The sequence below is a fragment of the Gambusia affinis genome, linkage group LG14 (assembly GCF_019740435.1).
Source record: "Gambusia affinis linkage group LG14, SWU_Gaff_1.0, whole genome shotgun sequence".
In the NCBI taxonomy this organism is placed as follows: Eukaryota; Metazoa; Chordata; class Actinopteri; order Cyprinodontiformes; family Poeciliidae; genus Gambusia; species Gambusia affinis.
The window spans coordinates 22,422,356-22,710,713 of record NC_057881.1 but is presented as its reverse complement, the minus strand read 5'-3'; the positions used below and the strand labels follow the sequence as shown (position 1 = coordinate 22,710,713).

Here is a 288,358-nt window from a genome sequence, read left to right as displayed (position 1 = left end):
TCTACAGCTCTTGTCACATTCTTCTTAAAGTTGGGGGCAATAATTACCGGTTTTTAGTCTTGTTTCCTATTTGTCATCGTAGCAGCATCTATGGCTCTCTCTTCTCTTGTGGTTTCATGTTCTACTCCTTCTTCTCAGCTGTATTTCCCTTTGTAGTAACAACTTTGTTGAAACAAAATTTCTTCAGTAAGTCAAACTGGAGCTTGACCACCATATTTTAAAATACATTAACCCTCCAACTTCAGTTTGTGTTGCTCTTAGATCAGTGCTAGCAAAGCTAGTAGCAAGACCAGCCATTACCTGCACAGATTTAGCCACATCAGTGGATCAAAACTGTGTAGTTTCTGGAGTCAGTTTCTGGCTTTTGGCAGCAGTTTTGTGTTTCTCACACTGCGTAAACATTTTTAACTCCTGTAACGCCAGGCTTTTATGAACAGAAGTGACATATGGGATAGAAAGGTGCCTGTGGCTGTAAATTTATAGCCAATTTACAGCCAACTAGCTATAAATTGCCCTTACCCATGCTAGCTAGCAAGGGTTGTTTGCTAGCTAGCAAGACCTTGTAATTAACTTCGTATTTCAATAGCAGCTAGTTAGCAGTAACTAACTGGCTCGAGTCACAGACTGCCATAAAGATGTCTGAGCACAACTCAAACTTTAGCCTGACTGAAAAGTCCTGGAGAAAGAGAAATAATCTGATGGCTGGTTACTTCCTGAAGGCAGAGTTTCAGAAAAAGCTGCAGTTTTTAAAGCGGATGAGGCCCAATTTCAAGGTGATAAATTATGAAATAAAATTTCTTTTAAGTCATAATTATACATAAGTATAACATTTTGTTTAACCACTGAAGTTAACAGTTACTTGATTTTGCTATCAAATAACAGTTAGCACAGTATTGTGTTTTTCTACACCGTGTGGAAAACATAATACCGCCCCATCATTTTTAAATAAATGTAAGAAATTTTAAATTCTTAATTTTAGATCCATTAATTTAAAGACTTTTTAAGAATGTCCTGACACCCTGTGTAAAATGACAAAATGTGGAAATTGAGCAACACTTTAGCAGTTGAAGCCTGAGCCAGAGTTGTAAAACACAGGACAGCTTTTAGTGCATTTAGAGTTTGTTTTCTTTTAAATAAATGTGATGTTGTACCACAAACATCACTTAGAGCAACAATTATATATCCACAAGGCTATTGAAGATCCCGCTGTAAAACAGAGGGTCGGTCACAATCAGTCCCTCCTATTCATCAGAGGCTTTTAAGCAAAGACATTGACCACAGACGGACTCCAACACAACAAACAAAGAAGACCGAGGCAAAAAGAAGGAGGAGGAACGACCGCGTGCGTGGCGACAGGAGATACGCTCAAGTGCTGCAGCAAGATCGCCACGCACATGCTGTTGCTTATCACGACGGCAAAATGATAATAAAAACAACAATTAAACGGAGCGGAATGCAAACAAAGCAAGTACGCTTGATGGTTGTGGCGTTAATGCATTTCTAGAAGGTTCAGGTCACTTATTTGGAGGCATTCTAATTGAACCTTATAATGACACATTTGGTTCTGGGTTTGAGGCCTCCGCATTCAGACAGCGGGATCAGATGAAGAAAGCTCTCCGCACAAGAGGTCCTCGTCTCTGAAAGCAGCGCTAATGGCCGCTTTTAACGCGACCTCAGTGACCCTTGAAAGTGTGGGAGATGTTAAAGTGGAATAAATGGCTCCGTAAAAGCCATCCAGGATGTTTTTGTTGTCCGTCTGAGGAGAGAAAGAAAAAAAAATACAAAAGAATTCAGTGTAACATGTATTTTTCCCTCCACTTTTGTCGGACAGATGAGACCAAGACCCCTGTACTTTATTTCGAGGCTTTCAAGCAGCTGTCCGGCATACGCGACATGTAGATATTAATTTGAGAACCGGCCCGACTGAATCTAATTTCCATTTTGCTTCGAATTGACAACCGTCCGGGGAAGCCTTGGAAAATTGCCTGGCGTGGAATAAGTGATGAAGAGACGAGTCTGGTGTCAGCTGTAATAATGCGGCTGCTTTAAATGCATTGGCACCACTGCGGTGCATAATTACAGTGACACGGGGAGTTGGGGAGGGGGGAGATGCCATGTCTCTGATCTGTATCATGTAATGTGAGCGAGCTCATATTCTTTTCATAAATCATGCACCTCATTCTGGGTGGTCTCTTATCCTGTTAGTGGAAAACAGATGTGCTGTCGTTAGCGCTTCTGAGAAACAACAAGAGCAACACGAGACACGGCTAGCATGTTCATAACAAAGAATTGCTTAGTTTGGGGTTAGGGGATTTATTTTGAATTCAATTTAGATGGGTAAACTCCAAAAATAAAAACTTTGCTCTGCACTGTCAGGATTGCCACTTGATCTGAACTCTTCCCAACGCAAACAAAACTTCTACTACACTTCATAGAAACTGTAAAATCTCCTGTTTATTTTTTTTTAATGGGACAAAAATGCTGTCTATAGCAAACATGTCTTAAAAGACATTTAACTTCGTATTTTAATTTCTTGAAATTGGGCGTCTGTCTCTTAAAAAAACTCCTGCTTTCTCTTTAACTCTGCCTTAAGGATGTCATCACAACATTTCTCCTCTATTATCCCTTTAACAATGTTTTTACCAGCGTTGCTCGGAGAAGGAGCTCAGCAGATGCTCAGTTCCACCAGGTGTTTGCTAATTGCTGCTGGCTAGTCTGAAGGAGCTACATGTATGAAAGAATCAATAACTCCAGGTATATTTTCCTTGAGGGAATAACATTATAACGTGATGTAAACTAAAAAAAAAGGAGCTTTTACATAACCCTGCCTTTAAGATGTTTTTAAGCAGATCTGCCTAATTTCTATACGCTATATGCTTAAAATGCAGGTATGAATAAAGTCTTACATGCTTCTGTAAAAATGCAAGCCTTTGAAAAAGCTTTTATTCTTTTAGTCCGATGTAATATTTTAATCTTAAAAATTTTGTTCCAGATGATCACCAGAAATAAAGGCTTGAAAACATCAGTGTGAGTCTAACTAATCTACATAATGTGTTTCACTTAATGAACTGAACTACGGACATAAATTAACTTTGCAATAATATTCTAATTCAATGAGTGGGTCTGTACTGGGTTTGAAACATTTTAGCGTAATGACAAGCCTCACTGCATGAAGGATAAATTTGGAAATTCCATTTCTTGGAATCCAGGTGTCACACGATGAAGTGGATATCCATGATTTCTTACATGTCGGCTCAACAAATTGAAGTGACTGCTGCAGGTTCTTTGGCTGACAAGCTGTTTATAAAGTGAGTTTAACTGATTTCACTGTGAGGTCTGGCTGGTTTTCATCTTAGCTAATTCAAAGATTTTTGTTCTTGCATTGTTTTAACGGGGCAGAATTATTGACATTTTTGACCTTTACTTCATGTTATAATGTTACTCCTTCTTTAAAATAATAAATGATGTAATGTTGCCTTGATTGTTTCATGCATGTTTGAGAAATCCTTGTCTCCCATGGCAACCATTCAGCTGTGCAAAACGCCTTGGTGGACCTAGCCCCGCCTTCGAGGATGAAGCTCCTCCTCAGAGTTGCAGTTTTCAAGCTCACAATCTTCTACCTCACAGAGCAGCCCTCCCCACTGCTCCCCCATTCGGCTCCTTCAGACTAGCCAGCAGTAATTAGCAAACACCTGATAGAAGTGCACATCTGCAAAGCTCATTTTAGGAGCCACTTCTCAGGGCAACGCTGGTAAAAACATTGTGAAAGGGTTTAAACAGAAGCCATGTTGTAATGACTTCCTGAAAGCAAAGTTCCAGAAAGAGTAGGAGTTCTTAAAGAGACAGAGGCCCAATTTTAAGGCTTTAAATTACAAAGTAGTCCGTATTTGATATGAACAGCATTTTTTTTAACATCTGAGGTCAACATGGTTACTTGATTGTGCTATAAACTGGCGCTATGTGCCTTCAAAACACATAATACTGCCCCTTTAAAGACTTCCACGTGCTAACACAGACGTGCTTTCATGCAGCTCAAACCAAGGGGGAGGGAGGACGGAGCGTTTGCAAGGTGCTTGAATAATGGCTGGCGGAGCGCTGATAACCTTTGGGCTTATTATCCCAATTAGAGCACACAGCTGGAGGAGGAAATTAATTCAACACCGGACCACTTTGTTTGCTTATTTACTGATGAGCACGAATTGGAAGGGGGTAAACAGAGCCTGATGATCAGAGCTCTAGCTTGGCGTTGTGGGGATGGTCGTCAATTTAGCAAAGCGTGCGATGAAACTGATCTGATTCGAGAAAGTGATTGTGGTCCAGCTCCTTCCAGCACCGTTCTTGTCAATCAAGGCGAGCTCAAGCTCATCTAAAAATGGAGATTTTATCGTGAGAAACGGATGAGTTTGAAAGTAATAAGTAGGAACAGCTGGAACTCTTAAGTAAACAGAAAGGACAAGGAATGTAGATTCAAGCAGGAGGGGGTATGTTTTCTTACTAGATCACCCGGTTGGCACATTTTAAACTAAAAAGATGTATGAGAGCAGAGAAAATGGCACTTTACCCCCCTTTTTTTTTTCTCCTCATGCCATAATGTGGGTTTCCTCTGAACTGGTGTAATTCCCCTCCCAGGGGGACAAGGTTGTTCCACATGAGCTGGTTCTCTAATAACCAACCCAAGCCTCCCAGTGAAAAATCCATTAAGGTCAAGTCATGCATACTTGATTGAACATCTCGTCTGGTGGTCTGCTAAGGAGAGCCATGAGTCTAAGAATACCACATTAATCAGAGGGAAAATGTTTTTATGGTTCCGGAGCCGCAGATGCTCTTTAGGGGGACTCTTTTGGCACATTTGTATCATTAGGCGGATTTAGCAGCATATTTCCAGCAACGGCTTGATGAATGAGCAGCGAAGTCGCATGTAAACAAAAGAGGCAAGGGGGTGAGGGTGCTTTTAAAAACTTCCGCTCAAACACTCCCCCAAGGGGAGCCTCTCCGGGTTCCGACACCTATCCCCCCACGCCCCCCCGGTGAATTTTACTCCATCGTCCAAAAGAAGCGGGACGACAGAGAACCGTGGTTGGAGCGCACACGGCCCAAGCGGTGCTTCAAGAGCACCCTGATCTCTCCTCCACCTCCTCCCATTCAGAGGCAGCGCGTGTTCTCCCTGCTCCATTAGTTCAGACACCGCATCCATCGCCGGCGAGCCTCGCGTGGGGATGGAGGGGAGAGGAGGGGGCTGGCGGCCCGGCGGACGGACGGGAGGGGGAACAACCAAGGACGTCACCGTCTGATGCGGACCGTGTTCTCCTGTGGGTGCCGGGTTTTTTTTTTTGTTTTTTTTATTGTATTGTGGCAGTCGAGGGTAGCACCTAGCCAAGCATGAAATCACCTCTCCTCAGCTTTAAAGGGCTTACATGGATTTTTAATGATGAGCCCATATCTTTTATACGCCAAATATACTCAATGACTCCATTCTTTCTTAATGCATATTTATCAGTATGAACGAGAACAGGGCTAAAATAAGATTAATGGGATACGCACAGACGCAGGTGTCTCTCTTTCTCTCCGTCGCTACTTTGCATTGAAGTTGTCATGTTGCTAATTTGTATACCATATTTAGTGAAAATATAAAGCACAAAATGGTAAACATGAGGATGCTGTAAAGGCAATCAAATCAAGTTCTAAGTAGATGTAATGTCTCTCTATTTAACATTTAAAGGCACAAATCAAACATTTATTTGAGGATGTCCTACATTTATAATCAATAAAACATCACTATAAAGCCTTTCTGTGTCTTTACTAAATAAAACAAAATAATGTGCTAAAATTATTGTTCACCTAATGTGCTTCATTGTGAATTAGTTATGCAATCTGCTCCAGCGGGAATAAAAACAGTGAATGTAACATGTTGTTCTTGGTAAACGACAAACTTTTACCAGGAAATGAGAGGCATGGATACCACGGATGTAACTCTTAAGATCTTAGAATATCAAGATGGCATAATATTTCTCATCAAAGAAATGTCTCCACATGAACAATTCCTACGTTCGGAGTGCACACGTCCAGTTTGCAACTATTAGATGCGTTTCTGTTTGAATAGCTGGATAAAATGGCTGAATTCCCTCATTGTCACGTCAACATTTCCTGGTAAAGACCCATTCATTTGATTCAGATCTTATATTTCACTTAGTGAATTGAGTTTTTGACACAGATTAACTATTTCAATAATCTTCAAATTAATTGAATATGACATATTCAACATTAGCGGAATATCAACAAAGTGGAAACCAAACAAATCATCCAAGCCCCTCATGAGAAGAAGATAAACCAATCAGAAAAAAAACCCTATAAATTAAAATGTTACTGGATTTAAGAAGCCAATAAAAACAGTGCTTTAATGTCTAACAGACTGAGGTAGTGTATCTAAGTCTAGCAGGTAAAACGTACAACTGAAGGTAGCTTGATCCAGTTGGTGTTCACATCATGTTTCATGTTGGTATTTACCAATCCTGGTTTCCAATTCCTATCTCCATTCTGTACCAACATTCTGCCTTTTTGTCTCTCCAAACAGTTTGGGTTACAGTTTGTTTTTTGTTTGTTTTGGTCTCAAGATGAAGTATTTTAATGATGTGTATAGATAAAAATGCTCAGATTCAATATGCAGTTTACTTTCTTTATAAAAACATTGTATTGCAGCCTATTTTCACTTACTTTAGTTTCTGATATTTATATGGATTTATGAAATATGACAGATAGTCCTACTGACATAACTAAGCAACTTCTTGGAAGGTACTCAGTTTTGTTTGACCACAAATTTGAGTAAAAAAACAACAAAAACAAAGGTAGTTTATTTACTGTGTATCTGTTTGCGTTGCTATCACTACATCGTTAAGGTTCTCTCATAACCCTCATCTTGTATTCATCCTGCTGTTCCTAAACACACAGCAGGGATTAAAATGATGTAAAGTAATTAAAAGATTTGGTCATTAGGAAAATGACAACATTTAGAGCTGATGCTCGAAAGAAAGGAACAAGAAAAAAAAAAGTGTATGGTGTTTTTGGCTTCTGCTTGGAGGTGAGATTGTACTTGCATAATATTTCATCAGTAGTTCAACGACAGCTCCCATCTGTTCGGCACAATGAGAACGCTCGCGCCAAGTCTGTGGCTGTACTGCCAGAGGGGAAAGCCAATCAAATTAATCACTTACTCTTTAACCCTACAGGGAATCTCCGAGTGCCTGGATAGAGAAGAGAATATTCATAATGGGACATGAGCCTCCCAATAAGTACAATGGCTGGAATGTATGATTAGCTTAATTGGAACTGGTCCGATGTTAGCAGCAGCCAAGTCTGTTTCTGTCATCAGTGGGAATACTCACCTCTCCCATCCTCACATTAAGAGTCAACTGAAGGAAACCGTATGCTAATGTGACCTTCTCTTAAGTCGGCCATTTTGCTGCAGTTTGTTTAGTTTTTTTCTATCCAACTCAGTAACTGCTTCGCTTTTTAGACATTAAACAACTTAAGCTGTACATATGTGGGAGAATTAGAAACAAAGCAAAAAGCTGTTAGTGTCAGGATCTTGTCGTCTTGTAGTTTTTTCTACAAGACGACAAGATATTCTTAACCAATATCTTGGTTAAGAAATCCAGATATTGTTTGAATTAGATCAGCCTTGGTTCTGTTACACTTTTAGTCCTGTCCAGGTTTAGTTAAATTATGTCTATTTATTGTCTTTAGTTTTGATATACCAGAGGGCTGGTTCACAAAAGTAGAATTCAGAAATCCAGAAAAAGAGATAAAGCCAGACTTGACGTAGCGCCATCACTTCATTCTGGCTTTATCAGATTCATGAAGGCCAAACCAGGCTCCGTGTCCACCGCCTTCTTATAGAGACCATGAGATTGATTACAGATTCACTGATGCTACGGTAGATAAATTGCGTACGGCAAAACCTCACACCAAACAAATATCTGTTGATGGAGGATTAAGAGGAATTTAAGCATTTTATGCTAAAGAAAGAAAACTGCCACTACAATAGAAAACAGCCGATTGGTTGAGTGTGTAATGAGCCCAAAATATACATTTTCTAACCATTCGCATTTTTAACTAAAACAAGGTCATAATCATCTGTCATTTGTTCAAATAAACAATTATATTATAAATAAGTAAGTCGACCCGTTTAAGTTATGTTTTATTTCTGCAGCATCTCCATAACTCAACATAATTACTTGATAGTTCACTGTGTGAGTGGATAACATATAGTACTGCTCCTCTAAGCTTTTCATCCTTTCATCCTTAGGAATACCAGGCAGAGGAACAGAGCTATAAAATATTTAAGATTGTTTTTTTCCAACCAGCTGCTGTCACAGTATATGATTGCGCAATTTGACATTTTGAATAAATACCTTCACTCAATGGAACAATTAAAAAAAAAAACTCAAGTTGTTCAGTAAAAAGTTAGGACAAGGTGGGTTTTTTTTTTATTTATTTCGCAAAACTGCAACAAAAACACTGGTTGTCGCATCCCATGAGTTGCATGAGTGACAAACCACGAAGAAGAAAACGTCAGGGAGTAGTTGAAGGATGATGGAGCGGCATGTTTTTTCAATGACTTGTGACGTGAATAAACTTATTCACGTGTGATTATAATTGCGTTTCTCAATTAGAGGAAACGCTGCTGCAAACATGCACTCTGTGAATGATTTGTTTTTTTAAACTGGCGCAATATCAACAAAGTTTTGCACAAATTTGTACTGGAAACACAGCTGGTATTTGGCCAATATGTTGTTGTTTTGAAAACCATGTAATATAAATTTGAAGTCATTTTTTTTGTCTTTGATGAGACTTTAATGCTCCTCTGTTCACCATGCTGAGTGTGAATGAAGCCTTTTTCATGAATGACTCCACACAGCGACTTGCATCGACTCCAGCTTCTGTTGTGCTTGTAAGGTACTCTTGTCTGTCTGCTCACTTCTCTAACTGTTGCTTCGGCCGATGAAGGTTCCGCCTGATGCACTCTCTGAATGTCCACAAAACGGCATCACTTAGCAGTAGCCTGAACACTTTCTGCTGCCTTTTTTACTGCCTTTGACCCCTGTAGTGTCATTTAGGTGAGCACTCTAAGTGACTGTTAGAAAGAACTCCTGTGTTTTCTTGTAGCAGGAAGATAATGTCAGCAGAGAAATTGTCCCAGAAAGCAAAGTACGGCGTCGTGTGGGATGCAATATTCACATCTTGGCAGTTGTCTTTTCAAAGTGCTTCTGAGTGACAACTGCTGCTGAGTCTAAATCCACGCTAGGGAAAATAGAAAAAAAAAAACCTCGGAAAAATCATCCAGGCAGGTAAACCCTGACCTTAAACGCTAGCTTCCCTCTGGGAGCTGAAACTTAGTCATGCGGCGAATATTTAGCGTGTCGGGTTTTTACCTCTCAGTTCAACTCGGATGTTAGAATCTGTAGCTGTAGGTGTTTTCGCAGTAAAATCTTCAACTGGTTGGTTGCCAGACTTGGTACAAATGGATCAATCCAATAAACACGGACATGCAAACATGCTTAGTCAAGAACATCAATGCATTGTACCACGCTATTCTAAGGTGTTTACACCAAATTTTAGAATGTCCTGGAAGTAGTGACAGAAAGTTCACCCTTTGGTCTGCCACGTTTTAGTTAGTTCAGACGGTCTGTATCTGTCTTAACCCTTCTCTTTTGCCGTTTTGTTGATTCATGTGTGAGTACTACTTTTTTCCAGCTACATAGCATCACAACCAAGTAAATTTTAAGTAGTTATAAAACTGCTGTATGCATCAATGATTGCCACCTAAAAAATGTAAGTATGTTTTAGCTAAAAAGAGACGAAATCTCTATGGTGGGAACATATTTTTCTCACAGTGCTGCATGTTTCAGACTCTTATTTTGAAGTCATATGGAAGCAGTAGTAGAGATGGAAATGGTGAGAGAAAAACCAGAAACTTGTGAGAACAAATTGCTTTTGTTTACTGTGGGAGTACTGCAATGATAAAGTTAGCATCTGCTTCAAAACCTAAACTAAAGAGCTATTTTATGGTTTTGAACAAACTGGACCACATTTCTAGTTCAAACTCTAACCCAATCAAAACTGAACTGTTTCAGAAAAACAGTTCTCTACGTTTTTTTTAAACTCTTATTAAGAACAGAACTGTTAGTTCTCCTCCAGAAACACTGCTAAATATGTTTCTCTTTCTAGTAAACCAAACATCATGTATAATTTCTCGTTAGCTGGGTGGGTCGTTAAATCCTTAAAGAATTGTTTGCCATAGTAAATTCTGAGCATAATCTTTACACACTTTCCTTAAATAGCTCAGCATACTTTGTAGATAATGTGGTAATTTCCTGATGCTCCCATGTGAATATCATTTCATTTTCCCCTGCAAGAGCTCTGAGAAAATGTTAGCTGTCCTGAATCTCCGACAACATGACAGTTTGAAGCCTGACTTCACTACTTTGGTTCAACATGTTCCCCAACACCTTAAAAACGTCTTTCTTACAGAGTGAACCATGTTTTAAAGAGTCTGTGCACACCTGCTTTGCTGACAGTCATACATAATAAGCTGCTTCTGTTTTATTCCCCCTCCTGAGTCGGGAGGATTTAATGGACACTTAAAATGAACAAAACCAAAACAAGTTTATTCTTTAAAACTCTGCCAAACCCTTACATCCTCAATCAAATGTGAATCATCTGGTTTGTGTTCCTTTGCTCTTCCAAACAGTGATTCGCATAAATCACCGTGTCAAAACACTGTAGGGTGTTTGAGAGGAGCAATATTCCTTTAATATTTCAACCTAAACTGGCATGACAGTGTCTGAAAACTACTTTTGACGGTTATCTTTGTCAGACTTTAAAACTCCCACAATATTCAATGTCAAAAGATTACTTTTTTTATACCTGCGGTTACGAAGACCTAATAATATTTAATGCATGTGATTAATCTGAAAATGTTACCGCGTTAATATTACATCACAGAGATTAATCTCCCGCGGAGGGTCGCCTGGTTCACAGCAGAGCGTCGAACAACAGTGAAAGGTGAGTTTTCCGCGACGGCAACAAAACATAAACCATGTTCAACTCTCTTATGTTGCGCTGCTGGCCCGGGTGTGCATGTCTACGTGTGCGAGCTCAAAGTTTCACAGGAGGCAATTGGAGAGGGATGTTTCTAAATTAGAAAGTAAAAAAAAACCTGAAGTAAAAAAACCTGGAAAACTGAGAATCTTCAGACATGTTTAGTTTGAGACAGTAAAACATTTTTTTCAAAAGGTGCATATGATGATATGGGCTATATGGGCAGTTGACCAGGGTGGCATCAGTAAGGGTGGGGGGGCGCATCCGATTACAAGAAAGTAAAATCTTATGGGGTGTGCTGTGGTGGCGCAGGGGGCTAAAACACCCCAAGTTTGGAGGCCTTAGTCCTCGACGCGGATGTCGCGGGTTTGACTCCCGGTCCCGGTGACCTTTACTGCATGTCTTCCCCCCTTCTCCTCACCCGCTTTCCTGTCTGCCTACTGTCACAAAAATACGAGCCACTAGCACCACAAAAAAAGTAAAAAAAATCTTATGTCAGTTTTTTTACCTTTTACCCAGAAACCAGTTAACCTTTTTTATACTTTTAGTTAATGTTTAGAGTAGCTGACATTTTTTTCTAGGTATCAAGGTCCTTGTTAAAGGTATAATGTCAATTTTTTTTTATTCTGTGGGTTCTTGGTCAACCCACATCTCCCGATTAGTTTATATTAGTTTAAATATCAGTAATATTTCTGTATCAAAATGTGAAGATCCAGCTTTAAAATGAACACATTTAGACATCAAACACTGCTGGATTTAGTCTCTTCTTAACGAAAGCTGTAAACACTTAATGGACTTGGCATTTTCCATTCCACTGCTGCTTTTTAAGTCATTGCCATCGTACTGTGACAATGCAAAAGGGAAAGGTAGCTTTTAAAATCACTTTGCTGCAAAAGAAGGGTGACTATTCCCATAATGCATGACGTAATTTTCTTTGATTCTGCTTGAGATTAAACTGGCTGTGTGAAGTGGAAAGTGGAGAATGGTAGTGGATGGTTAATGCTTGCAATTTAAAACAGTTGAATGAGTAAATCAGACTTACGTGAGACGCAATTACCGTAAAGGTAACTAATGAAGCCAGTAATGACTAGCTGTATGGGCCAAATGTACACCATGTTTTCATTCATTAACCTCGCCAATTATTTTTACTGCTTGTGAGCTTTAACAGTCTCTCCTTTATCCAACTGCGGTTGAAGAGGCTTGGAATAAAGTCTGGACAGGTCGCCAATCTGTCCCAGGACAAGACAAAGACGCACGGGACAAACGCATGCACGCATACTCATTTCTAAGTGCAATTCAGAGAGTGACATTCACGAACGATTCAATTCTTTAAACAGCTCTGAACGGTAGGACTTGAGTCTCAGTTAACGAGAGCTGTTCTTTGTTTTTCACATCTTTGCTTGCTTACATTTCTCTCTTATTATTCCACTTAATTTAAAATATGTATTAATTTAACCAGCAAATAAAAAATGTAGAAGGAAGAGCTGGAAGTATGAGCACACAGAGGCTCTCCAACTAAAGTCCATCACCATCTCTCTGGCCATCGGCACATTGATGATCAGGTTGTTTTCTTTATACCAAGCAACAAGCTATTCTATCCACCTTCTGTACAAACCTACATCACTATTGGAGATGAATTCGACAGCATTAGCATCTACTAACCTCATAATTAGAATTTTCAGATACTTCAGAGAACAGTAATATGGAAGTAGAGTACACAGTACGAGGTTAAGTATATGACCTTGTGGAAAGCCAGAGATGAGATTAGCCGTTGCCTTTCTACACAATTCTAGTCAATCTTCTCACTTCAACATTCCCACCTGGGATTTCTCCCATTGAGCTGGATTCCTGCAGTAGAATTTATTCCGGGCCAATCAGCAAACATAAAGAGACGTTGTTAACAATGATGTTGTTTTTCTGCGCTGTTTTAGAAGATTTAGAACTGGATCCACCATTGCACATACTAACATTCTCTTATGTCTGTTGGAGTATTTATTTCCTCTTTCACAACGTCTTAACACCACTGACCAAATTGAGGTTATAAGGTTTCAAGGTACATTAAATAATTAAATTATGGATTCAGCTCTTAATCCCACTAAGGCTTTTTTTTGCTGCTAATATTTTAGAAGGACCGAGTGCCTCTACTCTGCCATTAGGATGTAATTATGAAATCAGACAGATTAATGGGTGTGTAACAAGATCGTGTTAAAATGCCCTGAAACTCATCAGAGTGAAATCTGTCAACAAAGGCACCAATCAGTTGTTGACAGCATGACAACAATACTTGAGCTAAAAGACTCATTCTTGATCATCGGTGCATCCAAGGGATCAAGATTCAAGTTTGTTGGGTTGACAACTGTTGATATGGCGATGTGTTAGGGCCATATTAGGAACAAAAAATTTATTACATAAAATTACAAGAATAAACTCATACGAGAATAAAGTCAAAATAAAATAAAGACATACTATTAAGAGGATGAAGTTGAAATAATGAAAAGAGTCGTGATATGAGAATAATTCACTATTAGAATAAAGTTGTATGAGAATAAATTCAAAATAATGATTATAAATTAGTAATAATACAATAATAAAGTCAAAATAATCAGAATAAAGTCGCAATATTTTGACTTTATTCTCATAACATTGACTTTATTGTCTTACCTTTATGACTTTATTTCTGTAATTATATTTTTTATTATTTTCTTAATGTGGCCCTAATACTCCATCGTACGCTTAAGCTAACCTGCCAGTTTTCTTAAAACTAGCCAAGTGTCTCTGGTGGAAAGCTGTAGTCAGATTTAAGGGGCTTTCCTGAGGAAATTAAAAGAAATAAATAAAAATTTATGAACCATTAATACCAATACCAACCAATAATGCCTTCATTTTAAGGTGTATAAACACTGATTTGGAGAGTTTCAACAATTGCTACATTTTTACAAAGAGATAAAACCAAATGATAAATTAGAGAACCGTGAAGCCAAAGTACCATTTGTTGAATTTAAATTGAATCGTGTTACACTTGCATATCAAAAATGAAAGTACCAACCTGCTCCTGTTAGTCTAATTTGTCATTCTGTAGCAGAAACACCAGCAGCTTTTAGATCCACAGAGGGCAAGAGAGAATATTTAGAAGGTGAATAATGCGCAGAAAAATTGATATCGCTCATGCAAAACTCAATAGCTTTTTGTTGCTGTCCAATTCTCGGCTGTCCTGCTGTGAGCCAGACACTCGCAGAACAATATTGAACTGCTTGTTTGCTTCGGATGCGCTCCGATTTCATGCTTCACCCTCCAGCGTTGTTTGCTTTTGGCTTTTGTGTGTTCTAATGAACAGACTATCCATGTTTCCAAAACATGTAGGATGGCATGTTAGTGACAAAACAAAAGGAGAGGCCATCGCGACTCTGATTCACAGTCGTTTTATTTGGGTCAATTATATTGTTTCTGATGAAAAAGAGGCATAAAAAAAATACCGAACCAGTTGATTCCTGCTTATTTGTGGTTAAGTATAGTGAGATCTAAATTTGAGTGGAATGTAACGCCAAATATGATATGTTTGGTGTTTGAGAAATTAAAATAGTCAGTTGTAGTCATTTTAAAAAGGCCTCTGTGAAAACTAGAGAATCTACAGTTATGTTTTCAACATATAAAGATAAAAAAAAAGCTGATTTTTTTTGGAGTTTGCCATGGATTTAATTGCAAATTTTGACAACAAAATAACCTAAAAGTACTAGTTTTATATATTTAGATGTCTTTGTAGCAGTTTAGACAATGTGTGCTTCTTTTTCACACTTTCCACAACAAAATGCAATAAAAAAACTAAAACCCAAATAAATGACTGAAGAACCTGCAGCTGTCAACCATAAAGTTCTTTCTCTAATTATCTTTTTCGACATTCTGTTTTTCAGCTCTGTGGCTCTTCTCTGTTTTATAAAATGAACTGAATCTACAGGGAAATCCACACTGAGATTGTTTAACTCCAAAACTCCAAAGAGACATTTCTTTGAAGTTTTGATAAACAAACAAAAAAGCGTCCAAGTTCTCAACCCTATTTCTTGCCTTCCAGAATAAAAGTTGAAGCTGACTAATAGATTTAGTAAGACACACACACAGTTGACAGGGAGATGTCAGATAGAATATATTAGGCATAAATAATGATTAATTTATTGGGTATTATTAATATATTTTTTACACAAATATAGTAAAAATGTAATGCAAACATATACATATTTCCTAATAACAGAAATGTGTAAAATGCTACAGTAAGTATTAGAGTGAGGCATTTTCACACAATAATCAGAGAGAACTTTTCCTTTAATGGTTCTTAAAGGGGCAGTATTTTGTTGCACAATCGAGTAACTATAGCTGCGTTTTCAAAAACTTTGTTGATCATTCGCCAAGTCAAAAAAAAAAAACATCACAATTTTGCAATTGTGATGTTTCCATTAAATAAGAAATGCAATTAAAATCACACGTGAATACGTTTGTTCACACGATATATCATTATAAAAATACCGCTCATATGAGTCACATGACTCATTTGATCCGAAAGAATCGCTTTTACCAAAATGATGCTTCTGCTGTGGATGCAGAAGTCGGGCAAAATAAACTGTTACCCATTTCTTACGGGTGAAAAAGAAACAAAACTAAGGTTTGTCCTTCTTCACAGTCCACCATTTTGAGCTGAACAATGACCTGATCAGTGTTTCTTTTACTTTCTTGATTGTAAGTAAAAGAGTGAGAGGAAAATTTATGCTTTAATCTATGTAATTTGTTATTTTAGATGTAAAATATAAAAGGCATAAAACTTTTTATTTTTAAATTTTTTATAAAGTTTCTCTGTTTTTCTCCAGAGCAACTTGAAAACATGATCTGGTGTGGTGCTGTCACGATGGAAGGAGGCCTGGAGGGAAAACATGTGAGAGTTTTCTAATTAAGCCATTTAGAAGCCATATTATTCGGGGTGCAGGGAAGTCAAAAGGCCTGTCAGTTCAGCAGCTCCCTTCAGTTTTACCAAACTGCCTCTTGACCCACACCACACAGCTGAAAGCTAAGCTACATGTGAGCAGAATATCTGCTGAGTACGCGCCTGCCTACTTAGTGTCAGGGGGAAAATTAATAGACACAGATGCACCGCAAAACTTGGGATAATCATGTATCCCCTTAGGGCAGCGAGGAACGAGAATCACAGTCTAAATATCTCATTAATTCTAATTCGGGGAGGTCATGGCGAGGTTCTGCCTTTGCGCCGGCTGACGGTTTAATCCGAAAGGCCGCGGAAGTCTCGTTAATGGAATAATGGAGACGGTGACGGCAGGCATTATGCATTAATGACTTTTTACATTTAATAAAGATTTTCATTTCGATTGTTCTCGGAGGCAACCCAACATTAATGTCTCTCTGACAGAAGTAAATTAAGAAGACATTTTGAAACTATTGACTCACATATAAAGTTGTAAGAAGTCAAACTGGAAAAAATAAGCCCAAATGTTTCATTTTGATCTGAATACCTGTTACCTCTGACTGGTAAAAGTGAAACGTTGACAGACGTTGATGCAACGCATTACAACACTCTTGTGCAAAGTCTTTGCTGAGTTCCACTTTGTAATAACTTCAATTCGTTACTCATCCAACTGGTTCAAAGGAAATGACTAAGGCTAGCATGACAACATCTGCAATCCAATGTGATCTGGAATTTGGTTGGACCAGAACTTTGATATTGTTGACGATATTGTTTGCTTGTAAAGCAAATCAAGTCTAGGGAACCCCAAAGCATTTCACACGATATTCACACACATTCAAATGGAGATGGTTATAAGCTACCCTGTAGCCACAGCTGACAGGAGTGAGACCGGTGCCACCGGGCCCTTGGACCACCACCAGCAGGCAAGAAGGGTGAAGTGTTTTGCCCAAGGAAACAACGGAGACGGGCGCCGATTCCTAGGCAAACTCCTTGGAGACAGGTGCTTGTATTTCTGTATCTATCAGTGTCCTGCTCTGTTACATCAGCACAAGATACTCGAATATTTGATTTGAGGCAGAAGCTGACCTCTGACCTGCAGGAAACTGGGATCTGAATAATCTGATTTTACCTGCTATACATACAAATAAATGTAACACCTAACCACCCATTTCTAGCAGCCCCTTTAGTGGGCTTCCTAAAATGTAATCTGATGTGCGAGGTCAGCAATAAACAGATCCAATTATCTTTTAGGCTTTAATCAACTCTAGCTCGTTTGCCTATAAAGTCCATTCTGGTGTGGACTAAAAAAAGTGGACTCTGGTCTGCCTACAAACCTAGGTCTCAGTTGGGTTGAACTGAAGTCTGGTACAGTTCAAATGCTATGTTGATGTCAAGCAGACCAGAGACCGCGCCAAAAGCAGGAAATGGATGATATCACAGATGCCACCAGAATATCTCAGCATTAAGCAACATTCTGGGCAAATACAACAAAAGCAAACGTGTGAATGTAACGGTAGCAGGAGAAATGGTTCATGGACTTTTACCAAAGACAAATAGGAAATCCTACAAATGCTAAAATCTGACACCAGACCATTTTTGTTGACATTCTGTGAAAAAGGAAGTTGGTTTTTTCTTTAGAGGTTTTTGTGTCATTTCCTTCAGTGGCTCTTGGGGCAGAGGCAGCGCCATCACAGGCAAGCAGGGGAACATGTTTTTAATAGATTTGGAACTAAAAGAACAATGTCAAGACATCATGAGCCAGATGTTATGGAACAATACTACCAATACTATCTGAATGAAGCCTTGGTTTCATTCAGATACCAAAACTGCAACAAATGCTGCAGTTTTGGTCCCCATTCTAACCAAGTCTACCAGACTATCAGGTGTGAAAACACCCTAAAACATAAAAGAGACTTATTTCCAACTGACTGCCTCATGTTGTTGTAAAGTTCTAGGGTCAGCACTAAAAGTTATGGGTTTGAGGTTCCAAAGCTAAGATAAAACCTTAAGGTTCCCAAACTGGACACTACTCTCTTCAGGACTGCAACCTTAAGTCCTAGCCAAGAACACCACAAAACTGTTCAACAACAAGGGACAGCCCTGGCTGTTGCCAGGTCAACAAGTCCCTGGCAACATGGACAAGCCTGACTTTGTGTCAAGAATGTAAAGACAGTTCTTACTTCTGTTATACAAGGATTGTGTAACCCTAACAAACACCCATGGCTCCCCATATGCCCAATAACATCCCATTTCCATGAAATGTCTTTGGGAACACGATGCAATGCTTCCCCAGATTAAAAAAAACAAAAAACATGTTAACTGGAAACTAACATCTTCAGCAAGTCTTTAGGGTAAAGATCAGATACAAACATTGTTTCTCTTAAATCTAAGGTAAGACCAGTGTTGGCATAGTTACTTTGAAAAAGTAACTTTAATTGGACTACTGATTACCCCTTGAAAAAGTAACTTAGTTAAATTACTGACTACTTGATTTGGAAAGTAACTAAGTTACATTAAAAGTAACTTTTTAGTTACTTTCAGCAGCTGCTAACAACAATGCTCCGCCTCCTGTGAAAATCACATTGATCTTTGTCAATACTTAATTGTCAGCTATTTTATAATGGTAATATCAACAATGTGTCTCCACTGATTAGGTTGAACTGAAGAGGAGATTGTACAAAAAATAAAAAAACGTGAGTAATTTGTGTGGTCCAAGTGTTGTCTGGAAAACTCTAAGAAGGATTTTAAAGCCCCTCCTAAATCCCCCCAGCCTCCAGGTTCTGCGTTACGGCCCTGCGTTTGGTCTCAAAGCTCAGCGCCCAGATCTCCTCCTGCAGCTCCACAGCTAAGATGGCTGCACAGATTTGTGACACTTATCGTAATATTAATAATTATAATGGCGTTAAGTTTCCATTATAATTATTGCCAACTACGGACACGTTTATTCGTGGCTGTTTTCACGTTTATTGCGCTGTTCAAATTGGTCTCGATGTTTGCAGTTTTCTGGAGCGCAACGCGAAACTCGACGTCATCAGAGGTAATATATTAACTTGACATTAACAAAGACACAGCGGGACGGATCATCGGGGAAATGATGGACAGGGAGAGACTGAGTAAAACTACCTTAATGACGGACAAATTCTGGGATTTATAATGAGTCTCTGCTTATTTCCAAACCCAAACGAGCAACTTCACGTTCAAAAACGAGCCCAAAAAGGCGCAACCCGCCGCTCATTAAATTTGCAAGCGACTTAAAAAAAATGAAGCCCAAAGCCGCTTGTAATAATCGGACAAACTCAAAATAGTTCCAGTTTTCCACCAACAAAATCTTCCTCCATTGTTTACATTTCTGTCGCATAGAGGCGTCGGTCACTCGACAAGACGAGTAGAGGAAATACGATTACGGTAAATAACAAAAGAAGATAGTAATGATAAGTAACTGTAGTCTGACTACTCGATTTGAAATAGCAACGCGTTAGATTACTCGTTACTGAAAAAAGTGGTCCGACGTCAGTAACGCGTTACAAATTAACGCGTTACTGACATCACTGGGTAAGACAATTGGTCAGAGTCTTCTTTCCAACGCCCTTAGATGGCAAAAATGTTGATGTCTTAACTGGAACACACCCTAGAGCAGGGGTGTCAAAGTCAAATGGACGGAGGGCCAAATAAAAAATTTAGCTACAAGCCGAGGGCCGGACTGATCGAATGTTCATTGAGATTTTTTTAAATGACGCATTTGGTCTAGTGCAGCGGATCGCCCAAGCCTCAGAATTTCCTGCGGACCGGGAATGCAGCGGCTGTAGGATCGAACGGGGATTCAGCGTTGTGAGGATCGAAGGGCGGGTGCATCTCGCATTTTTCAGACGGGTGCCGGCTTGCTGCGGTCGGTTCTAATAATAAATCAAGATCATCCCAGGGCCGTGAAAATCTTCTCACTCTGACATATGTGCCCTAGAGTCTTCTTACTTTTAATCAGAATTAACTTTTTCAGTATAACTTATATATATTTTTTAAATTAAATCCATGCACATCTTCAGCTTAACTCGGTTACCAATAAAATCTCTTCCAAAGGTTAGTCAAAGTTCTCCACCATGAAGAACGTACAATGTCTGGCACCTTCACCCCATATATGCATTTTGTAAAGCTGATGCACTCCTACATGTGTGTTTTCAATCACAACGTTAAACATGCTGCTGTTGACTCTGTGGATTTCCTCTGATGTGTGTGAAGGAGAAAATGTGTCTTTCATACATCCAAATGGAGTTGGAAAAAGATAAGGAGATTAGAATAAATTTCATTCCTGTTATCAAGGATGGGTTAATCCCAGCAGGAACCCCAGGGGCAGATGTGTTCCTTTAGAGTGCTGCTGCTCCGAGCCCAATCAACATTCCCCCTACCTGAACCAACCCAGAATACTTATCTCATCCAGCTGACTGCCGCTTTTCTACATGTCCTCTGAAATCTTATCACGGCCAGTTTGCTTTGTTTCTAAAGGAAATCACAGTTTTTGTGTCATTTGAATGGTTTTGGTGTTCTTGTCCTTCCATATCTGCCGTGTCTCTGCGATATCGTCAGAAAGGTAAAGGTCTGCATTTTGGGTCTCTCCGGTCACTACCCTGACCTTGAACATATCATTGTTTCTTCACAATAATTAATTTTTTCTTGACAAAGGAATGTCATATTTGGCATGAAGTGTAAATATACATGTTTTCAGTACGAGCGGATTATGATCAGGAAATATTACTAGACATGTGAAATTAAGGCTGGATAATATGCCTGAAGGAAAGGGGGAATGAGAGGAGGGAAGACATGTGGCAAATGTCGGCGAATCAAATTCTAATCTATAATTGGCCACTCATGGTGGAGAAGCTCTGTCACTTTAGTTCTGATTTGTCCTTTTGTTGATTTTCATTCATATTTTTCTGATTGAGGAATTGCATGTTTGGACAATTATTCCTTCCTTTTGGTTTGGGATGCTGTACAGCTGGAAAGATTTTTGCTCTTCATCTTTTACTTTGCTGTTATGATGTTTAACCATGGCAACAAGGCATTGTTGTCACTCTGTCATTGCACACCGTTAGCATGGCATGATAGTCAATGAGGCTGTCACACAGCAGCAGCAGTCTTCAGTCAGAGGACTCTTCAGTTTTGTTGCAAGACTGTTTGATGTTAGCACTTCTATAAGAATTGTAAGGATGGAATATCAAGGCAAAGAAAACTCAGTAGCTGCTGGTAAGGGCCATTCAGGGACCTCCAGAAATTCAGGGGCCCCTAGAAATGGTTTAATTATAACACAGACCATAGATCTAAACCTGTAGCATCATTTATAGAGAAAGACAATGTTAATAATTGTTTTTAATGCATTCAGCTGAGGAAAATAAATAGTACGTTTAGGATTTAATTAGGAAGTTTAATTTGTAAAAGTTTAAAGAATCATATTTAGTCAGATAAGCTCAATGAAAGCGTTGAGTGATACTATAAACAGAAAAAGAAAAGAAAATATGCATCAGCTCTAAATGCACAGAATAAACTTTTAATATCAAAAAACATAAATAACAATTAACCTTAGCTGTTGTTAAGAAACAGTCATGATCATTGCTATGCAAAAAAATAATTGGGACATGGCTAATTACTGGAATAAGCACATTTGAAAAATGATCTCTAAATAAATTCTAATAAAACATAACACCAAGAGAACACAGATTAAATTTACAGCCGTTGCTTTCGGAGGTCTTGGAAAAGATTGACAACACAGGAAGCGAAGTTCGTGTGGTGCACCTAAAAATCCCACCACAATCTTTAGTTTTTTTAAATTAATTTTTAAATAAGTTTCAGATAGAATTTATTCTGTGTTCTAAAAGAAATATAATAAAATAACAAATTGCATTTTTGTTTACAGTTTTAATGCTTTCCTGGGGTGGGGACGGGAGTGGTAGCGGTGAAGCGGAACCTTCGTTTGGGGTCGGGGCGTTGCTTCCAGGTTGGTTGTGGGATGGACTTCCGCTCTGCCCCAAAAGCAATCTGGAAGCTAAAGACAGCGCTACGCTTCACTGCTGACTCCTCTCTGTTTTTCCCTCTAGGTCAGTATATAGTGAAGAAGGCCCACCGGGACGACTTTGTGGGATGTTTGTGTGTTGCCTGACGTGTTGTGTTTCTGATCCGCGGTTTCTGTGCGCTGTTGTGTTGGTGTTGCTGTTGTGCCCTCTCGCTCTGGGGACCGTTATGTTTCGGCTTCTTCATTTGGGACCGTTGAAATATAACGTCTCTTTTTAGGACCGTTATATTTTAACGTCTCTATATTTTAGAAGTTTTATTTAGTTTTTAAAAAAAATGAAAATAAGGAATACAGTAGAATTACACTCCGGTTTTGCAGCGGTTGATTTCTTCTCTTTGATGTATATGCTCCGGTTCTCGTCGACATTCAGGTTGATTTTTTTGTATTTCATCAAGCTGGACCAGTGGTAATGTGGAGTGATTTGCTTTTGTGTAATATAAAGGTTTTGTGTGTTCACAAATAAAATAAAAAAAGCAATCTGGAAGCTAAAGACAGTGCTACGCTTCACTGCTGACTCCTTTCTGTTTTTCCCTCTAGATTGCATAATTACTATTACAGTAGTTCTGATACTTGGGACCTGTAACATTCGTACATTAATATGCAGGCTTTCTTTCTGCAGACACTTGTTCCAACTGCCACTGCTACCCACAATGCACTGCTACCTCAAAATTCCCCTTCAAAATAAAATACAGATAAACCAGTACTGTAGAAGTTTTAAACTGAATTATTAAGGCATATTTCTAACTTCTAACCATCATTTTTAAAGCAATATGTGGCAGATTATTAGGTTTTCAGTACCATGTCTTCATTATCTACATGCTGATTATACATTTGACCACATGGATGGACCTTTCCTGCCCTCTCTATGATTTGTAAATAAAGATTTGCTACAAATTACAAAAACACAACATTAACGAAAACGGAAAGGGTATGTTCCAGTAGGAGACCTGAGAAATCACTGATTGGACAATAGGCATGAAATCACTTTAATCAAGTCTCTGAAAACACAGCAGCAGGAAAAACCTGCTCGGAAAGTCAAACGGTTTTACTGTACAAAGTGGACCCACTGCCTTTACGTTACGTTTTTTAAATTCAGATCTTCAAATAGCAAATGCACATTGAATTATGGAATTGTGTTAATATGTTCATGAATACATCACTGTAAAGCAGGGGTCTCAAACTCCAGGCCTCGAGGGCCGCAGTCCCACAACTTTTAGATGTGCCTCTGCTGCACCACACCTGAATAGAATAATTAAGGCTCTGGAGAACTGATCTAAACAAGGTGGAGGTAATTAAGCCATTTTATTCCAGTGTTTTGTACCTGTGGCACATCTAAAAACTGCAGGACTGCGGCCCTCGAGGCCTGGAGTTTGAGACCCCTGCTGTAAAGGTATGTGTGTGTTCATCAATAAAAACGATTTATCAGAATCAGCTGTATCCAATGTAATTATTGTGTCCCAAAACAATAAAATAATCACATCAAAAAGTTCAAAACGTCCTTTTTTTTCATTCCTATATCATAATAAATCATAACCTCAAAACATTGTCCTAAGCCGTATGCAACGAAATTTCGTTATGTATACACCCCTGTGCTTACAAAATGACAATAAAGTCTGTCTAAGTCTAATGTGTGAGAGATTGTGTCAGTGGCATTCATTAACTTGAAATACTTTTCAGAACGAAAGTTGTTACGAAGTTCGGTCCATTTACTTGTATTAGCTTGCTGGTAGATAAGCCACTTTCAATATGGCGGACGCTATAACGTATCACAACAACGGGCCGACCCGTTCAAGCGATAACTTCCGGTTCTAAAGCACTGTCGTCCAATCAGTGATCTCTCTGGTCTCCAACTGGGACACTAACACTATCCAGCCATCCATCCATCCATTTTCTCTTCACACTTGTCCCTAATGGGGTCGGGAGGGTTGCTGGTTCCAATCTCCAGCTACGTTCTGGGCGAGAGGCGGGTTCACCCTGGACAGATCGCCAGTCTGTTGCAGGGACACAAACACTAAGGAGAGACAAATAATCCAAACTGGGTGGACTAACAAAAAAGAAAATCAAACTCCAAAAGGACAGCAGGAAGCAGTGATAAAACTGTAAAAACAAAAATACAAAAATTACTAAAGCTTATTATTAAATCACTTTAATCAAGTCAATCTAAAACACATTAAAATCACTGCATCACATAAACTAGCACTCTAAAGTCAAACTTGATCTAGTAGATCTGGTGCAGTCCTGCCAAATAAAAGCAACATAAAAAAACAAAAACATATAATTCAATCTGATTAAAAGAGACAAATGTATAAGCCAACCTGTGGCGTCAAACAACCACACGCCCAGGTAACTCTGCCACCAGAACATTAATAATAATGCGGCCCTGTATGAAAACACCACATCAGGACAAACTTATTAAGAGGATCAATTTAAAACAGTTTTCCTCCAAACAGCGTGGGCCCAACACACACCTGGTCACACACAGGAAATTGACACTTGGCCACCACCCTCCCAGCTTCCCTTTTATGGAGGCTCAGGCTGTGGAGGGAGCGCCACCTAATGGTGCCACCTGTTACACACAATAAGCCTCCCAGGAATATGGTGGAAAGTGAGCTGGCTTCGCTGTTGCCTGGCAACACAGCATACATGACATTATTCCACTAATGTCATCTGATGATGTCAAAGTGTTGTGATGTCATAAGTGACGAGGCCTCTGTCCATGATGATCTCATAAGAGACAGATGCCTTGAATATCCAGCATCTGAATCAAAGGGTCAGAAGTCAAGTAGCAGCTTGGACACATTGGATTGAACATTGAATTTTTTCGTAGCTTTTCTGATAGTGGACAGTCAAAATGTCGGATGTTACACCTCTTTCGTTAACCGAAGAAGAAATTAGACAATTGTCTAAAGAGGAATTGGCCTTCGTGGTTCGGGATTGGTTAAAACGGATGAGAGACATTGGTGCAATGTTGAGAAGGGAGGATGAATTAGAAAAACAGTTGACAGAAGCTCTGGATGAAATTGAGCGGCTAAAACTGGTTGTTGTTTCTCTGACTGATGAGCGAGACTCGGCTAAGTTTCAGAACAAAATTTTGCAAACACAGACAATTCCAAAGTTAAACAGAGAAATTGAGAACCAGAGAAACAATAGAAATCAGTTGAGGTCTGACAATCAAAACTACCAAAAGAAAGTATTGGAGCTTCAAAACACTTTCACTTTGCTGGAGAGGAAATCCAAACAGGTGGTTGATAAAATTTTGCTAGAAAAAGACGCAGTGGAGTCTCGGAGCACAGCGGACCAAAAGATAATAGACAAGTGGGAAGATGAAGTGAAGAGACTCGAGTTTGAGCTGTCCCGAAAAGTAGACGATATCGGCATTTTTAAAAAAGAGGCGACACACCACAAAGAAAGGTGCCGACGTCTTGAGGGCAAAATTGACGATCTGGAGAGAAAGTTAGAAAAGGGAGAAGAGGAGAGGAAAAATCTACTGAAGAACCTTCCAAAATCTCCAAAGGAGAAATTCTTTCCTAAAACTAACAAAGAGTTTGAAGTACAGCTGCAGTTATGTGAACCCATTATAATGGAAGAAAGACTGAAACGCAAGATATTAGTAAACCAGCTGAGGAAAAAAGAAAGCCTGATAAACGAATTCTTGAAGAAACAGGCCGAGAGCGACTCCGAGCTCTCAGACTTACGACGACAAGTAGCAGCCATAAATGTGAAACAATGTTCTAACTGGCCAGAGTCAAATAGGAGAAAACTGCAGGAAGAAATTAAATCCTTAAAAGGTCAAATAGAGGCACTAACTCAAAAGAGGGATTTGGAACAAGAACCCGTTAAAAAACTCCATGAGCAAATTGATAAGTGGAAATTAAAATACTACACGGAGAAAATGAAAGATGAGGATTGGAAGAAGGGACATGAAGATTTGCTGAAGGAATGTGAGGATTTGAAGAAGAAATACAAGGATTTGAAGAAGGAATACGAGAATGTGAAGAAGGAATACGAGAACGTGAAGAAGGAATACAAGGATTTGAAGAAGGAATGCGAGAATGTGAAGACGGAATGCGAGGAGAGCAAAGAGGCCAAGGTGATAAATAATATTGCTGTGGAATCACCAAAAACTGAAAGCAAAGTTGAGACACAAATTGATAAAGAAGTCAAATTTTTTCCACCCATTACCAAAAAGTCAGCTCGTTATCAAACGTTGCCTCTTGGTGAAGGAAAGTTGATGCCAAATTTTAAAGAGGATAAGCTCAAAACACCAGACAAAGTGAATCAGCTGAAGCCAAGGCCTCCTGGCACAAGGAAGCCTGAAATGTCAACATCGGCAGGCAGGAAGCGTTCTGTCTGGGAAAATGAGCAGAAAAAAGATGGCTGCCAACCAGGCAGAGCACCCCGATGAGAACAACAAAGTTTCCTGATTAAGAGTTTAAAGGCAGCTGATCTGGGAACTCCTGGACCAAGAGGCTGGGGAGAAGGAATCAGTGCCTCCTGACTTATAGGCTGCGACCACTGAGATCTGAAGCAGATGGATGGATGGATGGATGGATGGATGGATGGACGGACGGATGGACAGTTCCAATCATTAACTAATGATATCCACTTATCATTAGTTAATGATAAGTTAACTATCATTAGTTTGCAAAACAAAATGCAAGATGATTGCATTGATTACATTTTCTGATTTAATCTAATCACCTTTAGATTAACTCATTTATAACTAACTTGTACTAACCTGTACAAAACTCAATTCATAGGTTTTCTCCGGGTGCTCCGGTTTGTCCTACCTTCGGGAAAAAATGTGATTCGGTCAATTGGTCTTTTTTAATTTTACCTTTGTCTCTCGTTCACTAACTGTTGGAGACGTTCTTTAAAAGGACACACTCTTTAAAATAAATCTTTAAACTAAATGCGTAGGTTTTCTCCGGGTGCTCCGGTTTGTCCTACCTTCAGGCAAAAAAAGTGATTTGGTTAATTGGTATCTTTTAATTTGACCTCTGTCTCTCACTCACTGACTGTTAGAGATGCAAAGAATATGAACTTATCTGGTTCAGATTCTTAATGCATTTCTTTTTAGCACACACTCCTTACATGGCTTCCAGCCCTGAAGTTTCTGTATTTTCTGTCTTAGTCGTCTTAATTTTTAACAGGTCATAGAATATGACCAGTCTCTCTAAGCTGGAGAGTCTTCCTGTGTAAAGGGAGTTGTTCCTCTCTACTTTACTGCTCAGGATGAGGGACGGTAACAATTATCAATTGGATGAATGGATGGATGATTGGATTGGATTCAGAGTTTTTCTCCTGGTTTCCCGATTTTTTTGACTATTCAGGAAAAGAAGTTTCTAGGTTAAGGGAGTAACTTTGTGTTAAAGTTGGTGGGGATGAAGAGGGGGGTTTAGGGTGCTGATGGACCAACAGTCACTGGACGGCCTTTTGTTTTCTAGTGCTAAGAATAAAGCCAAAACTTACATGAGAATGCCAGACAGTCATATTCAATGAATTAAGATATGATGCGTCTTTAATATAGCAAATAATAAATACGTAAAACGTTTATTGAGTCTGGTTGGGGCAGTTAACTCTTTATTTAGTTATTATTGGATTCTATAAAATGTGGCTTAAAGCTGAGATTCTGATGTTTGGATATGTAAAATATAAACAGTACAGACCAAATGTTTGGACACACTTTCTAATTGAATACAATTAGAAAGTGTGTTTGGAGACACAGTTTGGACACACACATTGTCCAAAGTGTGTTTGGAGACATACTTTGGACACACACATTGTCCAAAGTGTGTTTGGAGACATACTTTGGACACACACATTGTCCAAAGTGTGTTTGGAGACATACTTTGGACACACACATTGTCCAAAGTGTGTTTGGAGACACAGTTTGGACACACACATTGTCCAAAGTTTGTTTGGAGACACAGTTTGGACACACACATTGTCCAAAATGTGTTTGGAGACATACTTTGGACACACACATTGTCCAAAGTGTGTTTGGAGACACAGTTTGGACACACACATTGTCCAAAGTGTGTTTGGAGACACAGTTTGGACACACACATTGTCCAAAGTTTGTTTGGAGACACAGTTTGGACACACACATTGTCCAAAGTTTGTTTGGAGACACAGTTTGGACACACACATTGTCCAAAGTTTGTTTGGAGACACAGTTTGGACACACACATTGTCCAAAATGTGTTTGGAGACATACTTTGGACACACACATTGTCCAAAGTTTGTTTGGAGACACAGTTTGGACACACACATTGTCCAAAGTTTGTTTGGAGACACAGTTTGGACACACACATTGTCCAAAATGTGTTTGGAGACATACTTTGGACACACACATTGTCCAAAGTTTGTTTGGAGACACAGTTTGGACACACACATTGTCCAAAATGTGTTTGGAGACATACTTTGGACACACACATTGTCCAAAGTTTGTTTGGAGACACAGTTTGGACACACACATTGTCCAAAGTGTGTTTGGAGACATACTTTGGACACACACATTGTCCAAAGTTTGTTTGGAGACACAGTTTGGACACACACATTGTCCAAAGTTTGTTTGGAGACACAGTTTGGACACACACATTGTCCAAAATGTGTTTGGAGACATACTTTGGACACACACATTGTCCAAAGTGTGTTTGGAGACATACTTTGGACACACACATTGTCCAAAGTGTGTTTGGACACACACACCTTCTATTTGAATTCAATTAGAAAGTGTGTCCAAACGTTTGGTCTGTACTGTATTCTCTCTGCTAATAAATCTATAGTTTGGTTGCTGTCAGTTCTACAAACAAGAGAGAACAAACCCAATTTCTCCTTATAATGGCCTTTAATTTAATTTGACTTAATAGGACCCATGGTTTAAATTTAAACAAACTTTGGCTCTTTATGCTTTATGAAATATGTCATCCTATTTAATGATTGCTCTGAATATTGCCACATTCTACGAACAAATTATGCAATCTGTCCTGGGGAAAAAATGTAGAAAAAAAGGTCGTTATATTATTATTTTTTTTCATGTCAATCTGTCAGTTTCACACACAGAGACTCGTTGCCATGGCAACCAATAAACAGCCCCGGAAGCACAGAGCAAAGATTACGTTCAAATGCATCAAGAATTAGCACTAAAAAAACCCACAAAAAGATTTACCATACAAAAAAGGACGTAAAAACGCCAAACAGAAATTTCTGTTTCAGAATGTTTCTGTTTCCATTTTGCGATCATTAGGAAGTGATCACCTGAATACTAACGGTGGTTGATTAGCTGCTTAAACACCTGCATTTCTGATTATCTGTCAGAAAATGTATGTGAGCCGCCTTATTTTTGTGTTAATTGAACTGAAATACTATGAACTGTGCAGCCAGAGTACATGCTAAATTAAGCTAGCATAACAAACCTACTCTCCACTTTCTTTATATACTTTTTTCAATTAAAGCTTTTTACTGACCTGTGAAATGTGATCTCTTCAGACTTTATCTTTTTTTTCAGTTTTCGAAAAAAAAACCCACTGAAATAAATATATAAATGATTATATAATAATATATAATTATATAATAATAATAATAATAATAATAATATATATATATACATAAATGTATATACATATACATATATATAAATGTATATACATATACATATATATATATATATATAAATCTATAAAAATATATTTATTTATGTCAAATAGAACTATGTGTCCACTTCTCAGATTCTTTGCTTGATTATGTCATTTCCCCGACCACCGATATTCCTGACTCAATGCAAAGCAGCAGGTCATGTGGCGCACTGCCACTGCGCACACAGTGATGTCCAATCCACCAGATCACTGAGCGGTATAAACGTAACTTCCTGAAGGACTTTGTGTGGACATGTCCCCACCAACTTTGGCCTGACGGTGACCGTCTCTACCAATATTTCCTCCTCCTTTCTTTTTCTTTATGTGCCTGCATCCATGTGCGGACAGTAACTCGGCAGCAGCTCCATGCTGTATTCAAAGTATTAACAGTTGGTTAATGATTTTTAAAATTCCTTTGTAAAACCTAAATGGCAAGTCGCTTAGTGATCTAGTGGATTGGACATCACGGGGCCAGCCAGGGATCTGGTTCCCTGAAAGGCAGGGCCGTGCGGAGAACTACGTAGGGGCAGGGGCTCATATTTAAAAAGGGACACATTGAACAACACCGTACAACAACAGAGCAACAACTCATATTAATCAAGAATCTAATTGGATTCTACTATATCATTCCCATAATGTGGGGAAATGCAGAGCAAATATAATCTATATTTTCCCCAACAGGTATAAAGTTTCTGTTTCTGCTGCTGACAGTTCTGGAGGTCTGAGTAGATCTTAGACTGTAGCTGTTAAACAGACCAGAGGAGAGAAAGTATCTGGTTATGAAGTTATTAAATAAGCAAAATTGTTGCCATTTTAGTTTTTAAGCCCTAATAATATCTATTTAACCTCTACAACAACTTGGCTGCAGACTGATTTATAGATCCAAATAGCTCAAAGGGGTTAACTCTTTATAAAAGTGTGATGTTAACATCTCTAAAACCTAGAATTATAAGACTGGAATATCAAGGCAAAGAAAACTCAGTAGCTGCTGGTAGGGGCCATTTAGGGACCTCCAAACATTCAGGGGGCCTAGAAATGGTTTAATTGTAACAGACCATAGATCTAAACCTGTAGCATCATTTATAGAGAAAGACAATGTTATTCAATTTTATTTAATGCATTCAGCTGAGAAAACAATAGTACATTTAGGACTTAATTAGGAAGTTTACTTTGTAAATCATCTTGATAGTTTTATTTTGTGTTACCATGGCTACAATGTGGTGTAATCTTTGTGCTTGAATTGGGTTTGTTCACAAATGCATCACAGCAAATAACCAATAATCAGTGATTGATTTTAAACTCGGCCAATAAACCTGGTCTCCCTCTCACAGATGCACCTCAACTGTATTTAAACATTTTAGCAATGCTGAGGTTCTTAGTAGGACGGGTTTCAGAGGGCTGGGGGGGTTCTGTCTAAGGCCCCATATTACCTTGGGCCGGCCCTGCATGAACAGCCACTGCAATGTGCATCTCTGGAATCCACCTGGATTCTACCTGGAATCTACCTGGAACCCCCCAGTGGCCCCTGTCAGTCCGCCGATGCTTTGGGGACATTTTGATTCTTTTACTTGTGGCATGTTTGGCTTTTTGCTGCGGTTCTAATTATTGCTACAGTATTTAAGCTGATGTTTATTTTGTGAACTCTAAATACCTGTGATTTGTTAGTTAGAGGACACGGATCCGCCCCGCTCCTCCTCACCATGGACCCGGTGTCTGAACAACATGGAGGAAGAGAAACTGAGTCATTATTAGACTGAGGGCAGTCAGACTAGTTTAGTCTGGCCGACAATTCTTAAATTGTGTTGTGTGAACCAGACTTAAAACTCCCAAGCTGTACTCCTTTTGTCTCGAACAATGTCCTAATGGACCTTACCACAGGGGCCGCTTTTCATTGGCTGATGCACAAACACAGGCTTCCCGTTAGCTAAGTATAATAGCAGTACTGATACAACTTCTACACCTTGAAGCCTGTCTGCTACACAGTCTTACGTTGGCTAAACAGATCAATACACAATGTGTACTGTATCTGACATACACTAAAGATTTTATTTGAGGAGAAAAGGCTTTGGGCTAAACTGTTACTCATGTTAGCCACTCTAGCACCAAATACAGTGGATCAGGCCTAGACACACTTAAACATTTGCCAACAAACCACAGGAATCACCCATTGATTTCAAAAGTAACCAACAAAACGATGAATTCTCGATTTACCCAGCCGTGCAAGAACAATATAGGCATCAGTGATCTTGTCCACAGCTATATTGATGTAGAGGGTGTGTGGATCTGCTGTTTTGCTCATCGGGCGAAAGCATTTTGCTGTGACGTACACAATGTTGGAGGCATCGCCAAACAGCTTGATCTCATCCAAAAAAGATGACATGAACTTGTTAGTTCCTCTGTCCGTTGTAGTAGCTGATATATTGTAAAAATCCGGTAAAAATGATGCACTAATCGAGTCAGAAATACACTGCAGAAACTTTTCACAGACATTCTTATTTATCTGTCACAACCAAAACAAATTCATAAGTCAAAAACTGCATGTTGTATTTAAAACAAAAAAATGTTGATGAAATACAAATTTACCGAATTGACCAACTCTGTGCCTTGGTCTGTCAAAATGTTTTGGGGGGCTTCAAATTGAAGTATTTGTTTAGTGACCTCTTCTGCAGTTTTCAAGGTAACGGGGTACGCCTGTGTCCATTTTGTGTAATAGTCCGTCATCACGCAGATGTACTGATTTCCACTTTCTGTGGTTTTCAGTTTTCCTAACGGTTGTGAAACCTATATGGAAAGAGGAAAATAACAATAACAATCCAATAACAGACTGGATCTTGAGATTTAATTCAGTCTTATGTTATGGTTGTCAGCATACTATAGTCCTTTAATTGTTTCATTATCAATACCTTTATGGGGGTATGCTCACTGGTGTCCTTTATTTTATATTTTATGTCCTGCAGACTGACAAACGGCATACTCTGATACCTGCAGAAATGATAGCATTTGAAAAGTTACATATATACACACACGTATGATTTATGCGTGTATTCAACTAGTGTATACAGGTTTTTACCCATTTATCTATGTCTCCAGTCATTCCAGGATCAGTAGAAACATCGAAAAATGGCATCTGGTGTTTTCTTTTGGCCGGTGTGACCTCCTGAGACACTTGCATGGAAATCCAAGAAAATCTCATTGGCTTTCTTGGCACCACAGACGAGTTTGAATTTTGTATCTCTTCCCTGTCCTTTCACGTAGAACAGTTCTTGTCCTACCACCAACAAATTAGTAACAGGAAACACTTATTTTGGAACAATGTTATATAAAAAGTCTGTTCAAAAGTATTCCATTTTAGACCCAGATTATATTTATATGCCATATCAAAGTAACAGCTTGGTATTCAAAACAAAATATAGACTTAGACAGACATGTCCATTTCACTTTAATGCTGCAATAAGTGCCAATTCAAAAATTTCATTTTGTTTGTACAATTACAACTAACAAGCCATATAATTCAGTTAAATTACAAATGATTTGAGTAGATTTAAAAACAAAGAAAACACTGTAGACTGTACTGTTGACATTCTGTTCACATAACAAAAACAACAGGAATGTATTTAAAGTAATACATTCAGCCAAAGACCAGATAAAATTACAGAAGACTTCAAAATAATACTCACCTTCAACTTTGTAGTTGTTCGCTTTTCGACGAATTTCACTTTAGTGAGCCTTTGACAAACCACTCTCGTAAGAACCATGAACTTTATATTGAACGATTGTTTCAAAAAGCTGAAGCTGAAAGAAGCACAACAAGCCCACAGATTAACAGAAAGAGCAGCTCTGGTGTCAGAGTTCTAGTTCAGCTGACTGTTCAGGTTCAAAGTTGTTGCTTTTAGGAAAATATGGCCGTGTTCCTTAAAGTCTGTGTGTTATTTAGTTTTATTAGTTTTGCATGCTTCTTGAGAAGCAGGACAGTGTTCACAGCAGTGTGTACAGGCAGATCAGATTTTAGAGCGATGCCAGGGCATGCACTTATTGGCAGTCATGCGTTTCTCGGCATAACACCTTTTAAGGCTTGGCAATTTTACTGCTGCCTGGGTGGGGTCTCTTGACACAATTTAAAATTTTTGCCCCAATTTTCCCCTTGTGACAGGGCCGTGCAGAGACCTTTGGAGGGGCGGGGGCTCAAAGTTAAAAAAGGGCAGATGAAACGAGCTCTTAAAACTCTGTACAACAACCCATATTGATCAAGAATTTAATTGTATCCTACTATATCACTGCCATCATGTGGGGACAATACAGAGGAAATGCAGTATATTTTCCCCAACAGGTATAAAGTTTCTGTTTCTGCTGCTGACAGTCGTGGAGGTCTGAGTAGATCTGAGACTGTAGCTGTTAAACAGACCAGAGGAGAGAAAGTCTCTGATTATGAAGTTATAGAATAAGAAAAATTGCTGCTATTTTACTAAATAAGTCCTAATATCTATTTAACCTCTACAACAACTTGGCTGCAGACTGATTTATAGATCATAAAAGCTCAACAACTCTTGATATGAGTTAGAACATTTAACGTCCCTTTGGAATAAATAAAGAGTTTTGTTTGAAGGTTTTCTTTCTTATGATGGAATTGAATAAACTAATTGATTTCTAAGCTTATTTTTCTCAAGTCTGGACCAATATAACATGATTTATTTGTGTTGGAGCAAAACAAATTAGCAGTTCTTTAAAAAAAGAATCCAGTTAGCAAGATAGAGTTCAAGCTCTATGTTTTTGTGAATGCTATATCAATTTTTTTGTTCCACTAAATCCACTGCACAGACCCAAGCAGCACTCCAGCCAATTTATTGGCCAGCTGGAGCTCAGGATATTGTGTGTCGTGTTCATGAAGCGGCCAGAAATAAAACTCCTTTACTGTTTACAGCTTGTTATGCATTCGCCCTAAGGCAGAAGAATCCATTAAAGCAGGAAGTGTTGCTCAGGCAAATTTAACTATTGTTTTCTTTAGCACCACTTCTTTGCAAATGAATTAAACATCAACAGTGTCTTGTAATACGATTCATGTCCCTTGATCTTTTCCAGTTTGCTATGTCGCAAGCACAAACTGAAATGCATTTAATGTAGGTTTTATGTGACAAGTTATTGCATATTTGTAAAGGGGTGGAAAAATAGTTTTTGGTTTTCTAAACGTTTTTACCAATAAAATCTTTATACCTCTTGCCAACCTACACAGATGCTCTGAAGAAGTTTTGCTTTTTCTTGTACACAACGTAATGTATCTAGTCTATCCCTATCTATCTTTGGTAGCCATCTTCATCGCTAGCTAACCAGCAATTTAGTCTATCGCTAGCTAACTATCTATGCCATCGCTACCTAGCCATCTCGTTTTTCGATAGTTTTCTATCCAGTCTTTTGCTAGCTCTCGCTCTACACACAATACATGAATCTACTTCACAAGTGTCAAACTAAAGTCCTCAAGGGTCGCTGTCCTGTAGTTTTTAGATGTGCCACAAGTACAAAACACTGGAATGAAATGGCTTAATTATCTACTCCTTGTGTAGATCAGTTCTCCAGAGCCTTACTGACCTAATTACTCTATTCAGGTGGTGCAGAAGAGGCACATTTAAAGGTTGCAGGACTGCGGCCCTTGAGGACTGGAGTTTGAGACCCCTGATCTACTTTGACATCAAAAAACTGGAAATTGTGTCATTTGGTGAAGATATTCAATAAAACCAATAAGTTTCTGTGGGACTGTTATATTCTAATGAAGCTAGAAAAAAATACTAAAAGTAAAACATCTGCGTTCATGTGTACTTCTACTCACAGGTTGTAATAAACGTTGTATTACTGTAATACACATCCAGAAAAACGTCAACTTTACTTCTTTATTCATTCTGGTACAGATACCTTCTGACAGAGAATTAAATATTCAAATAAAAACTTAACCTGAAGGCTTTAGCAGAAGTGAAGCCAGAGTCTAATTTATCTGGCCCATGTAAACACAGCTCAGGATTCCCCCACTGAGGTAAATGGCATCTCCGATGACTTTCCTCCACAAAGCAATCAGACGGTTCTCATTTTAACTTGCGCTGCCCGAGGCTGTATTTTTATAGTTCGTTTTTGTTTGGTTTTTTTTTTACATCTTCATAGAAGATTACAAATCTGGCACAAGGCAGAAAGATTAGAGGAGAATAATTAATTGGAGGCTCAGCTGAGAACATTTATGTATAAATACATAAAGTCATTATCTGAGGTTACTGATCACAAATGTCAAAATCCAGTGGAGACAGAAATTCACTCGCACATTCAATCAAAAGGGTCTGATGCTAAATTTGCAAAGAGACCAGAAATAGAGATGAGAGATAATGTGACTGCTTCTATTCATAGGGAAAGGCTCTACTGGAGCTTGGCATATTGAAAAATAGGAAAAATTATAGCTACCCAACAGAGAAGCCTATATATTTCACAGTGAAGAGTTGTAAATTATGGATGTAATGAAATGAAATGGAATTTCTCAGGACAGGGTAAGGTTGCAAAGTTCATGACACGACACACAGCCAACTTATACGTGCAACCAACTGATTTTATTTCTCTCCAAAACAGTTGCCTGGGACACAAACACGAATTTAAGAGGTCGGCTATGTTTCTGTTAAAGTTGTCATGGTTTCTTATTGTAGAATCTATAGCAATAATGTCCTGGACAAAAAAAAAAAAAAAATGATGCAATTTTCCATTCATGTAAAATATGAATTAAGTGTATATCGTATATTGTTGACGTCCATTCACTGATTGTCTTCCACCTATTTGAGATCAGAGGAAACAGGTCGGCTCAGTCAGACTGATAAACAGTTTCGTTTTTTATCTCAGCTGGGGGGTTTTCACCATGACACGCCATGGTGGTGCCACCATTACTGCAGATGAGGCCCCAATCAGTCCATCAATCTCCTCCTTCAATCCACTTTGTTTTAGGAAACCAAAAAAATGACCCCTGATTTTCATTTTAATATTAATCTTTAGCTTTTAATTCAGTTTGACTCTTTCGTGCCTTCTTTGTTCATCTCTGTGTTTAGTCATTTTCACTCAGGTACTGTCTTCAGGTTTTCTCCCAACAGCACTGCATTCGAGCAATTAGTCCGGCTGGATCCGCGTGTCACTCATCCACCTTCCCCAGAAGTTTAAAGTCAGTCAGATTCATTTCCTTCTCAGCAGTTCTTCAATTGTCCATCTCCGCTAAGCCAGTTCTTCCTGTGGTCCTTTAAATCACCAACACCTTCCAGTTTCCCGAATGCCTGTTCCTTGCTCTTGGAAGTCTCTTATTATCATCGGAATCATAAGCCTAAAATACCTTAAATTACGTGCCTTTGTTTTACAATAATGACTGTAGAAACTGAAGAAATTCATTAAAGTGACTTCTAACGATTCTTTGGATGAACTGACCAAAAAACAAACCAGTCAAAGGAGAAAGACAACAGATTATTAACCATAAGCTGTCCAGGAAACTGATGTAATTCTGATAGAAAGATTTCTTCACACACTGCAATAGAATAAGATCTTACTGTATATTTTCTAGTGGAAATATATTATCACAATTCAAATGAGACAAACTAACTTACAAGTAACTTTCAGCAAAATATAAGAGCTTGTTTCAAGTCAATTGTTGAATACAGATGAAAAAGTTTTAGTTCCACTGGCAGATTATTTCACTTATAACATGAAGTGTTATAAGTGGACGTTGTCTTATAAGTGAAATAATGTGCCAGTGGAACTAATACTTTTCCTTATTGATATTAAAGAAATTATTCTATTATTCTAAGTTCTATTGTTTTTCTTCAATCTGATTTTACCAAACTTTTCAGAAAAAAAATGACAAACTTTTTCACAACCTTCCTTGTTTCTAGGTTACCATTACCATTATTAGTAAATTATTATTGTTATTTTACTGTCATTTCAGCCATTAGTTGTTTTTTTTTTTAGATATATTTGCTGTATAACTCAGATTATGCAATTATATTATAAAATATCTGTTGGCAAGGAGTTGAGAAGTATTCTGACGCTGTACATCCGATTATTATTTACAATTATTATTATTACTATTATTATTATTATGAGTCAGTAGGTTTTCTTGCCTTGTTATAAGAGTCGAATTGAATTCATTTTTGTTTTTGCGTAATGTAACTTATTTGTTGGTTCTGTAGCATAGTAGGTTGAACAGGCACAAGAATACTACATGATTTTTAATTACAATAATCTGATAACAGGTTTCTTATGTCCAAAAACGTTTTTGAAATAAATAAATGCATAATGTACCTGCATACTTTAAACCAGGAATGGGGAGTTGGCCACCACGATTTGAGATAAAGCACCGTAAAAATATTTCTGTCCATCTGTGCCATGCATGACATGAGCAAATATAAAGCTGGTTCACTTTGAAGCTGTTTGCATATTTGCTCCACAGGTCAAAAACTACCATAACAAAACCCTTAACATATCATTCCTCCCCTGTTCTTTTGGGAGGTAACGGTAAGTTGCCGGGCTTTAGTAAACACAGACCTCGGAAATGGAAACCCGGTGTCTTGGAATTGAAGGAAATTGCATGCCACTAAGCAGGGGACATATTTTGATATTGATTGCAGCCTATCATGTCTTTTCAAGTAGATTAGCTAAATTACTCTCCCCATAATTGGGACTTGCACTTAAGCAGAACTCCACTGTGAGGGAAGATTTAAAATTCCATTAGTGTCAGTGACAGCCAGGCAGAGGGTTTAAGACGGGTCTCGTCTGATCGGCGTCCAAAATGTTCCAAGGTAATTGATGATGGAAAAATTAGCCTGCCACTGCAGGGTGATTGATACCAGTGACTCTCTAATTACAGAGTGGTGCCTGGGACTCACGCATTGTTGGAAAAATCCACCTCTTTCTCTCTCCGCTTAAAGACCAGATGACGGGATCTTAATTTTCATTCATAGAGTATGTATGTGGTCTAATGATATAATGGCTCCTGAGTCATTATTAAGACTTTCAGGTCTCTTTGTTTCCCATCCCCTCTCTTTATTAATAACGGCACCTAATTTGAGCTCATTGTGTCAGAGAAACTGGATTTTTGTTATCTTTCAGGGAGATTTCAGATTTGTACACATATCTGAAAGGTCTCCATTTTTCAGTGAATCTAAAGATCTATTGAATTGAAAGCTGTGGACAAGGGCTCATCTGCACTGTTGTGGAAAAGTGTTTGTCCCTTTACATATTTCTACTGCTACTCTTACTTTTGGTCACACTTTATTGTTTAAAATATTTTTTTTTCTATATCAAAGCTATCAGAACATGTATTTGTCAGACGTATTAAAATAGCAATGGACGTATTGCAAAACTGCAATGGAAACACTTTTTTGTTGCATCACGATTCTCGCGATCAACAGCCGGATGTTATTACTGGCGAAAACCACAAAGAAGACGACAGAAAGTGGCAGAAAAATGATGCTTTGTTTTTGTTTTTGTGGACCAGAGCTATCACAGCATTTGAACGCGTTGCATCCATAGCTCTTCTGTAAAATCTCGTCGGTTCATCAGTCACTGCCATGATTTTTAATGACTTATCGCGTGAACACGTTTACGTGTAATTTTAAATTTCAATTCTTATTTAATGGAAACGCTTCAGTTGTGAAATGGTTTTGTCGACATCAGCAGGAAAGATTTGCGCACATTTGTAATGGAAATGCAGCTTTGGTCACTGTAGTGCTTGATCTACCACTGTGCTAGAAACCTTTAAAACTAGCAAAAAACATTTTGAAACACAAAGGTAAACCATCAGGACGTACAGCAACAGAAAACTTTAAAACCTACTGAAGTGTTAGGATAACTGTGTAGTATTACAGTAAAGAGAATCTGGATCAGACAGATCCACTCTGTACAACTTTCAAACAGGAAGTGGCACGACACCTCCTACCCCCGGCTGCTACTGTTTCCAGGCAGGACATCCAAAGAAAATGAATGGTCAACGTTTCATGCTTTTTATCAGGTTATGTTACAGCAACCTTTCCATCTAAATCAATATTTGGACACTTTTTTTTTACTGTCCTTAGCATTCAGGCTAACCCTGGGAGATTAGCCTGAATGCTAAAGTGAACTTTAAAACATAAAATTTTCAACATGTATTTCAAATAAAGCCAACAAATGACATATTAACATTAAATCCAATATAAATCAAATTCAGAGACTACAAGAAGACCACAGCAGAAGCCTGTGACAAGCTAGGTTACGGTACTAGAACAAACACAGCTAGCCTAAGAATTGCTATCTTGCTACTATAGATCATTTCCAAGACAACGGTCTCTAAAATATGTTTACCTTGTACTCTCTACACAGGAAATCAAAGCACTTAACTTCTAGGCTCACTAAATCATTTATTTACACGTTATGGAACACACACATAAACAATGGAGTACATTTTTGCTTCTATTAACATGTCAGAGTAGACAGTTTACCTGTAGCAGCAGACATAATTATGGAGCTCATTAACAGTGAATCATGCTGACACTTATCTGCACTGCGACGACAGTCATGATTCATTTCCATCAGGTTATAAAAAGTATATATATATATTTACTACTAGCATCCTGTTAAAATTCAATGTCCTGTTAAATGTAACCTTTCCAAATACTGTTTATGTGACAAAGCCCCTTTTCTGTACCTTTACTGAGATTTGAGTTGCCGTCTAAATTGTTTGCTGTGGAGGAATTTCTCATATTTGCTCTGTTTGTGCTACTGGTGCCTCGGCTACGACAGCAACAAGATTCCTGCCCTAGTTTTATCGCCGTCTCCACCAGCGCAAGTGAACAAGGTCCCCATCTGCTGCTTTATTTCACACTTCACTTACCGTATTCTTTATTGAGCAGGACCTCGGACTATTCAGAACCCCACTCTGCTCTCGGGAACGTTATGCAAATGATCCCGTGGTGTGGCGAACGTGGGGACGAAGGGGAACACACACACACACACACACACCCCTACACTCCTGCACTAGTTTTTCTTTGAAAGGCCAAACTATTTCCCAGGTGAGATTGCTCTGAAACATGTTTAGCAAAAACTGGGTACAAATTTTTCTGGGAGGGGGGAAAAAAAAAGAGAAAAAAAAAGCTACCAGCAGGGCACAAAGGTGAGTTGAAAAACAAAGAAGTTGAATTAAACAGAGCTGTGGGATTTCAGAGGGTGTATTAAAGCATGACTTTATATAGCAGCAAAGTAAAGACAATAAATTAGATATTACTTTGGAAAAAACACCATTTGTTCCTTTGGGTAAACTCAGTTTAACCTCAGGTTTCCCGATTTAACATCAATTCTGACAAACCATTAACCACTTGGGTGTCGGCTTAAATTAATAATAACTTAAACCGACCTGTACGGTAAGCAAACCGTACAGGTTAAATATTTACAGTGTGTCGGTAACGTGAAGGAGACGTCAGAAACTACCACAGCGCTCTGTAAAACTGTCTGAAATGTGTTTCCACGGCATAATGCTACTGCACAAACATAAATGCCGCAGCCTGTCGTGTATTCTCATGTCTCGTCGTATAAAACCTGACAGCTTCGGCGAGTCCCTTTGTTCCCAGCTGACGCAGCGTCAGTTAGCGATGTTTCTTTTATGCCGGGGAAACACGTTCCATCAGGTTGATGAGATTCTTTTTATTGGCCCTGGCATGCAGACAGCGGGAAATGAGAGTAAATTGAATCGGTGTTGTGAGTGGCAGAAGCATTATGGCCTGAGGATTGGCCGTCAGGAGCCCCGACTGTCAAACAGAAAGAAAGGAAGGGGGGGGGAAAAAAAGAGAAGCAAATCCGAGGTTTTGTCGCTCAGAGCCATTAAGCGCTTGCCAGAGATGTAAACAAATGTGAATACATTATGCTTCTTTTTGTCTCTGTGTCAACCAATTTGAAACAGACATTGGACTCAGAATTTGACACTCAAAAAGCAGCTGGGCTGTTTATGGATCAGATGTTTTGACAGAACACTGGGTCAGAAAATTCGACCCAGGTTGTTGTTAGAAAAAGGACTAAGTGGAGCTTTAGCATTGATTAAAGGCTACAATTTTGAACTACTCTGTGACCTAACTGGACTTCAATTAAACTCTTGCATAGTATGAGACGGTAAAACGATTCTGTATAGTATTATTGTCAGTGGGTTGTGTTAAAAGACACACTATGTGACAAGTTTAACATAATTTAATGTAGTCTTTTCAAGTTAAATCAAGTTAGTGCTCGTTGGATCTGCTTGCTAACCTAAATCGTCAATACAGGTCCTTTCAGAGATTATCAGGTTGTTTCATGTTTTTTCTAATAATTTTTAGTGCCTATTTAAACTTAAAATGATTTTGTATGATAATGTTATGAGTGGGATAAGTCAATGACTTTAGGTTGGAAATGAGGTTGTTAATTTTAGCTAACAGCAGCTTTCTATCTACCAAGTTTTCAAGATCTAGTGCTAGCGGTAAAATTGGACATAAAGTTAACATTAAACATTGTTTATTAATGAAAGTCTTCAGACTTTGTGAGGTTGTAGTCCTTAATTATTTAAATCGGAGTTACTTTAATGCCAAATTTAACTTTAAATAAAATTAGCTTTAGCCCAATTATTACATATTTAGTAACCCAATTAAGTTTTTTCCCCCTTTGAATCCTGTTTTTAGTAGCCTCAGTGTGACATTGATCACTTTTGGAGGTCTTTCTTGCCGACAGCCATCACCAGCTACAATAACTCTAATTAAATGAGTTACAACAACATTTAATTTCCCATTGGGATCAAGAAAGTATTTTTTTATTTGAATTGAATGGGTGGCTCAGGAGTTCATCCTGTCCCCAGGGAGGCCGTACATGTTTTAGATAACTCAGTCATTAAGTACCATCTTGTCATTTTTAGCTAGATGTATTTTTACATCCCTAGTTGAACTTAGAAACCAATCCTGTTGGATCCTGTTTTGCTGGTCCTTATTTAACTGATTCCAGAGCTGGATTAGCAAAATAAACCAAATAATATTTTTGAACTGCACAACTGTAAAGAGTTCTCAGTTCTCCGTTTTGTTCATGGCTACATTTATGTTCTTATAAAGACAGATGCACTTAATAAATGTAGTTATTAAGCTAGGACACACAAAGACAGTATAGGGAATAAATGTTGATGTCCCTTAAAAGACAAACCTGATAAAGGACTTATAAAAAATGTTCTCATTAAGCTAGTAACATGAAAGAGACTATTGACAAGCAGTTATAAAAACTTGTAAGAAACCTCAATTATTGGTAAGGCAGTGGTCACTTAACTTCTTTCTAATCACACACTTTAAATCCCTATTAATGGTTTCTAATAATTTACCTAACTGATTTTAATTGTCATGTCCACTTTATAAAATCTATATTCCTGTCCTAAAAATCAGGTATGTGGTGATGTAAATCAAGAGCAAAGGAACTTGTCCAGTTATCAGTCGGCTTTTACGCCCAGCTGTGGCTGTTTGAGGTGAGAAAGGTTATGTCTAGAATGTGAAGGGTCTGTATCGATTTTTTTTTTTCCCTTCTTAGTGTTTCTTGGTTCTTGAAGAATCCAAGTATACTGAAGTGTGGCCATTGGAGCACTAATGATCAGGTAGTAGAGCAGGCTGTCAAATAATTGCAAGTTTGGATGTTTGATTCCCACCCCCTCTGTAAGTGTGGTGGCTGCGGTTCAGAAGATTGCATGTTCGATTGCACGTTTTCTTTTTTTTTTTGGCTCTCTACATGTTGAAAGGCTTTTTTGGAGCACTGACACTTGAGCATGTTATTGATCGACCCATCATGCATGGGCGTACGTGGAATTGATATTACTGCAGGTGTGTGAAAATGGAAAACAGCTTGTAGCTCATGTTTTGACATGACTGGAAAAATATAAATGAAAAGCTGTAAACTATAAATGCTAGGGACGACCTGACCAAAGTTTGTTGTCATAGAAACAAAACAAAGTCATTTGTGATTAGCCGTTTATCGACAGAGTCGCAGTCTAACACCACACCAAATGAGAGTAATGCATCTACTAGGAAATATCCCACAACATATCAGTATCACATTAGTCACATTAGCATTATGATTGTATAACACTTAGCTTGCTTACTTTAGATTTTCTGTGTTATGTTTCTAAGTGTATATGTGAAGCTATAAAAATAGCTACAGCGTTCAATAAACTCCCATTTTGCTCCAGGGCACCATGGTTTTACTCAGAACAGTCTACTAATAATGCTGGCATGTTGTCTCTGTTTTGATACGACTTGTTGATTTATTCAGCTTGTAACGTGTTTCATCGTGGTTTTAGTTTCTCGTGCTGGGACAAAACTTTTTAAAAAGTCATTTTGTTGGCTTATTAAAGTGGCACTTTTACTTCAGTTGAACTGCTCCACTGGTGCTACACCCTATACGCTATTAGAACTCGCTAATAAAGTCATTACATATTGCTGAATAGCCATAGCATAAGACAGCATGCCATGCAATACTATTTCATACCACTCTCTTTTTCTAAAGCACTAATGACTAACACCTGACCAAAGTACTGTACAAATAGCATAAGAGATAAATAATAATAGTATATAGTTCACTTAATTGCATACTTAACCACATGTATGCAACTAATGTTAACTAAAACAAAAAAAAAAACAAAACAAAAAAAACAATCCATCTGACTGATGCTTTTATTAACTTTTAATTGATTTTCAAAGAGCTCTTAGAATTTGGTTTCTAACCTCATAGTCCACACGTAACATCAAGATTTTAAGTTCTAACTTTTTTTTTTTTTTAAATACGATCCACATTACCAATCTAAATGGACAAAAACAAAAACAGAGTCATGGAGGGTCTTAGTGCTGTCAATCAATTAGCTGTACACTATTCTATGTGCTAATGGCAGAGAAAAAGCTAACAGTTTATCCACTGTCATGGGAGGCTATGCTCACTAGCATTAGCATTTTATGGCAGGCTATGTTGTGGTGAACCAGCTGTAGCTCAGCGAAAAGCAAGCATGTTGGGGTGAGAGCTAAGAGCCTCCTCCTGGTGTATTTCTGAAGTTAGCACTGGGAGCACTGGGAGAAGGCAGAGGAGCTCCATGTTTTTTACAGGTTGTCATATTATACTGTAACAACAACGATAATTTGAACAAATATGTAAAAAAGTTGTTGTTGTTTTTTTTTTACTAAAAACTACATACTGCAGCTTTTACTGTGAATATCATTGTAAAGGTAAAAACTTTAATGTGCACACAAGTTGGTTATAGAAATTACTGTAGATAAGTATGGACTTTAGTTTAGTCAGTGACTCCTTGTAATTTTATAATACACTGATCCAACCCCAGTCTGAGCGCTGGGTTTAGGACAGTTATTATCATTGTTACCCCTATACTGTGCAGAAGTGCCATCGGGCAAGACCGAAGCTGAGATTTCACCAAGCAGTGGCTCAGAACCATGTGTAGCAGATCCACAGCAAATGACTTATATGAATGAGTGAATGAGAAACATGTTGTGAAGGGTTTTATAGAATTTAGCTGAGGTTGAAAGTTGCAATTTCCCACTCCTTACCATTTGCCCATGTGAAACAAACCATGATTGATGCCCACAGCATGGATTCATCGCAGACTATAGTCAGCCCATAGGAGCAGCAGCAGACTCTACTCTCATGAAACAAGAAGCAGAAACAAGCATGCGCTGCATTTTTGACGTCGACTCCCCCGTCCGACAAGCAGTCGGACATGAGCAGCATTGAGCGGTGTCTCAGTAGGTCAAATGCCACTTTTGAAGAATTCAGACGTCTTTTTCTTTAACAGATGTTGAATGTTGACAAGAAGAACAGTGTGCGCTGAGAATATGCTCACTGCATGCACTATTCACATCAATAAGCATGTTTTTTGGTTGGGAGGGGGGGTTTCAGAGGAATGTTTTTCTGGTATGAAATGTTAATGGTCGGAGAGAGAAGCCACAAAATGTGATGTGAAAAATAAAAATGGTAGCAGCATGGTAAATTTTTCTGATTACATATGGCCCATCCATCTTTAAATCTAATCTGGTGTTGGCTATATGCGTGCATCATCAATGGTTTCTATGGCAATGCTGCTCTTGCACTAAGTTTTTAAAACGTTCCATATAGATGGATATTTTTGAGACAGAACGAGGTGACATTGGCTCAAGCACAGCTGACCTCCGGTTTGTAAGGGAAACATGCTCACACCGTACAACTGGTTCCTTATAAATCATCTCTATAAAACACCAAGACCTGGTATAAAACCTGAGTTCATGCATTATAGATAAAAGCAGGCCGCCTTGTCGCGTCCCAGAGCCCCCAGCTCATGTCCTTGTGTAAGAAAGATTTCTTTTTTGCCAACACATTTGTAATCCCACCATTTCCTGCACCTCTGCAGGGTTCTTTACAGTGAACTCACAGTCTAGATCATCTCTGTTGATTTTTTTTTTTTGTTCTTTCCACACAGCGTTGTGAAAAAGTAATTGCCTCGCTTATAGATTTCTTTTCCATCGTCGAATTAGGAGACTTTTGAGCAGAAAGCTGCAACGGCGTATTAGGGTCATTGCAGATAGAAAAAAAAAATGTAGTAAATTTCCACCAATAAACTTTAAACTTTCCAAGTTTGAAAAGTCAAATTTAAAAAATAAATACAAAAATAACATTTTGAGATTAATCTCAGAAATTCTTTAGCAAAAACTTGGAAATTTCTGAGCTTGAGAAGTAAAAAAAAAATTTTGGCTTTTGGAAATTTGCAGATTTTTATAAGTTGGATATTTTTGGACTTTCAAAACTCTTGAAAATCAAAATGTTTTTGTAGAAAATTACAGAGGTTAATCTCAACATTTCTCAGTTTTTTGTCAGACATTTACTCTGCAAAATCTACAATGGCCCTACTAAGTAGTCATGGAGAGCTGTTCCTAAATGATGGTTCCATTTTAATAAATCCAATCCAGTTACTCCAAATAGAACTAGTCTGACAGCCTGACATAGGCTAAAAGACCACTAAAAGGAATACCTGTTGGTACGAGGTACAGAAATTCAACAACGGACAAGAAACAAAGCCATCAACATCTCCACATCTGGAATGAGTCACAATGCTTCGGCATTCACCTTTATCCACAAACAAAGAAAATACGGAACAATGGCAAACTTTCCTACCACCCGCTGTCTACATAATTTACTAATTTACTCCAAGAACTAATCCAGGAGGCCAGGCACTGCAAGCTACACCTACTGCGTTAAGGTTCTTGAATCACCAATTTGGTTTTGGAAAAAAACAAATCCGTGATTGGTAATAAAATTAGTCTCAGCTGAAATATTAATCCGTTAGAAAATATAGACTGTTGCAGAGGCAACTGGTTTGGCAGAGATATCCCTCCTGCTTCCTCTCCAGCTCATCTAGGGGGAATACAAGGTGCATCCAGACCAGGTGGGAGACGTAATCTTCGCAGGGAAAATCAGAGTCTGCCCTGAGGCTTCCTCCCAGTGGAACATAAAACATCCTCCATAGTAATGGAAATAGTCCAGAGCGCATTCTTACCAGATACCCATTCCACCATCAACGACTCCTACTCTGAACTTCTTAGGGTTTTTTTTATTTATTCCAACCACATGCTATGTTACCATATTGACAAGCACATTTCAAGCAAGCTTTCGAAATGTCGCACAAAAGAAGGGAAATGAAAATGGAAACTAGGCGTGTTTCCATCTACTGCTTTACAGGGAATCATCCAGGCTGTGCAAAGCGTAATTCTGTTACATATTGAGGTTACAGATGACTGGAATAAACCAGATGTAGAGGTTGCAAACTAGCAGGGACCAGTCCATGCAGGACATTCGAACTTTGAAATATTTTGGAGTGGATGGGAGCATTCCACCAATCCCTTCCCAGCAGAGGGTGCCTCTGGCCGGCCACTCTATGGGCTACAGTCCTCTCCTCTGTGCTGAAATTTTCAGAGAATTGTGCCTCTAGTAAAACCCACACCCACCAATGGATCAGAACGTTTGCCACCCATTTTCAGAATTTATTCAGCAAATACATTAAGATTTCCCTTCAGAAAAGACAAAAACCATCTCAAGCAAATGTAAAAACTTATTTGTGAAACTGAGAAAGTTATTTTGATTTTTGCCATTTTCATCAACCTTTTCTAATGCAATATTGTAATATGCAGGTAAAAAAACGTTGATGGAAGCATGGCTGTGGAGAAAGCTAGTTTTGGCTGCTTGTTCTTTCTGCCAATAGGCTCATACTCACTAGCAAAGGTTTGGTCACAAATTAACTAGCAAGCTCTTATCTTTGGTCAGTTCTCTCTTCACAAACAAATAAACCCAAACTCCAATTAAATTAAACTAAATTAAATTAAACCAAACTCCCTACAGCTAGCTAGGCAGGACAGAACTGTCTCGTCATGGAAACCCTCTTTAACTTGGATGATGACATAAAAAAGCAAACATTTTCTGAGTACAGCGCAAAGAGGGGAAAAAAACTAGAGGATATAACAGAGGATGGAATCTAAAGGTCAGCTATTAATTCACTTCACCCTGGGGAGAAAACTGCCAAGGTCACGTAGCACCGTGGCCCTGAGATTTTCTCACCTCTGAAGCAAATGAGGACTGTGTCATCTTACATCGGAGTGTGATGGCTTTTAGTTTCACGCCCCAAAAAATAAATACATAAAAGCTATGCCGTACGACTGCACACGTTAAGCAGAGCTGCACATCTGCGGGATCTGGTGTTAGAACGTAGAGAGAAGTAAAATGCCCCCAAAGACTTCAGTAGATTTATCTTTTTAGCTCTCAAAGAAAATTGTTGAGTGTTGTCTTTCGGAGGTGTTTTTTTGTGTGTAAAAGCAGAAACTCTTTCACATTGGTTTGGAAAATAAAAAAAAAAAGTTTGCAATTGATATGATATTTCCCCTTGGAACATTCTACGACGATAAATTTCACCTGTAGGAAAGCAAGATGTCGTTGAACAACCATCTAGCTTATTATTTCCATACATAAAGGAGATGCCGGATAACCCTGTAATTTCATGGAGAAAATAAAACACTGCTCCTTTTAGACTACCTGAAAGCTAAATTGCTTCCCATTCCTCATTCGTCCATGATTGTTGTTCAACTGGAGCCAAATCTCTGGGTAGCAGACAAACAGATACATTTGTAGCACGTGTTCAATTCTTAGAGGAGCATTTACTGCTGTTTTAGAGAAAGAAAATGTTGGATAGGATCTATTGTTAAAGCTGCTTTCAGTTTGCTCGACGAGTATAAATGAGGAAATTCACTACTAACCATACTTTGAAATTATTCGAAAAAATATATTTTTTGAGACCACAGGTTCAACCTCTAAACATACAATGAGAGTTAGAATGAAATGGTAAAGGTAAAGGTTATTTATGTGATAGTCTGGACCTAAATACGACAGAAGAATCTATGGGAGGACTTGAAAATTGCTGTTCACAGATGGTCTCTGGCTAATCTGACTGAGGTTTATCTGATTTGTAATACAGTTTCAAAAAGGCCACCCATGTTGTATTTGGCTTGTTCATTTTTACAAATACATTAACCACTCAATAGGAATGATACCGTCTATAGAAAACATATTCAAAGGTCTCTTTGATCAAGCAAAGGGCAAAAAGTTTAGAAAAATCGACTAATTAGGAAAGCCTGCAGGTCAAGAAATCAAAGGTTCAGAAAGGTAAGGCATTTCTATGTATTTAGATACGAGATTAGTCTTAATACAACCTAACTTTGGTCTGTGGTGATATACGCAGTCTAGTTACAACAAGACATGCATGCTCTTGATCATCTACCTGCAGCTAAACTCCTCTGCCAGTCACTAAGCCTGCTAAGTAATCTCGTTAGAGGTGAGGAATGCTAGAATGAAAGTACTTATATCAAAGTCTTGACTCCAGAACACAGTCGGCTGAAACTTTTTATGGCAGAATGCCTTGATACGAGTCTCAGCTACAGAGGGGAAAAAAACTGAAATGCACCAAAAAAAAAAAAAAAAGATCAGTATTTATTCCAAGCACGTTTTCTCCTCAAAGTGGATTTAAGCTGTCTTTAAAAATTCTGCTTTTCCATCAGACTGAGTACCTTAAACATTTCCCCTTCAGTAAAAATGACCTTTTTTGGATAATGTGTAACAGGCTAGAGATGCAGGTTAAGTTTACTAAACACAATCTCAGTTAAGCTGCGATAAAAGCTGAATGTTTTTGTTGTCTTAATTAGTGACGCAGTTGGTAGAACTGTTGCCTTGCACCAAGAAGGTCTTGGGTTTTACTCCTGGCCTGAGAGCTTTCTGTATAGACTTTGCACGCTCTCCCTGTGCACGCATGGGTTCTCTTTGGATATTCCAGCTTCCTTCTACAGTCTACAAAAAGGACTCTTGAGTCAATTGGTCTCTCCACATTGTCCTTAAGTATGAGTGTGTTGACGTTTGCCCCGTGTGTCCCTACGTGGCCGTGTGATGGACTAGTCACCAGTCCACGGCGCACTTTGCCTCTTGACCAAAGACTGATTACCCAGTTTTGCAAGGACAAGTGACTATTGACAATGCTTTAGACCAGGTGTCTTCAACTCCAATCAACTCTAGTCCTTGAGGACTGGAGTCTCTACTTCAGCACAACTGAATCAAATAATGAGGTCAGGCACATCAAAAAGTTGCAGGACACCGGCCTTTGTGGACTTGGGACTGCTCACCCCAGTATAGACAATGGAAGTAGTTCGTCCTTTAATCAGAGGGTTGCCTGCTCCGTCCATCTCCTTTGTTGTGTCCTTGGGAAAGACACTTCACCTGCCATGCCCACTAGTGTCAGACTGTTGTGGCTACTATCCAGTATATTGCCACCATCAGTGTGTCAGTAGCTGCATTTCCATTACAAATGTGCACAAATCTTTGTCTATTTTTGCTAATGACAAAAAAAGAAAATAACTATTTTACAGTTGTGGTGTTTCCATAAAATAAAAAATTAAGAGAAAATCACACCTGAATACGCTTGTTCACACAATAACTAACTAAAAAAACATGATAGTAATGGATGTAAGCAATTATGCGAGATAGATTCATAAATCACCCATAGTGTTAGAGCTCAGCTACCAGCCATCAGAGGAGACGTCAGCGACTTATCGACAAGCCCACACACTTGGGAGTGGCTATTTATGCGTCGTTTTGCAGAAATTGCAGTCAGTGATTTTACAGAAGAGTTATGAATTCAACACGTTTTATGAACTGTATGATGCTGCAAGAGTTCTGGTGGAGCCAGCTGCACATTGTCCGAAAAAAAACCAAACATCATCCTCCTACCACTTCCTGCCTTAGTCGTTTTTGCCAGTAGTAACATCTGAAAGGCTGATCACGTGACTTGTAATACAAAAATGTGTTCCCATTGCAGTTTCAATGAATGTGGTGTGAAGTGCTTCACAGGGACTTGACAAAAGATGAACAAATACAGGCCATTTACCAACAACTGTTCTTTTCTCAAAAGTGAGATTGCTTACTGTCTGCTGCCAATAAAATCTTGACTACTCAGATTCTCATCACGGGGACAACTGAGATTCACCTACAGAACAAGGCCTCAGCTACATCACATAAGATTCTGTAGACATTTTAAGATATGGGTTTCTTTACATCTACACATTTTGAGTTGAGGTGTTAAAGAAGCATCTGCCTTATGTTTCTCAAGTTACTACAAGGATCAAAATTATTGATCCAGGTGATTCAGGAGTCCACCAGATCTAGTTTCCTAATATAAATGTTGTAATAGTGCCTTTTGTTGTGCCATAAATTGCAACAACGTCCAAATAAATCTAATAAATAAATATTTGCAGCTCATGTTTTATTTTTTCAGTGTGCGTGTGAATTTGATAAAGGACACAACATAAAGGCAAAACCAGGGGACTTTTATTGTGTTTCAACATGCGCTTTCAGTTTATTAGCACCACCTACTGAAAAATAGCAGAAATGCACCAAAAATCCTTCCCAAGAGCATTTTACACTATTTGTTGTATGATACTTTATGGGTTTACTATCTATTTGTGTGCCCTTAAGCTCTCATAGGCTTTTTTGCCAATACATTGCAATGTGTCAAGTCTAAAAGCGTTTCAACCTGGGAGGAAACGTATAAGAATAATAGAGGACCAAGGGGGACGTTAAGTCTCCCATCTAATAATTGCACTGACGCCTGTTTGCAGCCTGAGATTATAAAACAGAGGGGTGTTGTGCATCATGACAGCAAACAACATAAACAGAACACATTAGCTATAGCAAGTGCATCATACAGTACTTAGTGGAAAATGTGGAAAGCTGTAAACTTTGAGATTCTTACAGCTGTATTGACCGGACGATTGGAGAAATCAAAGATTAATATCTGCCTTTGATAGCAGCAAACCAGACTACAGTGGTTACAACGGAGCCTCTCTGTCAGGGTGGTGCACTTATAAGATATTTATGCCGAAGCGTATCTATTATTCACTGTTTACATAATTGATCGGATTATCTGCGGGTTAGCTTTATGGAGAGTGGCAGTTCTTAAGATGGGAGGCAATAGAGAGGGTCTAGGAAGCCAAGCAGCTGAGTTGCCACTGATTTAATATCCTTCAGCTCTCCAGCCCATCCTGTAGCCTCAGTGATGGATGGTGAGGAGACACTTGGAGGCTTTAAACAAGCAAATCAAGTTAGGTAAATCACCACCTGTGGCCCACCTAACAAGATGATTTCAGACTCAGACTGAGTGGCGTCATTCGTCCCCGCCGAGCAACAATGAGCTGCATCTATCATGTCTAAGATACAGTCTACGTTCCAGACAGGGACTTGCTCTGGAAACGTTCACACCGCCGGTAAAAATGGTGATGATACACAAAGGGAATGACAACATTTAAGTAAACCTATCATTGATTGAAAGGCTTGGACTGTTATTCTGAGTTAGCTGTCCTCTGTGTTTTGGAGAGAGCTAATTATGTGATTTTAAAGCTGCATTGTGTAAACATTTTTTCACATGATCAACAACCACAAACTGCCACTGGCGGAAACCACAAAGAAGACGACGATGACAGGAAGTAGATGGAGGATCATGACATGGCATGTTTTTTATGACTTATCGCATGAACAGACATGTTCGCGTGTGATTTTAATTGCATTTTTGATTTAATCGAAACACCACAATTGCGACGTTGCGTTTCTCTTTATTGTTTTTTTTAAACTGTGTTACACATGTAGGTGGTGTACTCAGGCGATCTCACAGTCAGCTTATTTGTTTAGGAAATGAGCTAACCAGCACATTTCTTCACCATCCAGCTGCCTTATGCGCACATTTAATTTTAAACTTACATACATACTTACAAAAAAACCTGTCCGAAAAATTCTAAATTTGATCTCATTTGCCTTTAACCGCAGTATGTATGTAACCAGCAACAAGAACGTACTCTGACAGCTGCGATGTTACTGAACCGGTGTTAGCTGCTGCTGGAGAAGAAGGAGATCTTTGATAGCTAATTAGTGCAGGCAGCTGTCAGAACACTAATGACAGAGATGGGGAAGTTTTGATATCACAGTCATGTTTATGCCTTTGCAACTCGCCGTTCTCTCAGGGATCATTCAAGGCTGTGGAGAGACGTGGGGGAGAGACATCAGATTTCCTCTCCCAGCGCTGGATATGACCACATTAATTATAGATCCTGGGAAGCAGCAGTTACGTTCATTCAGCATATTTTTAGAATATGAGACACTGAGTTATGTCTTTAATCAAGACGACAGGTGTCACCTCGGTTCAGAAAAAGGATACTGAAAGCTGCTTAACGTTGTCAGACGGTGACATTTTGAGCAGGCTGAGGTGTGAAACATCTATTTGAGAATTCTCGCCTGAAGCTTAAGGTGGAGATGAAGGCCATACATGCTGTAGGTTTGATAGTTTATATTGTACATAAATACACTTGCAATATAGAGTACCTGATTTTTTTCCTCATAAAATACACAACCTCAATATGCTAAAGTTGAAAAAGATCAAATGTATACATGACTCCATGTTTGCGTATACGTCTTAGAAATTTTGCAAATGAATTCAGGGCTAAAATTTACGCGTTTATCTTGATTAACACATAATTTTGCTCCAAAGTCGTTTTGTGAAACAAAAGCAAACCCCCAGTGGTTCAAGAGAAGCGGCTTTGTTGTCCATCACTGTTTGTGGATGTCGCTTGTGCGTCACCTTTACAGACTTACTTTAAACATGTGAATACAAATGTTCTGAACTGGTATATGAAAATGTTTCAAGTCTTGATCCTAGTATTTTCCAGGCACATAGTGCCACTTTATACCACAATCAAGTGACTATGTTACCGTCAGTGAACATGAAGATGTTTTTATCAACATCTTAAAAGAAAGTTGACTTTGCATTCGTAGCTGAATCTGATGCCTTGAAATTGGGCTAAAGGAGGAAATGAAGAAGCCGTGGAAAGTCAAGGTATCAGATGTCACTGGATCATTGGGCCTGTGAACTGTGAAAAGACACCAGGAACAATACCGGAGATTTCTGTCCGGAAAAATTAAAGGAACGGCTAAAGTACAGGTACAACAAGAACTCTGAGGTTCCTACCTGTTTGGTAGAATAAACCTATGATCGGGTTTAAAGTAAACCATGGATGGAGAGAGGTTTTTCTTTGGTTTCTGGCAGAACAAGATTCAAGAACAAGACTCATCTGAAAAGAGAAGCCAATTAGAATATGAACACATGATGATTGTTGACTTGTTTACAACATAAAGAAAATTAAAAAAAACTTTGAACACAAAAAGAACATTTCAGATGTACCTATCTACAAAGACTGCTTGGGGTGGACAGCTTTGATAAATAGTTACTTTACATCACTAGTACATCTTTAATAGAAAGTAGCAGAACCCTAGGTTTACTGGAAATGCATTGATTTTATGTTTCATTCATACTGTACAATTTCATATTTTTGCACTATCCAAGTCAATCTGGTGTATTATTCATCAAAGCAAAAGTAAGCTTCAAGTTGAAATGTTTCTGTGGGAAATACTGTTTATGATCTTGTTTTACTTGGGTGATCCATTGCGCTAACCAACATCAATTCTGTCAAGACAGACTCTCCAACACATTTGCGTTCAGACAGCACAAGACATCCGACTAGTGAAAGAAGTCCAATTTCCACAATTGGCAGTGACAGCTCGCGGCTTAATAGAACGAAGTTTGTGCGGTTTGACATTGCCCAGGCAAACTGCGGGAGTGTTGTTTTGTTTTGTTTGTTTTTTAACTTTCCGTTTGTGGAGTAGCCATTAAATTGAGATGTGACTAATGGATCAGAAAGCACCATACCGGTTTTTGTGAACGCCAGGGGACCCTCGCGTTCTCGCATGGCACCTCAGAAACGATGAGGCCATTAGGACTTGGCACGGAACACGATACATCTTAGCTCTAATTTGTTTTGTCCGGGGATTAAATTAACTCATCTAAGAGCTCATTTGCAAAAAGGACCGGATTTGTTCCCCCTCCTTTTCCTCTGTTTCTCTCTCTCTCCTGGGTGTTTTCCAGTGTCACCTTGGGTGGAATTTTTTCTAAATGTGGTGTGAAATGATCAATACTGGAAGCAGAGTGGAATGGCAGGTGACATGCTCTGAAGGGGTAATAATGGATCTGATTCCATGTGCAAGTTAGAGACCTCTTCCTCCAATCTCAGTCCTGCAGTCTGTGCGGGGTGTATCGTATCAGTTGATTGTTTTCAATGTGACTTTGATTGATTTTAGAGCCTTGGCGTTGCCTGGTTCACCAGCCAAAAGCTGGCATGTGAGTGGGTATCGGCCACTGCGCTGCCTTTGCTTCAACATCACTTTGATGCATGTGATGGCACCACAATACATATCGGATCCATCAACCCATCTAGAATGTGTCAGACGGTGCAGATCTGAAGGCAGTGAAGTTTGACTCGTTTTTGACAGATCAATACACCCCTTAGGAATATGTCCTACTATATGACAGCTCCGGCTATTTGTATCTCTATCATTCTTTTTTTTTTTATCATTATTTTTATTTTCCCCTTCTGCCTTTTTGAGCACAGATTTGCGGTTTGATTTGCTTCGGGGACTTGATGGCGAAGGCTGTTAGGGAAAGTGATTTAAAAAGGGGAGGACATATGTTTAATAGATACAAAAAAACTTGTGAAATCAGCATTCACGGTGGAATGGTGCATGACTGCAATAAAACATACAGGATGTGATGATGTAGGAGCTTTTTGACTGCAGTTGTGCTTGCAGCAGTATATAACTTTTATTAATAAAAAAAAAAGTTTTTGTTAAAGCTTCCACAATGTCCTGACAGTGTAATATGAGACAGATAATCTGTGAAAAGATTAATCTCATTCATGTAATCCCTCAGCTATTATTGCTGTCTGAAGAAACGCATCACTCCTGACCAAAAACAACCAATCAGAGCCAGGAGGAGGGTCTTAATGCTGTCAGTTAATCTCATGTACGCGCCGTTAAATGTGCTAATGGTGAAAAAAAAAACAGAACAGTTACAAAAAAGCAGTTTATCTGCCATCATCGGCACCTATACTAACTAGCCTTATATATCACAGGGTGATTGACAGCTCTAAGACCCTCCTCCTGGCTCGTACCACACTGTCACAACATGGTGAGAGTGTCAACAAATACATAGCACAAATATTTCTTGTAAAAAAGTTACATACTGCAGGTTCAAAGGGGCGGTGTTACATAAATTTGTTTGCGTTTTACAACATGTTATAATGTTATTCCCTCATCAAAACTGTACTTTGAGTGTATGTTTTTGATGCTTCTTTTATACATATTTGAGAAATCCTTTAATCTCCATGGCAACCATTCAGCTGTGAAAAACACCTGGATGAACCTAGCGCCGCTACGAGGAGGAAGCTCCTCTTCCGAGCTACCGTTTCCAACATCACAGAGTAGCCCTTCCCCACAATTCCTCCACTCCTTCAGACTAGCCAGCAGCAATTAGCAAAAATGTGGTGGAACTGCTGATCTGATGAGCTCATTACAGGAGCTACATCTCGGCTGGTAAAAGTTTTTTAAAAGGTTAATAGAGGAGCCATGTTGTGATGAATTCCTAAAGGCAGAGTTTCAGAAAGAGCAGGAGTATTTAAAGAGCGTTATATTACGAAGTAAGATTTCTTTTGTCAAGTTTGCTATATATAGCAATTCGTTCACGACTGAAGTTAAGATAGTTACCCGTCTGTGCTATAAAATGGCACTATATGTCTGGGAAACATAGCACTTCCTTTAAAGGGATAGCTGCTACTCAGTATGTCCAGGGTTCCCCAATGAGTTCTGGTGATTGGCACCACTCCATGATCAATGACACCTGGAATATCTATCTATGAGTTTCTTTACACAGGTGTTGTAGATAAGATCCAATATAAACTTTACACTGCACCAACAGATTGACAGAAAGGCTATGTATATTCAGAGCAACGCCCACTGTCAGTTCAGAACCCCAGATTAACAAATCATGCGTCTCTTTGCAATGCGGTTCAGGTGGAAGAAACAAGGAGACTCCAGGAGAAAGTAGTAAAATTTGCACAGGAAGAAGAACATGAAAACTCTGAGGTTTAAGGTGACGGTGCTAAACACTTAATTGCTCTCAATGAATTCAAATTAGGCAGAGACGCACAGAATTGTGACGTGATGAATCCCCAGAGCTGACATAAATGTCAAAGGGGTCTGAATGCTTAACTAAATCGAATATTACAGTCTTTTTTTTTTTCCCTGATAAATTCCAAAGCATTCAGTGTTGTGTGTAAATTGAGGGAAAGCACATAATGACAAAAATATTACATCGCCCCGCGTAAGCTGCTGTTTTCTGGTGCATTCTTTTCTTGCAACGTGAAGGAAGTTTCCCGCTTCGCAGCAGCCTTTGTGTACGTCGCGCTGCAGCTATTCAAAGGCAATCACAAAAAGAGCATGCTGACCAAGCCTATACATTATTACCAGTCCTATTTCTCGTTCTTTTCATAAAAAAAAAAAATCGGAATTATTTTCAGACAGAAACATAAAGATAGGAATAAAACGGGTTAAAAGGGGCTGAAATAAATAAGCATCTACGGTCAAAAAAACATGCAGCGATTTCTATCAGTGGAACATTCAAGCAATTTGAATGGTAGCTGCGTGCTTTTCTTTCTTTCTTTTTTTTTTTTTTCGCCTGCTCCATTTGCTCAATTTCCACACCCGCCCCTGTGGATCCACAACCCCCTCGCTCCACTGTCCTGCAGGAAATAAGCTTTCAATGCTTTCTAGATGACTTCCTAAAAGAAATGAAACTCTGAAGGAAAATGAGAACAATGAATAATGAAACAGTGGATGGGATGTGCCTGACCACTGCTATTCATACAGCTTGTGTCATCGCACGGCGCCCCGTATGAAATTGAAGGTTGTGATCACCGGCTGGAAAGAGCAACGGCTATGACCATTAGAGGGAGGGAGGGGACGGTGCAGGGGGAGGGAAACAAATAGGTTTTCTTGGGTGCACATATAATCATTTCATTTAGGATGAAGAATGCTTTCAGTCAGGATAAATGTGGCGTTTTTTACTTCTGTGAAATTGATTCCCTGCCCCGCTCCCACTTTTCGTGCTGTAACAATTTCTTTTTTTTTCTTAATTCAGAAATATTTTGGTCAATGCTAATAGTTTCAGGATGCGTGTTTTTGAAAAGTTTAAAACCAGAGAAAACCTGAAACAGAACTTAAGCCTTGAAACACTTGAAATAAGACAAAACTGAGTTACAAATAACCTTTTAGCAAGTTACCTGCAATGGGAAAAACGTCTTTATCTGTGAAATAATCCACCAGTGGAATTAGTACTTTTTCATCAATATTAAGTTATTAACTAAAACAAGCTCCAATACCTTGCTGTCAAATACTCCCGTATAGGTTTGAGTAGCTTTCAGTAAGTATTTTCACAATTTAAAAATTCTATTATTTTTTGCTTGTGTTAAAGTTTGTTTAATAATCGGAAGCATTTAAGCGTGAGAGCGGCAAGAAAAAATTCAAAGTTCTGTCCACTAGAAAAGGAACTTTGGAGGGCATCAAGTATAAGCCATTAAAATTCTTTATTAATTTGAAGGAGCTAATATTTCATAACAAAGGAAAGAAAACTAAGATAATTATTGGATTTTTGATCGTCTTTCAAAACATCCAAGTAATTTTAACAATGACCTTTTTCACAACTCTCTTAACAGATTCCATATGGAGGATAAACTCACATTATCTGCAGTGTTAAATGTGAGATATGCTGAGACTTAATAAAAAAAATACATTTTATATTCACGCAAAAAACGTGAATATTGTGAAAAAGTGCAATATCTCAATATTTCCATCAAAAGTAAAACACATGCAAATTGTTATTGCTTACATCCCAGCGTTGCGTCTGATCTGCGCACCTTTACAAAACACTCCTCAGCTGAAACTGACCCCGGGTTCCTCAGGGAGGAATATTACAGTCAGAATGAAACAGACTCTTTCTCAAAGCGCAACCACTTTACAGCAGGAGAGGCGCCTTAACGCCATCATAAACCCGCAGAGAAAATGATCCTCCAATGAGAGCAAATGCAGCTCTACACTTCCAGAAGAATGATACGGCCGGGAGGGTTTCGAAACCATGTTTCTGTACTGCACATTAGCCTCAGCAGGATGGCTAAGAAAAGCTTAATAAAAAGCAAATGAAAAGGGGAAAAAAGAAAAATCTTTCACCATTTGGAAATGGAGAGAGAGAGAGAAAAAAAAAACTTTCTGCAGCCCTCAAGCTGCTGCTACAGTCCTGACGTGAAGGAGTCAGCTTGAGCACTTACAAATCTTTCTAATCCCTTTCAACGTGGAGCGGCGTTTGCCAGACCCCTGCTCCTTCAGGGTTTCCGAGACAGAAAGAAAGGAGCAGTGTGTTTGTGTGAATGCACAGGTCTGTCAGTTACAGTGAGTTGGGCTCTGTAACTCACTGTTACAGTGCAAAGCACGGCAGCAGCTCAGTATGAAGCTTCAGACGGGGACGTAGAGCTCTGGATTCACCACCCCATGCGCTACCAAAGGCCATGACGGCGAGATCAAGTAATTACCGAATGCTGTCAAGGCTCCTGAGCGGGCGTTCTTTTCATTCAAGTAAATGGCTTTGCTGATCATCTGGTTGTGCATAATCATGTCGAATGCGGCAGCGGCAAGCGGGTGCCTATCTAGCAGCCCAGCGACAACCGCCGCGTTCCGGGTCAACGAGCTCCGTTTACGAATCATTGATTTCTGTTGTACAACAGCGAAAGACACGAGTCGATGCCTCGCCTCATCGCCGGCGCTCCTGGAGAGGCTCCGATAAACAGAGCACGGGGTCCACGGCGAGGTGTCACATCAACCCAATTATGTGCTGGTAACTAGGCGATGTTTTACCCCCCTATAAACTCCCCTCTTCTCCTTGGGGAGGGAGGGGAGCGGTGGAAACCTTCGTCTTTGGGTAATCCCGCCTACGTCGCCAATTTTTTTATTTTTTTAAATTAATTTCCGCTTGTCATTTTCATCTTTGAAAACGCTGGAATAGGTAATCAGATGATTGATTGAAGAGCGCGGCTGTTCTGACAGAACACTGACATGGACACAGCTGGCTGCCTGTCAGGGAGGAGAGCTGAATGATGTATGAGCATCTGAGCTCAAAACAAAGCAAAAAAACAACAAAACACCCACATAGGCAAGGAGAGAGAGCTGCTTCCTTTGTATCTGTGTTCACTCATTACCTGAGCGCATCAAGCATATCCAGGAACCAGTTTTTTATTTTTTCTCTCCTGACTGTTGATTATACTCCCATGCAGCTGGAACCACATATTTACATTTGGTGCATAAAAATACACAACCTTTTTTTTCCCCCCTCTACAAATTTATATTTGATCAATGCTGGAATAGTGAGAGATACTTATTTATTTCGAACTGATGATAAAAAAAAAAAAGTAAAGCAGAATTGACGACTGACATGGAAATTTTACACAAATTGCTCAAAAAGGAGCATTTAGAAAAATTAAAAGATCTTATGATCTCCTGCCCATTTCATACACATCTACAAATAATTATTAAGCTTCCCATTCTCATCCTTTATTATACAATTATTTATTATTAAATACAATTACAATTACATTATTAAGATCAAAAGTAGCCATTTTGCCCTTTGAGGCCGTTATCCTGCACAACATATTTTGCAATCAGCTCATTTTTGTACAGTTTTTTAAACTGGTTTATATTTGTACGTTGGTAAGTTCACCATTTAATCCATTTCTCACACTGACAAAAAGAAAAACTGTCTATTTTTTTTTTTAATATATGGTTTTTAATTTTTACAAAGTTGCAGAATTTTAGTATTTTTTTTTTAGATGATGGATTTATTGCTTTCTTGAAATTCTGAGGTTGTTTTAATAGCAAACTGGAATATTTTTGGTAATCATAGAAGACCTACAGCAAGAAAAGTTTAGTCTGTCTACTTTTTACTTGACAGTTTATGTAATACTAGACTTAAACTGTATTTCTGCCAATCAGCCTGTTTTGGAGCAGCTGAGGTGAAAGTGAACAGCCCTTTGCTGTTCAGCATGATCCCAACACTTCCATATTAATACGATTTCATGCATATCAATGTCCAGCTACTTACAAGTTTCCCTCGGATCTTCATTTGAGCCACTTCTAGATAAAATCACCATGCGTTTCATCCTCTAATGTAATGCATGCAGAGAGCGCAGTTCAAAGGAAGAATATTAAAATGTTAGAGTACATAAACCCACATGCAGCCTTACAGCTTCTGTCGGGTTCAGTCAGAAAAGAAAAGGGAAATAAAGTTGCACTCCATTAAACTGCTATCGCATTAACAAGTGTATCAGAATCAAGGCTCAAAACAGAAGAACAAGCCATAACTAAGCATTACAAATCGGGATTAAATGATTCTTTCCTACATGAAAAACCAAAGTAGAAGACTAAAACTGAGTCGAATAAAAGGATCTGCTCCACCTTGCAGAGGGACGGAGGTGTTAAACTTTTCCACATCTTGTCACATTACAACTTGAAGGTATTCTAACGAATCTTCCTCAAGAAAACTGAACCTGTCATGATTATGTGGGCCACTTGCCTTTGTGAAGTCAGATCTTTTTGATGTTTTTATGGGTTTATGTCAAAAACTGGCAAAGTGTGTGAAAAACAGTTTCTATAATTGTGTTGTTAACGAATAATGTTCAAATAATTATTTTAAGAAATTAGGTTTCTAAATTACTTAAAATAAATCCCTTAAAAATGCTAATTGAAATTATTTTTGCTGTGATTAAATTTCTTTTCTTTTTGGAAAACAATGTTTATTATGAGAGTAAAAAAGTTATTGGGGCTCATTTTAACTCAATAATTCCTTAATATTACTGAAAAAAATAGTAGTTCAATTGGCAGATTATTTCACTTGTAACAAAACACTTTTCCTTTGTTACAATCGCAATAATCTGCCAGTGGAACAAATACTTTTTCATCAATATTAAGGAATTATTGACTTAAAAAAAACATCCTATTACTTGCTGAAAAGCTACTTATGAGTTAGTTTTGTTTTATTTCACGTGAACTAAGATATTTGCACTAGAAACTGGACCAAAATGACTTGCTAAGATGCCATATTTTGGCATACAGTGTACTTTAGATTCATCAGATGTTTCTCCAGTGACATGACTGATACGAAGTAGCATAGATTGATTAGAGCACCTTTATCCTGTTTATTGATCGTTTTTGTTTGCAGAGGATTAGTGCTGCACGTCCACTCTAACCGTCAGAGAGGAGCCAAAAGTTTGCTTCAGATGATGAAAATTGTTCATCTACTGAATTGAGAAAATAAATAAATAATAAATGCTTTCGTAAATATTGTCCCACAAAGCTAAGCTGACGGGTCCTCTGAAGAAGAATCATTATTTATAGGAGGGGACAGGCAGTCGAAGGTGACACCGCTCATGCCGTTCAGCATTTTTCACGTAACAAGAAACTCCTCCACGGTCGGCCGTCTCCACATAAAAGCTTGGCTGTGGAGGAAAAAGTGCATGTGGCAATATGCGAACGAAGAGCAGGATCAATAACCAATCTACGGAGCTGAGAGGGTCAGGAGGAGCATGTCGGGTTACCATATATGGTTCCTCGCCGCGTATAATTGAGAACTCATCTGTGAGTCTGACAGCTTTGAAGATGCAGTGTTGCTTTACGGAGACGTACAGGGGTTGTACATACAGTGTAGTCTGTAACAGGAAGGGTTTTGCTTCAATAAGAGGTTTTAAAATGCCATATTATGTATTTACTTGGTTATTTTAGCTGATCAAATCTGAGTCAGAAAACATTTTCCCCCTAAAACAATTCCTTCGTAAAAAATAAAACAAATTAGCAAAATCTATTCATTATCAGGGGTGCATGATTGTAGTTGTCCAGCTGATCTTTAAAAAGCCTGACCTGCCAATTCGGTCATTAGGCGATACCAATTCTTTTGTCTGAAATCTTGCTAAAAATAGCAAAAAAGTTGCTGACTTGGCAACAGAGGGGTGACTGTTGTTAACTTTGAACGTGCAGTCATGACCTGGTGGGCAGGGCCAACGGTCAAAGAGTTCATGGCAGAGCAGAAAAGGACAGTGGTGGATTTGTAGACATTTGCTGAGACAGATAAGATCTGCGAATCAGATCGGCTTCACATGCCAATCATCAATCTCCCAATATTAAGAAAATTGAGCTCAATTTATCGGTGCACCCCTGTTAATTCTATGTTTAGTACTCATTTCTCTCATCGTAGCATATTGAGAGAAAACTCTTAGTTCTCTATAATTTGCACATTTCAGAACATTTCAGCATTTTATTTGAGTTTCACTAAACTATTGTTAAAAATTGATTTATACACAGGTCTTTTTCCATTAGAGTCTCTAAGAAGCGATTCTACTGCAGTTGGTACTTATCTCTTTATTGCAACTGTTTTATTTTTTTTAATGAAACAATCAGAACTGCCACATCCAAACAAACTCCTAGTGTTTACCATCCATTCTCTTTTACTAATCTAAAATAGTCTCACGAGGGAATCGGGTTGATGTGAGATCCCTCTCACATGCAACACTCTCTAGCTTATTCTGACGGACCCCCAAGGCGCCGTCCACCCTAAAGGGGTCATGTAGTCCCTCCAGCATAACCTGAGCTGTAGAATCTTCTCCTTGTTGTCCATGCTCTACAAAACCTCCATTGGGTCGAATCCCATCTAGTAAACCACAATCCCCCAGATGTACAGACCTGTCATCCCGTCCATCATGGAGGGAAACGCGAGATCTCTTCCCAACAGATTGGATGAGCTGGCAGCTCAGGGAGACGACAGGGAGAGTGCTCATGAGTGCCCCTGATCTGCCTGACTGAGACATGGCTCCCGGCCGACAGAATCAGGGAGAGAGGAAAGGAGAGGCGAGGAGAACCGGGCATTTAACTATCAGAAGCTGTTTTTGTGCTGGAATGAGGAGGTTTTCAGTCGTGTCAAAACACTATTTTTACATCACAGGAATCATGTGATCAACCGCCGGATGTTACTACCAACAAAAAGGGCAAAGAAGAAGGCAGGAAGTAGTAGGAGGATGACGTATCACAGTTTATAAAAAGTTGTGTCATTCCAACATGTTGAATCCATAATTCTTCTGCAAAACTGCAGTGTGCAACAGCCCCAAAGCGCCGAATACGTAGTCGCTTCCAAGTATCAGAAGTCTGTCGCTCCAATACCTGTGTAAGATGCCAGCATCTCCTCTGATGGCTCCATGATTTTTAATGCCTTGAACTAGCTTATTCACATGTATTTTAAATACAATTTTTTATCTAATGGAAACATGGCAATGACAAACTTGTGTGAACTAACAATCTCCAGTGAGGACATTGACCTGCTAGCTGTTAGCATGAGGCCGTAATATTTACCTCCGAAGTTCTCATGTAATCGCGATAACTGTGCAAGTTCCCTCCTAGGTTATTGTTGCTACCGCCTGCGATATCACCAGCAGACTGCAAACACCGAACCCATAACCAGATCTTTCTGATCTGACTTTAATCACATATCCTGGTCCTCAACTCTCGCCACACCAAAGACTTGTGATTAGACGTTTGCGGGTTTAATTCCAGCTTGTCGGTCAGTGTGAACCTAAGTTGTATATTGCGTATTAGGGCATGGGTGAAAGGGCTTTGAGTGATCAGTAATTAGAAAAGCACTGTGTCAATTCAGTCTGCTTACCATCTATAAAAAAATGTTAGAAAAATATACTAAAATATGCAGCAGAAATCGACCCTGTGACACATTAATGACCGAAACCAAATCCGTCCACAAAAGAAACATTTCAGAAACCTGTCAAAATCAAACTTCTCTCAACCTGCAGCCAGATACAAAACCTCATATTGAAACCGACAAGAGTAAGACTGGTTATTAAAATATCTTATTAACTTGAAAACAAGGATAATTGTTTGCGTTTCCAAACAGGTGAATTAATTTCTTTCAAAGAATTCACATGTGAGCACTTCTTTAGGCAAGTATGACAAAGTTTAAGGACTGTGAATAATACAATGATATCTCTTACAAATGACAATGACAGCTTTGTTGCGTTTTCTTTTTGCAGCGACGCCTGCATATGTTCTGCAAGCGGGGTTTCACTTTATGGTCTTTTATTTCTCCCAGTCCTTGTAAACAGGAGAAAAGTCAGTGACTATGAACAGTTCAGTCATGTATTTCTCTCCCCCACCCTCCAGCTTGGCAGTAACCCACCCTCAGAGTCCAGCTGTTTTCATGCTTTTGGTTCAACACAGAGTGTTGGCTTCTAAAACAGAGGCGAGTCTCAGCAGGAGAGGCACGAAGAGCATGACTACAAATGCAGTTCGGGCTTCGTGTTCAGCAGTATCATGCTGCTCTCTTCAACAGAAGCACCACAACTGGTCTTTATTGTGTGATTGCTGGTTATTCGGTGCCGTCAGATGAGCAGTAATAGAGCAAAGTCCTGATTCAACTGTGTCAGAGGTGATGGGTGGAGAGACAGGCACTACAATGAGGTACTTCAAAAAGTTAACTTGTACTGATTTTTTTACTCGCTTAAAGCAAACTAAAGAAAAATTGCACCACATTAAAATGACTGTAACTGTGTTAGGGCTCATGTTTAGGTTTAAAACATGAGCCCTGAGCCATGTTGCGCTGTACATCATTTTATAATTTTAATAAAAAACATACCTGGAGGGTTGTCTTGATTCTTTCATCAATGTTTGAGATCAACACAGAGTCCTGAAACTGTGTAAATAATAGAGACAGACACAAAAGTAAACTTATACAAGTTGTATTTAATATTTAGATTGGTACATTATATCATTATCTAATAAAATATAACATAGAGATATTTAATAATGTGTTTTCTCTTCTGTTTTTCTTTCTTTATTTGACTTCACAAATAATAATAATCAATTATTATATATGTTTGAATATACTACTAATATCCCTCAAAGATAGACACACATAGACAATGTCAGTTTGGTACTAGTAATTTCAATAAAGGTCAGAGTTCAATGGGGAAACTGTTCCAAAATGTCCGACCAAGTGGGAAAACTGTTCAAAGTATTCAGAGCAAACACAATGAAGTTGATTTCCTACCACAATGTTGGCTGTATGTAGATTAGCTTTAGCTTCAATGGTTTGTAACCATTAAAAAAATATATATATATATATATAATAAATGCTAAATTTTATAAACATTTGACTTATGTCAACTAAGGTGAATTTTCAAAAATGTTTTCTCAAAGTCAGATAGCTTTAAGGCTAACAAAGGAATAAAACATTCAATTTAAATAATATTTGCGCAACAGGTTCAAAAAATGTCGCTAAATTTTTTATTCATTAAATCAGTAAAAAAAAAAAAAAACAAAAAAAAAACGCATGGCTGCTGAAGCAGTTTGTCACAAAGTAAAAAAGAAATACCTTAAAGTAGTTCAAATATATGAAACCAAAAATGTCCTATTTATAATATGTATGACCTTTAATTCGGCTTACTTATTAAGTACATTTATTAAGATACCAAGTAAATACACGATTGACAAGGTCGTATTGACAAGGGTAAAACGCTAGCCAAAATAGCCGCTAGGTCTATGAAGTCTTGCATTTATGCATTTTAAGTGCTGTAATTGCTGCCATGGCGTTAGCGCAGCAACTGACAATATTTTAAAACAAATGGGCAACTCACCGTCGAGTAGAAGATTGAATAGTTTTGAATTTTATTATTTCATCTTGCTGAAGTTGTTTAGCAAACAGTAACGTAGTCTGCGCACAGCCAGGGTGAGCGGTAGACTGATGCAGGAGGAAGTGACACGGCGTGCCCCTGAAATAATGTTTTTTAAAGTAAGACGCAACAAAAACAGGGTCACGTGGGTTACATGAGTTTCATAAATTTACCGTTCACTTTTTAACTCTACAAGAGGATCTTTTCTTTTTTTTCTTTCTTGTTAGCTTTTGGTTTTGTCATGTCACTCCACTAAGAAGCTTTACCTAATGGTTGTTTGCCCACCAGAAGAAGAAGAACAACAACAACTCTGTCAGCTCAACTTGGAATTAGTTTGTCTTTCAAGTAACTTTGCAGAAAACCGTTTTGATGTTTTTGTACAGCATCCACCTGGTTCAGATTCAGATTCCTGATTCACTAAATGGTTTCATTTAAAGTTGTTCAGATCTTAGACATTTTATCCTAAGAATGAACTTAACCGGTTAATGTAAAGGCTTATCACCAACTGGTTTTTAAATTTGATAATATATTTTTTCATTTAAAAAGCATTTTATGTCATAAACACACATAGGGGGTTGAGGTGCATCAGGTGTTGCACTACAGAGATAATCAGCTTTAAGCAAAGTAAAACAGCAGCCTAAATAACTCACTCAGTTAATTAAAAGTGGTAAAAGATCAATAATGCTCCCGGTGCCTGTCTCCTAATTCTCCTGTATTAATTAAAAACACTGGCTTTGAAGAGAGCTTTTGGTCTTTTTTTCTGTCTAATTAATTAGACACTTTGACGGAGTAAATGGCTTCCAACTACACACGAACAAAACAATGGTGGTTGAAATTAAGCTGGCTGATCTAAACCAGAATATCAACAGTGGAACTTTGTTTTGTTTTTTTTGTTTTTTTGTCGGAATCTGTCACTTTTGCTCCCAGCTGGCATGGCGTTTTACTTTCTGACCCATCTGGGGGGGGATTTTCAGTCCGATTCTAAATGGCATGTCAGGCGTTTGGGACAGAGCAGAGCTGCCCTGAAATTACCCGGCGGTGGCCCAGAGCACGGGGCCAGTGGTTTTCACCGCATCGTAACCTTGACCGCAGTGGGGCCACTCTGCTCTGACTGTTGGCCAGTGATGAGCTGGAGGGCCACTTTGCCAATCTTAGAGCTCCATGTCGGGCCCCGTCATGGCAATGCAGAGGGGCCCACTGGCAAAACATAATAAAATGAAAATGTCAAATCAAAGAGAGGACAGAACGTATGAGGGGCGGGAGGGTTTTTACCAGTAGCCTGAGAGTTTGAGTGAAATGGGGAAAAAAGTGGATTTAATGCTGCAGCTCTGTACTGAGAGGATGTGCTGCAAATGGAGTCAATCAAACATGGAAGGAGCTCAAACGGCACCCAGGAAAAAACCCGGGGAGCTCGTCTTGTAGAACGAATCTTCACTTGTTAAATTCGAAGAACATGTTTTTAAAATGTTTTTCAGACTCAATTGTCGGAGTCGATGTATAATTTAGGTTCATGTCTGCAGAACTAAATCTGCAGACATGATTTAGTTCATGCAGACATGAACCTATAATGCAGACATTCAGGGCCGGCCCAAGCCTCCATGGGGCCCTGAGCAAAATGTGGTTTTGGGGCCCTTTAGTTCCGCTAACAATGTGGACTGGCTGCAATCAGCAGTCATTCACACACCTAATATAAACGTATTGCATCTCTGACAGTGCTGTTTATATTATATACATGTATAATATGATACATTTATTGGCCAACTGATTTATTGACCACTTGATTTCTGGGCGCCAATTTTCTTAATTTTGGGGAATCGTGATCGGCTGACACTTACATATGAAGCCCATCTTATCCCCTAATCTTATCTTCATCAGCAAAGGTTTTTTTTATATATATATATATATATATATATATATATATATATATATATATATATATATATATATATATATATATATATATATATATATATATATATGTGTGTGTGTGTGTGAGCATATGAGCAGATTTTATATTTTTGTAAAACGAAACAAACAAACATAATTTTCATGATTGTTTTACTCATCTAAAAAAAACCTGTTGCATTAATGCGATTTAAAGAGAACCATGATATATTAATATCATAACTAACCAGAACCAGACGGAGCTCTAACTATGTCAGTGCTGCATTCATTCCCTTTATCTTTCAAATCTTGTAAAACAAGCCAAACGTTTGGAAACAGTAAGATAAGACCTGAGCCACTATTTATATTGTGACATTTTCAAACAGAATCATGATGAGATTTTACAACTTTCCACGTGTTACTTTGGGATTATTTCACTTTGTCATGAGGACATACTGTATCTCCCAGACGGTAATTTATAGTTTAGAGTTTAGAGTTCCCAAAGAAGTTGTATATTTTTTCCTTGCATACTTCTACGTAATTAAATCCACCTGGGGAATTAAGAATTGAACACATCATTTGTCACAGTAAATACATTTCTAATGAAAGTCACACCAGATGTCAGTAAACCACCAAAGCAGTTCACAAATTCTCAAAACAGATTAGTTGATAAGTTGAGTTATTTGCACTGAAGGGGAATTGCACAGCTGGGGATTACTGAAGATGGCTCAGGAGGCCAAAAGATGAGCGGAAATCTGTCAATATTTAGAAAACAATACAGCACCATATTAATATTAATGTCCTATAAGTGGAGTTTTTATTACCAAACTAGAGAACAGGAAGTTCCCAGACATTATTGCTGGTGTTGTCAGACAGGAGCAGCAGTGGCACGGTGTGAGAAAAGTCGTGTCATCTTGAATGTAAACAAAACAAAGCAGGTCAATCTAGGTTTCAGAAGAAAAATGTCCAATATTACTTTCACCAACGGGAGAAGAAGTGAAAGTAGAGATATATAATCAAGAAGTTGGACTTGAGATTCGGAGGTGAACCTGAACACATCCAGGGACTGAGCAGGCTGTAATTCTCAGAGGTTTGAGTTGTCCATTCAGTTTGTCATCAGACCCAGAGGTTTCATCCAAGTTGACATTTTGAAAATAAATTGGTGTTTCAGAAACACGGCAATTCTGATGAGAAGTTTTGCCACGAAGACGAGGTGGGTGTTATTTTGGCCGGATCACAATTGGTTTATTTTTGTAAAACTGCAAAGGAAACACTTTTTTTCTCATCACACACATATTTTTGTTGCACGCTCAACAACCAGATGTTACTACTGGCAGAAACCACGAAGAAGAAGAAAACAACAAGAAGTGGTAGGATGATGATGGCGCAGTGTGTTTTTTCTGTGTGAACAAACTTATTCACCTGTGATTTTAACTGCGAGTTTTATTTAACAGAACCATCGCAATTGCAAAATTGGACAGAGTTTTAAGCACATTTGTAATGGAAATGCAGCAACTAGAATTCAGCAGAAACAGGAGAGTCTTCAGTCAGAGGCTTCTTCAGAGACACTGTAACACAGACTGCTTACAGCAGTCACCATCTACAGCAACTCTTTAAAGAAAATTTGCTAGTTTGAGTTACAACATTTAATTTTGCTCTGGGACAAATTAGGTTATTTTTAACTGAACTGAATTGCAAAACGTGTTCAAGGTTCCATTTGCTGATACTTTTTTTTTCAAGCTTCTAAAGGTTCCAGTGAGCACGTTTGGGGCTTTGTACCACAGGCTGAAATTTGAAAGTTGAATTTTAATGTAAATCACCATGACCACGAGCTCCGCACGAGCTTTCTGAGTCAAAAGAATAATAAGAACAGTTGTCCAAGATCAAGGACCCCCCGCAGAGACCTTCCAAAGCCCCGGACCTGGAGAGAGCACTGTGCCAGAAAAAGCATGTTGAAGCTTTTTAAAAGTTTAATGTGAATCACTTGGAACAGCCTGTAAAATACTCCAAGAATCCACGGCCAAATCTGAAGTTATAGACTGATAGCAGGAGAAATGATGAATTGAGAAATGAGCAAAGACATTTAGATTAAAGTCTGAAGATGAAACGAGGATGGAGAGATCAGCTAGAGAAGGAGAAAATAAAGTTCTTCAATCAGAAGATTTGAATCCAGCTGAAAATCGAAAGGAATAAGATGAAATCAGAGCGTATAGCAGAGCCAACCTGGATAAATTGACAACAGTTTATGTGGAAACTGACGTTAAAAAATTTGGTCTCCATCCATCCATCCATTTTCTAACACCTTGTCCGCAATGGAGATGTGAGAGGTGCTGGTGTCTATCTCCAGCTACGTTCACAGCGAGAGGCGGGTTCACCCTGGACAGGTCGCCAGTCTGTCGCAGGTAAACACAGAGACACACAGGACACACAACCATTCACACACACACACCAAGGGAGAATTTAGAGACCAATTAACCTGACAGTCATGTTTTTGGACTGTGGGAGGAAGCCGGAGAACCCGGAGAGAACCCACCATGCACAGGGAGAACATGCAAACTCCATGCAGAAAGACCTCGGGCTGGGAATCGAACCCAGGACCTTCTTGCTGCAAGGCAACAGCTCTACCAACTGTGCCACTGTGCAGCCATATACACAGGTTTCTTCATGTGGAATAAAACTAGAATCTCTGCTATTGATTACATTTCAGGAAGCATGACCAATGCACTTAAAAGAAATTTGACTTCGTAATGTAACACCTTGAAATTGAGCTTCTGTCTCTTTAAGAGACTCCTGCTTTTTCTGAAACTCCGCCTTCAGGAAGTCATCACAACATGGCTCCTCTTTTAACCATTTAACAATGTTTTTACCAAAGTTTCACTGAGCGGTAGCTCATATAATGAGCTAATTGCTAATTGCCGCTGGCTAGTCTGAAGGAGCTGAGTGGGGGATTCACAGGGGGAGGGCTGCTCTGTGAAACGAAAGCTTGGAAACTGCAGCTCTGAGGAGGATCTTCATCCTTAAAGGTGGGGCTTGGCCCACCCAGGTGTTTTCACAGCTGAATGGTTGCCATGGAGATTAAAGGATTTCATGAAACAACCAAAGCAACACTCCAGGTATGTCTTTGATGACCAAATAGCAAAAAAAGGTTCATTTTTACATGATGCTACCCCTTTATCTCCAACAGCTTAATTAGAATTATGCTACCAGAAACAATCACGTGTTTACTACTTATTTATTTTTTTATTGTATTTATTTATTTTCCTCATCTTACTTTGCAACAAAATGCATAAAGCTGTTGGATATCCTGTCATTTAAACGGTACAGAGAATTGGTACGATTTTTTTCTTTTGTAAATAATAAAGAGGGCAGAATGTCTCTGGCTGAGCTGCTCTGGGGTTGTGAGGCTCCCCGGTGGTTTGGAGGCCCGACTCTCTGCAGGCTGTAATTTAACAGGACTTCAGCTTGCAGACAGTTTCTGTTAAACACTATACTGTACAGAGGCAAAACGGAAGACTTCGGGCACTTTAAGATAACTGATGGAAAAGAACATTTTGTACCCCAGGAAGGGAGAAAGTGAATTGGTGGATTAATGTCTGTACATGTTAAGGGAAAAAAAAAAACAGTAGATGATTTTGTAAAATAAGAAAAATTCTTATAAGAAAAATGTGTCCTTGTACTTCTTTCCATCAATCTATGATCATTCATTCACTCCGCCTCACCCCCGGATGGTTCTCTGGACCTCTGATCTCTACCTGTCATTCTGCCAACATCATAATGTGAACAGACAGTAGAAATATTTTCTTCATTTTTGTATTTCCTACTTTCTTAATCTGTTTTTCTTCTCACAGATTTGTCCCCTGACCTTAAAACTTTGTGATGAAATGTGTTTGCTGTCGGCTCAGGGTAACCTTCGGCCAATCAGCACAGCCTTTACATCATCTCCTGCAGCCAAACCTGTCCGCTCCCATCGCAGAGCCATTATCCTTCACTCTGCACGGCGTACCGGAAATATTAAGACAAACAGGTAAAAGATAGGAGGAGGTTCAGTTCCTGTCCAATTAGGACTCACACCACGTTAAAGATCTGGCTTAGTATTCTTGAAATAACACAAAATTCTCTCACAAGCAGCTTTTTGGCAAGATATGGGAGCTTGTTTTAAGTCAATATTTCCTTAATAATGATTCTTTTGAAGAAAGTACTAGCTCCACTGGAAAAATATTTGGCTTACAAGACATTTTTCCCCTGTTATTGATCTTCTTCCTTTAAAATTTACTTTATATAGACATCTCTGCCTTCAGGTTCTCTGGATATTTCAGTCCTTTTCAATGGAACCTACACAATAAACCAGTGATAGATAAGGGATCAATATCAGCAGATAATAGGTTAATAGATAATACGTCCAATAGATAGAATATTCAATCATTTCACTGAACTTCCGTCCAGAGCCACACAGCATTCTGGGAGATGTAAACAGTGGCTGTAACCACTCCCCTAGCTAGGCTAGATGGGAGACATCAACTAACTCACTCACTGTTTGCTTACCTAGCAACAACCTGCTGAGTGCGCAGCAGCAGTTTTAGGTTTTGCCACCATGCCTCATAATTGCTTAAAAATAAACAATAAAAAAATGGCGCAGATAAAACAGGGAAGGTCTCACCACTAGCTTGGCAGTATGTCAGATACAGATAAGTAAAAAACTAATCAGTAATTATCAATATCAACTGATACGAAACACTCATATCATGATACGTTTTTCAGCCGTATCATCCAGACCATGTGGAACTCCATAAAACGTGGAGACATTTTTTCTAAACAATAATTTTCCAACACTAGTGTTGTGTTATTGGAAAATGTCCATTTTCAGGCCATTTCTGCTAAAAATAAATAATAAAAATACAGCTTACAGCATGTTTTAAAGTCCTCTACAAGTCCTCTACTAATGGTACAGATAATCTGTGACAATAAATTAATGATTTGGTTTAGATTTAGTCTTAATCACTTCTTATACTTTTTGTAATAATTGTGCTCAAGTTTCCTTGTTTTGTATTTATTGACAAAATATGTGTGGCTAAGTCACTTTAACGTTGTTTGTTCAGACAAACTGAACATTATCCAAGGACAACAGGTGAACAATAGCATTTTGGCTTGTCCTTGTGCGTTTACAGAAATGTTAAATAATGTGCATTATCCCAACCAAATGAATGAAATTAATATAAATAAAATACAGTAAAGCACTTGTAACCCAGGTTAACACAGCCCTCACTAAATATAAGCCTTTTCATAAAAATAGCTATAAAATGAATAAATAGGAAACTATTTTGGATTGAATTTTGTGTCATTGTACGTCAACTGTTTGTAATATTATTGTTTCTTTTCTTTTCAACAAATAATAAGCCTGCAGTTTAAACTTATTTTCTGGTCTGTGGTCATTAATACACTTACACATTTCTCTACTCCCGTAGCCGAACCTAGCACTGGTCTTATTGTCTGTTCTGTTAACTGTAAACACATCGTGAGTGTTACACACTGCTGGGACAGCGTTTCGCTGTGAGTCCGGCCTGCTCTCCGTGAACACATGGAGTGTAATCCACCTCGGTGCATCTGGCAGCCTCTGCTAGTGCAGCGTTATTACCAACAGTCCATGCATCAAGCCGCTCTGTCATCCTCCTGAGAGCCTGCATGCTGCAGGGAGGAACTTTGTTGACCTTCCAGGCAACCTGGGACCAGTTGTGCTGCAGGTCTGCAGTGATCATCCTCAGGCCCCTTTTTTTTTTTTTTTTTTCGATGAGGTGTGCATAATGGGGAGGTTTCTCCCACTGAAGGATGAATCAATGTGGCATGAAGAAGAGAATTTCCACCCCATTTCCCCCCCTGATTACCTCACCACATACAGCTCCTTAATAGCCTGTTGTGTGTCATAAATCTCTCGCTACCGTCATAGCACCACGAACGTATTGTAGCGCATGCCTTCCATATTGAAGCGGGAGGTGAGTTTGAGATTAGAGGGTGTGTTGAGGCGGCGATGGAAGGTATTCAGGCTGCGTGTTTCTTCTTCAGGGCTGTCAGCTCTGCCTGGGTGTGCAAGCAGCCGGCTTCTCTCCAACGGCTCTCTGGGTCGTAATAAAGCTGTCTGTGTGGGAGGAGCCTCACAGGTGGTGCCGGGCGGATATGCAGGCCCAGAGGCGAAACACGAGAGATCAGTTGTGGCTGTGCAGGGTTTGTTCAGGGGTCAGTCTGTCTATTGTTACAATGAACTATTCCCTGAACAGCTAAATGTTCATATTCTGTGTTTTATGTGTTTAAAGGGGCAGTATTATTGTATTTTCCAGGCACATAGCGCCAATTTATAGCACAATCAAGTGAATGTGTTACTTTCAAGTCTATCTCTTTCAAATATGACTTAAAAGAAATTCGACTTCATAACTTAAAGCCTTGAAATTGTGTCTCTGTCTCTTTCTGAAACTCCACAATCAGGCGGTCATCACAAAATGGCTCCTTTATTAACCCTGTGACATTTTTACCAGCAATACAGTGATTGGAAGTTTTGAAAATGCAACTCCGAGGAGGAGCTTTGTCATCGAAGGCGGAGCTATGTCCAAACAAGTGTTTTGCTCTGCCGAATGGTTACCATGGAGATTAAAGTATTTCTGTTAAGCATGGAATAATCAAGGCAACACTCTAGGTATGCTTTGATGAGGGAGTAAATTATTACAATATGTAATGCTCAAAAAGGTCATTTTTTATGTGATTCTGCCCCTTTAAATCTTTAGTTAAGGTACTTAAGATGACTTGATAAATGTGAGTAATTGATCCCAGACAGAAAACAGACAGTATCCAGGCACATAATTAATATAATATAATATAATGTTAGTTGATTGAATCAGATTAATCACAGTCTAGTGCTGTGATTAATTATGATTAATCACTATGCTTAACGATGTAAGTTTGAAAATATAAAAATGTTTAAGAAAATGTGACACTAGAGAACCGGCTCTTTTTCCTCTGGACTAAAGAGAGTCCTTCTTAAATCCTTTTTTTCTTCTACAGAGTACTGTGTGTGGTACAAGGTAGCATTTCTGGCTTTAAAAGCTTATATTATCGTCGCTCCACATCCATGTAATTTTGCCCAGCCGGACTCGTCTGCTTCTCCCTTCAGCAACACACAAACACACACAAAGCAACAGAAGTTTTGAGAAAACTCAGAACAATTTGTGAGCTAGCTGTCACACATAGCCAACAACATTCTGGGGGGTTTTCATCATCATAGTTATTTTAATCTAGTTTAAATGCAGCTTCAGGCCAGTGGAGACACATACTCACTTAGGATTGTTTTTGTTTCGTTAGATTTTACTGTCAGATCGGCTGTAATCTGATGTGAAATCTAAATTTAAATGCCGTCGCAGTTCGTACATTACTCAGTCTGAACAGTTCAGGGTTACATTGTGTATTTATGAGTCTTCTACCAAAATCTGTTCCGAGTTTCCTTTACACCCTATAACTGGAGTAAAAACATGGTTTCATACAATCAATATTTTTTGGTATTTTTTGGCTTCACAAAATTTTTTTTGAATTGTGCTCAAGTGTCCTTGTTTTGTATTCATTAACAAAATATGTGCGGCTAAGTTATTTTTGTCAAAAAAAAAACAAAAAACATCTACATACAGGTAATATTAATGGCTAAGCAATAATAATAATAATAATAATAATAATAATAATAATAATAATAATAATAATAATAATAATGATAAAACATCTCCATGTTTCTGAGTCAGTGTGATTGTGGAGGATAAATGGGAATCACAGCAGGCTTCCAGACTGTTAGATCTCTGCCCACATGTCTGATTTGGTCAGTAATCGATATGCTGTGGGTTTGCTGACCTATTATCGCCAGTGGTCAAGCAGGCGCCAGTCAGAACAAAGCAAAGCAGGACTCAAAGGGAAAAAGTCACATCTTTAGCTGCGCATTGCTGAGTTGTCTAGCAGAGAGATGACTAAATGTAACCAATTGTTGTAATCTATCAATTCAAAATGAAAGAAAAACTGAAATTGATCAGTTGAATTGACTTTTGTAATAAGCCTGACTTATCCTGTGGTTCACTGTGATGTGGTTTATTGCAAATTTTTTCCCTTAATCGAACCAAGTCCATCAAACTACCAGGTAGGAAAACATCCCAAATCAATAGTTCAGCCTCTTCCTCCTGTGCACATGCAATTAGCGTTCACCTTTTGGTACATTTGTTCATATTTGCCTTGTTTTTACACATATCTCCACTTTATGTCATCAGTAATCCTGTTCACCTCCTTTGGAGTTCCTTCATCTCCCACATAGCTACCAAACTAACTCGTCCCTTCTGAAAAGGTTTCCACAGTACTCAGGGAAAAAAAAGTGCTAAAGAAAGCTGCAGCAGGGAGGGATGGGAAGGAATTTTAATAGAATTTAATAAAAGTGAAACATGCTGTGGAAAAAAAAAATACAGGAAACGATGAAGCAAAACACACATCAGTGAGAACCTTTTTCAGACATGAAATGAGGCCCACCAGGGCAGCCCGGATCCCATCTGCCACAAATTCTCCATCAAATATTTGGGCAGCGGTAAAAGGGAGGTGCATTTGAGGTCAAACTATAATTTCACTGGAACTAGGCTGCTGAGCACCTCTTCAGAAACCCTTCTCGGGCTCATAGCTTAGCCGTCGCCCAGAGGGGATTTGTTGATAGACTACTACCTAGAGTTCGGCACGGTCGGAGAGTAGGTTAGGCGGTTGGACTGGAATTGAGCCACACACAGAGTCGGATGAGGAAGCTGGACTAGGCGGAAAGGCGGACATTTGAACACAACAAACAAAGAAGGCGGTAGGAGCTGATTTGGTGGATCACATAAGCTGTACATTGACTGTAGTAGCATGGCTTCTACATCAGGAGGAAATAGTGGAAATGAAATGGAGTGGATGATAGCGAGGTCAGCAAAAATGAAAAGAACAATCAGAAAGAGACATGAAAGAGCAAGAAGTTGGTCGGATGAAAGTGAGCCAGGAGCGGAAGGCAGTAAAAGGACAAAAATAAACCAAAGAGTGAGTTCGCGAGAACAAGATAATAGTAATACAGAAGTGGAATACAAAGTTATGGTGGAATTTCAGCAAGAAAGGGGTTATATTCATCCGATAAAGATAACCAAAGCAATAGAGGTAGAGATAGGAAAAATCAAAACGGCTAGAATCATGAACAACAGAAAATTGATAATTCAAGCTATCAGTGAGGCGCAACAACAGAAGATAATCAAAATGAAAACTCTGATGGGAGAAAGAATTAAATCATATATACCAGGTTATATGGCAAGGTTGAGAGGAGTAATATCAGGAGTTCCACTTGAAATGACAATGGAGGAGGTGAAAAATGAAATCAAAGGAGGGAGAATAACAAATGCCACCAGGATTAAAAGTAGAAGAGAAGGGGAACTCAAAGATACTATGGCTGTGATATTACAGTTTGAAAACAACATGCCAGAAAATATTCAGCTAGGATTCATGAATTATAAAGTTAGAGAGTACATCCCGAAACCGCTCAGATGTTTTACCTGTCAAAGAATGGGACACATTGCAAAAGAATGTAAGGGAAAAATTAGATGTGCAAGATGTGGAGGTCCACATGAATTTGGAAAATGTGACAAAGATTAAAATCAAATGCTGTAACTGTGGAGGTGATCACAGTGCAGCCTATGGTGGATGTATAGTTCAAAGGGAAGCTAGAGAAGCCCAGAAAATTAAGATAACAGAAAGAGTTTCGTATGCAGAAGCATTAAAAAGAGTAAAGAAAGATAGTACAAGAGGAATAAGACTGGGAGAAACGGATCAAAGTTACACTTCTCGGAACACAAATCAAGGACAGAATGATCAGAGACAAATACTAATGCCAACAACAAATACGAATAATATATGTTCACATAAATGTAAAATAGAGGAAAACACAATGATGGTGAAAAAAGAAAACTTTGTAGCATTTATATGTCATATTATTAATGTTACAGTTCAAATGAAGAAGAAAAGTGATAAAATAAAAGCAATAGTAACAGCAGCAGGGAGGTTCCTAGATATGAAAGAAATTCAAGCAGATCAGATTCATACCATTTTGAGTGCCACTGAAATAACAGAAAATGGTCAGGATTAGGATACAAGCTTTTCTAATGGTTCTTCATATTCTTCAATGGAATGCCAGAAGTTTAATAGCTAATGGACAAGAATTTAAAAAGTATATTTATGATTTAGAAATAATACCAGATATAATATGTATACAAGAAACATGGTTAAACTCAAACTTAGATTTTAAAATTCCTGGATATAACATAGAAAGACAGGATAGAAGTAATGGTAGTGGTGGAGGATGTGCCACCTTAATTAAGGAAGGAATAGCTTATAAGAAAAACTCATTAAATAAACAATTAGAATGTATTAATATAGAAATATTTAATTTAAAGAAACACGGAAATATTAAAATCATAAATTATTATAATCCATGTAAAAATCTTGATAGTGAAATATTTAAGGAAATAGGGAAAATTCATAGAAGAGAAGTTTGGTGTGGAGATTTTAATGCTCACAACAGTCTATGGGGTAGCAAGAAGACAGATCATAATGGTAAAATAGTAGAAGAATTAATGGATGAAAGGTCATTAGTTTGTCTTAATAATGGAAAAGGTACAAGAGTAAATATACATAAAAATACAGTTTCATGTTTAGATATTACATTAATATCTAACTGCCTAGTTAGTGCATGTGAATGGGATGTTAAATGGGAGTCTACACTAGGGAGTGATCACTTTCCAGTGAGTACAATAATTAATGATAATATAAATAGACAAGAAGAGTTAACATTAATAAGATGGTGCTTTAATAAAGCTGATTGGTTTAAATTTAAAACAAAATGTGAAGAAACAAGTCATATAGTAACATTAAAAGGTAATATTGAAGAATGTACAAATCAAATAGTAGAACATATTTTAAATGCTGCAAATTATAGCATTCCAAAAATAAAAGTGAAAGGTCAGAAGAAAGTAGTTCCTTGGTGGAATAATGAATGTAGTAAAACAATTAAGGAACGTAATAAAGCTTTTAAAATATTACAGAAAAATTTAACAGTAGAAAACCTTATTGATTATAAAAGGAAAAGAGCAAAGGCTCGGAAAACCATAAAGGATGCAAAAAAGAAAACATGGAGAGACTATTGTTCATCAATAGGTTCAGAAATAAATTTACAGAATGTTTGGTCAATGTTAAGAAAAATGATGGGGAAAAAGAACAATGTTAATATTCCATCCTTAGTTAGAGGACAGGAGGTATTAGTTCTAAATAAAGATAAGGCAGAGTTATTAGGAGAGACATTTGCGCAGTTCATAGTGGTGATCACTTGACAGATACTCATAGAAGGCAGATGATTCAAAAACTAGGAAATCATAAAATTCACTAGAAAAATGTCAAAAATCTATGTCAACATTAGATATGAATATAACCATGAAAGAAATAAAAACAGTATTGAAAGGGACAGGATATTCAGCTCCAGGGGAGGACCAATTATGCTACGCTATGTTTCGACAGATACCGGAAGTAACACTGAAATTAATATTAAAATTATTTAATAAAATATGGAAAGAAGGATCGATACCAAATAGTTGGAAAAGGGCAATAATTTTACCATTTAATAAACCAGGTAAAGATCCTACCTGTCCAAATAACTACAGACCAATAGCTCTTACTTCTCATTTAAGTAAATGGATGGAAAAAATAATGGTTAATAGATTAGGATACTTCCTTGAGAAGAATAATCTAATTAATGGATACCAATGTGGTTTCAGAACAGGAAAATCAACAATGGATGCTCTAACTAGAGTCAGTAATGACATAGAGAAAGCTTTAAAAATGAAGGAAATAATGATTATAGTATTTTTTGACATAGAAAAAGCATATGACTCACTATGGAAAGAAGGATTACTTAAAAAATGAAACAGATGGGAATAGGTGGGAGAATGTATAATTGGATAGCAAATTTTCTGCTAGATAGAAAAATAAGAGTAAAATTGGGAATGACTATTCAAATGAATTTAATGTTGAAAATGGAATACCTCAAGGTAGTGTAATTAGTCCAATTTTATTTAATATTATGATCAATGATATTTTTATGATACTGATAATGTATAAAATCTGCACTATATGCAGATGATGGGGCCATATGGATGAAAGGGAAAAATATTAAACATGTGGTAGAAAATATTAAAAAAGCAATTAGTAAAGTAGAAAAATGGTCTTATGAATGGGGTTTTAAATTATCAGCAAGCAAGTCTTGTTATATGGTTATCACAAAGAAGAGAAATATTAATATAGAAACAATAACATTATATGGACAGACTTTAGAAAGAGTAACAGAATATAAATATCTAGGTTTATGGTTGGACAGTTCTTACTCATGGAAAATACATATAGATAAATTAGAAACCAAGTGTAAAAAGGTTATTAATCTATTAAAGGCTGTGGCTGGAAATAATTGGGGGGCAGATAGACAGTCATTATTAAGCATATACAGGGCTCTCATGAGAGCAATAATAGATTATGGCAGTATTATATATGGAGCAGCAGCTAAAACATCATTACAAAGAATAGAAAGATTACAGTGTAGAGCTTTACGTATATGTATAGGAGCAATAAAAACAACACCTATTAATGCTCTTTTAATTGAAACTGGGGAAACTCCTCTGGAAATGAGGAGAATTAAACTAGCTTTAGCATATTGGATGAAAATTAAAAGTAATATAGATGATCATGTGAATTCAACTATTCTACAAAATTGTTGGGAATATGTGAAGTTCCAAAGTAATGGATTTGGATGGATGATTAGGAAATGGATTAAAATGTATGGATTGGAGGACAAGGAAATAGCTCAATTTAATCCAACTAGCATTATTCCTCCATGGTTAATACCAGAGGTTAATGTAGATTTGAAAATTAGCATAATGAAAATGATTGGAATTTAAATGAAATAGGGATAAAAACTGATATTTATTTAAGAAATACATATAATAATTATCTTAAAATTTATACAGATGGTTCTAAGAATTTAAAAGGATATGTGGGAGTAGGAATATATATTCCAGAGTTTAAAAAATGTATTTCTAAAAGAATATCAGATCAATTGTCGGTTTTTACAGCAGAAATGGTGGCAGTTATATTAAGCTTACAGTGGGTGGAGGAGATTCGACCAGACAGGGTGGTGGTGTGCACAGATTCTAAAGCAGTAGTAGAAAGTATCAAGGGAGAAGGAAATAATAGAAAAGATCTGGTATTAGAAATTCATCATATTTTATTTAGATTATATAGGGGTGGCATTGATGTTTGGTTTTGTTGGGTGCCAGCACATGAGGGAGTAAAAGGCAATGAAAAGGCAGATAAATTAGCTAAAAGGGCTTTAGAGGGAGAAATAGCAATGTTAATTCCTTTTGGGAAAGGGGAAGGGAAATCACTTATTAAAAGTAAAGAAATGGAGGAATGGCAAAAAATATGGAATGAAGATAAGAAAGGAAGAAGATTATATGAAGTACAAAAGTCAGTTCAAATTCGAAGCATTATTGAAAGAAACAGAAGAGAAGAAATAATAATTAGTAGATTAAGAATAGGTCATACCTACTTAAATGACATGCTTTATTTAATAGGGAGGAAAAATAATGATAAATGTGAGAGATGTGGAGAGAAAGAAAATGTAGAACACATTCTGATGAACTGTAAGTCATATGAACACAAAAGGAAAGAATTAAAGAGAATAGTTAGAAGTATAGGGCATGAATGGAATCTAAAAGGTATATTAGGAAATGAAGGAAACATAACAGATATTCACAAATTAAGGAAAGCATTGTTTATTTATCTTAAGAATACAAAATTAAAAAATAGAATTTAATAGATGTGAAGTAATGCAGCTACACACTCATGTACAGTAGGTGGCGGTATGCACCTTAAAGTTGCTTGTGATCCGCCATAATAGAAAAGAAGAAGAAGAAGAGGGGATTTGTTTATTTGGAAGAGAGGATGTGAAACAGGCCGTTCTTCAGCCTTCAGTTAAATCCGAGCGGGAGGTTTGATACAACCTCCGTTAGGTTTCAGAGCAGCATTAGAGGTGCAAGCTGATACATTCTCCCCTTCCGCATTCACTCGCATGTCAGCATAACTTACTGCAAGTCGTGTCACAGTCAGCCAATTACTGACTCTATCCGGCCATCTTGTTAGCTTCATGTCTGGTTTCAGACGGAGGCCGCGGCGCGCGCGCGCGCGGTTCCGGCTACGTTAATAGGCGGTTGGGTTTTTCTTTGCTGTCAGAGCCGCGTATGCTAATGTGACAGCGATGTAGCAACTGGTCATGAGGAGCAGTGGGAGAGCGCGGCGCATTAGTCATCCCCGCAGAATGAAGCGCGCCGACAGAACCGCTAATTAACGGTTTAAAAAAAAAGATTCCGGAGTGATTTCCATCCGGCTCTCCTCCACCTAATCAGGTTCTAATGGTTCTTTCGTCCTCCTGGATGATAATGTCTCCTCTCAGATACCTGCTTGCTCGGTCATTAAGCCCTTTGCCGCACATGAAGGAAGGTGGTTTCAATATTTATTCATTTAATTCATTTTTTGTGGGAATTACACTTTCACTTGGAAAAATGACAAACAGCATAAAACAGAGGAAATAAATCTGCAAGAAAATTTTTATGTTGTTTTCTGTGAAAGTTAGACTCACATTAAAGGATTCGCTGCTGGCTGTAAATATCTTACCTGCCAATGTTTGGAACCAGGAAGTAACTCTCGGTCAGCTTTCAGATCCATCCCCCATTAACAGACACTTTTTTACATAAAGCCTGTAGTATGTAGCTTTTGTTAAATTTTTTTTTTCTTTTTTTTAATGTATTTATTAAAACTGTCACTATGTTGTGACAGTATAAAATGAGACAGACAATCTGTGAAAAGATCAATATCCTATGCCTTTTTTTGCCTAAACTGCTACTGACATTTGAAGAAATGAACTGCGGCTGATAAAAAAACAACCAATCAGAGCCAAGAGGTGGGGCTTAGCGCCGTCAATCTGTCTCTTGTAAGCGCTGCTAAATGAGTTAACTGGAGAAGCAAAACCGCTTATCTGCCGTCATAGGAGGCAGTTCTAACTAGCATTAGCATTCATGACATTGTTTGCTATCAAGAAGAATCTGCAGAGGAGCTCGATTTTTGTCGCAGACTATCGGTTTCTTACCATAATGTCACAACATGGTGACAGTTTAAATAAATATCTAAAAAACATTTTTATTTTTAGAAAAGTTACACAGTGCTGTTTTCAAAACAGACAACGTTGAGACAAGTATTCCGATTTCACAAGAGACCCGACCTTAAGTAGAACAAGTCTGACACATGCCTGCGCTGTATGAAACGGGAGCAGCCTTTAAACCTGATCCCTATTTGTATAATTCTTGATGAAATCATAACCACCAGTGGTTTGAGATAACTGAATGAGTCTTGTGCGTTGCTAAGGAGAAAATCTGGCCGGCTCTGTTTTGCAGAACTCTTAACTCGGCCACATTGGAGTGTACAGGTCAGCATTATAGCTGATGAAATGTGTGTATATGTGACCCAAGTGCTAAGCCTTGTGGCTCTCCACAACTAACGACATCGTGAGATTTGTCATGACCAAAGTTGACCTGGAACCTACCAGACAAAGATGATCTAAACTAGCCCAGTGCTAATGCTGCATCCTAGATAAGTACAATATATTTCCCAGTTGTAACATAACAACTTCCCAAAGATTTATTTATTTCTTTTGGCTTTATGGGTGAATTCACACCAGCCCTGTTTAAGCAAACTCTAGTTTGCTTACCTATAACGTCAGACTCATTTGGAGAGCAAACTCTGGTTCGCCTACAAACCTAAGCATCGGTTCAAATTCATACGTGTATGCCAAAAGAGTCAGAGACCACTCCAACAGCAGGAAACAGAGTATAATGCTGGGGATTCTGGGTAAATATAACCAAAACCAACAGGCATCTCTAGCGCTAGGGAGAAAAATATTGTTTTTATCAAAGACAAAAGAAGAAGTCCTACAACCACTAAAATCTGACATGAAGAAAGAAGTGGCACTCACTCTCTTCTTCAGAGATTTTTGTGGTGTTTTCTTCAGTGGTTCCTGGAGCAGCGCCCCCACAGGCGAGGAGTGGAACAGGTTTTTCAAATATTTTGATTTGTTTGACACGGTGAAGTGTGAAAGTGAACCACACCAGCTGAAAATGGAACAAATGTTGAAACTTATTGGCCAATTATGACAATAAATTGGCCAATAAATAAAAACATGAAACACAAAAAAGTCAGATAAGAGTGTTTTGCCTACCTGGAATCTAATATCCCTGCTACGATCGCTGTGGCATAAATGTCACATTAAGTGATGAGTCTGTAGCTAAAGTGCACATTCAAGTATATGAATACAGAAATAACAACTAAAGAGCATTTATTTGATAATTCCAGCATTTGTTGTTGGGGTGAAGCTGAGTTCATCCATGGAACAGTGGAATGCATTTGGTGTTCGCTTCACCAGCCTCATCTGAAGAAAACAGAAAAGAAAGGTGTCTGAGGAATAACTTGTTTAATATAACAGCAGTTCAATAGACTGTTTGTCATAGACCGCTGCAGTGACAATGTTTATTTGAATAAACAAAAATAAATCACAGCCCCTCTCCTGCACCCAGTCAATGGAGTAATCACTGCCTGTAAGTGGAAGGCTCAGCTCGGTTTCCAGCCCCGGGATAAATGAGCAGCTGAAGCGTCTTCTTCAGGTTTATCTTCTTATTGATACTTTGTTTAGGTGAATCTATGTTGTTTACAAAGACGGATGCTTCCCAGCGGCTCCCCGTTCGCGTAGCACGCCGGCAGATTTGTGCGTCTGAGAGGCTCGGAGGATTATGACGGATGTGATCGCCGGCCCGCATTGATCTGGCTCACGGACTCTGTAAACCCAGCGATCAATGCGGCAAGAACCGTTAAATTGTCACCAAACGACTCTGACCCTCGCTTTTAGTTAACTTTTCCATCGAGTCGAGCAGAGACGTAAACCTGTGGCGTTTTCTGATAAACAGAGCCATTATGTTGAACAACTTCACAGATTTTCACATAAAGCGGAGAATCCACAGGATGCTCCGGAGGTTTCGTGAGATGTGAGAAACTAAGAAAAGATTAAAACATCCACCATCTATATCCAATAGTGAAGCGTGACTTTCACAAGTAGGCCTTTTCTACCTGAACAGATTCCTCCATGCTGCTGCCTAGCAACCATTCTAACCATAATGCCAGAGGGGAAAAATGGCCAAAATCTTTCCTGTTGTAGACAAAAAAAAAAAAAAAAAAAAAAATTCTCATGTGGCTCTTAACTGAACCTCACCCTCAGTCAGATCTCACCTCACCTCTCATCTACATAACTATGTCTTCCTCTTCTCCATCCTCAACAAAAGGAAAATATTCCAATGTATTACTGGAAATGTATTGTAATTTTTTCTAATATATTACTTTCCCAACATATGTTCTAATCTATTATATGTTGTAAATATATTGAATTGTACATGTATTAGACTGTATGTTATGTATTTGTGAAATAAATTGAAATATGTTGCAAAATATGCAAATGATTGCTGCTTTCCATACATTGCAACACATCAAACATAAATATATAACGTATGTGTTTATAAACCAACACGCATAAAAGGATGAAGGCAACACTCCAGGTGTGTGTTTGATGAGAGAATAACGTTAAAACCTGATGTAAAGCTAACAAAAAAATGTATTTTACATAACACTGCCCCTTTAAAATCATTTTTCTAATAATTACAAATCTGCTAAACCCCAACCTAAGAAAATATTTTAAATGATTAATCAGTCCCAGAGCTTTTTCTGTCTTTGAATATTATTTATCGTTGTTAAAAAGTGGAGGCCTAAACTCTCTGGTCTTATTAAACAAACATTTCAATAAATAAAACCTTGGTCCTGTAAACTCCTGAAGTGCAAACTTACTGTGTCTGGGAAATGTTTAAAGCTCACAGAAGAAAACCAGGACTGTGACTTTTATTTGTTGGGATCTCAGAGCTCCTGGACGGAGCGGTGAGGCCAGATGAGGTCAGGCGACTCTCTGGCTCTGAACCCAGACATGAAACCTGCAGCCGGTTTACCCAGGAGGACGTCACGGATCGACTCTGAGCAGAAACGGCTCGCAGATCTCTGGACCTGACCTTATCAGAGGGAAACAGAGAGGCAACACACAGCGGCTCTGTGGTCAGGAGAGTCTGTAAACGGGAACAAGTTAAGACATAAAAGTTTCTCAGTTGATTTTTCTAATGCTTATTCTTGCTGTTGTTGAGGAAATTTCTGTAATTTACCAATTTCTCTGAATTCAGCCAGGAGGAGAGAACCTTAACAACTGACGTCACAAGAAGTACCAGAAACGGATGAAAATCAGATCCCAGACCCATCAGGTTATTTAGATTACAAAAAACAGGCAGTGGGATGGAAACAAGGAACACAACATCTACAAAACTTAAAAAAAGAAAGAGAAAGTAAAAGTAAAAGTGCACCTTCCTTTCATTTTCTGTGTTGCCACAATGTGGCCACAGTGTCGTTCTAAATATTCTGGAGAAGCAGGATGTCTTTGTCAAAGTAACACAGTTTCCATTTAGAGCAATAGAACATCGCAGTCTACATATCTATGTCTATATATCTATACAAAAAACATTTATTACAACAGTTTGTAATCATGTAAAGGGGCATTGTTATGTAAAATTGACTTTTCTTTGTCTTACATTATATTATATTGTTATTCCGTCATCACAAATGTACCTGGAGTTTTGCCTTGATTCTTTCATTCATGTTTGACAAATCCTTTAATCTCCATGACAACCATTCAGTTGTGCAAAATGCTTGGTGGTTTCCAAGCTTTCGCACCCCAGAGCAGCCCTCCATTCAGATCCCCCCATTCAGCTCCTTCAGACTAGCCAGCAGCAATTAGCAAACATCTGACGGAACTGTAACCCAGCTGAACTGATATACAACATATTTTAACAGCCGAAGTTAACATAGTTACTTGATTGTGTTATAAAATGGTCGTATGTGGCAGAAAAGTACAGAAAACTGCTTCTGTAATGTTTCATGCTATTAAAAATTGGAGTTTTTTTCTCTGTGAAATAGATAAAAACCAAACATAAACTAACATAAATTGGTCTTGACGGCACCCCATCGACGGCCATGATATCTATATATCGGAATTGTAGAAAAAAAAATCTAAGAAAGAAAAACAGAAATTAAGAAGACAAACTAATTTCTGTTGACTTGATGTTTCAGGAGATTCAGATATAAAAACACATTTTGCTGCATTACACTGAAGCAGAGGATCCAAGAGAGTAATAAAAACAGAACCACCAACATTCACACACTGACACAGCAGCAGCAGCAGCAGCAGCAGCAGCAGCAGCAGCAGCTCTTCCCAGAACAATTTCCTCCACCTTATCATATCGGCATGACATGAATTAATGTCAATTGTTGAATCAGAAAGACTAATTCGCCGGAAGTGTTTTTACCACGGTGCTCAGTATTTGCTGTTGGTCGCTGACGTGTGTGAATGCAGACGGGAGCCGGCGCTGCAGAGGACTGCAGACTTGTTGTGTTTGCCCTGCAGGCCTGGAGCCCCGACATGTTTTAAAGTAAAAATACAGTTTTCAGATTAATGCCATTTTAAGTGCTGGGTTGGAAGTAAACTTGTTGCCTCTGGCCACAACGCTGCAGCTTCCAGCAGAACATCTAGACCAGCTTTAAACTCATCCACATTCAAGAACAGCAAATGGAAACGGAAACAAAATGGGAGCTCAAGCAAAGAGAGATCAGTCTTCAGTTTTAGTTGGTCTTACTCAGGTCCAACATCATCAGGTATCCATATTGATACCAGCCAATGGGCTCCAGAGTCTCAGTACAACATGCTGTCATTAATAAACTCTGAACTACAGAACTGTTTGTTTTTAAATCTAATATTAGTCTATCAAAGTTATTAATGTTTTTTAGTCAGATTTATGTTATTCACAAATACATTACAAATAAATTATATTCATGCTCGTTTTATTCTTCAAGTCTTGAGTAATTTGTTTTCTTCCCATTTTGCTTAGAAGTGCAATAAATGTGTTTCATCTGGACCAGCAGTCTGCAGCATTTTGTTTTCATCAGCCAAATAAAAGTCATTTAAGGTCTTTAATGTCACCATTATTTGATAAGAATGAAACTTATGAATTTAGATAAATATTTACTGTAGGAAGTTTATCATTTAATTACTCAAATAATGCAAAAAACACACAAAACCTCCCCCAAAATAACAAGTTCATATTCATTTAGAAACTTAAAATGGCTCTCATACGTACAGAAGTTTAAAATGTTACATTCATTTTGAGTTTTTTATCGAAGCATTTAAACTGCTCTTTTTACAGAATGGAGAAACTATGAAGTATACAATTTCAATGGTTACTAAAACCTACAAATGGAACTGCATATTTGAATGTATGGTGGATTTTCTCCACACAAACGGAGTTCAGAAATCATTTCTTGGTGGAATAACCAGGAGGTTTTCAATGGGGTTCAGTGCAGCCGTCTCTCTCTTTTATATTCCGATAAGCTAGTGACCAAACTAAGGTTGATGTAAATGATCCCAAATATAAAAAAAGGCTCAGCCTCCAAACCCGCTGAGTTTCTTTAGTTTAATTGATCAGAATAATTACTTTAAATCCCATCTGAACAAAAACTGAGAGGACTTCTGGCCTCTTGTACTCGAGTTGATCTGCTTCCATCAAGGATGTGTATCGTGGTTCCGCTGTTCCAGCGGGGAGCCCGGTTCTTACCAGCTACCGTTCTGCTGAAATGTTCTGCACCAGAAGCTGCCTGAGCAGCTGAGGGCGTCAGTCAGCCTTCATGCGGTCTGAAGGACGGCGCTGCCATCCCGGTCCGATCGTCCTCTGGCGGGGCAGCCACCCGCAGACCCCCTGACCTCTGGCTAGTCACAGAGGTTGTGACGGCACTGCCAGCCAGCAGCGGCACAGCTGCAGCAGCAGAGGGAGCCGTCCTCGGGCCCCAATTAGGCTCTGGAGTCGCAGCCGGCCCCCGCCGCCGCAGCCTTCCTCCAGGGAGCCGGCGGCCTGACACTGATGTGGCTGAACAGCAGCTGAAGGGGAGGGCAGCAGGAGGTGCTACCTTTGAGGCATTGCCAATAAGAGCTTTAAAAATGTATGCCATCCTTGTCAAACTTTCATCTGATGCTGCCATAGCAACGGACTTGGGCTTGTGGCGTGGCTGGTGGTGAGAAAAAGGAGGTCGCATTTTGACTCCGTCTTACTTGTTAATTATTTCTCCACTGCTGTGACAAGTTTGTTTTTTGTTTTGTTGGGTTTTTTTGTCACAACTATAAGTTTCAAATATTTCAAAGTGAAAAAGTTAAAGATTACAAATACAAAACAAAAAGCATTTATCAAATAATAATTTTCACATATTAATCTATCAAAACCAACCTGGCCGTGTGTCAAACCGGATTCCTCCCCAAAGCTATTGACCAGCTGTGTCACCCTTGGCAACAATAATTGTCATGAGTCTGTGAGCAGAGTTTTCACCCATAATCCTCTTTGCATAATTCTTTAATTGCACACTGGAGGATTTCCAAAGAAAAGCTCTACATGCTGGTAGATTCCACCGACTTTGTTTCTCAAAACCTCCTTAAATTTCCTCAAGAAAAAGCCTTAGAAAACCTTGTTCCCCTCCTCACCTGTGGTGGCGCTGCGCCAAGAACCACAGAAGGAAACAACACAAAAACCTCTGAAGAAGAAACAGAACACAACTTCCTTCTTCATGAGATGTAAACAAGAATGGAGTGGTGTGTCAGATTTCAGTGGTTGGAGGATTTCTCTTGTTGGTGGTAAAAAGGTCGAAAGTGATTTCTCCCGCTAGCACTAGACACAAGCATTTGTTTTGGTTGTATTTACCCAGAATACCCTGCGCTTTAGTTCACTTCCTGCTTTTGGAGCGGTCTCCAGTCAGTTTGGTGTTCACATATGCATGTTCATGTCCACCGAACCCAGACAGAGGTTTCTAGGTGGACCGGAGTTCAATTTTGTTTTAATTTGATTACATATTCACACACAAACGAACCGGACTTTTAAGAGTTTGGTCAAAGCAAACTAAAAGGAGCTGCTGTGAATGCTTCATATGTGAGTTTTGTGCATACAGTGCAAAGTAAAGTCAAAGATTCCTAAAAATGGGGTTAACTAAAATGAATTTATGATTCAACAAGGGTTTGTCCCTCAACAAACCCTTAAGGTCACGTAGGTTAGTTTTACTCATCATTAATGTGCTTTGTGTATTTAGATGGTTCTCTTTGCCTTGTTACAACCTTTAGCTGTAATCAGAAATAGTCTGTAAGCAGGCAAGTATTTTCTCATTAGTAAAAGTCGAGTCTTAGGTTTGCTGCTTTAACAAACATGTCCAACCTTGTTAGCACAAGGTTATAGACATGGAGTGGATTAGGATATTTCGGGAATTTGTTTACAAAAGTGAGAAAAAGTGAAAGACCAAGCATTTATCTAGATATTTTTTTTCTAACTGTATCAGCTGCCTTACAGTAACTACATTAAAAACTGTTTGGTCTCCTGATTTGGTCACGGCAGCAGAAAGGAGGCTAAAGATATCTGAAGACATGGAAAGGTCGATGGAAATTATTTCAAACCTTTCAAGTGATGTAACAACCAGACATCCTGGAACTTAATTTCAGTCGCCTGTTGCTGTTTTAGGTGATTCAGATCTTTTAAAATATATATATATATTTTTTTACATGCATTAAATGATGTACTACTTTACAAGATGATTGTTTTTACAGTTATTCACACCTCAAAATGTAGAAAGACAAGAAGTGACAAGAGAATTTCAAAATGAAACAGTTGTATATGGAAGAAAGAGCATGTTTTGTTTTGTGTGTTTTAAAAGGATCAATTATATCACAGTGAGTGATATACACAGATCTATAGTTGTTGTTTTTAATGGAACCACTGAACATGTGTAACTACATGAGATTATAACCAAGTGACAAACTTCCACCTGTAGCCCCATTGGGAGGTTGATGTTAAAGCACAATAATAAACAGAATTTCACTCTTATTTATAAATGAAAACAAATAAATTAGTTTCACATACAGTACAATCTGAAACTGTGACAACTGTTCACATGCAATTGTCTTCTGAATTTTGAGCAAACTTTTAAAATGTCGCAAGAAGAAAAAAAAAACAGTTAAACATTCAAGCGTGTGTCTGTCTTCTGCTTTGGAGCGAATCCACCAGAAAACACATCTCAGGAAAATGAAGACCTCTAAACCTCTTAACTGGAGGGTTGGGTTTTAAAAATGGTTCTGAGTTTGGCGCCTGTTCTCAGACTCTGGTTCTGTTCATCCTCTCCAGTCCCAGCCTGCGGTGCCTCTCGTCTGGCCCCTCTAGGCTACAGTCCTCCCCTCTGTGCTGGAGGGGAACGTTTGCTACGCCAGAACTCAATTTGCAAACCTGTTTTCATCTCCACTTTGGCGGATTATTTCTTTTTCAGAAACTCCATAAAACCTCCTCAAGCGAGCAAAAATCAGGCAGGTATTTTGAATTTCTGCCATCTCCGTTCAACCTTTTCTAACGCAATAATTCAAAATGCCATTCACCATTTTTCTAATAGGATGCTTCAAAAATAGCACAGCAAAACCTGTTGATAGAAACCTGGATATTGTAACTTTGTGTCATAAAGCTGATCTTTTAAGCTACGAATAATTACAGGATTCACTCAGTGGCCTAATTAAAGGCTTCGTCTGCTTCTGGCTGTTTAACTCGTCATTCGACAGCTCATTTATGGTGCACCCACTGAAAATACAGTTTATGCTGCTCACAGTATATATACCACCATGTCCATGATGGCAGGGCACTTGGCTGACAGCACTTTCCCAACCTATGTTAATGAGCGTGTCCCAAGTTGAATTATGGCCAGCAGTCTGGCAGTGCGAAGGAGTGAGAATCTGTGCTGTCAATTATCCGGTGTGAAAGCATCCTGGTAGGGACAGCTTGTGGCCTCGTCGCTCCGCCACCAAATATAGGCAGCCTGATAGCAGCCTGATAGCAGCCTGCCTCCCCGGCAGCCCCTTCAGGACTCATGCTAATGCTTCCTAAAGTCAGCTACCAGGTCAGGTTAGGAACAGTGGGAGTCAAAAAGGCGGAACGTGGTTGGAGTTTTGAGGCCAGACGAGACGGTCCTAATGTGTCCGAGAGGTTTTCCGATCAATACAGAACCGCTCTGTAATTGCTTGGCCTGGAGCTCTGGTTGTGTGGCTGCCTTCCGAGCCCAAGCCGCCCCCGCCGCTCACACACAACCTGCACACACACCTGCCACGTCCACCCCCTCCTCCCCCCACCGACCCCATGCCACCCTCAACCCGACTGGCATTTTCAAGCACTCACTCAGTGACGCAGCAAAGCACTAAAGGCAGCCAAATGGCATCGCAAAACATTTCAGCGACGAAGGTTAAAAGCGGCGCTGACATGCTGAGAAAGCTTCATTGTTATTCCTGGGTTTGTCCTGGCAGAGAGCTTTCCGCCCTGCTGGAGTCCTGTAGTGATTAACCAGCAGGCCAGTCTGCAGTGGGGAGGGGAGGGGGGGCTTCGCCAAACACCTGGCGTTGGCGTCAGAGTTCCCGCCAACGGCGCCGATTCAGTGGACGCTTCGGGGTCGTAGTGTTGACGATTAACCACTTGGTTCCTCTGTCAGATTCTTTGTGTTATTTTCCTGACCATAAATACTCCTGACTCAATGCAAAGCAATATGTGACGTGATGTCCAACCCTATCTATCCATGGTGAGCCCCCACCAGCAGAACCCCGCCGCCACTAACAAACCTTGAATCGGATCACTTTGACTTCTTTTAATTGGTGTTTTCAAACCCTCAGCCATCCTCTTTGCTCATTTTCCTTTTGTTTGACAGAAGATGAGGGAATTGAACTTGATCTACTCTAAAGCCCACTTCCCATACATGGAGAAGAAGACAAAGCTCTCATTACCGACGGACGGTAGCGGTCCAATCAAACTCCGCCGACCGGCTCTTATTCAGCCCGGACTCAAACCTCTTTGGATAGACTCTCTGTGGGTCCGATCCCCCGTCAATCTTCCCCCGCGCTTTGTTCGTCGGCAATTTTGCTCTTTTTGTGATATATAATTAGATCTGAGGGAAGTCAATTGTTTCTTTGGCATTAATAGTAATTGCATTTTTGTGGAATCCAATTTGGTAGGGATCACGCGAGGCACAGGAGAAACGATTACTGGAAAAAAGGTGCATCTTGTAGAAAAATTCCTTAGTTTGAGAAGGATAGAGGCAACATCCTGACAGAGGAAGCAGTTTACAGGTGATGAGGCTGGGAGAGAAGACATGTTGTTAAAGTGGTAACCTCTTTGATTGACCAAAACATTAGGAGAGAAAATGAAGAGGAAAAAAAGCCTCCATGTCTCCTGATGAACGGCTACGGAGGAGAATGAGAGGAAGACTTGTTCAGAGTTCCTCCCCCTGATGAATTTACATGTTTTCTCATTTGATTTTCCTCTCCGTTCCGTGATAGATGTGTTGGAATTAAGTCGGAACCCCGCGGAGCAGAACTCAGCCCGCTTCACTCCGAGATCACATATTGCCAGAGCCCCCGTCTCCTCCAGGGTTACGCTTTACACAACCGCCTCTCCCAGAAAGCGCCTTCAGTCAGACACGCCGTCTTCAACACTCGTCTGCTGGCTCCCAACCAGTTTCAGGCTACAGCCGCTGATATCAAAGAACAAAGGAACATAGTTCAGTTTTTTTTTTCTGTCTCTCCTCTGCTTTTGTAAAGTTAGTGCTCGGCTTTTCTCCACTGAAAGCAGTGAACTCTTCAGAAGATGATTTCAGAGCTTAGGACTTTACTGCTGGAGGTCAAGTGGAGAATATTACCGATCAGATCTCTCACACTACATTCTCCATCACACCGTTTTGTCTCCTGTTAGAGAACACCTTTAATTGATAGAATGTTCCAGAAACAGATCTTGTAATGTTTGATACTGTAGTACATATTTTACAGACATGCCAGAAGCTTTGGATGCAATTCCAAGATGTCATTCTGTGCATACTGTAAATTAGATTTTAAATGATTGGTTTTTATTTTTATATTTTGAATTAACTTTTATTAAAAACTAATGTCCCTTTGAAAAAACATGTTCACCTCCTCGCCTGTGGGGGAGCTGCACCAAGAATCAGTGAAGGAAACGACATGAAAACTTCTGAAAAAGGCGCTGAGTGAAAATTCCTTCTCCTTGGAATGAAAACAAACATAAAGTAGTGTCAGATTTTAACGATTGTAGGATTTCTCTTTTGTCTTTGGTAAAGGACCACAAGCCTTTTCTCCCACTTGCTCTATAGTCATGTCTTTGTTTTGGTCACATTGACCCAGAATGCCCTGCGCTATAGTCCACTTTCTGCTTTTGGAGTCGTCTGTGGTCTGCATTCGAATCGCACCAGAGTCGACTTCAACTGAACCCAGACCTACATTTTTTAGACAGATAAGAGTTTGCTTTTTTGATCTGGATCGGAGTTTGATTGCGAATTCAAACTTCCCCAATCAAAACCTTCGAGGCAAACAGACCAGAGCTCGATTAAAGCGGATTAAACAGGCTTGGTGTGAATGCATCCTTACCGTTGTGAACTCCCACCTTTTCACAGATTGTTTTGTAAAACCTAACTCCAAATTATTTGTGCAATATTCACCTACACACAGATGTTTTTATAGAGCATATCTAAAATAATTAGAAGTAAATGCAGCTTGGGAAGATGAATCACCTCGGTGCAATGCTACCAGACACGCTATTGGCTGGAGTTTGCATTGCAAAGCAGCCAATCCAGGAGCGCCACTCATTTTCCTGGATGCAGATTGGCTGAACCTCAAAGAGCCGAAATGAAGGAAACTGTAGATATTAGCTTCATCAGTAGTGCTAATATGGATTCCATTGTGTGTATTATCGTAAATAAAGGTATTTAATGTTTAAACAATTAAAATCAGCAGCTGTGGTACCTAATGTCTGTGAATACTAATGGTCCGACTGTGTACGTTTTGCGATGAGCATGTCCTTTCTATCCCAAAACATTTAGATAAACATTATAAATGTCACAAAAATCAATGGTTGTCTCATATTTCCTGTTTTATCATTTGACATATTTATTCCGGGAAGGCGAGAACGTCCATCTTGTTTCCTGTTTAACCTTTATGTGACAGCGCTGAGCTCTGTCCACTGCCATGTCGAACATGTTACACAGATTGCCACCATGACACGGAGCTGGCCCCGACACGAACATCGCCTTTATGAAACAATCGAATGTTTTCCTTTTTTTCCCCTTTTCATTGATTTGACTGGACCGAGACAGGCAGGCGGACAGAAGGTTCTAGAACTACCTCAGAGAGAGTGAGAGTTGCTTTTTGCTCGGAGAAATCGCCGTTCCAATTTAAAAAGTAAGGCAGACCCACTTTGTTGACACTTTGCATCATTTGCAAGCCGTATTTTCTTTTTTCGTAGCGGTGTGGTTAAATTGTACCTCTTGTTGTTCGGACTTGTTTGAAGTGAATAGGCCCATGGTGTTGGGGAAAATTGTGGCTTAATTCCCCGAGCTGTCAAAGCATCCGAGAAACAAAACAAACCGAGTAAAATTACGAGGGAGTTGTACCTGGAGAGACTAAGTGTGGAGTCTGAGCCCCGGTGTATTGTTAAGGGACGTCACTGTGGAAAAAAAAAACTATTTTTGTTCTCCGTGAATAATGTTTGGGTAAAACCAAAAGAAAAAGAAGCTAATTTCACAGGCTCGTGTTTGAGCCTGACCCTCCCTGGAAGTCTGGAGGAAGATTTCTTGTCTCAGGTTACCCTGGAGATGTGATAGTTTAGTGGGTTTTTTTTCCCTGAGTGATTTATTAAACGGTGGCGGCTGCAGAGCGCAGCGCGGCGGGGGAGGCCTGGTACCGTTTCCCCCCAGGGACGCGTGTGTACAAAGCTTTGTGACAAATTAACATCAGAGCGTTGTTTCCAGGTGGAAGCTGATTAATGTCACTTCCTCCCTCCAACGAACGGAGGCCGCTGAAACTAAAACTGAATGAGCGCTTTGGTTTTGGCCTAAATCTGACCTGTACGAATCTCATTACCGATAAGGAGTTTATTTTGACTGCAACCTTTTAATCAACTGCAAGATCATTTTAAAGGAGGAACTATGAAACATAAAATCTCAGGTTTATCATCTGATTCTTTAATCAGCGTTTTTTTTACGTTAGCTGCCCCGACACCAAGTTCTCACTAGCTGCTCTCGTTCGCATGTGTTGATGTTTCTGCTCTCAGGTGAGTGTGAAATTGTGAATGAAAAGTGACCTGCTGACGTTTCCAGCTAATATCAGCGTTTTCATGGCTGCTGATGCCAGAATCTAACAGAATCCTGGAAGTGAAAAACATCTGCAGTGAAATCTGGCTAGCGTGTCTCACCAGGTAACCCAGATCACGTCGTACTGTGTTCTTAAAGAGACAGTGTGAGGTATTGGAAAGGGGTTGTATTATCAGAATATAATAAGTTTATATTTAGTTAAGTTTATATGGTCCACTCTTCATTTGTGGCTCTCTGTCTAACAGAGAACAAAATGAACTTCTACATTTTAAAACAACTCCAGTCTAAAAGTGGCACAGTGGTAAACCTTTGCTCATGAACATTTAAAGAATAAATTATGATAATTTTCTGCTTAGAGCTAACATTAAATATTACACCAGACCAGTACATAATGATTCAGAAATACGGGTTTAATGAAAAGTACTTATTACCCTCTTAAAAGTTGTTACATTCATGGCATTTATAATCTGACAAACTAGCCTAATTGCAACACATTCTAATTTATTCAACATGTTAATGCTTCAATAAGTGACAACATTCATAGTTTCTGATATAGGTTTTATAATAAAATTTTTTTGACGGATTCTTACCTTCTGTGGGTCTGGCTCGTAAAATCTCAATGAAATACGCAGGTCTGTTGTAACGTGACAACACGTTCCCATAGTAACAATGGTGATTGAAGTTGCTTTAGATTTGTTGGAGCGGCACGCTCCAAGGCTTATAAAGAAACCTCATCCAAGGTTTAACTCGTTTCGCCAGTAGGAAGCTGGAGTACCCAGAACGAAGCCACACATGCAGAAACCTCCAGGTTGGGAATTGAACCCCTACAAAGCAGCACTGCTAACAGTTTTAGCACCGGGCGGCAGTCAAGGTCCTACATGTAGGTCAGGTGTGTTGTTGGGGGAACAAAACTGTGTCTGAGCGGACAGAATTTTTTTAGGTCAAAGTATGCACCAGCTGCATTATTTTATGTTTTAATTTATCATCAGTCTGAGCAGAAATAACAAGGAAAACATAAAAAAAAGAATAAGAAAGGGGCCTCAGAGGTTCGGGGGACAGCAGGGACGTTAAACCTTTCGCCATCACTAAAAAAAAATAAAAAAGAAGGTGACCTCCAGAGGTCAGGAGGTCCAGCTAGGAGAGCAGCACTGATGGTTAAATCAGTATAAGATGAGATGATGAAACGCCAACACTGAGGCGTGTTCAGCTGGGCGCCAGGGGGATCAACCCGAATCCTGAGACAGAATCAGAACCCGCCGCTCCGATCGGCAGAAACGGCTGACCGCACAGAGAAAAGAAACAGGTCGGCACTTCTCCTCATCCCACTGGATCCTCAGAGCTTTAACTCACAGAGCGCTCTGTTGGGAAAAGATCTGCATAGCCTACAAAAATATATAGTTTTAAAACTAGCATCGTTTGAAAAACATAAAAGGTTTGTACCCATAGAAAGATCACAGTCTTGTTTTCTCACTACTACAATGGCAGATAATAACAAAATAAAATACAATTGTATGCTAAATTATGAAGCCTATGTTTTCATTCACAAACAGACCTACTTTGAAAAAGTAATGTCAAATCTTGACTATAATTTGATTTTGTTGGAAGGCCCAATTCTGTCCCATTTGACCCTCGTTATCATATTGACCAACACAAAGTAATAACTGTGCAGTTGTAGGAACATAGGGGAAAATAATAGTTTTCTAGGCTAAGTTTGGAGTGCTGATGATTTCTTCCCACTGGAGTTGACAGAAGGAGGTAAATACAGAACAATCCCGGAAGTAAACCAATCAAAACCTGAGTGAGGTTGAGGTTCACCTTTCAGAAGGACAAGGTCCAACCATGCAATCAGAGTTTCAATGGAACGGTTCATGGAAATCAAAGCATATTCATGTGTCAGAATGACCCAGTAGGGTGGCAAGACTTAAAAATGTACTGTTCATATGTACTCTCCTGCTAATCTGACTGACGTTGAGCTAAGAATGGCAAAAATATCAGTCTCCAGATGTGTGACGCTGGTATGTACATACAGTTCCCACAATGAATTGCTGATGTAATTGCTGTGAAAAGGTGATTTTACTGGTCTTTGTTGCCTCACAGCCAGACTTCCATTGGTTCTCTCGGCTGGGGTCTTTCTCAGAAAAGTTGCATGTTCTTACCATCTACTGTACATGTTGCTTTTTTTTTTTTTACACATTCTGCAGCTAAATCTCTGAATTAGACATTATGTAAATTAGGGTAATGCAGTCTAAATAGGTGTGTGGATTCATGGCTTATGATTTATGCTAGCTTGTAATTGGGTGGTGAGCTATCCAGGAGCAATGACTGCTAGCACAGCTTCCCTCAAACTAGAACAGGGGTGGGCAAGTCCAGGCCTCGAGGGCCGGTGTCCTGAAACTTTTAGATGTGTCTCTACTTCAACAAATAATGAGGTCATTAGCAGGACTCTGGAGAACCTGACTGCTCTTAGGAGGTGATTCAGCTGTTGGATTCAAGTGTGTTGGACCAGGGAGACTCTAAGAGTTGCAGGACACTGACCCTCCAGGACCAGGATTGGCCACCCCTGAACCGGAGTATCCCAAAAGTCCTCAACCATAAAATGTTTCCTCTGTGCTGCAGGAAGGAGGGATTTGTTAATGCAGACCTCATCCATGGCCTTTGGCTGACCTTTTAAATTTAGTAATTTACGACAAAAGTCCCAGTTTCCTCAGCGCTCCTCGTTAACTGTAACAGCTGTAGTTTAGAAGAGCTCGCAGGCTAAAACGGAAACGTCCAGCTTTCTGATGGGAGTCTTCAGTGCTGGTCGGACGATGCGCTCCTCATCCGATATGAGCTGCTCCTTATTGGGAGTGGAGATCTGTCAACCCTCTTCAGCACCTTGGCTGGCTTTAAACCTACTGTTCCGACTATTTATCACCTTTTAACATTGAACTGTAGCTGTGCGTCTACTACTGGGCGAAACAACAAGTCATTAAGGCCGGTGCATTCAAACTGTGTCATTTTGTTGATATTGTAAGTGGCAGTAATAGGTCGGCTCTGGGTTGTTAGTTGGAGTGTTTCATGTAATTCACTGCTGCTGGTGCCACTGTTAGAACAGCATCCCGCTTTTATTCTGTCTTCTCTTTAGCCTGCTCAGGTTCTCAGCAGGGTGCGCCCTCATGCCCTGCTTAAAAGCCGACATGAGGTGTTTTTCTCAGATATCTTTAGTTTGTTTCCAACCAAATCTACCTGGAGTGTTTGTTGCCCAAAAAGCTCTCAGCCCTCACTGTAGCGGTAGGACGACAGCAGTCTTCATACTTTTGTGTTCCTGATTTAAGGATGGTAGTCTGCTGAAAGTAGAGTGCCAACAGATTTGTTTGTATGTTCATATATCGCTAATCTTCTAATACCAATAAAAGAATCTCAATCAGAATTAGAGTTTTTATACTTCCGCAAAAAATGGGCAGTTCTTTATTTTGATTTTTCTTTTGAATTTACACCTTGTGTCCACATGCAGTCAGAATATCTAGTGAAATGAACTTAGATCTTTTAAGAAAATCTGTTAATGTGTTTACATGCCAGCTGGATGTCAGGAGAAATAAAAAATAAAATAAAAAAAGATTTGACAGATTATAGGCCCATTTAGGACAAGCCAACACCAACTGTAGGACATTTTTTATTCTATATTTCACACTTGCCTCATTTACTCCTGATTCTGTTTCCAATAAACATCATTGTGAGATGAAGAAGTTAACCAAGGGTAACGAGAATCAAGCTACAATCGTTAGCCTGGAACTACTTTGGCCATGCTGTGTATCTTCTTTCTTTGAATTTAAATCCAGCCGGACTTTGAAGTTCTCACCATGCCGTCTCTACGTAGAGCCTTTCTGTGCCACAATAGGTATCCCGATTTACAAAAACTGAGAAAAATATTGTTTCTAAAAACATCTGGACGTGGTGCTTAAATTTAAAGATAAATAATGGCTGAAAGACGACCAGAAGAAATTTCCTCATACCAGTTCAAAATCACGGTTAGCAGTTCTGGTGAGTTTTTGAATGTGCACAACCTCAGTGGTAGGACGTAAAGCTAACTGGCTCCGTTTCACAGAAAGCTCTACAACTCTGCTTTTATGACTGGAATAAAGAGCAAAGTGTACCCAGCTTTTCTTCTTAACACATCAGAACATCAACTGGGCTCGTAAGGGCTTCTTGAGCCTCAGAGTAGCTTTAGCACAAGTTATTCGCTCACTTGAGATCTACAATCTGAAGGTAAGCCTTTACGAGACCAGAGGACTGTTTACTGTTTAGGAGCTGGAGAACAAAAGCCTGCAACCGACTGACGCCGTGCCGTTTTCCGAGCCGTTAAAGAAACAAAACTGGTGAAATGAAGTTATCCAGCGGCTTCAAAATGTAAATAAATTCTTAATTTCTAAGTCAGTAGTAACTGCTTTCTCTAGCGAAAACAAAACAACACTTCTTGTGTCTGTTTTTGTTTATATCTGCGTACGTATCTGCGGCGGGGGCACCGACAGACGGACTTTAATCTCCAATTTCACACGGCCGAGGGAAAAAAAACAACAAAACATCAAAGCGGAACGGCCTGGAGGATGGAAGCCTCCAGAGAGAGAAGAAGAAAAGCCCAAAGACCTTAAAGAAACGGCAGCATTTACATGAGGAGAGGAACGCATGCAAGGCGGCGGCGGCGGCGGGCGGAGGGAGAACATGCAATATTTAAAAGGTTGGAGTCGGAGGCAGCTTCAGCTACACAAACTCATTTGATCTGCAACTATTATTCCAAGGGCGTATCAAGGTAAATAATATCGATGCAGCAGAAGGAGTTTGAAGTGAGGGAAAACACATCAACTGCTGTTAGATTTAGTGCAGTGAAGTCAGAGCCCAAAAATTCAACAAACAGGAAAAGTCTTTATCATTATTATTATTTGACACCATTATCAGAACAACGTTACTTTCTAATCAGCAGCCATGAAAACTTTATTACTTTTAAAACACATCAACAAGCCAAATCTATTTTCAAAGCTCAGACAGCACATTATATGAACGATTCAGAGATATCTAATCACAGACTTGGCATTCAGTTTTATTGTAATAACGTCTCTATTCTGATACATATGTATTCATTTTCTGCACTCTTTTGATTTGAGCTGTGGAGAAAAAAAAAAAAAAATCTATTTCCCAGAAAAATCAGGAATTGTATCAAATATGAGCTGGACAGATATCGGTGTTCTGTGCTGCTGCCATTGATCGGGCCTGTTGACTAGAAGTCCCGTAGTGATCGATCCCTCTCAATCTCAGCAGCCACTTTGGAGGCGGCACATGCTGACCTGAACTCACGTTAGCGCCGGCTTTCAACATGGATTCACCATCGATTACCCGTGTTTGAATCTCAGCCTGATGAACAGATTTCTGGTTAATTACAGCCCAGAAAGCAGAAGGTGTCTGCTTCAGAGCCTGATTCAAAGGAAAAGTCAAAGAATTAAAATACAGCAGGGGTTTTCTTTCCATCTTCTCCTGGAACAAAATCCACTCTGTGATTTGCAGTCTCCCCCTGTAAAATATTAAGAATGATCTGAAAACAAAAAAGAAAAATCACTAAAATGATTAATGTAATAATCATACATTAATGTGCATAATCCTGTTTGTTGCCATGGGTTTCAGAGTGTGTGTGTGATTTGCGAGTTGTTAACCTGGATGAGCCTCAACTTTCTATCTTTAGGACATAATGATGTATTTTTACAACAACAGAAATCTGAATAATTTCCACTTTTATGGAAGTGTTATTTCCCCATGGAAGTAGGAACTTTAAAATGTTCATGTCAGAAAAAGTTGAACATGTGATCATAAATCCAATATGGCCTCCAGGCGTATAATGCACTCAGTAGCTGAAAGTGCCAAAATGAAATCTTTCTTTGTATTTCTGACGGTTTGGGTCTATCGGTTACACCTACAGTTTAGCATTACACTTATCTACCAACATTAGAGGTGTAACGATACCAAAACTCACGAGATGAGACACGATATTGCGTTCAAGAGGACAAGACAGGACGAGATGTCTGTCTTTTTAGGATTTTGTTTTTATCTCTTCAGAACTTGAACTGCCTGGCCCGGAGTACATTTACCAGTTACTACTGACAGCTTTCTCTGTGATGCTACACGTCCCACCATTGGCTGTTACGGTGTTGCTTTCTGCTTCCTTCAGTGTCTGAACAACTGAACAAGCAGTGCTAATATATTGTTTGTGTCTTCTCTGTCCATCTGTTCCCATTAATCGTTCCGACTGGAAACCTAAAATGCTGCCAAGCAAATGATTTCAGAGCAGTTTGGGCAACTTCTACTAAAACATCATCTGGCAAACGGTTATTGCTAACAAGATAGCATTTACCTCGAAGAGAAATACTGTCATGTTTTAATATCATGAGTCTGGTTACACCCCTAATGAGCATTTTCCATATGTGTTTAAAACATGAATAAAAACGTAATTTCCTATGGTTTATAAAAGTGAGCCTGGCAATAGCTGGAACATGTTTGGGGTACGATGTCGTATGGGTTACAGCTTCAGAGGCTAATAAAGCACAATATTATTATACATGATCATTTTTCGTGTGTACACAAACTTAAATATAGCATGATAAAATAATGTATTCCATTATAACCGTTTTTGATGAAAAGTAAAAGTATTAAAACTCAGATAAAAATAGTAGTCAGTCAGTACTACACTGTTGATTTGATAATTGGGTGTTTATATCTCTGGAATCAGGGTTGACATTTCCTGTTGTACAAGTCTAAGGTCAGGGGAAAGGAAGCTTAAATATCTGCAGACCCCACACATCCTGGACACAAACGGTTTAAACTTTAACCTTCAGCTTGGCACTATTTGCAAAAAACTAACAACCACAGGGACAGTTTCTTCCCCCAGACTGGCTCTATGATGAATGCAGTGAAGACCTTTCAGCCTGACCAGCTTTTCAGGAGTCACTCACTTCCTGTTGGGGTGGAGCTTCAGAAAGAGCAAGAGTTTCTCAAAGACACAGAGGCCCAACTTCAAGGCATTGAAATACAACGTCAAATTTCTTTTAAGTCATATTTGATGCATACATCATATTTATGAAGACTGAAGTTAGCATTGTTATTTGATTGTGCTGTAAAATGGCATTTTATGCCTGGAAAATAGATAATATTACCACTTTAATGACTGAACAGTTTGATTTTAGGTGTTTTATCAATACATTTCTCAACAATTTGAAACCGTGTGTGATCTAGATATGGTCCAAAATGAAACCCTGCTGTAGAGGAACCTAATGGCACCTAGCAATCGGAGGATTATGTATCTGTTAAATCGAGTCAGATTAATTGTTAGCTGTCTAGCAGTGATTCCGGCTGAAGATGGCCCTTATGAACATGACTAAACAGCATGGCAATGAGTTCAGATATCGCTCACAATCGTAAAGAAAACAAGCAAACACCATCACAACAGGGCAATGTAACATCTTCAACAAAAGTTGTCCCTTATTCACAAGTTCATCACAGTCTAACTTCAGTGCTGAGCTAAGCAGTCTTATGGTCTGTTAGAGACACATTGATTTCTACTCTGGAGCTGAAATTGACTCGTCTCCTAGCCACAGATCACTACATCCTCCTTTGTATGCATTCTTAATCAAATAAGCTGTTCTTTCTCTATTAACTTGGACAAGCTTACTTCTGATAAGCCTGTGTCTTTAAGCCACTTCAGAGTGGGACTCAGCCCCTGGAGGTGATGAGAGTCGACTCCGGCAGGCCGACATGTGAGCTTTGGGTCGCCGTGTTATTGTGTGAGGCTGCGCCCGGGGCTCCGCCGACAATCGCTTCCTCTAATGGAAAACTATTGTCTGCCTTTAAGAACTTACAAGTGTGTGGAATAGGGATGAGTCCGTCTGGACCTACGGAGCTCGCACTGTATCGGTGGAAAAGCTATTTCAGAATTGGAATATCCACCGAAGTGGAGCGTGATTAAGCGATGCATCTGGAACGGGGCGCCGTCTTCTGTGAGGACGGGAAGGAGTCTCTAACATCGTGGTGACACACAGTCGAAAAGAAAACAGCTAGCTAGTCTGGCAGATGAACTTTAGCTCAAAAATGTCTAAAACTGACACAGAAAGGCACTTTTTGAGTTGTTAATTCACTCGGGCACACCGGATTGAAATTATTGACAACAATGGGAGGAAAACAGAAACCCCTTTAGGATGACGACGTTCCTCCCTCGGCATGCTGCATTATTCACAAACTCATCCATCCATCCAGGCAGGCAACAGTTAACATCTACCAAAAAAGTTTGACACATCTCCTCTACCGCAAACGGGAGAGACGGGTTCAGGCCCGCAGTCGATCCAGAACAGTTCTGAGTGTGTGAAGAAGTTATGGAGAGTCAATGATGCTCTGAAAGAATTTTTCTTCTCCGAGTCCCGGAGGACGCTGAAGTCCATTCACGGCTTTTTCTTTTGCTCTTTTCTCCGGAGAACGCCGAGGTGTGATGCATGTGATGGAGCTTCCAGCCCTGTTTTCTGCGTCTCCAAACAAATCACTATCCATCTTTTTTTGAAGCCATGAAGTAAGGACCACAGTCCACATTGTAAATGTTAAAAAAAAACAAAAAAACAACCCCAAATGATCAAACAAAGATCTTCTGTGAATTTGGACGCCGATTCGATGGGACAATGCTTCTAGAAAGTCGCGTCCATTGTTCTTTAATCCTGTGAAGACAAAACAGAGAGAGAGAACGTTGTGAGACTTTTCTTCATGTTTTTAGCTAATGCAATCAGTCAGGCATTGCATTTCTTCGCTTAATGCAAGTGGAGGGAGTCATCTTCACAACGTTGGAGACCCTGTTGTGGTTCAGATAACACAGAATATTCTCACACAGTAATTGCATTTGCACAAAGAGGCAGAGAGTCCAGAATCCCCCTGAGGACATTGTGGAAAGCTACTGTGGAGGATGGGAAGGTCGAGCTTCGGAAGGATCTCAAAAGTTGTGGGAAAATATTTCTAAGCTTTAAACATCCATTTGGTAAAAGCCAGGTCGCCTCAAAGTCACATTAATATTTGATTTGTCGTATTTAGCATTCTTAAGGTTGCTAAATGGAATATATCACTGCATTAGATCCTTATCTGCAATCTTTTACAAACATACTTTAAACTGTTTGTGGCCCAAAAAAAAAAAAAAAAAGACAATCCTCCCTTTTTTCCTTGATTAAACTATATGGTTTATTTTAAATCTCTGGGTGACGGTTGAAGTTATAGCTCATTTCATCTCCGAAACTTTTAAAGGAGTCTTACTTTGAAGATCAAAACATTCTATTTTTACCTTCATTTCACACCAATTTAACTTCCAGTACATCATCAAAAGAAGTTAACATGAAGTGCACAGGAACAAAATGTCTGTGGACGACGTGCATCCTGTTTAAATTCCAAAGAACTGCCTCGATTTCCTCCATGGTATGTCTTTAAAGGGATGGTTTGGATATTTTGAAATGAGGTCCATCAAAGTTAGTATCAATAAAAGCCTACATGTAGAAGAACAGATGTCATTTCTAGGTTCAAATTTGCAGAATTGAAAGCAATTCAGACTGAATGTGTTCTGATACATCAGTGTATTTCTGAATATTAACTTTCACATGAGACGCTCAGGTTGATGCTGCTTTTTCAGCCAAACCACGTTGACATCACTGCCCTGTGATGCGTGAGGCTGTCGACTGCAGCTATGGACGACGGGGAGCTCAGAAACCATCGACAAAAATCCAACATTATGTGAAAGTGTAAAGATTTTTATTATCTGCTGATATGACACTGCATCCCATGGAGGTGATCTTCTGATTAGCTCAGGTTTTTTTCTTTAGAGATGAACAGATCTGGTATTAATATCTGTATCGGTCTAGACATAAATAAAAAAAAAAATTCTTGATCACGTATTTGGGGCAATGTGTGTTTGGTCTTATTCTATGCTTATGTAATGCTTTATTATTTATTTGACATTATATTTACGATTCCTAGTAGCACTTTCTGAATCATTTGTAAACGGGTTCGTTGCAGTTTATCTTTTACACCTTTAACCAAAATGGTCAACCTGTTGTCTTTAGTTTCAATTTTATTTATTTTACGAAGGCTGTTCTACTACTAATTGCCCTGACTGAACAAATGAAAGTTGTTTTTGCATGTTTGACTGAGCTCATGAAGCTACTGGTGTGTTTACACATGCTGTAGTGGTGCAGAGCTACTGAATACATTTAGAATCCAGCACATTTATGACTGTGTTCAAAAATAAAACATTTTAAATCAGTTCAACCGTTTTCTGTATCCGATCTATGTCGGCTGATTCTGAAACTTCAGATATCGGTATCGAAAGTGAAAAAAGTGGATTGGTGCATCCATAGATTTTTAAAAAATAATTTTCTGCTGTCTGGTTAGAAATACAGAACAGCTCTGTAACCAAATAAGGAACTACTGAGGACAGTAAGCTCACAGAACCTTCTTTTACCAATGGGTAATTAATTTGATGTATTTAATTTTTTTCTTTTCATACTGTAACACAGAAACACTGTGCTAGATTAGGTGTTAAATCACCAAAGTTTATACCAGCCCAAAACCCACAAATGATGCACAGTGCAGCTAACGACGCACCTTCAGCAGTAGGAACGTGTTTGGACGGACAGCGGTGTTCAGCTGTGACCTCAGCCTGGAAGGAAAAACATGAACACCATGAGCAATATCGTTTTCAGCCAACATCAGAAAACACAAGCCATGTTTTTAGTCCAGTTAACAAAACAATGCGTGTTTTATTAATAGCTTAGAACAAAATGATTTCACAGTTTGTTGAGATATTAAAACTATTTAACATTTTTTTAGCTTTGTTTTTTTTTTTCCTTCAGAAATCTAATTAATTCTAGCTCCGTGGCTGGATTAGGAACTTCAAAGTTACAGGAAAACATTTCATTGAAGTTTAGAATTGGTTTATGAGTAGCTATGTTGAGGGGGGTGAGGTTAAACTGGGTTAGGGTGTTTACCTTGTGGGGCGGCGGTCTTTTTAAACAGCTACTGCCGTCCTCTCTCAGCGGAGGTCAGCTGGGGTTCAGTTTAACGTGTGGGGTAAAGGCAGGATCTTTAAAGCGACTGGGAGAGGGTCACATGAGCAGGAAGAGCAAAAACAGGAAGACAAGAAAGAGAGAGAGCACTCTACCCCAGCAATCCTCTTTTTTTTTTTTTTTTGCGCTGAAGCCAACGTGGCAGGTCGTGCAGGCTTTAGATGAGCCGTGTCTGTCGGGGAGTAAACACTCAGACGTTATTGTGCGTTTACTGATGATGCGTGACGCAATCAGGCGCAGCAAATCGTATCAGCAAATACGAGTTTCAAGAGCTGTTATCGCTTAAATCCTCTGCGTCTCGGTGGAAGACGGTGCTATGAAAATGCTTGAATCCAAATCGGTGCAAAACGTTATCAGATGACCAAGACCGTCTGCAAGGTCGCCAGCGGCCATTTTGTGTTTGTTTGGACCTCTGGTCATGCCATCTTGATATTTGTGTTAAATTCAAAATCTGGAACATGTGACGGTTTAAGCTTTTGCAATGTTATCAAGGCATAAAAGATCCATTTAGTTCATTTTGAGCTTTTCTGTGGTGCAAAAGTTTCAAACATCAGGGGTTTTCGTTGGGTTTAGTTTAAATTATAAAGCGCATTTAGCAGTGCGGAATTATTCTCCTCAACACCAGGGGTTTTCTTTCAAAATGTTTATTAGCATCAACAAAGAAAGAATTATTAAAGGGCTTACATAAGCTCACAATCCATAGAGTTGAACATATCTCCAGAAGGATAGGTGGAAAGGTGGGTGATGAGATTGAAACTCAAAAACAAGTGTGGCGAACGGTAACGGTAAGGTTCTGGTAAAAGTTTACACACACCGATTATGTACACGAACGTCGTAACTGTGATTGTTTTTGCCTGATCTTTTTGTCTGGTTGTAATGAGGATAATTGCAACTTCACTGAGTTTTGGGAAGAATTGGGAGCACAAATTTAGATTTCCCTCATCCACGTGTGATTAAAGTTACCCATAAAAGCTTAATTATATCCACACACTCCCATTAGATTTGGTTAAATGTGTCATGGGAAGTGGAAGAGAAACTACACAGTTTGGTTGCCAAGCTTCTGGCATAATTCTGCCTAAATTGGTTGAATTCGTTCTGATCACCCTCACTGCCCTGCCCTGGCCTTTCAGCACATTTCATAAATCACCTTCAATGCAGTAAAGGTTGGGGCCAATAAAAAGCTTGATAGTGGTTTGGGTTATTGTCCTGTTCCAACAACCAACTATGACCCGGTTTCAAGCACGTAGCAGCTGAGGTGAACCTGAAGAACGTCAGTAGTGTTTAGTCGTCATTATTCCACATAATCTGTACGATGCAACAGAAACAGTTTGTGAAGTTTCTTTGATTTGAATGAATTACATTGAGTCCTTCAAACATACTTCTTATTAACCATCAAACATTTCTCCAGACAGCCTTATTCTTGTCCATATGGCCAACTGTGAAGTGCTTCTTTTGTTACAAGTCCATGATAGAACTGCCTTCAATGTAGACATTAATGTTCCATCAGATTATAATGCATTATTGGCTTCAGAATGTTCTTGAACATCCAAATTAACATCCTTCCATCAGACAGGAGCTGCTTGATCAGATGGTTAAAACTAAGCGCTCTGTTGGTTCAGTATTATTTATTAAAACATACGGTGCATTCAAACCACCTCTGATTAATCTGCATTAATCAAATTCTAGTTTGTTTGCCCAGAAAGTTGGGTTCATTTGTGGAGGTGGGAATGTGTAATCGAACTCTGATGCGGACCAAAAAAGCAAACAAACTCAGGTCTACCTGCAAACATAGGTCTCTGTTTGGTGTGAATGCCAAGTGGGCCAGAGACTGCTCCAAAACCAGGGAGCGGACCGTAACACAGGGCATTCTGGGTAAATACAACCAAAACAAATGTGTGAGTCTAACGCTTGAGGGAGAAACAATTTGTGTTCTTTTGCCAAAGACAAAAGAGAAATCCTACGACCATTAAGATCTTCCACTCCATTTTTATTTACATTTCTTGGAGAAAGCAGTTGTGCTCAGTGTCTCCTTCAGAGCTTTCCATGTTGTTTGGCTCAGTGGTTCTCGGTGCAGCGCCACCACAGGCGAGGAGGGGAACAGGTTTTTCAAATGGTTTGGATTGTTTGACAGTGTAAAAGAGAACATCATTAGCTGAAAATGGAACAAATGTTCCAACTTTGGTCCCCAATCAAGACAAATCTACCGGTCTATTGAAATCACACAGATAACACTTTTTATGCTGAACCAATCAGAGTCAATCAGCACAGCAGAACAAATCTCCAAACGTTAGGAAATGACACAAACCTTTTTGCAGTTTGCTAATCAGATCTTGGCAATGTGAACATCAGATAATGTCTGAATTGTTCTTGTTTGCTATATAGAAAATATCTACTGTCAGGAGTAGATATTTGTACTTAGGTGTTAGACATTAGCTGAGATAAGGAGAATGTTCTTGTGCCTTGTGAAGAAAACAAATCTTAGAATCTAGCAGCTGCTCTAAAACCCATACATGTGGTTTTTTTCTTGTTCCAGCAGGTCAATGAACCCAAGCACACATCAAAACATATTTTGGAACTGATAAAGTAGGCTAACATGTCCCTGACCTTTTCCTATTCAAGATTTGGGGACGGTGCTTGAAAGCCAGGTCAGTCAAAGAAACCTATCAAGTTTGTTTGTTTGTTTTTTTTTTTTTTTTGTGGCACTAGTGACCTTTACTTGTAGTAATCAAATAGGAAATGGGCAGAGAAAGGGAAGAAGACATGCAGTAAAGGTCACAAGGTCAGCCTGTGTATATGGGCACCCAGTGTAACACTAGCTCATGTGCCAGAAACCTACCAGGATATATTTAAGTTCTTCATCACCTGTAAACCTAAATGTAACCAAATTACAGGAAGTATCTGTAATCATCTGAGCCTGAATGTATAACTCTTGATCTAGTTTGGAGTAAATACATTAACAAACTCAAACTTTTGCATCCTCAGAATCATGTTTGTACCCTCATTACACCCCAGAAAAAGACTGATTCAAATTCATCATAGTTTAGAAGACATTCATGCCTAAGATGAGGGAATGTAAACTTCTAACCAGCACGGTATCACGTTTTATATTCTCAAAAAAAATACATAAAAACCAAGAGCATCACAAATGCTCAGCAGGAGCATCTAAAAAGAAAGGCAGACATTTGAAAGCTCCCGAAGCGTTTGGCAGCTACGGTGGATCAGCGTACAGAAAGCAGGCGCAGCTATTTCTGAATGGACTTCAGGAGATGTTTGGGGTCAAAACCAATGATCACAACTACACAGGCTTCTTTAAACAGCTGCTAACGTCCACAGTTGCACACCATGCTTTTATAAGCCCTTTAACACTAACTGGACTGTTATTTTACATTAAAAAAGAGGAAGAAACAGCAATACAATGTGTATACAGAATGACTTATCTCTTCTTTTTTTCAGTTTGCAAATGTTTCATTTACAGGGGACACAAAGTTCACCAATTATCCTTCAGGAGAAAGTATCTACAGTACTGCACTTTCCTAGAAACTAATCTACTGACATTTCAGAGGTCTAAAGAATAGAGGGTGATAAATTAAGTTGTACTGGCAGCTGTGAGGAAGCATTGTATCCAACAGCTTACAGTGGCTCACTAATCATTACCAAGTAAAGTAGCCTGATACAATGTCATTCTTCACAATCACATAGTTGAGAGAGAAACTTAATGTACTATGGAGTCTTTTTTTTTCTTTTTAGCCTTAACTTTCTGTCGATTCTACTGCAGAGAGGGCGGATAGCTTACCTAAACTGCTTTATGTTTTTTTCTTTTCCAAATCAAGAGCATTATTTTCATGTTATAATACTTTCAGTTCGGCGTTTTGTGTTTGTGTTACGTCGCGGAATCGGTTTTCAATTCTAAAAAGATGGGAGCGTCCATAAAAAAATCCATTACTTGGGTTGAAACCGCCATGGGGCATCGGGGGTGAGGGGGAGTGCGGCTCGTAAAAACAGTTCAGTATCTGGAGTATGGCTGATCCCTGTACGCTCCCTTGGTCGTCCGCGCCGACAGAGCCTTGCTGCGACTGTTTGCCCACTCTTCCTGACCTGATCGGGGGGAGAACACAGGATAAACAGACGGAGAGCCATTAATTGAAATGACACATGCAGACGCAGCAAATACTTCCTAAATATTTTTCCATGTAAAAATCCTGTACAATGCAAAAAACCCCCAAAAAACAAAACACAGTCTAACCAAGTATCTATTTTCTAGTGATACACTTGAAATAGGACAAAAGTCACATTCTTCCTCCTTACTAAATAGTTAAATCAGATGAAAAACTTTTCCAAACTTTCCCTGACCGTATCGGAGGTGTTCAGTGAACGATCTCCCTCTGTCGACGTTGAAGCAGGAATTTGGATCTGCCTGTAAAAACAAAAAGCTCCTGCTGGACGAATCCATCCAGTTTAATTGAATGCGAGGATCAAATGGCTACTTGAAAAGGGCCCGTTTAGTGGCTCCCAGAGAAAAAGGTCACAATTACCATTAGCTCAAATCAGGTCTTGCTGGCCCCCTGCTAGCGTCAATGTGAAAGTGCTGCTATTGACGGCACCTGTTGTCTGATCTCCAGCCAGCGCCTAGACTTCCCCGGAGCTGGAGCTAACAAAGGCTGCTTCTCTCTCTTTTTCTTTTTTTTCCCCCGGTGTGGAGGCTCTCTGTTGCCAGCACATAGCCAATACCCCTTAATTAAACCTGTCACCCTTCCACTGACACTCACTTTGAAGAAACACACCAAGGTAACCTTGTGTTTTGAGAACAAGAAAGCCCGTCAGTGTTGTTTATCTGCTTTCTCTGAGCTGTTGCCTTCCTGTCTGTGTGACCCGCGCAGCAAGATGATGATTATTATTATCATTATTAGCGTTTCATGTTCGCAGGTCGGCATCAGTCTAATAAGTAGAGGGTGCTTAGTTCTTTCACTGGCACAGTCAGAAAAGTTGGGAATGTTTTAATGGCTTTGACTTGCCACTGAAAGCACGTTTGTGGAATAAACGCGTGAAAAGCAAAAACGAATACGCATCATGGATCACTGCCGGTTTTACCCGGCCAGCGCTGAGCTGAGGTGGAGGTCGGCTTTTGGTGTCATCACTCTGTTTGTCAGCAGGCTTACAGCCAAACATACAAAGGGCGAATTTCAACCCAATTAAAGGAGATTCCGTAAAGTTGAAGTGAATTCCACTGTCCTCTCCGGATTCACTGCCAGCTTCTCATCCAAACAAATTCACAGACAAATATATACGCTCTGTTGCTACATACAACACATGTCTAATGTATTCATGTCCTGTTACAGTCAACACAAAGAAGATTGTAACTGCTAGGTGGACAGAAAATTATAAATTCGTATTTAATAAATTAGAGTCCCTAAGAGTCTCATTTGTCAGATTAAAAATACATTTTGAAATTCACTTTAAAGCAAGTATTAAACATACTTTTATCAAGCCCACATTTCCATTTTTTGAAATAGTTTTTTTTATTGGTCTCATGTAATAATCTTTAACTGTGTTTTCATTAGATGTAAGTAGAAAAATCATCATAATAAGGAGAAATAAAGGTGCCAAACCATCTGGCTCGTCTAATTCGTCTATAGATTGTGTTTCACTTAGTGATGGAGTTGCAGAAATAATTAAATTTTCAATAATTTAATAAATGTTCCTGTATTATTTTAAGAGGATTTTTAAAGATAAAATTCTATTTAAAAAAGTTGTACTTGTACTTATATTTAGTCTCTCTTTTCATGGATTCCAACATGTGCCTTTTATCTAGTAAATACAGTCCATCTGTGTGTGTACGTCATTCTCAGTATGAAAATCACATAACCTGGCATAATATCTGGTTCTGGACAATTTTCAGAAAAAAACAAACAAACCTGAAGACACTCCAAACTTTAGGGACACGGTTATTTTGAATAAGGAGACCAAAGTCAAACATTATAACCAACTATGATCTCTACATTCGATAATGAGTCGACAAGATATTTGAAAAAAAGCAAACCTTTCCTACTGTGAAACCCGGAGAGTTTTTTATGGACGTATGAGCTACAAACGTACAGGAACGTTAGTTATAAACTGACGGCTAAATGAAGGCAGCATGGAGGAAACTGAGCTCTCATTAGCCAGGAAGCTCTTTGTTCTACATGCCAGACAGAAGCATGACAGCTTCCTGCTGTGGAATTAGTTTTTCTTCAACAACCCTAAACACACCGTCACAACTACAACAAAACACTCTAGATCAAACTGTATTTTTGCTGGCATGCCTTTTTCATATTTGCAATATTTAATTGAAAAACATTTTTATTATTTACTTCACAAACATGAGCTGCATCCTAAGCGTACAAAGGAGCGTCATAATAAGTCCTTCCTCCTAGCAAATGGGAGGAAAGACTATTGAACATCCCTGTTTACACAGTTTTTTTTCCCACTTCTTGCTCTGCTGTTTTTTTGCTTTTTTTAGCACATACATATGCACACACACTTTTGCAACAAATCAATTAATCACATGACAAATCAAATGGAGTTCCATAATTTCCATGTGCATGATATTTTCATTTTCTCTTTTCTCTCTTCCAACCAAAAACTCAAAGTGTTCAGTGTGATGCTTTGGTCTCAACCTTTATTGAAGGAGTTTTGTTTACGGAGACTTCAGAATTCACTATATTAATTATTTTTGATGCTCTATTTTTATTTTTTAATATTCAAAATATCTTCCATTTCCAGTGTAATATGAAAATGCAAGCGTAAACTTTAGAATTTAAAGTTTATTTATCTTTGAGTATGTGTTCTTGCATTATCATGCCTTTACCATTACCTACTTGAAAATGGTCTCAAAACAACAATGTTATCGTTAATCTCAATAACTTCTCAATTTGTTATAACAGATCTGTGCACACTTTGTAGACTTTGTGCTGTAAATTAGGTTTATTTTTTTGTGCTTTAATTTTAGTGTAGAACTACATGCGTCAGATTACCAGTCTGACAAGTTTCCCCAGTGAGGGACAATTTTATTCTAAGAGTGGCTTTGTGTTGGTCTGTCCCATAAAGTTTCAATAACAAATACTGAAAATTTCTTCTAACTGGAGGGGTATGAATACTTTTGGAAGGAACTATGAATCAAAAACTTCACTATAATTGAATGCAGCATTATTTTCCACCATCCTACCGTTTTTTAAATTTTTTTATTAAACTTGGCCACGTAGGTTTTGTCTAATCCTGCTGACACCAAAAGCATCCCTCCGCCTTGGCATCTGTTTAATTGAAACATTTGTCTTCTTTTTTGCATCCCTTATCATGAATAATACATTTCGATAATCTAATTTAAGAGCTGGATCAGGACGGAACGTCAACACGGCGTTGCGATAATGCAGTATTAGAGAATCAGGCTGCGCTCGCTACAAGCAGCTTCCAAAACAAGTCAAGTTCACACTAAGGCCAGATGTATAGCACAACATAAAAGATGCATCGACCTGCTGCTCCACAGCTGCGCGGTTACAGCGCTGTAATTCCGCTGTCATGTGGATGCACTCGGCAGCAGATCTGACCTTGGCCCGCATCTTACCGATCATGTCAGAAAGCTGACATAGGTTTGCTGCACACTGCCTCGGGGAGGTTGAGCTCTGCCAGAAGTTTGCAGAAAGTGCAGCTGGTCCAAACTCGCTTCTGATTGGATCGTTCCAAGTCAGAAGCGAGAAGAAGCTCATTACAGTATTCATTTTGTCCAGCAAATTAGGTTGAAACCGGCGTCAAGTGATAAGTGATATTTAGGGTTTTGGCTGGGAACATTGGGGAATGTAAGCGGCAGTGAAGCAGAAGCAGCTTTGCATAAAATAAAGGAGAAAAGCCGTCCACATAAAACAAATACTGGCCTTTGGCCCCCCACAGACCAAATCTGGCACTTTAGTTGTGTTCGACCAGCCAACGACAAAAATGTCTACCTAACAGGCAAAAAGTGTTAGTACTGTCCTGAAACTGCGTTAAATTAGTTTAATATTCAGAATCCAAATATAGTAATTAAAGCTACATTATGCAGCTTTTATAAAAAATGATTATTTTTTTTTACATATTTGTTAAAATTATCATCTCATTGGGACAAGACAAGTCAGATAATCTGTGAAAACAATTAAACTCCTCATTGCTAACTACATAAATAACATCGCTCAGTCAGAAGCAACCAATCAGAGCCAGGAGGCGGGTCTTAGCTCTGCCAACCACGCTTGTGTTCACCGAATCCCTTTTGTTCTCTGTTACACTGAACAGGCTATGTTTACCACAACATAGCCTGCCACAAATGCTGCAGTAATGACATCAAAATTAAAATATCTAACAGAAGATATTTTCTTTCCCATCTTTAAAATGACTGATTTAATTCAACAGAGGTCCAGTCAGTTGGTGCTACTTGTCTCATTATGAGTATAGATCACCTGAGTGCAGTAACTGTGTTGGTAGAAATTAGCTTAACTTTGACAATTTTTTTCTTTTGTCAAAAAAAAAAAAAGAAGACAAAAATAATAAAAAGGGTAAAACATCCGACGAGGTGAATATTTTCTATAGGAACTGTATAACAGAACAATGGAGACCAGAATATATCCATGTATTTAAATGGTTCAATCAAAGGCCGGACCTAAATCAGCAGACAGGCTTGAATTTAATAACACTCTCTATCCAATATAACTGAGATGGATTTCTTTACACAGAAAATTAGGTGAAATCTTCATTTACTTAAGAATTGCCAGACAGATACAGACCGATACAAAAACAGAAATAAACACTGGAAGTTGAATTTGCAAAAACATTGACTCAGGAATAAAACTTCTACACCTCACAATTTTCTGTTTTTTTTACTCATAGAAGTAAATGCTCCAACATGACAAAATATAAAAAAGCCCAATGTGTAAAAATCCTTTTGCTCAGAAATATAAACACCTACTACAAAGCAGTAAACTCTGCTCCTTTATTTCCTTGTGCAGCTGCAGAAGGATTAGGGATGATGTAAAGGTTATCCTCTATTTTTGTTTTGTTTTGACGTTTTCCTCTACACAGCTGAGGAAAAAAATGAAAATAAAAATAAAAAATCAGCACTTAACCCCCGGAAATCTTCTGCGGGTAAGAGAAGTGATTTGTCCTTATCTCACATGTTTCCCCCCCAAGACAATTCTCAAAAGAGACGCTGGAGTGATGCAGGAAATGTCAGTCAATATTTACAATGCCGCGGTTATAAATATACACTTCTCCACCTTAAGCCTCCACTCTTGGTAATTGTTTTTAATTTCGAGCAACACTGCTTCCACCTAATTATCTAATTGAGCTGAAGAGGTTCTGATTAGTGACAAATGACTTTTAAACACGCTCAGTCTGAATGTGTCTGAAACAGCACTCCATTAGCCAGGTGCTATGGCAACTGAGATAAAGCCAGCAGACTAGAGTGAGGAAATGAAAAGAGATATTGTTCTGACAATTGACACTATACAAATATATATATATATATTTGTTATGCGTATGTGGAAAAGGAGACCTGCGACTCACCGTACGACTCATATGACTCCCCGCTGTGTCCATATTCATAGTAGTCATCTGAGCTGGAAGCAGACAGAAAATGAAGGTGAATATCAGGAAATAGGGCGCAGAACAAATGTAATATATTGGATTTTTCTACAAATAATTTTCAGCTTCTCTTACTATGAGGATAATTAATTGTGTAGCTGCATAAAAAACCCCCAACAACTTTACATCACTTAAAACTTTGTAAACGTACGAGACAGTTTCCTCCCCCATAAGCTTCTACTTCCATATTGCTACTTATGGAGATGTATGAGGTGTGGCAACATTAATATAAAAGTAAAAAAAAAAGATGGGGCACGAGCTGCATAGCGGTTTATTCCTCTGCTTGTTTATTTTATTTTATTTTTTTTTTCATTTTTGCGGCCGTCGGTGAGGCGGTGACAGAACAATCCTGCGTCGACATCACTCGGTAACAGCGCTATCATGCAGGAGAGGCAATTCATCATAAGGCTGCCACTGAGCCGACAGCAGCCATCACAGCTGGGTCCTCTCCGCCTGCCTGTCAGTCACACTGTCAGCGATAGCAGCACCTCTCTGCTCCCCAGATTAGAGAGCTGAAAGAGTCATTCAAACCCCCCCAAACGGCAAGTCGACACCGGCTGACTGCTGAGGGCAAAGAGGTGACAGCAGTGACACCGCAGAACTAACAAATTATTATTTTTTTCTCCTCCCTCCACGGATAAGTAGCTGTTTTTAGGACTTGCAATAAGAAGCTGAAGAGAAGCTGCTTTTCTCCTGCAGTTTTTTTTTTGTTTTTAATTGGAAATACAGGTGTGAGAATTGAACGTCCTCTGTACATCATAAGTGAAATAAATGTATTTGATTGGGGGCATGGGTTTGTCGGCTAGCCAATTTGTCTGCCCAGATTTCCTTCAGTTTGGGAGATCGGTGATAAACTGATGCTTACAGGTGAAGCCGATCTTTTCCACTGATCTTATCTGCATCAGTAAATGTCAAAAAAATCAACCACTTTCCTCTGTTGCTCTGCTGAAGGTTAACAATACTCAGTGGGCTGAGTTCGCAACATTTCAGACAAAAGAAATTAGAGTCGGCCAAAATCAGAATCGGCAGGTCAGGTGTTTTACAGATCGATAATTGGCAATGAGAAAGAACATTTCAATTGGTGCACCCCTAGTATTTGACAATACATAAGATCAGTTATTGTAAAACAAATTAAAATTTTCTAATCACTGAACAACAAAGTGAAGGCCTTTTTCACGACAGCCGTGTTTCACATGTCGGTATTTGTGGAAATATGTCATTGAGTTATTTTTTTGGAACCGCCGTTTAACTCATCTAAAGTTTATGTATTGAAAATGACATTTTACAGTTGAACAAAGTGCTGGACATTTTGTACTTTTGCAATTTAAGTATTTTTTTTGTCCAGCTCTGTGGGGTTATACTGAGGCCGTCAGCCACAGGATATTTCTTGCTCGCCAAATGTTAATTGTTACCTGAATGTGGGACGTTTTGTTCATCCTTTTACTGCCAGACTTTTGTTTCTGTTGACTAATAGACTGTTGAACTGAAATGCAGTCATGTGACTCGAATAACTGAAATCTAACAACAGGATTTACTTCTGTGCAATCAGGGGTCATTTTTTCAAACTAGTCCAAACAGGCATCAGAATCACAATCAACTAAATGTAATATAAAATAATGATATGAAAAAAATGTTCAGAGGTTCCAGAGCAGAAAACCAGAACAAAACCAGCCTTCATTAGCAGATTGTGAAGCTTTTTCAGTCATTTGCTCTGATGCTGCAACCTCATTAAATCACATATGAGATTTGAGCATTTCATTTTAATCTTCCATCATTATTCATGAAATCGAGACAAAGGTACACCCAATGCTTCAGTACATGAGTTCACAGGTTCAAAAGGAATTAAGATGGAACAAAATGGCGGCAGAGGGAACCAAACGAGGGCAAAATCACCGCACTGGTTCCAACGTTTGTTTAGCTAAACAAAAACAATCTCAGCACCAAATAACACCATAAAACAGCAGGATTTTTGTCATCTTTCAATAACTTAAAATGCAAGACCCTACATAAATATGAAGTCACTAAACTCAAGAACTAACGATGTGAATCAAGTGAAAACAGAGTGCTGTTCTCCTGCAAAGGAATCAGCGTAAAAAACAAGACCAGCTCCAGAGGCTCCTTTAAGAGACAGGAGAGGTAGAGATGGAGAAACATGTAAATGTGTGTTTCAGCTCTTCACACTGCTCACCCAGAGACGAGACCTGACAGGACGCTCAACAATTAGATCTCACATTCAGCTAAAATGGAGTAAATTCCAGAGTAGTCATTAAAATGAGCATCATCTTCATGAGCGACAGCAAATCAATTTGTTGCAATTCACAGGTGCTTGCACACACGTATTGGATATTCTCAGCTTTCCTCTATACTACAGCTCTGTCACATTCTATAAAGCCATAATATAGAGATCCAGATTTTGCAATCCAAACCACGATGCTGCACCACACTGCCATTTGTACATCATTTATTTTGCCGTGTTTAGAAACAGAGCCTAACTTCCTGTGAGGAAATAGTTTTTTTCGACCTGCGTGTTGAAATGTCAGCAATGGCTGTGCTGGGAGCTTCAGGCGTGGACGTATTCTAACCACCAAGAAAGTGAACAGCAGAAGCTGTTGGGGCCCCCTCTAATTTCTGAAGTGACATTTTGTCAATATTGTGACATAACTTCTCGCCGTAGCCACTTTCTCCTTTCAATTACAAGTTGTGAGGTGAATCCTGAAGGTCAAGGACTCCTGGAAATTCCTGCTTTGGGAAGCTAAAAGCTTACAGTCTAATTTGAGAACCTGCTGTACACTTCGCTGCTCAAACCGTATCAGCTGTTGTTTCTGCTTAGAAAAGTATGTTTTGTCGTTCACTTTGTGTACGATGCTATTCTAATTTTAAAATGGTTGCTAAAAATGTAAATACGTCTTACTTTGAGATAGGGCACAGAGAAATACAGCAAAACAGCAAGTTAATATAGCGAGGTAAGCTAACTCCACTTCATTATTTGTCTGAGAAGCCAAGAAAAACCTGGGCTATCCTCTCCACTTTAAAAACTCTTTATCTACATGTCTGAGTTCAGCTACCCTATGTCGAAAACTCAATTAACCCTCCTGTATCTATGATCTTGTTCTTTCGGTCATAAGCCAATGACTTTTGATGTCTTATATGTGAGGCCTAAAACAGACAGATTGGGAAATCAAGAACTTCACCAATTGATCCTGTTTTCTCTTCATCTTGCTAAACCCGTTGACAGAAGACAGTCCTTCATTTCCCTGCTCAGTCCTTCTATCACTTGTGAACTTGTGATACCGAGTTCCTCCTTTGCAAACTCAAAGTCATCTGCCTGCATCTTTAGTTGCTCTTTATCTATTGAAAGAAACTACTGCCAGGACAGCTGGCCACCTCTCGCAAAAAAATACTCTGGCACAAATAACCTCGACAAGCCAAACAAACTAGCAAATATGTGGGCATACCCACAAATAATGTGGAAAACCTAAAGAAATAAATGGTCTTGATTAGCTAAATGTGTCGCTCTCACACAGTACACAATGCAGTATAGACGAATCAACATGTAAGTTAACCTCTAGAACCCGACTGACCCACCGGTGGGTCCAGCTGCCATGTGACCTCGGCTTGCTTAGGGTGTAAGAGGTTAAGGGAGTTCAGCCGGCAGCATGGACTTGTGTAAGGAGAGACGCCTGCGGTGGATCTCAGGAGAGATATCATCCTGTCATAGGTGTGAAAGAGCTTTGCCTTTCTAAATAGGTCAGCTTTTGATTTGACATTCATTACCAGAAGGAGTCCGCTGCTTTGTGTCTCCCCAGGACAAGAAAAAGGAAAAAGGATTGGTCAAAACCAGCACAACGAATAAAAAGCCAACACCTATTAGAAATGTGCGTCTCCTTTATCAGACGTGTTAAGTCCAGGCCAACTTTTCCTCAGGTAACGCATCTGTCATCCGCGTAAATGCTTCATCTGAAGCCCTGATGTTGCTGTTGGAGGGCGCCATGAAACAGATGGCGGTGTTAAATCTGAATGATGTAGAGCACATCCCTCACGGACTTTGCTTTCTAACATCCTCATTACTCTTCCAGTCCTCTGTGAGAAATCTGAAGAAATCTAGCAGGACTTTTACGGGAGGCTTCAGGTGTAATGTAGGATTGGTCTAATACGGCGAGAGCAGCTTCTATTCTGTTAACCCATTTTCTGCATTTTTACACACTCTTCATCCCCATGAATCCTGAAGCCAAAAATATCTCCTTGACTCTTCCTGTGTGATCATATATATATATTTTTTTCCTCTATCCATTCTCGGCAGAAATGTTGGAGAAGTAAAACGCTGATGAAAACTGCCCCACACTGAATGCTCTGATTATACCAGCTCAGTGATTTCTGCCACAGATAACATTACAATGGGAAATAGAAAGATGCAAAAAAAAAAAGAAAGAAAGAAAGAATGCTGCAGTTTATTCCCCTCACAATTTTGCCTGAAATGAAGCACATGTAATTTCCAAAGAAAACCTTCGTTATGGATACACTGGTGATTGCTCGGTGTGCTGGCTGATTGCTGGGCTGTCTCCAGCACTGACGCCCTACTGGAGAGACACAAAGAGGGACAAAATGGCCTACTGCAAATGAATTGACTTTCCAAAATAAGTCTCCCTTCCAGCTTTGTCCAGAAGAATTGTGTAATTTCAAGTTTTTTTGAAACTTAATGAAATCCATTCTGAAAGGGGAAAAAAGAGAAAAAGACTCCCTCTGCCAATGAAACTGGGAGATCAGGAGAACAGAGTTATGTACATCTGACTCCGTCACCTCAGATTGGCTAATTACCCCCACACCACACCCGTCATTCATCCTTATGAGCTGTCCACCTTGAAAACACAATGTGTGTGAAGGCACCACGAGGGCGTCAGAAGCAGGACTGAAAAGGTTCATCTTAAAGTGACAAGATTGAAAGAAAGAAAGAAAAAAAAAAGCAAAACGATTAAACTGTTATTGATGCCGCAGTAAAACACTACAAAGACTTCAGCTGTTTTATCACTGACATTTCTGTTCTGCACCTGAGTGACAGGAAAAGCCTCAAACCGGAGACATTAGTGAGAAGTCCTTTGATGCAACATTAAAACAAAAGGTGAGAATAAACTTTCAAATACATTTAACAGGGAGTATCAGTTTATTAATAGGTCAAACAAACAGATAATTAACTTTTATAATCTGGGTCAGTCAAATCAGTTATTGCTACCATTCAATATCCAGCATTTTTCTGCCAAAATGTTTGTATCATAGCAAAGAAATTTTGCTTAAGTTGAAATCATTTCCATTCTTCAGAGTTTTATTTCTACTTTAATTCTTTTGATTTTTTTTGAATTCTAATGGTTTATAATTTGTTTTATTACTTTTTTTATGTTTGGCACTTTATTGACTGTTTGTTCCTTTGTGTTTTCCTTCTTCTTCTTTTTTTAATTAATCTAATGAAATTAAACTTTAACATTGGGCCACCAAGGAAAACAAAACAAAAATAGACTAACAAACTAAAATGATTAGTTGTGGTCCAGCTTTATTTTCAACCTTTATGAAGCTGTGAGCTTTTATTTTGAACACTATTTTCAGAGTTCATTCTCGGAAGACCAGGCAGACTGTAAGTACAAAAACAATAATAAAAAAGACCAATGCGTTTTAATGAAATGTTGTCCTTGTGGATAATTGGTTGCTATAAAACATCCTACTTTTTGGGTTCTTTCTGTACCAAGAAAAGTGAAGTACAAAATGGCCGAAACAGCAAAAGGGCGAAGGAACAAAATGACTAACAGTTTAGAAAATATTGAAAAGTGCAGAAATCCCACAAACCTGCAAACTCACCAACACAACTGCATTTCCTGCTGAACATCATAAAACAAAGAAAGCAATACGCATACAAGACGGATCATGCTCTTCACCTCAAATCCTCTGCTTTCGGGAAAACGTATTATCACCCGCACTGTTCAGAACAGCAGGACGGAAAAAACGACATTACAGGAGCTTTGTTTTGGCAGCGCTGCTTGTTTTGGAGGTGATTCCAAAGTGCTACATGATCAAAGTTAGGAAACCATGCCACTCCCCTCTGAGCACGTCTCCTGCACCAGGGTTTACTAATGTTTCTGCATGTTTCATCTTTCTTTTATAAAACATTACCTGTGGACCTCTGAGATGCAGCCTGCAGTGTAGCATCGCAAAGCAAGATCCATGAGGAATCAAATGCTTTGATCACCCCTGTGCTTTGAGAGGTCCCCTCATCTTGACCTCTTCAAGTGTCCTCTGCCACCGCTGCCTCCCTACAGAGGCATCCTCCCTTCATCTTTGCTAATAAAATTAAGGACGCTCTCTACACCAGAGACCGCCCTCCAGCCTGCTTGACCTTAGAACCTGGTTGGTTACGCCGAACCGAAACTCTCCGCCGCTTCTCCCAAATATACGGCTTTCGTCTATGAGCAGAGTGAGATGAGGATGCGATGTGGAAACTCTTGGTCTGCCTGCCACGGCTGTCACGCCGAGGTAACGTTCTGAGAGATTCCCCGAGGCGCCGGCACTCTTCTAACAAATGGAAATGTCATAAAATGTCTTTAGGGCGTCTAAAAGGAGCCTGTAAGCTCAAGTCTCATGTCTTAATGTTGCGAGGGCCTTATTTGCCTTTCAGATTTAATTACGTCTAAATGACTCGAGCTTGGCTGTTCTGTTTGACACCATGTGTACAGTACAGTGCACACTTTGTCTCGTTTCATTTGTCAGGGTTTGTTCCTCATGCCTCTTCAGACAGTGATGTGTCGTAGAACGTTTTTAAATGTTAAAAGCAGAGGATATAATTTTACCATTATATGCTGTATAACATGACACCGTATGCACCGATGATGATCCGCATACAAGATGCATTCCAGGTCTGTTGTGAGAAGGGATTCTACAGATAGGAGTGTTTATTTATCGGAAAATTCATAGGATGTTTATTTCACAAGAGTGTGACACTAGATATAAATATTGATGGGAGGTATTTGAAAGGAAATGGAATATTTCAAAGATGTCGACTCAATTTCTTGAGGTCTTACTGTAATGTCTGAAGGCTGGTCAGTCCTTTTATTTATTTACCCCCCCAAGAAAATCCATAAAAAACTGGATGTTGCTAGTCAACAGGTCCTGTGCTTATACATTCATACATCAGTAGACATCTTCCTGTGGGTGTCTTCTTGAAACACCATTTCACATGCTTTGAAAGAACCCAGCAAAATGCACATAAAACATAAATTTCGATACTTTGGCTCAAATAAAACAATCACAGCACCAAACCAAAATCATATCCACTGCCCTGCAAATGACGGATCTTCATATTAGGCGTTTAGAATGCATCTTATTAGAGTGCTGAACAACTTAGAACTTGATTTTGTAGGTTTTAAGAATGCAAAGATCCTATGATTTATTCTAATCCACACACAAAAATATGTCCGAAATGAGCAAAGGACAGGGGGAACCAATCAAATTAATGGGAATTTTTTCAGGTAGTTATAGATATAAGTATATTTCATTCCCAGAGTGAAAACGGTCAGATGAGCACCAACAATGTATGTGGAAAACAAGAAATCAGTTGTCGACATTATTAGGCACAATAGTGGATAAAAATCAATGAAATGCATTTCTGCTCTGCTGAATCAATAGATCTAAGTAAGATAGAGCCTCACCGTATGTAGCAGGATTGTACTGAAGATCTGCAAGTGAACGACACGTCACCCTTCTGCAGCTGCTTTCCTCACATCAACACAAATGTTTTTCCAGTTAATTATCGTATCTGGTGCGGCATCAAAACCAGTTGGGGAGCCTGCGAGCCTTCAGCCTTCTCCTTTTTCCTTCCTGCTCACAAAAGGCAGGCCTGCTCCTGGCGGGAGCCACCAGGGTAATACCATGACAGAGAGACTGTAAATTGTTCAGCTTGTTATCCTGCGGCAAGTGAAATCCTGCCACGCAGTCGGGAGCTCAGGCTGGTGACTGGGAGCTCCTTAGGCTGCCAGAAACATTGTTAGGAGACTTCAAGTCCACATACGTATACACAAACACACACACACACACACACACACACACACACACACACATATATATATATATATATATAAATATATACTCTCCTCCTGCTGCAGATGGGACCTGCTATGACCATACTTGGAGAGAAAACGACGTCTATCTTTGTCTGTCACAAAGCTGTGAATATATAACTGTATCTATAGGGATTCAAAGTTTTGTTTTTAATAGAATTACAGACAAAAACACTATTTCCATCAAGTATACTGCCATGAACATGCATGTTTCCGCTTTTAGATTGTGCTATGTTTTGTCTAGGGATGCACCGATCCACTTTTTTCACTTCCGATACAGATTTCTGAGGTTTAGCATCGGCCGACGCTGATCCAATGCAGAAAAACAGACTAATAGAGATAAATACACAACACAGAAACTTAATTTGGTAACTCAGCACCAGTACAGCACTACAATACAACAATGGCTTCACAAGCTTGGTCAAACATGTAAAAACAACTTTAATTTGTTAAGTCTGTGCAACTATTAGTAGAACAGCCAATCTATAATAAAGAAATTGACAAAAACAAAATGTTGACTAGAATGGTCAAACATGAAAATAAACTGCAACAAACGGTTCAGAAAACACAATTAGAAGATGCAGATATTAATATCAGATTGGTGCATTTCTACTCCAAACACGCCTTGTTCACGTTTTATTTTTGTGCCCCATTTTAAAAGGTTGTTCAAAATTCATTGGACGGAAACATAGCTACCGACTTCATCATTTTTAATTTAACAATAATTTAAAAAAATAGGAGGCAAAAGTGGCGCATGTGTGAAAATTCAAATGTGAAAATCACTTCAGTTCAAACAGCACACAAAGGTCAACATCTTAATGATTTCTAGGACTTTCAGGAAAATGTTCGGTGGGTTGACGAGACAGAAGTAGAACTTTTGAGAGGCGAAAAAACATGAAATCAGCAGTCGAACATGGTGGTGGTGTAATGGTGAACTACTTCAGGATCTGTACAACTTGAGATAATTGATAATTCCCTGTACAGAAAAACCCTGGAATAGGAAATCTGTCCGTTAATTAGTGACCTCAAACTTAGGCACAGTTGGGTTATGCAGTCGGACAACAATCTGAATCACTCCAGAAAGTGAACGGCTCAGAAAACACAGAAGGAACTCTGTAGTCTCGTAGTTATCTTTTTCACACATATCAAAGTTAGCTTAGATAGGTTTGTGATTCAAATAAATAAAATCATAATTAAAATACAGCGTTTTAAAATTGATTTTGGGGTTGTTGTTTTTTTAATCAAATATAAATATAAAATCAGAAGAAACCTGTCAGGGAGCAAATACTTTTTTAACGTCTCTCTACGGCACTACCAGCATGTTTTACAATATTAATAAAAAGGCACCGCTTATAGGTTTAGAAATGTCTTGTGTTCATGGGTAAACAAAGGTAATGTGATCACTCCATCTCGACTCATCAAAACTGCATGAAGCCTCCGAAGCGCACATGCTCAATGTCAGCCCGCAGTAACAGTCGCTTTCCAAGCAAATCCAGGATAAAGGACACAAATAAGAGAAGAAGTAAGTGAATCAGCCGTCTCTGGAGGCAAAAGCTTCTATGTCTGGGCCCTATTAGTCGCTTCGTCTCCCGCCAGACAACAGACATGAAAATCTCTTTAAGTCCACCCAGCCTCCAGCATCTACATGACAGACTCTCTTTTTTTTTTTATCTCACTCCCGCGTGCTCACCCAACCTGGCAACCGAGGCAGTCCCGTCGTTATTCACGCGGCCGCTTTTTAAAAAGGAAAATAGCCGCCGACTCCAGAGGAGGAACCGAGTTCTTCATCCTCACCCAACCCAACGCCAACACTTCTGAGATAAAAAAGAAAAGTACGCCGGTCGGGGAGGCAGAAGGCTGCGTGTGTGTGTGTGTGTGTGTGTGTGTGTTTGTGATATTGACCAGAAGAAAAAAAAAAGAGAGATGGCAGAAAAGATGGATGAAACCTGGGTGACATACAACCTGACACCTCTACAAAAGCAAACATCGACCACCCTCCTCAACAAAAGCCAGAGCGACAGAATGATGTTGCTGTTTTCCTCCTGGAGCCATTTTTTATTTTTTTTAACCAGCTGCTGCCAATTCAGGTGGATTTTTTATCTTTTTTTAACATCGTAAATGTGGCAACGAGCATTCTTCTCTTTGGCGTCCTATAGACTGGCGTGCGTTAATGCCCATTGTGTGCTGATAGAATACAGTAAGAGACAAAAGCCTCTGACCTTGTGCGGCTTGGAGAGTGTGATAGCTGCATGGTTAGAAGACGGATCGATATTCTGCTTTTAGCCGCGAACGGCCCTGCATTAAAAGCAACCGCATCCCATTGTGGTAGTTTATTTCACAATGACATGCCAAACACGGTAAGCACAATGCAACTCAAGTCGGGTCACTTAAATGTGATCCAAGTTAGAATATTTTGATCACAACGAGATGCAAGGAGAAGGAGCCGAGCTGGGGCGACGTCACTGACTTACATTTTTTCTTAAATTCAAAGTTTAGCTTCTTGGCAGCAACAAAGCTCAATTTTTTGAACTTCTTTCTTTCTCAGATGTGTGAGATGACAATGTGAGATTTCACTTTTTATTGAGAGATAAAATCTGTGACTCTGACTTGCTCCTGAAACAAGGATTTCTGATTTGACTAGGACTTTGGCTCTGGGAATCCAATGAACAATCTTTATCAGGGGTGAAAGTGAGCTGCTAAGTGTTGATTATTTGACTAGATAATTAATGTTTCCCTATTTAAGTCACTGTAGGGTATACTAATGACTGGTTGTCACGGTAACAATATGCAAGTATGGGTTTTCCTTAATGTTTCTCGACGGATCCTCCCTGTTCTGAAATTTAAACTACTTCCTGTTTTATTCGTTCAGAATAACATACAGGATTCACAGATTTTAAGTTAATCTATAATTTTTCTTTGAAGGTAAATAAATATGAATGTTTTTAGTGATTTCAATGACATATTGTATTCATTTTCAGACATAATTCAGAGATGTTATTTAAAAAGCCAGAATAAAAAAAAAAAAAATCAAAAGTGTTTATTAGCAAATTTAGGCTAAAAAAAAAAAAAAAAAGTTCAGCAGCAGTTCAGTGTTTTAGCTTGAGTAAGTGTCATAAATCCAATTTTAGAATGTTTTTAAAAGACTTGAGACTTGACTTGCACTTCTCTCTCGAAGACTTAAGAACTTGTGAACATCTATTTTGTGAGCTGATAAAAACAAATGACTAAAACTCCAAATAACCTCACCCAAAAGGACACACATGTAGTTCCTGTATGTCACCAACTGACTTCTATTGGGTTTTCTTAACAGTCCTGAAACTAAATTTAAAATATCAATGTTAGGTGATCAGTGTTATTCACTCGAGGCTAAATGCCATGAATATATAAAGCTCCCTGCCCTAAACTGATCCGCAATAAAACACTTCATCCTTTGAGACACATAAGTATACTGAAATGAGGATTCAGTGTGTGCCTTTAGGCTGTTCACAAACTCTTTAAGACTGCAGTTAATGCACAGAGGGAAAGAAAGAAAACAAAACACAAAAAACCCTCATATAAAATCAGAGTGGGAAACAAAAAATAACAGTGAATTTAGGAGATCCAAATCTGCTGGACGTGGAGTTATGTGGTTCTTAGCAGAATTAGCTATGTTCTTTTAATGTTTCACATTTTGTCACATTACGACCATAAACTTCAACACGTTTAATTGGGGTTTTATGCGACAGATTAGAGGACAAAATATGACTTCTGGACACGGTTAAAGACTTAGGGATGATTAAATCTGTTTACAGCCTACAAGCAAAACGTATAGCAACGTGTGCTAACAACTGTTTGGATGTGGCTTGTGTATTTCAGAAAGCAGTGGCATGAATGAGGTCATAAAAAGTTGTGTTTGCGGTTTTCCAGAAGAAGCCAGACTGAAAGATGTTTACTTAGGGAGGATTAAAACAAATGAATGGCATATTTAAATGTTCGTTTTTATAAGCAAAAGAATTTCAAAACCATCTTGTTTCTTCCACTTCACAACGATGCAGTAAATGCTTAAGGAAATAGAACAATGTCTGTGACTTTAATGTGGAAGAAAAAGTTAAAGCCATTTCTTTTAAAAGGAAAAATATACAGACCATGACACAAAATCAGTGTTAGACGTCAGGTTTTGGTGGCTCTGCTGTCTGAAGGATAGAAGCGTTCTGGTTCAAATGTTGCCTGGTACTTTGACTGTACCAAACTATCAACATTCAAATCACATCTAAAAACACAGAACGACTTTTCTGTCCTCCTTTTATGACTGTTTGGTGTTTTTGGTGTTCTGTTTGTAAATTTCCGTGATTCTTGTAAGGTGTTTAGGAAAGCTATACAAGTTAAATATGTCATTAATTATTATTATTATTATTATTATTATTATTATTATTATCATTATCATTAGCTGGAATACCTCAGGTAACTGTTGTTTTTGCAGTGCAGCACCAGGTGTGATGCATGCTATGACATTAACAGCAGTGGAAAATCTTGTGTCTAAATAAAATCAAATATTTTTTGGAGAAAGTCAAGAGGCAGGTGACTTTAAAGTCTTTTTTTATCTGCACTGCAGCTGGCAGGCAAAAAGTGCTTCAGCATCGACTGGAAGAAACCGTGATTTAGATTTCCAATTTTAAATCCTTTTTAACAGCCTCATAACTTTGACAGAACTGACTATTTTATTGTATAGTTTGGCTGCCAGATGTCTTATGTTTTCTTTCCAACATATAAAAGCCAGTTTTCATTTCCATTCGTTGCTCTGAAGTTGCATCAATCTGTCATTGTGCAGCTAAAACACTTATTGTGCAAAATGCCTTTGCAGGTAAAAAGTTCTATAGTTGAAATCATGTTAACTGAATAGAGGTCAAACAAGTTTGAATAGAGGTCAAACAAGTTTGAATAGAGGTCAAACACGTTATCTGATATTTGATGCAGGATTTTTAAAGAAATGTAGAGATTTAAGGAAGGAATTTTAACATATTAGATCTGACCCAGCTGTATTATTTACTTGAACTTGATTAGGGTGATGGCAAAGAGGCCTTCCAGCTAAAGCTGATCACCAATGCTAAGATCATTAATATACCATTTAAAATATGAATACTAGCTATTCAGAAAAGGTTTGACTACTGTAGAGTTTTCTATTAAGTATTAAAAAGGGTAAAATTGATTGTTGATGTGCCATTTTCAATAAAATATAATTTCTTTTTTAATTTCAGCTCCTTTTACAACATTATTTTTGCCTAATTTCCTTTCAGATACAAACCTCTTTGTTGAATGAATCAAAATCCACCAGAACTGTGAATAATTCTGGACTTCACTGTACATCCTCAGAACAAATAAAAATGAAGATAATTTGATTTTTTTTAAAAATGCAGCAACTTACTTTTGTCCTTGATTACTGTAGCTGTTGTCGTAAGACTCGTACCCTTGGTCATCGTAAGCGGTTCCGTAGCCGTCATCGTAATCCTGAGGTAACAGAAACAATATTGACCTAGTTAGAAGAAGTGCAAAGAAGAAGAGGAATAAAACAACAAACTGGATTTGAAAAGAAGCTCAAATCTCCATCTGAGATTTGAGCACAGAATTAGATGCTGTGTCACTTAGCATCTAATTCTTTTAAAGTCACGCTGACATATCTTAAGATTCTGCCTTCAATTATAATGGGTTTAAAATTATGGCTAATAAATCACTTACTTGTATTTTTAATACATTTATAGATACTGATCTACCTGCCCATGAACTGCAGAGTGACTTGCAAAATATTAATAATAATTCTTGGTTTCACTCCCCCCCCCCACAAATCAGTTATTCAAAATCTGAAAATTGTGCCGAGCACTAAAATCACCACCCTTCATTAGTAAACAGAGTCCCTTTGCACTCCAACAAGAAGAGCATCAAGGTAAGTCAGCCACGCGCCCGGCGTAATTTGGGATAAATGGGACTTATGTTCCACAAAAAGACGTCAACCCCTAACGACACATTTCTCATACCCCACCACGCTCTCATTTCTAGGCTAATTCCATCTGCCCCTTATTTGTATCCTCAAAGCAAATATCTAAAAGATTTAGCGAGAAGGAGAAACTGTTCATCACTCACTTATTACAAAGGTTCTAATTCCTGATTAGAAACATGCACTTGGCAAATGAAGGCATTTGAATCCAGTCTTTTATCTTTAATCCTCTAAAAATGGAGTGTGTGGGACCCGGATGTGGTGTGACTTGGTTCAACAGTTGCTCAGATATTGTTTTTCAAATTGGAGAGGAAGATGGCCGCTCTCCTCATGTAGTCTGTTACCTAGAAACCAGCTTAAACGACTCGGCAGTCATACTGCCAAGTCTAGTGCTCTGGGAAGTCACTAGATGATTTATTTATGTCTTTTTTTTTTGCTTTTGCAATGTACATAATTCCAAATATTGATACCAAATAGCTGTGCGTTAGTCTTTTTCAGAAAAAAAGTAGTTTAATCAAACATTTGGTTTAAAATGTAGCTTTCTTTCAACATATTGTGATAACCACTTTGAACTAAACAATCTCTTCAGTTTACTGAATCTGTTCCTCTGAAGACATGATAAGATGAGGCTGTTTAAGAATATCAATGTCAAGAGGTTAATGAAGCTTGTTCTCATTAGAAAATGAGTTTGTTCAATCAAGCTAACATTCACCTTTTACATGCCAAGTAGTTTGTTATGATAGTGTTAGCTATATGTAACGTTTTCATTTTGACTTAAGAGTTGATCATAAACATTAACAAGTCATACTTCTAAACTGTATTAAAGTTTACTGTGAACTTCCTTTTTCAATTTCTTGATGATGATATTAGAGATTTTTTTAAAACGGATTGATTTTTATGTTCAGAACCTTAACCATTCAAGTATGACTTTGAGGTATTCAAAGTCATCCTTTAACCAAACATTTTGTATCAAACAATAGGCCCACTGCTATTCTATATTTATTTAGAGGTAACGTGCATAAAATAGTCACAAATATATAAATTATCAATATGATAAAGGTTCTAGTGACTGCTAAATAAGCAAGTCGGTGAATAACTAGCACGTAAAATCACTCACAATTGACCAACGAGCCCTGAAAAGTTTGTTGCGTGGCCAAACTTCTGTTTGGAAATAGACTACTTTAGAAAAATGCAACAGTAATGTCAGGTTTCTACAGCTCATTAGATGTAAAAGTTTTTCTGCTTCATTGCCTTATCCTTATATAAAAAGACTTTAAGACGGACAATTAGTGACAACACATGAATTTTCCAGTCTGTCCAAGTGAGAGCAAACTTTACAAAGACAATGGCAAAGTTTAACATCCGTGCGTCTTTAACAGACGTACATCAGTTGATGTGATAAACTCGACATCAAACGTCTGATTGTATTTAAAAGTCAGCGTTCGGGTGCTTAATGACGCTCTGTCATAAAAACGGACGAGCTGAAAAGGTGGGGCTAATTAAAAATAATGAGCTGCGTGGGCTGAAGTCAGTCCACCAACCTGAGCTACTCGTATCAGGAACCTTCATCTCAGCTCTAATGGCACGCTATTTCAAGTTTGCGGTCCGACTATCAGGTCATCGGTGAGGATCCAGCAGGGGTCCTGCGACAAAGGTAGTGTTTCTACGCCTTCAAACTGCCGGCTTTCATTTGATTTTAAATTGGACGCGATGAAATCAATTTCCCACAACAGCAGAAAAAACCCCACAAACCGAATCAAATGTGACTGTTTCATATGTGTGTTATTACATTCCTGTGCAGCGAGCAATGTCTTTGTAATTTACTGAAATAGTGTGTATTGTCACAACACAAACTTTTCTTGTTTCATATAATGACAGCATCATTAAGAGAAAAATGTTTAAAGGAAAGATAATAAAAACACCATTTTCGTTCATATTTGTGTTAACCTTTAGGTAGTCGATTTCTATAACATACTATATAGATCTAAGTTTAAGTTGCAAAGTTTAATACTTGTTTCTAAACCAACTGTATGAAGATTTTGGCGACCAAAATTACTAAAACTATCCCATCTAGAAATGATTAACACCGACTAAAACCAATAGGTATTTTGTCATCCAATACGCTAAGACTAAGACTAAAACTCAAATGGCTGCCAAAAAAAAAAACGTCTTTATGTTGAAACAATCAAACTTTTCCCACACTGTCGTACAGAAGTATTTGTGTGTAGAATTTTGAGGAAAGGTTAATTGAATAAAATTTGGAGTAAGGCTGTGACATTACAAAATGTGGAAAAAGTGAAGTAAATGGACTGAACTTATGGAGCACTTTTCTGATCATTTTGATCACTCGAAGTGATTTACACTAGAGTCACATTCACCCAATCGCACTCAAAAACACTCACACATTTATACACCAATATGCAAATCAGTAGGCAGTTTGAGGTTAAGTGCCTTGCTCAGAGGAACATCATCATGTGGAAGCTGAAATCAAACCTACAATCTTCTAATCGGAAGACGATTACTCTACCCACAGAGCTTCCCAGATACTTTCCAGATGCATTGAAATTTGTGGTTGAAAAGTGACAAAATGAGAAAGTTCAAGGGGTGTAAATACTTTTTACAAGGTTTAATTCATACTGAAATGTATTACAACTGATTAAACACATGTTTCTCATTGGAAGTGAGAGTTGGGGAATTTCTTCTCTACAGAATAAGCTGCAATGTATTTATGTAGGGCTTTTACACAAAGCGCATTTAGATTAGCATTTCATTTATCCATTCAGTGACACAAGCTGCCACACACAACACTGCAGAAGCCCCAGGTTATTGAGGTTCGCCGTTTTTCTCAAGGGCACTTTGACATGAGGACAGGAGTGGGGATTAAGACGGCAAACATCATCCGCCCGCTTTCATGTGTGCATCTAGTTTTTATGAGGTTAGTCTGGGTGTCACATCAAAAGCCGTAGAGGTGCAAGCACACATCTTCATAGCTGGGTATCAGAACATGAGCAAATCAGATTCACTTACACATGACACAACAACAACAACAACAACAAAAAAAAAGGTTTTACTGCTACAGGGTGAATTTATATCCCATAACCAGCCACAGTCCAGAATTTTGACATGAGTTTAGTTAACATTATGAGATGGGAATATAATTTTATCTCAACATTAGCAAGGCATTTTGGTGGTTAAATTTCCAACTGGTAGGCTTAACCCATTGAGCTAAACGTGGCAATATTATCTGAAGTTCTTTAATGTTTTCTATTCTTTACATTCCTACAGTCCTTTATAAGGCCTTCTTTATTAGGTTTGGTTGGGATTTACAGTTTAATTTACCCCCTGTGGGGATTTTAGCACCTTAAAAGTCAATGAAGCCATACGTGTCATTGACTTACCCAGCCACCATGTGAGTGATACAACCTCCAGTCTCCAGATTCAGTCAACATCTAATATCAATGTTGAAGCGAGGCTACTCAACCTTTACAAATGTGTCAAATTTTACTCAAAAGCCATAAAAAAAATAAATAAATACAAAAACCAGAAGCCAGCTGAGCTCAGGTCACCGTTTCACTAATGTTTGTCAAAGAAGAGGAATGCATGAATTCTATCCTACGGCACATTGCAAAAAAAAATTCACGCTGCATGAAATTTTTTGACGTTGACACAACCACAAACCTCAACATAAGTTTGAGTTTTTATCCTGTGACTCGCCTACAAAAAAACAGACCTTAAGTGATTGGCGTGTCTCTGAAGGCCATTCTGTTAGTCTTGCCACTGATCCTCAATTACCATCTATGGTGTTGCTAAGATGGTTTCCACTGTGTGAACATAAGCATATTAAAATGTATTTGGTGTTTTAACTATTAAAACAGGCAGGTTTTAGAGAAAATCTCAGGTATTAAGAATTTAACTATTTACGAGCGTTTGTGGATCCTAACCTCCACAAATACTGGGAGTCCACAGTAGCATACAGTGAACCCTCGCTGCTTCATGGATTGTTTTGTGCAGTTTTTCTTTTTTACAGTGCTTTGTGTTCTGTGTCCTGATTGGCTAAACATTCTCCGCGCTTCTTCTGTATATACCGTAACGCGCCAATAACGTTACAGTATTTAAATATGTACGTAATACAACAACAACTACCGATAACTATGTTCTTCTCTTGAAAAAACACACCTGCACCACAGGCTTCAGGGGAAAAAGACACTACAGAGCGTCACAGTCAGAGGCACAGTGAAATACAAGAGTCACAATTTCTCCTACTGTACTTCGTATTGTTGATTAAAATGATTATTTTACTGTAGTTACTGGTTCTTTTTGGAACCCAACCCTCGCGAACAACGAGGGTTCACTGTATTCACAACAAGGTTTGTATCGGGATTAATCTGCCACCGTCTAGCAGGCAGAGTGTGAACAACTCTTGGTTGGGATTTTTCCACTGTTATCCCAACACATGGGACTCGATGGCAACGAAAGCTGAGCAATTTTTAACTTTCTTGTGTCATGTTGCTAGCCCACATGTGCACAAATTTTACATGAATGAACCTCGCTGGTTGATTGGCTGGAACAGGGCAAGCGATTGTCGCTTCATCGCACGAGTTCCACAGGAAATGAATGGAAAGGGAGCGATGTGTCGAGCCCATTAAGCTGCATTTGAAATACTGTGATAATAAACCATTATGGACTGAGAATAAACACATCATCAGAAATGAAATAACAATCTATGTCTTTGAGATTGTAAGGTTTGTTTACTTACCGTTATGCCCACATGCCAATTTTTAACATGCCTACATTTTATTTTTTTATAAAAGCATAAATGACTTCAGGTTGTAAGGGATTAACAACAATATTGTATCGTAGTATAATAGTATATTGCCGTATTCTTCAATGCATATGCCATTTAAACATGGCCGACACAAACCATTCAAGTGTTGGTTAGGCAGGTAGACATCCTAATAAATTTTTAGTGCAAGCTGAGGTTCATTATTGGTATCCAAGCGCTCTTTTCGTCTCACTGGTTCCTCAACCTGAGTTCTGTCCAGTTGCATTGGAAGAGGGTAGCTTGCATTAAGTGCCACATTAAACTTTAACAATGGCATGTTATTGCCATTTGTGTGAGCAGCTACTCTATAATTGAGTCACAAGCAAGCTGAGTGGAGACACATGGCTGGTTTATAAATCACAGTGGCACATTCAAAGTTTTTCTTCGCCTATCCGCGGCGTGGAAAAAACCCGTTTTAAAATAGAGCGCAGACAGCAGCCGCGGCGCGAGCCGAGCTATTATAACATCTGATGTGTTTGCATTGGGACACCATTTACTCAAAATATCTCGGAGCAACAGCAATGTGTTTCCAGCACTAAAGAGGATTATTGTGACAGTGAAAAGGGTTGGAGGGAGGGGTTGATGAGAAGGAGAGGGGAGAAGGAGAGCAGCCCCTAAGTGACTCTTTCATTTGTATGCCAAAGCATGGCTGAGAGGCGTGTTGTTAAAAGATAAGGACTGGCCTCTGAGGCCGCTGAAGACTAGCAGAGGGTCTGGCACCGCATGTTACAACAGCAGTATCACAGCCGCTCCACTGTGCGCTACAATACCGCTGTAACAGATAGGATGCCACTGACACTTGGCGCGGGCTTTTCAGGCGCCAGATTTGCTCCCTCTACCCTGTGCTAAATCCAAATGAGTTCAGCAACTCACTGTCCTCACATCATAGATGCATTATTATGAACAGCACACGCTTGGTAGTCAGTGATAAAAGCTCAAAAATTGCAAACAAAGTGAGCAAATTAATCAAATGAAAAGGAGAAGGAGAGAGCTGTACATCCCAGATGACTAAATAATGGCACCATCTGAGCAAAGAGAAAAGTCTTAACTCACTACAGCTCTGCTAAACAGAGCTCTTAGCTACTTAAGGACAAGGGCAGGACAACCCTCATGAGATACTGCTCTGTGGAGAACAAATAATCCAGCAGTTTCTTGCCTCAGCCATCAATCTTGATCTACATTTCCCCCACAGTAGCTACGTGTCATTTATTCGGCTCGTCTTGCCAATGCATTTCAAAAAGCTGAACAAGCTGGAATTTGCTTGAGCTTTCCTGCTGTAAGGGTAGAAATAATACCCACGCCAAGAGACCGCGGAGGGCAAAAAGCCCATGCATCAAGCTGAAATATCACTTCCTCGCGTAATGCTTGAAAAATGTCTTTCCTCCTGCTATTTTACTGCCTTTTGCTTTTGATGTGAGCTGGGTTGTAAATAAAGTCTCCTGATGTCTGCCAAGTATTAATCCATGTCATTAATGAATTAGCCCTGGGGAAACCTATCTGCACCCTGAAAGGCATCAATCATCACCTTCTGTCTTGCGTTGTGAATCTTTGGGGAGGCCTGGGGGCTAGCCAAGCTGACATAGTCAATGTGGAAAGAGCACTCCCACCAACACCTGTGCATAGATTAAATTTGGCATTTGGAAGAAGTATTAGAAAGTTTAAAAGGGTGTAACTGTTACAAATAAGGCTAGTGTAGGACCCAAGGTCTTGGGGTCTCTTTGACAGCCATTAGACATGTTCCTGCCAGGAAACTAGAGTCTAATCGGAAACTGTAGCTTGTCAAGATTTAGGAACTTTATCTGGAACTACACTGTGGTGTTATGAGATCAAAAGTCCTTTGGATCATACTTGTCAATCTGGGAAGTACATTCCTAATAGAACTGACACTGATTGGTAGTGAGGGGGTTTAGCAAGACCTTTTAGTTTTCTGATTCCTCCTCAGCTGCTGGTTACACACTCATAACAAACATAAAGCCAAGGGCAAGGAGGGGTTTGCTGAACATACACAGCAAAGACAGCAGGAGCAGAAGCACAGTCCGCAGGTGCAAGGAGAGCAGAACCACCTGATGAGCTTTCAGGGTCGGTCTAATCTGGGAAATGGGTTAGCTGCCAGACCCTGATGTAGATAATAACATGCTGAGGATGGCAGACAACTTTTTCTGTATTTTAGCAAAAATACTCAGGCCTCTGTAGAACCAAATGGCAGGAGGGTCAATTAATTCTGGTTGTTGGGGCAAAGGTGTGTCTAAAAGTTGCAGTTCATTGACTCTTGAGAACTAGAGTTAGAGAAACCTCATCTAGAGAAACTGTAGGAGGAATAATCAGGGACAAAGATCCCTATCCAATTGGCAAAGAATGGATAGGGAATGCTAAGTATTTTCAGAAAACTAAAATTTGTTGGAAAGTTGGTTTTCTACTGGGATGACAATCCACAACTTTAAGGCAATCTGATAAAACTCAGGTGCAAATCATGTAACATTATAATGGCTCTTAATGATATGCAGCCTTAGCAGTCTAATCCCTAACAGGTACACTCAGTAACACTGCTTATGCTATACAATATGTTCTGACCAACAAAAAACCCCTCCACAAGTCAACCTGACTTAGAGAATACACCACACATTCAACAACAGGACCTCAAAGCAACCACTTAGCACAAAGCAATCAAAGACACCCCACAACTCCTCTGTCAGTGTCCAGACTGCCCAGAGTTTTCTAGCATTAAGAAAGTAATTTAACATTGTGGTTGATTGCATGAATCAAACTCTTGCTTACATTAGTCTGTAGAAGAGCAAAGTCCTATTTTTTGGACAAAGATTGTCGTTCTACTTAGTTTTTCTCACCAAATGTAGCATAACAAAAAGTTAGACAGATCTCTATAGGAGATCATAATGCCTTCATCCTTGACTTTCTTTCAACAGTCTGAACTAAGGTAACCACCATGTTGGTTCCAAGCCAGTCTCTAATCACGAACAAGTAACTTTCATTTCACTAGTGAATAAATAAGTGTTTGGTCAAGAAAACTGGCCAAAAGTCCAATCTAGAAATGGCTTACCCCAGCAGGATGACAGAGAGAAGTCTTATGACCTAAGAAAAACAAGTATTAGGCCAATTAAAGTCGTTTACAATGGTTTCTGTCACATTGGTAGAGAGTGTAAAATACAATTTGGAGGCAGGCAAGATAAATATTAAACTGTCTCGCATCCAAAGTGAGGTTAGGATTAGGTCAACAAGGGTAAAGATTTATCACAAGTATAAAGAAAATGTATATTCCAACTTTTTTATTAGAATTTAGGTTATCATTGCTCACTCCTAGAGTGAAACTGAAAATCCTGAGAATATCCGGTCACATTTCATGGCTGATTCATCAACTTGACTTTGAAAGGTTGTACTAAAAAGATCTATAATGAAAGCATTAGGAAATTGTTGAATTGGCTAAGCTCTGGCAGAAAATCCTGATAAAAAATAATTAATTCCTTTAAGCAGTTTTTACAAATCAACAGCTTTTGTCCATTTTAAAAAGGTTTAAGTCTTATCTTCACTGGCTGGTCTTGCTCCCACACCCACTGGCTGCAGCTTCTTCATTACGCTATCTAACATATTTTTCTAACCATTACATCCAATAGAGATTAAAATGACGTCAAGAACAATGTCGCTGAGAGATGAATTCAATTAACAATGTTGGGATCTGTGCAGAACAGGAGCATTGGTGGGAAGAGCTTCAGGGGGAGTAATGGATTTATGCTCCAACGTCAAGCAAATTTTCACAACTCTTACAGAGGATTACCATATCTGGAGGATTTAGCATAAACAATCGCAGCCCACATGCGTCACACACTACTCGATTTTCTCACTCTGAGGAATTAACCTTCCATGTGAACAAAAACAAACAAACAAACAAACAAACAAACAAACAAAAAAAAACAAATTACACCTACTCTATTACAGATAGCCTCTGCTCCTGCTATGAAGCTCCCTTACATGGTGTCCTACATTGACAGTTGTACTGGTAATATGTCATGGAGCCTAATTTCCAAAATGAGAATTACAGCATGTTTAATCCTTCTTCAACAGGATTAGTAGCAGGTAAGACAGAGATCTCAAGCACCTAATGAATTACATTAAATTAGATTTGGCTGCACTCACAGTTAACCACTGTAGACTCATGGGAGCCTCCAAGTCTGGATCACATAATAACATCTGACTGAATTTACGTGAATTAATAAAGTCAAACCCATCTAGAGTGTGTACCAAAAATATTCACCCAACATGAGGTTTTTTGTTGCATTTATGCTTCACATTTTATTAAAATTTTACCAACACAACATAAATAAATCTCTGTTATCAAGCAAGATGACTTAATAAATTACACAACTATATTTACTCTCGCTTTCTTTCTAAAACTCCTCCCAGTGCAGGAATGTGTCTCTCAGTCAGAAATAACCAATCAGAGTGAGGAGGAGGGTCTTAATGTAGTCAATTAAGTTTGAGTATGCTTCTTGATGTGCTAGCATAGCCACTGGTGGTTACGCTAGCTAGCTTTATCATTCATGGTACGCTATGTTGTGGTGAATCAGCTGTAGCTCACCAGAGAGGAAGAGGGAGGGTCTGAGAAGTTCGCTAGAAAACAAATTTTTTTTTAATAAAGGTCACATACTGCAGCTTTAAGAGGAAAAAGGCACTTTCACACGATTATGGAAATTTGTATTTGATGACACTATGCAGCAAAGAAAAAAAGAATGACAGCAATAAGTATGAGAGCAGCTATTAGGTTTTGACAAATCAAGGATGGAAGGGGAATAAAGCAGCATCTCAGGAAGAGTCTATTTGTCTTCATATGATGGAGAGCCCTTGTCCTCAGACAGTGATGTATTCATTCAGCACAAAACAACTCATTCAGCAAGTAATTTGCAGTGATGTGGTGAGATTTATCATGTGGCAGATGTTTTGGAGGATGGTGGGGGTCTGCCCCCCCCCAAGCAGACACTCAGGTGCAGGTGTCAGGGGGATGCAGTTTACAACTGTGACAATGATGGCAAACAGCTGGTCCTGGAGTCGTTCCCTATGACCTCTACGCTTTTGAATCACAACCCTTTGAATAAACCTGTCACATGTGGTTAGGTTTGGGCTGCTGGGGCTATTTCCCAGCGCCGGCCACCTCCTCTCTCCCTCCTGTCTGCTAAATGTGCTGCGCTGTTGCCGGCTTCTCCAGGGAACTCGTCCTGACAGTGCAGACTGTTCGTATTCCTGACGGGTTCACAGGACAGAGCAGGTGAGGTGCAAGGCCGCATCGCGACGGCGGCTACAAAAGCCACCGGCACGTTCTTTATGCAACACGTTTAACCTAACAGGACAATAAGTGAAATATGGGGATGCGTTTGGGGGCATGCACCTTTTAAATTGACCTCTGTCTGGATCATAATAGATAACCTACAGAAAACCTTTCACCCACATTACACAGACATTGTTTCTCATAATGAGTTGTATGTAATATGGTAGTTTCCACAATAAATCACCTCCAGCATCAAAATCATTAGCAAAGTATCAGTGCAACAAACTAATGCTTTGGTTCACTCACATGACACTGCAATGATGCCATGACAAGAAAGAGAAGCTAAATACATCTTTACATATGCGTAGAATATTGTAACCGTGTTACAATACGGTCTCTGCCAAACTTGGAAATTTGAAAAGTCAATAACTTTACAGGCTTCCAAGATTTTTCTGGACAGTTTTTGAGGTTAATCTCAAAATTTCAGATTTTATTTTCATAAAAAAAAATGGTTGGTGACTTTTGAAATCCATACATTTTCAAGATATTTCTAAAGAATTTCTGAGATTAATCTCAAAACTCTCAAAAGTTTTTTCTTGAAAATTTTAAATTTTTGGAGCTCAGAAATTTCAGAGTTTTTTGGCCGAAATTTACTCCTCTTTTTCTATCTACAATGGCTCTAGTTCACTGTCATAAATGAGAACTGATACTACTATGCATTACTTTAGTGATGACTGATAGCACTAAAGTAGAATCAGCTGCTATCAGAGATTATTTTGGCTGTCAGAATACTTACATATTCACCGTATGTGTCCTGCACTATGGGTGGAGCTGCCCTGTAGCCAGCAGCTGGCGGGGCGCCTCTGGCTCTTTGGACCCCTCTTCCTCTGGAGGATGGGGCCCGGCTGGGCGGAGATCCTCGGGGCGCTGCTCCTCGAGGAACTGCTGCATGCAGCGGTGGAACTCCTCCACGACTCCTGACAAGACAGGCAGAAATCCTCCGTGTTTGATTAAAGAAATTAAAGATGTCAGATCAGAGAGACGATAGACTCTGAATTACTGGAGAGAGGAGGAAGCAAACAGAAGCTTCACACATTAATCTGCAGCACCGTGATGAATTCCTCTTTTAATGCAGTGGCACAAAAATTCAACCTCTACTCAGGAAAAAAAAAAGTCTCATATTAGGAGTTAATTGTTTTTAACAAATTACAAGTGACACAACTATTAATCTTCCTAACAAGACTGTGGGGAAATTAATCCAGGAAACAGCAACAATATGTTTTAAAAGATTTTACTTAATTATTTTACCAGGAAGTCCCTCAAGATGAAGTTTGTTTTTCAAAGGAGACCTGTCCACGAAGCACATCAGTGTATATCGTTTAAAACAATAATTTAATTCTACAGACAATTGACAAGAATAAAATCTGTGAACCGCACATATCCACATCTGGAGGTTGAACAGTCCATGTGACATTTTTGGGGCATGATAACCTTGTGAATAGGTTAGAAAATCATGGTGCTTGCGCAAACCTGGAAACAAAAATGAATGGTGTGAGCTATATAAAAAACATATTTATTAGTCATTTGAAATGGAAATTATTATTGAAATAACATTTTACATATTAGCTGTACATATATATGTTTACTTTGACTTTCAAATGAAGAGCTATGGAAAAATTTAGAATAAAACATGCTAAATTTAGTAGTTTTAAACTTTAAGTGTTTATTGGATTATTATCAGTACAGAAATGGGTTTGTAATATGTCAACTTTATATTAGAGTGTTGTGAAATGATGTTGATGCCATTGGAGCTATTTCCAAAGAGCCAAACTTGTCTTCTTTATATCAAGAGAAACATGTAGTTGCCTTCTTTTAGCTAGTAGCTCAGAAACATGTGGGGGAGGGGAAGCAGCTTTATTATGTCTAACAGTTTTGAAGCTATATTTCAAATTTAGGTACTTGTCTTTGTACTTTGTATACGTTCATAAGATGAGACAAAATTTTGGCTCCAGATGGATCTTTCTTTAAACAAAAAGATGTTGACATGAAAATTTAAGGCCAATCTCAAACGTGATGGACGTCACTAGATGCTTTGGGTTGGTTTCACTTCCAAAGTTCCCAGGACCTTTATTTGTGTGTTTGATATCAATAACTCATTGAAATACTGGTAAATTTTACAAAAAGTCTGCTGGATTCTGCAGTAAACCTAAGGTTGGTCACAACTGAGTCAAAAGGATAATGACCCACAATATTTGGGTGTGAAAAACAAATATTTCTTGACATGTGTTTTTTATCCCCCATCACTAAATAAATATACTAAATTAAAAAATGTGTTTTCTGTCAGAACGTACTACCGCCTTGAGGAAAGCATTCATTTCAAGGCTGTTTACACGTCTTTACCGGAGATGTCAGTGATTCGGAGGGATCTTAACCTGGTATCCAAGGAATTAAAAGTTATAGTTATAATTAGCGCATCTTCAAAATGAAATACCCACCGCGTCCCACATATTCTCAAGGACATTCTCTAATTCATCTATTTTGCTGCCTTTGCTGCCTCTTCTACTTCCACTCGTGTTAGTGATTTCCTGCTTTGGCCGGAACGACTCGACTAAATCCAGAAGCGATGAATATGATACGGTCGGCAGGCAGGTTATAGGTGTAGGAGGAGAGAAAGGAACAGCGCAGGCGGAGGGCATGTTCCTCCAGTCGAGAAAAAGTGAGTCATATCCATTACTCAAAAGCCGCCATGTCTTGTGGCTGAATTGCTCTCTTGTCTATTAAGAAAAATGTAGATGGAGAAAAAAAACTGTTATTTCTATATGCTTTATGTTCTGTCCTTTTTGTCTGCATCTTATGTAAAAAGTGAAGCCTTCAGTGTTGGAACGTAATTTAAAAAGGCATCAATATCAGAACTAATTAATGCTTCATATATTCAAATACAATACTAAAAATGAGAATTTGGTCTATTGTACATTCCCTCTTTCGCTGATAGATCGAGTAAATATAGAGAGAAGTTTTAACATAATGTCATTTATCAATAATCTAAAAAAAATCCAACATATTAAAGCTGGGAAAAACTCTATGGGAAAAAGTAATTTCTGTTCGTCAAATCCTTAATTAATTGCAACTAACCTAATTTTTGGGGAAATTGAGTTTAATTTCACAACCCACAGATTATATTCCCTGACCTGGAGAATAAAAAAATCCTTTTAAGTAGAACCTGAGGTAGAACCACATCCTGATGATCCAGGCCTTTTGTAAAAGTGATCTGTGAACTGATGAGATAAAACGGGAACTGTTCCTTTATATTTGGAGAAAACATTTGACATTTGATCGATGGCGTAATGGATTGTTGCTGTATTGCTGTTTCAGCTATCAGCTTGTAGCCTTAAGCACAGCCCACTTGTTTAATTTTTTTGATGAACTGGACGATCTAAGTATAAAAAAAGCAAAAACAAAAGACAAATCTGTAAGGGGTGGATTCTTTTTTATAACCATTAGTACTTTTCTGTTTTCATTATTTTAGTAAACCAAATTACGTCACTCCTGGGCACAGTGTCTTGAACAAACTAAAAACTAACCGGCCTACTTTTTACTGCTGCACTTTTAATGAAGAGAACAGCAAATGCAAACTGCTCTTTTCAGGAATCGAAGGACTCCTGACCTTGTGGTTTATTAAAACGTTGCATGAGCTCTTTGCCTCAGCTGTCTTTTGAAAGCAATTGTCTGATCTGAAGCAGCAGCAGAAAACCACCAAGGTTGCCATCTAGACAAATTGCTTTCTATGTTTTCAGCAGCTCTCCATGCATCTGCGGTGAAAGATCCCAGATTTGGGCTAGGAAGAGCTACGTCGAGGCAGAGAGAAACTCTGATGTAATGTCTAACGGGAACGGCGGGAAATGTGGTTAAGAAAAGTAGCAGCTCCTCTGTAAAAGGAAGGACTTCCCTTTCAGTCACAGCCCAGGGAAGAAGGGCAGAGATGAGAAAGTCTGCATTCAGAGCTCTCGTTTTGATCAAAATTGTGCTTTAGTGAGCATGAAAACTTCCTGCGTGGGAGCCTGCGGGACCACAGAGTTATAACACTTAAATTAGGCATGGTAAATGCTAATTACAGCATATTTCAAAACACTGCCATTTATGCTGTAACTCAGAGCGGGACGAGCGCGCCGACTTAGTGACCTTGCTTATCTCTAAATCGTATGAGGGAGAAGTTTCTTTCATGGAGAGTAAACAAACCCTTATTATTATTTTTTACTTCTTCAAAGCACAGCAGCAACACAGACAACACAGAAAAATTGTTAGACTGCTTACAGAATCCGGAATTACCATGGATACATTAAGATGCGAGAGGGTCAAAATCCACAGAGAACTGTTTTGAATTCATGCAAAAGCAGGATAGTTTTCTAACTTAGCATAATCAGCTGTTTATTAATGTCTCTTTATAACTAAAACATGAGAATTGCAAGATATCGATATCAAATTGTGATAAGTAAACATCAGTGATACAAACTGATGCAAAGCTAGTAGTTGTAAAGTTGACAACTACTGACAACATGTCTCCAAAATTCCAAGCAATTCTAATTCTATATTTATTTGCAGAAAATGAGAAATGGTGAAAAGAGATGAGGCGCTTTCAGACCTCAAATAATGCAAAAAAACGAGTTTATATTCATTTAGAAACAACAACACTAATGTTTTAACTCAGGAATATTTCAGAAATCAGTGTTTGGTGGAATAACTAGGAGGTTTTCAGTGGGGTTCCAGAGCTGCATAATATATTTTAAGGGTAACAAAGTATAGAGGGTTGAACATATTTATAAAAATTCATACCTTTCAGATTTGTAAAAAACAAAAAAACTAAAAACCTTTCACTATACAATAATGCACAGCATAGAAAAAAATATACTTTTGCAAATAGGTATGAATGGGAAGACATTCCAGGAATGTTAACATTTTGACTTTACATCGAGTCTCAGCTCCAGTGGTGAAGGAGGTGATGGTTGGATGCCAAAACACATAGGAAGAGTGAATCATTTCTCACACATACAAAACCTCCCACATGACGGAAGATTGTTAAATTAATCTGCCCACTCAAGTCATGGAGAACTTTGCAGTTTCTGTTTCAGTGCTACTGTTCATAGTTCTGTTCCAGATTATGGTTTTACAGCTCCTGTTGCTAACATGCCAGTGTTTTGTTTATTGCTGTGTCTATGATTAATTGATACAGCGGGTAGGTAAAAAGAAATCATTAAACTGTGGTGTTTGGTGAGGGGAAACACATTACCAGGTATCCCCAACAGAAAGGAGAGCGCAATCAATCAACAAGTAAAACATACCATCCTTCAAATATCAACTCTGTTAAGAATCACAGCAAAAAACAAAATCAAGCACCTGGCAAACTGCTCAGCATTTTAAAATTAGACATTTTTTGGCAATCCCTTTCTCAATAACATCTATATTTCAGTGTTTTAATTTCTTTAATTTGGTTAGTGAAACTCTTTTGATCACTTGTGCCTTATTTCCTTTGATTTTGTCTAAAGCAACGGGTGTGAAAATGTCTAAAGCGAAACACGACAAGCTGGACCTGAACATTGGCACTTTGCTCTGGATTTGAACCTTTCTGACTTGGAGATCACAAAGTCACCCTCAAATGGAAAGAGCATCTTCAACTCCGTGTCAGTCTGAGCATTGGGGTCCCTCATGGTTGAGTCCTCAGTCAACTGCTGTTCATACTACAAAGAAACCTTCCATACAGTTTATTTCATTTATTTACACAATAGAAGAACTGCCTGCCTCACCTCAAACCTGTTCTCTGCCGTTTCTGATCACTCCTCAGCACACGAAACACGTTACACACACAGTTGGTGTCAAACAACACTGTACATTATATTATATAAGCTAAATTATGGAAAATCAGCTCATGTATTAAATGTTTTTTAACCATTTTACTGGCAACGTACAGACAGGAGGAACATGTTCTCATCGAATGGCAGCCAATGCGGTTAGTGAGAGGTTGCGCAGTTCAAGGCTCAGCTCACCAGCTTCGCTTCCGAACATTTGAATGGGATAATGTGAAAATTCAGCAATTTTGAAGAAAAAATTATCAAAACTGGTTAAGATAAATAAAAAATAAGTACTTTACAGTACAAACCACAGGGTGAAAATAGCAATATAAATTATTTTATCATTATATTTTTCCATTATTGCTGTGTCTATAATAATGGAATTATAGACACAGCTCTGCCTCACTTGCCTCCCCTGCCGCACGTCACTGACTCACACTCACTACTAAGGGGAATTTAGACAAGCTGATAAACTTAGCATGCATCATTTTAGACTGTGAGAAGAAGCTGCAGTACCCAGAAAAAAACCCCACATGAACAGTGCAGCCCATGTAGAATAACTAATTATTAGATTTGTAAATGATGCATTTGTGGGACCTATAATGGCGCATTTACACCAAACAAGTTATGTGCGTGAAAACTACTTGACACTTTGCTCTACACCTAGCATTTCATGCGTCAGGCACGTCTGGTTTGCATTCAAAGTCTACGTGGAGGCGCATTGAGGGTGCATCAGATGTGCCAAAATTGGTCTAGATGTTGTTTTGTCCGATGAGTTGGACGCTCTTGACGTGTCAAACTCTCCAAACAGTTCAAATCGCACCGCAACACGCCCTCAACATAGACTTTGAATGTAAACCAGAGGCACATGATGCTCAAAATGCGTTTGATGTGAACGCATCATTTCTGGAAATTATGAATCAATGTACAGAGAGAAAATTAAATAGTTAGAAAACTGGCATGGAGGCATCAACATGGTCCTCTCTCAGTGTGGAAAAAACACATTAGATAAGCATTACACTGTGGATGTTAAGAGCAGATATCCTTTAGCACAAAGTACGTGTGCATAAGAAAGAGAGTGGACAGGCTTAAGTTCCTCAAACAGCAGATCTCTGATAACCGCACCTGGTCAGGGAACACCACTTTCTGCAGAAACAGAAATTCCCTACCAACATCCACACAACATTTTATAGATCTATTGTTCAGAATGTGTTTATGTAATAATGCCAACTTTAATATGGCAGAGAAAAGGGGCCCTGCAGTGGGCTACCCTACAGTCCAGGAGCATAACTCTGAATATCACATCCAACCCAGGAACTTTCTTAACTGCAACTATAAAGCGTAACATCATAACATTAGGAGCAGATCCACCAGCCCGCTTTAAAACTTTCTGCCTCCAACTGTTGAAATGCTAAAATGTAGCCCTTTATTTTACTGTATTTATTCAATATGTTTAATTTGCATTGTCTATGTGTCCATTTAAATATATATGTAGGCTACGATTTTTTTAAACGACTGTCACCATTTCTACAAGCAAATGGTTATCCATTAATTTGAAATACAAGGAATCTTTATTTACTTGAGGAAAACACTTTTGTTTTGTTTTGCTTAAATACAACTGACATATTTTAAAGTTTATGTACACATATTGGATCTGAGCGGAGACCAAGTTTAATTATCTGATCATTTGTTGTGATTAATGTGACTCCAGTCAATGCAACAGCCTTATAAAATAGTTTGATAAAAGTATTTGTAGGTCAGTTCTGCCATAGGCTCATGCATAAGTGCCTTTTCTCTCATTTGTCTTTAGCGTAGTAACTGACAGCAGATCATCAGCAGTAGATATCTTAGATGTAGCGTGTTCAACAGCTGACCACAGCAGGGACCAGAAATTAGTAATCTCAGGGTCACAAACAGCTTGTTAAGGAAATATGCTTTCACTCTCACTTTTATGTAAAACCATATGTTCAGGGTTTGTTCAGAATAGAACGCATTGCCTGAATTGATTAAATAATAAATTTAATGGTGGCACCAATGCGAAAAGTGTGACAGTCCAGTTTTAAATGTTAGCAGCAGAGTTTTTGTTTTGAATGCATGCCAATCATCTGTGCCCCACACCTCCTCTTTGTGAATCCTGCTGAAGTCTGCACCCAGTCAGCACAGTCTAAATCAACACCGCTCATCTTTCTGCCTCTCAGAGCAAGCTGTTTGATGTCATTCATTTTCGTGATATATGCAAAACTGCTTCCGACTTCGCTCTAAACAGACAACCCTTTGTCTCAATGTTTTTTTAGCCACTTTTTTCAATTAAAGGAGTTATGACACACTTCTTTCTCAACTGGCATCATTGATAGCTTGGCATAGGGATCATGGAGTCATTTTCAAAACATCCATTATGAACGTGCAGAGATCAAATTATTTCATATTCACAGAAACACAGAAAGTCAAATGTCAGAAAAACAGAAACGTAGATGGACAGAATTATTATTTTATGCAAGAATTTGGAGGGTATTTTCACGATGGGCCTCCACATAATGCATATGAATTTAGTTTATGGGAATCACAGACTAACCATAACCCTGACCCAACACTGTCTATGAGAACATAAACATTTCTCATTCTCTTGTCATTTATAATACATACATGTATATATGTCCAACCAGCCAGACATTGTTGCAAATAATGAAACATCATGAAAAAGGAACATGATAGACTGGAGAAATACCAAGGGCTCTAGTGGCAAATTGGGCATCTTCTGAAGAAAATTGCTTGGAGAAGATTTCATTGGTGCAGTAAAAGCAGTTCTATTCCACCGCATTTTCAAACTTGACTTGAAAAAAATTATATACGTGTGTGTGTGTTTGTGCTGTAAATATTACAACCGCAGTTATAAACTTTTATTGTTGCTTATTCAAGAAACTTTTCCCCTTCCGAACATACAAGTACATGTGCCCTTGTATAAATAACCAAAATCAGATCTAACTGGGAAAAAATATTTGTGAGTAAAATATTGGAAATTTTATGCAAGGGAAGGCTGGAAGGCAAAAACTAATTTCCTTGATGACAGCCGTACCTTTGCTTTTATTACTGCCCTAGGTAAAAGAAAGATATCCAAATAATTGTAACAATTCCAAAAATCTAGTGCAGCTAGAACTTAAGTATGGGAGTGAGGACACAGAAATGTGTTTAAATGCAAGATTTATACATTTCTTAAAAAAAAAAATTCATAATCTTGATTATTTCTAAATCTGGCACTCATTTTACATCCAATTAAAACAGAAAACATTTGTACGACGTTGCCTTTTAGTGCCCAGCAAATGCATTTTACACTTCCAATGACATAATTTTAGTGGGATTTCTTGTGGCACAACAATGCAATGTAACACAAAAGTACAAAGTGGGAGGAAAATATTTAGTATTTTTTCACAACATTTAATAAAAATAATAATGAAAAAAGTGTGGCATCCATTAATACTCAGCTTTCCGATTCACCTTTTAATTGCTTTCCTGTTTCTGTCCTCAGGAAATGAAAAATGATTCAATCAGATGATTTAATATTTGTTCAGATTTACAGCGTAATAGATTCATACACAACTTATGAACGACTGTATGTACAGATCATTTCAGATACTTTTTATTGTGTTTACATTTTTGTGAAGAACAGAAGAATGTAATTGTGGTTCTATTATCCATTCTCATAGAGCTGAGCACGTCAACTTATGTTTCCCAGTAGCTCCTTAATTGTAAATAAAACACATTTCCCAGCAGAAGCCAGGAGAACATGCATCCAGATGCACATTTGGAACAGGTTACCTTGGAGGCCCTGGAACAGGTGTCCCCCTGCCACGGGCTGCCGACTTGCCCCTGACCGATGGCACCTTGGCATCCTCTGAGCCGCCGTTCAGGTATGTGAGCTCCTGCAGCTGTGCTTGTCTGATCTCATCATTGTAGTCCTGCACACACAAGAGAGCCACATATAAACACACACACAGCGACGGCAACAGACTCGCTTTCAATTACACTGTATTAAATTACGTCCTTTATCTCCAGGGCTACAGCTCTGGGAATATCTAATTAATGTACTTTACAGTACTGCCATGACTGCTGTTCCTGAAGCAGCAAAACATTCAGATCTCCTGCTGATAAAACCTTAGGACCCCATTTAGCTTCATCTTTTCACGCTGTCGTTTTTCCTCTCTAAAGTAGAACACGTTAATTATCATTAAAAGAGGTCTTTAATCACAAAACACAGTTGTCATTTTTCAATAGATGGGTTTTTTGGGGGGACAGAAACAGGCAGCAACAGAGGACACGTCATCGGTAGGGTCTGCAGTATAATAAATGAAAGTATGCAAATTATTATAGCTCTGTGCATGAGAGACATCATCAATAATAAATAGAGGAAGAGTAAATAAGTTCCATTCTGAAGTGGCTGCCAAAGAGAGGTTGTCCCAGGAAAAGAGGTTCCCTCCTGCTCTCTGAGTCTTACATCTGCACTGCACTGATGATCTTTCCTGACAACAGTTCTCTGACTTCATGGCAATCCTCTAGTGACACAGCATGTTTATTAGGTCCCTATGCTAACTTGGCTAATTTACTAAGTGATTCACTTACTAATTTACTTATTTCTAATGATCATCAATCAATAAGCTGATCTTAAAACCATAAAATTAGGAATGTGACAATACATTCAGCTTATGGAAAGTTTGCTTTGGTCATATCTTCATGTTCTCATGTCTGTCTGAATCAAATTTTTAAAAGTATATATAAATGAAATTTTTGATTGCAGGCTTGAAATTTCAAACTGTGCAGTTAAGGTTTGATCAGTTTGTGTTTCGGATTTGAATTTGAGGTAATTATATGCAGGTAAGATTACTTAGCATTCATTTGGCATTGGTAGCAAGTTCCAATGATGATAAAGTATTTTACAGTGCGTGTGTGTACTTATGTTGTGTGTTTAGGACTTTTTCTGATAAATTTACACACCTTCTAAATATGAATATGCCTTATCTGGGACAAAGTATTCTTTCAATGCGGTCCCCATTGTTTGAGTTGAGTGTAAGAGCTCAGTTAAGATTGAGATTAGATTAGAGTTAGCAATATTCTGATAATGATTTGGGGTAAAGGAAATTGCAGGGTTAGGCATAAAGTAAGCAACTTAAATGAATGGAAATCAATGCAATCTCCCGGTGTATGTATGTGTGTGTGTGTGTGTGTGTCCCTAACTTTACAGCATTTGTGGCAGAATTACTCTACCCAAAAGTGAGAGAATGTAATATTCATCCATTTACTGCAGAATTAACTTCTTAACCATGCAAGCAGCAATTAGGACAGGCAATGACAATAATAATGAGGCAAAATGACAAAGGATAGACTGGAATAAAGGGCAAAGGCAACCAGGTAAATAATGATTAATGAACAAAACAAAAATATTATAAAACTCAATTTCATAAATGTGTTAATACATCAGGAAATTAACTTTGCACTGTGAGAATTGACACAGCAGTCTCAGTGGTTCCAAGTCAGTGTGCCCCATTATTTTTTTAATATGCCAACTTACTACTCATTACCATCTTGTCCTTTTCTACATCCATGTTGAACCATTTTGTACCCATGCACTAATTTTTCCTTGTAGGTCAAGGGTTTTTATGAATTACGGAATTAATTTAACATAGAAAGGACAAAAATCACTTAACTGAATGTATTATGGGTTATTTGTATTCATTTGCCTTTGATTCATATTTGGGTCAGTTGAATGTGATAAAAAACATCGTTATGGCCCAGAACCAAACCAAAATAGCTCTTTAGTTCAGGGAGGCTTATTGCAGCTATGAAAAGCTATTTTGTTACAGAAGAACATGAATAAATAATAATACATTACTATAAAACCAATAGTAGCAACGGCTGTGAAATGCCCCATGGTGTTCATTTGGTACTGGAAGAAGTTAGAACTAAACCAAAACGGCAAAGGAACAAAATGACCATCACTGGGGTCAGTGCTCTGCCAGCATTCACAAGCCATTAATATTCAATCTTTTTTTTTCCTTCCATATAACCAAAATGCAGATACACCAATTAAAAGTAGTGGATATTAATTATAGACAGAGCATTGTAATCTAGCCAGAACAGAGGTTGTTTTTAGTCAACATAACAATTGAGCTGCAGAACTACTTCCTGTCTTACTTTAAACAAGAGGCTCAAACATTTACACATTGTATAGGGACAAAGGATTTAGTAGGGAATCACAATAATAGCTTAACCATATTTGAAAAGACAAAGCCACTTGCTGACAGCTACTAGACAGCACTTTCACCTCAACAAGAGATATGATGACACGTAATATCATAAAATCTTGTAGTGTGAGATTTTGTTAAGTGGCTTTCAAGTGGCAAACTTAAAAGCCACTATGAAAATATCAGGACTGGCATTTTGTCCCCATTTTTATGAGAGGTCCCTGTAATGCACTCTCAGCAGTTGGTCCCCATCATGAATAAAAACAAGAACATATAAACATAAGGACTAAGTGAAAAAAATCATCTAAATCAATCAACTGCAAATTAGTTAATTGGAAAAAGTTAGGTATGAGATTATTGAGAAGAGGAAAAATAAAAACAGAAGTGTGTGTGTGCGTGTGTGTGTGTGTTTTAGATATAGTGATGAGAACATACTGGAATGAGAAACTTCTTGATCTCCTCTAGAGCGTGGCCCATCCTGGCGTAGGCCTCAGCTGGTGGGGCGAATACCTCGATGAGGACATGTAAGTCTTCGTTCAGATGGTGATATTTGGCCTCGCCGCTCTGCCGTAGCTCTTCTTCCTGGTGGAACGTAAAATTATTTAGTGTAAAAAGTAATTTTAAAAAGGATTTAATGGAACAAATTCTTGGACTTACACACAGTATATAAAAGTGTCAAATATTTATATAAAAAAAAAAGGATCTACGGTCAGTTTTCTGTAATGAGGCTTGATGTGTTGCAGTTACATGACTGACAGCAAAAATACTGATGTGTGTTGTGGCACACTTCTGCAAACAGGCAGTCCTTAACAGTTTTTCAATTGCATCTGTCATGTTTAACTGATTGCTGTCGTCGTCACAAAGCTGCCTCGCCTCATAACGGATCGGGGCGAGGAGGTAAATGCTTGCATTGCCTTCTCCAAGATATCTGCTCTGTTTGCTGCATTTTAGCCCATCTGTCTTTGAAGTCGCTCGAACTTCATTACAATAAATTAAGTCGCTCTGTGAGAAAAGGAATGCACTGATTTAAATATTGACAATATTAACAATACTGATTCTCACCCCCAAAAGTCAGTGACTTAAGAGGGTAATCATTTAAGAAAATCCTTAACGTGGAAAAGAAAGAGCTGTTGCTTCTTTGTTTTGTTTCCTGAGACAGTTTGAATGAATGCAGTCTCACAGGAGTTTGGCTGAAAACACTCAAAAGTACGGTAGCTTATTGATCCCTAAATTTAAGTTAGTCAGTGACTTCCAGATGTAATCTGGCATTTTTTATAGAATTCATCATATAACTACAACAAATAGTGTATTTTTTAGAATTTTGTATTGCAGATAACAACAATTAGTGTATAAATATAAAGTGATAGAAAATCCTTAAATAGTTTTCACATGTTGGATAGAATAGCTATAGAATAGCTAGCTATATTTGTTTATTTACAGTGTGACATGCAACGTGTGAAAAGTGTTCACCCCCCAGGAACGCTGATCGAACTTTATGGGAAAATGGATCGAGTTAAGTGTAGACAACTCTAAACATACGGAGTCTAAAAATAAAGTCTTTGGCAAAAGACTTGATGAAGATCAAATCTGATTGAGCTTTAGAAAATATCATGAACAAAAATGGAATTCTCAAACTGTGACTCGTATCCAAAAAGACTTGTATCTGTCTGCAGTAAAAGGTGGTTCTACAAAGTATTCACTCAATACAAATCCAAAACACACATATTTGTGCCGCCTTTAGAAAACCTATAATTTTTCCTCTATTTTAAAATAATCCACTGCTTTGTGTTGCTCTATTACAAAAAACCCCAATAAGCAAAATGTTTGATTTCTTGTGGCAACATGATAAAATGTCACCACAAAAACTTAAAATCTTACCAAGTATTTTTAGGCTGGTTTCTAGTGGAAACATCTTAGTACACTTGAAATAAGAGAAAAATAATTTACAAGTAGCATTTGAGCAACATAAAGAGCTCGTTTTAAGTAATTAATTTTGTAATATTACTGAAAAAGTACTAGCACCATTAGCAAATCATTTCACCCAAGTCTTATAAGTGGGTTTCTTCACAGGTCACTCATGCTCACCAGATGCAGTCCTTTGTTATGTTGTTGATGGTGAGAAATAGTACAGCAAAAAGCCCTACATCACACAATTGAAACAGGTTTGCTGTCCCAGATTCTCAATTTTTAACAAAAAAAAGGGAAAGAGTCTTCTCTGGGGTCTTTCTGGTGGCAGCAAAGACCCCTTCCCCTTCCCTCCCATCCACCAGCATGCTAACCCGTATCTCTGATGTCACCTAATTATAAATAACCTTCTTTTCAGAGAGCCGGTGGTATGTTAATGATATGTTAATTCCCCCCATAAATCTGTGCTTTTACGAACGCAGGGCTGCTCTGCGCTGTAGCCGTGCATGTCGGTGTGGAACGGGGAGTGTGAGTGCGGTGCTGGAAAGAGACAACTGCTCAGAAATCTGTCTCATCTCTTCCCTTTTATGTTTTTTTTTTATGTAATCTGTGCTGCATTTGCATGAACAAATATAGGAAAAGCAATCTTTATCAAGTTCTTTCAACTAGAAAATATACATATGAGGACAATTGAGGAATTTAACGGCTTTTTATTTCAACCAATGCTTCGTCGATATTGTCTGAATGTGTGGATCAGTGATCAGCAAAGTGGAATATTGGGGATAAAACAAAATGTGCCAATATTATTTACATGTTATTCTGTAAGAAGATTTCATAAATACTGTGGACTCTCGGTTCTGATAAGAGTGATCCATCATCTAGTGTCCAGAGCTAAGCAGCCTATGGGAAGGGATTACAGCTGTCTATTTTTCTTATCTACTGGCAGCATCTTCCTTCTGTTTACTTTTTTCCTGTAAATCTGCTTATGAAAAGCTGTTCACCCTGGAAACGGGGCACCAGAGCGCTTTGGATGCACTGCAGAGCTCCTGTAGCCAGAGCTTTGAGGAAATGAATCATGTTACGCTTTAAGGATTTAACTGGAATTTAATGATGGATATTTTTATTACCATATCCGTGATAGACGATGGTTCTACTGCAAACCTACTGTACTGATCCACGTTATTCAAGATCAAGTGCACAGAATATAAAGAATTTCTTTTCAGTTTTTTTTTTTTTTTTGGTCCTGGTAAAGTTTGCCAAGTCAAATCAAGTTCAAGTTGAAATCAGTTCAAAATACTTTAAGTCATAAACACGTAACACAATAACCAATTATGAAACAATAAATCAATGAACATTACATTTTGTCAAATCCCATCGTTAAAATCATCAAGCAGATACACATCCAATATATTGATAAATGTTCCAGTTATGAATAAATGATAACTCTAAGCAGGTGGGGTTTTAGCCTTGATAAGAAGGAACTCGGTGTTTCAGCTGTTTTGTGGTTTTTCTGGAAGTTTGTTTCTGAATGCTCCCTCTCCATGTTTGGTTCTGGGGATGCTGAGCAGAACCAGAACCAGAACCAGTAGATCTGAGTGGTCTGGAAGGTTGGTACAACACCAGTGGTTCTTTATCTTGGTGCTAAGGCATTAATTGGACGTCCTTGAAACCTGTCTGTTTACTACTGAAGATAAGACCAGCCACAGGTGATATGCAGTTTGCAAAGCTTCATGTCGTTGACATGGCAAAGAAATAGGATATTGCGCTCTGGTCAGATAAGATTAAAATCAAATTCAACCGTCAGGCTAAACACAAAGTGTGGCAGAAAATTAACATAAGACGGCACAGTAGAAGCACCGTTCTGACCACTTCTTTTATCAGGAAACTGGGAAGAGGTCATTGACTCTACACACATCCCGAGCTCCACTGAAATGTTTTTGATGAAAACATTGAAAGCAGGGTAACTGCAAGTGAAATTGAAGACTTTTTAAGACCTTTTCAGTCTTAAATTGAATGAAATTTAAGACAGAAAAAACTGTAAATATAGGGGATTGTTAATCAAGCATAGTAAAGACTGTGAAGTTTCATGCCTTCGTATTGCAAATGCCTTAACACTCAAAGCGCTTTGAGTGGTCAAAATGACGGGAAAAGCATTAAAATAATTCAGTCCATTTACCATAGTGCCAAGCATAAACGTTTTTTCCACCTAGCCTGGAATGGGTTGTTATCAAACACAGTCCAAGTCAAAATCCAGAATCTATGGCAAGACATAAAACCTGCTTTCTCTAGGACTTCCAATTAAGTCCTAGTTTTTTTTAATTACAGTAAAAAAACAACAACACATTTATTATAACTGTAACATGATAAAAATGAAAATAATACCAAAAAAATTAACTGTGAGGAGATTTAAAAGACTTCAAAACTCGATCAGTCAAACCTGCCCTCATCAGATCTTTTCATAGGCTCCAGTTTGAAGTGTGCAGCTGTGCCACCATGCTGTCAGACTTTCTTTGAATACTTTAAAGTGCTCTTTTTCAGCTGCATTTCTTTTTGTTAGAGTGATTTCAGCTACAGCTGATCCAACAAGAGCGTAGAGCCGCATGGATTTGTTGCAAAAAGTCTCCACACACATTTCTGGTTTGTACAATTCGCCGCAGGTCAGAGGGGAATATATGTGAAAGAACAAAGCATTATAACATGCTTTTGTTTCGCTGCACTGGAACTAAAAGTTGGACTGAAAATACACGAGCAGAAAACTCAACTGAGGACACATGTGACATAATTCACCCTGCCCAATACCTATTTCACCTTTTCTTAAATCTATTAAATAGAAATGCAGATGAGAAACGTTGACAGGCGTGAAGAAGTAATTTTGCACTGATGGCAAAAGAAATGACAGACAAATGACGAATATGTTCAGCTGCAATCATTTATATGACAACTGATTGTCTTTCTCAATCACAACAGACCTGGTAGCAGCTTTTACGTCTACAATTTCAATTCAGCTTCAATTGTAGCGTAAAATCACATCAAAACCTAAGCAAAGTAACTCAAAGCTTCAAATCTGGCATTTAATTTTCAAGGAAAAGGAAAAAAAAACACATCAACTTATAAGATACTCCAGTGATTTGTGATCACATCAAAGAAAAGTTAACCAAACACGCAGTTTTAAATGGAAAAATAAATCGGAGTTGAAAATACATACTCTACAATAAACAAATCATGTGAATTTTTAATTTAACAAATTCATTCAAATTACGCCAGACCTAAAACATTAAAATGGTTTCCACAGTTTTCTTGTTAAAAGACAGAAATCCAATTTCCTGTGAAAAAAAAAGGTGTTTATTTTCAGAAATAAAAATGAGATTTGGGTCGACAGCTTTCATTGAAAAGGCTAAATTAAGCCAAGTTCAATAAATAAATTAAAAGTTCATCAAGGGCTGCTTCTGAGTAAAGCTCACTGCACTGCAAATAAAAAAATCTCACCAAGTATTTTATCTAGTTTTTAGTGCAAATGTCTTTAAGTAAGACAAAAACAAATTTATAAGTCTCTTTTCAGCAAGATATAAGAGTTTTAAGTCAATAATTCCTTAATATTGATGAAAAAGTACATGTTTCGCTGGCGGATAATTTCACTAAAAGGTTTTTTTAACCATGTTAGAAGTGAAATAATATGCGAGTGGAACTAGATTTTTCATCAGTATTCAAGAGTTACTGACTCAAAACAAGCTCCTATATCTGACAGAAAAGTTACTTGTATATTTGCTATTATCTTATTTATATTAACATGAGATATTTGCACAAGAAACTAGACAAAAATGCTTGGTAAGATTTTATGTTTTTGTGGTATGAATAGGTAAATAAACAATATTTACAATGAACTTAAAAAGAGATACAAAGGTGTGTAAATTTTTGTGGCACAAACTACGACTTAGTTTTTGATGATAATTTTGCCCTAAAATAAAAAAAAGTTTCCATTTGCATCAAATACTGCTGCAGGGGTATTTGTTTCATTCATTCTCAAATTGCAGTCAGGGGCTACAAAAATCCAGCCTCACTCTGGTCACCACTGATGTAGTGAATGATGGGAGTGTGAGTCTTTTAACTTGCTTGGACCAGCAATGAGTTCCCATTACAAGTCTGAAGGCTAACACACCCAGGGATTAGATGTGTCTCGGTGACATGATGTCACAGCGACTCCTGTCACACTGCACGAATATGCCAGATTGTCTGATTTTGTTGCTGCAGCAAAATCACATCAGACAGATTTGACAGAGATACCAGTCCAACAATAAGTGGATGTTGGTGCGATTATTTTTGGAGTCAAACTCTGAAGAGAGAGAAAGACGGAGGATAAGAAGAGAGGTCTGTGCTTGCAGCCATCGCAAAGGTTTACTAGTCAGTGTTTGGCACTAGTTTCTATCTGTTGGAAGTTGTGTTTGGTGGTAACGCAGCTCAGTTAGGTGTCATTGTGACTGTCACACTCACCGACTGCAGACCATCATTGTAAGATTTAGCGAAGTGAATGTAAACATGGCTTGACAAAGGAAACATGAAATGGTGGACTTAAAGGTATAACTAGGCCTGGAACGATAAATTTTGCTGGATGACAAATTGTCCAAGTAGTTACTGTGGTAAACGATAATATTGTCGTTTTGAGACCATTTTTAAGTATTGTATTTATAATGTCGTAACAATCCAAGTTTGCCCTCTCAAAGATTAAAAAAGTTTAATTTTATGAAGAACACTTTACACTAGAACTGGAAGATATTATACCCCAAATAAAACAATAAATAAAATGGAAGTAAAAGACACACACAACCAAAACCCTAAATAAAATGTTGTCTTTAAAAAAAAGTTCAACCAAGGAATGGGTTTGCAAATTAGCCCGTTAACAGTTGTTTTGTTTTTAGCATGTATCAATGTTTAATGCTAGTCTTTATTAAATCAATTTAAACTGAAAAAGTATCATGCTGTCTTTGTAAACAAACTTGCCCTTCAAAAAATATTAATCATCAGATTAGAAATTGTCAAGCTTATTTTAATTTATCATGCAATTATTTGGATAACTGCTTATTTCCCACAGGCGTATGTGTAATCATACAACAATAATACATCCATTCAGTGATGATAATAGTATAGTTAACAGCTTGTCTGAAATCAAGCAAAGTGACTAAGAATTTCTACAGTACAGGTTAAATATGTTCATCCTGTCATTCCTTTAAAGTCCTTTTAAAGTCCTCAGCTTGTTGTGTTAATGTCTGCAAAGTGGAACTGATAGCAATCTAAAAAACTACTACTACTATGTGTGGTATGTGTTTATTCAAGATTTCTGCTAGATAGAAAACAAAGAAACTGTCTTCCTGTTGCATATGAATCTAATCTGGAAAATCCCATGAGTTGTCAATTGATGAACTGAATAAGTTTTTATTTGACACCATACGGCGCACAGCACGGCTCCCTCTGATTTCTGGGACACTTCTACCAAACGCAGGAGGTAATTCTCCAAAAGGAACACCTTGCAAATTAAACCAGACACAGGACTTGTTGAAAATGAAACAAAGAAATTGTTTTATCTTTCCGGGGGAAATTAAAGAGGGAGCACAGCTCCAGAGGAAGGGGAAACGGACGAGTTAATCATGTTTCTAACAAGAGAGTCGTTATATCACCCTGCTCTGGAAGCGGCAGGACTATTGAGCCACCATAACACGGCGGGGAGACCGCGTCTACGAGCCGTTAGACCTCGGCGTGCCACCGCAACAACAAGGTCTCACAGCAGTACATATTTGCGCAATTATATTGAGCAATTGTCTCTGGCATGTAAGAGCTCAAAAGGGAATGCACAGAATAATACAGTGCTGTGCCTTTAAAGGAGTCAGACTGCAATTATATGTCCTCCTAATGGGATTCACAGGGTGTGAACTGTCCTTTAGTCTTTAGTCAATCACAACCAAGAAAAGTGGTAGACTCTAAGAATTCATAATTAAAGTATTTAAGTCAGGAGAAGCTTAGAAAGCAACAGTCTTGCTTTGATATTCTGCACTTTCAGACGGCCTTGCATCTAAAAAAGCCTTCGAGTGCTTCCTTTGCTCTGCAGTGGCCCAGTTTCCTAACCTCAGCTGGAAGTGGTATGAGCTGAAAACTACAAGGGCACACACTGCGACGCTGCAAAACAGACGCCGTGTAAACCAGACGTACATTAAGCAGGGGAATCACTCAGCTTCCCCCCACCCCAAAAAAAAAAAACCCAGCGACTGCACAGAGGGAGGGTGGCTGGCGACGGCCGTAAATCTTGCAGAAGCAAAGCTCGGAAAGGAAGGGCCCTTGTACCGTCGTTACACATCTCCTCTGCTATCAGACTATTGATCGGCATAATCAGAATGAATGTGCTGTATGATAGCAAATAACTCCTGACAGAACGTCGGGTAGTGAGGGGAGACGCCGACAAGCAAAGGGAAGTTGATTTAGACCGTTTGAAGCGCAATCAATTTTGCAGCTAAAGATCCGCTGTTGGCACCGTTTGTATCTTTCCTTTATGTGCCGACATGATGGCAGATGATGGAAGTCACTCAGCTGGTTGGTGTTTGAAATTTCAGGCTAATATCTATAGTCTCGGTGCTAAAGAAGATCTTCTCCAGTCTGAATTCACATAAAAACAACAACAACAACAAAAACACGACATCAGTCAAGGTAATGTGTTGTTTTTGTGTATCCGAGCTGACTGCGTGCGCTTTGCTCTGTGATGGAGCGTTTGGCTTTGAAGGATCCGGAGCGCGTTTGGTGATCCCCGGGATCCTTCTCATTTCCATAAACTTTTGAAATGTTGTTTTTAAGCTGGAACAGTTTTTGGCAAAACTCTTAACATGCAGCCAATGGATCCTGAGAGCCGTCAATCAAGTGACATCCGAGGCGCGGAGGTGACCGGAGACGTGGAGATGAGAGAGGGACGCGTTGAGAACGGCTCCTTTCAAGTTACGGAGGGAAAATGAAAGACAACCCAGACTTGAGAGATAAGGAAGATTAAGGGGGAGTTTATTAAAGTTTTCGTAGTTTCTGATTGGAATTTAATTAGGCTCATTTTCACTATCCTCTGTGTCAGAATTTAAAAGATACTGACCTAAAATTTACTTGAAACCCATTTCTCATTAAGAATTGTAAATTAAGAAAATATTAAAGTTGACTTGTAACAGTTGCTACGAGTTGACTGGTTGACGTTGTAGTTGTCGTTACTGTAGTCTACTCTACATACCCAGAATCAGAACCAAACACACAGAAACAGCATGCAACTTTTATGCACCACAAATCTGGAACAAACTCCTAGAAAACTGTAAAACAGCTGAAACACTGAGTTGCTTTACGACAAGGATAAAACTCTTCGATTAGTAGGAAGTGGAAAATTTGTCAACATATTTAATGTGTATTTGCTTGATGATTTTGATGATGACATTTGACAACGTGTAATGTTTATTGCTTGTTTCATAATTAGTAACATCTTTTTATGATGTAAAGCACTTGCAGCTGAAATTTAATATATAAATAAACCGGACTTTAATTTTTAATTCTTTTACTGACAAAGTAAGTTAAAGAGAGTTCTTTTGATAAAACTCCTTATTTTTTAGAGCGTCTGTAGAAACAGACTTGAAACTGATGTGTTATTTCTGAACTAATTATATTTTCCAATTCAGCAGTTCAGATGTGAATACTTGGTAATTGCTTTGCTGCTGTCAAACCGTTTATCTTGTATATTTGAGTTTATTAGACATTATTGTAGAACATCACATCCTGTTGATGTGCTCCGCTTTGCGAAGTCCGTGTGCAGTGGGATAAAGAGTATTTAAGGTGTATTTTTAGCATATTTAAAGTTTGGGGTTGGATATTATTGAGAAACATCAGTACTGGCTCTCTCTGTACAGAAATGTCATACATAACCTTTAATTATGCTATGATTGTTCATACGGTTTATGAGCAGCAGTCTTTTCCTAAAGAGCGATTCTTTACAGGGAAAAGGACAAAATCTAACCTTTTAGAATTCATAACTTGATGTTTAACTGTATAATTTCAAAAGGGAAGACAAGCATGATATCTTCAAAAAAAGCTGTGCTGGAAAGCTTTTATCTTACTGGAAAGGAGAAAAAAAACTCTTGAGGAAAAGCAAGTTAACAGCATAAAATCATCTCACCTTCAAATCTTGGTAAGAGTGGGTAACAGAGCACGAAATGAAATGTACAGGTGAAAGAGTCAAAGCAAAAATGAAACACCACACTTCAGGGTTACCTTCTCTTTGTCTCTCATGGATCCCTTTCCGAGAATCGACATCTTTGTGAGGGTGTCCTCTTGTAGTCTCTTTAACGAGTTCCCGCGTGGCCCGAGGAGCTTGCCGACAAAGTTAAACTGCAACAGAGAGAGAGAGAGGAAGAGAGGAAGAAAGAAAGAAAGGAGGGGGGGAGAAAAAGAAAGAAGAGAGAACTGGGATCAGAGTCTATGTGTCTGAGATAAAAACATAGCAAAGATTTGGCTTCTGTCTGTCAAACGTGGCTCAAAAATAAAGAAAGAGTGACGCTAATGAAAAGTTTTCATCTGCTTGTCCTGTTTTGCGTTTTGATAAGATCAGTGCGGAGGGATTTCTGACGTGTTTCATTCCGGGTTTTAGTGTCACTTTGTCATCAGTGACACTAAAACTGATCTCTAACAGCACAAAGGTATTTTATGGCTTATTCACTTCACTGAACTCCTGACAGAATAAGATTTCACTCACTTTTTGTACTGCAGCAATGTTTGGCTTTAGCTGCGTTAGCAAGATACAAATATTCATTTACAGTGGATTGCAAAGTACTGACATTGTTATATCGCTTGAAAATTGTTTCAAAAGAAAAATATTAGCGTTTATCACAATAATTTCAGGAACAATTTAATGTTCAGTAAAATTTGTTATTGTGACAGGCCTACAAGTCAATACTTGTGTTCCGAACATGACAAATGGATTACTTATGACTTTCTACGTTTGTTCACTAAAGCTCTAGGAGATTAAAAACTAATTTGATGACTCCTGAAGCTCATTGGTTGCATTAGATTTTCAAAAAGACATTTTCCAAGACTCTGAAAAGACACTGAGGAAAACTGAAACATTTTCAGCTCGTTATATTCCCAGCAGTGTTTCTCACTTACAAAATAGTCTGGCTGCTACCTGGGAAGCAGAAACCAGGACAAAAAAAAAATAAAGCGTTTGGAAACGGCTCATCAAGGAGTGTGGGGACATTGTTCTGAGAGATAAAGTACGTTAAAAACACACTGAATATGAACCTGACTGGAGACCATGTTAACTGTGTTTCCTTGTTTTTTTTCTCCATTTTGTTTTGGAGCCTGGGAATTATGGGGATCCAAGACAAAATCTCCCCACGGAGAAAATAACTTACACTGCAGCAGCATAATTAAGTACAGGCACCAATTCAGCTGTTTTGGTCTAACCCACTTTAATACATCGACTCAAACTAGTTTTAAAAACCTAATCATTTTAAAACGTCTCTACAGGATCTATAATTTATGCTAGCAGCACTTTGGGACACAAGAAATTACAAGGTGTGCAAGAACCATCTTTTGTTATAGAAGACGTAACGTGAGTAGTCCAATCATTTTTCTTGGGAGAAAAGGTTCAAAACATCCTGTTTTGTCGTCATCTGCTCATTATGAATTATTCCATATGTGAAAACATTCAACATTTAATACAGCTTTCAGGACATTTTGAGACTAAAGACATCAAAAGCATGAATAGCTGGGTCCAGTTTTGGTCAGTAAGCAAAAGCAACAAATTTGGATTAAAAGGTTTTGAAATTAACTTTTTTTTGTTGTCAGAAACTGTTTTTTGAGGATAATCAATGTGTAAGATCATTGTCTTGAGGTTAGATAAAAAGTAACATTTTGTTAGGACTGTCTCAGAGCAGCTCCTGCAAACAATCTGAGTCAGTATTTTGTTATCGGGTGAAAACTGGAGTAAAAAGACGTTGGGCTCCCTGGGTGGGTGGTTGATGAGCAGAACTTCATCCAAACTCCACCTGAAGCTCATCAGCTACAAGGAAACTTCAAACTGAATCTATGTTTCAAATTATTACCGCGGGCCGAACGGAGACACAGTCATAGTGACTTCTAGATGCTGCAACATTTCAGCAGGAAACATTAGTGTTGATTGGTCCTAAAATAAATCCGACCTGACCAAACCCGTAAACATCCGACCCCAATCCAACCCGACTAAATCTAGAGACGTAAACCGACATATTATTTGAAACTTTTACCAGTTCTCTGCAGTCTTTGCTCTCTGCAGCCTGATTATTGTAACTTCCCCCGTTTTTAGCTTTTGCTTAATATCTTCCAGCTTCATTTTCTCGCGTGGGTTCAACAAACAAGAAAAACTTTCTTTCTGATTCTTGCTCATCAAGACGGGTAATTACATGAAAAAAAAAGATCATAAATATCTATTTTATGAAAAAGCTTTTTCATACTTCAAACTTGATGTTGAAAGTGAAGAATTATAACAAAGACAGTGTTTAATAATGCCTCAATTTAAGTTTGTTTTTAATTTTCAAAAGTTAATCAGTGCTTTATTTTTTTATACTTCAAACTTGAGACTGAAAATGACATTTGAATTGTATATTGTACTTTAAAGAATAAAAAGTTTCCTTTTTATACTTTTACTAGCTTAAGCAGCTGGTACAGAATGCGAAAAGGTTTTAATTGTTAAGAACAGCCCCACATTTCATAAAAAAATGTATAGAGACTGTGGAGAGGTAAGTAATATAAGAGGTTTCTACAGTCATTGATGTACCAGGAATCATTCGTGTTTCCCTCAGCTTTATAGAGATGCTATTTTTTATAGGCGGTTTGGTTCAGCTCCTCATCTACATCTCCTCTACATTTTATTTAGAAAGGGAGAGCTTAGTGGCAAACTCCTGCCAGCATGAACACAGTGCTTTATTATTTGTTTTACATTATATTTAGAATCCCTCGTTGTATTTTGTGAACAATTTAAAAGAAGATTTCAGATGGTTCACAAAGTTTATTTTTTGCATGTTTGACCAAAGTTGCCAACCTTTTGTTATTGTCAGTTTCAGGTTCTTTATTGTTTAATTTACATTGGCTGTTCTTTTCAGTTGCATTAAATTAAATTAAAGTTGCATTGTTTTTAAATGTTTCACCAAACGTCTGATGCTACTGGTGTATTTAAGTGTTATGTAATGGTGCAGAATATCAAATCAATTTGTAATTCAGTACATGAATGTCTGTTTAAAAATATCAAATTCAGTGCTGGTTTTCTGTATTGGCCAACACAACATTTCAGATATCTGAATCGTATTGGAAGTGAGAAAGTGGATCGGTGCATCCCTAGTGCTGAGTTTTAATCCCAGTCAGACTGAACTCCAGGTTTTCCTCAGCTTTTGAAATTACACCATGTCAGGAAACCGGGTGAGGTCACACGGCACAAACATCCTTAGGAAACAACTTTTGGGATAAAAGTCAGCTTAAAATCACCACAAAAAAACAAAATGAGTGGTTCCTCTACTGGATTCTAATTCACCTAACAAACTTGAAAAGGAGACAGAAGCCCTTAGGCATCAGGGGTCATCAGGAAATGTTCTGGGTTCAACTCATGTCCAGTGCATCCATCATTTCCCCCTGGATACAGTCTTGATCGCCGATCTGTGCTACCCTTCAAACAACAGTTTACAGGGGCTGGATCGCACCACGGCAGATTATTATTATTTTTTTCCTTTTTGCCCACCGCATCCCATCCGCCTGACAAGCTGAGGATGGGATGTTGTGCCTGGGATTGTTTGCGGAGACACCTCAGCCTGCTGACTTCCAGAGGCGAACTCGCCGATGGGTAAAAATGCTCGAACAAGCAGAAAAGCTTGTTTTCTGATGGAGAACAAAGCAACACCGTGCTGCTCCCCGCATCACAGCGCAGGAGCCATGTCAACTGCGCATCAACTTGGGAATACAAATAAGCACTTTTGGAAGTAAAGAAAAACAGGAAAAAAGACGGTGAATTTGAAGGGAACACAGGCAGATATTCACTCTGTTTGCAATAAGTTTCCCGTTAAGGGCACCGAAACAGAGACTGTGAAGGGAAATGAGAGAAAAATAAATATATAAACGTGCCATCGCTCTCGGTTTGAAGTCAGATGTAGCACAGTTCCTCATTATTCTGCACAAACCAAGCGATCGTCTTTAATGCTGGGAAACTCTCCCTCTGATATCCTCTGAGTAACTATATTATTTACACAAGTTCATTATGTCTGATCTTATAATTGAAGTGCCTAATTCAATGTATCAGAGTCTTGTGGCTGCATCATCCCAGCGGTGTCAAAACGATTTGCAACAACTACCAAAAATACAAAGTTCAATCCACTCTGGGCTTTTTTTGTCTTTAATTAAAAACATTAAATTATTTTATAATGATTTTTGTTGTTTGTGTGGGTTCAGCAATAAATTTAATGAGCAATGTTTAAATGAATGGCTGTGTCAAGATATGTTTTGGAGTAAAACGTGTGTATATGTGGCTCTTCTTACTGTTATATTTAATTAAAACACGGACATAAATATATATATATATCTGTCACAATAATAAAAAATAAATTGATTAATCGCATGACAAATTAAAACAAACTCAATTATTTCCATTGGCATGATTTATGTTTTAGCTCTTTTTTTCTCTCTTTATGCCAAAATCTCGATGATAAAAGTCTTCAGTTTTCAGCTTTGGTCTCAAATAGCTCTTTCATTGAAGGACAATTTTGTTCACAAAGATTTTGTAATTCATTTTATTTATTGTTTTTTGTTATTTTTTTATTTTGGATATTTAAAATCCAGTTCCAGTGTTAAATGTTCATAAGCATTTAAAGTTTATTGATCTTTGAGAACGTGTTCTTGCATTTTTACAGTTATAAATAGTCTCAAAACAACATTTATGATTATTGATTATCACAATGACGTCTGGAACAAGTTATCATCCAACAAAATGTATTATTGTGACAGGCCTGTTGTATTGTACCATTTTGTTTGTAAGAGGATATAAATGTGCAATTATATTAAAATCTCAAATAAAAGAAAATGTAAAAATGTTCTTCTGAGTCAGTTCTTAATGAGAGGAAGAGTTTTTTAATCCAGACTGTCTATAGCAGCGCATTGCTGCAGGTTAGGAATCAAAACCTTGTTCTGTTTGTCCTTAGGCCTAATTTAACACATGAATATTTAACATTTGTTCTTAAATATTTTAACGTTCTTCAGCAGTTATCTTTTAACCTTTTAATATTTGATTAAACAGGCAGAAACTGCTTTGAGCTGCTTTAAATCAAAGCATATTTACTGCATTAGGTATATAAAAGATTATGTTTGAAGAAAAAGTAAACGAGGAAAATTAAAACCGTTTTTTTCTGTCCTTTTCCTTTGATACTGTCTGTTTATGGACGTGTTCACGTTGGCCTCCTTCAATTTAAGATGTTTTATTTGTCTCCTAACTGAGTCAGATGATTAGAAAGCCATCTTCTACATTTACATTCGACATGAACAGATTGTTATGCGTTATTAACTCTCCGCTGTCTTTAAACGTCACAGGATGATAAATTATCACAGCTCAGCTCGTCAACTGTCTGTTCTTTATAAACTGATTTACTTTCACTCCTGTTGACATGAGTTGATTAAAAATTGAGTCTCAGAGAACGAGTCTTAGTCAAGTTTTTTTTAACTCAGACGTTCAAGTCAAGTCAAAGTTTTTGTTTTTGCAACTGGAACTGAAACTCCAATCACCATCTGTGTTATTGTGTCCTGCATATAGCAGCATGGTTGTGCTGTAAAGTTGTTGTTGAGCAACATTTTTCCTCCATTGTACGCAGTGAAACATAGTCTAAAGGAATTTTTATTTGTAGTTTTCATAAAATGTCTTCTAAATCTAAAAATATTATGCAAAGTATTAGAATCTTATTCCCTTATCAAAAACATAGCTGGAGTGTTGCTTTGATTCTTTTGTAAATGTTTTCGAAATCCTTCAGACTCCCGGTGTAGTCATTTGGGTCTGTAAGACATGCGTTCGTTGTGCGTTCGCTGTGCGTTCGCTGTGCGTTCGTTGTGTGTCTACGTTAACAAGAGTCGATTCTGGCACTTCGGATGAAGTATGTTGGAGTCTTAACCCCTGAAACAAGATGTAGTTACACCCTTCCAAAAACCCAAAGGCATAAAGGACAGAGTTTAAACGAGGACACTGCTACAAGACAGCGTGATGGTTATAGAGTCTCATAAAATATAGTTTATGGGGACTATGAGAAATGGCTGAATCTTTAATTCACATCTAATTCTATCCATAAGGTGCCTTCAGAACGTTACATCTCCCATGGCAACAGCTCCCTACTAATATTGCGTTTGTTTCACTGATAATTTAGTGACATGGAGAAATGATGTTTGCCAAGAGCTTCTTTCAGTTTCCGGATATTTAAAAAGAGATTATGCAGATTTGCGCTGTATTTGTTTGATTAATGGCAGTAAATGTCAGAGAGCAGGTTTAATCTGAACATTTGAACGCATCAACCAGTAAGTCAGCATCAGCGCACACCTTGTTCTACAGACAATCCTCCAAACACATCAGTCTTTTTTCCACAAAGGACTGTAATCTCTGCCTTTTTTTATCAGTGATCAAAATCTGCCATGATTGATGCGTTAGGTTTTTGCTATCATGAGGGATTATGTGATTCACTAAAACCTGCCAGGGATTTTTTTTTTATGTTAGAGGATTGGGCTTTCTGTAATCACCAAAATATAAGCGGATGGGTTTAATCACAAGTTGTCTCCTGCTGCTCTGTTGTGAAAAACAACATGGATGCAAATAATATACAGGAAAAAAAATATACATACATATATTCATATAGATTATTACAAAAACATCGGCAACAGTAAAAGAGCTGCATGACGACTCACATTTAACCTGAATAGGGGTGGGGCTGCCGCGGAAAAAAAAGGAGCATGTCTGACATCTTCTCATCAATTGCTGAATACATTTTTGCATCTCTCCAGGAAGGCGCGCTCACAAGGACTAATTGTGCTGAGGACAGCAGGACCAGAGTGATGGCAGAGGGATAAATCACCACTCCGAGAGCAGAGAAAACCCACGGTCTGAACTGGAAATAAACCAGTGGGACTCCCTATTGCCTCACTGATAGCATGTTGTTCTTCCAGTGTAAAGGCTGCGCTTCAGGAAAGAATGTAGATACGCTCAGATAATGCAATCAAATTTAAAAAAGGCCAAATGGTCTTGACAATAGTCAAAATTGGAATTGTGTTGCAAAGGTGGTAAGCCATATAAAGAGGCATATAAAAACAGTTACAAAGTCAGCCTTCCATCACCCGAAGAACATTTGCAGGCTTAAAGAACTAATGTCTCAGCAAGATCTAGAGAAACTCATCCATGCATTTATCTTTAGTCATATTGGTCACTGCAACAGTGTCTTCACAGATCTGTCTAAAAAAAGAAATCAAACAGATGAAACACTGAGTTTCAGATTTAAAAAAAAAAAAAACAACAACAACTTAAAATCCATCTGTTTAGAGATGCTTAAGTGAAACATTGATCAACATATTTAATGTGTATTTGCTTGATCATTTTTATGGTAGCATTTGACAAAATTTTATGTTTGTTGTAATTGTAGCTGATGACAGCTTGATGTTTTTATGGTGTAAAGCACTTTGAGTTGCCCTGTTGCTGAAATGTGCTACAAAAATAAATACTTTGGTAGACTCTCTCAACCTTTAGTTTTTTTTTTTTTATTGATTAAATAGTATATTATGACAGAAATATGGCAGAATCAGAGGTGGAGACTGCTCAGATGACAATTATCTAGCAGACAATCAGTATGACCCAAAAGGTCATTAGTAAAAAAGCTACATTTCTAGGGTTGTATCCAAGTCAATATTGAAATGAAAGCGTGTTTTACATATAGGTGCCCAATCAATGAGACTGCACACAACTATCATGAGATTGTGTTTTGAGGCAGAGGCAGAAATGTCAAAAGCTCCTTCCATGGGCTAAACAGAAAAAAAGAGAGCACTGCTGCTCAGTGCAAAGTCTAGATAAAAGTAAATTTTGCATTTTATTTGAAAACCAAGCTCACAGAACTTGGATAAATATCGGGCAGGGGCAGGACACACTGCTTGAGGTCCAGTGTGAAGTTTCCAGAGTCAGTGATGATTTGGGGAGCCATGTTAGATCCCGGTTTTGGTCCAGTGTATTGTAGTCAGAGCAGCCATTCAATCTTCCCTCAATTGACAAAATGAAGATGCTGTTTTCATTTCCCAGCAGGACGTGGCATCTGCCCACATGGCGTCAAAGTACCAAGACCTGCTATGATGACTACGGTGGGTTTTGATAGACTGTACATTGCAAAGACCTACTTTTCAGTAGATGTTTTTGTATGAAAGTGTATTTCTTCACTTATTTATTTGCTTGCATTATTCAGATTTTTTTTTTTTTACTTTTGGGTTAGCTACAGACTGAAACTACCAAAATATGCAAAAATATCAGCTTACAGAAATGTACCACTATAATATTTGAGCTTCACTTTTTGAGTTTAATTAGTTAAATAAATCAAACTTTTGATTATGTTCTACTGTACTGAGTGTAAATGGTTTCTGGAGATGGTTTTTTAATGGTTTAAAGAATTTAATAGAATAGAATAGATCAGTGGTGGGCACTCCTGGTCCTGGAGGGCCAGTCTCCTGCAACGTTTAGATGTGTCTCTACTTCAACACACCTGAGTCAAATAATGAGGTCATTAGCGGGACTCTGGAGAACCTGACTGCTCTTAGGAGGTGATTCAGGTGTGTTGGAACAGGGAGACATCTAAGAGTTGCAGGACACCGGCCCTCCAGGACCAGGAGTGAATGTCTACAAATCCCACCCCCCCAAAAAAAATCAACTGTATTCTATCAAACAGTTGGCAGCCGAGCACGAGCCGCATGGCGTCCTTGCCTGCTTCGTTTTTGATAAACAGCCATGTTTCTAGAGGATGGATTTAACTTCTTCTAAATGGCTGTTTGGAAAATGCCGGTGCCACTTCAATGCCAGAAGCCAGGAGGTGATGCTCGCAGCTCAGGAGAAAAACCTATTCAAGTCAGACCTATCCCTCTTGCCGCAGCTACCTGTCAGAGGGAACAAATTGAATTTGTCTTCCTTCGGTGGCTTGTTGAAGCTCTAAACAGCGTATTAGTGGCCCTACTTATCAAAGCTGTCAAAGCAAATCGGGTTAGCAGTGAACCTAGGAGACCCAGATCAGCCTCAGATAACACTGCGTGTCGTGCAACAGTCATTGCTCATCAGGATTAGTTTGGACAATTAATTTGAGCTCCACGACGTGTTGAATACGAGTGACTAAAGGGCCATCAACACCAAGAAACAACTAAACCAGGGGTCTCAAACTCCAGTCCTCGAGGGCCGCAGTCCTGCAACTTTTAGATGTGCCTCTGCTGCACCACACCTGAATAGAATAATTAAGGCTCTGGAGAACTGATCTACACAAGGTGGAGGTAATTAAGCCATTTCATTCCAGTGTTTTGTACCTGTGGCACATCTAAAAACTGCAGGACTGCGGCCCTCGAGGACTGGAGTTTGAGACCCCTGAACTAAACTGTTGACTTGAAATTATATTTTTGGAATAATTCTACTTCAAGAGGATCCTCCACCCAACAATTGAGGACCAAAAAACAGTGCTGGGATCACCTTCAACAGGAAAAAAAGATCAACAGATCCCCCCCCCCCAAGTCTTTCTGCCCTTTATCTATTTTAGCAACATAATTCAGCATACCGTAAATATTTTTGCTAGCTTTGAAAGGCAGTCTTGGCAGGGGACTAGCACATTTTAATGAGGAATCAACTTTACATTAGGACATAAACATACACATTAAAAGTAAATCCATATTCCCTGTGACACACTGCCAAGCCTTCTTCAGCAATGACATCCTCTGATGTATAAATGGATTTAAAGTTTGTCGTCAACAGACAACTTTTACACCAGGCTCGTTCGTACTCTCCGAATGCCTTTTGAAAATCTATTTTGGGACTTGTTTACAACCAGAGTGTGCAGAACACAGCACAGGGTTGGTATCACAGTTCAAACAACAATGGTTGACATCCAAACAGGAGTCACTGGATTCTTGACTAGAATCCAGTGGAATCCGGTAATTTCTTCTGATATGTATCAAAAGAAATTACCCACTTCAGATGTTTGGCTGGAGAAAGTCATTGTTTCAATAAACTGAACTACAAAGCTTCTTGTGTTTAAGTCACAGTAAAATCTGTCCATAAAATGATCTGGTGGTGCCTGAATTTAGTCATATATGATGATAAAGCAAAACTCCCAATCCTGAATGGCCTCAACTAGGAATGGAAAGTGGATAGTTGGATAAATGATGTAAATAATCTGATAAAGAAAAGAAAGAAAAACAGATCAGACTAAAGCCTCTGTTGAAACGCTTTTGTCTCTCACCCTATATGCATCTTATGTAAATGTAAATATGAAGAAATGACCAACATCTTGTAAAATACCATCACATGCAATAATTCTGTATGTTCTTTTACTACATCTTTATTTTGGATAGTGCTCATGTATTGAGATGAAGGGTGTAGAACAGTTTATGTGATGCATAACATAATGAAATGCATAACAGAATTAAAGAAAAGAAAACAGAGGGCGTTGTGTCGCAAAGAATGAGTATTATTAACTGTGTGTGCATGTGTATGTGTATGGACATATGACAGATGTTCTCCAATGTTTAATGTTCTCGAAAAAGAAAGTAGGTCAGGAAGCTGCTTTTTGGAGCCACTCTGAGCACCACCATGTCTGAATTTATTTGCCATTTCAGTAAGAAAATTCAGTAATGTTTGTTAATTTGAAGACAGTACCAAACATGCAAATGTTGGTATTTAGGAAGCAAAGCAGTGAAATGAGGTGTAATTGACTCTTGGTATGTGTACAATATGCATCAACAGGCATTACTGGGATGTAAATACGCCACCTTCACCATGTGGCACAATAGTCTACAAAAGGTTCAGTAAATTGTTTATAGGGTCAATGATGTGACATCATAGTAACTCCCATGCAATAAAAACAATGTGATATACATGGAACGTTACGACTTGCGGCTTTCATGCCATCCAATAATTTGACATTTTTGAAAAACATTTGTGGCAGGCTGGTGTAGCTTGTGGTCAAAATGTGTTCATGCAGACAAAAAAAATAAAAATACTGCAGTAATTTACCTCAGGGGGTTTTAATCTTTCTATGTTACTGATATGCCTAGCAGTTACCCAATGATGTGATAGTAATAGATGTGATCCGATTACTTTATTGCAACTGTAGTTTTACTAACTTCATCCATCCATCCATTTTCTAACATCCTTGTCCCCAATGGGGTCAGGAGGTGTTGGTTTCTATCTCCAGCTAACGTTCCAGGCGAGAGGCGGGGTCACCCTGGACAGGTCGCCAGTCTGTCGCAGGTATTACTAACGTTTACAAACTAATATGCTAAACTGAAGGCGGTATAGCTATGCTCTGCATCCTATTTCAGTTATAATGAGGAGAGGATATCTACTTTGGAAACCTAGCCTAGAGCTAGAGATACAGGTTTGTCCATATGCGTCGCTTCCCTCCTCGTTCCCCTTCACTGACATACTGCAGGTTCTGATCCCCTGGAGAACTGAGGTGAAAACTTGAGTGATGTCCCCTGTCTAAGAGCAGCCCTCTCACTTTTACACCAACCTTCCCCATCGTGCTCCCAGTGGGAATCCCTGTCATGCAATGAGCTTGTGGGCCCAAAGAACTCCAATGCTTGTGAAAGCTCTTCATGGCAAGTGAGGTTTAAGTGCTCTCTGTAAAATCACTGTTGTCCCTCAAAATGCTCCCACTTTGCGAACATTATTAGAAAATTTTCAACCTGCTACTAGTGACAGATTGTGTTGCAAGAGTTTTTCTTTTAGCTAACCAAGCTTTTATTATTTCATTTAAACTATAAAAATATGTTTTAGGTTTAGAAAAAGAATCTACTTTACAGGCAAGAAAACGCTGTTGAGTCTTGATCCTTATTTAAAGCTACACGTCGGTTAACTTTAAAGTGGGCAAAAAACCTTTGTCCAAGGTCAGAGCATTAGAGCTGCAACTTGTATCTACATGATGTGAGTGTTTAAAAAATGTCTGCAGTTCTTCAAGACAGGAAGTAACATCTTAACTCAGTTGTACCCCAGTTCTGTCAGTCGACAATGTTGCAGACATGCTGCATCTAATGAAATAAAATATCGTCAGAAAGTGTCAAGTGGCTGTTGGAAAGAAGGTGGAATCAAAAGCAGACCTGCTTGAGCTGGCTTCATTATCTAAATATAACACAATCCGAAATTCTCCATCTGTACACTTTGTCGGAGTCGTCTCTGGTGGCGCTGCTGTGTCACTTACCTTAGGAAACTGCTTGACTGGTATTAAAACTTTCTGGCCCAGTTTCATGTTCTTGTTGATGACGACGTCAATGAACTTCTCCTCCTCCTTCCCCTCATCTCTCTGAATTTTTTCGATCTCTGGAAGTAAGAAAAAAAAAACAGTCATCACTCAAGAGTCGAGACTTTAATTTCCACTTCACGTTACCAACAAAAACGCAACTTCTGACACTAAAACGTACACCCTCTAATGACCGTTTTGAACGAGTCCGCTAGCACGTTGAACTCTTTAGAGGTGTACCTTTTTGAGACTCTTAATGTTGCCCCTTTAGCCATCTGATTTAAGACATGATCACCTACAGTGATCTGCAGTCTCCAAAGAAACTGACTAGCACAAGAAACTTGTCCCCTGTCTAAGAGCAGGGCAGTAGTGTGGTGGGACTGCCGTCCCAGAAAACTCCTAATAGACACCTACAGTCCGTAAGGTGCCTATTAGGAGTTGGTGACAGCTGTTTAATGTTCAATCTGGCAACTTAACGTGAATCAGTTCTAATAGTTAATCTGCTACTAGTGTCCATCACTATAAGACATTAGCCAATCAAGAGAATGTATTCTTCGGTCTTAATTGTAAACAGTTAAGAACCCACATAAGGTTGGAAATAGTTTTTACTATATCTCAATTGGCTGCATATTTCTTTGTCATGCCCACAACTGAAACCACAGCTTTCCTTAAGCACCGTGAATAGACTAATTTTACCTTGACAAAATAACCAAGAGCCAATAAAATAACTTTCTATAGCTTCTCAAAAGTTTAAAGGAAGTGTTGACACCATGACCACAGACAGCACAGTGGGAAAGTGGCTCAGATCAATAGCTCCTTTATGTAGATGTTTAGGGGTTTGCGCATTATCTTGTTACCTGGTATTCCTGTGTCTGTGATTGAGATACTGGTGTACTCTACGGTCTGAGTCTTCAAAGTATTTTATAGAATTTACTGGATTTTATTTGTAAATGAAGGAAAACATGCTAGCTAGAATTCTGAGCTATTGAGCAACTTCTGATGGGACTTCTCTATATTTAGCTCCATCCATCATCCTAACTGTGACCAGCTTCTCTGTACCTCAGAAACAAAATGATTCCCACGGTACTGCTAAAGGTTTTGATTTTGGCTACCCGATGTCTTGAGGATCTAGATTGGAAAGTTTAATTGTGATTTCATCTGACTAGAACACGTCTTTCCACGTCTGTTGGATAGATGGCTTGTAGCAAACTACAGACAGGAATTGAAAATAGATTTCTTCTTCCCCAGAGGTTAGATGCCCTTTCAGCAGTTTTTCCAACACTTTCTCCAGATATACCTCCAGTATCTTGGCTACTTATCTTAATAATGCTCTCAATGGTTGTCCAGTTTAAATGGACAGCCATGTTTTGGTAGGTTTGACATTGTGCCATACTCTTGTTGACCTGCTGTGATCCCTGGTCTTCATGCGACTTTTTGTTCACCTTCCCAAAACAGTTGGATGTGGATTCTACTTATTAACTAACTTCTCAGAGCAATTGGTTGATATGTTTTATAAAAACCTTTGTAAGCCATGACTCCCTTCCATTCCACATCCCAATTATGTGCTACTTAGTGTTCAAAATTCCAGTGAAGTCATTGAAGGTTTTGGTTGTGGAATGATAAAGTGATCTGAGTATTTTGGAACTGCCTCTACTATATTGTCATTGGCAAATCTGGTTTCATAAAGAAGGTACACAAGCAAAAACATTGCATGAAGACAAATTTTAATTCAAAGCACACATAGGGTGTCAGTGAAAAAACAAAATGAATGGGAGGACACCAGCGCTTGCACCTCCAGGCTACCAAAACTACTGGCTGTCACGCTGCTTCTTTCAGCAGAGGTAGGACTTTGATGTATTGGGAGACGTAACCTTGAACGTTTAATCAGATGGATAACATCTGTGTTTCAGCGGCAGGAAAATGGTTTTGCAGAGAGGGCAGCAGGGAGGAGCATTGAGGTTCCAGACAAAGACTCCAGGCTAAAAGCCTGGCAGAGGGAAAGGGTGAGGCAGAGGGCAGACAACAGCACAGATTTACTTCCTCTGGGTAAAATGATTTTCAAAAAGGTGAAGAAAGAAAGAAAAAAAGAGCCATTGCACTGTTTCTTCCTCCCTTCGTTCAGATTTTTGAAGCCTTCCTCAGAATCAGATATGGAGTTGAGTAGATTAGGCTCAACCTGCACGCAGGTTCAAACAACACGAGAAAATAGTCCACATTTTTCAATTAAACAAAGTTGAGCTTATCGACAGAGCCAACCGGAAACTCAGAGGGCAATTGCGACTTCCTCAACAAAGCTCGGCAGCTCTACATTAGCAGAATGTAATTAAAACCTTTGATATGAGTTTTAAGCAGGATAAAAGAAGTATCAGTGAGATGGAGATATCTTTAAGCCTCAGTTTCTCCCAAGGGGGGGCAGAGACAAGAACACATTCTGGAAAAAGAAAGCATTAATATTAATGCATCGCCTAGCAACATGCCAAGACGGAGTTACTTTCCCTCCACCGGGCGTTGTCCTCAAAAACAGTCAGGGCTCTGATGTGCTGAGAGATTGTGACTGAGATTACGCTTTAGCTGGGAACGCTTCTCGTCTCGTCTGGCTCGCGGCGCATTTTTCAGCCTTAAAGTTCCTAAAAACATTCCGACGGTGCACAGAATCAGTCTGATCTTTCTGGAGGATTATTGCTCGGCGGTTTATGAGGGAGAAAGTGTGACGATCCAAAGTGGCAGCCACCTCCACCTTACAGTCATTACCATGTGCTCAAACAAAGGCGATTAGACATACATCCCTGACACAAGTACAAAGCGCCTGCTGTTTCTTTTCTTTCTCCTACGGGTTCCTACAGACTCCTCCGCTCCGGCAACATTTGTCTCTTTCAGAGGCAAAAAAAAAAAAAAAGAACCAACTTCTATTACATTGGCTTCGCAGAAACTCAGATCTCTTTGTTATTTCTTGACCATTTCTTTTCGTGTAAGGGTCCCGTTTCTCGTTGCAACTCCTCCGTTCCAAAGCAACGCTGACAAGAGAAGAAATGGGAAGAATGAAACAAATCCAGGAGAGCGAGGAAGCTTTTAATGCCAATATCTGTCTGTTGCTCAATGCAAATGGAAACATAAAGACAACGTAGTATCCTGGTCATTTCCTGGAGAGACAGGACGGTTTCACTCTATAGCCACTCAGTTTTTAAAATACTGAGTATGAAGTGTAAGTAGACACTTTTTTTTTAGTCTGATGGTGAGAGTAGCTGCTAAAATATGTTGACTCAAGAAGTCTTAATTCATTATGCCAGCAGCAAATAAAGCTGATTTAATTAGCATTAAACAGACACAAGGCTAAAAAAATCTAATGAGATCAGAAACATGGAAGAGTATAAAGGCCAAACCTCCGATTCGAACACCTTCAAATCCATAGAAAATGCAGATAAAGAGGACTTTCCCCTTACAGGTTTCTAAAGGTCATCGATGTTCATCATTCAACAGAGAGACAGAACTTGGGCAATCTGGCCTCCAATGCCAGAATCAATTTCTTCCTTTCTGAAATGGCTACCTTTTGCTCCCTTTTGCTACAAAAGTGTTACCTTTTGCTACTGAGCAAGGCAAAAGGCACGTCACATCTTGGGCAAAATAAGACATCCTAATAATCTGAGCGTTTTAGGAAAATGCTCTGTTGACTGACGAGATGAAAGTGGAAGTTTTCAGAAGGTGTGTCTCCCATCCTTTCAGTAAACAGTACTATGTGACAACAAGAAAATCTTGAAGAAGAATGTCCGACCATCGGTTGGTGACCTAAAGGTCAATCACACTTGAACTAGGCATCAGTACAATAATCCAAAGTAATCCAGCAAAGTTTCTCTCTGATTGGTCCAAAGCAAAGGTTTTGGAGCGGCCTAGTCAAAGAAAAGTTTGAGATGCAGCAACAGCTTTAAGAGGCAACTGTTACTCAAAAACCACAAATGTGGTTGGATGAAAGTGATTCTGCAAAGAACAGGTCAAAGTTTTTCCACAGGAAATTGTAAAACTATCCTCACCAGGAACTAGGATGATTTAATGTGGTACTATTATGATTTGCCTCAAGGTATTATCTGAATATTGTTTTAAAATTCTCACTAAATCCAACAGATTCAGTTCTAATGATTAACTCTACAAGAATACTGAGACTGCTTATCCATGTGACTTTTTTAAATAGATCAAATAATCCTTAGTTTTACTTTATTGTTGTAGACAATATTTTTCTGCTTAGAACCAAGTTACTGACAGACTGCTAAGCACATCTGCTGCCCGGCCCGTTTTAATAATGCCCACTGGCCCCCATTGATTTATTACTTGTGAGTTAGGTGTTATTGAAGTGGAGTGGAAATATGAAGCAAACCCCGTTTGTGAAAGATCACCTTCTGAAACACCTCATGTAACATTATTGTATGGATCCCTGTGAGCATCCTGGGACACATGTTGTACCTACCACAGATCCCAGATGCACAACCCTGTTATTGATGAGTCACTCAGCAATAATCCCACAGCCCTTCAATGGCTTCTTCAGTGTAAACAACCATTTCATGCAAAAATGGTTTTGAGATTTATGGGTGTATGAACTGTTGAGGCATTTATTTAATTCACATTGGATTTCTTTTATGATGGTTGGATCCAGTCTGATACAGACTCCCTTTCTAATTGGTTGTTAGCTTGCTGACATGAGATTTTTAAAGAACACTTCTTCAAAACAAACTCAAAATAGCCTTTAAGAACGCCTTAAACTTTATTCTGTAAGACTTGTGTTCAGGGTTTCCAGCAGTTTTTATAACATTCTGGACATCTGAAGGCAAAAATGGGATAGATATTAAATATATCTTCTACAAAACAGCCTTATGAATAGACCACAACAAGCATTCATTGTTTGCAATGGGGAAATGTAGGATGCTATGGTTGGCTTCTAACTCAGAAGTCTGGTAAAAGGAAACTTCATTGTATTTGTTTTTTGTTTTTTTTTAGATTAGCTCCATTCCACCATCTACACTCACTGCTAAATACAGATTCATTAAGATACAATTTCTGTTGTGTGATGCAATAACATGTAAATATAAAATGATTAGGAAATATGAACCAGACTGAGTTCAGAACTCTGATTGGACAGAGGCCAAAAAGGAAACCAAATATATATATATATATATATATATATATATATATATATATATATATATATATATATATATATATATATATATATATATATATATATATATATATTTTCTCTTGGTTCTGTCAGTAATTCAAAACCAACATGACCAATGAGTTAGAATAGGACAGAATTTACTTTATTATCACTGCACATGTCACAAAGCAACAAAATGCAGTTTGCATCCATCTAAAGGGATTAGCATTAGTGATAATGGTATTAAGTGAAATTAATGAAAAAATCCCTAAGCTAATTCAGAATTGAGAATTTTAGCTGTAATATATTGGAAAAACAAATACTTTGTTTTCTTTTTTGGAATTATCCGTTATTGGAAAATGGTACGTTTCAATTCCATGCATTTCCAGACTTTCCCAGACTCCATAGGAACCCTGTTGGTTCTTAAGCCATAATGGCACTAAGAGCAAAAGTAAACAAGCTGGAGCCCACAGCACAACAACCTGCAGGGTTCCTCATGACTTGCTGATGGAACAGGAAACACACTCGTCTCTTTTAGAACCCACAGTTCTGAAGCACAACTTGAAAATGTTCAAAGTTTAAAAGTTTTTTTTATTAATTTCTGTTCAGTTCTGTGCACAAAAAAAAAATTTCCCCTGAAGGTATGGAATATTTTTCCACTAACTTAGAAAGTCAAGGCTGGAACTTTTAAATATTTTGTTAAATTGGCAATTAATTCAGGGAGAACTAAACAGCAAAGATAAAAGTAGAAGTCAGATTTTTCCATCTAAAAAGTGATCATCCATACTGAAGATGGAAAGAAATATTGCAATAAACACGGCACTCATTTCTGAATATTCTAAAAATCCACCGTCCTGGTTGATGGCAGGCCACAACGGGAGGCCAGCCCTGCTGTCTGCCTTCCTATTAGAAATGGAATCACTTTAAAGCTGCCCTGTGATTAGGCCTTGCCATTTAAAATTCATAAGCTGGGGAGATTTTGTGGGATTATGCATGACTCTGGCTGCCTGCTGCAGAGTGGAGCTAGGGACGGAGCCCACAGGATCATTAAGTCCAGCAAGTCCATGCTGAGGGGGGAGCTACACATGAATGCTATGTAGACATTGTTTTCTTTTTCTTGCATCAAGTCAAGAATAAAAAAACTGAATAGTAATATGTTAGTTGATGAAGAAAAATAGCACAATATTTAAGTATATAGTATTTTCTCCCCCTTTTCCCTTTGTGTTTAGGATTTCTGCTTGCAAAAATTCACCTATGTTATTATATATATATATATATATATATATATATATATATATATATATATATATATATATATATATATATATATATATATATATATATATATATTTGACTAAGTTTTGACGGGGTTTTTTTGCATTGTGGACACTCCTGTCCATCTTCATTTGCTCTTTTTTCTTTTTTTTCATCATTACAGCTTTTAGTAAAGGACGTAAACTTTGAATTCTTGAGAAGTATTTAAAGTATTTAGGAGTTATACATTTTAAACCAAGTTGAATTTTAGATTTAAGATCAGATCACATTTTAAGAACTTTTTTTATCTCATTGAAAATTGGCTAATGCATAAGGTTTAATCTAATTGTAATCTATTTGGAATGTTTAGCTAGGCTTTGTGCCCTCTGTCCAGACACATAAACCTTGTAAAAAAAATAGCTTTAAGATGTTCAAAAAATACCTTTTATAGAAAGTCTGATCATTTCTATAAAAATAATTGTATTTTAAAATGAAGAAAAACATAAAATATGGAAACAGCATTGATACAGTTTCCAGTTTGCAGATGTAAACTGAAAAAGGACTTTGTCATTTTCGATGTAAGAACGAGACGTATAAATAATATATTACTGATATTTCTTTCATTTTGTTGTGGAGCTTTCATCCATGATTCATTTCTAGCAGAAAAAAAAGAGCCTACTAAAATTTGCATTTGCTGAACCTATATTCTCAAAAATGTGTTACTTCTGCACTTCCAACATTTCCACAATGGCTCTTCATTGAAGAAGCACAAAGAATATGCTGTCCCAAATGAATACAAAAACCTGCAACAAAGGAGGGTAAAAGTTTGTTTGACCGACACATTTGTATTCTTATATTTGTTACTGCTTTGTTATTTAAGTGTAAGATTTGAGAAAAACTAAGCTGCTAATATATCAGCCATGGATTTTGATGTAACCCTGGTTGTCTTTTGTGCAATCTATGACTTAAAACCCCGCATAAACACAACACAGACTTTAAACGGTTAACCTATTACATTATTTTCTTCTGTGAGTAAAAGCTGTGGATAAGGCCACGGTGATATTGACATGACTGGAAACAGTGTTTTCCTTCAGAGAGTGAACAGAGCTTCTTTTTATGACCTGACATTTAGATCCAATTTAGTGGAACTAAATGGCTCTGTGAAGTCTGTGTACATAAAACATGCTTCAGACATGTTTTACGATTCCATTTCATGGTGATGGCTCAACCTAAATGTATTCCCTCAGCCACGTTACAAATGCATGATGCTGCTTCCAATTTTTTTTTTTTTTTTTTTTTACATCTTTGAAAAACCTCTCAGCAGCAGTAACTGGAGAAGACAGCATAAAATAACCGAAAGCGCTCGGTTTCAAATTGAAAGAGAAACATTCGAATATTCAATTCAGCGACACTGACATCTTTTATTGCGCTGCTGTATAATATAACATTATACATCCATTTAGGTTACGTTCTCCAGGGAAAGGCAGCTCAGATTCCTAATCATAAAGTGCTAAAAACTTGTTTTCTATATTCGCTTGAATTTGATGAGTGCTGCTTCGATATAACTTGCACCACTTACTTTCCAGGATGTCTGTTTTTCTCTGCAAACAGAGAAATATTTAGCTTTAAGAGGACAATGGCGGACAGGCTTTTGTCACCGTTTTAATCTAACTGGATTCTAGGTAACAGATTCTGCTGAAGACTACAGTATTTTTGTGCTGCACATCAAACGGACAAAATACTCTAGAAGGAAAGCCATGTTGTTTTTCTCATTTTGTGCTCTCCATCTCAGAGCATATACGCCGATGTAAACAAAACGAGGATTTGAAGTCACTGAGGTGAATTACTGAGATTTCAATGCGTTAATATTAAAAGATAGAAACATACAAGAGAAGTATTTCTTTCATTTGCTTTTGCAGCCTCTTTTTTCACAGCTACGATGTTGGTAGAGTTAGGTAAAAGTACCAAAAATGAACAAATTTAAATAAAACTTTCAAAGCAAAAGGTTGATACGGTAATAAAAATACTTTTGCTTTAAAGGGGAAAAAAACAAAAGCACAGAGCTTGTGTAAAATGACTGATAAAGATTTGGCCCTCCAATGAAGGTGGTCAATGCAGTTGACTTTTTAATAAGGCTTTAGGCCAAGATTTTAGCAGACTAATTAAAATTTTTTAGAAATTAGAAAGTTTTAAGATAGTTCTGGACTTAAAAATTCAGCAACTTTTACAAAAACATAGCACCTATTCATCAACCCTCTTGCGGAGTTAAGAGACAGGGACCAAAAAACCCAGTGAGCATTTTACCCTGTGCGTGGCCCGGAGAGGTTGCACTGACCCTGCGTGCGCGTTTGGGAGTTTTTTGTTTTTTGTGTTTGTTTAGTGTCACAATGCTGCATTTAAATTATCAGATCTAAAGCTATTGCAGCTTTAACACATTTTTGAAAGCCTTCTGTCAAAACATGTAAGAAGAAAACATGATGATTTGGTCGGTTTCCTCCTAGAGAAATGTTCGTTTAGACCGATGGATGGAGTGAGTGATGAGGCTCCCAAACGGCACGGTGAGTGCCAAAACAAAAACACACGCGCACATCCTATGAGTGTGACCACATGCATTTACTGTAACTCCTTGTTTGAAGGGAAAAGCCTACAAAAAAAGAGAAAGTAATAAATAAATAAAATAAAAAAAACAAAAAGAAAAAAAGATAAAAATGTCTCGACTCGCCCCTGTCCTGAAATCTCAATTTCACTCTGGCTCTTCCACTGCCTTGACAAGGTCAGCCTGGCAGCAGGAATTCGTCTCGCCCCCTAATCTGGAGATTACATTCTCAGCAGCCGGGCACAACCCTCCCTCTCTCTCCTCCCTCCGCAGCCCCTTCTCTCTTTCTGCCTCTCTGCCTTCAACCCTGGCAGCTTGGCGCTCCACTGCGAGGTAACGAGCCAAGACCTGCTTACAGTGTAGAGATAATGTCCGCGGATTAAGACAGAGAGCCCCTTGAGTGGTGCCTTTTTCATTCCAGTATCTAGCCTGTGAAGCGTCATAAATACACCTAGTCGCTCTCAGTCTCTACTCTCTCAGTGCGAGACCTTCTACATATGAAAGTGGCTCTTATGATCCAGATCCACCAAACGCATAGGTAATGGCTACAGTACGACAAAAAAAATCACAAAACAGCAAAAAGAAAATCTCAGAGACTTTTAAAATGTTCTTTTCAGACTCAGAGTGAAACAACACATTCAAACGGTGAGATAAGAACATTGAGGTTTCTCCATAGACCCCCTGGGTGGCTGGGTTCTTCAAAGTGCATGAGCTAAAATTTTAAGTTAGACTTTTAGTGTCTTAGGGAAACCTTTTTAAAGATGCCGGGGCCGCCGCGGTCTCCTGCCTGGCATGAAATCCTCTATCCGGTGTTATTTGCTTATCATTGGGGCGCATTTATCAGCGGGAGACGGTTTAATTAAGGAATCTCTTAGACACAGGGTTCCTAACATGCAGCAGGATTTACTATCTGAATTCATCACCTCCTTATCCGTGATATCAGAAGCAGCTTCATTAACCAGCAGCAATGCCAGAGATGTTACAGAGAACCTTTCAAAAATATTTTCTTAATCTTATTGTCCTCAGAAAAGTGTTCAAACCGCTTTAACCTTTTTAGGTTCTGACTCACTAAACCCTGTATCTGTAAGTTATGTCTTGGGACAACATGAGCGCTGCTTGCTTTCACTAACAAGTCAAGTGCACACAGTCCCTTTCTTAGTAAACAAAATGTAAGTTTGGAGACATTTTTAGGGTTAGGTTTAGAAGAGAACATGATTAGCTTTGATCATCTCCAGGAGCTATGTCCAGGCAGAAATATGGTAATTAATTGATTCTGGTTGAGGAACTGTAGATTCAGAGCTCGGATTTAAGAATCCATCGCCACAACAACTAAGAGGGTTTTCCCAACCCAGAAAGCTCTACTCTATAGTCCACTCCCTGCTTTTATGGGGTCTCCCATCTGCTTGGCCTGTGTATTCGAACTGCGATGGAATGAAAAGCCCCAGTAATCAGATTTTAGTAAAAAAATATATTTATAATGGCCCAGACAAAGTCCAGACATAAATCCAATAAAGAATCTGTAGCAAGACTTGAAATTTGGTGCTTTAAAACAAGTCTCAATCCAAATCCAATCTGTAGATCGGGTAGAGACGAACAACCCCAACCAACCTGCAGGTGTAACTGGAGAGAATCCAAATGCACACAACACTTTTCCTGTTTTATTTATAAAGCATTTGAAATTCATGTACCACTTTACTTTTACCTCACAATTATGCTTTTGTGTTGGTCTACCACATAAAATCACAGTGAAATGCAAAACGTTTTCGGCTGCAACGTGATAAAATGTGAAAAAGATTCAGGAACTGTGGTAATACTTTTACAGTGCGTCGCAATTCAGGCTGAAAACCTGAGAAAAGAGAAGAAATAATTTGCAACCAACCTAGAAGCCCTCAAAATTTAACAGGAATATTTCAAATTATGAACGTTAGCTGAATACAACAATTAAAAAAAACTAAAATTGTATGTTATCTAGTTTCAATTCACTAGTTAAGCGAATGTGAAATGATGTTTTGAAGAGCAGCAAGAAAGGAAATGCAAATGAGACAGTTTGTGGTCCGACTAAAAAGCCAGATTTATTTCCCACCAGAGTGGCGCAAACTGCGCGCATGCAGTCGTTGCTCGGTTCAATTAGCAGTTGCCCTAACTGGAAACAAAGCCGAACTACAGTAGAATTTATGTTTACCTCAGGAAATGAGGAGTTTATTATTTTAAAACTCAACAGGCAGGAGTCAGCCTTTTGCTGAAAGCATATAAAACGGTCTAATGAGACCAAACTTTTCCTTTTCTAAAGAAACACTTGTGTTCGTTGAGCATTTTGAATGAAAAAATGAGCAACTCCTGTACCTTAATAAATGTTAAATGTGTTTGTGAAAATCCTCGAATGCCATACTGTACAGCTATACAAAGTGGATGTAAGCACTGCAAATTTCTAAAACAGTCAAAGTTGTATAAAGATGCTGAATATGGAATGAGGTCTATGTAGGTCAATAATATTCTGCCATACATAATTCAGTTTGTCTCTCATTATAAAATATTCTGTTTTCGCACAATAGATAAAAAAAGGGTGAAGCTGCTAAGAAGTTTCCTAAAAGCAGCAGGACTCCATTTCTGGAGGAATGTTTGTGAATTGCAGATTATTTGCTGAAGATGCTGGATGAATCGATAAGTTGCAGCAACTATCCCTCAAATTAAAGCAACGATGAGCCGCTAGCTGAGTACATGGCCGGAAAACTGTGGTGAAAAATTCACTTCATTTAGTTGTCAGATTTTTGGTTTGGATTGGATCTGTCAAATTTCTAGCACACTCCTTCCAGGCTTCCATACTAAATTAGGTTATAAGCTGACACGGTTGGAGCACAAAAGATTTCAAGGTACAGTTTTTCCTGTGAGAAAAATATTTTAGAAGAAAATCCATTTAAGTGCTGTCTAAAACATCACAAAATGATATTTTCCATTTAGACTGCTGCTTAAAAGTTTAGATTTGTTTAAAGAAGGGGATCTATTGAGACTGAATGAGCTGTCAGTCTCTTACCTCCAGTAGACAGTTCTTTTAGTTCATAGCCAAAGACCAGAGTCAAGACAAAATGTGAAATAGCCAGGTTAAACCAACTCCAAAATTATAATACCATATTTCTCATAAAAAAGGCAAAGCAAGACTTTAAAAAGATAAAGTTTCAGACATTTTCCACCATGTCTCTCCGAGAGTTTAAATACCATTTAGCTGAGATGGAAGTCCAGTGGATTCACCTATTAGCAGATTTTTCTGTGGAACAAAACTCTTAATTATTCGCGGAAAATTTGCCTATTTGCAGACTTTCTCATGGAGAGAAAAAAGGAATACGTAGTTTGAAAAACTGAAGTATCTAGGCAGTGCTACTTGATGCGCTATTAGCTAGTGTTTGCAAAGCATCCAAGGAGCGCAAATCATCTACTTTTGCGCCAATTGGCTGTAACTCAATAGTGGAGATCAGGAGCACAGTGGGTGTTAGCTTCTGTGGTAGCACTAAGATGGTTTCCACTAATCGTATATTTGGTGTTTGATCTGTTAAAATATACAGGTACTATAATTTTTAGAAGGGGTTTTTAACGGATTTCAGCTATTTGTGGGTGGTTGTGGTCCACAACTCCTGCAAAAACCAAGGGTCCACTGTAACTTATGCTAGCTTCCTCAACCTGCTGCTGAGTTGTCCGTCAGTTAGATGAAGAGAGAGTTTTTGCCAAAACCTTTCCTTTGACTTTCTCCATCAATAGAAAGTCAAGGTTTTTCCACATAGAGGCAAAGCAGACTTAAAATTTGTATCAAGACGAAATGGTGGTGATAAAAAGTATTTCCAAAACAATATCTCAACAGTCATTCATTGCATGTAGTCATAACCGATATCCAAGACATTTTTCACTACACCATTTACCTTACGTAGTGCAACTGTTAAGCTACTCTATTGTGTTCAGAAACATTTTGAAATGCCAATTCAACATTTATTTGTTCTATCATTTCCAAAAAATTATCTATCGTACCATCAGTTTTTGGGGTTTGTACTGTCTATCACACTATGTCCAGTGCACTATTATTATGCAGGTGACAGACTTAGGAGGAATTGTTCGGGATTTTTGAAGTGGCATTGTGTTGAATGGTTATATAAGCAGTCAAACTATTATCATTTTCTTTTTCTCTCCATTTAAATCCCAACTGGTTGGTCCTGGAGTCTGAAGTTACCAGCTAGTTCAAAAACAGCCAAGATCAAATCCTTCTATCTCAACAACAAACAAACAAACAAAAACAGTGCAGTGTGAAAATAAAGAAATTAGCATTCATTTAAACTGTTTTAGGAAGCTTCCTACCTCACTTTTCTGTGCACAAATGTGAGGAAGGGTTATTTTTATAGGTTTGTGAAAATAACACAATGAACCGCTCTGATGTGTTTGAGAATTGGGTTGCTTTCACAGAGACCCTAGCTGTTAGTATAACCCCAGCTAATCTTGATCTATTTTATATGGAAAGGGAAAAGAGAGTTATCTACTGTCTACTGACGATAAGATAGAATGAATTAAAATCTTACCTTTGATTATCAAAATCTATGTAGCCTAAACCAGTATACACTCACTGCTCCAATAAATTCATGTGTCTGCTTGTACACAGGGTACGCAGTTGTTGGTCACTGCTGTTGGATTTTTAATAAAAACCCTGTGTGATTTTAGAATGTTTATCGTTCTTATGAAACCTAGTTAGAGCCAATTGCTCATTCAGATTAAGAGCTAAATCAATCACTGTCGTTTCTTTGCTTTGAAAAATAAAGCAACACATTTTGGTGGCAGAATGAAGCGGGAGAAAACTATCATATCAACAGAAAACATCTGCCTGTTAACAATCATTCAAATGTCCTGTCATAACACAAGCTTCATAACAAAACTTGTTTTTTGTTTTGCTGAGGGTCTAATCAAAGAACGGGGAACACAATAAACACAATTTTTTCCCACGATTAAAAAAAAACAAAAAAAAAAAAAAAGGCGCCTCCATCCCTTCTCCTAATGAAATCTCATATGGAAATGTTACGCTGCGAAGAGGACAGGAAGCAGGGAGGAGGGATCTGCAGAGGAAAATGAAAACTGCACATCTTAATGTACACCATTATCTGGAACTCATCTCAGTCTGCATTATCAAGACACCGAATCATCACAACACGGAACGTCGAAACCAGCTTTGTACGTTTCTTTTTTTTTTTCTTTTCAATTACTCACTGCATGTCGGTTCACGTTGGAGGCAAATCGTAGAAATGTGTGCAAGTTCCACTTCTAAGCGTTGGAAATGCCACACGCACATTGTGTCCTTTTTTTTTCTGGCAAACAGAGAAATTAATTTCCACACTAAGTCAGGGAGCATTAGGGAAAGCATGAAAAGGGAGAGTAAGAGTTTATGATGCTATCACGTGCGTGATGTTTGCTAGGACTTTTCAACGTGGTGTGAAGGGAGCGTGTTAGCGTTTAGCAACACATGTCCTTTGATTGCAACGAGCTCAGTCAACCTTTGAAGGGAAAAAAAAGATCAATATTGCAAATGAAATGAGATACGTGATGTTCTCTGGCAGTAAAGTGTTCGTGTTTTTTTTTTTTTTTTAACAGAAACCAGCATCGTCTGTGAGGGATCGGCTCAGACTCACCGTTTGTTGTTTTACAGATCATTTGACAGTTTTGTAGCAGGGATAAACAGGAAGTCACTGAGTGCACTGTCACACATTAGATTTTCAAGGTTCACTATGTTCTGTTAATTCCTTTATGCACTTTTACGGGCTGGTGGAGCAGCAGCACTTTGGCTGACAAAATTACTTCAGAGGGGAGTTTTGTGGAGCTCTTAAAAGTGGTCAATATGCTAACTGCAGTAGAAACCTTAGAGGAAAAACAATAACCTACACTGAGTGACCTACAGATGAACTAACAAAGTCCATCACACTACACAGAACATTTATAGGGTAAAACATGGTGTTGGCAGCATCATGCTGTGAGAATTATTTTTTTCTAAATAAATAAATTTACATAAAAATGTCAAAATTTGCAGAGGAATATGAAGACAGAACCCTAAATCATTTATATAGACAGCTTATCAGCAAAGACAACTAAAGTTGATTTGGGGGTCAGTTGCATTTTAAATCCCAATGCGCCTCCTGGTGGCAGAATTTATACAAAATACAAAAGTGATAAATCCCTATAAGCCTTGAAGCACTTCTGTTATCGTTTATAATAATATTGGGGTAAGAATATTTCAAGGTTTTTCAAAAAGGGAAAATAATATAATCAACAAAACCAAGAAAAAGTTTAATTTAACACCTTTAAAACAGTCATACTAGTTTTAGCCAGGGGTAAGGACATAAACCCTGATTGAAATTGCAGTTTGTTTGTTTTTTTTAGATTTTTTTTTTCTTTTGCTTATCATAATAGCATTTAGTGAACATAAAAAAACACCTCAAAGCAAATCGGACGATCTGAAGTACTGAAGTTAGTGTATTTCTTTAATTTATTTACCTATTTCAGTGTTATTCTGTTGTTTCACGTGATAAGTAATAATTCCAAGAGTTTCAGTTCATAATAGGGACATGTGTCACAGGTTCTGCCAGATAAACTAGTACTGGTTGTATGTACTGATAGCTTAGCACACTGCCAGAGATCTGAATAAAAATATAGGAGCTGGTTGCATAAACACCTCGTTTTGAAGTAATAAAACAATGAGCCTCAGTGTTATATGACCAATCTGCCAAGCAGCATGTAGTAGTGTCATCAACCTTTTAGTGACTCAGCAGGAAGGAGAGAAAATGTTTTTCAGACTCATTCATTTATAGGTAGAGATAAAAAAGTGCTTCTTTTTTCCATCTTCTTTTGGAATATTAAACAGCAGGTACCCTTACTTAAAATACATCAGAAAAATAAACCTACAACGTACTTAAATGTTAAGTCCAGCTGTCAGCAACAAACACGGCTACAAACGTAAATGTATGATCTCACGCTCACCTTGCATTAGCGGCGAGTTGCTAATACTTTGCTGATGGGACTATCTCTTCCCGTAATGGGGTGTGAATATACTGCTGACCTGCTGCACTGCAGCGGATGTGCTGCTGCGATACAAGCAGCATATGTGCAAAGTTAAATAAGACAATGGATCAAAAGGAAAATGTCTCCATTAAGCTGAGGTTAGACATTCAGAATCCCAGCCAGATGCCTGGAAAGATTCCTCTTGCTGCTGCCGCTCGGGGAGCGGACCATGACGAGTTTTACAGTTATGAGGGAAAACCTAATGAGTCTCGGAGGGCTCGGAAGAAGGAAGGCTTGTTCCATAATTCCTTGAAAGAGCTGCTTGCACAGATGATACACCTCCTGTGAGTGGGAAGATTTCCAAACTTGCTCATTTTCTCTTCTTTTATTTCGTTTAGGACCTACTTTGCTTTGCTCCAGAGTGAACTTTGTATTAAGTGCAAGAACACTTTTAGGGCCATTAAAAATCTAAAACCCCTTCTGTGGCTCCTGCTTTTTTTTTAAGCGTTCAATTATTTAATTGCCCGTCAACTTTACTTTGCCAACTTGACTTCATGAGATCCATGAGTAAATCTTCCATCTTTGATTCATTTTTAAGTGAAATGATCAGCTGAAATACAGCATCCCATAGGTGACGTATGTTGAGGGTAGTGGCAGCATCATGCTTTTCAGATTTCTTCCTCAGTTCTCAAAGTTTAAGTAAGTAAAGACGGACTGAATTTATATGTATGCCACAATTTTCTTTCTATTTCCTGATTATAGAGGTGAACCACATAGAAGCATAAAAAAAGGAAAATCTGAAGTAGTGAGAATATTTTTGTAAGGCACTGTGTGTGTGTGTGTGTGTGTGTGTGTGTGTGATTAATTTTGTCTCCTTCCCCTTTAAGTTTGACAGTTTATGATCTGGAAAATTGTCTTTTCTAAGTTTTAAAATGACCAGGCATGACCTTTATGAATGATTGCATTTATAGGCAATGTATATGCAAAAAAATAAAAATCTCACTAATGACTCCAGGAACTAATTAAATAGTTATGTGATATGTATATCCCACATTTCTTTTTGCTGGAGCCTTCATTACATGACTGTCAAGAGTTTAATTACGAGAAGGAGATTTAACTGATTTCCTGGATTATCAAATATTAAAGCAGCCAGTGTGACCATTTCTCTTGGCCCTAATATTTCCTAATAATAACTTAACTTCTGGGAGATTTTTTTCAGTCGTGTGCCGTTTGTCAAGAGAAAAGTTGGGCTCAAAATAAATACATAAAAAACAGGCAAATTGGTAAAGTTTTGAACTGAAGCTAGATAAGTATAAGAACGTACAACAGTAGTTGAATCATTGCTGACCTGGACTCAGTTTGGACAGCAGTGGAAAGTCCTCCAGTGTCTACGCCGTATCCCATGACAACATATAGAATTACAGTTAGTGATATTGTTGGGCAGGCCTGAAACCGATACACAGGTGATCTCGTACATCCGGGAGTGCACGTGCACACACACACACACACACACACTCACACAGAGAGAGAGAAAGAGAGAGAGAGTTGTTCACTTTTACTTCTCCGTGCACCCGGCTCTGGGAAATTAAGGCTAAGAATGGCACACAGGTGCTAAATTTAGCAGGAAGAGCCAAGGTGTCAGGCCATTACTGGGGCAGGAAACTATGGAGGTGAGGAGAAACGGGGGAGAGTTGAGGGGAGGACAGAGGGGCGACTCGGTAGCAGCAAATTAAGATGCTAAACATTAGCCCATGAATCATTAATTCAAGGGTGGAATTACATTCATGCTAATTATGCACTGTAAGAAGTTAAATAGCTTCATTAATATGACCCTAAGTTGTTTTATTTGCAAAAAATGGAGGATTAGATTCCTATTCTATTCAGGCTTTTTATTTAACAAAAGGACAGCAGTTGTGAAATTAAAGTGCTGTGAGTATTATATTATTACTTTGAAGGATTTCCATGCACTTCTGTCGAGCTAAATAAATACTAAAGGTCTATGTTTATGGAATGAAGGATTTGCCATTTAAAGCTGGATTTCTTTCCTCCACTGATTCATGTAGATGTCACATGTGATGCACTATTCACCTGTTCAGAGTCGACCGAATCTTTTGTCCAGTATCAAATAAAGTCAAAGTCAGACCTCATAACCACAAAATGAACTGTTTGGATAGACAGGGACTGGATTGTACAAAGTAGGAAATGATCCAGGCCTATTTGTCTCATAAAGTACCTGAAGCCAATCTTTGAAATGAATTATTACTGCCCAAATAAACTAAATTGATTTGAATAGAATTGAGTTATTGAATGACATTATTGTATTTTTAATTGTTGAAATGACAAGAACTAAACAAAATGATTCAACTGATTAGTTCAGTTTACTGAAAACATCATTTTTCAGTGATGTACAGTGCAGGCCTGTCAAAATCAGCAATAAATCAATTTATTGTCTCATAAAGCTCAACGATTTCGATTTGCATGATTTAGTGTTCTTGTCTTTTCTCTTTTGCTGTGGTCTCAACTAGCCTTTAGTCTGAAGGACAATTTTGCTTACAGAAACTTCATAATTTATTTTATTTGCCGTTTCTGTTGTTTTGTTTATTTATTGTAGTTATTTGAAATGTATTCCAGCTTCAGTGTCAAATGTTCATTAAAATTTAAAGTTTATTGATATTTCAGAATGTGTTCTTGCATTACTATTACCATTACATTACTTGAAAACTGTCTCAAATCAACCATATTATTAGAGTAACTTCTGGGACAATTTATCGTTCAGCAAACTCTGTTATCATACAGGGAAATTATGATAATTATTGTAGTTCCAGATTAGCTGGATAACGTTGGGACCAAACACAAACAAACTAAAAGCTGTAGGTCACTGGTTTGATTTCATGACCAGGAAAATGGAGAATAAAGAGGGCGCTATGGGGCTGGTGAGTGATTAGTACTGTCCTGCTCTATTCTTAGTGTGAGGTAAGGTGCCCTTGAGCAATACACAAATCCCCCCCAGTTGCTCCCTGGGTGCTTTACCCATAACTACCCACAGCAGTGGTGTTTAGCTTAATTGCCTTATGCTCATAGTGTCTGCACATTTTCACACCAGTTTAAACGTAGAAGTCAAACTTATGTGAATGTAGCTGCTGCAAGCAAAATGTAGATTTGACTCTTTTCTCTTAGTTGGCAGGAAGTTGGCGGTAGCATGACACTGAGCATTTATCTTCAGTTTAAGTATCAGAAAGAGCGTCTTCATTGAATTTTAAGTCTTTAATTTAAGACTTAAGCTTGACGTGTTTAGAATTTATCCAGCACTCGCTCAAAAACCTCCAAACACACACACACACACACACACACGCGCATTCTGAGGTTTTTTCCAACAAAGGTTTGTGAAACCTTTAGCTTTCACAAACCATCAGGGTAAGCACAAAAACAAAAAAAAGTACAAGGAAACCCCAACTTATGCATTATAAATACATATACCACTATTCTCAGATTCAGTTGCCTTTTGCCTACCAAAACAAACCATATGGTGTTTTATAATGCATGACTTTAAATGTTTTGTTAGTGCGAGGTCAGCTGAGGAGATGATCAGCTCTGATAAGTGATAAAATCCAGGGAAGCTTTTAGCCGGACAGCGAGTCTGCGGAGGGATGGAGAGAGGGAGTGGCTAGCAGGATGCAGCTGGGGCCCTGGCTGTGCTGAACGGGCAGCAGCCAGGCCTGATGGATTACACCGGCCCTCTCCTGGGTAAACGGACACCACCACCCCTCCCCTCTTAACAACGTCTCGGCCTGTATCGTCATTGAAATGTCTCCAAAGATGGAGGTGAACACGGAGCTGAGCCACTTAATCTGCAGGGGCTACATTTCTCCCATGAGCGGGCGGATTATTCCAGAGACCCCCGCAAAAGATCCCTCCCCTTTCCTAACTGAGTCAGATATCTTTTCCGTTTGAAACGACTTGCCTGCAAAGCGCCGCTATCGCCTTTAAGCCGAAGACAGAAAAACGAGACGATCCAGTTGTTCATTGATTCAGTCAAGACTAATTGCCAGGAAAAGAGGCCATATTGTTTTCATAGAGATCCTTTTGTTGTCGTTAGTGGCCCTGCTGGCAGCGCGGTGACTCCCGAGCCAAGGGCCTGGCATGTGGTTTGTCAGGTTGTGACATCAAACATCGCCGCTGCTTCCTCTCTCTGCGTCTGACCGATGCATTTCTCTCGGCTACCGAAGCCCCCTCAATGAGGACTGTGTTTAAAAAGGTCACGCTGCTTAAGAGTGTACTCTTGCTAAATAAATAATGAGGACTGGGAATGTCCAAGAGCAAAGCAGTGCAAATTAAGCCCCTTCACCCATTAAATACACTGGGATGCACTTTCACATTTCCTCTCAACAGGGTGGATGTCGAGGAGATGTCTTCGCGTTTCGCAGGTACAAACCGAGTCCTCGGAAAAAGCCCTTGACATTTTCTGAACTACTTCATCAAGCTTTGAAGCCAGGTAATCCCTCCAGTCACGCTTCTGTCAGAGCGTTCGCCTGTACTGAGCTGCTGAGATACAATCAACACAAACAGCAACTTCATCCAACACTGCAAACCTAATACTTTAACTAGAGACTATATGTTCAATAAGGGTTTTTTAGAAGTAAAAGGAGCAGTGGAACTAGATCATTTACCTAACAGCTACAGTGGGCCATAATATTTTGATTTTATATGAGGTTTATTGGCAAAATATACAAACTGGTAAAGGGCAATGCTACAAATTCCACTAGTAATGAGTACCATGGTCTCAAAATTGATCTGTCCTTTCATGAGGAGCCCCTTTACTGCTTACCAGACTAACCTTTTGCTGAATTGAATTATAGCCAGACCAACTTCTGGTAGCATTCCTCAAAAAATTGTATTTATTTACCACTTGTCCCTTAAACATATTCATAATTTTGCTTCTTTTTCTTAAATATAATCAAAATGTTTCAGTGTAAACATTGCTTTTGTAAATTATTATCCAATTCACACTTAAGTTCCTAAAGCAATTCACACTTGGACTCTTGGGAAGGTGTTTCTGCAACCATGTTTAAAAGTAATTTGTTGACTTGATTTTATTTAGGAATAGCAGCAATAAAAGAGGGAGGGATACAAATGCAAGCAACGCTTTTTAGATTCTTCTTTTTGTGTTGCTCCCAAAATATACTGAAATGCTTAGTTGTATTGTGAAAATGTGTGAAACATTTCAAGGCACAGTAGGTAGAGTAGCTAGGTCTTTCAAAAGCAGAATAAGACTTGAGTAAAGGCTCCCTACATCCTGATTCTACTCTAAGAGATTCAATGAATGGAGAGCTTGGCCTGGCTGTGAGCTCTCGCTGTAGGAGAGATGGTGTCGGCCGGTTTATTGCAGGTCCGTTGAGTCACTTGGCCCTGTTGTGCCAAGCACTCACCAGATTCCCAAGAAGCACATCCAACGACCTGAAAGAGGATACGTTGAGAACCACAAAGCAAGGGCAGCATTGTGACTACAGCAACGGGAAGTAAATGAGAAAAAGCATCGGCGAGAAAATCTGCCTCTGTGAGTCTCATTGTGCTAGCCCAAAGTTCCTGAAGGTCTAGTTCACCCCGGGGTCACGAGTGGCCTCTGGGCTTGTACTTGCAAGGAGTCTACATTTAATCATCCAAGTAGAAGCTTAACAAGGAGATCCCTTCACCGTCTTTATTAAAGATATTGAATTACAGAGAGATTTTCATTTCTGCCATGGATTTCCAACCCTGCACCTTCCCTCTTTATCCTATCCCATAGGAGGCGATATGTGTGATCAAGTAGCAAGTAAACTGATGGAAAATAATGACTTAGTGTTGCAGGACTGGCCTTTGGGCAGAGATTAAGGAAATGAAAAAGAGTTCACGGAGTTATTCATGCCTCTCTCCCAGTCTCATTATCGACCACACACCAGAGGGGATGACACTTCAGCTCTCAGCACCTGCGTCCTCACAGCAGCACAAGCTTTGCCTCGGCTCCCAAACAACGTCAGGATGGAGAGAATTAAAGCTGTAACTGAAAGAGGCAGGGGGTTGGTGGCGGCAGGAGGGAAACGCTATAACAGAGGTGCTCGGAACAAGTCTGAGCTCAATCGACTGACTGCTTGAATGGAGAGTGCATGTCCACAGAGGATGTTGAAGCATGTTATTGCACAGTGGCTTCGCTTTTCACCGTCCCGTTGCGGACGTCGGTGTGTCTTATTGGGATTCTTTGTGACAGAAAAATAACAAGCAGACGTTGTGAGGTGGAAGTAAAATGATACATGGTTTTCAAATAATTTTAGAGGTCTTCAACCCTGCTGTTTTGCACATTCCTCACTGAAAAATACTGTAGGACTTGAATAGGACCAAACGTGGACATCCGGTCTCTTATTCAGTATATTGTCGTACAACAGATTTTTAACTGATTTTAGATCTGGGTCATTTTGAGACATTGAATTGATTTGATCTGAACCATTCCACTGTAGCATTGGTTTTACGTTTACAGTCTTTTTCATCTCCAATATGTTTTCTACCTGGTTTGTTCTGTATTACACTGAAAGTATATATTGTATGTAGACTTTTACTGCACTGAGTATTTATTTGAACAAATATGAGTATAAAAGCATTGTTTTAGTGGGTTTGTTTACATGCAGCACAGCAAAATGACCTTTGACCAAGGACCTTCTGCTCCATCATTTCAGCAAGCAGAAATCTTGAGATGTCTTTGCGTAGGCTGGCTTGGTTTAAGACTGAGCTGCTGTGTCTACTCCCCCACACGACAGAAAGTCTTCTCCCGCCGCATCTGTAGCTTACACATAAATACTCCTGGTGTGTGCTGCGTTATGGGGCGGCATCCGTTGTGATGATTGTAGTTTTTGTTCTGCAAACATTTGTCAGAGGCAAAGCAATTCCGGAGGCAGGCGGCTTGGTAACTCTGAATGTGTGCGGATGAGAAAAGAGCAGAGAAAAAAAAAGAAAGAAAAAAACAACTGCTGGGGAAAAGGGCGTCGGTAGAAAACTTAAATGGCGCTCAGAGATATAAAACTAGGAAGACGACAGCTGGATGAACATTAGCTTCATGGAGGATGTTTCCATATGCGATGTATTGTAATGCTGCGGGTTTTGAGTGAAGTATTAAAAATGCCCTACTGACACGTTGTCATCACATGAATACACATTACTGAGTGTGCTGGTTGTGCAGTTTCTCCTTGCAGTGTGAAATAAGCAAGGATAGGGGAGGTCATAGCTCCTCCAATTAAACCTCTAGCACCAACAACAGATCTAATTATATGTGGTGAAAAAAAACTAAACAGGAAAGCTGAAACTCACACATTCAGACAACCATCTATGTTTTTTATGTGGGATATTTTGTCTTCCATCCAGCTTTTCTGGAGGGCTCACAGCCTTTCAAACTGACACCAAGTCATGAAGCAGCTGTTTGAAGTGAAAATAATCTGATCCACCTCCCTGGTCTCACCGTGGACTGTGAATATTTGTATTCAAACGTGAATATTTCTTCTTAAAAACAGCAATGTATTTCTTCAAAGTCTAAATAGTGGAAACTAATTTAGGATATGACTAGATATGTTCTTTGCCCCAAGTTATGGTGCAGTGTTTAATTCATAAAGAGCTACGCTTTAATGTAGGGAAAATGTGATAAAGTCCTGATCATGATTTCACTGTGATTGGTGTGTTTGTCCAATCGGCTGCCTCTATTCAAACAATGTTATCGTTTAGGGGATGAATGGGAATACATCCTGAAAATATTAGCTATAGTAACATCAGCTGGAATTGGACACGGTCCACACAAAAGGGATGTGATTCATTTTCTTCATAGATTCATGCACAAAATTCATTTGTTTTCCTAAAGAGATTCGTGATATTTAAAAATCTTGATTTTCATTTGCACCTTTATCAGGTTTGGCCCGGGAGAATCATAAGATCTACTTGGATAATCTGATTTTAATTCACTCTTGTTCACTAAAATAATTTTTGATGCAGCTCTTGCAGAAAAACATACTTCCTAAAAAAAGCCATATGCAGTCAGACAGAGAAATGTTTCCAAAAGTGTATCTCTCTTTTTTGAAAATTGACTTTTTCTTTGCGTGTGCATGTGTGTGTACAAATACACATCCACATGTCTATTTTAATCCTACTCAGTTGCACACTACTTTGAATATAAGTATGCTACTTTTAATATGGTATTTTGTTATGCTGAAAATGTGCCCTCACAGTACAGTGTCTCATTTTTATTTTATTTTTTTTTCTATATATTTTTTAACTACATGTTTTGACTTGAGCGTCACTTTTCTGCTGGTGTACCTGAAGTTCCCCACTGAAAGGAAATAATTTCTTTTTCTATTTTATTCTACTGAATTAGTTTGAAAAATGTGTATACTTGACATAACCTAAAATTAATCATATAGTGTTCTTGTTCTGCCTCAAAACAGATTAGCAATATTGTGAAAATCTTTGTTTTAAAACTGTGACATCATTTAAGTGACTGTTTTGCAACCTTTGGCCAAAAACTCTACAAAAAAATGAGAACTACAAATTGAAACCTTTATGTAACCAAGTCACCACGGTTACTTAAAACAGAATGGTACAACAGGTGCTCCTACTTACGTCACACACACAAAAACGACAACAACATAAAAGAAAATCAATGGGTCTTCTAGTTCCACGTCGAGTGCTCTCAAAATAATTCCTCAGTCTTCGCATTTCTGAAAAATTATGTCAAGTAATTGAAAACAAGTATCACTTGAAATCCCTGAAAACCACAAAGAAGAGCAGTCAATGGGTCCGCTCTAAGAGCCTCTGTGGCGCATCCTGGAGTAAGATTTACTTCAGTGGAAGCACTTCAGCTGCCATCGCTCTGTTTCTGATGTTGCCTGGAAACGGCAGCTCCAAGCTGCTACAGCTTATTTGAACTCGGAGGTTAACCATCTAACTTGGACAACTTGGCTGAGTCGCACTGTTTTTTTTTTTTCTTCTTCCATTCGCAGAAGGCTTATACTTGACTTGTTTTATTTTAACAAACAGCCAGTTTTGCACTTGCACTCTATCATGAAAACAGTGGCTCTCCGGCCCCTCTTTCTGAATTTTATTTTGACAAACGACATAACAGTTCGCCCCGCGGGTTGACCCCGGTTCTACAAAATACTTCAGGTATTTAAGAATGTGCACTTGCAAACATTTCATTTCACTAAATGTGCAGCTCCTTTGTCCTACTGACGCTTGAAAGGAGGGGGGGGGAGGAAATGCTTCGGGGGTGAGGGATTTATTTGTCCATGCATCAGCATCTGGGCCGGCCCTGGCAACAGAGAGGCGGCAGAATTCGCAGCCCTGACACAGACCTCCATCTCCCAGAGGCGGCAGCAGCAGCAGCAGCAGCAGCAGCCTGTCAGGAAGATGAAAATATGCCTAGCTTCATTTAGTGCTGTGGGGATCCTGTGGAGAAAGGGAACAGGTAGAGCTAATGGACTACTCCAGGACGCAGCGGGTCTGTCGACTCAGCAACGCCGCCGGCTGTCTCTGCAGCTCGCACCGTTTTTATGACAATTTCTCAGAGGCAACGGCAGAGGAATGGGGGGATGGAAACAGAGGAAACAGAGGAGGCGTCACCACGGCGGCGGCCGGGTGGTGCAGGATTTACTGTAAACAAATCAATTTTCAGGGAATTTTCGTTTTAGCATGAACTGTTGATGCTACACTATGGAGCCTGTTTGCTGTTGTCATTGCAAGAGGACGAAACTGCTTGTTGTTTTTAAAAATTCAATTCAAATTTGAAATTCAAGGAAGGGGAAACGAGACTGCAAACTGATCTGAATGACTTGGGGTTTAACACACGTGCAGTTCGTAGCGTGTGGGTTTCGCTAGTTTTTCTCTGTTTTGTAATCACACGTCTCTGCCTCTAAGCAGAAGCTGATCTATCACGAGCTGGCAGTCCTCCAGAGCAAGTGAGACCCGAACAACGGCTCCGCAGATTGACAGAGAGGAAATTAAACTGCCACTTGTAACATGCTAAGCATATTTGGCTGTATGTTTGTTACCCACTGGCATCATGATTCAGGCATGAGGCTTGGAACTGGAAGAAACAAAAACAACAACAACAAAAAAAAAGCTGCTGTAAAAATTGGTGCGAAAGTGTAGACAGAGCTTCTTACATTAAACTAGTGTTGGGACTAGATTAAAATTTCTACTTGAGTTAACTGCAGGATATGCAATCAATCACAATTAATGGAATTTTAACCTGAAACAATGTTTATTGAGAAAATAAGCAACATCTTCAATTCATTGACTAGACATATGAGTTCAACTACAAAGATCTTTATTTTTTTTACCTGTTATTTAGATTAAATAACCATCAGATTGGTACAAAGTGTCACAACCATCAGATTGGTACAAAGTGTCATTCTACCTATTCAAACATCTGGGCTGTGACATGTTTAGCATTGAGATGCTATTTTATGCATAAATAGCTTTGATGATAGGGTAACTCCTTTTAGCACTATTTGAACAATTATGAAGCAAAAATGAACCCCTAGTTGGCTATTTGACGTCCATCGCAGCTGTTAGTGGATGTAGCTTGTGCGTCACGTTTACTGCCGTTCTGGTCGGAGCCTTTGTGTGTAAAAAAGAAAAAAAAATTTATTAATTGGACTAACGTTTTTCATGCAATAATATTGGTGTAATTAATTGAAATTAAAGCATTAAGGTCACAGCCCTAATTAAAACCAGAGGCCTCAATGTGATAGAAATGCTTTCGAATGGGAATTTGCTTTACCTCAGTGATATACCTTGCAGACATCTGTTAATTCCTCCTTCATTGTGTGTCGTTAATACAGAGGCACAAGCAAATTTGCAAACAATTGTTCAGATGTGGCCAAAATGGAACTTTTTGGCCCGAGTGCAAACTATTGTGAACACAAAAACCAAACAAACACAAAAAGACTGCGCATCAATGCAGATTTACATGTTAAAATGGCCTAGTCAAACTTCACATACCCAGGTATTTCCAGGGTTTAGGAAATGAGGCCTCCTCTAAATGTTTTTGAAACTGACTGATTCACTAGGTCAAACACCAAATACACCTTAATATGCATTAATATGCACAGTGGAAGCTGTCTTGGAGCTACTGCAGAAAATCGTAACCACCATCTTTTTTATCTTTACTCTTGGGGACTACAGCCAATGCCTGCCAAGAAATAGCATCAGCAAATAGCATATTTTCAAATATTTTACATATGCTAACTGATACAACTTGCGAAGAAGCAAATTTTCTGCAAATAATTCAAGGTTTTCTTTCACAGCTGAACCGTGACTCGGCGGGAGTCCAAAGTTCATCCAACTGCGAATCAAGCAAGAGCGTAAGATGCTTTCTAACCAAACTAATTGAAGTTGAACAAAAGAACGTTTTTGTGTCTCTATGAGCAAAGCTGGAAAAGAAACAGCAACAGACATTGCAGCCAAAGGACAAAAAGAGGTTGAGATGAAAAATCCATACAACGTTTATTCAAAATGGTAAAAACTACGTATAGTTTTTCCTTGCAACACAAATATGTGCTCCACAAAACTGTAAACGCTGGAATAAGACGGATTGTTTCCCAGCGGCAGAGCATGTAAAACGCAAGGTAAGACATTCCTGTTAAAGGCATCTCTCCACACTGTGTCCTTTATCTTGAGAGATGTAGCTCTGGGTATATTGTCTGACGGTAATCTTTGACAGTGCTGTCAATGTCAGCCCCTGCGCCGTGAGACGTGCCAGCAAATAAGCTGTGAAAATGAGAAAAACAAGGAGAGTGTGAAGGAGGGGTGAGGTGGGGGGACGCGTACTCTTTTAGGGGTGACTGTTTTTCAACCTAGCACGCAGAAAACGCAATCGCAAAGTGGGAATCCATTCTCACACGGCGCCACAGGCATGGAGTAATGCCTCGGCGCATCGCCACCCACGTCACATCATTAGCGCCACCGTTGAAGAATATAGGAAGCATCTGTCCGTCACAGTCAACGAGGTTCACCCAGTTCGGATCTCACCAAGGCAGCAAACATGAGATACGTTGGTGTTTTAATGGCTTACTTAAATAAAAGAGAAAAAGAAAAAACATCTGGACAGCTTCCAGATAGCAAAGTGGAGTGTGACTGAAGGAGAGCTGGCAGGCAAAAAACCTCCATTAAATGACGGCTGTGAAAGCCTGAGTGTTGAAGCGCAGACATGACAACTGAGGGCAGGTGATAGTAGAATGTAATCTCGGCAGCGAAAGGTCACGCACATGTTCCATGTTGTTAACCATGCAGCTGCATCACTATCTGAAAGTATAGCAAACATATACGACACCCTCAGCGTCTTTAAGACTCCATACAATACTGAGGAATCTGAAGTGGTAGAAAACTGATTTGAGGCCAAAACAGTCGTCGTTGTTCGAAAGAGCGCACCGCATTGCCTCAGGACTTAGTTCATTAAACATTCTTGTAATTGTTGTGCTTACAACTATTTTTTCCAGCACTTCGACACTTGTGCAGGCCGCCCACATAAAAATAAAGTATCATTGCATAATAAAAAAAAATAAAATAAAATAAAAAAAAAACCATGTTCTCCATCCCCACCTCTTTCAGGATGTTTCACTCCGATCCTGGCTGAATGTGAACGCCTGCGGCGACTTAAAGAAAGTCTTTGCTTTCATTTGTTTTAAAATCTGCCTGGCGAGTCTAAAGTATTTTACGTGCTATGAAAAGGGTAAGGCCTCTTTCTCTGAATTGACATGGAGATCAACGGCTCAATCAGTCGCTCGCAAAGTGAATCCTTCTGGAGATAAAAGAACATGCGCTCCAGGAAAGGAGGAGGAAATCCTCTCTGGGTGAAAAACGGGGCTTAATTTAGGCAGCCATAATTGTTTTAGCCGCTATCGACCTCCATCAGCCAATTAAACGGAGAAGAGATTAAGGATGCTACTGAGAATATTTTAATTGTCCGTTCCTTGAAAGGCGATTTTGATGACAGATTGAATAAACCTTGGCTGAAATGTTCTGAGAGACAGAGGTGGAGTTTTTAATGTCTTTGGGGTTTGGGTCAGGTTTTTGTCTGTTGTTTCTTTTTTGAAATTATGCAACATACTGCTCATGTCTCCAAGTCCAGAGTGTAGTGCTGCTGTTGAGGTGTTTTAGTAAAGCTACTTTAGTACTGTTTCTTTTCTTCTGTGCTCCAAGTTTATTTTTAACATTGGCCTTTTGTTCATTCTTTAGTTCTTCTTCATTTTTTACTTATCTAAACCTGTAAAAGTAACTGAGCATATTTGATTTCCAAACTCACTTCCCCTTTAATCTTTTTTCTTGGTCAGAGATCAAACGCGTCTTACAGGCCGCCTTTTCAAGCATGAATTTTTCCAAGTAAATGTTTTTACCTTGGAACAAAATGGAGTCATCTAGGCCCTCTTCCTTTCTTATTGTTGAACCAAGAACAATGACCGGAAGGTGCTTTAGATATTCTTACAGGTTCTCTTGTGACCTCCTGTTTTAGTCATTGATCCAAGCTACAACACACTTCAGGTTTGCATCCTATTGGTTAAATAGGATATTTACTGTTACTTACAGCTTACTCCTTTAAATTGATTCCAGTGCTTAAGGCCATTCTCAGTATTTTTATATTATCGTGTCTAAATCTAAACTAAGTTGCACCTGAACAGCAAATTGAAAGTGAGGGCACTTGGCATGAATTTTTTCTCTTGTCAAACATGCAAAATGTCTTATTATCCTGCTTCTACATACACTTTGTTCTTTCTTTCTGCTCTTAGCTTCTGTGCTTGGTCCCAGCAGACATCTACTAGTGCTTTGCTCCGAGGAGAGAGAACCAGACGTTCACATCTCATTAATTATGTCTCAGTTGGAATATCAGTCCGGAGCTTCGAGCCATTTGACTAAGGCAGACGTAATGAAACCCTGTGCACTGAAGCTAAACCAGAGGGATCAGGGAGGGTGATGCTACGTCGGGCTAGGGCCTGCATGTGAAAGTAAAGTCTGTCATCAGGTTTCAGTGGTTTGAAACTACAGTTTGATGGCACACATTAATAGGGAAGGTGGCTTTTTTTTATGTCTTAAGCCTGTAAGACATCCTTTCAAGGAAGTCATGACCCTAACCCAAGAGATGACAGCCGAGTCAGTAAATACTTGAATCAGCTGAATTGCTAAAAATGAAAACAGAAGTATATCATGTCAGTGTGTGTGGTATTTAAAGAAACCGGAGAGCAAATGTTATCAATAAAAACTCCTCAATGCAAAGCAATAAGAAGGTTATGGTCAATTAGATGTATAAAGTAACAGCGGTGACATTCAATTTGTCACAAAAGGAGAGGGCCCGTCCCACTGGGACAGAGGGGACGGACGAAGTTGAGAGCCACTGCGCCGGCCACATCTGCCAGCAGAGACTACGATGTTTTTGCCTTTGTGCAAATTGAAGAAACATAACCATAAATTTGCAAGTGGCGGATCGATGCGGCCCAGGAGCGGCCAAGTCCCGAGAAACGTATCCAAGGGAAACCATTCGATAACTCCCCTCAGAGACGGAGAGGCAGCCCTGCTATTAATCCTCCGAAAAGCAGCCACAGGCCAGGGGCCAACGCGAACAATCTCGAGACATTTAGTGACAGATTCTACCATTAGAGCTTGCGCTGACGTTAATACCTAGTAATCAGACTGATTCCTTGGAGTATAATTGGTGCAATCATGGCCAGTTATCAGATGTTGTCCATTAAAGTGGTAACTTTACAAAAAAAGGCAATCCTTTCTCCAACATCAATCTGCACATTTCACCAGCAACAGGGAAACATAAGCAGTAATTCATCTCATATTGCTTACATGACATCGCATTGATCGCCTGAGCTGAATTTCCGACACTCCCTCCAAGGGAAGATTGAGAGCTCCCTTCTTTCACAGCTTGAAGTGTTTTTGCATATCATAATATTTCAGTAATTGTGAACTAAAACTATTCTTAGTTAGAGACAAAAAGGAGGGCCACTCGTTTTCTTTTAATGACAAAGACGGGCTTTATTATTATGCTTAATAGTAATGTTCCCATTATGCACAGCAGCATCTCCGGAGACGAACCTCAAATATGGAGCTACTCAATCATGACGAGACGAACCAATGTTGAAATGAAATGGGTCATATGATACTTTAAATAAATATGATAATGAGGTAGACACTACCGATAGCCAGGGGGTTGCTTGCGTTGTGAGAAGAGAACAGTAGGTGGACTGGAACCGAATGGTATTACTTTAGGGTTTGGGTGGGGAGAGTGGAAAATGGTTTACCGGCAGCAAAGCTTGGAATGAGTTTACCGACTTGTGATTGGCTAAATGTAGTCTGACAGCAAATGGCCAAAAGAAAACATTGTCTATGTAATAATCTAACTCTGTCTTATGGTGCCTTCTCGTTTCATCCTAAACTTGTATTTTATGGAGGCTCAATCTAATCAAGCAGAAGAATCAGCTGGAAGGAGACCTGCTGCAAGTTTGGAAGTTGTGGAAATGTAGGACGACTAAAGAGACTGTTGAGAGAATGTCATAAAAAGTCCAGTTTAAAGTTTTCCTGAAATATGGAGAGAACACACACAGATTGGATCGTGGGAAAACTGGTCAGAGTTGTTGAGAAGAGGGTTCCAGTTGCTTTGTGTGGAAAGCTGCTTAAGATATACACCACAGGACTTGCAATTGTAATTTTAGCAAAAGGCAGTTTAAAGCCACGGAGCTTTAAACCATGTAATTACGCATTTTGACAATTTTTTCAATGGAAACGTGCCAATTTAGAAAAAAACTTGTTTTTCCTATAAAAAACATTCCCACTAGAATGAGGTAGGGTTTTTGTTGGATGTATCCAAATTGGTTTATTTGGCAAAATTGCAAAGGAAGTACTTTTTTACGTATCACATGAGTCACATGATCAACATGGCAACATTTGGTATTTGGAGATGTCAGCAATTGACTAGTGGTTGTGATCATTAACTCCTGTGAACATTGTAGCATCATTGGAAATGCTTTTTCAGAATTTCATTTGTAAAACATTTTAAAAAGCATATTTCCTTTGTATTTGGTCTAATACATGCCACAATGAAATAAATAAAATATGTGGGAAAAATGCTTTCAGTAGTCTAATTTTAACCAAATATAAAATATTGCATGTTTGTCTCCTCGATCAAACAGACGCACTTTTTTAAGAGGATTTCAAAATCGCCACATAAGATCGTGTTTCAAAGAGTCAACCGCTTTTCTTCCCTTCAGTGTAAAAGAACTGCTGCTCCAAAGCCAGCATGTGAGACGTAGTTATATCTGAATAGCGGAAAACTTTCCGTAGGTTTTGATTGTTACATAAGTGGCACTTTTCTGCATGCTGAACATCTTCTGTTAAAAGTGAAGTGGAAATGCGCTGAGGGCCCCCGCTGCTTCCTGTAACAGCCGCCATAAAGGACAAGAGCATGGTAGAGAAACATCACAGGAAGGAGCTCAGGATTATGACTTTAACTCTGAAGGAAAGAGCTTGAACGGAGCGTGTTGTGAAGAACGAAGAGGAGCAAAAGCCGAGTAGCTCATCGGAGTTAGACTCTTCCCTCTCTGTGGGGGTCACAATTATTTCTCGGTGGGTGACCTGTGGAGCTCAGTGGGGGTGATGTGACACCAACAGTGAAATCTATGACACATATATCGCAATACGCCCTGCATAGATCCTTCTGCCTCAAACACGACTAAGGAAATGTGTTTCCATAGCACTGGCAGAGATATTTAACACTTTCAAATAGTCGTTACGTTCTGCAAAATTTAATTTACTAAACATCCTTCTCATTTTTTATTAATGACTGTAAAAGTCACTTCCAAATGTTTGTACATACAATAATAAATACATACATCAACATCCCCAGCAAATTCAAATCTTGTTTCAAATGAAATGTTCGTTCCTGGTGTTTGTAAAGCTAATTAAGCAGAGCGCCTATAAATTGAATGTAGAATTTTTTTATTGCTGATAGAAACTTGAGATGCAACATCTTTTTTGTAGAGCTTTGATGTCCTGTTAATCATAATTTCAGCCGATATTTGTAGCCCTCCTGCCATGAGCTGTTATCAGTCATCAACTTAACATTTATAATTTGTACAGTCTTTAGCATCACATGTAAAGATGGACTGGTTTAAATTTTAAACATTCCACTGATGTTGAAAATAGCTAGCTTTGTGTTTTTCTCACAATAGGAACTTCCACACTGAGGAGTGTTGTGCCTGAAAAGTCTGTGCACGTCGGTATGAGGCGTTTACTAACTGGAAACCAGATAAGGAGTGAATTTCCACATTCACTGGTCAGGGCCTGTCGAGATAAAAATGACATGAATTCCAAAATGGACTACAAACAGTACCGTGTATGCATTAGAGGATTAGGGTGCAGCTACAAAGGCAGCATCTGGAACTAAAACCATCAAGTCTGAATGTAAAGCTTGTTTTGTTATGAAGATTTATGGACGATAATGAAATTATCATCTGACTCCATATTGTGTAAGGCTCTGTACAAACATCCTAAATCATTTCAGCAGTTCAGAGCTGTACAGAAAATTATGATAAAGAATGCCAAGCAGGTGCTATAAATCCTCCTTTATTTCCACAGATGTGTCTGAACAGAAGTCGGGTAAATAAAGCGGATCGGAGACAGTGACCTAATACAAAGAATGCAGCGAGGTCCCCTTTGTTTGTGTTTTGTTTTGTAAATCAATGCACTCTCCCTCCATTGATCCTGAATCCAACACTCCTCCGGCATGCAGGTGTTTCATTTATGCCGCAAGGATTCGCGTGCTGGGCCAGCATTTTCTGACTCTGCTGTGATGTTTTAGCCCACTTTATTGCCCTTCAAACCTCAGATATGACTGTAACCGCAAACGGATCTTACCCACCTTCACCCAGACAGAGAAAGGGATGGAAAAACAAAGTCTTCAATTCCCGGCTCTGAAACGCAATCCAGTCTTCCACGTGTCTCCCTGGATGTGGCCCTCTTATCAGCTCCTCCAGGATGAGGAGCTGTCAATACAACAACCACAGAGAAAGAAAACCGGCCTTTTCTCCTCCCTCGCTCCTCCTATCTACACCCCACATCTTCACGCTGTACCAGCACCAGTCAGATGGCAATTAAATCCCCCCGCGTGCCCCAGCCCACCAAATCCCTCTGTGGAGGGGACGTGCCAAACATGAACCACAGATCTATAAACTTGATTTCTATCCATTCACCTCTTTCAGCCTCCTATCGACACGCCGGCTCCTGTGTGGACTGCCGGCTCGCTTTAATTACAGTACTCTTTGTCAGAGGCGCATTGAATATGACAGAGAGGAATTGAGCTGTGATGGTTGTGATCCAGTTGCTAATGAAGGAGCTGCAGCTGTGCAGACAGCAGATCTAGCTCACAGACGCCTCCGTGGCAGAACACTGCGAATCATCTACAAGCTATGTGCTTGCAGGATTGAGCCAAACCAAATATTACAGCGATAGAAAATATCCGTGTATCACGCTATGCATATATCAGTAAGTTTTTAATCCCTACACAAGATAGAAGTATCAACACTTGGAGACATGTGCCATTTCAGGATTAGCTTTTTTCTTTTTTTTCTTTTTTTTGGAGTCGGTCCCAAATGCAATATCCACAAGCTCAAAATACTCACCAGCACATCAAATGCTGAAAAATCTTCCAAAACGAATCAGCTTCCTACAACTCAACTAGAACTTGCTTTTGGCTCAGCTGTTTCATCAAATTATAGGGAAAATTCTGGAAATGTAGCGACTGTATTGGTTTGCTGTGTCCTCGATAGTTGGTCAAAAAATAGACTCTGGTGGGTAGATGTGGGATAATTACTGGTATCAGTAGATTTTCTGTCATGTAATTGTTTCAATGAGACGTTACAGAAGGTACCAGAATCCTTCTGTAACGTCATGGTAACACACCTCGTTACCATGACTCCTCAGAGCTGAATGACTGCTAGTGAGGGGATTCCCTTCTAACTAATATTAGCTCTTTGTCACTCTATAAATTAGGAAGTTTGATATTTTCCACAATAAGCAAGTACATTTAGAAATTTGGTGGGCATTCACTTTAAATTCTAGCTCAAACTTATGTATTCAAACAAAGTTTAGATGAATAAAAGTTACATATGTGATTACTTTGCCTATAATAATCAACATCTTACATTGTATTTGTTTTATATTGCTTCACTTTAGACCACACTTTGTTGCTTTTAGTTAATTTGTGTAAATAACATGAACCTGTCGCACATTTATCTTGAGAGTCTAATACCAGACAATGATAAACATTTATAATGACGAAGAAGCATTGAAATTCTAGAAAAAGATTTCACACCACTTTGCAATGGATTTTTATGGAGCATTTTCTGCAACCTCTGCACAGAAGTCTGTGTGGACGTGTAGTCGAAACCAAGAGTGGTGGGACTGTGATGTGACTTGGATCACTGACACAGACTTCTTTCATAAAATCAGAATATAGAGGAAGACCTTTGACTTTATTTGTCAGCGCTTCTCCTTTAGACTATCATGACAGAACACTCACCTCCGATGACAAAAATGTTGGATAAAATGTGAAACGGATGTGAAAATAAAACCTCAACATACTAATGTGTGGCTCTAAATCATGTAATAAATACAAAACAAGTCCAACTTCACAGATCTGACCACTGTTATATGATAATACTGGTAAAACAGCAACAAGACTAAACAGTGAACAGTGTGAAGATTTACTCATACCATTGACTACAACAATACAAGAATATTGGCCACAAGAATCAAGTAAAATGGATTCAAAACATAGGTGAGCCAATGGCACTCATTAGGAAGGTGCATTTCCCTGTCCTTTCAATCAAAGCAGGAACTAATTAAGCTCAAGCTCCCCACAGTCTTCAGTAAACAGTGGCAAAAGTTTAGGAACTTCTTTGGCAACATTTTTGCTGCTGTGAAGTAACAACAATCCCATTTTGCAGGCTGCAGCAGATAAATTAAATCCTTCAGTTGAATTCCTAAGAAAGTTAAAAGTCCACATTGTGAACAGATTATTCCAGGGAAATCTTAAAAAATGGTTAAAATCCATCTAATGGCTGCATTACTGTTTTCACCCTGATCTAGCTTGTTATGTCTCGAGCAGCTCATCCATTCTGGCAGTTTAGCCAAAAAAAACGGTGCAGCGACATTTACTCTCCATTTTGAAGAAAGTGGAAATAATTACCAACATTTTGACAAATGTTGCATCTTTGGACTGAGTTGACTATCGATAGTTTGTACTTTCAGTCTGAAAGTCACTTTGTAGAGCCAGCAGGGCTGGTCCGCTACAGCCAAACTCAACAGGAAGTCAATAAAAAATGTCTAATTAGGGAATCATTTCATGTAATGTATTCATTTCCAATTGCAAGACTAAGAAAATATCGAAGCATGCCTCAGAAACTGATACAGACGGCATGCAGCTCCTTATGCCTGAAACAGTTGTCTGATTCTGAAACCACTAAACACTGTAAAAAGGACATTCATATTGAATAACTGCTTGTATTCATTACCGTGGTTATGAAGTAATTTGAGGATGGGAGACATTGAGATGCATCAAAATGCATCTTTCGACTCCTCAAATTGATTTTTTTTTCTGCTGAAAGCTTTCATATCTGGTTTTATGCTTCTTTTTTTTTCCCAATCAAAAGGCTTACAGTTCTGAAAGGCAGCCAACGTTTCTGAGGTCTGTGTGCAGATTTTCCAATTTATTTGGGTTACAGGATGGCAAGGGTCCTGACCAACCTTCAGCGTTGCCACATTTTTTAGAAAGTGTGAGTTTTTCTTTGGTTGTTAGGTACTAAAAGCACTAGATTGAAGATTTTTTTTTCCTCACTTTCCATTAAAAAAAAAATAAAAAAAAGTTAAATTCAATTTGCCTTTTGGACATCAGTTGATCTTCTGCTCCACAGAATTTCTGCTGGACAAATAGAACATTCTACATTGGCAAGTACAGGAAAAGCATTGCAAGTTGACATAAGTTTATCCAGCTTTTCTTGTAAATTTGAGCATCTTACTTTTGCTTCACAACCATGTGCCACTTTTTGTTGGAATTCAACACACCTGCTGACTCTAGTGTTTTCACAGTTAGTTTAAACTCCTACTTGAGACCGAATGAGAGTCTTTAACTTGATTAATCATTAGCAGAAATTAGTCACAACAAGTAGTAATAAGCTGAGTTGTTTTACGAGAAAATCATATAACGTGGTTGAACTTTGGTATTTAGCTCAAGTTTGTCACTGTGATAGAACGTCATACGTCCACATGCCTATCTTCTTGATTCTTTTTTTTTATTATTATTTCAACATCAAATGAGGGAAACGAAGACTCGGAACCAGTTGTGAAGGAGGGACAAATATGTTTTTAAAGCTGATGAAATGACTATTCCAAATTATTCCTCAAGGTAAAAATTGGCTAAAAAGAGTCAAAGAGTGATGTTGCTGATGTTAACAGTTTTTAGGCTGTTTAAGGCTAAAAAATAAAGACAATTATTTACAGATTTTTCTGGGTTGAATGAACTCTAGTCCTGGCCAATGTTCATTAGCCATAAAAAGAGATATCAGTGTTTGCACTGCAGTTGGTGTGACTGCTGTGTGTCTAGAAACAAATTGTAAAAGGCCAAACCGCAGCATCTTCTCGTTACTGAGCTATTAAAACCCGATCACATTGTAAATCTGTCAACTGACTGCTGAGAAATACATTATTTTTAGAAAAGACTTGGAACAATAAGCAGTTTGGGGTCTTAGCTGTAACTAGTGTAATTATATTTATTACACTGTTATGTTCCGATACTAAAGATTTTGTTTCTTTTTCTTTTTTTGGATTATGTCCCAAACAAATAGGAACCGTTGTGGGATGTCTGCTGGCACACAAGCTGTTCCTTTTTCCATTAATGATTTGTATAATTAAAAACCCCAGAATGTTACTTTTATTGAAGCTTCACATCCTTCACAGCGAGCCAGAGTCTTTGTTTTCTTGTTCCTAGATGTATTTACTGAAAAAGTATAATAAAACCTCTCCTATGGACTAATGATGGCTGCTGAGAGTGACAGAAATTTAACAAGCTGGGGAAACGAGAGATCCACTTCCAGGTCAAGCTTTAACAAGCCTCTCATTCAGCAAAATCCTAGGTCAACCTCTAACAAGAAATGCTGCCAAATGACACGGCGAAGGAGCCATAAGTGAGTGTTGGCGAAAAAGAGAGAAAAAAAAACAGATTTCATTACCGCAGGAGAGAGAGGATAATGGGGCTTGTTGTGCGACCTCGTGTTTAAGGCTTCACTATGAGACTTAATGAATGCTTTAACAACCAGCTGGATCTTTACAGACATATACAGTGTGTAAGCATAAAAAAAACAGGGGATTTGAAACCTGCCTTTTAATAGAAGCCGCAAATTGCTAATGAAGCTCGTGTGATTTTCAACAATGCTTTTGGCAGGAGAAGAAACGAGGACAAGAAACAAGAGGGAGATGTCCTGTAAAAACTACAAAACGGGGCTTTAAGAGAGCGGCTCGCAACAACATGGAGGGAATGAGCATCCGACTCTCTTCCCACTCTTTGGATAACTCTTCCCTGCTCCAAAAACCCAGAAAATGCACTTAACTTTCATCTACTGATATCCCAGCGCCCTCGCTCATTAAACATTCATGGCCGACGTCACCGAAGCCCCGTCTCTCCCTCTCTCTCTGGCTGTTTTCAAAAGGTGAGCAGGACATTTAATACTCATCCCACCGGAGACGATTAAAGCTGTTAACAGGCACTGATGAAAGAATGATGACATTTGGGAACATTTTTGCCTCATCGCGTTACATCAAAATAATACTTCAAACGAAGGTGGAGGAATGCAGAGAGGGAAAAAAAAAAAAAAAAGAGATTTGGCACCCATTATGCTCTAATAACAAGGTTCCTTTGGAGAAGACTGAATATTTTGAAAGAAATTTATTTAAATTGGGCATAAAATAGCTAAAATGACAAGGATATGTTTTTAGTCACAGTATAATCCACATGGAAGGCTTTCATCTGCTGCTTCAGTATGGTCATCTGCACCGACACCACAGAGCGTCGGGAGTCTGGACCGGGAGCGACTCAAACCCACATCCCTGCCATCAGCAACCAAAGGAGTGTGAATTCATTTAATCATGTTGCATTCAATATTATGTTCAAGAAGAAAAAATAAATATATATATATATATATATTTTAGAAACCATTAAGTGTTTTAGTTTTTTTCTGGAAGACACTGACATCCAGTGCCAAGGCTTGCAGAAGTAAGAAAGGAGACGGTGGGATGATAAGGGTAGACAGGATCCAAATTGATCAGAGGAATTGATGTGCATAATTACTCAGTCCGCCTGTATCAATAATTTGTTCAATCTCATTTTGCTGAAGTTACAGCTGTAAGCCCTTTGAGGTATGTCAAGAGAGTCACATTTTTTTAACCAATTCTTCCTTTGCTCAATAGTCTAAAGTGTCAGACTGAATGGTAATCTGATTGCATGGTTTTGTTCGCATGGAGGTGTCCAGGTCCTCCACTCAGCTCCTACAGAGCAGCCAGCAGCAACTAGCAAACACCTGGAGAACTGTGAGGAACCGAGCTCATTATTCAACCTAACTCTCAATGTAACGGCACTAAGAGCGATGTTAAAGGGTTAATAGAGGAGCCATGTTGTGATGATTTCCAGAAGGCAGAGTTTCAGAAAGAGTAGGAATTTCTTAAAGAATCAGAGACCCAATTTCAAGGTGTTAAATTATGAAGTCTCACTTATATATATATATATAGATATATATATATATACACACACATACAGAATACACAGAATTTATAGAATAACTTAAAGTTAACATAGTTACTTAATTGTGCTATATAATGAATCTATATGGCTGGAGAACACATAATGCAGCCACTTTAATCTTGCAATATTTAGTGCTGCATTCAGGAAGAAAAGGATTTTCAGACGCAGTCAACTCCACAGCATGTCAGGTTCTTGTTGGAAGCGTTTGATATCTCATGCTTTTAGGATTTAGACTTACAGAAGTAAGAAAGAAGACTGCTTAGAAAGTGGGCGCTTTAATACTTCCTAGATTAGAGGAATGCGAGGGACGGAGAGTTGGCTAAAGTGTACAAATCCTACCAGCAATAAAAATATATATCGAAAAACGTCAACCTTGGATATTTCTATCATGTCACACTGATGTTTAAGGGGTGCTCCAAAGCATAATATTGTAGCTAATGCCTTATTTACTGAGAGCGCAGCTGACTTACACCATCTGTTTGGAGAGCAACAGGCGCTGACAGACGCTCTGCCAGCAAAGAGGCACAAGGTCCCCGGGCTTATCTGGGAAGAGGTGTGCCGCTGCTCCTCAGCACCGGTGAGGTGGAACGATAAACATAATTAAATTGAGTTGGATTACATGGAATGGATCAGATCAGTTGGGAAGGCGGAGAAGCTAATCCAGTGCAATCCTCTCTGTAGAGCCCCCAGACACACAACACCACATAAATGGAGAAGGTGGAGAGCAGAGGCGGGGGATCAGATGGAGGTGAGGCAGGGGGACACGGGAAGGACCCCGTCGATAAAGAAACGGGCTCCAAAGTCAAATCCGATTGAGGAGTGTTGTGAGGAATGAAAAAAGGAGCTGGGTTGGACGCTCATTCTAAAAAATGATCGTAAAAAGACGTTAGCGTACGTGTGCGTCTCATAGTAATTACTGTGGAAAGCTTTGTCTAAAATGAATTTCCATAAAGCCATTTATCAGGACGAAATTAAACATGTTTCAAATGTGTAGAAAAAAAGACTCCCAGTTTACCTCCACCAACCCCCCAAGGTTGAATCCTCCTCTTTTGTTACTGACTTTGGTGCAATCCCCTTAAACATGACCTTTCCCCAGGGAAGGACTCTCCTACCAACCATCTCCTATCATTTTCTTTTTTTTACGCCTCCCTCTCTTTGTCTCTCTGCCACAGCAAACAGACAGATCACAGAACAGGGCCGGGTGTTTTTCACAGCTTCTCAAACTAATCTGGTGTAATCCCGGTCTGTCCGCGTCTCATCTTGGGCAGCGCGGCGGATCGCGTCGTCATCCGATAAAACGCTGAAGTAATCTCAGCGGTCGGTGCCATGGAGGCCTCCTCTGTCATCTGATCCATCATCTCCTACAGACGGGAACGGTTTGTGTGGTTGTGTTTCTTGGGTTTTTACCTAAATGCTATCACAGTTCTTAGGGCCATTGTAGACAGAATAAAACCCAGCATAAATTAGCCTTAATCGCAGACATTTTCTAGAAAATCACATGGAAATTTCTAAGTTTTAATAGTCCAAAAAAAATGCTAGTAAAAGAAAAACTAACATTTTGAGAATATTCTCAGAAACCTTTGAGAAATCTTATGTTTCAAAAGTTAAAACTGAGAAATTTTCAAGCTTTTTCTAGAATTTTTTTTGGTGGAATGTTATTCCTTTTTTCCCCCTCTATCTACAATGGCCCTACAAGGCATCATAAAATGCAACATTTTTCTTGAAACAAGAAAATACACATATCGACACCAGAATCTAAAAATCTAAACCGTGGATCAAAGAGCTGGCATGCACCACATCTCTAAATGATCTCTTTACCGGAGAGGCAGGATATCAGCTTTCAGCGTTCTGCTGCCTTAACAAGTGCAGTTTGCATTATTAAAGCGGCTCTGGCTGGACGCTTTAATTGAGTCTCCTCATAGATGGTCGTCTTAGCAGAAGGGTGTGAGCAAGCAGCCCGTCGGCAGTGTCTAAATGCAGGAAGAGGAGGAGGAGGAGGAAACCTACATCTTCATGGCGTTGAAATATGAATGCAGCACTTGTAGTGAGCTGTACGCTCAACACGGAAATTTGGCAGCAGAACCCAGAGAACACTTTGCTTTAGTTTCAGGCTAGAAGGACTGGCAGAGGTGTGAGGAAGCACTGATCAATAGAAGAAAACATGCTGGAGCAAACAGCTCAGGTTGCAGATAGCGGCTGCAACTGGATTTTCAAATAAACTATTAAAAAAAAGACATTCTTTCTCCTCACTCCATTATAAATGTCCGCAAACCTTTGTCAGTATATTCTCAATGTCCCAAAGACATAAATTCAGAATTGTGGTGTTTCTATTAAATACAAAACGTAACTAAAATCACATGCAAATAACTTTGTTCATGCGACAAGCCATAGGAAAACACTCTGCACCATCATCCTCCTCTCCCTTCCTGTCGTCTTCTTCGTCCTTTCTGCAAGAACAAACATCCCGTTATTGATCACCACCGGACGATGAGGTAGTAGCGTGCTTCCAAAACTTTTTCTCAAAAAACATGTGTGAGGGTTTTGCATAGACCAGCCAAGGAGACGTAAAATAATTTCCAAAATAATCTTAATTTATTACAAAAAATGTCCAAAATAATTCAAAATGCCAAATTGGGCCCAAAAACTGAGGTCAACATAACAAAATGTAACTCAAGTGGTAACAAAAGAAACTCAAGCACAAACTGACCTAACAAACAAGACATGAGGGAAACTTAAATAGTGGCTGATCAGACCACAGCTAACAAACACAAGGGGGTAACTAAACACACAAGAACCTAACAACTATTACTGAGATTATTATTAAATCTTTAAATTAAATAAATATCAAATTTAAACTAACTTTCAAAAAGAAGAAACATTAAATAAATGGTCAAAATAAACTATAAACCAAATATCCCCTCCCCCTGGTAAACAAATGGACCGGCCCGCTGAGGGAGTTTGACATCCGTGGACCTCAGTCAGCTGGAGCTCATCTATAATTTCCAGGGGCAGGTCCAAAGGAAACTAATAACTCAAAAGGAAGAAATTAAATGGTTGTCTTTAACAAAAAATACAAAGAACTGACAAATAAAGTTAACTAAATGTGTGCACTTCAAATAGTTAACTTAAAAAGTCAGACTAATAAAAATAATTTCAAAGATATAGATAAATCTAAACTAAACACTAATTAATATATGTAAAGTAACATTAAAGAAAACAGAAAACCATTACCAATTTTGTGTGACAGCAGGGGCAGCTGTCACAACATGAGTTTTTCTAAAATTGGCATGTTTCCATTAAGCAAATAAATTTTTGTAATTCCAATTTGCCCAATTTTAAGGTCAGTGGAAACGCAGCTATTGTCTAATACAATAATGATCTAAACTTTACATGTTTTAGGTTGGTCAGGGTTGCCAAAATTATTTCTACTTGCTAAATTCCAGAATAAAGAAAGAGAATTTCAGAAGTTTACCTACATTTTCTTAGTTTTTGAGAGAATTGCCTTTTAAACTGTGTGGCCCATTATCCCTGACAGAACTGGTGTGACTGAGTCAGGCAGCTATTTAGCTCTGTCCACCCATTTCCTGTGGGACTGAGACCTCGGATTCAAAACATTGACTTTATAGTCCATAACTTACTTGGGTGTATCATTAAAGTCATCGTCCATTTGGAACAGTCATTTGTGCCCAAGCTTTACGTCTGGGCTGATGTCTTTAGATGCTATGTGACGTCCGACGGCCAATCGAAACTGAGTTTTGAATGTTGCTTTAGGAGTAATGGCTTCTCTCCTACTGATTGACAATCAGCCAATGATGGCAGCATACAGCACCATAAAGCAAATAGTAGACTGTAATAAGAACAGCATGTCGTTTTATGTTTGGTCTAATGTTGAGGGAGAGCAGAATCCTGCTCTTCCTGAACTGTATGAAGCCTGAACCTTCCCATGGTGTTTATACCGGAGTATAATTGTTCAAACAGATGAATGCTCACCTTTAGTTATCTGAAAAATTAAACCGCAGGATGAATTAAGTTCTTGAAAGTCCACAATTCTCTTCCTGATCTCCTGAAGTCAAATTGTTTTAAGGCATAGTTCTGTTATTATCCTGATTTTTAGCAAATAGAAATTACTTTGGGAGTGCTACACAACTTAAAACAAGAAATGTTTAATTGAATTTAATATATCTTTTTAAACAGAATCTAAATATATGGTTCAACTGTACCAACCATTTTGTAGGAACTCATTAGTAGTTCCTACAAAATGGAACTACTAATGAGAGTAGAAACATACATTTTAAGTTCCTGTGATCTTCTGTCCAGCATGTTTAGACAATGACAACAACAAAAATTAGGCACCCAGAAAGAATAATTCAGTTAAGCTTTTCTTGGACCTCAGGCAGACCAGTGTTGCTTATGTAAATGATTCACTTTACAAGGATCTGGAAAGCTTTGATCCACCACGTCAAGGTGGTAGTGGATCAAAGAATCACTCCAGCCGTATTTGAATCACAAGAGGAAGGATCCCTCCAAACCCTACATGTCTACTGATACCTTTATCGGGCAATTTTGGTCTTTATTTACCAAATAAACACATAGATTGTTGGATATTTTTATCCTAGCGTCCATACATAAGTAAGCAACCAAACAAGTCAGTAAGTAATCCCCTTTCACAGGTCAGAAATAACAGATTGGTGTACAAAATACAAAACATCAAAACAAAGAAGATTAAACACAAAGAGAGATAAAACAGCATACAAGAAACACAAACAAAATAAAATTAAATGGAAGCCAAATGAACAAATGTGTCTTCAGCTTCCTTTTAAAAGTAGAGAATCAAGACAACGCTAAGATAAAGTTGCTGCTTGATTTGAGTCATTTGACTGTCAGGAGGAAAAAGTAACATTTCAGTTTCATCACAATTAACCTGCAGTAAGTTGTCACTGAGCCACTGTTTGATATTGCTAATGTAGTTTATCAAAACGGACAACTTGCGGTATTTAGAAGGTAAAGAAGCAATATGGCTGAATATCATCAGCATAGAAATAATAAGACTTGTGAAAACGGACTTACTATTTGACCAAGGGGGAAAAGATGCAAAATAAAGAGTATAGGCCGCAATACTGAGCCCTGAGGTTCCCCACACAGCAGGTTCTTGGATTCTGACATTGTCTGATTTACAGGAAAGCTAAATGCTATGCCAGAGAGCTAGGAGATTAACCACTCCAATGAAATGGAGCCTGATAGAACGACTCCATTTCATAGCTTGTTACTCAGCCACAACCAAGATACTGAAGGACCTCCATGGACCTATTTGATCAACCACAACCTAATGTGTGGATTTTGTTTTATTATTATTTTATGTTTATATTTTAACCGGATATTAGTGTTGTTTTTATGTCCATTGAGTGAAATTTTGCTCATGAATTTAGTGCAACAGGCAGTTGCCTGAGAATCTACCAATCAGTCAAGACAGTGACAAAGAGTCGCTTCATAGAAACATGGCACAGTTTTAGTGTAGAGCAACAGCTCACCACGTTCGGTCTACAGATGTCACAGTGGCTCAGTGTTGGAACCTCTTGGTGTAAAAGGGCAACCACCCGCTGTGCAACAATTTCCACAAGAGTAAATCCAGTATACACAACTCAGACACTTTGGTGGAGTGCCTGTAATGCATTGCTATATTTAGGTTCTCCAGGTTCTAAACATGCCATGTCCTTGCAAAGTGAATTATTTACATACCCATCACTGGTTTGTGTACTAAACTATGTCCAAACTGGGTCAGTCCTTCTTGCTTGACCTGGTGCTTTAGTGTTGTGTGAAGTAGCTGTGTTTTCATGATGTGGAACAAAAGAATAACTTGGTCTTTATTGCTAACTTTTACTATAATTCAGTTTTCGCAACACAAGCATGCAGGCAGAACTGCTATCTGAAATATTTGTTCTCAAGTACACACACTACAATATCAAATCTAAAAATCCAGAAGGGAGGCAAAATGAGCATTTTTGCTTTTCCACTTGAAATGAATTTAAACACATAATTTACTTTTTCCTAGATTGTTTCCACCCAATCAGTTACTTTAAAAGTGAACTACTGAGCCAAAAAACTCCAGCTATGCGTACTTTGATGGTAATCAGAAAAAATAAATAAATAACTGGACTCTACACAGGGGAAAGGAGTTCAGACAAGATGAGCTACCAGTTTTTCTTCCTGGGGCATAAGAAACTGCCAATTTCTCGGAGCCTGTGGCGTCTCAGAGACATGCAGAGTGCCATTTTGCATCAGATTCACACATGCTAACAACAGTCAATGGAGATAACAAATTTTCTTTGAAGAATGTTTATCTATGGAAATAAAATGCAGTCACTCAGTGGTGTCGAGCTCAATACCATAGTGGAACAGCAATCTTTGAAAGGCTGTGAACCTGTAGGTGTATTGGCTTGCAAAGGTATTCACTTTTTGTCACAATGTTTCATTACACAAAGAAAATCTCTTCATGTTCTAAACTACCTGCCACTTTGGGTTAGTCTATTACACATAACATAGCAAAATGTAAGAAGTTCAAGCAGTGTAAATACTTTGCCAAGACATCGTGTAACAAAGATGGATCTTTCTCTGCTCTTTGTTGGGTAACTTACCACATATTAATGTCAAGGCCATCTTTCTACGTTGCTTTCTCAAAAAAAGATCAAAATTACATAGGAACTAGTTAGGAAGCAGCTCTATGACAAAAGTTTTCTGATTGGATTTTGAGTCTTAGGAAATGAGAACTATAACATTCATGGTTTTCTGTTGACTTCTGCTGGTTTAACAAGCTGCATTCGCTGCTTCACTCACAGTTTTGTTCGGATTAGTATCCAAAGAAAGGTATTTTTTAAAAATGTAGCACATTTAAAAACCTACACTGATTTAATACATTTATCTGTCAGACTGACTTCTGATATCAATTTCAGTAAAATCCTGAAAAGACAGATGTGCGAGGGTGAAATGGTAGGAATGAAATAACTCTGTCAGATGGAATTCATAAGAGAAGAAAAAATAATCTAGAAGAATTATTTAAGGACGTAAGAGAAAAAGGAAGAGCTGTGTAAAAGAACATCTGTCAGATCGTTACATTTTTGGATTTCAACTGTTATTATCTGGGTGAACTTAGGATTCAAGGCTTGTTTACAGTCATATAAGGTCAGATTAAAGCACCTTGTTGATAACCAGTATGTTAGTTTAGCTACAGGTAAGGCTGCAAAATTCTGGGAATCCTCAATCTCAAAGTTATCCCATCAAATTTCAGGAATTTATATGAATTAACAGAAATATATATTTACAATTCCTAAATAACATGAACAGAGCTCACTGCTTACTGCAAGAATATTACAGCCACGCCCCCTACATGACCTGTCCAGTCCTCCCTCGGCTACTGGGACCTTAACTTTGAACTCAGAAGACTGGACCACCATAAAACAGTAATGTTTCTATCACATTATTGGCTAAATATGTTTCATTTGGGCCAACACGGATTAGCTTACAAATATTACATGGATTTATGCCTATGACCAAACAAAAGGTTTATTTTTAGGTGTACAGGGTTTCCCTCAAAGAAAGGTATTTTTTAAAAATGTAGCACATTTAAAAAATGTGCTACATTTTTTAATGTGGGACTTTACTGGTGTCCCACCAGTAAACTTTTCCCCCCACCAGGCTAAGTGTGATTTATTTATTATCAATTTAGTTTTTTATACAGGAGTAATAGTGACAGTAAAGACGGATGAAGCTAGGTTTATAGTTAAGGCACTTAACTGGGTGAACCAACTGCACCGTCGCTGAACCTGGTCCATGTTATGAAGCCTCAGGTGTTGACTGGTTTCTTTCATAAATTTGTATTTTTCTGTTTTTATGATGTGAAGCACTCTGAAGTGCCTTGTTGCTGTAATGGCTGTATAAATAAACTTGATTGATTGATTGATTGATTGATTGATTGATTGATTGATTGATTGATTGATTGATTGATTGATTGATTGATTGATTGATTGATTGATTGATTGATTGATTGATTGATTGATTGATTGATTGATTGATTGATTGATTGATTGATTGATTGATTGATTGATTCAGTCAATTCACAAACACATTCTCTTACAACTCTTACTAATGTATGCGTGAAAAGGGAGAAGGAAGAAGAAAAAACCTTGTAAAAACCTGTCCCCTCTTCAATAAGCACAGAATCAATTTTCATGACCATATATGTTAAAGTTTCTGTTTTGGACTATTTCTAAAATTCCCCCAGCATAATCTCTAATCGAACATTTCCGCTTGTTACAAACAGCGCCCAGAAACAGTCCGGTAAAAAGTAGATCTTCTGTATAAGAGTGGCGAATGAGTGAAACCCTTTTCTCCCCAGCTCTCTCATGCTGCCATCATGACCGTGAACATGCACCCTGCATTAGCAGTGAAATCAAAGGAGCCGTCGCAGGGCTCATCGCATCTGCAAACAGGGTATCTGTCAGGTGTTTTAGCTGGAGCCTGCCTGCATTAGCGCTGCCCTCCACTTCACCCCTGCAATCCAGCGGGAGCTGCTGCGAAGGAGACAGAGCTCTGCAAACACTGCACAGCGGTCCCATCCCCGCTGAGCAGCGCTCTGCTAATTGTCTAAATGCAAAGCGTGCCTCTGAAGCTGCTCCTCTCACAGTTCACTGGCGGGTTCAGGTTAACTTCATCTGCAGGTCAAATCGGGACTCGGGTCACGGCCGCTGACAGATTCGGGGCTGTAGGTGTGTTTTAACCTCCACCTCACGGTGAGCCGAGTCAAAGTGTGTTTGCTGAGCGGCATAGCACTATCAATGCTAAGCATTGCTTCGATGGCATAAATGTCTGTCTTTGTTCTCATAGGGGCAAAAGCTGATAGGTAAACACGTTGATGAGATGGAAATGTTATCAGGTTATTTTTGTACCAACACCTTTGCAGGGGCAATGTATTTGTTGTTTTTCTTTACTAGTTCATGTTATTTATGTAAAGCAAACACTGCTGGGATCCTGCTGTGTACTATCCAATTAAGAAGCACAAAACATGGAGCTGTACATGTTGGAATTCACTTATAGGGTTCAAACTGGGCCACAACTCCTAAACAACAACAAAACTTTTTCATTTATTTTACCTAATAGACACAACTTTTTGCTTTTAGAAAGAAGCACAGGTAAGACTGTATTGATATGTAATGCATCTTATTTACCTCAAGTTTGTGCAAGTGTTTGCTATTTCTAAGTCAGCAGTGGAGGCACACAAGTGTTGCAGCACAGTAAAGTGATTTTCTGCCAACTGAAGCTGGTCAAGGTTTCCAGTCGTGATTTAAAAAACAAAAACGGAAATAAAAAAAACATAACCACAAATAAACTTTCTTTTACAATTTTTCTTTAGGGTTATTATGAATGTAGCTGCAGCACAGGGAAGAAAAGGAAAGCTTAGTAATAGCTGACATATCCACCAGGTAGGGAGATTCTCTTTCAACAGAAACAAATAAAAAAACACTTAAATGTTAATGTTCTGTTGCAGTTTGAGCAAATCCTATTCTGTTTATTTTCACATCCAGAAAAACAGAAATCAGAGCCAAAAATCTCTTGTGTATCTGTATTTCAATGGCAAACAACAGAAAGCAGATTTAGGTAACAGTAACACTTCAGTTCATCTGATACTGTCACCATAACAAATTTTGCTTGGACAATAATTTGTCCAAGAAGTTATTGCGATAAACAATAATATTGTTGTACTGAAACCACTTTCAATTAACATGATGGTAAAGGCATAACAAAGCAAAGATCAATACTCTCTAATTGACATTTAATACTGGAACTGGGAGTCCATTCTCAAGGTTAGGCACAAGATATCTGCCTCCAATAGGAGCAACAAAGTCTGGAGGAAAGTCAAGCCGTGGAATTGCCTTGCAAGTTTTGGATGAGCAATAATTTTAGGACAAAAAATCAAGATGTAATATAATTTCATTACAGATTTTTTTTCTCAGCTAACATAACAAGGAAAAAAGTAAGCAAATTGAAACACATTTCCTAATTCAACTCCACCTCAAATCTTTAAGGTGGAATTGGCATGATTTCTCATCATGCCATTCTTATAGATTGAGATACGTTCCTGGGTTTTTTTCTCCAACTACATGGCGTACATATACAGACAGCTGAACGTTTTCTATATGCAACATTTTAAAGTTACTTCTGGTAAGCTACAATTAACATTTCTGTTAAGCAGCAGCGTGCATGCTAGCTGCCCCTGCAGACGGTCAGTTACAGAAAGGAAGAAAACATTCTGGGAAAAAAAGCACTTACATTTTGTGTTCATTCTGTATCTTTTGTATAATAGCAGATATCATTATTGTATCCATCCATCCATTTTCTTTTCACCCTTGTCCCTTAGTGGGGTTGGGAGGGTTGCTGGTTCCTCTCCAGCTACGTTCTGGGCGAGAGGCGGGTTCACCCTGGACAGGTTGCCAGTCTGTTGCAGGGCAACACAGAGACATACAGGACACACAACCATTCACACACACACTCACACCTAGGGAGAATTTAGAGAGACCAATTAACCTGACAGTCATGTTTTTGAAGGTGTTTAGTAGATTTTTTCCCCCCAGAATTTGAATCAGGCGAAGCAAAACTTTAGAGTTTTGAGTAGAACATATTTCCAGATTGTTTTTTTTTTTATCTTAAACCCAAAATGTATATTTTCTTCACACAGATTTTTGAGTCTCTATATGCCAGTCAATGATTAATCGATTAATCTGATTTATCATTTCAGCCCTAACGATGAGCTGAATTTAATGTTATCTTCAATGCAAAGTGTATATATTTTTGTACACTTCCAGCTACCGGTACATTACTGCTCTGACTGTGTGTTAATGGCATGTTTTAAGTCTGTATACTCAGGTTAACGATTAATCAATTACTAAGTCGATTAATCACTTTTAACCCGATTAATTGCTTCAGCTCCAAATTACAGTCAGCATATATTCTTAGCAGAACTGCTGAGCGCTTGCTGTTGTTGATCTAATGTAATCTTTTTTGCTTTAGACACGGATTGTAGGCATGCAACTGAGATGAATGCAGGTGACCTACAGCTGCCTGAATGCCTCCACACACACACACACACACATATATATGCAGAGATGCTGCTCTGCTGAAACACTGCTTGCCACGCTCGCTGCACAGACACGGCTTCAGGCGCAAATTTCACAAAGTCAGCAAATGGACGTTCTTTTAGCCACATTACATCTCGCGGGTCTTATTGTCACAATCAGAAAGCGTGCCTTGCCGCTTTTGCTTCATTTTGAGTTAGTATGAAGAAAGAAAAATAAACTACAGCAGCCTTATTTAGCAGTTAGGGGAAGAAGGCGTGCAGCGGGTCAGGCCCTGTTTTTATTTATTTCCTCCAACAACAGCAAGATTTGTGGAGAAAAGCTTTTTTTGGAGGGTCATAAATGAGCATCAGTGTTTGACACGGAGGATATAAATGTTATTTACAGACCTACATGGAGGCAGGAATTAATTTAATGCACCTTATGCTGCGCAGTTTGTTTTTTTTCACACCTGAAAGCTCTTCATTAGTATGCTGCTGAGGGTTTTTTTTTTTTTTTTTGCTCCCTCTTCTCTCAGCTTAAGATTTTTTTTCCTCCAGCTCCGTGTGCCTGCTGCCGACTCTATGAGGCTTGTCACAGAGCAGAGATACGCCGCGAATGGGAGAGGGGATCTCAGAACGCCACCAAACTTATCAAAGCAGCACGCTTCGTCCCCGAGCTCCCAACACAATGTCCTGCCTCACTTTTCTCAATCCTCTTCTTTTTTTTTCTCTCTTGAATGGAACCCTCTCCAGTCCAAGGGTAATCTCACTTTTGCTTATTTGCACACAAGTTAGCAGAGTAACCGGGCCACCGTCCCCTCCCACCCCTCCTGTTTCTTGCATCCCCAGCCAATTGGCTAATCGAGGCCAGAACTCATCAGCGAGATGGCAGGAGAAGAAGCTCTATTAAGCCGCATCGTGCTCCATCTGCTGTGTAAGAGAGCGATAACGGTATTTACAGTTTTTTGGCCAAATTTCTGACTTCTGCTTACTTTAGGAAATGTCATGGATTAATTCCGACGCCGCGTCCAACTGAAGTGTTTGCCCCAGACATCCACCCCCCCCCACCCAAACCTCCAGTGGGAACAACAACTTTATTGCAAGGGAAACGTGAAGAACATGCGTCACGGATAACTTTTTAAATTTAAAAAGGCAATGACTTCTCTCCTTTTTTTTTTTCTTCACTTGCTCTGGATCAGACTTGTTCTTTGGTATTTGATCATTTTTTTTGTCTTGCTCTGAAGGCTTGTCAGCAGTTGTTGGATGCCGTTTTTTCAACACTGTTTCTGTCAGAGGATGATCTGAGCTTTTAGCGAAAACATACATATGAAAACCCAGATTTAAATAACAAATACCGGCATGATTTGATGTGGCTTTCTCTGTGAAATTAATCTACTTTTACTCTAAATGAAACAGCTACTGAAAGATGCATTACCCATAGTTTGTCATTTGGAACCAGACTCCCATCTGCAACTGATACACACACAGTCATTAGAGGCGTTATTGCAGCATGCACCCAAACAGAGAGGAGACAGTTCCTTTGAAATCTGGAGCAGTTTCATGTGATGCTTTTTACCTCTTTTTCCAGTTTTTCTATATTTCTGTACACTTTTATATGCATTTCTGGCTGATTATCTTTTTTTATTATGATGGAAAAAAATGTTCATTATAAGAATGAGTCATCCTGTGTGCAATTGTTCCTCTGTTGGTTCCAGTAAATGCAGAGTTTACACACCTGTCAAGTAGCTGACTTTCTCTTCAGTTTGTTATGAGTTTAATAATGATCTGCTCGTGTTTTCTTGTCATCCTCCAAGCAGAGAAACGTGCAAAACACACAGAACACCAGCACTGCTGCAGTTAAGCATCTACTGTTTGTAACTGTTGTAGTGAAGCAGCATACTTCATAATGGGTACATTTTATTTTAGAAAAAGTAATTGTTTTCATAGGACCTTTGACTGTGTACGGTGATACAACAAACGCCACAAGATATCATAAACAATAGCCTGTACAGTTGATTTCTAGTGAGAAGTCCCCGTTTCAAAACCTAATCATAGTGCAATAGAACTGGTTGATGCAAACCTTTGTAAGAGGTGAAAGGTTCTCTATAAACTGCATTTTTCTCTGATTTATGTGTTAAATAATACTTTTCACAGATAGATATTCTGATTGTTTGTTGCTTATTTGAATGGGAACAAGTGTTTATTATAGATAAATAATACCAATCACTACAGCATTTACAGCCTTAAGTGTTAAGGCTGTAAATGTTGCACATCCCCAGACGGACAGCAGACTCTAAAAAAAATAATGAAGCAAGTTTATTAGAAATATATCCACCAAAAAATAAAACTAAAATTTTATGGATTGGAATTATTTAATGTTTTCACTAAGAGTAAGCATTCATGTTTATCCCAAATTTTTAATCAAGATGTTTTTAATCTCTGTTATTAAATTGCACAGATGCTGTGACTGATATTTGTATCTAATATGATTTTTTAAAATAAAATGCATAAAAAGAAATAAAAAGTCTGCAGCTGCCATTTGAATCCTGTTTATTTCGATGTCAGAGAACATGAATGACAGTTTTCTCTCTCCCCCACCTGTTTCTACACAGTGTCAGTTTGATCGGCCAAGTAAAGAAATTCTCCTATTTTCTCTTTGTATAAAAAACAAAACAAAAAAACACAGAAAATAACTTTTTTTCAAGATCCTACAGCTTTGGAATCATCGCTGACAACAATCTGCAAGGCTGCACTGCGAAAAAAACAAAATCTTACCAAGTATTTTTGGTCGAGCTTCTTGCACAAATATCTTACACTTGAAATGAGACAAAACTAACTTACAAGTAACTCTTCGGCAAGATACAAGGGCTTGTTTTAAGTCAACAATTCCTTCATATCAATGAAAAAGGACTATTTCCACTAGTAGATTATATCACTTAAAATAAGACACTTTTCAAATGTTATAAGTGAAATAATCTGCCAATGGAGCTTGTATATTTTTCATCAATACATAAGAAATTATTGACTTATGTCAAGCTCATGTATCTTGCTGAAAAGTTACATATAAGTTATTTTTGTCTTGTTCCAAGTGCACTAAGATATCTGCTGTAGGAACTAAGCCAAAAAAACTTGATAAGATTTTGTGTTTTTGCAGTGCATTGAAGATTTGCTACAATTATTCAGCACAACAGGCACCTTTAGTTTAGAAGTATATTAAATTTAGCTGCTGTTTGTGCAGCGCTGCTTAAATCTTTCATCAATTTTTACATTATTTATTTATTTAAACTACTGTGTCTTTTAAAACAACCTGCTGGATTTCTGACTCACGTTCAACTAAACCTCATTACTTGGAACTTCAGAATTGCTCTTTGCAAATATTTATAAATGGAGTGAGTGCAGCAGGAACAGATAATAAACAGAATGACCCTCAAAGTATCCATCTCTGTTATCTCACTCGTCTTTGTATCAATGTGAAAAGAACTAAATATCTGATATGGGTGAAATTGTCAACCAATAGTGAAGAGCGATATGTGATACTATTATAGTAGCAACAGGGATAATTTCTTTATTTATAATAAAGGTTACATCATGTCATAAATAGACATAATCACTACAATTTATCACAATTTTGCAACGTTTATGCAATCATTTCGTGTTAGGCGGTTTTTAAAATAACCTTTTCCCAATCTGGAAGCTTTTTCTGCGCAAAAAGCTTCAAAAAGTTCATTCGATGATACCAAAAACGGATCAAACTAACAAAACTACTGACTGAAGTCATATTGATGTTTTTCTATTCGGAGTCACGTCCTGGAGAAGAGGGCTATTTTGATTTCTTTATTTTTAGTGATTACTCTTTTCACACACCTACATTTAGAAAAAAAATTGACTTACATTGCATGTGTTAAATATATGAAAAAATTAGCAAGTTAACATCTAGAAAATGGTATGGACACCCAGGAGTCAGTTTCAAGGATCTACACTGCAAAAACACAAAGTATTTTTTGTCAAGTTTCTAGTTCAAATGTCTCCTTACATTTGAAACAAGACAAAACTGAGTTACAAGCAAGAAATAGAAGCTTGTTGTAAGTCAATAATTCCTGAATCTATATTTAAAAAATGACTTGTTCCACTTATAGACATTTTAAGACATTTTTCCCATGTTACAAGCAAAAAGAATCTACCAGTGGAACTAGTACTTCTTTATCACTATTGAAGAATTATTGACTTAGAACAAGCTCCTATATCTTACTGAAAAGTTAATTGCATGTTAGTTTTTTGCAGGTATTTGCAGTACAAACTCGACAAAAACAGATTTTTTGATAAGATTTTGTGTTTTTGTGGTGTACAACTGAACTTCAGTTCAGAACTTCAAACCAAGAGGTTTTGACTAAAGTGTTTACCTCATGTGAACGGAATATCGCTGCTTCACCTCTGAACAGTGTGATGCGCGTCTTTTATTGTTTTACTTTACAATGTTCTCTGCAGTCCTTCGACAAAGCGAACAGCGGGCCTTTCTCTTTGGCAGCTCTCTGACATTTCACGCGACAGCTCATCAATTAATCGCAATAATGAACAAGATCATAAGAGAGATCATCGGCTACAGATGCCAGGCGAAACATCCATATGGCTCGGGTCTGAAGGATCAGGCGAGGGAACGCGGCGATAAGTCATTCTGAAACTAACTCCAGTGACTCCAGAAACTAAACAACATTAAATTCAAATTACGCCCGACTTTCCCGGGGAACCCTTTTATGGACCCCCAGAGGTCTCCATGTGTGAGAACTGGAGGAGACACAGCTGTCAGAATAATAACGGCGACAGGAGGCGTGTAGGGGGGGAATTTCAGAGACTTAATTACAGCCCAACAAGCCTGCTGACAGACTACAACTCCTTCTTCTGTCGCTCCCAGAGCCACCAGCGGCCTGCTAGTCTCGATAAAGCCCACGAGTGGTACTTGAGGATCCACTTAGGTGATGTAACAGTCCACTCGCAATGCGAGGGGTTCCACGAGGGCCTTTTGTCAAGAAATGATTGCAGATTTTCAACAGCTCAGAATCAGAGGGGCTGGGAATGTGGATTGAAGAGAGTATCTGCGAACACAGCTACAGCTGCCGCTGCTCCTCTCTCCTGTTCATAAATGCATGACTATCCTGTCTGGCTTCAGATTAAAAGGGGGAAAAAAAACACATAGCTTGAAATAAGAGGATTTGTTTTCAACATATTCCAAGACAGCATGGGGAAAAACGTGATGCTATATACTCTCTCTCTCTCTATATATATATATATATATATATATATATATATATATATATATATATATATATATGAAAGTACTTTCCAAGACTAAAAACAGTCATTTTTAGTGAGTGGAAGAAACTTTTAGATAGTATCTCAAAATGCAAATATTTAGCCATAGTCTTTTTATGAAAACAAAACATATCTAGATATTCCTTGTACTTCTCCAAACTAGGAACCCTAGAAAAAAAACTAAATATACCGAGAAAACACGTTCAATTTGTGTCGCATTTTTGAACTTTCATCATTTGAACAACGAACTCTATAAAGGCTACTAAAGCAGTAATTCAAATCTTTGTGTAGTAATTTCTTCAGCTTCTTCACCTTTAGCAACACAGCCACGACGCTTAATTGCCCAGCTGTGTAAGGGCGACGAAGCAAAACATTCTTGGGATACCTATACGTATGGATTTTTTTTAATTATTATTTTATTTTAGATTATTTTGAAATTCAACGTTTTGGACCCTTAAAGAGCGTTAAAGATGAACCCTGTGACAACAGCACAGACGGTTTTCCCCCCGCTAAGCCGCTAACTCCATTGGTCCCCTACCTTGCTCCAGCAGCCGCAGGGAGTGCAGAAAAGACGGGTCCAACGAGTCCTTCTCCGCCTGAAGCTCCGGTAAGTACTTCTCGCTCTCCATCTCGTCCACGGCTCTTCACGCTCCGAGTCAAACGGACAGCAGGTCAAAACAAAAGTTGCTCCAGGCTCCAAAGCAGAAACAAGAAGGAAGGGAAACAAATAATGGCTCCAAAGTTGAATTTATGTGAAGCGAACCCGTCAGCGCTCGCGCTAGAAGAGCATTTTTTTTTTTTTCTTTCAGTCTCCTCGTGGGCACGCGCTCTCGTTCTCTTCCAAACCCAAAAATGATCAGCTTTAACCGGCAGCAGCGGGTGTTACTCCATCAAAGTGTTGCTCAGACGCCACAGCCCAGCGACACAACATTACAGCGCTCCTCGCCTCTGTCGGTCCACGAGCTCTGTGAAGCTCCCTGCGTTGTGTCCGCAGCTGAAGTGCGGCGGAGGCGGCAGCACGCAGCCTGTGGAAAAGGGGGCGGAGCCACGCCGGGAGCTGTCCGCGGTGCTGTTCGGGGACATTAGCATCTCATTATCAGTCACTCAACGAGCCCAGCCAGAAAGTCTCGGAAGGGGTTCATGCTGGTCAAGGAAGCTCGAGCCTCTTTTCTTCACTTTGCCGGTTTGCTTACCTTATGAAGCTAATTAGCATCAACTGGTAAAGTGCCTTACGAAATTATTCATACCCTTTAGACCTTTTGAGCATTTTTGCAACAACCACGGTCCTCAAAATATTTTTGGGAGGTTTAATGTGAAAGAGCAACATAAAATAGCATGTAATTGTTAGGTAATAGGAAAAGGATACATTTTCTTGTTTAAACAAATATTATTTTTCTTGTATGAATTATTAAGAATCTTTGTGTGTTTTGTACATCTGTAATTAGCACCACTGAGAAACGTAACCAAACCACATCTTGCTGTGATTATCTCTTTAAAAATCTAATGCGGCCTGTCTCTAGCAGCTTTGCATACCCAGAGACTACAAATCCTGCTCATATAACTGCTCCATTGTAGATTTGGCTCAATGCTTGGCGTTGTTGCACTAAATAACAACCTATCAGCAAATAATGTAGCTATATTTAAACAGCTATGCTACATTATTTGCTCAGATTATTTCAGATTGTATATACCGTATCACATTACTTTTGTATCTTATTGTGTACAGGTGATGAAATGTCTCATGGTTATTTCTTATCATTTCTGTTATTTTTTATGATCTTAGGTAATTCTTTGATTAACTTTGCACAATCAAAATATATGCCCATAATTCACTGTGTTATCTAAATGTCACATCATACTTATTAATATTAGTGCTACTCTTTACACCCCTTAGTTGCCTGTTGTCACTAAAAAGCTTCAAACCCAAAATTAGAATTAACCTGTAATTTTGGTCATTTATGTACTTTTCTTCTACCACTGATAAGTCAGTGGCAGAAGAAACTATTAAGCCTAAATGTGTTGTTTTGTTTTTTTTTTTTATTACAGAATCTAGCTCGAGAATAAGATTTTTTACTGAGTTTATCAGCCAAAATCAATACAGTGTTATCTTTGGAGATGATGTTTCAATGAACCACCTGTAGTTCACACTTCGGCCACTCGTTGGAACCAAAGTACTTCCTATAGTATCATTAGGAATATATTTATAAACCAACATTTGTGGTATTCATGTACTTCTTTGGCTGTATTCACAATAAGCTAGGTATGAAGCTAATTAGCATCACTGGTCCATAAGGGGCGATAGTATTTGTGAAACTTCAAAATATACAAATTTGAGGACATTTCCCCATTTATGTTTAACAGTATAAACTTTAATAAGGTTTATGCTTACTAAGCATAAACCTTATGCTTTAAGGATTATGCTGTAAAATGTTTCAGATTTGTAGCCTAGAATCCATCAAACAAAGCTTGATAGCCCTCTGTAGTAAATAGATGGCTATAAAATCTTAGTTTTAATGGTCTAAAATGTCAACATCCAGAGTCAAGGACAGTCCCAAAGACACTTTGGCGGACAGAGGTGGGTTTTTTTAAAGAAAGAAAACTAAGTTTGCAAACATTCCCTTGCAATAAAGCCATCAACAGCAGATTACAATAAGGAGGCTCACTCCTGCTGTTGTGCACCATGAGAGCACAATTCCAGCTAAACTAATAAACCCAGTTAAAGTACATTTTGAATCTCAGCCCCACTGGGAAACATTAGGTAATAATGCGGAATGATATTATAGTTTATGTAGTACTTTAGAGGGTAAATCAAATAAAGTGCAATATTTAATTTCATCAGGAGAGCATCCAGGAGCAGGCTCCGGGACACTGAGGGCCTGATTTAATCAGTCAGAGAGCAAGAGCTGTATGATATTGTACATGTTTTCTTTTTTTTTTCTTTATTAACTGTAAGGAAATCATTTTTCAGTTTTAAAAATGTGCTAATCTGGAAAGATAGTTGTCAAAAATTAAATTAAAGAAACAGATTTTTGTGATGAGAAAGTACAATAGCGACACTGTTCTTTACGTTCATTAAAAAGTTTAAAAAATATTTTGATAGCTCATATTGGGTTTTTTGGTTTGTTTTTACCTATCTAATGCAAAATTCAGGAGACGTTTTCCAGATAGCACAGGGCATCTGAAGGAACACTGCCAAGAAACACAGCAGTGAGAATAGATGTCGGTGATGAGCAACAGAAACACTTTGACTCACTAGGCATTTATTGTTTTAGGGCAAATACAGGCTATTTTCTGCATTTCCTTGCATATAATTAAGACCGGAATAGAAACACAAGGTGCCAATGTGACTATGACCTCTGGTAACCACTGACAGACCCAAACAGCAGATGAATATTTACTCAGAAATTATTAGAGGTGCCTTCTTGCTAAATAGGCCTTATAGGTGGCCTTTGTTGATCAAAATCAGGCATGCTGTTCAAGCTTTGAAAAAGGGAACAGTGGTACAAATTTATTTATTTTTTTAAGGTATATATCCTCTTTGTCAAGACATGTGCAGACTCATATCATTTGTTTGTCATGTACGGGTGGTTTATCAGGAAGCTTAGTTCACAAATGTGTTCAATTGGAAACTCAACACCAGGACTGTGTCCAGTAACTACACCAACTACCAGTAACATTACAGAATCATAAGCATTTTCTTTACTGTATGCATTCAGACACTAAATGAGTTACACACAGTATTGATTGAACAGTATTCATTGATTTAATGAGATATGAACCATGAAATGCAAAAATCAAATAATATTATGGTAGTAATAATGTCCGTAATCTCGGTCCACTCGGGGCCTTTATCATTGACACAGATATAAAATTGGATGGTCCGGCCTCCCCATTTATTGTCTTCCTTACCTTGATGTATGTCCTGTTGCCTAGCAATCATGGCAGTGAGACACATAAGATGGTAAAAATTAAAATTAAAATACTTTTTTTATTATTTATTTATTCCTTTTTGATTTTTTTCAAAAGAAGATATTTTTTTTTAAAAATGTCTGTGCCTAGCAACACAAACACTAAGTTTTTATTTTTTTATTTTTCTCAAACCTGATTTTACTTGTATGTGTCACCTATTTGTCCGCCATTTTTAACCAAGAACAAAAATCTCCCTTTTCACCTGCAATGAATCTTGGGATTTATTAGGCTGTGAAGGATACACCAGACCATTAAATCCATAAAAAGCTCCTCCTACAAATTTGCGGGAGGAGCCTTTAAATTTGGACGGCCTTCATCTCATGCTCATCCTTCGAAGGATGCATCCCTATTTAGACTTCAATTCGACTCCAACTTAAGTGATTTTCTGACTTCAAGCAAAATACCAACTTTTCTAATGACTTACGCAAGCTAGCTGTGCTACCTCCAAGTTGTACACAAGCAGGAAATAAAGATCTACATTTTAAACTGTTTCAATTGACTAGAATACAAAAGATACAACATTCCACATAGCTGTTTGATGTTTTTAAGTGCAACATTTCCGTTGAGATTAGACTCCATGCCCATCAGCAGCTTAAGGGTCGTAGTCCCTAATTTTCTTTACTAAAGCACAAATGCCACGGCAATCAGTTGTGTTACAGAACATCTCAGGAGGCTCGGTAATTGTCCTCTTTAGTCTTTTAGGCAATTATAGAGGAGTGCATGACTTCTTAGGTTGCTTTTTCTTGTTAGGACAACCCTGTCAATACTTCTCAGGAAATCCATTCACCTTCCTACAGGTCAAGCATGTTTTCTCCTGGGCGTGTTTGCGAATTCATTAGAAAAGGCTCTGCCATCTGTGGAGCACGGTAATACAATGCTCTGGTTGTTACTTAGTGAGGCTCTATTTCTCTCAACAGAAAACAGACAGTGACATTTAAAGAGTTTATCCAGCTGGAGATGTTTTTGGTTTTTTTTTTCCCCTAAATCCTGCCCATAAATTAAGTTTTTCTCCAGGAAGCACAAAATATATGGGGAATTGCAATTTGCTAGGAATTCAACAGATGGTAGGGAAATAGGATTTGTACACAATCTCCACGTTTGTTTAAAAATCTAGAGAGAGAGAGAGAGAGAAAAAAAGATAAGAAATCTGTCAATATATGTGGAAGACACAGAGGCAGCCTCAGGTGGGCGGCTATCTGTAGGCTGATCAGCGTTGCTTATATAATTGAGTTTTCCTTTTTCTTCTTCTTCTGGCTCCATGCTATTTCAATAACTTCGAAGAAAATGTGACCCGAAGGCTAAAGGCAAGAGGACTGGATGTATTTTCATCTCCATTTATATCCTCCGTGAAGTTTCAAATTTGCCCTCTGTTATTTTGATATACTTTTGCACAAATAAACTCTCTGGGTGTTAATGTTGTTCTTCTTATGAATAAAACTCAAATATGTGCATTCTGGTGAGATCTGTAGGTGTTGAACAGCCTGCAGAGAAAAGCAATAAACTGGTGGAGACTGCCTCAAACAAGTAGCCATACTTTTTGAACATTTTCAGATCCAGAGTCATGTTATAGCTGCAACAATCAGTGTAGTTTACTAGGATTTTACATGACAGACCTTCACTCTGACACCATTTAATAAAACCCAGTGCAACCAGTTGCTTTCAATGTAATTCCAGTACAAATGAAGCTGTTCTCTAAAGTGGTTGTAAGTAAAACTCTATTGGAAGGAGGTTCAAGGCAAAACTGAGATAATTATCTTCAAACATAACGAGGAATGATCAAGAGTCAACACAGCTTCAGTTATTACTAAAATACTAAAAATAAGGTTTGAAATGCGTAGTGAGGAACTCAGATCTGAACATCCAGAGTCACATAAAGACAGTTACGAAGTTGGCCTTCTGTCACCTGCAGATACATTTTCAGGATTTTAGGACTAATGTTCCAGTAAGATCTAAAAAACTCATCCAGGCATTTAAGTTTAGTCACATTTATTGCTGCAGCAGTCGCTGTGTTTCCATTGAAAATATTATTGTGCAAATTGGAATAACAAAAATAAATTTGCTTAATGAAAACATGCCAATTTCAGAAAAACTAATTTTTTGTTAAAGTTTTGCACTAAGATAAAGTGGTTGTTTATGGACGTGTCGAAATAAGTGTTTTTCCTAAAACTGCAATGGAAACATTTTTTCCATGTCACGCTAGTCATATCATCAACAAACCGAACGTCTATACTGGAGGAACAGACAAAGACAGGAAGTGGTAGGAGGATGATGGCGTGGCATATTTTTTGCTGCATGAACAAACGTTTTCACGTGGAATTTTAATTGTGTTTCGTATTTAATCTCTTTCCATCACATTTGTAATGAAAACACAACTACTGTTTTCACAGGTCTGCCTAAGAAGTCATGTCCAACTTAAACCCATAGCAACATTTTGGGAATATTTGGATGTAATGTGAACTGCAGGAACATCAGAGGGGGCATGGAAACTTTTACAGGTTCAGCAGAGGAAGCACTTTCTACAAGTGTGCAGTACAGCACTTTTTGCTGTACATTATTTACCAACATTATTTATTAGTTGGTAAATAATGTGTATTTACCAACTAAATACACATCCCGTATCACCAATACCGATACTGATACCAATACCTTTCCTTATGTTTGACATAATCAAACTTCTGACCTTTAGTTGTTTCTTTGGGGTTTTTTTCTGGAATTACTTTGTTAAAACAGAAAAGAATTAGGACAAAGTTGATAGGAGTGTAGAAAATACTTTAATAACACATCAACATGATAAACAGAGATGACAGAAAAACAGGACACATTTCTGTGCATTTTTCTGAAATAATGAAAGTGCAAACAAAATCACAAGAGTAAATTTAAAAAAAATTTTGGTACAGTGGAGAAAGTGCAATACAGAAATAAAATAAATTTTAACTCACCATGATAATGTCGATCCGATACCAATTTGGTATCGATATTTTGAACTGATATTTTCCCCAAACCTCCCATGTGAAGCACGTAAAAGACTTTCTCTTGATCTGATTTGTCCCACACTCCTGTCCCCGCTGCCTCCCAGTGAAAAGGAAACACATTATGAATCAGCTTACTTTATAATCTCTCCCAGAGACCATTAAAAACCGGCTCAAACGCGCTAATCTCCCTTTCAGGAGAGCGACTTATTTATAGATACGCTTCCCATCTGTTGCTTCTTGTCTTCATAAATAACCCCTCCCGTCGTCATGGAGTTCAAACCTGTCGGCCGACTCTTCTTCCTCGAGACGCTCGTTGTTTTTCTGACACAAAGACCTGTTTGTAAAGTGGCCGCGACACGCATTCGTCGCGGTGAAAATAATCATGGCTTATGGAGTCAGTGTTTTTATATCAGTCATGGCCGAGCGCAAGGGCAGCAGCCTGGGTGTAAACAAAGCGATCAGCGATACGGGTGTAAAAGATGACAAACAGCAGGCCATTACATTGACAAAGTGTTACTTTGATCACTGGAGAACGGCCGCCCACTCTGTCACCTGTCCAAGCCCACTAAATATGATATTGACTGCAGGTAGAGATGGCCTGTTCAGGGCCTCAAGGAGTCAGGTGGTGTGTGTGTGTGTGTGTGTGTGTGTGTGTGCGTGTGTGCGTGTGCGTGTGTGTGTGTGTGTGTGTGTGTGTACCATTCTGGCAGCACTCCTGAGTTTGTTTCAATCGAGTCATCAAGATTGGAGATCCTCCTCGCTGTTACCCTGAGCTAAATGATTTAAACGGAAGCTGGCGCCTTATCTTCAACCCTCGTAAAATCCCACTGATGTACGGGGGTCGCGTCACCTCAAGTGTGATTAGACTGCGATGATGCGAAGGAACTCGATTCTGGGAGGAGGCTGAGTTTCACCTCCTACCAAAACGGTCGGCCCTGAGCTGGCAGATGAGGGGCGATCTTAACACCGCCCTGTGTGATCGACAGGTGTTTGGTGTGAGCTGGTAGACTGTGGGTAGAGTGGCAACAGCGCCTCCTTGTGACCATGTGGGATTGTTCAAACAGAGGAAGGAAGATGATGTAAACTATTTGAGGAGTTGAGCTGGTAGAGACAGAGTTCCAAGGCAAAGAGAAGCAATTTTGCCTGTTTTGATTGGTTTATGCAGAAAGCGCCTGGGTGAGTGTACGCCACAAAAAGCACACACTGAAAAAAATTCAATGCAACCTTATTGTTTAGACGTCAGTTTCTGCACATTGCAGGCTTTCTGGGAATTGGCTTTGGAGTTTAAGAACATACAAGGTAATAAAGACATTTGTTAATTGAATGATCCACAGTGAGAGTGTAGGAGTAATGAAGCTTTACTTCTACGGCCGACCCGTCAAAATGACTGCAAGAGCACATTAACGACTAATCCAGGAGATCTAGTCGGGGTTTTTTTCAATTTCTTGTTGCAATTTAGCGCATGAATAAAACATACTAAGTTTTGTGGTATAATTTTGACAACTGTAGCTCAAAAACAAATTGTTCCAGAGACACTGAGCTCCCGATTTTAACCAATCTACTCTATTACTGCTTGTTTTGATGCGTGACACAAACTCCATTAATGTTTCCTATAAGAAAAAAAAAAAAGAAAAAAAAACAGCAAGCGGCGTTTTCCGCAGCGGCACACTTTCACAACTCCAACAACAATAGAATAAAACCCAATTTCTGCTGCAGTCACTCTTGTCCCCCAAAGTGCTTCTAACAAGGCTCCTGCTCTGACACATTGTTCTCTTCCTCAAACAGCCACACAAAGCCGTCTCGGTCACAAAGGGCGCCTTATTGTTGCTACTAAATGGAGCGCTCGCATCCGTTCGACGGAATTATTTCACCAGTGCCAATCTATCAGTCGTATTGATCACATATCAGGGGCTGTGAAGTGCAGACTCTGGTCTCCTCTCCTGGAAGTGTTGGGCAGAAAAGAAACTCTAATGAGAAACTGTCAGCAGAGCACAGGTAAACAAATCAATGGCACCCAGCAGCGCTCCCAAGGTCGACACACACACTTTGACTTTGTAAGTCGCTCTGCCCGAAGAAAGCATGTCGTCAGCATGAAGGCGGGAACTAAAAGTGGCAAGATCATGTCCTGTAAAAAAAAAAAAAAAAAAAAAAAAAAAAGAAAGAAATGGATTTCACTGATTTATTTATTTTTTGGGTGAGTTTCATTTTTTATGAACTATACCGCTCGGCACCTATAACTTTGATTTCTTCTTGTTTTCAGGTGTAAATCAACAAACGGGTCTACACTTCAGTAAGAAAATCTATTACCATAGAAGGTTTAAATGTTCTTCATAATTTGAGTCTCGATGCATACTTTCCAATAATTCTTAATTATTTGTACCTGTTAATGCTCTGACAGAACAATTCTGAGCTGATATCCAAAAGCTCTACACAAATGGATGGACTCATTTCTGTAGCTGTAAATAGCATAAAACAAAACCTTACCGTTTTTAACAGAATGAAACCAAAGCCTAAAGTAAACACATAGCATATCACACTTTCATTATTTAACAAATTAGCGCTGGGGCTCAAATAAAGATTTCAACAAAGATAATTACTAGAAATTTAATCAAACACTTTTCAAAAACATTTTTGCTGCTAAATTTTATTGACTGTATGTGGATATTTGGAATCGGACCACATAAAAACAGCAGTTTGAAAATATAAATACAATAAGAAACACAGTGCGAGAAATAGAATAGAATAGAAGTACTTTATTCATCCCAGCAGGGAAATTACTTAAAAAGTCAGCCATTATGTTTTTTTAGGGAAATGAGACTCAAAATTTTGCAATATTGATCAATTCATATTTTCTATCAGGCTCTGCTGCTGATCATCACACCATCTGTGCAAATTGTTGTTTGCACGAACACGAAGCAGTGGAAGCCTTTCATTTCTACCTGGCTCCCAACACAAAGTAAAATCATTGAGACCTTTTCTTCCCCCCTCTGTTTCCATTTGTCTGTAATGAGTTGGAGTTTAATAGGGCGGCCCGCATTAGCCCGTGGTACGTAGTGAGTAAGTGTGTGGAGGGGGTTCTCTCAATGCACGCACACACCAGAGAGAGACACAAGGTCAACAGCAGTAATTATTCTGTGGGAAGCGTGTTGGTCTTCAGTGGGTGATTTCATTTCCTGTCATTAGCCACAGCGATTAGGCACAAGAGCAGTGATGGTGTGATAGCATCAGCGAGCACCATACAGCCCCAGGCTGCTCTCGGCACTCGCCAATATTCTCTAAATGTCGTTTTGCATGGGCTGCACCTCCTACTGTGATCTGGTAGCCAGAATACATTCTGTTAAGACTCTCTCCACTTGCTACAATCAGTAAATAATTACATTAGCACAGATAGGTAGGTAGTTCAGATAGGTAGATAGGGTGGGTAGGTAGGTATGAAGGTAGAACAGTAGTTAGTTAGCAAGGTAGGTGAGTAAGAAATTAGGAAGGTAGACAGGTAAATAAGTAAACAGGTAGGCAGGTAAGTAGATATATATTGTTTTAATACGTTAATTAGGCTATTAAATCATCAGATACGGTATTTTATGCTCCTGTTATCTACAACTAACTTCCAGAAAACAGCACAACCCCCGAAACACTGAGTTCCTTTAAGTCAATGATAAAACTCACTTGCTTATAGTTTATTCTAATTAAAAACAACTTAAACATTGATTAATATATTTTTGATAATGTATATTCTTGATCATGTCATGTTTGTTGCTTGTTTCATAATTAGCTCTTATGCTACATTTTTACCAAGAACTCCCTTGCTGCAAATAAACTCGACTTAACATGACTTGCACCGACTGCAGGTCATTGCAAGTCATGTTAAGTCATGTAAAAAGACAAAACAAAACATCTCCTGGGACTTTACAGACAACACAGTGCCAGTGGAGAATCTTCGAATCCATTCCATGAAAATTCAAAATTTAAAGAATCATGATCATACTTTTTTATACAATTATTTTGCTTGGAGACCCAGACTCTTTCTCCTTATACTTACCATAGCTTTAGGTTCTAAAAATCGATCCATATGGCCAGGTGAAACCGGCTAAATGTCCACAGTTACTTTTCTCGTTTATGTTTGTTTCCTCGTGTCACACCTTCTTCAAGATTTCTGGCATGCATAACATTGCAAATGAGAGATCCTGGCAAGACATGGAACTATTTAGCAAATCCGAAAGCTTGAAAGCACCATTATCCAGTTGGGTGAAACCGGTAGAGATAAGCACCAACATTCTGAATCTGAGAAAAACTAAATATCTAATGGCAAAAGTTTCTGCTTTATTATTCATTCTCCAAGTCTTCTGAATACTCAGAACAAATTGCATTGACAACTTGCAGGATTACATAAAGCCACAAGGGACTAATATGGACTGCAATATTCACAGCAGGAAATGCTAATGCTCCGACGTTTCGTCCCGCACCGAAGAGGACAAGAAGGTCACGTCTTCGATCGCCATGCATGTCAATACTCATCACCGCGAGTCTGTCTGCATAATAGAGTCACTTACTACAATACAGTAGTGTGTATTCATTTCAAGGGAAGGAAAATCATTGCCTGGAATTCTCCATTCAGCGCAGCTGAAGTAGGAAGCATTAATCTGTTTGAGTTTCTCAAGTTACAGTGTGAAAATAAAAATAGAAATTGCTGCAAATGTTTTTGCTTTTCATCCTTGACACTTTTAAGAGTAGGGAAATCTGTGTCTGCGTGTGTGTGTGTGTGTGTGTGTGTGAGTGTGTATGATGAATAGCACTGGCAAGCAGAACTGGATACAGCAGGGCTGCTTCACTGATTGAGCAAAAGGTATCTTAAAAAAATTCAGTTTGGAGGTTGACACACTTTAAATCATTGCTAACAAATCAATGCATGGATTTGCCATTACCTTATTCAGCTGAATAGAAACAAAACGTAAGTAATTATTTTTGGACCTCAAGAGAAACGATTAGGAATTACAGTTAGAAACTACTGATCAAGACAGAAATGTGGGTGAAGAGATGGACCTGAACTTTTGGAAACACATAAAGACAATTAACAAAATCAGTCTTCTATCAACTGAGTAATATTTGTGGGTTTAAAGAACTAATGTCCCAACAAGGTCTAGAGAAACTCGTCTGTAGTTTTATCTGTCTGTAGGGCACATCACCCCAGTCCTTTAGTCCTTGAAGTCTAAAATCATGTTATTAGTTAATAAATCACTGAATTACCTAGCATCAATATACATTAAAACCTGTTGTTGTAGAAACCTTCCAGATCAGTCGGGTCTTCTGGTTCTGGTCCTGGTCTGCGTCCCCAGAATCAAAACTATTGTTTTCATGCTGAATCACTAAACTTCACTACCTCACTAAAAACACCACAACTGTTTCAAGTCCTGAAAAATGATCATGAAAACGGCTCTTCAAAAATAAATCCTTTTTTTTTTTTCCCCTCCAGGGGGTCTTTTGTGGGCTCTAGTGTCCCTTATTTGAAAGTAAGCTGACAGGAAGGGGGGAAGACATGCGTCAAACGTCGGCTGGCTCCGGGAATCGAACCCACGACCACTGCGTCGAGAACTGAAGGCCTCCAAATGAGGATCGTGCTATCCCCTACGCCACCACAGCACACCCAGAAATCCTTATTGAGATAAGGCAGCAAGGCACAATCCATACATTTTGGTTTTATGTTTGAAAAAAAAAGATTATCAACTTTTTTTTGTTTTTTTTTTTAGCCATGTTTGAACTGAATTGTGTTTGATGAATTAATCCGAATCCAACATTTCCCTGACACTTCTGGGAGAAGCTACACTTTTGTTTCCTTTTCAGCCCACATGCTGTTGTTTTGTGCTCATCGCATGGTGGAGCGTCTGTAGCATGGAGTAAATTAATCACTGCATTTTTTTCTAAATCATAAAACAGCTGCTTGCTTCGTGACAGCATAGAGTGAGTGACACAGATATATGAGATTCGGTGTTTACATGAAAATATTGAATGCAACACGTTCAACTCCTCTAGCGTCCCTCATGCCTCCAGCATGCCAGCTGTCTTCCATCCCTGAAATACATTTTCACTCTGACCTCTGAATCGTGTTAATTCCTTCTGTTTTAACCAGTAATTCCCATTATTTTTATATTTTCTTTACTGCTATCTTATATATCTTTTGGCCATCTTTGATAGGTGTAAAAAAATGGCATAAATATATGATACTTTAACACATTTTTTTCTTTAAAAGATGATTTAGATTGTTTTAATTATGGGTTAATGAAACTGCATTTAAAAACTTCCATCAATTTATCCGTTCTTACGTTGTATTCATGTATTCAGGTGAGTGGCTTTCCTCCCAATGTGACCCAAGAACAATAGCCGTGTTTCCACTGATCATAAAATTATGCAAGTTAAAATTCTGAAAATAAATTTGCTAAATGGAAACACGGCAATTTCAGGAAAAAAAAAAGAAAGATTTTGATCAAACGTTGTTGCCCTAGGACAGTGTTTCTCAATTCCAGTCCTCAGGCCCCCCTGCCCTGCATGTTTTACGTGTTTCCCTTCTGCCACACACCTGGATTGAATATGTGGGTGATTAACAGACTTCTGCAGCTCTTGATGGTCATGCAATCATTTGAATCAGCTGCTCTGGAGTAGAGGCACATCTAAAACATGCAGAGCAGGGGGGCCTGAGGACTGGAATTGAGAAGCGCTGCCCTTGGATAACCTTTGCCCTTCCCAAGTAGGACATGCTAGCCAGATTGAGGAGACCAAATGGCTACAACTAGTTCACACAGCAAAATCTTTGCGGCATTTTTCATCCAGATGTTTCCCTTCTATCAACCTTAAGAGACGTTCCTGCCGTGTCCAGTGTGTTAAGAGTCTGGCCTGCTGGAGAGAGCATCGGGACAATTCAACGTGTTGGACTGTCTTTGAGTGTGTGGTGTTGAATGTGATGCAAACATGGAGGGGGAATCCAAAATACACAGAAGACAGTCTGGTGGCTGTTGTAGATGTGTTGTTTTCATCCTCTGTTAAACAGTCCAACATCTTATTGCTAATCTATAACATCACGTTTGGTCTCAGGACAGTTTGCCAGAGTTTCTGTCCTGCTTAAGAGTGAAGTCAGTTTTGCACCATCAAACATGCTATACCTAAGTTTTTTAACACCACATGCATTAGGTGCCGTAAAACATCCTAAATACTTGATATCCATACAGAAACAATACTTTATATTATACTTTCAGAGTGATTCACCAATCACTACCTCGGTTTTGTTACATGTAGTAATTTTTGAAATGATTATAAAAAAGCCTGTTATGTATGAATCTAATGAACTATCTGAAGAAAAAGTCTTAAACATTAAACATGGATTTTCCATCTTAAGGTGCTTCTAGGTGAAAACTGACTTACAACCAGAGGGCCTAGTTTTGATCTAATTCAACTGTAGATAAAAAGGGAGGTAGGAAGGGTGTTTCCTGTGGACCTAGGGGCTTTTCTGCAACCTGGACAAAGGTTTCTGTTGTCCCTGTCAAAGCAAACCTCCATTATCCTCTGTTAACCACAGAAGAAAAGCTGGAAGGTGCCAGAGGAAACAGGTATAATTGGCTCTCACTGTGTTCTGTTCCAGGCAGAGAGCGTCACATCGGTCTGCTGGAACTGGGAAACGTCTTCGTCAGCACAGGGTGGAGGGCAGCTTGTTATACAAGGAGCCGCAGTGAGTGACAGACACAAAGAAGCAAATTCAAACGACTGATGAGTATCTTTTAAAGTGGAAATGTTTGACACCAGCACTGGGCCCCAGGGGTAATGGCAGCTCGGAGCTTGAAAGTGTAGATGCAAGCAGCTCTATGTGTGAGAGTAGAGCTGCACACTCAGAAATCTCACAGCTCTTACATGTGTGAGGTGATCCCACTCTGAAAACGCCACGGAAAATAAGGCGGAAGACCATTGAAATGTGTAGTAATTTGAGAGAGGGGTTGGATTGTAGATGTAGATATGTTACATCTAGTACATGAACCTTAATGTCTACTTGAAATCAAGTGGTAGAAGTTATTCTTTGTGAAAAGAAACAACATTAGATGACTTAAACTTAAAGACAAAGAAAAAAATCTTTTTTTGTTTTGTTTTTGGTGTTTGAGCTACTATGGATTCTACTGTGGAGAGATTAGAGTCGAACTAAATTGCGTTGGAATGCAATGGCCAGGCTACTACAGAAGATTGTCCAATTAAATGTTTTCTGTCCTGGAACAAAATAGTATTTTAAGACTACTGTTTCCATCCTAGCCACAACTACACCTTACTTTTTTCAGGCTATTTTAGGAGTAGTTCTACATTTTGTAGGAACCGCAGGTCTTTGCAGGGGTGACGGAACAGAACCACCGGCTAACAGCTAAAATCAATGAATACTTGACAACGCCACCAAAAGAGCTAATAAATGACTTTTTCATAGTTCAAACATCAAATATACCTTAAAATGCATTAATCATGGTGGAAATCATCTTGACACAACAGCAAACGTTCTCAGCTCCATGTCTTTCCCCTTCGTCTGTGCCCAGTTCCTGTCAGATTACTTTCAAATGGCGCTGAAAAATTAAGAAAAAACAAAAACCTGTTGACAGTCTTCCCTATTTCTGCTCTTTGGGGTACAGCCAATCAGGGCCAAGGACATTAATGGCACTCCCAAATTGGCTACTTTGTCAAAACCAGCTTCATCGTATTTTGTGCTCTATGACAAAAAATTGCATAAGGCAGACTTTCTGCAAATAATTTGGAGTTATATTCCAAAGTAAAATCCACCAATCGATTGATCCACACATTCTGAACCACAAATACACGGCGGGTGTCCACTATAATTGGCACATTTCCCAGTGGCTCTTGTATTCTTTTCACAGAGTTGTGGTTGAGGAATGTTCCAGATAGCAAAGTCGGGGAGAAAACAGAGAAAAAAGGGGGATGTATCCTGTATGTGCAGAGAAATGAACACATTCACATGTGGATAATAAGAGAAGTGAAAGGAACTTAATTTGATATGAATCTATATGTTTATCATATATTAGTTTGTGGTTACTGTTTGATAGGAGTGGGCGATTTTTCCACAATATTTTGTTGTAGTATTTGTAATGACCATAAAAGTTATAAGCATTGATGACAATAAACATTATTAATTGTAATTTATCTTACATGGTAGATGTAAGAAATGTATCATGGTAGATGATAAACAATACTGTCCTCTACTGCCTGGTAAACTTCTAAGACTCCATAAAAAACCAGTTAGCCTGGCAACTGGCTTCCTGCGCATTTCCACTCGATTAAAATCTCACTTTACAGACAGTCTGGTTTTTCTCCCATTTACTTGGATTGCCCTGGTAGAAGTTCTACCTGGCCAATCAGCGAACAGCAGGAGAGGTTGTGAACGACTGTTTTAGAATTGCAGTCTGCCTGTAGCTTAGGAGGAAGTGAACGAAGTTGTTCAATTCATGTTTGCCACCTTCCAAATGTTGAATTAACACTAACAGGCATCTCATTCGGTTTGGCCCTTCCCTCTGCACAATGGAGGATGGTTGTTTACAGCACAGGCTGTTTCTGGTTAGCTTAACAACTGGCACATTGCATATGTCACGGACAAACGATAGCATTTGGCTAACGTATTGAGAGCCCAGACCTTCTGTACGAAGTGAAGGTAGTACAAGGGAGTGGTTTTTACCAGGCTAGTTATCAGTCAGCTCTGTGTGTTTTATTAGTCAACCCAACCTTAAAACAGATGCTTGATATTTTATTTATTTTATTCAGGAACAAATTTTGAGTCTCTTTGGAGTGCAATTTCTAACTTTAGAACCCATGAAAGCAAGAGAAATCATAAAAGTCCACCACGATGGGCATTTTTATCGCCACAAAAAAAAAAAAAAAAAAAAATAAAAATAAAAAAAAAATAGAACCCCGTCCATCATTCCACCTCATCCCAGAGCGGAGCCTTTCTGAGCTCCTCCAGCAGCTGTCAGGCCGGACGAGCGGTTTCTGCTCTCCATTAGAGCTGCCATCCTCACTGAACGACTCGCTTTAATCACCTCAAATATCATTTCACAAGAGGAACTTCAATCCCCTCCAGAGCAGCGTCGGAAGACAAAGGCACATCAAGAGAGCAGCTGGCAGCATCTTGCGCTAGGACTTCTCAGAGAGATGGCTGTTTCTGCGTGAACCGGCTAAATGAGGAAAGATGAAAAGAATCAGGATTTATTACCGTTAAATCACGTCGAGTTTGTCCGCTTCCATCAAGGCAGCGCCGGCGCGTCCTGCCTTTGATTCGCCAGGCGCTCTTGCATGAAGAGCCGCTTCCTTTGAGCCGCGGTTTTGATACGACCAAGTGATCCCTCCTGATGGAACAGATCAAAGACTCAATTTTCTGCTTGTCTGATGTTTCTGTGTCAAAAAGTGTTTGCTGGGCAGCTCTGCTTCAGCATTCTTGGAGGATGACCACCCACCGGAATAACTATGTGTCCACATCCACACTTACTGCAGAACACTCCAAAGTCTTCCTAATGGGGTGTGTTTTACTCCTTCATAGGAACCGCAGAAAATTTTCAGTAGTGTTATTTTTATTTTATTTTTTCCTGCTTGAGATTGGTCACAGAAGGTAAGATTTATAGGGAACTGGTGGAGGAAGTGACATTTCTTAAATGGTTCCTGTTTATCAAGAAAACTAGTTTTTAGGGAGTCTGGACAAGTTAGAAAAACTGGACAATAAACATGGTCAACGATTCCTTGCTTTTTATTCTCCAACTCTGAAAACCCTCAATAGCAGATGAGAGTTTTGCAAAGTGTTAACAGACGAGTGGTAAAGTAGGGATTTTTCTGGGGTGAAAAGCAGTCTTTTATAAATGGACTAAAGTTAACGTTTTGATTTTTGTCTATCGATTCAAACTATGTGGCTTCATCAGAAGATGACTTTAGCTTAAAAGGTAGCATGTCTACAGCCACGTTTAATGTGTTTTGAACAACGTAAAGGAAGCCCAAACTGATGTTACTTGTCTTCCATACAAAACATTCAAACTTGGCCCCTCCTCCTCGATAAACTGTTTTAATCCAGCGTGACTCTCGCTGCTTCAGCGGAGTTGAACATAGCAGAAAAGTGACATAAGACGTTCTTTTTATTTCCCCCCCTCCCCAACTGACTCACAGCATTTACATTTTGGAGAACACACACATTTCTCTGCACACTTCCACACAAAGCCTGTTCTCTGGTAATTGACAGATAGAGGAAACTGAACAAGAAAGACCGAGAGACGGTTGAGTGACGGGTAGATGGAAAGGTTGGGGTGAAAAACAAGAATGCAAATTGCTGGTACTCGCTGTGAATGCTTTTTAGACCTTTTAAGATTTGCACTAATTCGTGTTAAATTACCTTTTGGGTTTTGAGTGTAATATTTGAGTAAATTACACCATGAATTGATCATTGCTAATCTAATCTAAACTACTTTGTCGGCTTGACCCGGACTTAGTGGGGATACATCCAGCTCTTCACACGACATCAATAGTACGGCTTCTGTTTGGTACTGGCTGTGTGTGCAGCACACACTGTCATGATTTGATGATGTTGAGCCTCCAAATGCAGAAAAGAGGGCCGTTAGAGGATGGTGAAATAATGTAACAAACAAAATGAGCCAAGGAAACCAACTTAAAGACAATATGGGTGAGTAAATGAGTTGACAGAAAAGAGGTGCACAAAAGCAGGAAACTGAGTCAACGAGGTCAATTTAAGAGTGCATTCACACCAGTCTTCCTTAGTCTGCTTTAATCAAACTCCACTTCGTTTGCCTAGAAACTCGGGTTTGTTTGAGGAGGTGGAATCAAATTCTGATCCGGACCAAAAGAGTGAGCCCTGGTCCACCTACAAACCTCTGACTCGTTTTGGTGTGGTGCCTTTTCGAATGCATATGTGAACACCAAGCTGGAGACCGCTCCAAAAGTGGGAAGCGGACCATAGAGCAGCAACAAAATGGACTACAGCAGAACCGGACTCACAGCTGTATTTATTGCTAAAGGACATAGCAAGGTTTTAGACACAAACTACCTGAACCAAAGTTTGTAATCTTGATCATTGTTACTTTTGCATATATTAAAAGTGACACATTACTTTTCCATGAAGATGTTTGCGTAGGCCGGTGCAAACCTCTTTCCCCATTTCAGTTCCTTTAACCTGCAGAACTATTTTCCATTTAATGGGAAATCATTCCTGAGCAAACTGATCTCTAAAAGTTGAATGATTTCCTTATCTGGCCTCCCTCCATCCAGATTCTTTCAAAAGACGCTCCGGAGCCTGTGTCATGTAACACACAATATAGCAATATTTGTGTGCAAGCTGTCAATATTGATGGTGAACAGCATGGAGTGTTTCAAGAATTTGGATGTTTTTTATGATCTCAATAAAATCATATGCATCTTTGATGTGACTTTGGTGTTTTTTTAGAAAGTGGATTTAAATACAAATCACTAAACTCAGCCATCCCAAACGTCTTGGTGCAGCAATAAAAGGAACGCTCCATTTAACTGGTTCTTTCTGTATCTTATGTAAAACATAAATTAACCAGGGCCTGGGTTCCTATAGTCATAACAAATATATATGCCTTCGGTTTAACCGGAATTAAATTATTCTCATGCAAACTATTGATCATTTTAGCCACAATTGGAATCGTTTCTGGGCAGACAGGCTGGGATAGTTTCAAATAATCATTTTGGTCACATATTTGTCTGTTGCGTTCCCTCAAATATTGTTGCTTGTCCTGAATGACAACTGTGCTCCCTTTGTCTGACCAAATAACAATTTGGTCATTCTTCATTAATTCTTTTAATGCTGAAAATTCCACTTCACTCAGGTTTGGGTCACAATTGATTTGAAATTGTGATTTTTTTTGTTGTTTTGATCCATAGATGAGAAAAAGGGGCAGATATTATAAGATTATTTTCTTCTTTCTGCTACCTTTCATTTCATTTTTATTTTTTTTTTTAATTAATTTTTACTTTGTATTGAATTTTTTTCCTTTGTATTGAATGAAATGAATAAAATATATAAAAAAAAAAAAAAAAAAAAAAAAAAGTCAAAATCTTTATTGATTAGAATTTCGGTTTTGGGAGGAAATCCTCGCATGGGAGGAGTCCAGATAGATCTGTTAGGTTTCCTGCTGGGATCAAAGGTTTGGTCCCCCTGTGGAGACCAGCCAGTAGGAACGGCTTCGGTCATAGTGGTCAACGTGACTAAAGAGCCGCAGGGCGAGCTGCTGTGGGTTCAGGCTGAGGTGTGGCACTTCGGCCGGACTGGGCAGGCGCAGTACCGACCACCCCCCGCCTCAGTCTGTGTGGCAAACATAGTCCCAGCCTCCCCTTGTCCCCTTTGTTCCCCTCTTTTGGAAGCTCTGCCAGACCTGTAGCAAACATCAACAGATCTCCCACAGATACAGTCGTCACTTTCCCTGTAAAGAGAGAGAAAAAAAAATATGAAGGTAAACATTGCAGTTGTTGCGCTCTGTTCTAAAGAAAATTAATTTCTTTAGTTCTGCTTTCCTTTCATTAAAAATAATTTTACTAAACACTTCAACACCTTTTTGAACAATAAAACAATCTGTCCATGCACAAGGAGAAAATCTGTTTAAAAAGCCTTGTGTTTTGTTGTCGTCATTCTCTTCTTTAGTGTAAAAAGCAAAGTTCTGATGGCTGCATCAAATCTCACAGCAAACTATTTCATTATCAACTCGTTTCGCTGCCAGCAGAAGCTGGAACCGCCTCGATTGGTGTGAAGATTAGACGGGACTTGTTCAAGCTCCGTTCATTTAGTTTGTCAGTCCCACGTTGTTGGCTCCTGAATTCCACTAAAAGCCTGAAACAGCAAACCCTCCAACCTACTGCTAAATGTGGAACAGCGGGATCCTTTCTGTAACGAGCCAAACGCGCCGCAGCTGATGCGGGTTTAGACTTTGACGACGCTCTAGGCAATGCACTGACAACTCCAGTTGTACCGCTGGGTTGATGTGTGGATTTATTGTCACGCAAATTAAAAAAAAAAAAAAAAAAAAACTTCTGTCATAAATGTAAGATGTTAGACCTTAAAAAAATGAAAAGGAAAAGTCGTACACCAAGTTTTCCGAGCTCCAAGATTGATCACGCTCGTTTAGATCTCCGTCTGAAAATGACTTCGGCACGACTTCTGTTGTTTTGGGGTTTTTTGTTTTGTTTTGTTTGTTTTTTGCCAGTGAGTCGCTTTGATTCCTTGCACTCTGACAGAAAGCTTATGAAGTACGATGATGGGCTTCTACACTTCGGCTTGATTTCCTCAGTTTGTGTTAACTCCCAGTTCTTAATGCACATGGTGGAAATCCTGAAAGCCTGTTCCTGTTTGTTTTCCGCTCTAAATAACACATCGCAACGAGAAAAACAAAAACGCACCGTGCTTGACAACCCCTGCTCTGAGCTATTTGGGGACCGAGATGTGTGACCTTGAGTGTTTCTTCAAATTTGTGCTGTAAAGCTCAGTGCTCTGTGTGGAGATTTAACCACAATTGCCTAATGACTTTGATCAAAAAGAAGGGAAAAGGCTATTTTGTTACTGAAGTATAAATGATTTGTATGTGTGTGTGTGTGTGTGTGTGTGTGTGTAGTCCAACCAAATGTATAACTTCAGTTGTTAGCGTGATTTAAAGATGTCTGCTGAGCCTGTCTGGGCTCCGTAGCTGAATGAATACAAAGACCTGGTTTCAAATTCTATACAGAGAACCCCTGCATATTTGTGGATTTTCTTTTCAGAGAGCATATCTATAACAGTCAAAAAGAAATCCAAAGGTGGCTCGACATGCTATTGACTGGTGTTTGCAAGGCAGTCAATCCAGAAATAATATTATTTTTCCTTGTTGCTGATTGGCTGCATCCCAAAGTTTGGAGATAAGGGAAACTGTGGATGTTCATTTCTGTGGTAGGGTTGAGACGGAATGCATATCAAGGTGTAATTGGTGTTTGAACTGCTAGATTATGCAGTCATAAGCGTTTTCTGAAGGAGTAGTCGCAGGTTATAGCTATACATGGGTGACTGGGGTCGCTAACCCCAGTGAATACCAGCTGGTCCACTATATTCTTCCTCACGTTTTTCATAATTTCTGGAGCTCCTCAGATTGTGTAAGAAGAACTCTGTTTTCCTTTCACATCAGCAGACTGCAGCAATATTCTAAACTCAATGTTTGGACTTTTTACTGCGTATCCATTCAGAAACTAAAAGCCCTCCTTCCCTCTTTTCAAACGACACCGACAAGAGTTGCCCGCATCTCTACGAATATAAATACCCCAGTCACCTCCCTCCCGCCCCAGTCTCGGACGGACGATTAACTGTCAGTGGCGGCAGGTTTTTCCTGTCATGAACTGGAGCTTGAAATATCCATTACCTGTGTCCTCTTCAACCTTTGAGGGACAGAGGCCCATGTTGCTGTGTGAGAGGACATGGCTCCGGCACCAGGCGGCCCATCCTTCTTTGTCTCCGCGGGGCCTGCTGGGGCCTCTTAGGTGACAGCGTCACTCGAGCTGAGGTGGAGGGCTTCCTCCTGCTGGCTGCTTGGCCGCCTGCCCGCCTCCCCCCCCCTAAGATCTGTCCCTCCCTCCCCCCTTGCGCTCAATGGGCATCGATCCCCCCCAGCAGCGACACCGTGTCCCAGAGAGGGGTAAGCAGATACACCTTGTTGCCTCCAACAATCATTCTGCCCCTGTAGGGACAGGTCGTGGTAAATTAATAGGGCGCTGGCAGCGACTAGATATTGGTAATGTATTTGCTATTGATGGAGTGAGATAACATGAGTAGCTTCAGCCTTACTTAACACAAAACATAAATCCTCCAAGGCCATTCAAGAGGAGCGAGCAAACCCAAGTAGAGCACAGACATATTAATTCATTGGACTTGTACCTCAAAAACAGGCGGAAGGCATTTTACTTATTGATTTTCATATGATTCACACCCTGTCAACAATGTTTAGGAGGCTACTGGAAGTAGAAGCATCGCAGTCATTTCATTTCCTTCACACTTCAGACAAACTCAACTTGATTTATTGCCTATTAAAAGCCATAATAGTCTTTTATTCTCCGGCTTAGCCAACACTGGCTTTAGTTTGCTTTACAAGTGACGCACTTTTGCAGAAAGGAAGGGGGGTTCGTCCAGTACTCAGTAACGTGTGCTGCCAAATGAAAATCATCACGTCTCTTCACAAAATAGCAACACAGTAACAGATGGTGAAACTGGTCAGTTCATTGATTTTATACTCCATAAAGTACAAATGTTCCTCTATTTCTATCCACTTGCATTCGTCGCCACATCTCAGTTTGGAGTTTAAACTGCGACCGACTTTCGCAACTTGTTTGGGGTAAAATTAAAGACAATTGAAATGTAGGGAAGAAGATTAGGGCCAGTGAGGGAAAAAAAATGGCCTTTTTTCTAAAAAACCCCCCCCAAAAAAAACATTTCGAATAATTCTTGTATTTCTGACTTTAAAATCAGAATTCCGACTTTTCTCTCATAGTTCTGATTTTGTCAAAATTTAGCCTTTTTCCTCAGAATTCTGATTTTTTTCTCATAATTCTGACTTTTCCTAAAAGTTTGACTTTATACTCAGATTTCTGAGTTTATGGTCATAATTGTGAGGAAATAAAGTCAGGTTTCTTGTTTTCCACGGGACCTAATCCTCTTCTGTTTTAATAAAAAGCATAAAACAACAAAACCTCTCTTTGCTTCACCTAAGTCTAAACCTAAACCTTTCCTGTTTTAAGTCACAGAGATTTACCTAAATTAGTTTTAACTGCTAAATAAGAAATTTTCAGACAATATTCAGACACCGTTTGCTCACTTTTCCTTTGGTAGAACTGTCTTAAACTGGTGAAACATTTAGAGGATCCTTTCTCAATCTTCTGACATTAGTTTTGCTTGAATTTTGGCCCATTCCTCCTAACAGAATCGGAGAAACAGATTAAAGTTTGGCTGCCTTGCTCACACGCATCTTATCGGCTAATCTAGTAGATGTAGTAGCCTATTCGACCACCAGGGGGAGTCTAGCACTGCTGAAATCTTTATCAGATTTGACAAAAAAGATCGCAATTGTGTCACTTCAGGCTGCAGTGTGAACGCAGCCTTCGTCTGCATCAGAGGACAAAACGTTTCCATTTATTGCATTATTTTCCTTTTTTAGGTGTGAGTTTACTCATAAACGTACCCGTACTGTTGTAAGTTGTTTTACTGCACAAAGCGTGTGAATACGTTTTGTTGCTAACTACATTTATTTAAGTAGATGAAGTTTACCACAGTCAGTCAGTCAGTCAGTCTGCTGTGAGTAAATGTTGCAAATATTTTCTGAAATATATTAATGCATTGTTGAGCAAACATAGTTTGGGGCTTTGGAAAATGTGTTATTCAGAAATATTTGTTATTACAGTAAATTAAATAATTTTGCATCTGTTATTTGTTACCTTCATGTTCCTGTTCTACGATAAAGACCTCTTATAAACAATTGCTTGTAAGAAAACCATGCGTTTGTTTTAAGTTTGGAGTCATCGTTCTGTGTGTATGCATGTACGCAACAATAACTCATTCAATACACAGCAAAGGAAAGAACATGTTTGTGACTTCATTTATCATTTGCAGCATATTTTCAAAACAATTTTTGAGAAATGGAGACTGAGATGAAGAAATTCTTCGAAGAGGAGACTCATTGCCAGGAAGATGGACTGAAGAACAGTCAAAATCAGGATGCCGGTAATTCTTTGGAGGAGGAAGTGAACAGACTAAAGACTCTCTTGGATGCAGAAAGAGCCAAATTTAACGAGGAACACCAGAGAGCAAATGATTTGGAAAAGGAACTGCACAGCGTAAAACTGAAGCTGGAAAAATGCAAGTTTAATGGAAACAACGTTGATGGATGCAGTGAGGCAAACAAAGGAATGAATGAACTTCTGATGGAAAATAAAGCCCTCCAAGAAGTTCTCACCAAGTTTCAAACTGACATGATTAATCTAGCAGAACAGGTGGAAACGTTACAGGAAGAGCTGGAGATGGAAAAAACTGCAAACTCTCAGACAATTATTCGTGGACAATTATCATCTCTACAAAACGCCACCAGAGAAAAAGAGACGTGTCTCCAGAGAGAAGTGGACAAACTGAAAGAGGAAAACCTGGAAATGACCAAAAAATTCAATACAGAGGTCTTAACTCTTAAAAAACGGGTATGTTCACTGTAGCGGGAGCTGAAGGACAACGAAGAAGCTCATGCTGAGATGGCAAAAATTAACAAACTGCTTTATGCAGAATTACAAACAGAGAATGAAACACTTCTTCAAAAAATGGCTTCAGTGCAAGATGCTTCCCAAGAGGCGGAGCGATGCATCCAGAAAGAGCTGGACCAAGTTAAAGATGCCACTCTGGAAATGGTCCAAAAATACGAAATTGACATTTTAGCCCTGAGGGAGGAAATACAAATAATGGAGAAAGAACATAGAGATGAGAGATATCGGCATGCGGAGATTGAGATCCGGAATGGGAAGAGAGCAAAATTCCTCCATGCAGAAAAGAACTTGCTGCAGAAAGAACTGGATGAAGTGAAACGAAAGCTCTTCTTAAACGAGATAAAGTTTAAAGAACAACTGGATGCATCGGCTGCTGAAATTGAACAGCAACTTGCACAAAATCGTAAGATCTCAGAAGAGCTAAAACTGAAAGATCAGGAAATTGCAGAAGCAAAGGCTCCCGCCCCAGTGAAGAAATCATTGATGAAAAAGTTTCGCCATGCTCTGGGTTTGAGAAAACCTGAAAGATGGAAGAGACAGAAGGCTTCGGAAGAAAATGTGTAACACCTCTTCACATTACGGGTCAAAACCATCAGGGTTCTCAAAATAATGGATGGATGAAGATTTGGATTTCACTACAAATTACCAAGTGTGACCTACTTCTGAGGTTAGAAGTAAGAGGTTAAACTTCTAACCTCATAAAGTTAGAAGTTTAAAAGAGGTAAAATGGAATAGAAACTAGAAAATTTCTTAAGAAATTTAAATGGGGCCTGCCAAAGTCCCCCGTCAGTCTGGACCCGTCGTTCCAACGCTGAAAGTTAGCGTCGACGCCATAGAAAGCTGCAGCACGATCGACGGCATAAGGAGAATCGCGAGAACGTTGTTAAAATGAGCGTATGAGCTAAAATTAGCCAAAATGCTAATGTTTTGGCTAACCGTTAGCATTAGCCAAGACGTTTCGCATTTTGGCTAATATTAGTCAAAATGCTAATTGAGCTAATTAGCATTTTAGCTAAGTGCTAGTTAGCTAAATTAGCATTTAGCAAATTTTTGTTAATGTTAAGATTAGCTAAATTTAGCATTAGCTAATGCTAATTTTAGCAATCTAATTTTCGCTAATGCTAAGATTAGCTAAATTTAGCTTTAGCTAATACTAATTTATCTTTAGCTAATGCTAATTTTAGCATTCAGCTAAAATGAGCTAAATGCTAATTTAAACTTTGTTAGAGGTAGAGCTGTAAGCTAAATTCTTTACAATATACTTTTTGTTGTTTAGAAATGAAGGTCTTAGGGGGCGTGCTCCGAGGGCGTAGAGGGTAGCGCGCCCCACGCCTGAAGGCCCTCAGTCCTCGTCGCGGCCGTCACGGGCTCGATTCCCGGATCCGACGACATTTGCGCATGTCTTCCCCCTTCCTGTCAGCCTACTGTTGAATAAGGGACACCAGAGCCCACAAAAAGACCCCCTGGTGGGGAAAAAAAAAAGAAATGAAGGTCTTAGTACCATAATACATTAGAGATGTGTTATTGTATGCACAATAACAGCAGTAATTTTCGAGATGACCAAGCGTTGTGGGATACAGTTAAAGAGTCTGGGATTCACTGTCTTTTGTTCCACTGAGTTTTGTTACGGTACACTCGGCTGGATGAGGACAAGTGCACAAGTTCGAACGAATGGAGAGGAACGTTTTTAAATGAACGCTTAAAGCAAAATGACGTCTTTTAAACTTTCCTGAGTATAAAACCATGGAAAACTGAGAATCTTCAGACATGTTTGGTTTGAGAGAATAAAACTTTATTTTAAACCAAATGTGTACACAGAGGCGGTTTTTTGATATGGGTGACATGGGCAGTTGCCCAGGGCAAGAAGAGGTGGGAGAAAGGAGTGGGGCGTTCTAAAACTAAAAAATAAAATATATATTATCTGTCAGTTGACCCCAAACTAGTTTGCTTCTACTTATATGTATGTGTAGCCGGGGATGTTTCTCTGAGTTGTTGAGTTCTGGTAACTTATGTTAAGGTTTGGTGCAAATCTTTACAAGGAGGTGTAAGAAAAAGCATTTAAAAAGTCAATTCCAGTTCAGAACAAGTTTGATGTTTCTGAAAAATAAAAAACTTATTAATTTCTCAGCCTGCTGCAGCAGCTGTGCAGATGTTGTTGGCCTGCAACATCTGCCTGCCTTTCCTAACTCAGGCAGGATATCTGCCTGAGTGCGTGGGATGACACGTCACTTTAGCGGCGTTGTTTCTTATGAATCTGTTCACACCTCACAGGAGGTTCTGGCGGGAGAAGCGGTTCCGCTCCACCGCGCAGAGAAAATCAGACTCTCTCATAATAGCTCTGGGCAATTTCAGACCACACAAAATGACAAGGGAATCAATTTCCCTGGTTAGGTTATAGATGGCTTTCCTTTGCATGCTCCTTTCGTCAGAAATAACTCTTGATATATGTTATGCAAGTCATTAGGAAATGGCCTAAAGTGTGACAGACTGAACACTGCAGCCTCTTCTTCAGAAGCATAGCGATTATCTCTATTATCGTAGATTCAGAATTTTGAAATCTGCTGAGCTTACTGTACGGCTTTGACCAGATTAGGTCTGAGCCGTGGAGTAAATGGATAACACCCAAATCTGCTCAGAATATAAAGTAGTGAATATTTACAAGCTTCTGTAAGAGTGGACTAGTGAGCAGCATGAGCACATGGGTCTAGTCTGACCTCTAGTGGCAGACATTGCACACAGCACAGTCAGTCTTTTTTTCCGATTAGGTTAGGTCAGGTTCCTCTTCCCCTTTCTCTGTCAAATTTTTATTCATCAATGGGATCAAATGCAGCTACAGCATCAGGATGCAGCTGATTTTTTGCGTGGTATGATTGCATTCAAGACTTTAGAAACAGAATATATTGTAACCAGCTTGAACTCCATCCACAATTGTTATGAAGCGGTACAGTTAGATCCTGGACGTCTTGACAGGCACACCACAGGTGGTACCAATCAAAGATGTCATTTCTTTTACTGCGGTAGCCCCCTGGGATCTGTGCGAACCCAACCCAACACCCCCCGCCCCCACCCGTCCCCACACCCTCCACCCCCGGAGGCCCCCTGATGTGCGCCGTGTTCACCCACGACTGAACAGTCAATCAAACGCCATCGCTACATCGGCTGCAGAGATACTACACACCTCAATGTTACGACAGAGTGTCAGGGCCATGCTAAGAAAGAATAAAAAGAATGTAATATGTAACATAATAACGTTGAAACAATACGAGAATAAAGTCAGAATATGTGAGAATAAAATCATGATTTTACCAGAATAGAGTTGAAATAATACGAGAACACGGTCGTAATATTCCAATAAGAAAGTCACGATCTTCAAAGAATAAAATCATCTCTCACCAGCCTTCCTGTCGGTGCTGAAGAACAGTGTCACCACAGCATGACACCACCATCGTCATGCTTCATCCCGGGGTTGGTTATTGTCACTTTTCTGATTTTGCACATGGGTTAAAATTATTTTTTATTTCACGTGACCAATTAGTCATTTCTTCCTCATGCTTGCTGGTTCCACTACAAGACTTGTGGCAAGCCTGAAATTGGAATTTTTGTGGGATTTCCCTTTAGCAAAGGCTATCTTTATTGCGGTCTTCCATTTCAGCCAGATTGTCTGCAGATTCTCCCACCAGAGCCTTGGGTTTCTGTGGCGCAGGTTGGCCACATGAAATCTCAATAAAATGCATTTCCATATGTGTCTGTAATATGATAAAATGTCAAAAAGTTCGAATGGTATAAACAGCTTGCGAAGCACAGCAAAGTGTTAAATGTGTTCTTTTTATGTCAAATTATCTTATTTTCTATTACCAGCTTATATTCTCCTTAGATTTTACCTGACAGTAGAAACTTCTTTGCACTGTGAATTTACATTATAAACACTGAGTTCTTAAAAAGTAAGATCTTTTCTGGAAATCAAAATTTAATATAAAATGAAAAAGTACATGTCTTAAAAAACTCATAAAACAAAGTTAGTGTATCATTTCAAAATGTTTAATATTTGTGTTTAGTTTTACAGTGTTTTTTACCTTTTTCCACTTTTTTTTTATTTATCTTTGCTCCAAGTCTTTGAGGCTGGAAGGCCTCTTGTCATCACCCTAATATCTAGCTCCTTCAACAGATTCTCTAATCAAGTTGGGACTCTAACTATGACATTTCAAACGGTTCCCATCAGAAGACAGAAGAAAAAAGGTTGTTTAGGTTTGCATACAGATTTGGATGTTTTCTAACATTCAAATCGAAAATTTACTGTGTAAATCCAGCCACAAAAAAAAGAACTGTCTTTGAAAAACCTTCCTGTATTTAGCCTTTTGAAATAAAAGGCTGTGCTCAAGTCTGTTTTTGAGTAAAAAGTTGCTTTATTCACGTTTGTGGCCCAGTTGAAATAAAAGCAAAAGAAACAGCTGATAAAAGAAATTCACTTCGTGTTACATGTAACATTCTTCAAACATTGTATATGTTTGACTATGAAGGCCATAGTCATAACTGTCATAACTGTCATAACAGTCATAACTGTCCTTGGAATAACACAGTTATTCCAAGGACTGTAAATGACCCATGGTCCACACTTTCGTGACCCCTGTCCTGAACATTTTACCAGAATAACAAATCTATTGAAGGAGGTAAAAAAAAAAAAAAGTAAATGAATTAAAAAAGCTGCTATATCCAGGGGCGGTTGATTCCAACTATAACAACTATTAACGGTGATGTCTCTAAAATAGTTCAATATTTGTACTTTTGATTAATTATGTCATATTTATAAAATACTTGGAAGTATTTCAATAATTATTCACGCTCCATATGACTGATGCCATATTTACCTGTATGATGACTTAATTTTTAGGTAAAATAACTTTGTTTCTGCCTGTTATCGTTGCCGGCATGTTTTTTGCTATGTCTTCCCTTTCTCTTTCCATACAGCAGCGGTTCATCCATAAGAACGTGCTGATGCTGGCTCAAGGTTAGCTAAAGGCTACACGTCTCAAGCTAAATGGAAATGCAATTATTCTCTGCTGCACCCGTGCTCGCTGTAGGAGGGGACTCTGTTGCCATGACGATGACGTCAATGTTGGTGTCGAGTAACCAAAGGTCAAAATAAAGACAAGTGAATGAAAACGGAAGGAAACTTAGCAGCCTGCCCAGAAAAGCTGGAAACAAGAGCGGCTCTGCTCTGACCGCGAACTAATAATGGCGTTGGGTGTAGACGCCGTGTTTTTGGTGGAGACCGTCGCTTTCTTTCCCGCCGCCGGTAAGAAAACGTCAGACAGCAGAAGGTTAGGGTCACACAGGAGCTAACAGCAGCTAGCTGTAGCTGAGGTCGTTGGCTAACACAGGAGCTTGTTCTGCTAACAGTTCCCATGGTTTTCTAGCTTGCTTTGGCAGGGTGTTCAACAACACAAAGTTGTTCTCACTGGCTCACTAGCAATAGCATGCACCCTCCGGATGTTGACACTTGTTACTATAGGCTATCTCGCTGTTTAGGTTTGCCTTTTTCCACAGTCTTGCAGTGCTTCAGAGTAGCTGGCCTGCTTTCAGTGTTTGTTTCCCAGCTGTAAGTTGACTCCTGTGGTGTTACAGTACTCTGTTCCTGCACTGTCCTGTCGGATAACTGCGCTCCTAACTGCAGTGTCGCAGCTAACCTTAGCAGCTGCTGTTACAACTTAGGACACTGAGCTAGCTAGGGGAGGCTTTTCAAAGCAGTGCAGTGTTTCCTCAAAAGTTTTGCTTATAGGTCACACAATAGTAATAATAATACATCAAAAATACATTGCTTCATGGATGAGGGTTTGGATAAATGAAATAATTCACTTTACACTTAATGTAAATCTAGAGGCAGTCATTTACCCTACATGAACTGCCTTTACATTATGCCTTTCCCTTTCTGCAGTGTTTTCTTTTTTTTCTTTAGGCAACAATGTACCATCAAAATGTCAAATCACTAGTGTCATTTTTTGAACAAGAGTGGTGGATTTAAAGTTCACTTTATTTCTGACATGATCTTAAGTGGTCGGTGGCGATCATGGACAGCTTTGTTAATTAGTTTGTCAGGTGATCTTTAAGGAAAGCTACTTAAAGAGATTGTCCCACATCGTTGAACAAGTCACGGTTCTCATGCATCGCAGAAAGGAGGCGGAGGAACAAGAGGAGAAGGGGGGGAATGTCTGTCCTGAAGGTGAAAGATGTGAACTAGTCCACGGTGAGTGCTGCTACTTTGGGAAGCAACATGAGGATTAGACCACACTCGACAGAAAGTGAAAATCCTTCATGCCGGTCGATGGCACATGCGAATGAAAAGTTAACTTTTTCGAAGTGTTATATTCTCAATGGTATTATGAACCGGAACGCCGTTAACACCATCATGATGTGGTATGCAACAATATTAAGAAAGAAGATTAGTCTGTCTGCTCTTTAAAAAAAAGAAAGAACAGTTGAATTGAAGGGAGATTATTTCCCTCTGCATTCCATTTAAACACCTCTGACTGCATAGTTCCTATGAGGGCAGAAAGAGATTAAATCTCCTGAGCCGTACCCCACTGAGGACCAGAAGAGCAGCCGTACATGGAAGACGTTGACGGTGGGTAACGCCGCAGGACGCCCAAAAACAAACAGCTCTGCTCACTATTGGACGTCTATTTATAGACTTTGAGTTTCAATTTGTGAGCTGCTTGTTATTGTAAGATTGGGTCATGATTTGGATTTCCTGTTTTCTTTTTGCAGCACGTGTGACGTAGTTTCTGGAGGTCACAAATCGGCAGTTTGAGGCTGTAAACATCCCCGACTGGAAGCTGTCGATACGCAGAGCTTTCAGTCCGATGTTTGCGGCCGCCAGCTGCCACAGACAAGGCCCAACCAATTGAATATTCAGCATTCTTCCAGTGTCGCTCCGTAACCCATGACTGTGCGGTTTTGGAGGTCCAGATTCAACCCAAACTCAGTTCATGTAAACATCCTACACTCAGCTGGAATCAGATGCAAGCGGAGGCTGAGAGAAGGTTGTTTACTTGCACTGGCTGGGAGGGACGCATGGACACGAGGACGAGCGAGCGCCGTCCTGGCATTTTCGTCAAGGGCAAGCGGAACGGTAGTGTGCTGCGACTGAGCAAAGCTGAAACCCAGCGGTCCGTGTGGTTGACAGTTTATATTTGGACAAATGCTGTTCCTCAAGTACATTAAATTTTGGTCTCTAATCTTTGTTTTATTTTAAAGAGTATTATGAAATGGGAAGTAGTCTTTGAAACGTACAAGGTGAACTTGCAGTGCTACAGCAGCTGCCAATAAACACAGGTTCACCTTGCTTCCTTTGTGAATTTGTTGTGTTTGTGCTGCCGTGATTTTACTCCTTAGGCAAAACAGAGGGAACAGTACACACAGAGGCATGCCTAGTTGGCGGTGTCTGTGTTTATGCTGGCATATAAAACCATCCAGCCTGCAGGCCTTGCGCACAGAACTCTAGAACACAACTTCTCTTTTAGCTTTGGACTTTTTCTCTTCTTTTTTTGCTCAGAAATGAAATGTGTCTTTTGAGAAAACATGTGATGTGTGCATGCTTTTACCTTCAAGGCAGAACAAGTTTCATCTCATATTGTCAGATATTTATGAAGGTTCACCTCTTCATAATTTTCAATGCTTACAAAAACGTCCACGTTATCCAAATGTACCTTCAAGTGTCTGAGCTGCTTGTGGATTAAGTTTGTTTATACGTAGACATTTGTGAAGATCATTTCTGTTAACATGAATGTAAAGTGTCCAAAGTTAAAGGGAACAACGGAGTGCATTTGTGCTCCATCAGATCTTCTGTTCCAGCTTTCATGTCGGCCTCTTAAATAGACGTCTATAAATAGAGGCCCTGGTGTGGGTTCAGACTGAGCAGCCTCATTTCAGCTTTCATGTTTGAATTAGCTAGATTAGGCCGGCTCAGAAAACTTCCAACCTGTCTCATTTCAGTGCATTCCTTTGTACTCTGAACAGTACTGACTGCAGCTTTAGTCGCTGTTATGGCATCATGTCACAGCGGCAAATCAACTGTTCTGGTGTTTTACGTAAACATGTCAATGAACTGATGATGTTTCATTGATCTTTCAACTGAGTTTTGTAACTAGTGTGTGCTGCCTTTAGCTGTGTAAGTGACAGAAGAACCGGTTTAAATATTAAAATGGATCATGAAAAAGAACTGAATGTTATTTGAAAAAATGACGAGAAATTCTTGAAGTCATATGTCCATGTTTAGGTGTAATTTCTACTGAAACGAGGCTTGTTAGAAGACTTTTAGTCAGTACCGTCTGTCTGCCACCAGATGTCAGTGTTTTACTTCTCATAACATCCAAAGTAACACAACTTGATACTGGCGAGCCGATCTGTTTGACTGTAAAGACATTTTTAATTAAATACAGTCATATTGTGTGATGTTGAATGTGATGAATAAATACAATATGATGAAAAATATAGATACTGTTTGACTCACTAACATTTTTAAGTAAAACTGTTTTTTCTACTTTTTGACAGTAACCTAAATATATTTTTGTATGTGGCTGTTGGTTAAAACTTTATAATTTATTGAATTTAAATATTGAAAAGGTGGGTATACTGCAGAGCAGTAATGACACACTACATTTATTTTCCAGTCTACAAGGGTAATTGTAGTTCTAATAACACCAGATCCAGTGAAAGAAACACGTGTCTAATTTTTATAAAATGTCAAACTAAAGCAAAGAACTATTTAAATATTTGTATTGTTAACATTCATTCTACATGTGGGTTACGGCACATATCTGAATGCTTTGAAGCCTTTCCTGTGTGGAGATAAACATAATACTTAAAATCTGGTTCCTTAAAATAATTCCATTTCTAGAACTTCCACAACTTTACGTATGTTTCACAAAAACAACAACAAAAACAATCTTATAATTTATTACATTACCATGTTCCATCAGTTTATGGCTCAGACCCTTTCAAGTTATAATATAGCATGTAGTTTGTTTGGTTGCATTTTTATGGATGCAGTTGAACTAGACGTTTAGATAAATATATCTCTCTCAATGCAGTTAAATTTTCAAATCACAGGTAAATACTAAATATGACAAACATCCATTCATTGGGGCTACGTTATACTGGTGACAAAACAGCATGTAGAGTGTAGCCTTTCAAATTTTACTTCAACAAGAACTAAAACCCTGAGGCAAACAAAAAATCTCCAGTTAACTTACACCAGTTTTCTTTCCTCCTCTTCACAAATACATGACGCCAAGTAGAGTTCTCCTTTCGTTACTGGAAATTCACAAAAAGCAAAATGTTCTTAATAAAACATGTCAAACTTAATTCAAACCGTGAAAGTATAATCAAATAATCTGTAACGATGAAGAACATAAATGATCCCTGGACACAAAATGTTTGCAGGTAGAACAAAGATGAGGTGTAGGTCAATTAAAAACAAGCTAGAACTGAAATACTGGGAAAACACTTTTGGCAAACAATGTTCTCACTCACTTTGTCACAAACTCTCTAAGAAAATTCCTCCTCCCTAAAGCAAAAAGAGGTTGAAACTTTCTGCTACTCTACCTTCCTCCTAATCTGAGTATCCTGTTAGAGCGAATGGATACAGTTCGATAAAACCCTACAAACATTAAATATCAACCGCCAGAAGACAGTGTTACCATTTATACAAATTTTGTACCATTTATACAAATTTTTCCCCCATGTTTCTGTACTGTAATTATGATGTTAAGGAAGTAATGGCACTTATTTTTATTTTTCCCATTTAAAGCACTGTTTGGGATGATTCTTGGACCGATGTCAAGAATTAAGTTACAATGGTCTACTTATTGTAAGGTTTATTTAAATAAAGTTATTGGTTAAGTTACTCTCCCTGCATACAAGATAACAAATTTCCTCATGCAGCTGTCAAAGAAATCCAATTTTGACACTTCGGATGAGGTATGGAGAGCCTTTCGCTCCGTGAAATGGAAGCTAGCGCAGACAAATAGTTGTGAATTTTTTAAGGGATGTGCAGGTTGTTTTACGTTGTTATTGACAAACGTATAAACTGTTTCACTAAGGAAGCAAAGGGTGGACATTTTCTGTAACAGTTTGTGGATGATTAAAGGAATAATTTCAAACCACTGAAGCTTGAACTACTACTGCGTATGGTCCTGTTAACACTGAAATACTAAATTAATTGATGATGTAGATGAGGATTCATCCAATCTGCAGTCAAGTCAGTTTAAAGTGGTTCCAGGTGTTTAATTGGGACCTGCGTGTTAGGATGCCTCCACTTTGGAAAGTTTAACTCAGATGTGGGTTTTCCTGTTGTCGGGTCATGCATACTTTAATTTAAAGAGTAATGGGGAACTTCAAATTTAGTTTATTTTTATTACCTGCACAGTTGTCTCTGATAAGAGAATGAGCAGACTGAAAGGCTTCAAGTGAATGTGTGTTCTCCCGAAAAACACATTTTCTTTCACAAGGCTTAAATGTATCAACACAAAAATAATGTTAATACAATAATTAGTTTTTAAGTTTCATAGTTCATGTTCATGCTTTTACTTTAAGTTAAAAAAAGAAGATTAAATAATCCAGTCCCTGTTTTATCACTCGCCAGTTCAATCCAGTAATTTGCCCATAAAAGAGGAAGGGAATCATTACTGAAGAGAATAGAAATTTAAGACTGTAGTTGCTCAGTTAAATAACAATGACGGAAAATGGAAGGTATTTCGAGGGGGGTTTAATACCGGGCTCATTAGGAGAACTTGAAGAATAAGTATTAGAATCCAAGAGATGGCAGTAGTGCAAGAATGCATGCAAGCTGCCGTTAAAATCGAAAGAAGAAGAGGAAGAAAAACTCCATTCCGGGTTTTCCAACCAATCTACAAAGAGAAACCCAAACAACCAAGTTGAAGTGTACGAGTTTCGGCAGGAAACACTCAAGAGAAAAAATTATGTAATTGAACTCACGGAACAGGTGCTGGCGGTAAGGCATTGCTCTGCTGTCCACCTTGATTTACAGAGAAAACTCTCTAGAGTCTCTGCTTCCGGAGACCACCGTGTCGGACATGTGCGCACTTCAAGAGAAGTTGGCGCGTGCACAGAATGTTGAGTGAAGATGTCGCAGGCTGTCACAGTGGGAATATAGTTTATTTTAATGGCGGTGACAAACACATACGTTAACAGAGTGTAAATAATTATGAAAAATTTACTTTGAAATAACAATATAGAAAGCTTATCTGACTTTAGTCATTTTATTAGGGCTGCTCTCGACGAGTAACCGTCTTAAACAGCGAGGTAAGACGTGATTGTGTTCATTAGTGTAGAAAATGGTTGAGCATTGTGTCAATGTAGCAGAACCTGTTGTAGGTTCTGTTGTAACATTTAAAGGTTTTTGGGAACTTCATAAAGCATTTTATGTCTTACTACACCTCTAAGTATGCGGTTTACATTATGAAGAAATCTCTTTTGGTTACCTTTACACTCACTTCAAGTAGTAGTCTGTTGCTGAGTAGAAATTGTACAAATAAATTACGTTTTATTTTATTAGTTGTTAATATTACCAGAATGTTTCAGTATTGTTGAAATTGACATTTAAAAGCCATGTCAAAATGTTGACTGATTCAGACTCAAGTTATCCTAATTCTCTTTTTGTTCTGCTCTTAAAACTGTACTGATGAATGATTTTAGTCTTCCATTTATTCCTGTCTTTACAGGACCCGAGGAGGTCAAAAGATCGGCATGCAACAGTTAGTCAGCATTGACTGTGCTGAACTAATCCTTTTCTTTCTCATGTACAGCATATTCTTTGCTGCTGTGGATAAAGTGAAGCTAACAGGAGCTCAGGTAATTATCACACAAGTTGTGATTTTGTTTGCATACATTAATTTATTGTACAGTATGAATTTTTAAAGAACTTTAAATATTCTAACCAGTTTCAATTGGTCTGTTGAATGACTTGGAGTAACATGCAAATAAAAAAAACTAATGTTTTGTTAAAAAAAAGGGAGCGTTATTAATTGTGCAAGTTCCCTTATGTTCACTTATGTTCAAAGAAACATAAGTGAAATTGGCAATGAAATGTCATCACTTGGCCACAATTATAGGAACACAAGTGTGTCTATAATTACATAACAAATGAATAATAATGTACTGCTAAATGTATATAACTTAGTATTTTCAAGCAGTCTTATTGATGGGATTATTGAGCAATTGGCTAGCACTGATACTGTGTTTATTTCATTGGCTGTCTGCTTGGACAGATGATCTCAGATCCATCTTTGATCATCTCTGCTCTCCTGTCAGTCCCCTTTATCCCCTATCTTTTCACCTACCATCTACCTCCAACATATCAGTGATCTTTAATTGCAGTTAGACCTTTTACACCATCCCAAGTTCAATGTCAAAATCACATTTATAACTTCTTCATCTTCTCTGATTTTGCATTCATTTATAATTTTATGATAACCATAGCTTATTAGTTACTCTTATTATAATCTTGATGTGAGTTATTGCAGATGTTTTCTGAAAAGAAACCAAGAATAATCCATAATTCTAATTAATTGATACTAAAGTTACAGTTACTTGTTTTACTTGTAAGTATTCCCACAAATTTAAGTGTAAATGCAAGTATTTTTACAAGTTAACCAATATAAGTATAAGTATTTTACTTTGAATCTTATCCAATTACGCAAAAATGTTTAGAGTTCATTCTTTAAAACTTGTATGCTTTGAAATAAGGAATAGTCTCAACGTTTGGATAAATCTGCAGGCTGGATTTATAATCTGGTTACTTGTTCTTTTTTCAGGAAACCTGCTCTTCCTGTTTCATGACTCTCTCTGACTATGCTTCCTTATGATTAGATAGAAAAAAGAAGTAGATTTAAAGCAAAGTTCACAGGAGACAAAAACAACAACACACAACCAGATTGATCTTATTGAAGTTTAAGTCTGCTGTTGGGTCTAGATATCACTTGTGTGATTAATTTTAAAGGTAACTTTATTTACTGTTAGTGTTAAACTAAAATCTCCAGCATGGGGAAGTGGGATGATCTCGGGTTTTCTTGACAAAATCTTCCAAAGAAGCTGTTGAGCTCATTAAAGAAGCTAATGTCATCTTGGCAGGATGAAGATGTGGTTATAGTCAGTCACAGACTGGATGCCCTGCCACAGTTGTCTGGTGTTGCTGGCATCATTGAAAGAAACCTTGGATCTTTTGACTGTAGGCATGTTTTGCTTCCTTGATGGTTCGTTTTAGATTTGACCTCGCTGATCTAAGTCCGGCCATGTCACCAGATTTGAAAGCATTATTACGCTTCCTCAGTCTAGAATACACCCACTTAGTCATCCAAGGTTTCTGGTTGGCCCGTGTGACTATTGACTTTGTTGCTGTAACCTTCTCCATACACCACTGGATGTAGTTTGACACAGATGCTGCATACTCCTCCACGTCCCAGTGTTGGTTGTGCGTAGCAGCCTCTCTGAACATGCCCCAGTCTGTGCACTCAAATCAGTCCTGCAGTGCAGACATGGCTCCCTCAGACCACAGTCTCACCTTCTTCACCACAGGCTTTTGTCAGGTGAGCAGAGGTTGGTATGCTGGGATGAGCATAACCTAAAGATGATCTGAAGACCCGAGATGGGGCCGGGGGATTGGTCTGAAGGCCTTCTTGATATTGGTGCAGACCAAATCCAATGCGTTTTCTCCTCTGGTCAGAAAATCCACATGTTGATTGAAATTAGGAATAAAAGTCTTGATGTTGGCCTGGTTAAAGTTTCCAGCAACAATAAAAACACCCTCCAGGATTATGGACTGTCTGTCACTGAAGACATGGTGAAGGGTACTCAGTTCTTGCTTGGTTTTGGCACTGGGCTGGATGTAAACAGCATAAATGATAATGGTGGTGGTGAATTCCCAGGGTAGGTAGAAAAATCTGCATCTCACAATCATGAACTTGATGTCCACATAGCAATGACTGGAGACCAGGGTGGCGTTGTTACACCAGCTGTTGTCAATAGAAACACCACCTCCTCTGGATTTACCAGTAAGAGCATGGCTCCTGTCAGCTCTAAAAGCCGTTAGCCCCTCCAGGCTGATGGCTTTATGAGCGACAGATGAGTTTAGCCAGATCTTGCAGAAAATGAGAATGCAGCAGATTCTTGTTTCCCTTTTGGTGATTAAATCCAGCTTGAGGTAGTCCAATTTGCTTTCAAGGGATCTTACATTAGCAAGCAAGATGGAGGGAAGCGGCAAACAAAAAGGGCTTTTAGTTTAGCTGTAAGTCCACCGCGACACTGATGTAACAGTCCAAGGCCTTGTAATTTCTTTTCACCTTTGAAATTTTGACAACTTTTTTTCTGTCGTGAACTCTTTTTAATGAAAGCTGTTTTTTTCATCCTCTCACACTTTTAGGGTATAATTATAGGTGTATACAATGTATTCGAAGATAAGAAGAAGATATTTTTATACCAGGTAAGACAGAAAACCATAAATTGAACTGAGAAGAGTGTTGTATTTTTAGCTTCATTTATTTTATAAATGTATAGTAATAATGCCAGTAAATTTGTAGCTTTTTTTTCCCCCCTCATTATATGCTAATGTATTTTCCATCACACTCTTTCCACAGACTGAAACTCTTTCACACTGACAAGAGTCTCGCTGCCAGACGGAGTTTTCATTTAAAGATGTTGACGTTCCTGCTCTTTGTGACTGTCATCTGGATGTTTTTAAAGTCCGGTAACATCGCATGGCTCTGGTTTCAAGATCAAAGTCAGCATCATCATGCTGATAAAAGACAGCAAGATCTGCATAATTCTGAGGATACTGCGTTGTGTCGTCGTCCTCATCAGAAAAGTTCTGTCACGCCATTTTTGTCTACCAAGACCAAACTCTCAGAGAACGTTTTCAAATGGTGGAAGGCAAGTCTTTACATGAAAGGCCACGGATTAAAATGATTAAGAGACATATTTTCACATTGTGTTTCTATGTTACAGCATCTACAGAAGGAACGAGGCAACTTCAGTTATTATGAAGAAATGGTGAAGAAGCTTTTTGAGATATTCCCACCCATCCCCCATCTTGGAAAACCACCACTGCACAAGTGTTCGACTTGTGCAGTGGTGGGGAATTCTTTTAATCTGAAAGGTTCAAATTACGGAACTCTTATAGATTCCAAAGACATAATTATAAGGTAAATGTACAGTATATTAGGTCATTTTTAATTTACAACTTGATAAAAATCTGTAATTATCTTTAATGAACACACCCCTCTTTTCTAATCAGAATGAACTCTGCCCCAACCAAAGGCTATGAAGAAGATGTGGGCACCAAAACAACGCATCGTGTCATGTATCCAGAGAGTGCAGTTGACTTGGACAACAGTACTCATCTTGTACTGGTTCCATTTAAGATACTCGACATAGAGTGGCTAATCGGGGCCTTTACAACAGGGTTTCATGGAAAGTAAGTCGTATGTTTCTATTTTGCTCATACACTTTTGGACAAGAAGTTGACCAATATTATCATCCTGACAATAAGTTAGCCAGTACGTACCTATTTTTGTTTATTCTTCAACTTTTATTTTATTTTTTTTAAGTATTTAAGTCCTGATGGCACATACTTTGGCAATTTTTAAACGACAAATCTTTAGGGACTACAGATATACCTGGTGGCTCCAAAGTTGGGGACAGCATCCTGTGCAGGACCTTAACATAGACAACGTCTTTTATTGACCATAAAGACCAAAAATGAGCAGTTTTGAAATTAGTCTTCAGAAAAAGATCTTATCATCTTTTAACCAAATCCCCTTTTATTTTTCATCATTAGAAGCAGGTTGTTGTTTATTTTTCTATCATATGTTTTGTGACAGTCCAGTTTGGTCTTAAATTTCTCATCAGTATATTAACTGATTAGTAATAAATTTACCCAGTACTGTAGCCTAACTCAGCTTAATAATGGTATATATTTTATGCTGCCTTTAACAGATCCTATGCACCAATAAAACCCAGAATTCATGCCAACAAAGATTTGGTAGGTATTGTAATGAATCAATTCAACTCCTATTTGCATGCAAAGTTATTAGTCCCATTAATTCCAAACCTTCTTCTTTTGTACCAGGTGATTGTGATCAGTCCAGCTTTTATGAAGCACGTCCATCAAATGTGGCTAAACGAGAAAGGAAGGTATCCTTCCACTGGGTTTATGACTGTGGTTCTTTCACTTCACATTTGTGATGAGGTAAAGATCTCTTTTTTTACACTTTGTTATTTTGAATAGCATGATACTATGCAGTGGACTTCCTGAGAAGTAGTGCAAATTGGAAGTGTTATGTTTATAAAGTTCATCTCTTTGCTTAAGATGAGGCAGATTAGAGTATAGAGGATAACTTACATTTTAAGCAAAGATAGTTATTGTTTTTAAAATATTTACTGAGGGTTTTTTGTTTGTTTGTTTGTTTGTTTGTTTGTTTGTTTCAGATTAATGTTTTTGGATATGGGGCAGACCGCTTCGGAAAATGGAGCCATTACTTTGAAACACTGAAAGACAAAAACTTCAAAACAGGACAACATCCTGGACGACAGGAGTATAAAATACTTCAAAAGCTGAATTTTGAAAAAGTAGTGAAACTTTACCGTGGGGCGTGAATTCATCTCCTGAAACAGACATGACGTAAGAGAGTTGTAGAAAAAAAGGCTGAGTGAATCAGTCCTTACAGATTATTCAGTGTTACTGTGTCCATTAAACCTCAAATGTAAGTTAAAAAATGTGATTGCTTAGAAGAAAGGGTCTCAAAATGATCACCAGATACCAGTGTTAAAAAGAAGCCTTTAGCCTGTCACTCCTTTATCCATGAAAGATGTTTCTTTACCACTCTAATGTTGACATTAGTGCCACCTGCAGGCTGTGGTTGGTAAGTCCCAGAGATGGTGTAGAAGCAGATCTTCAAAACAGAAGAAAAAGGGGGGTTAAAAATACTGAGTGGTGGAGCTTGTGTTTGAATCTAAAGGTGCTCTTACATTGTTTCTTATATTTACATTTATGTTGATGTACAGCGGTCTCCCTCCTTCTTCCAGCTCAGTATTCTCAAATGTAAATTTGGAAATTTGTCTGTGGGATGTGACTGCACTATTCACTTAGTACAGGTGCACCTCTGGGCCGTGTGCTTAGACCCCTTTTCTACTTACTCTACTCCAACTATTTTACTATTTACCCCATCAAACTGTGATCAAGTTCACAGATGACGCCACTGTGATTAGAATCAACTCAGGAGACATTTAATCTAGATATCAGCAGAATGTAATTCTTTGTAGTAATTTAAACAATAATGGGTCTGGCTTGGAGCAAAAGAACAAAGTTTTTAGAAACAATTATTTCTTTATTTACCACTGGGACAAAAGTAGCAATGCGGCGGAAGATGAATATTACTTTGTCATTTACCGTCCTCTGTATTCTGATTTAAGATTTTCTTTATTACTCTACACCTTCTTTTTCTTTGGTAAAGGGATGCACAGCCTTTACTGTGGATCTCATTGCAAAATGCATAAACCAGTTTATTGTGGCTCAGAAAGGGTTTGCTGGAAACTTTTTGTTTCCTTTTTCCATTTAAGTCCCAATTGTTGAAAAACATGATCTCATTCAGCAGACATGTGCCTAACATTTTCCTTCAATACAAAGACGTATTCACTGTTTCAACGCTGATAGCAATGCTATGAGAATTCAAGGTCGATACACATTCCTTGTTGAACGGGTGCAGAGGAATTAATGATTAAAGTAATATAATCGTTAATTTCTCACCATCAACTCTGATAGTGAAGCTATCAGAGTTGAAACCTTTGCTTGTGTGACCAAGTCGCACATTGATTTGGTCAACATGTCAGCAGTACTGAGCAACATCCTCGGCACGGTTTGCTTTTTCCGTAGACGTCAATCCTCTGACACATCACTGTCACCCTGTCAACTGACTTGTTACATTTTTGTGAGCAATTTTGTTACATTGGCAAAACTTTAGATCATGACAGCCAGCTATCTGTTACACACACTTAAGTTGCACATAAATTTCTACATTTGATCTCAGAACTATGCAGAATTTATTTACTTATTTTTTCTTCTGGTTTTGTGAATGTGCCAAAGAATCATCATGGAAAGATCAAAATGCAAATGGTAAATAACCAGGTGATCAGAAAAAAGCACTTTTTAATCGGTGAAAGCCAAAATGTTAAATAAAAATAATGTTTAAAAATAATGACTGGGTTCATTATTTGTTTTCATTCGTATGTTTAAGTGTTTTGGGCCATGATGCAAAACATCACTTCCATCCCTTTAGCATGATCCAAAATATTGGAGGAAAAACCTCAAGCATTTGTGGCAGATTTGTTCCCTCTTTCAACCGTAACATAAATATGTGTTATCCAAGTGATCATGAGGCAACACTGAAAAACAATAATACGTTTACAGAAAGTGACACTATGTTCTCCAGAAGATTTTCTCCTGGTCAGCAGACTGACCGTCACCAGTTAATCTCGTTTTGTCTGAAAAATCATTAATAGTTAAGTCAGTTTAATGAAATTACATCGGTTCACTTTTTTAATCCTGTTTTAATTTGTTGTGTTTAAATTAAATTAAAATTATTAATGTACAAATAAGTGAAAATATGACATTGAAAAGTGAACACCTTATTTTTTTTTCTCCCCTCTTACAGGCTAAATAAATGAAAATATATGGGTTTTTTTTTTTTACTAGGTAATTTTGTACCCTATATGGTACCATACAAACACAATGATTTCCATCAGAATATTTTTTTTTTTGTATTTTATTCAGACTTTTATATCTCTAGGTGAGCTATATATTTCAGTTGTGATGGTTTCAAGCTGAAACAAGTTTTATTGTTTAATGTCCAGTTGATGTTTTAACCAGGGTTGCTGAATGCAGCAACATACATCCTTGTTACAACAGAGTATAGGTGACTAAAGCAGCATGAAACCGACTTGGTCAAGTTACATGGAAATCAAGTGACTGGCAGAAACAAGATTACATGATCTGCAATATGACTGATTAAGAAAAACAAGCTAATTCTGACATTCAGCAAAAATACAACAGATATGCCCATTCCCTGACTTTGTATCTAAGGTGTATCAGTATGAAAGGACATTATACTTTTATTATCCTATCAATAACACTATTGCTATATTAAAGTAATCAGTCATATAACCGGTCAAAGATTTTTTTTTTTTTCTTCCCCATGATACATTTGTATTTTTAACATTTTGACAAAAGGAAGACAGTTTTACAAAAAAGGCCCTCAAATTTTCTTTAATGTTGTGGGAGGATAATTGTTTTGGCATTAAGAGTCAGAAGAAAAGAAGTAAAGCTGGTGTTGTGTCCAGCAATTGCCAGAAACAAACTTCAACTTGGCAACGTGGAGAGATGAAATGATTTGTTGTGATAAAGGGAGTCACTTCAGCTGATATGAAATAGATATCGAGTCCAAATGGTAGTTTTGTCGAGAGAGAATATAAATTACAAAGTCAAACCGATTGGTTAAGAACTCCACAAACACAATAATGGCAGGACTTCAGTTTATGAACGGCCTGTTTGGCATTGGGCCTTTAAAACTTTAGGAAATTTGAATTGTGTGCAGCACAGTGTGATGTTGCTCTGTTAATGAAGATAATTCAACCCTGAGAAGTAGAACAGTTGTCAGACTTGTACTATAAACTGTCCCATCAGTGAATCCCCCCAAAAAATATCTATGCTGTTTCACAAAATGTTATGTTTTAATAGACAAGATTTGGCTCTTTGCAAAGTTTTTCATGCTCAGTTGTCCCAAGTTTACATTTAACAACATTTAAAGCATGCAGGGGAAATGGAGGAAATTCTTTTTAATATTGTATATTTTTTTTTAAACTGCTTGACACACTGATAGGGTGATTGACTGACAGAAATAACACTGTACTAAGTGACAACCAGCTGCAGTCTCCCAACATAAGTTATGACAGCATATTGGGGCCAGTTTAGAAAAAAAATGGAGAAAGTTTAAAAAACTTTCTAGAGAAAACAGGAAAAATCAGTTTGAAAAGTCAAACATTTTTGAGAAAGAAAATGGCAATTTTAAGATTATTGCAGATTAGGAAGTTCCTTCTGTTATCTACTGTACACTGTGGATTATCATTGGCAAGAAATGCGACATCAATCACAGTAGGAGAAGATTCATTACATTTTAACTCATTTATACAAAGCCTACCGTCTAGAGAATTTATTTGTTCAATTCCAAATTCTTCACCATCTTGGGGAAGATCAGAGAGCTGTTAAACACAACTGACAAAAAAAACTGCAGGATGCTGGCAGAAGGAAAACAATCAGTAAATGAGTTCTTGTCCCAGACAGCTAAAGATCTATGAAACACCATTGCACTTAGCAATTGTTATTATAAATTGTGTGAATTGTAAAAGTAATGGCTTTTCAAAGCCATTACTTTGAAAAGCTAAAAAGCAAAAACTTTAAAACTGGACCACACCCTGGAAAACATGAGTATGCAATCATACATGAGTTGGCTCAAAACAAAACAATCAGGCTTTACAAAGGGTGGTGATATCGTGATTGAAACAAGTCACTCTTAAAACATGAGACCACATATCTCAATGAGAACTAAAAAAAAATAATAATAAAAATCTTAAAACTTCTTCCAGAATCTAAACTCCTCAGATGGTAAATGATCTGTACTTTTAAAGCACTTCACAGTACATTCAGTCACTCATGCACTGATGGTGATAAGCTATTATATTGTAGCCATAGCTGCTACGGGACAGTCTGACAGAAGTGGGTGAAGTGGATTCCCTAAGTACACAATGTCTGTGAAAGATGGAGCAGGGTTCAAACCGGCAACCCACCAGTTGCAGAATAAACTCCTATCTTGTCTGGCAAGGAAAATGAAAAGTGCATTTTGGCATTGTGTTTACCACTGGTTGGAGGCCCTCATCCCTCTGTTGCACATTCCACAAAGATGTCATTGTTACCATAGTTGTTCATGCAAATTGAAATGAAAATCTGCTTTCAAAACTGTCACACAGATAAAACCTGATTCCTTAGGAATAGTGACGGGACATTGCCGTCAGGAACTAATTTGGTAAACAAATCTTGATGCTCAGATTGACGACAGCTTGCTAATCAAAAGCTGTTTAAAACTTTCAGCAAGGTGCAATTTTGCAACTGAGAAGTGAGTTTCAGGCACATTCTGTGTTGTCTATAAAGTGAAGACAAAGCTTTGTCTACAAAGCTTTTTGCATCACAAATTTGATCATTCAGCTTTGTTTCAGCAAAGATGCCTCTTGCCAGTGCTGGTTGTTGATATTTCTGTTGAATAAATGTGCAGAGTAGTAATTATTAGGGATGCACAGATATGAAAATTTGAACCGATATTGATATCCGATATTAATACTGCTCTTATTTAGCAGTATTTACTGATACTATATAAATATTTGCACTTTTGACAGTGTAAATATTTACTTATTGGACTGGTATTGATAAAATTATAATGTTGATATCAGTATATTGCACAGACATCACTTTTCATTTCATCATGCTCCATAAAAAACTAAGTTTGTAGTCACTATAAAATTAGTACGTAATTACAAATTTTTTAGTAACTTTTGCTTTTACTAACTACAAAAGTAATTAGTAAAAGCATTTTTTTTCCTTGAATTTTCTGTTTTTCTTGCTGGTTGTTCCTAAATCATTAAATAGTGTATGTGTTTGTAAAGGCTCAAAGGAATGTTTTTGGTGCACCTAAAGTGTGTATGTGACTTCTGTTAAAACACAAAGCCACTGATCCTTCTTCATATTGCATGCTTTACGTAAATGCATGTGGATGATGATAACAGCTGAAGAGCAGAAGCGACAAGATTTATTTTAAGCGGGCGGGGAGGCAGCGAGTGCAGCACAACATTCAAGCTTTATCATGTTAGCAGGAGTGAAGATATTCCTATTACCAGCCACTATGTTTGTTTGTTTTTTTTCTTTATTTAGCCTGTGGTTTATTGTTATTTCTTTTAATGTTAAATTACCAAAAATTACAAAATAATTTAGTTTTTTCAAGGAAAAAACTAAAATCTCACTCAGACACAATCAACAATCCTTAAAGCAGGCAAGATTTAATTATTATTATTTTTCTCTAAATTTTGTTCCATTTTAGAGTAGCAGTCACAGGTTATATCTTAAAAAAAACAACAACAACAACAGAAGAAGTGCTAAAGATAGATTAATGTGTCTTGTTTCACTTTAATGACTAGTGCACCACAACCATTTTTTTCTTATCATTGCCACAGTACAAACGTTCAGTTATATTTTCAAAACCAAATTCATTCAATTTAATTCTACAACTTTGTCAACTTCATTAAGTAAAATTTTGCTTTTTATCTGTTAAAGTGTTTTGGGGAAAGTTTTTAAAAAATTTTTTTAGTTGAACTGGATTATCTTTGTGTCTTCAAAGACCTACAAACATACTGCGACATTGATATTATACAGTTTGACTGCATTTCTGCAAATATCTGAATTTGCTCCACATTTGCCTTAATAGATATGCAGACATGAATTGATGAAATTTCTAAAACCTGACATAACAGAACACCTGTAGACTTTTATTTCATATGAAAATATGTTTTTTTTTTTCTTAGGTTGGACCATCTGTTCTCTTCTGTCAGTGTGATTGTCCCAAAGTTGTCCTGAACCTTTGGACTCTACAGTCTCCAGTTCCTGTTCTCACACCTTCATTATTATATTTTTGTATTACCTAAAAAAAGAAAAAAAATCACCGACAGGGGCAAGACCAGTCACACACTTAAATGTTGTTTTAGCAAAAGAAAAATTGAGGAAATAATGAAAACTCAACGAGTGATATTTTTTGAAGAATATGGGAGAGATGCCACTTCACTTATTTCTGATCAAATACTTTTAAGGTTCTCTTTGTATAATAACATTAATGGATTTTATGACAGATTTTGATGTACGGCCCTAAAGGATGGAATAATGTGACGTATGAGAATGTTTGCATGTACATTTTAGTTGCTTCGAGATATACACAGCATCCTATCAAGACTATTTCTTCATAGTCATATCTTGTCCTGTCTAGACAACGTCTTGATAATCCTACACAGTTTCCCAACATGAGCCCCAAACTTAAGTTTTGAATCCAAGATAAGCCACGGGTGTTTGAGCTGCGTTATTTCTTTGATTTCTGTTTGATTTATTGTCATATTTTAAACTTTCCTTTTTTTTCCACAAAGAAAAACAGAAGTCACAGTTTTTGTATAGTTTGCAGCCAATGCCAGACAAATGTAAAGACAAACTGCTGCAACCACAGGAAACAGACGAACAAGAGAAAATGCTGCAAACACAAAAACCTGCAAACTTCCTCCACAAAGTGGAACATGTCTCAATAGTGGAGCAGGTGCACTATTTTCATAGAAAACACCTACTTCACCGTAGTGATTCCAGGTTTGATTCAGTTCACCTACTGCATGTCTTCCCCGTCTCTCCCTGCCCTTCTTCCTGTTTAGCCGCTGCTGAATAACAGCCAGTAGTGGCATTGAAAACCTTTAATGAATGTCCTGCAGCAGTAAGATGACAGATTACAGATTTTGTAGTAGATGTACAAAATCCAAAATTTTGAGATTAATCTCAGAAATGTTCTAGCAAAGACATAAAAATGTCTGAGTTTGAAAAGTTGGAAATTTGCCAGAAAAAAAAAAATTGAAATTTTGAGAATAATATCAGAAATTTCCGAGTTTTTTCAAGCAAAATTGAAACATTTGGAGCACAGACATTTCTTTGATTTTTCCCAGAAAATTTAGGTAATTTTTATTTTATGTTCTTCTTCCTCTTTTTCTATCTACAACGGCCACACAGCCCCTAATATTCTGTTGTACAGTAGCCTCCAGACCTGAACCAAACAGAAAACCTGTGAAAGGAGCTGAGCTCCCATGATGCCCAGCGGCACCAAAACCACAAAGACTCTGGTAAAAACGTGGTTGAAGGGTTAAAAGAGGAGATGTGATGTGATGACTTCCTGAAGCCGGAAGCCGAAAAGCAAGAGTTTTATAGTGTAAGAGTTTTTCATATTAGATTAAATTCTTAAGAGTGCATCAGGTCATACTTTTCACAGATCAAATGATCAAATTGTACTCTGAGAAAATGCAAGTAATGCATGACAGGCAGAACAGCATGTTTGCTTTGTATTAACTGTGAAAGCAACATGCTGAGTCATGCTGGATAATCCTAATTCCTGGCCTACTGGTGACGTAGGACAGTGACGGTACAGCAGAACAACCAGTTGTTGTTAGTTTTTAATTGTCTCTGCTGCTCGTTTCATCTCTCAGGACTAGACACCTGAATTTGCCAGAGATGAGTTTAACATAAAGTATTTTAAATCAAATACAACATTGTGCTTATTTTGACAGCAGAATTTAAGAGACATCAAAATATAAAACTTACTCATCTCTTCCCTTTCATTTTGCCATTAATTTTACATCCAGATGCCAGATTGTCTGACTATTTAGAAATACATATATATGGATCTTGCACATTGGCTTTTCTGACTATTTGTTGCCTGCAAAATATAACTTCCTATTATCATTCATTTATTTTATTATTATTGGAGCCTTGCAACAAAATGTCACACAGTATGCACATTTTAAATGTACAATTGAATGACAATGGACCTTACCACAGGGGCCATTTCATTGGCTGAGGCCCTTCTTTATTTTTACCGTGGCTATGTGAACGTCTTACGACCACACATTTCTCGTTAGCTAAGTACAGCATAATGTCAGTTCTGATACAACTTCTACACCTTGAAGCCCGTCTGCTACACAGTCTTATGTTCGCTAAACAGATCAATATGCAATGTGTACTGTATCTGACATACACTAAAGATTTTATTTTAGCAGAAAAGGCTTTGGACTAAACTGTTACTCGTGTTAGCCACTGTAGCACCAAGTACAGTGTATCAGGCCAACAAACCACAGGAATCACCCACTGATTTCAAAAGTAGCCAGCAAAAAGATGAATGCCCGACTTACCCAGCCTTACAATAACAATATAGCCATCAGTGATCTTGTCCACAACTATATTAACGTAGAGGGTTTGTGGATCTGCCGTTTCCTCATCGAGCAAAAAGCATTTTGCTGTGACCTGCACGGTGTTGGAGGCATCGCGTGGCTCAAACACCTTGATCTCAAAAAAGATGACATGAACTTCTTAGTTCCTCTGTCCATTGTAGTAGCTGATGTATTGTGAAAATCCGGTAGAAATTATGCACTAATGGAGTCAGAAATACACTGCAGAGCATCAGTGGAAGTGGAAGATGCCATGTTTACATAGAAAAAACACGCCACCAGGTTTTGTTTGTGAGACTTGTGGCCATGTGGGATTTTCTAGGTCGGTTGTGGGCAGAGCTTGGTAAAGTCCATAAAGGCTGTTGTTGAAAAAAAGTGAAACCACAAAGACAGCAGTCTGTTCAACAATCTCATCTCAACAGGTTCATCAAAACCCAAAGCCACAAAGAAGGTCAAGGGATGGATCTGTATCTGCTGTCCAAGCCATCCTTCCTCATGTACGTTCCCAAGGTAAAATGATAGACCTGCTTATTTCATACGGAAACATTTAGAACGTGGGATGCTAGACTATTGATGTCAGTCTACAGACTAACATCAATAGACGTTTATCGGCTATTTATATTTTTTCATCCCTTCAAACTGGTTCCCGAGTCCACAGCAGAGCTCTGCTGAGCGCTCCAAAATAATATAAAGCAATTTCAATACTAAAACTTTTTTTTTCTTACTTTTTTGGTTATAATGAACTAGAATGTCTTTCACATGGATATATGACTTATATGTTTAACCTGAAAATACTAGCTGTGTTTTTATTAACCATAGAAAAGTGTAAATTGATATTACGAAGATAAGTAAACATGACAACTTAGAAAAAAAAACCTCATGTTTTTCGATAATAGGTTTTTGCGCCAGTTTGAGCTGGTTTTTCGGCCGTATGGAAAGAATTGTATTTTGCAAAACTGCAACCAAAACATTTGTTCTCCCCACAGCCAGACGTTACCACTAGCGGAAAGACAGGAAGTAAAAGAATGATCTTTTTTTATTTATTTTTTGGACAATGTGCAGCTGGTTCCAGCAGAGTTCTCACATCGTTGCAAAAAGCTCTTCTGTAAAATCACCGACTCCAGTTTCCCCAAAACGCCGCAAACGGAGCAAGTCCAAAGTAGGCGGGGCTTGTCGCTCCAACGCCTCAGTAAGACACACGTTTCCTCTGATGGCTGATAGATGATGAGCGTTAGCGCCATGGCTGAATTATCAATAGCTCTTATGTAACTGTTTACGTCCGTCGCTACTGTAATTTTAATGACTTGTTGAGTGAACTAGCTTATTTATGTGATTTTAATTTACTCTTATTTAATGAAAATGCCACAAAATTGTGTTTTTTGGACATAAAAGGGATACAGACAAAGACTGTACCTGGTGTAGAGGAACTCTTAAGAGAACCCAGTGACGGTGACACGACTACATCTTGTAGTTTCTAAACAATATGATGTCAGCTGCCACCATGTTTAGGGTGTCTGGATTTTTTTAATGGCTTTATAAAAATGTAAGTATTATAGAAGCCAACCAGGATTTTAGAATCTCAATTTATCCAAACTAACTAGCAGGTAGCTTTAGTGTTTCTGTTGCTTTAGCCACTGGTTCCACGTTTACTCAGCCTGTTATTCTATATTCTCCAGATGTGTGACATGTTTGGAAATCCTGAACTGACTCCTTGCGTATGAAACTTTGTGTTGCTGCATGTGCTAAGCAGCTTTCATGTTCATTCAGTAGTGACGCAACATGTCACCAAACCACGCCTCCCATCACTTTGTGGACAGCATTATCTATTCTGACACAAAGAAAGAAACAACAGAAACACGATGAAGTTCACTCTGTAGAATCCAGTGAGTTCTCTTCACCTGAACAGTTTAGTTGGCGCTCATTTGTGAAATATCAAGACGTTCTGCTTACATTATTTATGGGCAAACTGACTGAGCTGGACTGATTAAAATGGCAAGTAACTTTATTTTATGGAATAAAATTATTAAGCATATTTAACAGCTGTTGTGTCAGTGAATTGTGGGTTCTCTTCCATACTGTGGTCCCTGTTCTTTTCTGTTCAGGGTTTTTTTTTTCTTCTAGTCTGTTGCTTTCATTAGGCCCTAATGTGTGCTGTGTGTTTATTTAGTATTTCTAGTATCATGTTGTATGTTGCTTCACTCATATGTCAACTCCTGGGTGTATTGTATGATCTCTGTCTAATGTTCTCTAATTCTTTGCTCTCGTGTTTCATTGTGGTTGTGTATCCTAACTTCTTGCTCATCAATTTTTATTCTTGCAGGACCGATTATTGCCTCATACTCACTTCTGAAAAAACTTTAAGTTTAGCTGTTTGTTTTTTTTGTAAACGCCTTGTTCAACTCAACTTCCCCCTCTGCCTCTTTCATCTTGACAAAAAAGAACAAAGCTGGTGCACAACACGAGGCTTGACAGATGCAAATTCGCGGCTTACCGCCCATTCTCTACAGACTGACATGCCTCCAAAGTCCAAGAACTTGATATCCAGGATGAAACTGAAAACGAAGCCGTTCATTTTTCTGCTGGCCATAACCTTCACAGGATTTCTCCTGACGTCTCACTGGCTGCAGCAAAGCTTGTGTGGCTGTTTTTCTAGAGACATTCTGCCGTTCATCCGTCGCGTTGAGCCTTTTCTGTCTGCGAACAACAGCATCTCTGAAGACGCCTTCATATGGTGGACGGTAAGCAGTCACACGTTTAATAAAAAAAGATCTGTTGTGTGGTTATTCGAATGCTGGCCTAACATCCAACCAATGTTTCATGTATCTTGGCAGCGCTTACAGGATGAACGACGAGACTTTGATTACTATAAAGCGACAGTTAACAAGCTCTTTGAGATATTCCCGCCTAATCCCACCTTTGGAAAATGGAGCACAGGCAGAATCAGAACGTGTGCCGTAGTGGGGAACTCTGTTAATCTGAAAGGATCAGGCTATGGACGTCTGATAGATATGAACGATGCCATCATAAGGTAAATGTTGCTTTTGTTACTTCATACAGGAAACCAAAAAATAAAAAGTAAAGAGCATTTCCAAACCAAACCAGTTTGGCTTTTTGTGCTGTTTAGAATGAACTTTGCTCAAATCCGAAGTTATGAGGCTGATGTCGGCACTAAAACAACTCATCATGTCATGTATCCAGAGAGTGCTGTGGATTTAGATAATACCACCCATCTTGTGCTGTTTCCCTTCAAAATACAAGATATGGAATGGCTCATCAAGGCCCGCACAACGGGATTCTACGGCAGGTGAGTAACACCCTAAAATGACACGTTATTATATTCATCATTATCTATTGTTTTTGGGCTAATTCCTCACAAAACTTGTAGTCATCTCTGTGCCTGAAGTTTGGAAAGATGCAAAAGAAAACATGATCAAGAGGGATGAGAGTAAATTTGAGGGGCAAACCCAGGCGTCAGTGCATAGCATCATGGGAAACCTTGGAGATCTAGCAGCCCGGTATCCTACGCAAAGATTAAAAACGCTCCAACTGCAGGCCTGTTTAACCTCTAACTGACCACTCTGACAAATTACAGTTATAGATTGAAATGTCCCTGCAACATTCAGCTTCTATGCACCTCAAACTTCCAGAAAGCTGCAAAGTTCCTTTAAGTCAAAGCTAAAAACCACCTGCATGTAGTTACTCTTGAGCCAAAATAACTGGGACATTGACCAACATATTTGATGTTCATCAATGATTTTAACAATGTTACTTGACAAAATAGATCGTCTGTTGGTGGTTTTCACAATCATTGACTATATGATGCATTTATGATGTTTTTATGTTTTCATGACGTAAAGAACTTTGAAGTGTATCAGGTTTATTTGCTGCACAAATAAACCTGATAGACTGTTTGGCCCCTCAGCAGTCAGGTTAAATTGATGTCAAAATACGAACGCATTCATACAGCATGTGCAGTCAAAACCCACTTCCTGGCCTACCCCAACTCTCCAAAATAGTGAAACCGCAGCAGGTTTCCTGTCAGAATGACGCACCCTCAGCCACATTGTCATCCGGCCTCGAGTTACGAAGGCCTTACAAGGCAAGATTCGAAAAGTCTTAAGCAAAAGTATTCGCTTTGCGATCCAGTAGCAAAAAAGTGATTTCACAAAGATGCGTTTTATTTCGAAGCACTTTTTTATACAGTCTGTGTCTGTGTACGTTACAGACGTTACAGACTGTGTGTGTATAATAGATAAATACACCGTGTAAGATATACACAGTGTATTTATCTACAAACCAAACATATCTGTTATACACACTGTGTATAATAGATATACACACACAGTGAGAGACTGTTTTTGCTTTTGCTTTTGCTTGATGAGAAAAATCTGCCATCTTTATCTTTTCAAGAGCCACCCTTCCTGTGTGCTGGTAAAAGTAAGATATAGATATATGGTTGAATACTTGAAATATTTTAAGTCTTCAGTCTCTAACATGTGGTGTATTTTGCTATGTAAATGAGTGGTATTATGTATTTTTCAGGCACATAGTGCCATTTTATAGCACAATCAAGTAACTGTTACCTTCAGTCGCTGTTAAAATGCTGTACATATCAAACATAACTTTAAATAAATGTGAAAATGTTTGGAAGGGTAGTAGATTTTTGGGAATCAAAACACTTGGATGTTTAATCGTTTGGTTCCATAGAAAAACTAGAAAATCCAAAGTAAGGCTGTTCAAAATACAAAGTAGCAGTTTTATAACTAACTCAGAGTTCATATAAACTTTTAATAAGGAGAAAGTAAATTCTTTGTGTTCTTCCCTAAACTAAGACAGTATCCGATTCTTGCATATCATTGTTTCCTTTAGTCTTTAAAAATAAGAGTC

The 288,358-nt window shown here is 38.7% G+C and overlaps 3 protein-coding genes across 9 annotated transcripts in view; 2 read left to right on the top strand and 1 right to left on the bottom strand.

Annotated features, from left to right (window-relative positions):
• Positions 1-102,377: 102,377 nt before the first annotated feature.
• Positions 102,378-234,138, bottom strand: khdrbs3 (KH domain containing, RNA binding, signal transduction associated 3). Of its 2 annotated transcripts, XR_006372686.1 has the most exons (11): positions 233,647-234,138; positions 176,795-176,913; positions 164,592-164,708; positions 154,848-154,994; positions 151,993-152,132; positions 143,133-143,313; positions 131,676-131,758; positions 118,101-118,153; positions 112,483-112,634; positions 108,079-108,133; positions 102,378-106,154 (listed from the first exon to the last, which is right to left on the bottom strand). XR_006372686.1 is itself a non-coding variant. In XM_044137959.1 (9 exons), the coding sequence occupies exons 1-9, from the start codon at positions 233,735-233,737 to the stop codon at positions 112,543-112,545; spliced, it is 1,023 nt and encodes a 340-aa protein (XP_043993894.1). In that variant the 5' UTR covers positions 233,738-234,138; the 3' UTR covers positions 108,539-112,542. The 2 variants fall into 2 exon arrangements, 1 of the variants encoding a protein (XP_043993894.1); XM_044137959.1 differs by lacking the exons at positions 102,378-106,154; positions 108,079-108,133 and having other exon boundaries at positions 108,539-112,634.
• A 29,369-nt stretch (positions 234,139-263,507) lies between these two features.
• On the top strand, positions 263,508-276,606 carry LOC122843448 (CMP-N-acetylneuraminate-beta-galactosamide-alpha-2,3-sialyltransferase 1-like). 3 transcript variants are annotated; one of them, XM_044138201.1, is made up of 9 exons: positions 263,508-263,636; positions 270,166-270,211; positions 272,778-272,837; positions 272,992-273,283; positions 273,359-273,555; positions 273,648-273,827; positions 274,349-274,394; positions 274,482-274,601; positions 274,841-276,606. In XM_044138201.1, exons 3-9 carry the CDS (start codon positions 272,800-272,802, stop codon positions 275,006-275,008), a joined length of 1,041 nt encoding a protein of 346 aa, XP_043994136.1. In that variant the 5' UTR covers positions 263,508-263,636; positions 270,166-270,211; positions 272,778-272,799; the 3' UTR covers positions 275,009-276,606. The 3 variants fall into 3 exon arrangements, with proteins under 3 accessions (XP_043994136.1, XP_043994134.1, XP_043994135.1); XM_044138199.1 differs by lacking the exon at positions 263,508-263,636 and adding an exon at positions 269,004-269,662; XM_044138200.1 differs by lacking the exon at positions 263,508-263,636 and adding an exon at positions 269,021-269,351.
• Positions 276,607-283,906: 7,300 nt separating this feature from the next.
• The window catches only part of LOC122843766 (CMP-N-acetylneuraminate-beta-galactosamide-alpha-2,3-sialyltransferase 1-like), an 8,925-nt gene continuing 4,473 nt past the window's right edge, over positions 283,907-288,358 (top strand). Inside the window, exons 1-5 of one of the 4 annotated variants that reach the window (XR_006372768.1) lie at positions 285,499-286,209; positions 286,303-286,499; positions 286,596-286,825; positions 286,857-286,864; positions 287,305-288,358. The exon at positions 287,305-288,358 is cut by the window's right edge and continues 15 nt beyond it. Coding sequence is in view for 3 of the 4 variants with exons in the window: in XM_044138797.1 (XP_043994732.1) it covers positions 285,616-286,209; positions 286,303-286,499; positions 286,596-286,775 (971 nt within the window). In the remaining variant the exon portion in view is untranslated. Of the gene's footprint in view, positions 283,982-285,221; positions 285,464-285,498; positions 286,210-286,302; positions 286,500-286,595; positions 286,826-286,856; positions 286,865-287,304 lie in introns of those variants that run through there. The other 3 variants (XM_044138798.1, XM_044138799.1, XM_044138797.1) reach the window with 3 other exon arrangements.

Bases quoted from the DNA above. Each gene is read 5' to 3' on its own strand.
- khdrbs3 (XM_044137959.1), bottom strand. From the start codon at position 233,737: ATGGAGAGCGAGAAGTACTTACCGGAGCTTCAGGCGGAGAAGGACTCG. The intron at 154,995-164,591 runs GTAACCCTGAAG...ACGTTCCACCAG, and splicing joins CCATGAGAGACAAAGAGAAG to GAAGAAGAGCTACGGCAGAG. The intron at 131,759-143,132 runs GTAAGTATTCTG...CTGTTACCTCAG, and splicing joins AGGACACATACGGTGAATAT to GATTACGATGACGGCTACGG.
- LOC122843448 (XM_044138201.1), top strand. From the start codon at position 272,800: ATGTATTCGAAGATAAGAAGAAGATATTTTTATACCAG. The intron at 272,838-272,991 runs GTAAGACAGAAA...CTCTTTCCACAG, and splicing joins AGAAGATATTTTTATACCAG to ACTGAAACTCTTTCACACTG. The intron at 273,556-273,647 runs GTAAATGTACAG...TTTTCTAATCAG, and splicing joins TCCAAAGACATAATTATAAG to AATGAACTCTGCCCCAACCA.